Source organism: Nelumbo nucifera, chromosome 1 (assembly GCF_055504915.1).
Source record: "Nelumbo nucifera cultivar China Antique chromosome 1, China Antique-T2T, whole genome shotgun sequence".
Lineage (NCBI taxonomy): Eukaryota > Viridiplantae > Streptophyta > Magnoliopsida > Proteales > Nelumbonaceae > Nelumbo > Nelumbo nucifera.
In genome coordinates this window covers 200,478,113-200,724,903 of record NC_142649.1, presented here as the reverse complement: position 1 = coordinate 200,724,903, position 246,791 = coordinate 200,478,113, and the positions used below count along the sequence as shown (strand labels likewise).

The window sequence follows — 246,791 nt, the reverse complement described above, 5'->3', positions numbered from 1 at the left end:
GGATGTTATGTAGAGGTGTAAATCGGGCCGTGCCGCGGGCGGCCCGACACTACGGTCTGCGGGCCGTGCTGGGTCTGTGGTTTTAGGTCCACGGGCCAGTACATTACGGTACGGACCAGCCTCAGCCCGGTCTAACATGGCCCGTAACATGGCCCATATATATTATTTATATATATTTATATTATATTATGTAAATTATAATTATATAATAATATATAGTATAAAATAAATATTTTTTTAATTTTATTATACTAATTTATTTAATTATTGTATATATAAGCAATTTTATACACAAAATTCATATAAAATTAAAATTTTAAGTTTTTTTGTCAATTTTTTTAAATAAATAACTTTGGCCCGATGCACGACCCGACCTGGCCTAAGGCTCGGCCCACAGGCCAATCCGGCCCGCGGCACGGTATGGGCCCACACGGGCTAGGGCCGTGGGCCATGTTGGGCCGACCTCCAAATTTTTCATCGGAGAGGGCAGCACAGCCCGTGATTGTCCGAGAGCCAACACGGCATGGCCCATACAAAATTGCGGGCCATACCGTGCCGGCCAGACAACCCATTTTACACCTCTAGGTGTTATGGTGAAAAAAAATTGCCACATGTTAAATTTTATATCAATTAATTATTTTTCGACTGATTTATGTTTCAGAAAATATTTTAAAAATTTAAGGATAAGTGCATTGCAATCCACCTTATAAATCTGAATTGTAGCCCCTCCTAATCTATTAGTAACCCTATAAATCGCATCCTGCCATGGATTTGAGATCCCTAGAAATCTTAGCTCCGGGTGGACTGAAATATAAAAGTTGGGATATGAAAATGCTATTGATACAAATCCAAAATGGGTTTTCATTTTTCTTTTTCGAGTTACAAATTTACCCCTAACGCCTCGAATCTAGAACACTCTTATGTGGGACCCACATGCATTGACAGAGAGAGCTTAGAGGATGTGTGGTGGGTGTTCCTGGGGGGCCCACTTTTCCAATAAAAACCCCATCAAATATCATTTGATGGCATCACTACAGAAGGACCCATATCTTCGCATATCATTGTTGAGGTCACGGTGACAGAGATGACATCACTACCGAAGGACGACTACCCAATTTGCCTCTTGGCAGTTGGCACCATATCCATATCAGATGACAAGAGAAGATATTCAAGTAAATATTTTTTGAAAATTATTTTTCTAGATAAATGTATTATCAATATTTTTTTTTGCAGGATGTAATTTATAGGAGGAGAGGGCTAATAGTAAGGAGGGGGCTGGAATTCAGAATTCTGCATCGTGTGTATCTGTATTTGTCCTAAAATATTATGATATTATGCAAATTTTTTGAATGAATAAAAAGTAATTTATCCAAGTTTTGGGAGGGTATAATCTAAATAAATAAACCGTTTAAAAATCATTTTTCCCATGAGACCCACTAATATCAAAACACGAATACAGATTTCTTTCATTTCCCCATGGAACACACCAAACACAGATATATTTTTTTTTTCTTTCAACCAACCAAGTAAAATTTTGGAATCTTTGTACATCGAGTCAATTGTGTGCTGGACAGGCATTTGTGTTGATTGAGATTGCATTTGACTATAGCAGCCTAAGTTTTCTGTTTGCTTGCTCAAGGAAGGAAACGGGATGAATACAAATTCAATTGAAAAATAATCCATTTACTCTTTAAATATTCATATATTCCATTGATGGATAAGAAAGATTTGATGAAGTCAATCAAACCCATTAACAGATATTGTGAAAGGGAGACACTTTACCAAATGCGCTTTTCCTTATAGAGATCTAAAACTGAATTAATCAACAATTTGGCATGGATTAATTGCATCACCAAGAGTGTAAAATGAATCCAGACCCAGCCAGAATTATACTTGTAATTACTTTCTTTAAACCGTGAATAATACAAATAACAATGGGCCTGTTTGGTAAGTCATTTTGGAAGATCTTCTCGTAATTTTGATAGTTAACACTAAGCTTTTGACATAAGATCTGGGCAGTCTGAAGACTGTTTGGTAGATACGCGTCTTTTTGTGCTTCATTTCGGGTTCTTCTACACGAAATTAAAACGTGAAAGACGTGTAAGAAGCTTTATTGTGCATCTTTTGGTGGTTAGATCTTCCATGTGTTAAATGGGAATAGACCAATTTGCGGTTTTCCCGGTTGTGGCTTATAAACAGCCGAAAGACCATGCAAAAAGACGTGCCAAATAGCGCTAATAACAATGGAGTTTTTACTGTTCAGCCCACCCCTAGAAATCTTAACTCTACCATACAGGTGGAATGAATCCTGACCATAGATGAATGTCAAATTCACGGGATGCGATTTATAGGGGGCTACTAGTAAACTAGATGGGGCTATAATTTCAGATTTATTTTTTACTTGGAGAACTAATACTCTACAAAAGAAAGGTCCATGACTGGGGCCATGAAATCAACCAATCAGGAATTCCCATCCTTAATGATGAAAAGCCTAACCTAGGTCTTCCTCTTTTTTTGTTTTTCTCATCTGGTCAACAAGGGAAGATGCCTATGTGACCCCACCTATCTCTGTTGACTGTAACTTCTGTGACTCAAGTTTTGAACTGGAACTGTACTACCCAGTTGAATTGAAACCCTATCTTCCCCTTTACCACTGCTTACTATTACAGTTCTCCTGCTGTCTTTATCCTGATGGAGGACCTAATGGCTGTAAATTGATCCAACCCTTTGATTATTTTATTGTCTTAAAAATTGAATTCCAGAAGTCGACTGGCTGAGGTGAGGGTGGGTTGGTCATGGATTGTGAGTCCAGCTGCAAGGGCCAACTACAACTACACAACATGTTCAAATATTATATTAAAAAAATTAAAAGTAAAAAAAAATTGTTAAGAGCTTATATTATAACTCTTATTTAATACAAAGTTTAAAACTGCAAGTATTATACAGTATAACCCCACATAGAATACTTGTTTGTGAAGTTTTTTCTTTCTTTTTTCATTTTTTTTTAATAGATGTCAACTTGTGAAGGCTGTGACTAAGTAAACGCTTTGGAGAACCAATCACCCAGAAGTCTTAAAATTGGGCGATAGTTGAGTTGTCGGACCATATGTTCCATTGTAACTCATAAAACTGTTTCATTTTTCATTTAGGCTGCGTTTGGAAACGATGCAAATAGAGTGTAAATTCTGATTCAGTATAAATTTGCACTCTGGTACACTTTTGCTTGTATTTGACAACGTTACATTTATGCATTGACAAATAACGAAAGACACATTTTCTAATGCATATTTACATTGATAATAAGATGTAAAAGTATATCAATAAAAAAAGAAGTAAATTTGCATTCCATTGGGCTTTTGATAAAAAAAGGCATATGCTTTATTGAAATTAGTATTTGCATCACTGTTTTCAAAATCAGACCAGACCAGAAAAACCGGGAACCGGTCATCTGACCGGTTCCGTTTTCCTCCAAAATCACTTTTTCCCCCAAAACCATTGATTTTGGTCAGCAAACCGGGAATCGGCCGGTTCACGTGGGCTTTTGATAAAAAAAGGCATATGCTTTATTGGAATTAGTGTTTGCATCCATTATAGCTAAAATCAAGGAATTAAATATCGATATGATATACGTCCGGGGGTGTATTATATCGGTATTGGATTAGGGCGATACAAGATACATTACGAATGGAAACGTATCTTATAATCGCACATAAGTGCGTATCGAGTGGTATCGCATTGTATTGGTCAATACACAACGGTACCGACCGATACGATAGTGTCTTCGATTAAAAAAAGTCAAATTCCGCGCTATTAGTGTAAGGCCCTAAAGCTCTCCGTCAAACCACTTGGCCAATGCCATAATTTGTGATATTTAATGAAATAACTTTTATTAATGCCTATCCAAATAAATAATCATTAAATGAAATAACTTTAATTAATTTGTGATATTTTATAAACAAATGGAATAAATAATCTATTAATTCTATATTTATATTAAATGTACAAAATAAGTATTTATATCGAAAGATGATTTTAATCTCAAGAAATTGATACAAATAAAATATTAATAGTAGAATAATTACCTTACTACTTAAAATTTATAAATTTTCACATGATATATATCTAACAAATTTTATATATTTTTATAATTATTAATTAATCTTTTAATTTACATTAAATGACAGCATATTTATTATTTACAAAAAATAAAACTTTGTTTGCGAAATATTCAAAAATATAATATTAAATTGAATTTATCAAATCCATTAATCTACATTTATATGGAAAATTGATTTTTCATTTCAAAAGAAATTATACAAATAAAAATTTTAACAATGAAATAATTATTTTAATAATTAAAAATTATGAATTTGCATATGATATATATCTTAGAAAATTTAACCAATTTTATATATTTTAAGTTAAAATTATATATATTTTATAAATTATTAAATGATAATTTAATTTATATTTGAGAATTTAATATTTGGTTAACTTTTTTTGTTAGTGTTAAAATGTAAAAATAATAAAATAGAAAATAATTGATATAATAATTACAATAAATATAATAAGTCCATCTTGGACTCTTAACTAATGCATTGTATGATATATTTTTATGTACACTTTCTTATATATTTATACATTATTTATGACTGTTTGACCATAAATTTAGTGCTATTAATGTATTTATGAAATTTACATGTGTTTTTCTAGTGTATCCAAGTTGTATGTTTCGTTCGTATCTATGCGTTTCCAAAGCATATCCGTATCCGCATGCGTATCCAAGTTTTTCGATACGATACTTGACACCGATACTTTAATCCTTAGCTAAAAGTCTATTTGGTAAGAAGGTAAATTTGTCAATGCAAAACTAACCCAACGTTACAATTTATATGAACCATTTTACACTCTACATATTTGCATCGTTTCCAACGCAACCTTAAGGACTTCAAGCCATGTATAATCAAGGTTTGGTTTGAAAGAAAATGTTCTTTTCCTACATTTTCCTACTACTACTACTACTACTACTACTATTTCATTCTTGTTGGGCTGCACTGGGCTGTTAATTTGGGCTCCCTCACCCCAAAATGCAACCACCTTATGACTGCAAATGTGTTAAGAACTCTAACATCCTCTTGTACTAAAAAGAAAGCTTCCAACAAGAATGAAATAGTAATAAGATAATTTCTCAAATCTCTTAGGCTGTGTTTGCTTTGATAAAAATAAGAGAGAAACAGAAAGTTGAAGGAATTTTTTGATATATATATATATATATATAGGAAGATCAAAAAGAATTTAACATTACTTTGCTGCAAAACCTTGGTGAAATAAATAGTAAGGATACACCCAAACAGGAGTCTTTAAGATGTCTCTTCCTCCAGTAAGAGGATGGATCACTGATAAAAAGTAATAGAGATGTCCCACAACAATTCCGAGGATATCAGGCTTTAATGGGCTCCCAAAGATCAAATCCAGTGCAAGCATTGCCCAAGGAAGATAGAAACCCTACAAGCCAGAGATTAGTTGCTGCAATCTATAGAAACTGAGCATGTTAGATGTTCAAGAATTGATGCTGGAGAATGAAGAACACAATTTCAATACCACCCATTTTAATTTCCTAAGCAAGTCTATTTTAAGATACTGATAATTTATAAATTCCAATTATATTCATGCATGTTTATTACTTGGTGCAAACTCTAAAAACTTCAGCCTAGAAGGAGTTAAATCATTATTTACTCTTAAGGGTTAAGGCAATGAACATGACCAGTAGCAGAGAGTGAGATGCACCAGAAAGAGGTTCTTAGAGAATTCTTGGGGAGAAAAATCAACTATAGAATGATTATAATTTCTGAATCAGGAAAATATTTGTGAAAGAAATTGAAATTCAATGGTAATGATCATCCATTCAGTTATTAATTTTTGAATTGGGGACATATGTCAAGTTTAAATAGTAGTACTAGGTGTGAGGCAATGGCTAACAGATGGTTATTAACTGAAAGTTAATTGGACTGTATTGATGAGTAGAAGATCCTGAGTGAAACGAGTTAATGGTGGATCCTGTCCTTGTTAAGTGAGTGTCAAGTGTACAACAGAGACAACAAAGATGTCCTCCAAATATTACTCAGACATTTGCAGAAATAAGAGGAAAGATAAACACAATTGACTAACATCCATAAAGACAGATTATATAAGAAATTGAAGTATAAGGTGTGAGTTCTGGCCATGGGATGTGCCTGCAGAACTAAGGCCTCTATTTTCCAATAGAACATGAAAATCATTTATTTCTACGTACCTTCAGTGTCACAACGCCATAGATGTTGATTTTTGCATTTGGGAACTCCCGAGCCCAAACGTAGACAAGCATAAAGACCAAAGAAACTCCCATGAAGGTATTCCATAAAAATGGAACAGCAGCACTTACCTATTATATGGGCTACTGTATGTCAATAAATGTCACTGTTTTATGAAAGAAATTAAAAGCAGCAATGTCATAAGATACTATTCAAAATAAATCCATCCAAGATCACATGGCTTACAAGATTCCAATGGTTCAGCCTTGGAGATCTTCTATGCCAGAGTTGACCCACTTAAGTTCATTCTATAGACTGCTTATGGCTGTATATTGGTCATATTCTTCTGTTGGTAGTTCAAAAATCTTTGCTAGAGAAATAGATAACTATGATAACTGGTAAATGGATTCATGTGGTCAAATTTAGGCATAGAACATCTCCTAGGTGGGATTCATGAGATGGTGGCAGTTCCAGTTCCACCTCTGCACACAACCAATGGTTATTTTGGAAAGCAACTGACCTCAGATTTCCTTAGAGAGAGTTCTGTTTGGGCTTACCAAGAGAGATAAAGCTCCAAAGATCATCATCCACAGAAAATCTGCTGTTCTTTTATCGAAAGGTCCCTTTTCTAAAAGAACACCATATCTTGCTCTACATGGTCAAGGATCTAAAGTATTAGATACATGAAAAAGGGAAAATGTAATTTATGTTCTTGAAAATGCAGTGAGCATATACAGAAGAAGGGAGAAATGCTAGTAACAATTAGGATAAATATGAAGCCATTGTGCATTGCTGAAGCTAGAGAAGAGTTTAGAACCATGTGAGAAGTTAATGATTGGATGATCTAAAATCCTAGAGGAAGGTAGCCATTGCCATGGATATGTTCTGTTTAATTTTTAAACAAAATGCACAGAAAAGATTGATGATGCACTATGAACAGGAGAGATGAATCAATGGATTAATCCAATGCACTTGTATATTATGTAGATTACAGAAACCCAATTATATTATACTAGCCTCCGTTAGACTAAATGGTTTTCTGCCAACATATTTGACATAAACTGTTCTTTCCACTTGGCCAGAGGAGTTTCATACTTCATATGAAGTTCTGAATAATACAAATATTGAAGTTCCAAATGAAGTCAATTGGAAAAGGCAAAAATTATTACAGGATCAGGACATTTTCCTTACATCATTAGAAGACGCACTGCAAATTGAATTGAGAATGGTCCAAGGAAGAAAAAGTTTGTAATGAACCTCCATACCTGCATCAATAGAGCAAGTGGGCACCATATTGTGATCACACATGTTCAACAAATTTAAAACTTCTCCAGACAACTTAATACTCAATATTATTTCTTATTATACATTGTGCTCTTGTGATTTGCAACTTTGTGTAATTTGAAACCTAGATGAAAACTTGTGTTCTTTGTACATGTGATCACAAACTATTCTAAGATCAGAATTTACCTGAAAACTTTTCAGAACACGGTCTTAAAATAGTGCAATGTTAAGAGGATCATAAAGTTGGAGATAGAAAGCACTTGTAGTCATCAGACAGGCTACTCCATAAGTCTTACTGACGGGCGGCAGTGATCGGTAGTATCTAAAGCAAAACAGAAGGAAACTAAGCAGACCTGATGGAGTGGAAATGATTTCAATTTTATCAAGTAACCATCATACAGCCAATGGAACGGTCTAAGTGTCCAAAAAACACAGAAAAACTGAAACAATGGAGTTTGTAAACCTCTAATAGAAAACCCAGTAAGAAGATATACCAATTAACCAGTAGAATTACAGGACAACACAACTATGCATGTTGGGAACTTGTAGAACAAGAAATAGAATGTCTATGTCATATAGAATAAAAAAAAAAATTGAAATATCAAACGAAGTAACACTTAAAGAGAAAATAAATCCAGAAGTGGTCATTGATAACAGAACTGAAATTGCTGAACCTGAAAAGAAGGATCCTATTACACTACATATATAGGATTAACTACGGACTTTAATTTAAAAACTGCAAACCAGAAGAAACCAAACCCAATAAATCAAGAAAAGAAACTATAACAAAAATTGCAGAGACTTTAAGCTAGAAAAATGGTATTGAATTCAAATAACTGAAAATTAAACCAGTATTGAACAGAGAATCAAGTGAACATTCAAAAGAGGCTATTATTTCATCAATTCAAACTAGGTGGATAACAACACGATAAATATAGGTAACGCAACAACCAAAGGAAGGATCCTTACTCCCCTGGTGTAGACATTGCAGAAAGAGGCGATGGATAATGGCGTTGGGTGGTGGTGGAAGAATAGGGAAACGATGTGGGTTTATAGTGTCAGTGGGTGGCGACGTTAAATTCAAAGAGAAGGATTGAATTGATTGACTTAAGGAGGAAGACCCAGCACAACTTTTCTCTGCATTTGGTAGAAAGATAATAAAGATAACCTGTGTATTGGGTTTGAATAGTTCCACATTGCAATCTTTTCATTGGACTTTTAACGCACAAACGAGACTAAAGAAGATTATTCCTTTCCATTCAAAAAGCAGCGAGACTCACTTCTAAGTTCTAACGTTTTGGAATAGAAGTCGTTTGGTCCGTCCTCCCGTGTCCACGCGATATTGGCGGGTCGATGCCTTATTCCACTTTGAATATGATTATTTTAGAATTGGATGTTAGAAGGATTAAAGTGTTGTCGGGTATCTTATGAGATAAGTGGGATACAGATACGTTTTAGAAATGTATGGATACAATGCTTAGATACGTAGGAAAATGAATATTAATTCTATAAATATATTATTAATAATAAGTTTAATGTCAAAATAGCTATAAATAATGTATAAATACATGAAATTGTATATTTTGATGGTACATATGAAGAAATATATTACAATTAATATAACAGAATGTATAAATATCATACAATTTTGTTGATATGCATCAATCAACATTCCAAGAAACATATTATATAGATTTTTATAAATTAATACATACACAAAGTCATTATTATCTTATTTTGTATTAAAGTCTAAGGCACAAAACATAGGCAACTATTATATTTCAATTATTATATCATTTTTTCTATTGTACTACTTATAATTTTTAACATTAACAAAAATGTTAACTAAAAATTAATTCTCAAAATTTTGGTAAACAATAAATATGTTATTATAAAATGAAAATCAAAATTAATTGATAATTTATAAAAATATATAATCCTAACTTAAAATATATCAAATCTATTTAAATTTCAAAGATATATATTATATGAAAATTCACAAATTTTAATTATTACAATAATTATTTCATTATTAATATTTTTATTTTTATAAATTTCTAAAATAAAAAATAATGTTTTAATATAAATATAGATTAGTGGATTTGATAGATTCAATTTATATTACATTTTTAAATATTTTATAAATAATATTTTTATTTCTATAAATAATAAATACATGTTTATTTAATGAAAATTAAAATATTAATTAATAATTTATAAAAATTTTGGGATATATATCATGTGCATATTAGTAAATTTTAAGTATTAAAATAATTATTCTATTTTTAATATTTTAAAATGTCTTTAAATTAAAAATCAACCTTTTGATATAAATGTGGATTTGGTAGTTTATTTATTCTATTGGTTTATAAAATATTAATTTTAAATATTATTCTTTTTAATTTGTAATTGGAGTTGTTGAAGATAAGTGCATGTTAGTTGTTGGGATTTTATGTAACTATTAAGTAATAAAAGTTAATGTATTCCATTTATTAACATGAAAAAAAATGTTATCTTAGGTTAAAGATGGAATATTAATTAGCACTAGGCGAGTTGTGGTCTTGGGTTCAAGTTGTGCTAACTGCATTTTTAATATTGAAGTTTTCAAACAAAGGTTCGATATGCCACCGTTGATGTGTATCATGCAGTATCAGCATACGCATCAATATGGTGGCATACCGATACACGCCCCGTACTGGGCATACCATATTGATATTTTAATCCTTGATTAGAACTTGAGTACATTAATTTTTTATTTTTAGGGTTATCCAATGGGGCTTTGTAAATTAGTGGGTCCTAAATGAAAGAAACCTGTATTTGTGTTTTGATATTAGTATTTCGTCAATGATTCTCAAGCGGTTCATTTACCTAAATAATACCCTCGTGATAACACATGACACATGACGAGATAATATTGTCCCTTTAATAATGACACTTTCAAATGGTCATTGTATAAATCATGGTTTTTGGCTTGCTGTTGACTCAGATGGTTGGACCGTTCAGGCAACCGGTACCATTTTACCCCAAACTTGATCTCTGTCCAAAAACTATTGAATCAGTCAATGACCTATTGACCCGGGCAGTCGAATCATTGACCTATTCAACGGTTTTGACCATTTATTATTATTATTTTTTAATTTTTGTTGTTAGAACGAACTCTCCGTTTGAACTGAACAGTTGAACCATCGACCCAAAAACCAGTGGTCAGAATGGTTCTGTTTCCGAATCATTTTTAAAAACTATGGTATAAATTTACTTTAAAAACAAAAAACAGTAGTAAGTGCACTTATGCGAGCAAGTGTTTTCTGAAAAACATTTGCTTCAATAAATGCATTTACCCATATATATATAACTTATCACTTTAACAAACAAGGCTTACATTAATCATATGGATGTAGATTTAACCTCATGCGGTTTGATTATATATATATATATATATATCTGTGTGTGTCTTAAAAATAATTAATCTTTTTAATTTTTTGTTATTATGAAGGCAGGGTTAAATACGAATCTGAAATCCAATATGTCGGTTTTGGATCCAAGATCCAATATAAATCGGATCCAATTACATCCCTATGGGTAGGGGTGATCATGGATCCATACGGGCCAGGCCTGGTTTAGCACTAATGATAATGACATTAAGTTAGGCTTGGGACCAGCCCGGCCGGTATCCTGGGCCTAGATTGTAAGTCCAAGCTCGGCCTGGACTTACAGGCTTTTTTCGGGCCTAATGATTAATGATTTTGGGCCCATGACATCAAATAATAAAAATATAATTATTTCTTTATTTATTTTTTTTAAATTAAATAACATGGATATAGAAAAGATATAATATCTGAAAAACAAGTAAAAAATAAACTAGGTTTAACTATGCTTCAGGTCTATGGCACAAAAAATAAGACATAAGTCTCGTTTAATTGCTAGGCTTGATTTAGTTTAGATTATCAATTTTATATACTAAACTAAGCCGGGCTTAAAGTATTAAGCCTAAGCCCGGCCATGATTTTTTGGGTTTGATGTGGGCCCAAACCCAGGCTGGGCCTACACACAAAACTCTGGACTCAAGACTGAAAATTTGTGGGCTGGGCCTCGCCGGGTTTTCCGGGTCAGGCCAAGAATGATAATCCCTGTTTAGGCTATAGGTATTTTTGCTTATCATGTTAATAAAACCACCACGTGGCCCCTACCTTCTCATTTTATTTGGCTCTTTCTGCCACCCACTACTATAGAGAAAAGCTTGGATGTTTGGTGAAAGACATGGACTGTTTTGAAGCTTCGTACATATGACGCGTTACCCTATTTAGTCTTTTAATTGTCTTGTTAATTTAAGAAATATTGATTGCAATTAATTCTTTTTATCGTAATATTGTCATATACGTGGAACTTCCAAACAGCCCAACCATTTTTGTCATTTACTCTTGATAGGTTTATGTAATTAATTCATTGTAGACGCACCTGTTTGCCTTGCCAACCTCTCTTGTAGCTATATGGTTATAGAGATCACCTTCATCCATGAATCACAAGCAACTAACCATTTATGGTTACGAGTATTGGCACTTCAATATAAGGCCATTTACCCAATTGTACCAGTTGATTGGTTATCACTTTTTTGTGGGCGTTAATAAGTTTAATTAGGGATGCAAACGGATCGGATCAGATTCTAATTAGAGTATATTCAAATCCGATCCATGTTGGATCTGATCCAATTTGAAAATTTGTTTAGATAGAAATCGATAAGTTGGATTTTCGGATCTGATTCGATCTAATTTAAAAAAAAAAATTAATAAATTATTAAAAGAAAAATAAAATATACTAATTTAAATAAAGTAAAAACAAAAAATAAAAGTATTTTTTAATTATTTTATCATATATATACAAGATTTTTATAAAAAATAAATAATATAACAAATTTATAAAAATATAATATAAAAAATATTTATAAATAAATAAATAATATATATATGTATTATATATATATATATATATTGCATCAGATTTTTTTGGATCGGATACGGGTGATTAGAAGATCCGAACAAAGGCGATCTGAATTCGACCAAATAGGATCGGATCCGATCCATTTGCACCCCTAAATGGGCCCTTGACTCCTAGGGCCCAAACTCACTCAAACTCTCGCTCACATTCACATACTCTGTGCGTGAGTGCGCACGCATGTGTGTTGAAAAAATTTAGCCAATCAGAAACCCATTTGAATTTGAATGCATACCAATTGGGTTGGTTATCAAAATTGAATTCAACTAGGAGAGTATCTGATTCCGAGTCAATTAATAAACAGATAATCTGTTTATAACAAAAATTTTCAGTATCATTGGCGGGGTTGTAAGTTTATAACTTGTAATTTAAAGAGTGTTTTTTCTTTATTTTAAAGATGGTAAAATAGAGACGGATTAAATCCAAAAATTCAATGGGTTACTCCTACCCTTATCTCCACCCAAAAAATTGGCTATTCATTATGGTGATGCTTGGTATTGTGGTTGTTTCTATTTGAAAACTTGCCACATCCCGGGGCATTTTGAGTTTAAGCATCATATTATTTTTCGGTGTGTGTGTGACTGAGACTTTTTTGAGTTAAAAAAGTCATAAAACGTTTTTACTTGAAAATGCACTGAATACTAGCAGAGATGGAATTATACAATCCAATAACCATAAACCCTACCTCCAAAACAGTTTTTTTTTTTTTTTTTGGTTCTATTCTCTAGAACCCTTAGATTTGTATTTAGACATTAATCTGTGCAATAACTTTAAATTTGACAATTGGATAAGAGTCAATGTAGTAGGGTAGTGTGACATTGAATATAAACATTTCATTTAAACATTTTACATTATAGGTAGCAATGACAATACCAAACACAATGCTGTTCAAAACACTTGTTCAATTCCTAGTCAACCAAACAAATTACATGCCAAAACGCCTTTCCATTGCCTCTTCAAATGTTTGAGCCTATAGTACCAAACACAATCTATATCAACCATAAATACTACTAATACTATACTTTTTGAAATAACCACCATTTAAATTGTTTAAGCTTTATAGCATTAGAAACCCAAATATATCAATTGAATTTTTGGTTTATTTTGAAATACTAGAAGAGACCATCGTGATGCGTATTAAAAGTTGCCCATTGTTGATGAGTTTAAATAGCCTGGAAAAGCTTATGTGGAGCAAGACCACTTTATTTATATATGTTCTAAAAAAATATATTTTAAAATTTTCAAAGTTTCTACCAAAGTGGTATCCATCCTGACAAGTCCTATGAAGTGCTATAAAGTGGGCTCCATCCTCTCCGTGCATTCAAAGAGAGGATCAATTTGTCTTGATCTTTCATTTTATAGATTGATATCAGAGGATCCCAATTTGGTATTAATAGTTTAATACTGCATTATCTATAACCAGTCAGTGATTCTTGAGCTCTCTGCCACAAAATCTATCCTTCAATCTTCTTTTCACTCCCCCTATAATCCCTTAATTCTTTTGGCTTGTATGTAGAATTGGTAAAACCTAAAGAATAACAGATGATGGTAATGAACGATGTTAAAAAAAAACAGAATTATGATTTATGACTTGTCACCAAAAAACACAATGGCAGTCAAGTCATATTACTTGGTACAGAGAAACAACAAAGTAAACAGAGAGATGCAGTGCTTTACGCAATTGCAACAAACTTACCAAGATCCTACTAGTTAATACTTCTATTTGCTTCCCTACAACTTAAAGATACATGTAGAAATGTGAAATAGACAGTACAGGGCATACAAACCGCAGTTTAAGCATTAGCAGTCGGGGGGTGGCATGTATTAATTCCATCCTTGCAGTCACTTGTGAGATCATTGAAAGTCTCAATCTGCTTTTTTCCCCTCAAGAATACCTCTGTATCAACTGAAATCCTCATATAACCATCAAATTCCACTGGAACCCCGTTATTAAGCTTTGTGGTCTCCAAATACCAGTCACTGTTCTCATCCCAAAGATCCTTGTACTCATCAAGGAAATGAGTGCTGTACTTGTCCTTCAGAGGGTCAAAGAAAGAAGTATCTGGTTCGTCAGTGGCAATATATAGATTCCTCCCATCCTCAATCTTGTCCTGCAGAGATGACATTATTGCTTCAGGTCTAGTATCGGCTTCCAAGTTTGGCCAAAGTTCTTTGTTTCTTGCTTTCTCTCCCCTGACTACATGAACAGAGTCAAAATCCCAATTCGATCTTGCAGCAATTGCTGATACTATGTCCATTAACCGTTGAGACTTCCAGATGAGGTGCCATGGTCGCTGGACAACGGACTCAGTCTCTCCTTCACACACCCTATACCAGTAATTATCAGGCTCCACGGACCCAAACTTCCTCATGATCAAAGTATCCCTCGCTTCAGTAAGCTTCATTGGTGTTACCCTGAAATCTTCAACAAGATAGAGGGTCAATCCATCCCGCTTCTGCCATTTTCCCCAGTCCTGCCAAAACTGGCTCTGGTCCAGGACAGATGCTGTCTCCTTCAAATGCTCAAAATCAAAGTAAAATCTGAAATCTTTTCCTTCCTCGTCCTGTTTTGACGCTGTGTATATTGAAGACAAACAAATATTCAAGTCCATAACCAATGTCCGATTCAGGTACTGGGCTTCACCGAGGGCACACAAGAAACTCCATAAGTAATGGTTCATGCTCTTGCATCTGTCTCCACCACCAGTGTAAACCAGATACCTCCCACGGCTAAATGACCCTTCAGATTCAATAACAGGGAGAGAGTCATTTACAATTTCCCCCACCACAGGCAGATTGATGGTCTCTTGCTGCTTTGGCTGCTGCTTCTCAAACCCAGGTTTCTGATGCTTCTTCTTTTTCCTGGCATTTAATCCCGAGTGATATTCTCCTATACCAATCACAGTATGGTTACAGTTTTCACTCCTAGAGATGACGAACCTTCGATAGTCCTTGTAGAAGGCAGCAGCTTTTCCTTCCTTGGGTCTAAACCGCCATGCCATGTCACAAGTGCTATCATTGGATCCGGCAACAGATTTCCCAAAACGGTAGAAATGGATATCCTTGAAGTATTCTATGGCAGTTCTCATCATCAAATGGAAGATCTCAGGATCTGTGCAATCGATCGGCTTATCCATGTCACCCGAACAATCAGGAGAAGCTTCCTCGGCAGGGAGAGCAACGTCGGTAATGTTTATGAAAGTGGCAAATTCGGTCTGATTGGTACCGACGAAGTCCTCACCGGTCTTGACAACAGTCTCGTCGGATTTGAAGGTGGCATTGGAAGTGGACGTAAGGAAAGTGGTAATCTTCGTTGAGGGATGGAAAAGAGGGTCTTCGGGCTGGTAAGTTGCAGCAATGATAGTGAAGATTAAGACGCCCAGTACGAAGAGCGCGAAGCAGAGGTTTCCAATCATTGCAAGTGCATTTTGCCCCAAGTTTTCCGGCCGGAAACTTCCGGATCTAGAGAACGACGAGCGACCAAACATTTTTTCCAGATCACAGAAACCCTAGGCCAATGGTGCTGGAATCTCAAACGATCAGGGTAAATGTAACAAATAAATTTACAACCAAGTGAGCAAAAGAGAGAACTATAGACCAAGGATGTAGCGCTAAATCTTCCCGCGAAGAGCACCGACAATGCAAAACAAGTGAAATTATGTTCAAAAGATCGAACTCTGTATTTGCTGGAGAGCTCAAAGGGGTGCAATAAGAAAATATACACTGCAAAGGAAACAAAAAAAAAAGCACTAGGAATAAGAAATCTAGGGTTGCTGGATGAAGAGATGCACTAATATCTTCAAACTAGTCCAAAAGGAATTAAATGTCAAGGTTTTTCTTTCCTCCTCCAAATCACCTGAAACTGACAGGCGCTTAGAGAGACGAACTGGAAACAAAGAATAAAAGAAAAATATGCACATAAAGCTAGAGATGCGGATGAGATGAAATGATGATAAGAAGATCTAAGGAGAGACCTGTTAAAGGAGATAGAAATCCACACAGATCTAATTATAAGACTATCTCTATAACCAGTTATTCTAATTCGAGAACGAACTTCCGTCGTACCTTTCTTTTAACATTCACCTGGAAACAAAAACGAGCTCAATCAGATGTTCTTCCCATCCCTGTTCTGTATCTCACAGTCATCACAGTCGTCAACATCTGAGCTCTGCAGCTCTGCTCTTTTCACTCTCTCACCTTCTCTCTCTCTGTCTCTCTCTATCTATGTCTCTGTCTGTGAGAGGTTAAATGGTGATAAGAGGCGATGATGACATTTGATTAAAGTATAGATACGGTGATTAGAGATGATGATGACATTTGATTACAATCTTAATACTCGTTCTTATCATAAGCGGGATGCGCATTGCGCATGCCCTGCATTTCTGTTTACGTCCATTACGCATTGTATGGGGACCGTTTGTTAAGTGACAACTTTACAATAGGATAAAATGGTAAAATGATGAGGGATAAAAGTGGTCACTCCGACGTCTCAACAATCAGTTATCAAACGATCCGTATAAAAGTAGAACTCATCAATCATCATTTTCTAGCCCGGCTTGATTGGGCCACAAAATATACATGGCATATGGACTATAAATGCGTCATTGGGCCCAGGCCCGAACTAGGCGAGCGTATGAATTCGAATTTGCTCCTCACACTTACACCAACCTCACAACATGTTTCAGCCGTGCATCTAGAATATTTCCGTAATTATAAATTTTTATTCATGAAAAATGTTTCTAATGCACGAGGTCGGTGTGGAGTGCACTTTGTGAGGAGCAGATTCAAACTCATTATAGATTGAGTGGGAGTTCGTGACGTAATATTGATGGTCAAAACCATTAACAAAGAGCAAGGCAAACCTAAATTGACATGGATCCACTCTATCAATACTTTTTAGCAATAGGGATGATCAGATTTGCTTGAGTTCTTATTGCTTGGCCTGCCCAATTCAAATTCAATATTATATACATGGTTCAACTATGATACAAAAAGACATGATATCAGAAAAACTTATAACCAATTAATCGGCACCACTTATCTGGTATCATATTTTTTCGGCTTCATGATTTTCCTAATATGCACTATATATGATAAAATTTCAAATCATCATCATTTAAGCCTTGTACCAACTATATTAAATCAACTACATGAATCTTGTTTTGCCATTTTGTTTTATTCAGTGGCACATACATGGTAAAATTTAGGGTAGTTAAATCATTTCTTATTATTTTCACCCAAGTCCTTTTTTATTTGTCCCTAGCTGTTTTAGCACCTTTAACTTGCCACATGTCACTTCTTTCCGACAGGTATCATAAATGGTCTTTTATGCACATAACCATACCCTTTTGATCTACTTTATCTCATTCTATCACTTATTAGAGTTATTCCTAGGTTCTTTTATATGGCTTTATATTCTAACTTGTTCTTCTTAATTTTACTACTCTCCATATTTAAGCATATATTCACATTTTTACTATACTCAATTTTTTTAATATATTTGAAATAATGTTCATTGACTTATGTTTAAATTAAGCTTTTGGCAATACCAACCTTATTACTGCATGGTCCAAGTCACTTTTAAGTAAGGGTGTCAATGGACCGGTTTTGGATATGGATCTCGTCCAGTCCAAAATCAATTTAGACGGATTGGACAGACCAACAAGACATATTGGATTGGATCAATCCGGTCCAAAATATTTATTAGATTGGATTGGACTTGGTCCATCCGTAATAAATTTATATTGGATTGAGTTGGATTAAACCAATATCTGATCCATTAATATAAGATAAGAATATAGGTGTCAATGGACTAGATTTGAGTTAAAACCAATCTAAATCAAAACAAATTTGAACAAATTAGATGATCCATACATTGAATTAAACCAATCCAAAATGATCTAAAATATTCATTGGATTGGATTGGACACCAAATCCAATCCAATTGACAACCCTACTTATAAGCCATGGAGGGATAGTAGTGTTGTATCCAATATTACAAGCATGAATTTTAATACCAATCTCTTATACATATTATACGGTTTCAGTAATATATATAATATCAAAAAGACAAAAAAAATAATCCTATATAATTCAAGCTGTCTTCACTCTCTCTCTCTCACCACAACACAACTAATTAAAAGAAGTTCCAAATTCCAAAAGATCACTCAACTCGTACAGAATATATAAATTTCTTCTGGTTACTCTTAGTCTTCAGCCGGGACCTTCTCATGGGAAATGATGGCTCTGTACAAATTAAGTAAATCATAAGAAAACCAAGTCAATGCATGCATAGATATGGAGAGAATCAATATAAACTATGAGCTTGAAATCATGACAATGAAATTATTTTTTGATTGGGGTGATTTTAACTGGACCTAGATTGACCCTTAAAGGACCAATATCTGATATGATTTATTTTCTAAACACATGCACTGACCAGCAATCTAGATCCATATTTGATGAGGAGTTGGATCCAATTAGGGGTGTCAATGGATCGGTTTTGAATTGGAATCTGTTCAAACCAAAATCAATTTGGATAGATTGACGGACCAATAAGGCATATTGAATTGGATCAGTTCAGATTGTTGCTTTCTTCATTCTTTTTGGATTGGGGTGATTCAACTGGACCTAGATTGACCCTCAAAAGACCGATATCTGATATGATTTATTTTCTAAATACATGCACTAACCAGCAATCTAGATCCATATTTGATGAGGAGTTGGATCTAATTAGGGGTGTCAATGAACCAGTTTTGGATTGGAATCTGTCCAAACCAAAATCAATTTGGACAGATTGACGGACCAATAAGGCATATTGAATTGGATCAGTTCAGACTTAATGGTCCAAAATATTTATTGGATTGAATTGGATCTGATCCATCTGTAATGAATTTATATTGGATTGTGTTGGATTGAGACAATATCTAGTCTATTGATAGAAGGAAGATAAGAATATGTGTCAATGGACCAAGTTTGAATTAAAATCAATCTAAATTAAAACAAACTTGAACAGATTAGACGGATCCAAAATATTTATTAGATTGGATTGGATTGGACCTAGTCCATTTGTAATGGGTTCGATCACATTGGACTGGATCGGGTTGGACTAAATCCGGTCCAATTGACACCCCTAGATCCAACTATTTTTAATTAAGAAGATTCAAATGAGAGTTTTTCTAATGGAAAGGGTTAATTAATTGGTACCAGAGCTGCAAACCATGTCGCTGGAGACTGGCTTCCTGTAGATTTGGCTGAGTAGGCTGGAGACGGTAAGGGTGAATCTGGGGAGAGAAAGTAGAGAGCTGAAGCATATTTCTCCCTTGATCCTCAGCATAAAGTCCGAAATGATCCAAAACTGGCTGTTGTTCCATGTTCTTCTGCTCTAACAAAACTTGTTGGTGATCCATTGCCGCTTGATGCTCTGCAATCTAATTAATTAACCATGACCCACAATAGTTAATTAACATACGCGCATCAATTTCTTTTCAATCCAAAGCAAGAAGATTTTTCTACTTTTCTACACTATAATCAGCCCAAAATTGGATAGTCAAAAGGCTAGCTGCATTTGGTTGCAGTGCTGTGCATCTTGACAGGTGCAAAATTTGTACCCGGTTCAATGAGTTTGCATTTCCAGGTACTGATACAGAATTTGCACCACATTTCTCCTACCTCAATTCTTTCTCGTATATAAGTGGTGACTGCATTATCTTGCATCCTACCTTCTACCTCAATTCTTTCTCTTTCATTTCATTTAAAGTGGAAGGTCACTTCAATAGACTCAGCCCTTTTTGTACTCGCATATGTATTTACACCAGTGCAAATTTCAACCAAACCGAGCCCAAATAATGTTTTTTGGACTACAAAAGGTATGATATAGTAACGTAGGAGAAGGAAAACAGCTCAGAAACTTACACAACGGTACAAGTAGTTGTTCTGGTCCTGTAAGATTTGCTCCTGCATGCGCACGTAGACAACAATAATAAATTATCAAGAGAGAGAGAGAGAGAAAGAATGAATTAATTTTACCTTCCTACGTAGATTGTCTAGTTGTTGTTGCAGGAGCTGATTCTGTATGTTGAATCAAAAAGAAAAAGAAAATTCAGCGAAAGAGGCTGACTGCTGGCACTTAATTAGTATTACACAACTCATGAATCAGATCTATAAAGAATTAACTAGTTAGTAGAGACTTGATTGAGAGAAGAAGAAGAAGCAAATTAAAAGCTACGTAGGTACGTACCTTCCTGGCTCGAACCTTGTTAACAGAGTTTTCAAGTTGCTCTTCAAGCTGATGCAGGTCATTATAAGGTAGAGAGGCCAAGTCCTCTCCACTGAAGTGTCGCATGCTTGCCTGTAGCTTATCGGTTTCATTTCTCATCCTTGTCACCTCGTTGTATATTTGCTGTTACGTACATTCATTTCAACATATTAATTAGATCAATACAAATTACAATTAAATTAAAGGACACCCAGAAACGGAACCGTTCTGACCACTTGTTTTTGGATCAATGGTTTGATCGATTAATTTGAATGGACAGTTCATTCTAACAATAAAAATTAAAAAAATTAAAAAATAAAAAAAAAACAATTAAAACTGTTAAATGGGTCAATGGTTCAATCGTCTGAATCAACAGATTATTAACCGATTTAACGGTTTTTGACTAGAGACTGAGTTTGGGGTAAAATAAAACTGGTTGCCTGGATGATTCTTGGGCCAAACGATCCAACCATTCGGGTCAATGCCAATATATATATATAAAGAGTTTGTTAATTGTTATTTCACCAAATGGTTAAACCGCTGAATGATCCACTGACCCGGAGAGACAAATGGTTCAACCTCCAAGGCTGGGTTTTGAAACACTTAACCATAGACACATGCAGCTAATTAAGTTCGTTATAGATAGAGGCTAGTCTATATATGAGCCTGCAGTTCATACATACCAGCTGGTTACCATACTCCTGAATACGAGTTCCTGAGACCTTTTGATACCTCTCAATGATTTGTTGCATGCTGTAGCAGGCAGAAATTAAGATGTTGGAATAATGTAAGTGAAAGGTTAATGAGTCCATTATACAATCATGGATGATATATGGATGCCTTTGCACATAAATTGTTAAATTTCCGAGTATTAATGTGTTTCTATAGTTCTATTTAGGGTCCTATATATATATTGAGTTGGAGATTATATTCATTCTCTCCCATTTGATTTTTTTCTTATTTGTATTTCATCCATTAATTAACTATTGATCAAATAATCCCTTGATAAATTTAATTAAAGTATTTTTCTCTTAGTCTAGGGGATCAACCGAACAGATACAACTAAATTTTTACTATTAAAAGTATGAACAAATTTCACATATATATATAATTGAAAAGAAAAAAGTTTGCTTAAAATTTATACTCAAGATATATTTTATTATAAATTTAATATCATTATTTTGTTTGTAAATATGATAAAATAGTACTTATATATGCTACAAAATTCACTTTAATTATTGAAAAACTAGGTTTTATGTACCCTCCAAGAAAAAAAAAACAAATTTAGATGCTGATTTGTTGACTGGTTGCATCACTTGTTTTAAGGGGAAAATAAATAGTAGAATTTACTCAAAATAAAGTCTGAAGAGACAAAAAACAAAAGACTTTGGTCTTTTGGTTAATTAGACATTTACAATTAAACAAGTAATAGGTTGGAGAAGTCCTAACTAAAGCTATTTAATCGCCTAGATTCTTATGCATATATAACACCAATAATTAAAGTAGGAAATTGCATTGTTAGCCTAATTGTATAAATGTCTTTGCTAAGAATGGCATGCATATCTGTAATTTACTACATCTATAGACAAGTATTTCAACACACAGAGACACTCTCTTAAAATAGTATGAATTAGTAGATACTAAATGGTATTGCTGAGTAGAGAATATCAATTTATTACAAGACATAAAATCAATGGGGTGTTCTCCAATGTGAATTGTTTTTCTTGTTACAAGTTTCCAAAAATGAAACATAACCATCTGATTTGAAAACAATTGGTTCTTAAAACAAAAACACAGAAAACATGGTTATTCAATATCGTGTTCCATAAATCATATAAACCATTTTGATGGTTTAAAAAATGTATTGATTTTTGAAATGAACCCAACTTTTTTTTTGATTTTCAAGATAATAAAAACAAAAAACAAAAAACAGTTCAAAAAAACAAAAACATTGATGTTATAGAACACCCCCTAAATTGTCCCATCACAATATTATTTGGCAGACAATCATAAGAATGCAGGTTTGAGTCTGAAAGTGGCCACTTGACACAAGAAAATGCCAAAGGTTGGTTAGGTTAGTCTCCAGTCCACCCCTCCCAAGAGCCTGGATGAATTTGGGAAATGGCTCTTAGGGCTCTACTCTACCATGGTCATGTAAAAATTTCAAAAAAAAGAAAAAAACTGGAAAATGGAAAATAACATCATTTAAAAAAATACACAACCATTAACACATAGAGTTTTGATCTACTTTGACTATGGGCATTGAGGTGAATGATGTAATTAATTAGGAAATGTGGCATTGAGGTGAATAATGTAGGACTAGATTGTATAGTATTTATTTATTTAATCAGATCCTCTGTCATGATAAATTAATCTTAATTTACTTTCTATATACACAAACACTATGCAACAGTTACTAATTAACTAGCTAGATCTAATCAGGTTGAGAATAAAAAATAATATTCAAGCTTTCTTCCGTATGTATTAATATTTAATAAAATGTGGTGCATGAAGATTTGATATAGAGTTATTTTAGAGAAAACAGATGTTTTTCCATCACATGGACTGATCACTATGGTCAATCAACAGCATAATCTGATTGGAGTGACCATTATTGGTCACTCTGAGCTAATTAGATGTAGACTCAGCACATTTTGTTCTTTCTTATATTGTTTATACATATTTTTGAAAGTCCCAACAAAAGAAAATCACAAGGTCAACCAAATTTATATATAAATGAAAGAAAGATTGATTAAGAACATTAAAAAACTAATCTCATTACTGTTACAATTTTTGTACTGATCATATCAAAAGCTCAAAACAACTGATCAATTTGAAACCAAACAACTTGATTCAACGGAACAATTTGCAGTAAAGCAGAATTTGAATATTCAAATGTATAAATCATGTTGCCAATAAACAATGTCATCAAAGTAGAAACTGCAACTACTTCTAATTAAATTTCATGCTAAATAGTAGATATACGGTGGAGGAGAAGAGAAAGAAGTATGGCAATTAAGGTTGATTCTATCTGAAATCAAAAGAAAGAAATATAAAATTCTACAACCATAGAGTGTAGTGATGTATCATTGTTTCTTGCCTCAGAAAAAGAGCTAAATTCCAGGTAATTAGCAACTTTCTCTTGTAGCTTTTGAATAAGAAGAGGAAAAATGTATATTGATGATGACTTCCATGTATCCAATATTCATCCTTAGAAGAAGATACAGTAGTGCAATAATATATAAATCAAGTAGAAATCACCAATCAATTCCATAAACAGAACTCATGAAAAAAAAAACCCTATAAAAATGTAATCCTTCAGAGTTATTACGACAAAACAATAAAAGAGTAGTACTTAAGGTACGGATCAAAGAGAAATTTTCATGCAATAAACTCACGGGTCAAAGAAGGAAGTCCTGAGAAATAATTTGAAATGAGCCAATTTCAAAAGGATAAATAAAGAACAAAATTGATAATTAATCAACAGCAGTACAGCACACAGAAGAGAGAGAGAGAGAGAGTGGGGATTCAATGAAACATTTACATAACCAAGTCTTAAATAAATAACAGATACACAATATTAAGAAAATTTTATTAGATGATGATGATTTTCAAAGTAGAACTGCACTGAGAATATTTCAGTGGAAGATACAACTAATTAAAACAACATTCAGAGAGAAATCCAAGTGCACAATGCAGCTAGAGGAAGAAGAAAAAAAGAAATTCTGAAGCCTACAGACCTGGAATGTGAGCTGCAGTATTCGTACATCTTGCCAGTACTCGAGAAGATGATGAGCCCAAGGTGGGCATCACATAGCACAGAAAGCTCATGGGCCTTCTTCATCAGCCCTCCCCGGCGCTTCGAGAAGGTGACTTGTCTGTTGGTTGAATTCTCAATCTTCTTGATCTCTATCTTTCCCCGCCCCATAATTATCCAACAGTGGAGGCTTGTCTCTCTTCTTGTTAGGGAAAGAGAAAAGAATGGGAAATTTGACCTTTTTTCGTGTTTGATTTTCCTGGTTTCAGTGCAGAAAAAAAAAAAGAAAATCAATTGTAGAAATCACGAGAGAAGGCACAAACATGGAGGTTTTGATTTTTGGCAAGAAAGCTTAATTTGGGTGAGGTTTAAATAAGGATTAGCAGGCACAAAGAGCTGTCATCAAAAGTGGAAACTTAGTTTATGAAAACAAAAACGATGATTTCATGTATATATATATATATATATTTAGATTGTAGAGGAGGAACAATGAGAGGTAGACAGAGTAGGAGAGAAAGGAGGAAGAGAAAGCTGGGTTTTGAGATTGTGGTTACCTGTTCTTGCTTGCTTTTCTTGTTGGTGCAGAGTGCTTGGAATGAAATGTGCTGTGCAATTTAAAAAAGAAGGCAACCTAAAGGTTTCCAAATGACTCATTCTTTCCAAGAAAATCACCAAAATGCACTTCATTATCAATGAGAGAGAGAGAGATAAACATGGTTTGCTGTAAAATAGTGCTTAAGTAATCTTAATAATCCAATTTGTGGGAATATATATATTTTTTCTTTCTGAAGTATTAACTATTAACCACTTTTTGTTTGGCCGTTAAAGTTTAGTCCTTCAACAGATCTTTATAAGTTAGAATTAACAGTTTCTTTGTCACTCTTAGGATGATTTCTTCACTGCTATATATATTTGTGGTTGGTTGATCCACAAGATGATCTAAGGGTTATATTACATGGATCAGTCATCAGTGGTGTGGGGAGGTCTTATTTTCTGCAACACAGCAATCTCCACTATACAAGCATAACATGAAATCATGCCCAACAGAGATGGCATTTATGTGATTTCCAATCTGAACTGGTCTTACTTCCAGACCCTCTAAAGAAAGCATGAAGAAAAGTTTGCTGTGACTGTTAACCACCACTGCTCTGATCTGCCAAGCAAGCTTCCTGGGTGCATACTAATTTGGTTAAACTCTTCAGATGTTAGAAAACCAGGGAATACCCAGAAAAGGAATGATGTGGGGATTGGCCAAAACCCTAGACCCAATGGGAAACGACAGAGCGTCACATTACCTGAAAGACTTAGAATTTCCTTGTCAAGTATTTGGTTCATGGTTTTTGTCATTGAGCTTTTTCCACATCTGGGTATTAGAGATAAAAGTCACTGAGATTCTACACTTGACTTTAATGCACTAGTGTCTGTTTAGCCAAAAGACTTGAGTGTCCCAGTTTTGTTTGATTTTAACCATAACATCATCCAGACTAATTCTAACACCCTTTCATTATTTGAAAAGTCATTTATTTAGGTTTAAAATCAAATCAAATATCTTCTTATCTGTGCAATACTTATGATCGATGCTCTTATTAGCACTAAGATGAATTGGGTTTAATTTGCTCCAGTATCATCTCCGAGTATAAAGAAGAAATCATCTAGGGAGATTCAAAATAATCAACAGAAAATGCACTTGCACTTCTCAATGGTTATTATGGTCTAAGTTTTGAAATTTCATTAGTGCAAGTAACATTTAATTGCTCAATATCTCCTTTTTTATTCTAGTAATTTCTTTATGTGTTCCAACAAATTAATATAATCATGCTTGGAATCAAGCATTTACAGGCATTTTAATAGTTTATATTTATATTATATTATAGTAATTAATTAAGAATAACACCCACGTTGGTAGCATTTTCAATTGATCAATAGGCAGATCCTAACATGCACTGTTAGAGGAGCCAATCACTGTTCTTTTAGCTACGTTTGGTTTGAAAGAAAAAGTAGGGAAAGGAAAGGAAAGGTAAAGAAACGTTTACAAACTTTGTATATGTTTCCCTACCTTTTCCTTCAAATCAAACATAGCCTTAGGGTTTCTGTAGCAGTTCTGGATCCCTACTTCATGGGGGAGACCAATCTACTTCAAAACTTAAAATATAAAATCAACCCCTTACTCAGACAGATGCTTAGTTTTAAATTAAGGGTTCAGTACTATTTATCTTTCTTTTTTTTTTTCTTCAAACTTTCTAATAAGCCAAGAATATATATCTTGCAGATGTGTTTAAGAACCATTTTCTGGCCTTTTACTAAAGGAGGGGTGTCTATAAGACAACAAGACTATTTTGGAAATCACAGCTCTATCCAGTCTCCATGGTTATGTAAACCCAAACCTAGAAGACAAAACATGTGAAGGGTTTCTTGAAGAAGAAAGCTAGGGTCCAGTGCTTGGTCCCCTCCGTTTTGTTCTTGTACTTTCTTTCTCAGCCTCATGGAATCCCACTTCAGTCTGCAACTTTATTATCTTATACTTCTTTTCTATTCATTGAACCCCATGTATAATATCTTCTCTCTCTCTCTGTGTTTGCGTATGTGGGTGTCTATATATATAGTCTGTGAGTAAATGTGCGATGTGTAGCTTCCAACTGGTATTGGACCTTCATGAGCTCACCAACCTGTTTCTTTTAGAGCTGCTAGTTCGGTTCAAACCTTCAACTAAGAAGGAAGTCATTCAATTCGGAACCCTAAAATATTAATAGAGAAAAGTGGTTCATTGTAGATTCTAGTCTTCTGATAAGATAAGATCAAAACAGGAGGAGAAAACCAGGTATCTCGACCTTGTAATTAATTACTTTATATGGGCATTTAATCAAGTAGAGATGGATTCCATAAGCATAAATCTCTTTTTCTCAGCTCAAGGGAGGTGCTGTTGTGGTACTTAGTAGATAAATTCAAGGGATTTTCTTGACAAATCTCGAGGTGGGTGTTACTTAATCTCGAATCAAAGGATTGAAAATGTTAGAGAGAAACCTAGGGAAACATTTCAGTGAGAAATCTCGTGGAGGATTTTCTCCGAAAGGAGCAAGGAGACGTTTAGGGTTACAAGATTGATGACACCTGTGTGCACCCATGATTATCTAAACCTACCCCACAATGGAAAGCTGCAGAGAATAATGGCAAGGGTTTCCCTAAAATGGATGTCCTTGTTGTGGTCCGAGTTGGTTTTACGTCCACTTCATTTCTCTTTTGGGTACATGCCCCGCCCCGTGGTCTTTCTGGCCTTCCAAAATTCAGGCCCATTCTTTTTTCTTTTCATTAATGTAAATGGAGAGAGAGAGATGGATTGTGTTCTCTAATGGATGCTGTATTCTTCAATTTTTTCTCCAACAAGGATCCAAGTCAACAATATGCAAGCTCCTACAGAGATTATGGTCCATAATCAAAGTTAATCTCTCTCTCTCTATTTATCTTTATATGCATCGGAGACCAGATCTTCTCCTCGCAAAGGGCACCTCACACCGACCTTACATATACATCCCACCGTGTTTTGGGAACATCTTATTTACTTATGTGTTATTATTTACAGGAGATGTTCCCAATGCACGATGGGGTGTGCCTGTGAGGTCGTTGTAAGACGCCCCATGTGAGAAATAGATCCGAATTCTTTATATGGCCTACTCTTGAATTGAATTCCTCTCATGTGATATTAAGTTAGGGGGCTTAGTTAAAGTGATTTAGGTTGTGTTTTGGTACACATGAAACGTTTTGAATTGATCTATACGAATTGGTGAGACCAATTGATGGTGTCTCTCTTGTCTGACTGGTTGTAGTGGAGACTAGGGATTAAATCTGTTGCCACCAGGGGAATTATCGGTTAACGTTTCAAGTCGAAACATCAATAATATCAGAAGACATTTCCAGCCAAGTTGAGGTCTTCTACCAACAAGACACATTCCAACCCTATACCAACTTGATCTAACTCCACATGTTCCATCATAATATTGGGACCCACTATAAAAGTGGGACTCGCCATGTATGACATGTGCGGTGTAAGATCACGTTGGTAGAGGGTTGGAACGTGTTTTCTTGGCAGATGATCCATACTATTTCTAGCCATTGTTGCCAATTAAAATCACTAATTAACCCAAAAAATTTTGTCCATGATTCGCAGATTTGTTTTGACGTTATCAAAATCGACAGTTGCAATGGTATTAAACCCAACAATCAGGACGACTTTGGGTCAAGTCAAGGCAATTTTAGGTCGGGTCGGAAAAAGCTAGACTCTTAACATTAAATATTCATGTTAAGATTGACCCATGGGTCAGAGGGTCAATGACTCAACCACCTAAGTCAACTGATCTTTGACTAAATCTGATATAGTGGTATTTAGCCGATTCACAAATCTTGACACGTGACGTCGGTCGGACGTATCCTAGCCACCCATCACCAACCACTGCCAACCGTTGCCACCTGCTCCCAACTATTACTCTCAAGCAACTCTGACTATAAAGAGGGGTTCCCACATTGAGGTAAATACACACTGGAACTTTAGCTCTAAGTCCCCTCTCTTGCTTGGTCCGACCCCTCACAGCTATCGACTAATTTGACCATTGGAGTCTCCGCTCCTGAGATAACTCCCGTGGCCTTTGACATCTTTTTTCTCTCAATAGGTTGGACTTGTCGACCTTGGACACTGGAAATTACATTGTTGCCCTTGGCTCCATATTTGGCAGCAACAATTGGCGTTGTCTGTTGGAAAATCCTTTAAAACTTTCCCTCAAGAAAAATTAATCTAACTTAATCGACTAGCGTCCCTGAAATGGATGACAAGCAACACCTTGTCCTTGACGTTCAAAACTTAGTCACAATCAACCAGTTCAAGATGGTCCTAAGCAGGCTGGACAACCTAGCCTAGCAATTAGACAACATAGGGCGCACAACAGGAAGCCACCCGCCGGAAGCCACAAACAATGTGGATGGTGATCCGCCCATACCTTGCTTGCTCCCCAACTGAGTGGGCAACCCTATAGGATTCCATGCTGATCGCAAGAATCACGATTATCAGCACTGTCCCCCGCCAATCTCTGACCTTCGTAACCTCCTCAGTGATCGCTGTGCTCACAAGGCTCAGGACGTGCCGATGTCCGAGCACTCCAGGAACAAGGTTGGCCCTTCCCGCGTACGAGAGAACTAGGATCATTCCGGAGCAATGATGCCCTACCTCGACCAGCGCCTCAGAGACATCCAAGCACAAATTGGCACCCTTTAGGACCAGCTTTGGTAGGTAAAAGAGGGTCGGGGTAATGCCTCCACCTATTGCCCTACCTCATCCAATCGAATGGAGGCGTTCGTAGATGCCATTCTCTCTGAACCCCTCCCGCCAAATTTCAAGGTCCTGACATTGGAGACCTACGACGGGAGCACAGACCCCAAGGACCACCTCGAAAGCTTCCAGGCCCTCATGCTCCTACATGGGTACTCTAACACCCTCATGTGTCGAGCCTTCCAAGCCACATTCAAGGGAGTAGTGTGCCGATGGTTCTCTACACTACCTCCATACTCCATCGACTCTTAGGAATAGTTTGCGGACCTCTTCCTGGGCCACTTCGTGAGCAACCAACGGTGCTAGAAAATCGTCTTTCCCTGATGTCCGTTAAGCAGAAGCGCGGGGAGAGCCTTCGGGAATATATGAAAAGGTTTAACCAGGAAGAACTCGAGGTCAAGGACCTAGGCCCTTTAGTCTCTATGCACGTGGCCATTAGTGGCCTTCGACCCTAACCCCTCAGCTGGTCCATCTACTAGACTCTACCCAAGACCAAAGCCAAGTTCTTGAAGAAATTTCAAAAGTACATTGCCGTCAAAAAGGCCAAAGCCAATAAGCACCTCAAAGAACCAGAAGCCGAGGGCCCTATGACAAGAAGAGGAAGGAAAGAGACAGCCGCGACAACGGTCCCATAAACAAAGGTGGAGAGAAGAAGTTGTTGGCCCTTCCTTCAATAAGTACACACCATTAAACTAGTCCCAAACACACATACTAATTCAAGTAGGAAATGAGGAATTCATGAAGTGGCTAGCCAAGTTGAAGAGGAACCCAAGAAGGGGGAACCCGAAGTACTACAAGTACCACTGCGGCACTAGCCACGACAACAAGGACTGTTGTGAGCCTAAGAACGAGATCGAGTCCCTCATTTTCCATGGGCACTTAAAGGACTTTGTTGAAGGTGATGCCCTGGTGTCATCCTCCCAGTAGCCACAAACCAAGCCCCACAGTCATTGCCCCCTGGCTAGAGTCATCAAAGTCATATATGGAGGCTCGACTTCGGGGGGAGCATCCGCCTCGTCTCAGAAGGCATATGCTTAGTAGTATAACACCCATGGCGCTAGAGTACAATCATTGCCCCCTAGCAGTATAACAAAGTCCAAGAGTTAACTAGCCACTTTCAACACTTCGCCTTGCACTAGGTCCCACGAGCCGACGCCCTGTCAAAACTTGCTTGCTACTCAGGGTCGGCCCTCAGCCGTACTATGCACATCGAACACATCCTAGAATCGAAGAGAGGCAAGTGCTCCCCGTCCAAGCTAAGCCATGATGGATGGACCCATTCTTGCCTACTTACAACATGAGCAGTTACCATCAAACAAGAATGAGGCAAAGAGAGTCCGATGGAAATCAGCACGATACGCCATACTCAAGGGCAAGTTGTATAGAAGATTTTTCACCCTGTCCTATCTCAGATGCCTTCGCCGAGACAAGAGTGAATATGAGTTAAGAGAAATCCATGAAGGCATCTACGGTAATCATCTGGGGGGCAGAGCCTTGGCACAGAAAGCACTCAGGCAATGATACTTTTGGTCGACCATCCAAAAGGACGTTGTTGAGTTGGTACAAAAATGTGACCAATGCCAAAGGCATTCCAACATACTCCATCGGCCTATAACGACCCTCATGGCCCTCAATAGCCCATCGACCTTTGTAAAGTGGGTTATGGACTTCCTTGGACCTTTCCTCCCGGCTACGAGAAACAGGAGATACCTCATTGTGGTAGTAAACTACTTCACCAAGTGGATCGAAATCGAGGCATTAGCGACCATTATGGCTAAAACGATACAAAACTTCTTCTAGAAGAGTATCATCTGTTGGTTCGACATCCCACACATGCTCATCACTGAAAACGACCAACAATCTGACGACGCCAAGTTCAGAGAATGGTGTGGAAGCATAGGGATAAGACAACAATACACCTTGGTCAGCCACCCTCAAACTAATGGGCTAGCCAAGGTAACCAACAGAACAATCCTAAAAGGACTAAAGGCAAGATTAGATAGAAACAAAGGGCTTTGAGTGGATAAACTTCACAGTATCCTTTGGGCATACCAAACAACACCTCGATCTGCCACAGGTGAAACCCCCTTCAACCTGACATATGAGATAGAGGCTATCATCCTAACAGAGATCGGCCAGCCGACGCTCCGAATCGAGGCCTATCAAGAAGCCGAGAATAGTGATGAGTTAAGGAACAACCTTTACCTATAGGAAGGTGTCCGAGAACAAGGTCAAATCAGGGTCCCGACATACCAACAAAGAGTCGCAAGGTATTACAACTCCCGAGTCAGAGAGCGTCACTTCAAGGAAGACTACCTTGTCCTCAGAAAAGTCATGGTTCTTGAGCCTGACGTTGGAAAGCTTGGCCCAAACTGGGAAGGGCCCTACATAATCAAGTAAGCAGTAGGACCCGACACCTTTCGGCTAGAACACATGAGCAGAAGACAGTGCCTCGCACTTGGAACTCTGAGAATCTCCGAATGTACTATCAATAGAATTGTAAATGCCTTAGTGAAAAATTCTGAATGTAAAGTGTAATGCTCCTCTCACCTCGGATCTCTTTTTGTGTAAACATTCTCGTTTCCTCCAATGGCTAGGACCCCTCGGCTAGCCGACAACAGCACACAACCTTCCTTAAGGTTATACTCTCGAACAAGGCCTCAAACCCAAGGCATACGACACCTTACGAGTCATACGCCTAGCTGCCTTTTCACTTCCTGTGACAAAGGCAAGGACTTCTGAGATCTCGACTACTGCTGATAAGTTAAATGCCACGACCCTAGCATCGGCCTTAAAGACCCTTAAAGAAGAGTCTTTAGAGGCCAATGAGCCGACACCGGCCAACGATTCTCCACTAAGGCAACCACTTGTGACCTCAGCCACAAAGCCCCTACGCGACGACGCGCTAGGCATGATGTCGACCTCAACCACAATTGACTTCCTTCTTTTTCACTAAGGCAAAGAGCTGCAAGACTAAGTAAAGAATGATTCGTGGTGTCGACATTGGCCTAAAGGATTCTAATACAAAACATCCTAGCAAAAAGACTAAGCAAAAGACGCTTTAGAAAAGAAGTTAAGAGGATTCCAATTACTATGGCAAGTTTCTTGATAAAAGATGCCTCTTTGGGGGGAGGCATCAACCCCTAGCACAAAGCGAAAAGAAGAAAAGGAAAGAAGCTAAGAAGAACATTTTTGGCAAGAAACTCAAGTTGTATTCACTCAAGTGCCTTTACAAAAAAAAAAGGTCTGTTATGGGGAAGGCATCGGCCCTTTACAAAAAAAAGAAGAAAAGGAAAAAATTTTTACAAGTATCAAGGGCATGCAGACCCAAACAAAAGAAAACAAGAAAAAAAGAATTTTGTTGGCCCCCTCCAGTCTGAGTGGTGGCCTACGCAGTGGCATTGACAACAGCCTTAGTGGTCGAGTTGTTGTTCGTCCCCAGTATATCTATCACCTGGCAAGTATCAGCAGTGAATGGATCCAATTGGCTGGTGTCAAAGCTCGGAAGGACCTTTGTCACCTGGGCTTTGCAGTCCTTGAAGCCCTCCAAGTAAGCCTACGAGGCGAAGGATGTTAGGCCCATCTCATGCTCCTCCAAGGCCTTGTATTTCTCGACCGCCTTCACGGCCGATTCCTCCAGCTGCTTCTCCATTGAGGTCAAGGAGGACTTCAATTCCTTCATGAACTCCTTTTTATTGGCCACCTTAGCCTCTACTTTGTGACGCTCGTGCCCAGCTCTTGGCCGCATCTTGACTGGACTGTGCCTCATCCGGTTGCTACTTTAGATGCTCGATCTTCTCTTATGCCCACCAAAGTTATTGAATCAGCACCTTGACCTTGTCACAGGGGCTGACCAAGCAAGAGAACATCTGCACTAAAGGAAAAACGTCAGTCATATACCAAGAAGACCTTAGTGATACGACGGACTCGAAGTAGTATACATGTACCTTAGTTGCCTTGTCCAACAGTGTGTCCCGAACGGAGTCCACCGAATATTGGGTCCAGGACTGGCGGTCCCCGGGGAGGACCATTCTTCCAGTTGTGAATAGATGAGGGATTGTCCACCACCCTTCCCCATCGGCCTTGGAAGTTAAACAAGCCCTCCTCGCCAAGGTGCTTCCTTAGTGCAAACATACACCAAAATATATTTAGTGCCATTGTCACCTCTCGGAGACGGGCCATCACCAATACTACGACTATAGTCCTAACGGAATTGGGGGTGAGTTGGCTAAGGATGAAGTTGTAATGGTTCAAGATCTCGGGGATAAGGGGATGCAAGGGGAACTACAACCCGAAGTGAAGGTAATGCTCGTGGACGCACACCTCCCCTTCAGGAGCAAGCCACGACTTATCACCCATGTTGGGGACTCTAACCCCTATAATCCCCCGGAATGTGATACCTCTCAACTAACGCACTAACTTGCACCTTGCCAAGAGTGTTGTCCAAGTCAGAGTGAGGGTAATGCCCCAATGTCACACCTTGGTTCTCAGCCTCGGCCCACTCCTTGACCATGGGCTCTTCGACCTCTTCCACATCCACCACATCAGGGTGCCTAAGAATGTTCCCTGGGGCATCGACCCTCGGCCACGTGGAACCAATGCTCTCATGGGCAGAACCCGCACTCTGCTGATCACGCTCGGCCCCGCGAGACGCGACTCTCTCCCTCAGCACTTGGGCGCTAGACGTTCAAGAGGAGATTTCGAAGTCACTACTGTCACTCCCATCACTACTAGGAGTGTTGCTAGGGGTACTCTAGTCTAGAAGGTTATACTCCTCACAACTCGAATCCGAGGTCGACATGTTGAGGACAAGAATCCTTTACCTAAAGATTTTTGTTAGAAAAAGTTTAATGGAATTGGTTGTTGATAGCCAAGGTGTCCTCAGTAGCTCCCAGGTAGAAGGTTTCAAGCAAATGGTGGGGAGACACTTAACTCCATGTGGCACCGACCTTGGGAGATGAAATGACACCAAGAGACTGGGCCGGTTCACCCATCGACTCCGGCTCATGGATACGCCAAGACGGACCCCCCCTCCGCATCGTCTCGTGCACAACCTCATTCAGTTGACCCCGACGCCTGTCCTGCGTACAGGCATGCGACGCTTGTCTTGCGTACAGACATATGATGGGAAACATCAATGCCCATGCAAGGAACGAATAGTGGACGCGAACAACCTATGCCCGCATGGGCCACGATCACGACCCCTTGGCCCGAGATGGTCCTTTACTGACATAAAGGGAGAGCGGAGGAGTAGTTGCAATACAACCCCTGAGAAGAGCTCTGCAGCCAAGGCTGACACCTCCATGCAAGTACACTATACTCTCTTCGGCCGAAGTTGAGGCCTCAACGCAAAGCGCCAAACAACCTCGATCTCTACGGCCTCGAGAGTGGGGGGCAAGTGATAGTGGTATTTGGCCAACCCGCAGATCTTGACATGTGGCATCGGCTGGACATATCCTAGCCACTCATCAACAACCACTACCAACCGCCGCCACCTACTCCCAGCTACTCCTCTCAGGCAACTCCGACTATAAAGAGGGGCTCCCACATTGAGGTAAACACACACTGGAACTTTAGTTCTAAGTCCCCTCTCTTGGTCCGACCCCTTACAGCTTTCTTGGCTAACTTGACCGTCGGAGTCTCCACTCCTGGGATAACTCCCAAGGGCCTCTGACATCTTCTTTCTCTCAGCAAGTTGGACTTATCGGCCTCAGATGCCGGAAATTATATTGTTGCCCTCGGTTCCATATTTGGCAACAACAAAATCAATGATTTTTTACTAAAAATATGCATTTAACCATACAATTCAAATGGTTTGAAAGGTTCAACCATCCGAGTCGATGCCAATTTGAAAAGAAAAGAACCGGTGGTGACCATGGACCAATCCGACCTGAGATTGGGTGGAGCCGCCTTCTAGTTTGGGTTGCTACCAGGGGACCCTGGCCCACTTTTCTGTTGGGTCGGGTTTGCGAGTTGGGTCATTGCATGTTGACATATGCAAGTTTGGTCTCGATATATGCCGATGCATTAAGTGGGGCCAAATGAAAAGTATCAAAATTTTGCCATAGCTAAGAAAGCCATGTACAAATTTTGATTTTGGGAAAAAAAATCAAAAGCAAATCACTGGGCCTAATTCCTAAATATTCAGCCCATGAAAGTCAAACATCTTTTTTGAACCTCGGTTAGTTATTATTTAGGCTCAATTTGGAAAGATTATAAATACAAATATGTACGGTGCAAATACATATAAAATACAAAGTTTTGCACTCTACATATTTGCATTTGTATTCCTTCCAAACTGAGCTTTAGGCTCCATTTGGAAGGAGTATAAATACAAATATATAGAGTTCAAAACCTTATATTTTGTATTATGTTGTATGTATTTGTACTGTACATATTTGTGTTTATACAATGGGGGTAACCCATCTCCTAAACCCAAAACCCCCCAATAGGGGTGTAAATGGACTATTTAGTTGAATTCGGATCACCCCTGTTTGGATCTTTGGGTCAGATTTGGATCACCCCTATTTGATCCGATATATGTTATATATTTATAAATACAAATATATAATACATGTATATATGTTATTAATTTATTTATAAATATATTATTTATATTGTGTTTGTTTAAACTTGTTATATTATTTTTTATAAAAAACATGTATATATATAATGAAAATAATTAAAAAATACTTATATTTTTGTTTTTTCTTTATTTAAATTGATATATTTTATTTTTATTTTAATAATTTATTAATTTTAAAAAAAGCAAGTCGAATCGGATAAGCTCCAACTTACCGATATGATTTGAATTCAAGTCGAGGCCTATCAAATCCAATTGGATCCGACATAAACAGCTGGATTGGATTCTGATATACCTGATTCGAATCCGATCCGATCTGATTGCATCCCTAACCCCCAACCTACCAATGTTCCCTTTACTGTTTGGTTGGTCAATTTCTAAGAAATTGATAAATCGCTCAGAAAACGATAATTAAAATCAGACGTAAAAGAAGAATAAGCCGATTTCTTTGGATGACATGGCATCCGACATGGATAAGGGATTTCAGAAATTGTAATCCGATTTCTCAGTGTCCCAAATAAACAATTTCGCTGATTTTTGAGAAATCAGCAATCTCAAAAATCAGCAATTTCTGAGAAATTTCATGGGACGAATCATCAATGGTACCAATCATCACCTAGGTTAACCCTTGGGCTTCACATGTTCATTTGCTAAAATACACCAAAAAGAACAATATTCAAATGCACCAATGACTAAAAACTTAGTAAGAGAGATGCTTTCAAGCTTCTTTATATCGTCAACAATAATAAGATTGGAGTCAAGATAGATGACATGATCAATACCGGGCAAGGTTCAAAATATCGATATGCCCGATACGTCGGTATGGGCGTATCAGGCGAATCGATACTATTTTTTTTTTTTTTTTTTTTTTTTTTTCTGAAACCGGTTTAGGGGGGCGGTTTAGGTCTCCTCCATCCCCTGAACTGGTCAGACCCCCGATACACCCACTATAGGGGCGTATCAGTGGGGTCTCAGAACGATACGTATCGACTGATACGGGCTGAAACATGTTGATACTTTGAACCTTGATACCGGGCTTGAGTGTATCAGCCCCCGTCTTCCCCCTAATATTTATATCTATTTCTATACTACCTATAAAAGAGCGAATACCCTTCTTTATGTAATTTTCATTGGGCGTTTTTTATCCTTTTGTCTAAGCATACAACAGGTATAAAGAGGGCATATATGTCCTTTACTCTCACATCATAAACTACCCACTTATAACCGTTCAAAAACTGATAGGGTGTTGGAACCAAGGTTCAAAATATCGATATGCCCGATACGCCCTGGCGTATCGGGCGCTTTGATACCTGTTTTTTTATTTTTTTATTTTTTTTCAAAACTGATTCAGGGGAACCAGTCTAGGACCCCTCCATCCCCTAAACCGGTCAGACCCCCGATACACCCACTGTAGGGGCGTATCGGAAGGGTCCCAGAACGATACATATTGGCCAATACGGGCCGATACGTAACGGTACTTTAAACCTTGGTTGGAACCATGCATTATAACTGTTCAGAAACTGCCCACTTAATACCTTAATTAATTTTTGGATAAATAAATTATAAAAAGTGACCATAAATTATAAATAGTTGTCTTAGAGATACTGCCACGTGCAAATGCACGTACACGTTTAGTAGTAACACATTAATGATAATAAGCATTTTGGTAACTTTAACATCAAATTAAAGGGAGGCATTTGCACTTTTTTCTTGAAAACGTCAGGCGAGATTTTGTTAGGGCCAAAACACAGGAGAGGTTTATATGATTGTTACAAAAACAATGGGACATTTTTACAATTTTCCCCATTTATAAATGGGAAAAGGTTCTTTTGCTACTGCAGTATGCTCGGTTTGTACATGTCCTCAATATAAAATGTTTGATTAAATCTCTGTATCTTAACTACCAAGGCTTTTCAGCACAGTTCAATCACAATTATCATTCAATTGGACCATTGTCGTAGATCAGCAATGATCCAAGGTTCAAAATATTGATACATGTATTGGTGGCCTCCCAATACACCCCTACAGTGGGTGTTTCAGGGCCTGACCTGATTCAGGGGGTAGACAGGCTTTAAATGACCCCTATGAACCAGTTTGAAAAAAAAAACAATAAATAAATAAATAACTAAATAAAGCGAAGCTCGGCACAAGCTGATACACCTTTGAACCTTGCAATGATCAATTCTAATTGTGCTGACAAATACCTTATGTCCATGTTACAACCGTTTCTGCGTGTGCAAGTTGAAAGGGGGAAGTTGCTTGAGTTGCATATTTTGGTATTTTGTTCTAATTACATAATCTGAGAATGTCCAATCAATTTCTCAAATGCCATACGTTTTTTTCTTTTTTTCTTTTTTTTTTCTGTTAAGATGGGACCAGTTTCAGAAAGGATTGATCAATGATTTTGATTTAAAACACAGAAATAAAAGGCAAAGTTTGTGCCAAAAGGAGAATGTTTTATCGATCATCCTTAGAAAGTCTTCACTGCCGAGCCCTATCTTGCAGAGGCTACTATGTCATGGTATAATTTGAATTTGTGGTAATTGCAACCTAAGATCCCTGAAAAGATGGCAATCCTATTCCTTCCCACAAGATCAGGCTTATGAAATGGGGATTTTTTTTTTTCCTTTCCCATCCATTTTGCAAACACTTATAATGGCTTACAGATGTCCCTTTAAGTTAACAAACTGCAGTGGGATGGGAATAGGCATGGCCCTCCACTAGCCTTCATCAAATCACCATACAGTCTTCATCATAAGTAATTAAGTAATCAGCACAAGTAATTTGATGTACAATAATTCCCTTAGACTGCAGTCGAGTAGGATGGAACTTCTGCAGTTAAGTGGATAAGTGACTCATTTTATTGATTGGGGAACTTGTGAAATTACAAGGATTGATCAAATTCTCAACTGGGTGAAACGGTGGCAAAAACATCAGAAACTCTGACCATGAGGTTGGTGTTCTGTGCAATTTATCTTGCCCAGCTTATATTGATTTAATCAAAGATACATTTCAACCGAGCCCTCTTCTCCCATCTAGAAACTGCATACGTTGAGTCAGGCAGACAGCTTTGGACTCTTGGTTTGTATAGAATGTATTTATGTGCTCTTTTAATATACATTTTAATACAAAATTCAATTTCCCATCCTCACTTTATGGTTAAATTGGTTTCAAGTTGCAGAGTAGCAAGCTGCTTGGTTAACAGTAATGCATGCAAAGCTTCTGAGAGGTTGCAACTTCAGATGTTCTTTCTTTCTAAGGGTGTTCCTGGTAAACAAACATGAATATATAAATACAGATAAGGCAAAAATAAATCAGTCTAAAACATGACAAGATGCAACAACAGGCCATACAGAACTCGTTCTGCTTAAATTTCCTCATCTAGCATGCCTGTGGAAGGATCTGATGATGATGCAACAAGGCAAGTTGTAAACCCCATGGGAGCAAATACAAGGAATGGGGTTGACAACAAATCAAAAGTGTAGTGGAATCTGGGAGAAATGTATTTGAACGCAAAGAGGAAACTGGGATATGTAAAGATTTAGGGTTATGACGAATTTTTCAACAACTATGCAAAAGAAAGATGTTACTTTTATTATTATTATGATGATGATGATGATGATGACAACAACAGCAATGATGATAATAACAAAAAAATGGTGCTGTTATTGTCATTTCTGTTTTTATTAAACCTAACACTATTAAAAAAGTAAAATACAAATGAAACTAATATGGATTGCCTACATATAGAAAGAACCCAAATAAAATCTACTATATAGCCTGTTAAAAACTACTATACTTGAATTCCAATTCATGCTATAACTTCTTACCATTGTTTCAAGACCAATTTTCCCATACCATTCAATTTCTTTTCTTTCATTCGTTCATTTTTTAAACTTTTGATCTTAGAAGAGATGATGAAATCTGGAGTTTGTTGAATGGAAATGACAATTTCCACCCATAATGGATTTTGACTTTGTGCAAAAAAAAAATGCCAAAGGTTAGCACCGTATCCAGTTCACCCTTTCCAAGACCCCAACATTGGCTAATGGCCCTTTTTTTGGCCTTTCGAATGAATTTTCAGGAGATAGTATATATCAAAATTCCAGACACATCATTTGGTATGTCCGGCAAATAACCAAACTCATATCCAACCCCCCCCCCCAAAAAAAAAAAAAAAAAAAACAAAAACAAAGAAAAAAACGAAAAAAAAAGAAAACCAGACTGATATGATCCAATAAATATATGCTTGGTTCCTGAAGTAAGAAGGTTTCACACCAAATGCAAACCATGGTCAATGTCATAAATATTGGATGTAAGTAAAAAGGAAAAAATCTTACAAGTTATCCTGTTAGAGGTATCCTGTATCCTTAAACTCCGGGACCAACTGCAAATAAACTAATAAGACCTTGGAATACTTGTGCTGAGAGTTGGTGTGCTTCAAAGAGTTCGCCATCCAAGTTCCAGACACTTGTATCACCAATAGAAGTAAACATGAAAGCTTTGGTCTGCATATAAAAGGATGAAATAATTACAGAAATAATGTGGGTAAAACTTTATTATATAATAAACCTTACTTCCGCAGAACCTCTCCCTTCTTCAATACAAATATTTCATTTACCAAAGAGAAATAAAGAAGCGCTGTAGGTAAATAAAGAGATAAGCTAGAGATGATGGTACATACTTTATGGTGTTCTACAAACTTGAAATTTAAGGGCTCACCACCCTTCCTGGCAACCTGTGTAAGATGCCTGTAAATAAAAAAATACAACTACTTCCTCAAAAACATATGATGATAAAAGTGAAAATAACACCAAATTAAGGGTGATTACAGAGATAGACAATAGAAACAAATGATATTGGAAAAGAAAATGAAACTGAAACAAACATTATACAACATACAACAGAAGTCACCAGAAATTGACCTACTAAACCATGTTAGTCAAAATCAAAAACTGGGGAGAACACATAAAAGGACTAAATTACCATAGATAGAGAGCACGAGGACACTCTTTTATTAGTACCAGATGCAGGAAACCATCTGCAAGGTGTGCATCAGCCACTAAACCATCAGGAGCTCTTTCATTACGACAAGAGATGACCGCTGCACCTACACTAAGAAAACGCCCCTTGGATTGCAACCACCTTAGTGCTTCAGATGTGTCGTCAGTCTTTATTGGACCTTCTGAAGGTGTACAAATTGACTTAATGGACCCACTACAGACACTGCAGTTAACACAGCAAGCTAGTCTTCTAGATTTTTTTGGTGGATTCCACAGTGATCGTGTCCAACTACGCTGAATATCTTTCTCATGGATTTGATTTTCATTTTCCGTTTTAGCTTCTAGAAATTTTATCTCTGCTTCATATGACCTAAGGAAGGGACATGGCATGATCATGGTGGAGAAGAAACATGAATCTCAAATCAAATCAGTACAAGATGCATCTTGGCAAGTGATATAAGTCTTGAATGCGTTTAGACTTCATATTTACTATAAGTAAAAACAAAGGTTAATTAACAAGCTGGCATCTTGTCAATAGTTGAAATAAAAAGGGTCAATATCAACACTTCCTGTACCATGCTATAAACAAATTGGGTTATTACACTCAAGGATACATAAAGCAAATATTGGGTATTAGGGGGGAAGAAGTACCTGTGCTCCAAAAATACCTTTGTTCCTGCAAAATCATAGCGTATAGGACCCATCCAGCGGTAATTTTCACTCTCCTTGATGACATCCCCAAAAAATCCATATCTGGCAGAGGTGGAAGCCCATTTATAAAAAGAATAGAAATCCCAAATATGCAAATATCACAATACATAAAAAAGAACAACCTAAAATAAAATGAACTACCAGCATTAGTAATCTCCATCATATTGGCAAAAAATGTAAAACACTTCATCAGACCTATCTAAAAATTAATTGTAACTTGTTCTTTATATATATATATATATATATATATAAACAAAGTTTCTGGGTACTACGGCAGACAGTACGGAAAATAATAAGACAGGGATAATAGCATTTTGGTCTTTATCAATAGATACTTTAAATCATTTTATTTCTTTCAATTTTGTTACAAGAGATATCTAAAACGGATACAGCATTATTTCCTTGCATCTAAGTGGGGCCCACTTTAAATAGAATAACAAACCACTATTTGCTAGAAGGTCTACGCATTTTACTATCTGATAAGTATTCTAAGTGTGAAATAATTGAGTTGTATGTGGATTAGAAATCTTAACTAATAAATTACTACAGCAACTAACCTAACCTTGGCCAAACTAAAAATAAGGAGTAATAGAACACACACATAGTTTACAAAGCCTCTTGTATCCACAAAGTAATACACAGTTAAGACAATAATAAACATCCAAATAAATCTTAGACCTCCTAAAGAAAACTATATACAGGACAGAAATTACCCAGCAAAAGAAGCAGCATAACGTACAGAGGGTGCACCCCTTGATGAACTTGTCTTCCTCCATATAACAACTTGAGCTATATCAAGGCATACCCTTTTACCAAGGACAATATCCAGAGCAGATGTCACAGGATCCCTAGCACCAGTTGTACTGAAAAAATAGGAATGCAACACTCATTTACAAACTATTATGTGAAATTAATGTAATAAAACCTTTTTTCATGACTACCTTTATCATATACACAATCAAAAAGATAACATGGGACTTTACATGGTTAATGAGTATAAACCATGTAACACACACACATACAAAGAGAACAAGGAGAACCCCTTCAACATCAAGAACCATATTCTTGACCTGAGAATAGATTTACCCTTGTCCATTATCATAGCTTTAGAGATGTCACTAAGTTATAGAATACCGTTCAAGAATAAATAAAAAAACAGATAATTGTTGATAATAAACTCTGAGATACAGTTGGGTAAAGAGAACTGCTAACTCACTCGCTGATGGGTTAGCCATGCAAGGGGTGAATAGGGGATCTTTCTCTTGACAGTGTAGTCGGCCAGAGATAAGTGGAAGAGGAGAGAAGAGAAGAGAAGAAGAAGAGAAGAGAAGAGAGGAGAGAAGAGAGAAGGTTTGCAATGTAACAGTACTGGCGGCGCCAGTGTTTATTTTACTATATATAGGGCGACAGAAATAACAAGGGAAAAGACCCCTGTGCCCCTGAGTACAATAACAGACATAACAGAAATAAAAAAACGAAATAAAAAAAACACTTTAATTAGCCAAACAGGCCCTAACATCTGCAACTAAGTTGTTTTAACATTATTCCAACACTCCCCCTCAAGTTAGAGCATAGATGTCAATCATGCCCAACTTGTCACACAAATATTTGTGCCGCACATGATGAAGACCTTTGGTGAAGATATCTGCAAGTTGCTCTTCCGAGCTGACATATGGTGTGCACACTTCTCCACTTTCAAGTTTCTCTCTGATAAAATGCTTGTCCACTTCAATGTGTTTCGTCCTATCATGCAGAACTGGATTAGCAGCAATATTGATGGCAGCTTTATTGTCACAGTAGAGTGACGTAGGATTGCTTACTGCGAAACCCAGTTCACCTAACAGATTTCTTATCCACATGATTTCCGCAACCCCATGAGCCATCGCTCTATACTCTGCTTCAGCACTAGATCTAGCCACCACAATTTGTTTTTTGCTTCTCCATGTGACAAGGTTTCCTCCTACAAAGGCACAATAACCACTGGTAGACTTTCGGTCATTGACTGCTCCTGCCCAATCTGCATCAGTATATACTTCCACTTTTAAGTGACTGTGTTTCTGGAACAACAAACCAACTCCAAGAAACTTCTTGAGATATCTCAAGATCCTCTCTGCAGCTTCAAAGTGAGTTGTCCTCGGGCTGTGCATGAATTGACTAAGGACACCCACTGCATAGGCAATATCAGGCCTGGTCATAGACAAATATAGAAGTCTCCCCACGAGTCTCTGGAACATCTTTACATCTTTCAAAAACTCTCCCTGACTGTCTCCCAGATGGTGATTAGGTTCAATAGGTGAATCAGATGGTTTTACCCCCAACTTGCCTGTATCTTCTAGTAGATCTAGTACATACTTCCGTTGGGAAATAAAGATGCCCTTGTGAGAGCGGGCAACTTCAATTCCAAGAAAGTATCGTAAGGGGCCTAGATCCTTCCCTCAAATTTAGTGGCTAAGAATTTTTTTAGTCTCTGGATTTCAGCCTCCCAATCTCCTGTGATCACTATGTCATCCACATACACAATAAGAGCTGCAATTTTACCTTCACCTCCTTTTACAAACAGGGTATGATCTGACTGGCATTGTTTGAATCCCATCTGTTGGACTGCTAAATGGAACTTACTAAACCAAGCCCGAGGTGATTGTTTCAACCCATATAGGGACTTTTTTAACCTGCACACCTTTTGTTCACTGCCTTTGGCACAGAACCCTGGGGGTTGGGTCATGTACACCTCCTCTTCCAAGTCACCAAACAAGAAGGCATTCTTGATGTCCAATTGGTGAAGATCCCAGTCAAGATTTGCTGCCAAGGAAAGGAGAATCCGGATAGAGTTCATCTTCGCTACTGGAGCAAAAGTCTCTGCATAGTCCACTCCATATACCTGTGTGAAGCCTCTTGCTACCAGTCTAGCCTTGTACCTTTCAACAGTTCCATCAGCTTTGTGTTTCACTGTGAACACCCACTTGCACCCCACTGGTTCCTTCCCCTCAGGAAGATCTACCAACTCCCACGTACCATTTTTGTGTAAGGCATCAATTTCTTCCTGCATTGCATCTGTCCATTCAGGTTTTGACAAAGCTTCTACCACGGTCTTAGGGATGTGGACACTATCCACAGAAGAGAGAAAGGCACGGTACGAAGGTGAAACATGCTCATAGGACACAAAGTTAGAGATAGGATGATTAGTGGTACAAGATCTAACACTCTTTCTCTTAGCAATAGGAATATTAAGATCATTGGGGACAGGTGAATCAACATTTAAAGGAGCAATGGGAGCAAGTGTACCTGGCTGATGAGATGGATCTGCCTCGGGTGAATCCGATGATGTTGGTTGCATAGTGTCCGACTCCACGGCTCTTGAACTCTGCTGGCTCTTATGGCGACGATGAAAAACCCGAAACGGAGGAGGATTGGGTAAATGAGGTAGTTGAATCTGAGTCGTCGCCTGTTTCTCCTCAACCCTACTCTCCCCTTGAGGAGAAACCGAGAAGAACGGTTGACTCTCAAAGAATGAGACATCAATGGAAACATAGTACTTGCGGGCAATGAGATCATAGCAACGATACCCCTTTTGAGATGAAGGGTAACCAAGAAAAACACAAGGAATAGCCCATGGGTCAAGTTTACCACGAGTAGGTGACAGGTTGTGGACAAAACAACGACACCCAAAAACACGCAACGGAATGGTGGACAACGGGGCTGTAGGGAACAAGAGATGATGTGGGGCCTTATACTCTAGTAGCCGAGAGGGCATGCGATTGATGATATATGTCGCACACAATACTACATCCATCCAGAACTGTTTTGGCACATTCATATGAATCAACAAGCCACGAGCAACTTCGAGAAGGTGACGGTTTTTTCGTTCAGCCACACCATTTTGTTGGGGTGTCCTGGCACAAGAGCTTCGCTGAAGTGACCCACTCGAAGCAAAGAACTTCGTGAGATCAGTATGGAAATATTCCTTTGCATTGTCCGACTGGAAAATATGAATTTCCGTTTGGAACTGGCGGAGAGTCCTATACAATTCCAAATGTTCACGGAAGGAGTTGATAATATCTTCCTTAGGGTCAGAACCGGGATGTCTCTCCTGAGTTACGGAAGGACTAGTCTCTGTCGATGCCATATTAGCTGAGTTATACCTTTTTTGATTCTGCTGGCCTAGTTTCTTGCCTTGATCCGGTGCTGACTTCTTACCCAAATCCTGTGCCCATTTAGGTTTTCCATGGAGATCCCAGCATGTATCTTTAGTGTGTCGTGTCTTCTGGCAGTGAGTGCACCAAAGCTTGCTTTTATCTTCTGATTTTTTCTGAGTGTCACCCCTTTTAAAGCCACCTCCGACATTTGTATCTGAATTTCCCCATACCGCTAGGGCAACTGACTCCCCTTCTACACCATTCATCACACTTCTTCTGCTTTCTTCTGACTGCACCAAGGCATACACCTCCTGGACTGATGGCAAGTCTTTACTACCCAAGATCTGTACCTTGATGGACTCATATGACGAATTCAGCCCTAGGAGGAAGGCAAACACGCGTTGCTGTGATACAAGTGACTTATAGGCCTTTGCATCTTCATCACATTTCCAATTCACATTCTGATAGTGATCAAGTTCTTTCCATATTGATGTCAAATCAGAATAGTACATCGAGAGACTCCTCTCCCCCTGCTTGCAAGTAGAAGATTCAACTTGTAGTTGATATATCTTGGCATAGTGTCTCTGTTCTGAATAAGTGGACTTCGCTTGTTCCCATATCTCACAAGCAGTTGCAGCCCACATAAAAGTCTTCCTTACTCGTGGCAGCATTGAAACCAATAGCCAAGACATCACCATACTGTTCTCTTGGTTCCACCTATCATGCTCAGCACTTCCATACTTCGGTTCCTTTACTCTCCCATTGATGTATCCTATTCGCCCCCTAGCAGTGATGTAGAGTTTTATCCCCCTAGACCACTCAAGGTAATTCAGACCATCAAAGGGAATGACAGCCATGGGAAAGCTCATATCCATTCCCCCACTCACTCCATTGTGGCTCCCTGAGATCTCTGAAGTAGCAGAATTCTCAGTCGACATGGTCAAGTAGTTAATCAGTCCCAAACACCGGACTTAGGACCCCTCCTTACTCCACAAAACAATGATCCACTCAGTTCACACCCACACACTCGGGTTTACCAACCAGATTGAGCACAAACAGTACCAAATTCCGGACAAAAACTGAGGTAATATTCGGCAGATTTCAGACCTGTATAGTTTTATCAGTCCCCACCTACCAGAATTCTAGAATGTCTAACAACCACTAATCAGCAGGAGAGATCCTTCTTACTTATAGTCAACTCAAACCATTGAGAAGACAGGTCAGCATTGACCTACAGTTGTCTTAACACATGAACAGGATCACACGATCCAAGAAAACTAGGGTTACACAGGTTCGACAGCATTCAGCCGCCCCAGATTCATAGGGTTTTCACTCGGCACATGACCAAGGAGAGTAAAGAAGAGAAAAAATAGGGAGAACTGTACTAGTTGAAGCTATTATGTAGTCCAGAATCAAATTTCTTTTCTGCTAGTCTGTTCGATCTGTTCTTTGGGTTGATCGATCTTTTCTTGACAGTAGGGTTGATTGATCTGTTCTTTGGCTTTGATACCATCTTGACAGTGTAGCCGGCCAGAGATAAGTGGAAGAGGAGAGAAGAGAAAAGAAGAAGAGAAGAGAAGAGAGGAGAGAAGAGAGAAGGTTTGCAATGTAACAGTACTGGCGGTGCCAGTGTTTATTTTACTATATATAGGGCGACAGAAATAACAAGGGAAAAGACCCTTGTGCCCCTGAGTACAATAACAGACATAACAGAAATAAAAAAACGAAATAAAAAACACTTTAATTAGCCAAACAAGCCCTAACATCTGCAACTAAGTTATTTTAACATTATTCCAACACTTTCTATTGGGCTCACTTCTAATTTTGTATCCTTTGTTTTCTTTTACTTAATAAATTTTGCCATTACTGATAAAAAAATAATAATAATAATAAACTCCAAGATTAGCATTGTAGATAGTTCTATCATCTTTTTATAATAGAGATGCAGCATAACCCAATTTTAAAAGGAGAATGCTTCCATTATTATAGTATGATATTATAGAGCCTGTGGAGAAAAAGTTTATTCTTCAATATGAGAAAACGAGAATACACTGTTATTTATAGAGGAACAAGGAATCCTCTTAAGAATCTTTACAAGTCCTAGTTTCACACCGACTTCTTGGGCTAAAAATAAAAGGATTCTTGGACTTATGCTCTTTAAAATGGAGACCCATTGGACCAGGACCTGCCAGCAATTGAATAAGGCCTACTCAGATGCATCTATGCAGTTTTAAGCCTCAGATATATTTAACTTACACTAATCCTGTTTTGCCATTCTGCTCTATCAAAGGCCACATCCATTGTTAAAATTGGGACCTCTCAATTTGTTTCAAACTACCTACAAGCATGCCCTCTATGGCCTACCTCTTGCACTTTAAAAACCTTCAAATTGTGTGGAAAAATAAAGAGGAAGAGAAGAAGAAATGAAGAGGGAGAGAAGAAGAAATACTTCTGTATTGATAATGTGTTGATAAAACATGTTGAGCATACAACTTAAATAAGAAAAGATAGGAGAGACAAACTCCTAGGATCTCTCTCAATTACTCCTAGAATCTCTCTCAATTAGGGATTGATTAAATCTTTCCCTTAATCCTAGGATATGACTTTCCTAATTTTATTCAAATCTAATCTTTCCTAAATTTATTTAAATCTGTAATCAATCAAATCAAATCTTTCTAAATTTGCAGCAAATCATATCTTGTCGACACTCCCCCTCAAGTTGGTGCAAAGATATCTATCATGCCCAACTTGCTAACTTGAAGTTCAAATGGCTGTCTCGACAAGCCCTTAGTCAAAACATCTGCAACTTGCTGCGTGGTTGGTATAAACGGAGTGCAAATTATTCCTTCTTCAAGTTTCTCCTTTATAAAGTGTCTGTCAATCTCAACATGTTTAGTCCTGTCATGTAGAACAAGATTATGAGCAATGCTGATAGCTGCCTTGTTATCACAATACAGTTTCATAGGAAAACTCACTAGTCTCTTAAGATCTACTAGCACCCTCTTTAGCCAAAGAACCTCACACACTCCTTGAGCCATTGATCTGAATTCAGCCTCAACACTACTTCTAGCAACTACACTTTGCTTCTTGCTTCTCCAAGTAACTAAATTGCCCCAAAGAAATGTGCAGTACCCCGAAGTTGACCTTTTATTAGTGATTGAGCCTGCCCAATCCGCATCTGTATACACTTCAACCCCTCTCTTCTCATTTTTCTTGAAGAAGAGTCCTTTTCCTAGTGTGCCTTTTAGATACTTAAGAATTCGATACACAACTTCAAGATGTTCTTTGTACGGGGAGTGCATAAATTGACTCACCATGCTCATAGCGAAGGCAATGTCAGGACGTGTATGTGACAAGTAAATCAATCTTCCTACCAGCCTTTGGTATCTACCTGCATTTACTGGAACCCCATCTTTAACTTCTCCGAGTTTAGCCTTAACTTCTATCGGAGTGTCTAGAGGTTTGCATCCACTCATTCTAGTTTCTTTCAAGAGGTCTAGAATATATTTTCGTTGTGAAACCACAATGCCCTTCTTTGATCTAGCCACTTCCACTCCAAGAAAGTACCTTAGCTGGCCTAAGTCTTTAATCTCGAATTCCTTGGCTAAGCTATGCTTTAGTCTGCTCATCTCTTCAATATCATCTCCAGTCAAGATTATGTCATCAACATAGACAATCAGAACCGATACCTTGTCTTCGGTGGATCTTTTTGTGAAAAGAGTATGATCATATTGTCCTTAACTATATCCTTGACTTTTAATGAACCTTGTGAATCTTTCAAAGCAGGCTCTGGGAGACTGTTTAAGTCCATATAGAGACTTTTTTAGCTTGCATACCTTAGTTCCAAACTTCTCAGTGAAACCAGGTGGAGCCTCCATATATACTTCTTCTTCCAAGTCTCCATTCAAAAAGGCATTCTTCACATCCAACTGATTCAGTGACCAGTCAAGGTTAGCTGCAACAGATAAGAGTACTCGAACTGTATTTAGTTTCGCCACTGGAGAAAAGGTCTCAGAGTAGTCCACTCCATACGTCTGAGTAAAGCCTTTAGCTACTAGGCGAGCCTTATATCTCTCCAAGGATCCATCTGAGTTGTACTTCAGAGTGAATACCCATTTACAACCAACAACTGTCTTTCCATCCGGCAGATCCACTTTCTCCCAAGTAGCATTCTTTTCCAAAGCTCTCATCTCCTCAAAAACAACTTCTTTCTACTCAGGAACATTTAGAGCCTCCTAGATACTGTTAGTACAAGACCTAACACCTTTCCTAAGAGCAATGGGAAGATCAAGCTGACTGGAAGAATTAGAATTACCTGGAGGAATATTTTCAGGTATTTTTGGAGAATTATCATGAATTTCATGATCCACCCTCAGATCAGATTCTTGTTGATGCTGCGGAATAGTACCTCTCCTTTTCAGTGCTAGATGTTCCCTTGAATATACAAGGCCTTTATACTGTTTCGCATGCATCTCTGTTGTTTCAGCTTTTTTATTTTGAGATGGCATCAACGAAGGTTGTTCATTTTCAATATTTAATTCATTTGTTTCCACTGATTTTGTATTTTCTGCCTTACTTTCTTTCGGTGACTAGTTGTGAGGAACATCATTATGGACAAATTCAAACATTAAATCAGAACCATCTAAAAGACCATCTTCACTAGTGTTGCTCTCCCCCTGAAGATGGGAGTGTCTGTAGTAGGAGGTTAACATCCTTTTCAAAACTGGATCAAAGCATTTGTAAGATCTCTGATTAGTGGGATAGCCTACAAAAATACATTTATGTGCTTTTGGATCAAGTTTTGAACGTCTACGATCATGGTTATGAACAAATGCCACACTTCCAAAAATTTTTAAGGGAATGTTTGTCACTAGCTGAGAGTTTGGAAAACAGTCAATGAAAACCTGTATGGGTGTTTTAAAATCCAAAATTCGTGTAGGCAGTCTGTTAATCAAATAAGTGGCTGTTAAAACGACTTCTCCCCAAAGATACTTAGGAACCTTAGTTTGAAAACTTAGGGCTCTAGCAACTTCAAGGAGATGTTTGTTTTTCCTTTCAGCCACCCCATTTTGTTGAGGTGTATTATTACATGAACTTTGGTGTACAATTCCTTTCTCAGCAAAAAAATTCCCTAACACATTGTTAAAAAATTCCTTTCCATTATCACTTCGAAAAATTTTAATTTGAGTCTGAAATTGTGTTTGAACCATGTTATAGAAAGTTTTAAACACAGTTTCAACATCCGATTTCTCTTTTAAAAGGAAAACCCAAGTGACCCTAGTATGATCATCAATAAAAGTAATGAACCAACACTTTCCAGAAATAGTTGTTACTCTAGAAGGACCCCAAACATCACTGTGAATCATGGTAAATGGTTTTGATTTTTTATATGGTTGGGACGGAAAAACAACACGATGATGTTTTGCTAATTTACAAGATTCACACTTAAAACACGAATGATTTTTATTCATGAATAACTTGGGAAATAGATGCTTTAAATATTGAAAGCTAGGATGTCCTAACCGATAATGCCATAACAAAACTTCACTGTCACTAGAAACAGAGATAGAGCTGAAACAAGTTTGTCGGTCTTGCCTTCCAAAGGTTGATCCTTTATTAAAGAGGTAGAGGCCACCATCCAGTTTAGCACCCCCAATCATCTTCCCTGAGGTTAAATCCTAAAATTCACAACAAGAAGACCAATGCTGACAGACAAGAGATTGTATGATAGGTTAGGAACATGTAGAACATCTTTAAGGCTTAGAGAAGGAGAAATAGATACAGTTCCTTTCCCAACAACAGTAGCAAAGGAACCATCTGCAATTTTAACCTTTTGATTCCCTGCACAGAGTGTATATGAGGAGAAGAATTGTAAAGTGCCGGTCATATGATCAGTGGCACCTGAATCTAATATCCAGGAGACATTAGATTTGGTACAAGCAATGGCTGCAGTGAAATAATTACCTGACTGGGCTAGAGAGCAGGATGGGTTAGAGTTTCTTAACAATTGAGATTGAAACATTTTATATAAGTGCTCTATTTGTTCCTTTGTGAAAGGAAGAGACTCTGAGGATGATTGCTGCCCTGGATCCGAATTGATTACTTGAAGCGCACGGACATCTCCCCCTGACTTGTTGTCACTGTCTGGTTTTTTCTTCCAACCTGCTGGTTACCCGTGCAACTTCCAGCAGGTTTCCCAAGTATGCCATGGCTTTTTACAATGATCACACCAAGGCCTTTGCTTTCCTCCTCGTTTATCTCCATCTGCACCTCGGGCCACAAGAGCGGACCCTTCATTCTTAGTTTTTGTTTCATTAACATTCTTCAACATCACTTGCCGCTGTGCTTCTTCTCTACGCACTTCTGAAAAAACTTCTCTTATAGTAGGCAAGGGCTTTCGCCCTAAGATACGTCCCCGAACCTCATCGAGTTCTTTATTCAAACCAACCAAGAAGACAAAGACCCGACCTCTTTCTATCTTCTTTTTGTACCGAGCACCGTCACTCGGACTTTCCCATTCTTCTTCTTCAAATAAATCCAGCTCCTGCCAAACAACCATCATCTCATTATAATAAGCAGTTACTTCATGCTTACCTTGCTGCATCTTCCACATTCGGGTATTCAGTTCGAACAGTTGTGAATGATTGTCCAGATCTGAATAGGTTTCCCTAACAGCTTCCCACACATCACGAGCAGTCGGCAGGAACATGAATGGTTTTCCAACCACAGGATCCATAGAGTTGATCATCCAGGCGATAACCATAGAATTTTCAAAACGCCACTACCTGTACTTTGGATCATCAGTGGCTGGCGTTTTACTTCGCCATTCAAATAGTCGAGTTTCCCTTTGTCGTCGATCACCAACCGCACAAACTGAGACCACTCAAGATAATTCTTTCCATTCAATTTGTGAAAGGTAATTTGAAGAGAATTCTCAGAGAGAGAGATGGCCACTGACTGAATACCTCCCTCCAAAGATGTCACACCACTGGTAGCATCCGAAGAGGCTGAACCAGAGCCAGCCATGGCAGCCTTAAAATTCATGATCGGACCCTAAACCTCTGATACCATGTGGAAAAATAAAGAGGAAGAGAAGAAGAAATGAAGAGGGAGAGAAGAAGAAATACTTCTGTATTTGATAATGTGTTGATAAAACATGTTGAGCATACAACTTAAATAAGAAAAGATAGGAGAGACAAACTCCTAGGATCTCTCTCAATTAGGGATTGATTAAATCTTTCCCTTAATCCTAGGATATGACTTTCCTAATTTTATTCAAATCTAATATTTCCTAAATTTATTCAAATCTGTAATCAATCAAATCAAATCTTTCTAAATTTGCAGCAAATCATATCTTTCTTAATTTGCCTCAAATCATATCTTGTCGACAAATTGTAATGTACTGCTTATTATCAATGTAGTTGGTGATCTTCCATGTGCATACCCAAACCATCTTACCTTACTTTTCCTCATTTTATCACCTGTTAATGCTAGTTCTAGATTCCCAAGATTGTGCTCATTTTTAATCCAGTCCCTTCTAGTTTTACCATCAATATGCCTTAAAATTTAAAATTGCATCTCAACCAAACTTGTATTTTGAACATATTACTTATTGACTGCTCAACACTTAACTCCTGTGCACCATACAACATTTCAAGATTTGTAGCCATGTTATAAAATTTTCCTTTTACCTATTGGTATTCTCCGGTCACAAATTGCCTAGTAAAGACATGACAACTAGAAAGAAGTTACATTGAGGTTATCCTAATCTCCATTTGTACGTTGAATAGCAGTATAGCACTTTGCCAGTTTTACAACTATGAAATACCAAAGATGGCCCCAATGCATAATGTGTATAAACTGAGTTTGTGTGTGATGAACTTGGATATGAAACAACTGATATGCTTGACAGTTGACACAAGTAACATAAACAAAGAAAATGCATGAAAGTACCAAATTACAATAGCATCAGTTGAACCTGCAGGAATAATTCCCAAGCTAAAATTTTCATTTGGAAAGGGAAATATGGAATCTTGATCTGCACAAGCTGTTGAAGCAACAGAATTATAGAAGTCAAATTCAGGCATTACAGAAAAATGCACTTCTATAAGAATTGCATAGAAAACGATTTTTTTTTTCTTTTCTAAAAAGAAAAAGGGGAAGAAAATAGAAGAAAGAAAGAAAAAGAGATTAATCAACTTACAAATCCAAGGAATATAAGCTAACCTGTATTGCAGGACCTACCTTCAGTTCCTGTAATTCCAGATAATCCAGTGATATATCAGATCCCCACCCCTTACATCTGGGAATCAAATCTAGAGGTAAATTTGTATGGAATATAGTAATGATTGCACATACTGCAAGTTGAAAAGCCCGGTCTACTAGGTCCCGAACTTTCAAGAAGAGGATCTCGTTCATTTTGGAGAGGCGTCTCAGGGATAGTATCATTTGCATCATAAACATTATTATTATTCTCAGCTAAATGCACAAAATCTGTAGGGGCTGGTGGATAAGGAGCCTTATGCCTTGAAGAGAGTAGTCCATTCAGAATTTCATTAAAGAAGCCATCACCACCCTGTAACCACATTTGTAAAATTGTCATAAAAGAGCTAGAAAATATTTTTATAAGGTTACGTAGACAATAATTAACTGGTTAACATAATGATAATAGATAATCAAGTTTTTCAGACTGTAAAATACCATTCATGTTATGTTCAAGAAAAAATAATTTCAGCCAACACACAAAAATAATTAGAGGATATAGAAGGGGAAAACCACCCTGCAATGAATTGGTGTCCCTGGTCAATATACAAACTTAAAGATGAATTTTAATTGATGCAGTTTGGGAACCCAGGAATGTCAGGCATTGGTGGAGTTGTCAAAAATCATTTGGTAATATTACTGTGGCATTTTCTTGCCAATCAGAGCTGCAAACCCCATAACAGCAGAACTACAAGCTGTTCCACAAAGGCTGAAGTTAGCTAAAAAAAAAAAAAAGAAAAACACAGTTTCAAGGATTGATTGTTGAGGGGACTCTAAATCTATTGTAAGCTGGTTAAAAGGAGATACGGTTGGCCCTTGGAGCTTAAGACATAAGATAAGGGGATATGGGGAGAAAGTGATGCAGTACGGTATTTGTTTGTACTTACCAAGATAGCGTCATCATGGAATTTTTATCTTAGCTTGTATTTACCAAGTTACTGTTACAGTGGGATTTCTGAATTTGTATTCAATTAGAATTTTCTTTTTGAAGAGATTTAGTAGGATAATAATGAGTGTTTTATTAGATTAGGAAATTTCTTTGTAGGAGGCATAAGGGAGTAAAGAAATCTATATAAAGAGTAGATAGGGCAAAGCTAGGGGAGTTTTTGGTTGATTTTCTCTTAATTATTCAGTGAAGAATTGTTCTTCCTATTTATTTTGTCTATTGCTCTGTTCTTTGAAGCTTCTGTGAACGTGGTTTGTTTCTGTACTGCACTAGAAAGGACCCTATATGTTAAATGTTCAAGAAGAAATTTTTTGGGTTCCAAGGTCACCTCAGTCACAAGCTTATTTAGTTATTCCCTAGCAAAAGAAGGGGTGAACAGACAGGAACTAAGGTGAGGTGAATACTTCTTGGACTAAAACTGTAATGGCTTTTTTGAGGGGCTCGTGATGGAGCAAATTTTCTTTTGTGTTCTGTTTTTATTGCATTCTCTATATTTGTAAATTATACCATGTTTTGAATCCCAATGTGCAACTTGTACTCAATAAAATTTTACCTGTTACTAATGAAAAGAATGCTAAAAAACGCCAAAACCTTTGACCTATGGAACATTTTTTATCTAATCTAAGAATCTAGGATCCGATAAAAAACGAACAGGACATTAAAAATTTAAACAAAAGAAAGAAGCATTTGGAAGAAACTTACTACAACAACAACACCATTATAAGAATTAAGTTCCTCATCTGTAATAGATGCCATGACATCAAATGCATGCCCTGCCCTATCTGTCACTGTTACCTGACCAAAATGTTGAAAACAAAAAACCGTAAGAACCACTGAACACATTTGGCATTACTAATAAAAAAGCATGTTATCTAAGAATGACTTTTTTTCTCTTTAGAACCACTGGTTCATGAATTTACAGTCCTAACTGTTGACAATACCAGATATGTCTTTCTCTTTTTTACATCATGGGCTTATCACCTAGCTAATAGAAACACATGCAAAGGTAGGTCTCTAGTAGTGCTCTGAAACCAAATGGCTATAAATTATACACAACTTTTTTGACATAAAAATCACCCAAGTGTGAGCCAATTGTAATCGCACCCAATGGTTCTTGTAGAGAACACTGATGTGGGCCCCACGGCTGTGGTCCCCACTGTGTTCGTATGACAGCACAGCATGTACTTTTTGTTAGTTATGTCAGTGTTAGTTGGTAGTTATTTCAGACAGCTTGTTATTTCAGCTTATTATTAGTTTATTTGCCATGTAAGCATTAAGGGCAATTCTGCCTTTTTCTATAATTAGTAAACATATAAATATTAAGAGTGGGGCGACAGATTCATTAATCAGTCCCTCTCTCTCTTTTCTAAAACCCTTGTGTACTTCTGCTTCTCCTTTTCTTCTTCTTTCTTCTTCTTCTTTTCTCCATCTGAAACCTTTTTACTTTTAGATTTAAGACTGATTGTAGTCTTGATCGACTACTTGGTATCAGAGCCAATCTAGGGTTTCTCATGTGTGTCTAGTCCAGCTGACCACATGAGAATTGCCTAGGGCTGGAAGCTTAGAAAGAACTGTTCGTGGCTGATTCTTGGAGGTTACCAGAAGAGTTTAGCAGCTGTTCGAAGGCTTGTAGAGGCTTGGAGAGTGTTTTGGTAATCAGGAAGAATCAGAGAAGGTTAAAAGGTTCAATATTAGGGTTCAGGCCAAGATTGAAGGTGGCGGCTGAGCTCTCCTTTATTTTCTCAAAGTTCTCTGATTTTTTTAGGGTTTGTCCTTAACCCTACGACCAGATTTGACTGTGAACCTATTTGGAAGGTGCGGCTGAGCACTGTTTCTGTTCTCACAAAGATTTCCTTAACCCTACGATCAAACCCTAAATCTGTTTCAGCATTCCAGATTGTTTTCTAAGTGAGTTCTAGACTTGTTTCGGCTTCAAACCCTGTTTTGGGGGGTGAGAACCTTTATCAAGAATTGGACTGCTTATATTCTGAACTGTCAATTGGTTTCAAATCAGATCTGAACTGGGTTCACCCTAAAATTCAGAACTGTCGATTGGTTTCAGATCAGATCCGAACTGAGTTCATACAGAATTCTGTTTCCCTTGTTTGTGGAAGACCTAGGCTGAACTGGGTTCACCCTAAGTGCTGTTTTTATTACAGTAGCTCTAACAGTTTTTGATTACTGATTCTTAACCAAGAATGGAGTTCAAGAATCAGGGGGAAGGTGTTTTGGGGACTAGCAATTCTAGTAATATGTCTGAGACTGCATTTCAGATTACAACTGTGAGGTTTGATGGATCCAACTACTTAGAATGGGCCCAATCGGCCATGATGGCTATTGGGGGAAGAGGAAAACTTAGCTACCTATTGGGAGATGTGAAAGAACCATCCAAGGAGGACCAAATGTATACCAAGTGGGTTCAAGAGAACTACTTGGTTATGACATGGCTGTGCAACTCTATGTAGCCACATATCAGCCGAAACTATTTGTGGGCAAAAACAAACAAGGAGATCTGGGATGTCATGAAAGATACCTACTCCCAACCCCTTAATGTTGCTAGAGCCTATGAATTGAAGTGTGAGGTTAATAACCTCAAGCAAGGAGAGAAACCAATCTCCGTTTACTTCTCTACTTTGAAATCTCTGTGTCATGAAATTGACCATCTGGAAACACTTGAGTGGGAAAGTCAGAAAGATGCACAGACTCATAGAAAGCAAGTTGAGACTAATAGGGTGTTTGAATTCCTAGCTGGTCTGAATTCTAATTATGATATTGTGAAACAGCAGATACTAACAAGGGACAGTGTGACCTTATCTCAAGCCTACTCTTTGGTGCATAGTGAAGAGACTAGGAGACAGGTTATGATGCAACATCAGCCCTTCCCACCAGCCCTGGCAGCGGTTAAACCTAAGTCTGGGGTGATACAGAAAGAGATATGAAGAAGGAAGATAAGCGGGATCTAGTGTGTGAACATTGCAAGAAACCCAAGCATACTAAAGACACATGTTGGAAGCTGCACCCTCATCTAGTCCCAGCAAAACCGAGGAACAAAAGGGGTAATGCTCATTTGGCTGTTAATACCAATTCTGCATCCTCATCGGGCACAAAAGGCACGCCCCTAGACACCCTAGCTGCTGTTCGGGCTGCCCTAATACAATTGGAAAAGGAGGTTGGGAATTCAGCTCAGTCATCATCAGCTCCTGCCACATCAGCCTTTGCTCATTCAGGTACTCGGGCCTCAGCTTACCATGCTTCAGCTCCAGGTAACACTGAACATTGTTGGGTAATAGACTCAGGTGCATCTAACCATATGACTAGCTTGCCATCATTGTTCACTACCTATCACTTATCTTCTGGTAGAGATAAAGTGTCCATTGCTGATGGTTCCCTTGTTCCCATTTCTGGCAAGGGAGACATCAAGTTGTCTAATACCATTTCCTTATCCTCAGTCTTGCATGTCCCTAAGCTTGATACTAATTTGCTTTCAGTCAGTAGTATTACAAAACATCATAACTGTTCAGTAACTTTCTTCCCTAACCGATGTGTTTTTCAGGACTTGGAGACAAGGAAGGTGATTGGGACTGGCCGTGAGACGAATGGGATCTATCTGCTTGGAGAGAGTTCTCATTGGAAAGATCATGACGATAAGAAGTCTTTTGTTTCTCAATCTGTTAGTCTGGTTATGCTTTGGCATAATCGGTTAGGTCATTTATCATTTCGGTCTTTGAAGAGTCTGTTTCCTAATTTGTTTGAGTCAGTTCAAATGTCAAATTTGAGATGTGAAAGTTGTGAGCTTGCAAAGCATTGTAGAACATCTTATTCCTTGAGTAATAAAAGCAGTAATTCTTTTGATGTTGTGCACACTGATGTTTGGGGCCCGTATCACATCCCTTCTATGGGGGGGTACAGATATTTCTTGTTGTTTGTTGATGACTATACCCGTTTTTCTTGGGTTTACCTTATGCGTTCTCGAGATGAGGTTCCTACTCTGACCCAAACCTTTCATCAGATGATTTTAACCCAGTTCGGGGTCAAAATCAAAATCCTCAAATATGATAATGCGAAAGAATACTTTACCAAATCCACTGGCCTCTTATCTACTTGATCATGGGATTATTCACCAGAGCACTTGTCCTTATACACCACAGCAAAATGGGGTTGCCGAGAGGAAGAATAGGCACATTTTGGAGGTGGCTAGAAGCATTATGTTTACCTCCAATGTGCCTATCCGTTTTTGGGGTGATGCTATTCTCACAGCAGTGTATCTCATTAATCGGGTTCCTTCACGGGTTCTTGACGTTGAGGCCTCCGTTTACCCTTCTATACCCAGATGAAGAATTATTTACTGTTCCCCTTAAAACCTTTGGTTGCACCTGCTTTGTTCAGATTCTTGGACCTCATCGTTCCAAATTTGACCATAAGGCCTCCAAATGCATTTTTCTCGGTTATGCACACTCAAAAGGGTTATTGCTGCTATGAACCTACTTCTGAGAGGAGATTTGTCTCGACGGATGTTACTTTCTTTGAGGAGGTCCCCTATTACCCTAGGGTTTCTCCTCAGGGGGAGAGTAGTGAGAATGGGGTTTTTTTTCCTCAGGGGGAGAGCAATGAGAGTGGGGTTAACTCATCTGAAGTTCCTTTACCCATTCCATTGAGTGATGAGGGTTGTAATGGGGAGGGTTGTCAGAAGTGTCAGGAGTTGAAAGTCTACCACAGGCAGTGGAGGCAGGTTGATTTCGGTCATCAACAGTCCAGGCCAACCCCAGTTCCTTCTGCAGATCCAAATCCAGGTCCCACTGAGATACCTTCCACTATTGCTACTTCACTTTCTTCGGATGACCTTGACCTCCCTATTGCAGTCCGTAAAGGGAAACGACGTTGCACCACATCCACAGCTCACTGCATTTCCTAGTTTTTGTCCTATGATCGCCTGTCTCCCTCTTATAGGTCCTTTCTCACTTCCATTGCTGATATTCCTATCCCCAGAACAGTGCAGGAAGCCTTGTTAATTCCTAAGTGGAAAGATGCAATGAAGGTTGAAATGGATGCCCTTCTGAGGAATAATACTTGGGAGCTAGTTGACCAACCCAAAGGAAAGAAACCGGTTGGATGTAGATGGGTATTTACCGTGAAACATAATGCTGATGGTTCCATTGAAAGGTATAAAGCCCGATTAGTTGCAAAAGGATTTACTCAGACTTATGGTATAGACTACTTGGAGACTTTTGCCCCAGTAGCAAAGATGACCACTATTCGAGTTCTGTTAGCCCTTGCAACGAGTTATTCTTGTCCTTTGTTCCAGATGAATGTTAAAAATGCCTTTCTAAATGGAGACTTACAGGAAGAAGTCTACATGCAATTACCCCTGGATTTTATGATGCGGAGACAGGTAAGAAGGTTTGCCGGTTGAATAAAGCCTTGTATGGACTAAAGCAGTCCCCCAGAGCTTGGTTTGATAGATTTAGACAAGCCCTTGGAAAATTCGGCTATGTACAGGCCCAATCAGACCATACATTGTCATTAAAAGAGTGGATTCTTCTTTAACCTTGCTTGTTGTATATGTGGATGGTATTGTGGTGACAGGGAATGATAATAGTGAGATTGAGTTCCTCAAACAACTCCTTCATCAAGAGTTTGAGGTGAAAGATTTGGGTGCAATACGATATTTCTTGGGTATTGAGGTTGCTAGATCTAAACATGGAATCTTTATTCCTCAAAAGAAGTATGTTCTAGATCTTTTAGCAGAAACTCGAAAGTTGGGTGTTAAGCCTGCAGATACACCCATTGAATAGAATCACAAGATCAGTGCAGAGGGTGGAGAGCCTCTTGAAGACAAGGCTATGTTCCAACGGTTGGTTGGAAAACTCCTATATCTTTGTCTCACCCGACCAGACATCAGTTATGCAGTCAGTGTTATCAATCAGTACATGCATTCTCCTAGAACTACTCACCTCCTTGCAGTTGAGAGAATATTAGCATACTTGAAGAGATGTCCAGGTAGATGTATATTATTCAAGAATAATGATCACATGAAGATAGAGGTCTATACAGATGTTGATTGGGCTGGGAGTGCTGATGACAGGAGGTCTACCTCTGGATATTGTGCCTTTGTAGGAGGTAACCTTGTCTCTTGGAGGAGTAAGAAACAAAGTGTTGTTTCTTGCTCTAGTGCTGAAGCTTAATACAGATCGATGGTTAATGGAGTGGCTGAAATCCAATGGCTGAAGTCATTACTTGAAGAGTTGGGTATTGATGATGAGAAGCCCTTGATGCTGTATTACGATAATCAGGCTGCTATTAATATAGCTCACAATCCGGTACAGCATGACAGAATTAAGCATATCGAAGTTGATCGACATTTTGTCAGAGAAAGGGTTTCATCTCAAGAAGTGTCTCCCGTATATCACCTCCAGCATGCAGCTCGCAGATCTTCTCACCAAGGCTGTTCCAAGGAAGAAGTTAGAGGCAGAGCTATGCAAGTTGGGAATGACAAATATCTATTCCCAACTTGAGGGGGAGTGTAGAGAACACTGATGTGGGCCCCACGGCTGTAGTCCCCACTGTGTTCGTATGACAACACAACATGTACTCTTTGTTAGTTATGTCAGTGCTAGTTGGTAGTTATTTTAGACAGCTTGTTATTTCAGCTTATTATTAGTTTATTTGCCATGTAAGCATTAAGGGAAATTCTGCCTTTTTCTACAATTAGCAAACATATAAATATTAAGAGTGGGGCGGCAGATTCATTAATCAGTCCCTCTCTCTCTTTTCTAAAACCCTTGTGTACTTCTGCTTCTTCTTTTCTTCTTCTTTTCTCCATCTGAAACCTTTTTACTTTTAGATTCAAGACTGATTGTAGTCTTGATCGACTACTGTTCTAAAGGCATACCATGTGGTAGAGAAAATCTCCTTCTGTACATAACAACAAGCATATATAATATATAGGATTTTTGGCTCTGACAACCCCTGAACTTTGTGAAAAGGCCAATTTCAACCCTAAAGAATTAAAAGGGCCATCTTGGACCTCAAACTAGGCTAGAAAGGCCAACATTGGCCAAAAATACATGACGTTAGAGACGTCGTTCACAAATCCGTTAAACAATGAATAAAATAATAAGAAATGCTGTTGTGGCACTGTTCAACTCAAAAAATGTGAAAAATTACAAATGGGTCCCACTTGAAACTATATCATGTTAAATCTCACACATTACCAAGAATAAAATGAAAACTATTTAATATATAAATTAATAAATGATGAGAATAATATATATAAGTGGGTTCCACTTGAAATTTCTTCTTTTAATAGAAAAATAATAGGTGGGTCCCACTTAAAATTCCCATCTCTCTCTCTCTCTCTCTCTCTCTCTCTCCCTCCTTCTCCCTCCCATACTCTCTCTACCATAACCACCCACGACAGACCCAACTGGCAGCTCCTATGAATCCAAAACCCTTGAGAGAAATAGTAAGGAAGGTAAGATGATCCAAGATAAGTTTCTGGTTAGTCGTTCATAACGACATTTGATTTCACTCTTCTATCTGTTATCCTCTAGCCATGCTTCATTGCTTTGTTGCTCTCTTTCTGAAGGTGGATCAATACATGGCCCGACTTCAGGAACTCAAGTGGGACCCACTTATAATTTTTCAGATTTTTTGAGTTGAACAATGCCACAACAACATTTCTTATTATTTGATTCATTTTTTAATGGATTTGTGAACAACGTCTCTAATGTCGTGTGTTTTTGGCTAACGTTGGCCTCTCCAACTTAGTTTGAGGTTCAAAATGGCCTTCTTTAGGGTCGAAATTGGCCTTTTTGCAAAGTTCAGGGGTTGTCAGAGCCAAAAATCCATGATATATAAGACTTAGGGGTTAACATAGAGGCCTGTGGATAGAACGCAAGGCTGGTAGCCTTATGTCAAAACCCACAAAGTAGGTTCTGTATCTAGGAGAAAATCCAGAGAATAGTTGCTGGTTTTCTTCTAGTAGCAGAGAACTACTAGATAATAACAAAAGAAAAATAGGAATCACATGTTTCTCCATAGTGAAAGAAATTAACTAACTCAATTTTGTACATTTCTTCTATTCAAGACAGATTTATATGTATGCATAGAACTCCTTAGAACTTAGAAGCTTTTTTTTTTTTTTGAGTGTAAGGTAAAGTAATTCATTAATATCAAAATCCAGAATACAAAGAAGCCTCTGTACAATGAGAAGCTGTACAGCAGGAAAACAGTTATCCACAGATTTCCAACCTTCCAAAAGACCAAAGAAAGACTATAGATTCCTTACAAATAGGAAGTCTGGATCAAAAAAGGAAGACATGTGCCTATTTTTGAATAACTGATGAGCTGCCAACCAAGAGTGTATCATCCCCATAATTCTGTTAAAAACTTCTTCTTTTGGAGTTTGTCTTCCTTCAAATATCTTGTTATTTCTTTCACACCATACTGCCCAAAAAACTGCTACAGGAAGGATACTCCATGCTACCTTTCCAGCCCTGGATAAACCTCCAAGTGCCCAAGCTGCTATAAATCCCTTCACATCAGCCGAGAAACACATCTTAACCCCAAACAGATTCAGAACTCTCATCCAAATCCAATGGGTAAAGTTACATTGGATCAGCAAATGACTTGAGGATTCCACAGTTCCATCACATAAGATGCAGCCCAAGTCCTCCACCTCTATACCTCTTCTAACTAAATTATCTTTTGTTCAAATCTTATCCAGCACTGCTGACCAAACAAAGAAAGCTAGCTTAGAAGGAACATATCTGATCCAAATTTTGTCACTTGGGAAAGCAGAAGGATCCTCCCTAGACAAGCTATGGGAGAAGGATTTCACAGAGAAGGTGCATGATTTCTCAAAGACCCATTTCCTCTTTTCCTCTCCTACTCCCGTTATCTTTGCTTCATCCAATAATTGAAATAACCTGACCAAAAAAGCCACCTCCCAATCATTTAAGTTTCTCCTGAATTGGGGGTTCCGGATACACTGCCCATTCTGTCTTTCCAAGCAATCAGCCACAGTTGCATCCTTGTTTACTGAGATCTCGAATAGACCAGGAAACAGTCATTAAAGAGCCATCCCCACACCAGAAATCCTTCCAAAATAGCACCCTGAGGCCATTCCCAACTTCATATTTTATTCCTTTCAGAAACTGATGTTGAACTTTTTGAATTGCCTTCTGTTATGCAGGAGAGAAGAAGGGAGGAAGAGAGAAGAGAGAGAGAGAAGAAGAGAGAAGAGAGAACTGAGAGCCAAAAGTACTGCCGGCGGTGCCAGCTTTTGATATATATAATAGGGCGATAGAAGTCGCGGAACAAAAAAAATAAAAGGAGGAAAGTACAATAGTACCCCTGCGGTACTATACTTGGATAAATAAGTCTTTTAACACTCCCCCTCAAGTTGGGGCATAGATGTCAATCATGCCCAACTTGTCACATAAATCATGATGCCGTGAGTGGTGTAACCCTTTTGTAAAGATGTCTGCAAGTTGATCTTCAGAGCTAACATAAGGAGTACACACTTCCCCTATGACGACCTTTTCTCTGATAAAGTGTTTGTTGACTGTTGAAATAATTTAGTTACTTGTGTTAGGGTCTGTTTGGCTAGTTAAAGCCTTTTCTTATTTTCTGTTATTGTACTCACTTACAGCAGGGGCACAAGAGTCTTTTCCATTCTTATTTCTGCCGCCCTATAAAATATAATAGAAGCTGGCACCGCCAGCACTGTTCTATTGCTCCAAACCTTCTTCCTTTCTTTCTTCTTCTCTTCTCTCTTCTTCCCTTCTCTTCTCTACTTCCTCATATTTCAATCGGACTTATTGCCAAGATGGTATCAGAGCAAGGCTGTTGAATCTGGGCGACCAAGTTTTCTCTTCAAGTTGCTGAATCTGGGCGGAACAAAGGATTGAATCTGGGCTGATCAAATCGGATCTGCAACTGGTACAACCCTAAAGTTTTCTTTCTTCTTTTATTTCTTTCCTTGGTTGTGTACCAAGTGGAGAACAAATGAATCCAAACCACTGAATATCAGCAGACTTTTGTGAGGGTTATACCTCTTTTATTTGTTGGATCGTGTGATCCTGTACCTGTGAAAAGGTGACTGTAGGTCACAGATGACCTGTTTTCTCTACTCGTTAGTCTGATTTCATGTGTGTTAGGATCTCTCTTATTGACTAATGCTGTGGTGGAACTTACTAGAAAACCAGTAGGCTGGGACTGTTCTTCATGCAGATCTGAAAAGCAGTCTCATCATAGTTCTTCTTTGGAAATTGGTGCTGTTTTTTGTGCTCAGATTAAGTCCAGAACTGAATTGTTGTGTGTGGAGCTTTTGTCGATATAAGAAGGGATCCTAAGTTGAGAGTTTAGATATAAAAAACTTTGTGTTTACCATGTCGTCTGAGAATTCTGCTACTTCAGAGATTTCAGGGAGCCACAATGGAGTGAGTGGGGGAATGGATATGAATTTCCCCATGGCTGTTATTCCCTTTGATGGTCTGAACTACCTTGAGTGGTCTAGGGGAATAAAACTCTACATCACTGCTAGGGGGAAAATAGGATACATCAATGGGAGAGTGAAGGAACCGAAGAACGGAAGTGCTGAATATGATAGGTGGAACCAAGAGAATAGTATGGTGATGTCATGGCTCCTGGTTTCCATGCTGCCACAGGTAAGGAAGACTTTTATGTGGGCTGAAACTGCTTGTGAGATATGGGAACAAGCAAAGTCCACCTATTCGGAGTAGAGACACTATGCCAAGATATACCAACTGCAAGCTGAATCCTCTACTTGCAAGCAGGGGGAGAAGAGTCTCTCGATGTACTATTCTGATTTGACATCGATATGGAAAGAACTTGATCACTACCAGAATGTGAATTGGAAGTGTGATGAAGATGCAAAGGCCTATAAGTCACTTGTATCTCAGCAACGGGTCTTTGCCTTCCTCCTAGGGCTGAATCCTTCATATGAGTCCATCAGGGTGCAGATCTTGGGTAGTAAAGACTTGCCATCAGTTCAGGAGGTGTATGCCTTAGTGTAATCAAATGAGAGTAGAAGAAGTGTGATGAATTGTGTAGAGGGGGAGTCAGTTGTCCTAGCTGTCCAGGGAAATTCAGATACAAATGTCGGAGGTGCTTTTAAGAAAGGTGACTCTCAGAAGAGAACAGATGATAAGAGTAAATTTTGGTGCACTCACTGCCAGAAGACAAGACACACCAGAGATACATATTGGGATCTCCATGGAAAACCTAAATGGGCACAGGATTTGGGTAAGAAGTCAACACCTGATTAGGGCAAGAAACCAAGTCAGCATAATCAGAAAAAGTATAACTCAGCTAATATGGCATCTCCAGAGACTAGTCCATTGGTAACCCAGGAGAGGCATCACAGTTCTGACCCTAAGGAAGAAATTATCAATTCCTTTCCTGACCATTTGGAATTGTATGGTAGGACTCTCTGCCAGATGGATTCTGGTCCTACTCCCTCTACCTCTTTCATGTCTACATCAGGTAATGCTACCATTGCCTTCCATGTGTCATCTCATACCACTAATTCTCCTTGGGTTATTGACTCCAGAGCCTTAAACCACATGACCAGTAAGTCAAATTTATTTCAGACATGTAACCTTCTCTCTAGAAGAGATAAGGTGAGACTAGCTGATGGTTCTTTCTCTACCATAGCTGGCCAAGGTACCATACCTCTCCCACTCGGCCTTACCCTTTCTAATGTGCTACATGTTCCAAAATTACCTATAAATTTGTTGTCCATTAGTAGTATAACTCACTCCTTGAATTGTTCAGTCACTTTCTTTCCGTCTTCATGTGTGTTTCAGGATTTGGCCTCAGGGAAGACGATTGGTAAAGCATGATGGATGGTCTCTACGTGTTGGAGAATAAAGCTGGTCTTGTGGCTACAGAGTCCATGAGTTTGTCCAGTGAGAGTCGAGCCTATTTATGGCACAGTCGTCTTGGTCATCTTTCTTTTGAGTCATTAAAAGTTATGTTCCCAAAGTTGTTTGAGTCCTTGTCAGTGGGTCAGTTACAGTGTCAGACATGTCAATTGAGTAAACATTGTAGAAGTTCTTTTCCTTTGAGAAATAAAAGATTTGGGTTTCCATTTCATATTGTTTATTCTAATGTTTGGGGTCCTGCTACTCTACCTACTAAGGCTGGATATAAGTACTTCATTACCTTGATTGATGATTACTCTAGATACACTTTGGTTTACCCTATGCGATCTAGAGATGAAGTGCCAAAAATTGTGAAAGACTTTCAACGCATGGTGTTCACTCAGTTCCAAACTGAAATCCATATCTTCCAGTTGGACAATGCGAATGAATACTTCCATAGTGATCTCACGGAGTTTTTCGCTTTGAGTGGGTCACTTCAACGAAGCTCTTGTGCTAGGACACCCCAACAAAACGGTATTGCTGAATGAAAGAACCGTCACCTTCTCGAAGTAGCTCGTGGCTTATTAATTCATATGAATGTGCCAAAACGTTTTTGGATGGATGCAGTTTTGTGTGCTACATACATCATCAACCATATGCCATCTCGGTTACTAGAGTATAAGGCCCCACATCAGCTTTTGTTTCCTACAACTCTGTTGTCCACCATTCCGATGCATGTTTTTGGGTATTGTTGCTTTGTCCATAACTTGTCCCCTACTCGAGGTAAGCTTGATCCTCGGGCTATTCCTTGTGTTTTCCTTGGTTACCCTTTATCTCAAAAGGGGTATCGTTGCTATGATCCTACCTCTCGCAAGTACTATGTCTCCATTGATGTATCATTCTTTGAGAATCAACCTTTCTTCTCGGTTTCTCCTCAGGGAGAGAGTAGGGTTGAGGAGAAATAGGCAGTTCAAACTCAACTACCTCCTTTACCCGATCCTCCTCCATTTCGTGTATTTCATCGTCGCCATAAAAGCCAGCAGAGTTCAAGAGCCGTGGAACCTGACACTATGCAACCAACATCATCGGATTCGCCAGAGGCAGATCCTTCTCATCAGCCAGGTACACTTGCTCCTATTGATATGCCTGTTCCTCTCAATGTTGATTCCCTTGTCATCAATGATCTTGGTGTTCCTATTGCTAAGAGGAAGGGTGTTAGATCTTTTACCACTAATCATCCTATCTCTAATTTTGTGTCCTATGATCACATTTCACCTTCATTTCGTGCATTCCTCTTTTCTGTGGACAGTGTCCCCGTTCCTAAGAATGTGGCAGAAGCTTTATCTAAGCCTGAATGGACAGATGCAATGCAGGAAGAAATTGATGCATTATACAAAAATGGCACTTGGGAGTTGGTGGATTTTCCTGAAGGGAAGGAACCAGTGGGTTGCAAGTGGGTGTTCACAGTGAAACACAAGGCTGATGGAACTGTTGAAAGGTACAAGGCTAGACTGGTAGCAAGAGGTTTTACATAGGTATATGGAGTGGACTATGCAAAGACTTTTGCTCCAGTAGCCAAGATGAACTCTATCAGGATTCTTCTTTCATTGGCAGCAAATCTTGATTGGGAACTTCACCAATTGGACATCAAAAATGCTTTCTTGAATGGTGACTTAGAAGAGGAAGTGTACATGACCCAACCTCCAGGTTTTTGTGCCAAAGGCAGTGAACAAAAAGTGTGCAGGTTAAAAAAATCTTTATATGGGCTGAAACAATCACCTCGGGCTTGGTTTAGTAAGTTCCACTTAGTAGATCAACATATAGGGTTCAAACAATGCCAGTTAGATCAAACTCTATTTGTGAAAAAAGGTGAAGGGAAAATTGCAGCTCTAATTGTGTATGTGGATGACATAGTGATCACAGGAGATTGAGAGGCTGAAATACGGAGACTAAAAAAATTCTTAGCCACTCAATTTGAGGTGAAAGATCTAGGCCCCTTACGTTATTTCCTTGGAATTGAAGTTGCCCGCTCTTACAAGGGCATCTTTATTTCCCAATGGAAATATGTACTAGATCTACTAAAAGATACAAGCAAGTTGGGGGTAAAACCAATTGACTCACCAATTGAATCTAATCATGAACTGGGAGACAGTTAGGGAGAGCTTTTGAAAGATGTGAAGAAGTTCCAGATACTCGTAGGGAGACTCTTGTATTTGTCTATGCCAGGCCCGATATTGCTTATGCAGTGGGTGTCCTTAGTCAGTTCATGCACAATCCTAGGACAACTCGCTTTGAAGCTGTAGAAAGGATCCTTAGATACATAAAGAAGTTTCCCGAAGCTAGTTTGTTGTTCCAGAAACATGGACACTTAAAGGTGGAAGTATATACTGATGCGGATTGGGCAGGAGCAGTTGATGACCGAAAGTCTACCAGTGGATATTGTGCCTTTGTAGGAGGAAACCTGGTCACATGGAGAAGTAAAAAACAAAGTGTGGTGGCTAGATCTAGTGCTGAAGCAGAATATAGAGCGATGTCTCATGGGGTTGCTGAAATCATGTGGATAAGAAATCTGTTAGGTGAATTGGGTTTTGCGGTGAGCAACCCTAATGTCACTCTACTGTGACAATAAAGTTGCCATCAATATTGCTGCTAATCCAGTCCTGCATGATAGGACAAAACACATTGAAGTGGACAAGCATTTTATTAGAGAGAAACTTGTAAATGGAGAAGTGTGTACTCCATATGTCAGCTTAGATGAACAACTTGCAGATATCTTCACCAAAGGTCTTCATCATGTGCGGCACAATGATTTGTGTGACAAGTTGGGCATGATCGACATCTATGCTCCAACTTGAGGGGGAGTGTTGAAATAATTTAGTTACTTGTGTTAGGGTCTATTTGGCTAGTTAAAGCCTTTTTTTATTTTCTTTTATTGTACTCACTTACAACAGGGGCACAAGAGTCTTTTCCATTCTTATTTCTGCCGCCCTATATAATATAATAGAAGCTGGCGCCGCCAGCACTGTTCTATTGCTCCAAACCTTCTCTTCTTCCTTTCTTTCTTCTTCTCTTCTCTCTTCTTCCCTTCTCTTCTCTACTTCCTCATATTTCAATCGGATTTATTGCCAAGATTGACTTCGATGTGTTTAATTCTATCATGCAACACTAGATTAGCAGCAATGTTTATGGCTGCTTTGTTATCACAGAATAGGGTCATAGGTCCATCAACTGGAAAACCCAACTCACTTAACAAATTTTTTAGCCGCATAATTTTAGTCACTCCATGAGACATTGCCTGATATTCAGCTTCAACACTAGATCTAGCTACCACATTCTGTTTTTTGCTTCTCCAGGTAATTAGATTACCTACTATAAAGGTATAGTCACTAGTTGACTTTTTGTCATTCAGGGATCCTGCCCAATCTGTATCAATATACACTTCAACTTTCAAATGTCCATGTTTTTGAAACAACAAGCCTGCACCTGGGAACTTCTTAAGATATCTGAAAACTCTTTCTGTTGCTTCAAGATGGGTAATCTTAAGGGCATGGGCATGCATGAATTGGCCAAGAACTCCCACTACGTAAGTTATGTCTAGTCGAGTCATAGAAAGATATAACAGTCTTCCTACAAGTCTCTAGAACAGTTTTACATCCTTGATGGGTTCACCTTGACAGTCACCTAGTTTGTGGTTAGTATCAATAGGGGAATCAACTAGCTTCACTTCCAATTTTCCTGTATCCTAAAGTAGATCTAGGACATACTTTCTTTGGCAAATGAAGATACCCCTTTGTGAGCGGGCCAATTCAATCCCAAGGAAGTACCTTAGAGGACCTAGGTCCTTCACTTCAAATTGGGTAGCAAGAAAATTCTTCAACTTCTGAATTTCATCCTTCCAATCACCAGTGATAACTATATCATCAACATATACTATCAGTGCTGCAATTTTCCCTTCCCCTCTTTTCACAAACAATGTGTGATCAGATTGACACTGCTTGTATCCTCTTTGCTGTACTGCTACATGAAACCTGCTGAACTAGGCTCTTGGTGATTGTTTCAGCCTATATAATGATTTCTTTAACCTGCATACTTTCTGTTCATTACCTCGAGCCCAAAAACCAGGGGGTTGTACCATGTATACTTCCTCTTCAAGGTCACCATTCAGAAAGGCATTCTTGATGTCAAGTTGATGAAGATCCCAGTCAAGATTAGCAGCAAGGGAGAAAAGGACTCTAATGGAGTTCATCTTAGCAACAAGTGCAAATGTTTCTACATAATCTACTCCATACACTTTTATAAACCCCTTTGCCACTAAACAAGCTTTATACCGTTCCACGGTGCCATCAGCCCTGTGTTTAACCATGAAACCCATTTACATCCAACTGGATTTTTATGTAACGCATTAATTGACTCCTTCATAGCATCTGTCCATTCAGGTACCGAAAGAGCTTCTGCCACATTCTTAGGGATAGGAACATTGTCAATGGAAGAGAGAAAGGCCCGAAAGGAGGGTGAAATGTTTTCATAGGAAACAAAGTGGAAAATGGGTAGGTAGGGGTGATCATGGATTAGGCCCAGGCCAGACTTTGCACTTATGATAAGGGCTATAGCTTAGGCCCGGGCCTGGCCCGATCCGGGGTTCCGGGCCTAAAACATAAGCCCTAGTGAAGGGATGAGAGATTCATCGTATGGACGCCCAAATCTTGCGGAATAAGGTGGGCGAATTTCAAAAAAATTTTCTTCCTTCAACTGGGAATCGCATTCCCTATTTTAGAAAATCATATTTTCAAGGATCAATCTTGAACCATAAACTGAACCAGATCTGAACAAAAGCAGTAGGAGAAGATTATACCTGATACGGAGAAATAATATCTCCCAACGAAGGTGTTCACGCCCAAGGAAGGATCCAAAGACTGCTCCCACTGAATATGGCACAGTGTAGGATGGAGCAGAATCAGCAGTGTTCTCTCCAAGAACCTAATCCTTCGCAAGTGTAGGATGGAGCAGAATCAGCAGTGTTTCTTGTGAAGGAACTGATGTCAAGATCGGATCTTGATTTCTCCCACTGAACTGGAGATCGAACTGGCAGGGTAGGCGGCAACAGGAAGGAGGCGGCAAGAAAGAATTTCGCAGGGTTGCTTAATTCTTCCTTCTGTGATTTCATCTCTAAAGAGGATGTGAATATGTCTCTTCTAAAGGTTGCCGCCCCCTCCTTCTTTTGTAACCTTAAAGGGATCAGCTCCTAATCTCATTAGGAGTTGCTGATCCAAATCATATTTGGATCAGACATCCCTTTAGGTGATAAGGGTAAACCCTTATCTTATCTGCAGATTATATCAGCCTTCTCCTAATCTCATTAGGAGGTTTCCAGATTTGAATCACATTCAGATCTGGACTCTCTGAGTCTTAACCCTATCCTATCTACTAATCCATTCCCAGAATTCGCCCCCTATTTAACTACTTAAATTAGCCCAGTTCGAAATGGGCTTTAGGCCCATTAAGGTCATGTGCTCACTTAGCCTTCCTAACTGCTGTCCAGTTGGGCTTCCTTGTATGGCGTGGGACCCAAACATTGATCTACACATCAGTCACATGGGTTCAGCCCAGCCTTTGTTACAAGGCCTGGCCGAATACATTGTTATGGACAGTGCACCCCCTGAAACCCATCATATGGGCTCTATGGGCCCAACACTTACCCTAAGTGGTCCCTGGGCCAAGCCACCTTGTAACACCCAAGGACTGTGGGCAGATGCAAGATTAGCCCATCAGGTATTACCCTCAATGGTCTTACACTTAACCTCTCAGCCCATAATGATCAAACACTGCCCGACAAGAGAGGACCTCTCCCTCGGCTGCAAGGAACAGTGTTGCACTTTCTGCTTATATGGATCCCGGGAATTAAAACCTTTTGCAAACGTTTTGGAAACCATAATATATATATACTTTTATATCTCATATAAAATATATTTTGCAAAACAAATCTCAACGATTAAAATTGGTTGCCGGCAGTCTTGGTTTCCATCAGTGAGAGTGCATCCCCGATCATTACCTTTGTCCGACAAAGGGGCTGATCCTGTCACTATGATCACCCACTCAAATGAATTCTCAGGCTGTCCCAACATACCTAGGTTTTGACCCCCGCTAAGGATCTCATTGATTGGTACATCAAAGACAGCCCAATCCGACACCTAGTGTAGTATCATAATCGAGTCTAGGGGTCGGGTGTAACTTTCCAGTTTTGCCCATTAATCTCCAAGGTCCAGGGCAATACTGGAAATCTAGTCCAGTTCAAAGATTCAATTAATCCTACACTGTATGTGCCTTGGGTCTCACCCAGGCAGCTGAGACAGGCCACCCCAACCGACTTGGTGGCACATCAGTGTCAGTCTTATCAGGATAGGTCTCCCCAGACCGACCCACTAGCTGTGAACATTCTAAACTAACACGAGTCTCATTAAGTGTCCAGTTTAAGGGTATTACACAGAAACACACCACGGGAACATGAATCAAATATGTACTTTATTCATTTACAATAAACTCATAATGTACATCATTCTGATTGAAGCTAAGGGCATACAAAAACTATCTAACACCTAGCCCAGGTCTATACGGGCCCGGGCCTGGCCGGGCCTGATCTCGGGCCAATGTCACTCATATATAAAACATTACATATCTATATATTAAATGACATAACATGCATATAAACTTATTTTATACATTATATAATACAAAATATTACATATAATATAAATTATACATGTCATATTATAATATTTATATATAAAATATATAATATAATGTAAAATAACATGTATACATTATACAATAAATGTGTAAGTTTAAATATATGCGGGTAACACAAAACCCAGGCCCAAGCCCGGAATTTTTGGGCTGGGCTTGCACGGGCCGGGCCGGGCCGAGCTGAAATGATCACCCCTAGAAATTGGGTGTTTAATGGTGCAAGATCTAACACATTTCCAATGAGCAATAGGAAGGTCAAGGTCATTAGCAACAGAAGTATCAATGGCAATAGGGTCAAGAACATCAATAGGAACCAATGTACCTGAATGGGTATGATCCGCCCCCGGAGAGTCTGATGGCATTAGTGGTACAATTTCTAGGTGCCCCACAGCTCTTGAACACGGTTGGCCTTTGTGACGACGAAAGAAGACACGAAAGGGAGGAGGATCAAGAAGAGGAGAGAGCTGAACTAGTTTCTCTTCATTTCTACACTCCCCCTGAGGAGAAACAGGGAAGAAAGGCTCACTCTCAAAAAAGGAGACATCCATAGAGACATAAAATTTCCAAGAAACAAGATCAAAGCACTGATATCCCTTATGAGTAAAGGAGTACCCCAAGAAGATGCAAGGAATGGCATGAAGATCTAATTTTCCATGAATGGGTGACAGATTTTGAACAAAACAAAAACAACCAAACACACGAGGAGGAATAGAAAGAAGGGGGGCCTTAGGAAAAAAAAAATGATGTGGGGCTTTGCACTCTAACCAACGAGAGGGCATGCGGTTGATGAGATAGGTAGCACAAAGGACAACCTCAAGCCAAAAAAATTTCGAGACATTCATATAAATAGTAACCCCCGGGCCACTTCAAGAAGGTGTCGGTTCTTTCTTTCAGCAACGCCATTTTGTTGTGGTGTCCGGGCACAAGAGCTACGGTGAAGTGAGCCACAAGAAACAAAAAATTCCATGAGATCACTATGAAAATATTATTTGGCATTGACCGATTGAAAATTTTGGATTTCAGTTGGAAATTGGGTGAAGATCATCCGCTAAAAATCTTGGATAAATTTAGGTACTTCATCCCTGGTCCGCATGGGATATACCCATGTATATCTGGAGTAATCATCGATAAGGGTAAGAAAATACTTGTAGCCTCTCAGATGGTAAAGTAACAAGGCCCCAAACATTAGAATGAACAATGTGGAAAGGAAATTCAAATTTATTATTCTTTGAAGAGAAATGAGTTCTACACTGCTTACTCAACTGATAAGTTTGACAAGTAAATTCTGACACTGATACTGACTTTCAACTCTGGAAGCACAATTTTTAAAGACTCAAAAGATAAATGACCAAGACGACTGTGCCATAAGTAAACTTGACTCTTACAAAATTGACTCTTAGATTCTGTGACTTGAAGACCAGCCTTATTCTCCAGCATGTAAAGCCCATCCACCATACATCCTTTACCAATCATCTTCCCCGAGGCCAGATCCTGGATCACACAATGAGAAGGCAAAAAGGTCACTGAGCAGTTTAAGGAATTAGTAATACTACTAATAGCGAACAAATTAATGGGAAATTTTGGGACATGTAAAACATTAGACAGGGTAAGGTCAAAAGGAAGAGAAATGGTTCCTTAACCAGCTATGGTAGAGTATGATCCATCAGCTAGTCTCGCCTTGTCTCTTCCAGAAAGGAGGTGATAGGTTTGAAAGTAAGAGGACTTACTAGTCATGTGTTTAGACGCTCCAGAATCAATGATCCAAGGAGAGTCAGGGGAATGAGATGCTACATGGAAAGTTGTGACAGAGTTACTTGATGTAGACGCAAATGAAGTTGAGGGAGGAGCATCCATCTGACAAATTGCTCTACCATAGAGCTCTGAATGGTCACGGAAGGAATTAATAATATACTCCCTTGGGTCAGATCCAGAGGCATGTGGTTGAGTCACAGTAGTAATGGGGGGCTGATTCTCCTGAGTAGCCATTCCGACTTCCCATGAAGATCCTAGTATGTGTCTTGGGTGTGTCGGGGTTTCTAACAACGAGTACACCACAGTTTGTCCTTGTCATCCACCTTTTTCTGAAAATTTCCCTTCTTAAAGGTATTTCCCCCATTGGTAGTAACACTCCCTTTTGCTACCAACACGACTGCATCCCCTCCAGAATTGTTCATCAAATTTCTTCTGCTTTCTTCTGATTGTACAAGAGCATAAACTTCCTAGACGGATGGAAGATCCTTGCTACCTAGGATTTGGACTCTAAAAGACTCATGTGCAGGGTTCAAGCCATGTAGGAAAGAAAACACTCTCTGTTGGGAAACAAGTTTTTTGTACAATTTTGCATCTACATCACACTTCCAGTCCACACTCTGATAATGGTCTAACTCCTTCCAAACAGAGGTCAAGTTTGAGTAGTACACAGATAGACACCTATCCCCCTATTTACAAGTGGACGATTCTGCCTGTAACTGGTAGATTTTTGCATAGTGATGCAGTTCAGAATAGGTTGATTTTGCTTGTTCCCAGATCCCATTTTCCATTTCAGCCCACATAAAATTTCTTATTTGAGGTTGCATAGACACTAAAATCCAGGACATGACCATGTTGTTTTCCTGGTTCCATCTGTCATATTCAGCACTCCCAGAATTGGGCTCTTTGATTCTCCCATTTATATAACCTAACTCTTCCCTTGCAGTGATGTACAACTTGATCCCTCTTGACCACTCTAAATAATTTAAGCCATCGAGAGGAATAAAAGCCATGGGAAAGGATAGGTCCACACACCCACTCATTCCATTTTGCATTGAGGAAACAATGGGTGTAGCAGAATCTTCACTACTCATGATTACAGATTCAAAAACACTCTTAAAATGGGTACAAAACCTTAAAAAAACGGTCTAACACCAAGGGAGAAAGGTAACCCCTTTTTCTTCGGAAACACAACTCTTTTTTGTAAAACACAGGTGTTGTTACAGCACTAACAGGTCATCCCTTGACCTACAGAATCAACAAAGGTGTTGTCACAATGCATACAGGTCAGCTCTTGACCTACGCATTAACAGGAAGGCTGTTACAGCACGTACAGGTCACTCTCTGACCTTCAGTCCATAAAAAACTGCTATTGCAGCACACAAAGGTCTTCACAACCTACAGTTTATACAGGGGATCAGTCGACCCCACAAAAAAGGAAAGAAAGAGGTGCTGATCATCTCACATCCAACCAGCATACCTAGTACAGGTTCTGCCCTGGCACATGACCAGAAGAAAAGGAGGAGGAGAGAAGTTACTTCAGTGCGTGAGAAAACCTTGGTCTTCAATCAGCTGAATAGTAGATGAGGGCGGCAGATCTGGAAATCTGGTGCGAAGAAAACTGTTCACTCTACTCCTTTCAGATCTGATAGTCCCGCTCTAATACCATGTTATGCAGGAGAGAAGAAGGGAGGAAGAGAGAAGAGAGAGAGAAGAGAAAGAGGAGAGAAAAGAGAACCGAGAGCCAAAAGTACTGCTGGCGGCGCCAGCTTTTGATATTGTTACAGACTGTATAATTAAAATAGGAAGATGTTACAGACTGTATAATTAAAATAGGAAGTAAATACTAGGGAGATATGATGTTACAGACGGTATAACTAAAATAGGAAGTAAATACTAGGGAGATATGATTTACCTTGATTGTAGGACAGATTTGTAGGAATTTGATTAGTCTTCTTTCCTAACATAGAATTTGTAACTTGTATATATACATACGAGATTGATGAATAATACAACAAATTCTTCTTCTTCCTCTATTTACTCTTATTTTACATGGTATCAGAGCATCTAGTCTCTGCCTGCCCTTTTGTTTTAAGTAAACAGTAGGTAGAGGAAAATTTCTGGGTGTTTCAGGTCACCTCCTTGGAGCAGTCAGAGCATCTAGTCTCTGCAAAGTCCGGCAGTCAGCAGCCTTGCGCGTGTGTCTCACGCACTGCTTGAAGATTCTGCCACAGTCACACGCACCGACACGTGGAGGCACATCTGTCGCCGGAAATTTTTTTTTCGGTCGTTGTCTTTTGGCTCGCCTCGTCCTGCATAGCACATATTTGTGCTTTGTTACGTGCATATCCATTCCGGTGTTTTCAACAGGTGTGCTCTGTTGATTTTCGGTGTTCAAAATATTCTGTTTATTTGAATTTTGAGATTATGGCAGACAAGAAATCAGTAGTTATGTCGGATGTTATTCCAGTGATGTCAAAAATAACTTAGCATAAGCTTAATGGCTCTAATTATCTGGATTGGAGTAAAACTGTTCAACTATATTTGCTGAGTATTGCTATGGATAACCATTTGACTGATGACCTTCCTAATGATGACTCGAGAAAGTCTTGGTTGAGGGAGGATGCCCGTTTGTTCTTGCAGATACGCAACTCCATTGAAAGTGAGGTGGTTGGTTTAGTCACTCACTGTGGATTTGTTAAGGAATTAATGAACTATCTAGAGTTCTTGTACTCCGGAAAGGGGAATATTTCCCGCATTTATGATGTGTGCAAAGGCGATAGATCTCTTACAAGCTATTTCATGGATTTCAAGAAAACATATGAAGAACTTAATATGTTGCTTCCGTTTAGTACTGATATGACTATTCAACAAGCTCAGCGAGAAAATATGGCTGTTATGAGTTTTTTAGCTGGCCTACCTTCTGAATTTGAGACTGCTAAATCTCAGATTCTTTCCAGTTCAGAGATCTCTTCTCTACAAGATGCTTTCAGTAGGGTCCTTTGTACAGAATGTTCTCCACCTGTTCAGCCTAGTAGTGCCCTTGTCAGCCGCAATAATACATCTGAATCAGGGAGACAACAATACAGGAGTGGTAGTGGTAGGTCAAGTAACTATGACAGGAATACTAATACTCGTGGACAGGAGTTAGAAGAGATAGTGTGTCATTACTGTCATAAGCCAGGACATATGAAGCGGGATTGCAAGAAGTTGCAGAATAAGAAAACTCAGTCAGCCCATCCACCACGGATACTTCTGAGAAGTCTGTTATGATATCTGCAAATGAATATGCCAAATTTGCTCAGTACCAAGAATCAATGAAACCTCAATCTACTCCTGTTACTGCCATCGTCGAGTCAGGTAAACCCAATACATGTCTTGTTTCCTCCTCTTCAAAATGGGTCATTGATTCTAGAGCTACTGATCATATGACAGGTAATTCAAGTATGTTTTCTACCTTTCAGTCACATAAATCTACCTCTCCTGTTACTTTAGCAGATGGGTCAACATCTTGTGTTATTGGGTCTGGCACAATTAGTCCAACACCATCACTTCCTTTGTCATATGTTCTTAGTTTACCTCAGTTATCATTTAATTTAATTTCTGTTAGCAAACTCACTCGTACCCTTAATTGTTGTGTCTCATTTTTTCCTGATTATTGTTTATTTCAGGATCTTACGACGAAGAAGATTATTGGTAAGGGACATGAGTCTGGAGGTCTCTACATCCTTGATACACAAGTTCCAAGATCCATAGCCTATTCTGGAGTTGTAACCCCTTTTGAAGCACATTGTCGGTTGGGCCACCCCTCTCTCCATGTGTTAAAGCAAATTTGTCCTCAATTTCAGAATTTGTCGTCATTAAATTGTGAATCTTGTCAGTTTGCTAAACACCATCATCTTAGTTCGAGTCCTAGAGTCAATAAACGAGCTAATGCTCCTTTTGAATTAGTCCATTCAGATGTTTGGGGTCCGTGTCCAGTTGAGTCCAAAACTGGGTTTAATTATTTTGTTACTTTTGTTGATGATTACTCTCGTATGACATGGTTATATTTAATGAAAAATCGTTCTGAGGTATTTTCTCATTTTTCTGCTTTCTGTGCTGAAGTTAAAACTCAATTTAATGTTTCTGTACAAATATTGAGAAGTGATAATGCTAAGGCGTACTTGTCAGAATCCTTTCAAACTTACATGCTTCAACATGGCATTCTTCATCAAACTTGTGTAGATACACCATCTCAAAATGGAGTTGCTGAACGGAGAAATAGACACCTTCTTGAAACTGCAAGAGCTTTGTTATTTCAAATGAAGGTTCCTAAACCTTTCTGGGCTGATGCAGTTTCCACAGCATGTTTTTTGATTAACCGTATGTCTTCATCTGTCCTTCTTGGTAAGACTCCTTATCATGTTCTGTTTCCAAATAAAACACTGTTTCCTATTGAGCCTAGGGTATTTGGGTGTACATGCTTTGTTCGGGATGTTCGTCCTCAGGTTACCAAACTAGATCCAAAATCTTTGAAGTGTGTTTTTCTTGGGTATTCTCGTGTTCAAAAAGGGTATAGATGTTATTGTCCTACTCTTCACAGATATCTTGTGTCAGGTGATGTTAATTTCCTAGAAGATACACCTTTCTTTCCATCTACTCCTCATTCAAGTCAAGGGGAGGATGATGATTTGTTAATCTATACTGTCACATCATCTGGTTCACATCCTATTGAATCTGCTCCTGCCAGGCCTAAGCCACCTACAGTACAGGTTTATTCTCGGCGACCAACCCCTCCGGATCCATGTCCTGCACCAGCTCCTTCGTCGGCAGATCCAGTCTCAACTGATCCTGTTCCTTCGTCATCAGAACCAGTCTCTAATTATGATCTTCCTATTGCTCTTCGTAAAGGTAAGCATAAGTGTACTTATCCAGTATCTTCATTTGTGTCTTACAATCATTTGTCGTCATCTTCTTGTTCTTTTATTGCATCTCTTGATTCTAACTCTATTCCTAAGACTGTTAAAGAAGCCCTTTCTCACCCTGGATGGCGTAATGCTATGATTGAGGAGATGAATGCTTTAGAGGACAATGGTACTTGGACCTTGGTAAATTTACCCGCAAATAAGAAGGCTATTGGGTGTAAACGGGTGTTTACAGTGAAAGTCAATCCTGATGGGTCCATTGCCCGATTGAAAGCCCGTCTTGTTGCTAAAGGATATGCTCAGACTTATGGAGTGGATTATTCTGATACCTTTTCTCCTGTTGCTAAACTTACTTCTGTCAGGTTGTTTATTTCTATGGCAGCTACTTATAATTGGCCCCTTCATCAGTTAGACATCAATAATGCTTTTCTTCATGGGGATCTTCAAGAAGAAGTTTATATGGAGCAACCGCCTGGCTTTGTTGCTCAGGGGGAGTATGGGAAAGTTTGCTATCTTCATAAGTCTCTGTACGGGTTGAAGCAGAGTCCTCGTGCCTGGTTTGGAAAGTTTAGTTAGGCAGTCGAGAATTTTGGTATGAAGAAAAGTAAGTCTGATCATTCTGTTTTCTTCAAGCACTCTGCTGCTGGCATCATTTTGTTAGTTGTGTATGTGGATGATATTGTCATTACAGGGAGTGATACTACAGGGATTTCATCCCTTAAATCCTTTCTCCACACTCAGTTTCATACCAAAGATTTGGGAATGTTGAAATACTTCTTGGGTGTTGAGGTAACAAGAAGCAAGAAGGGAATATTCTTATCTCAAAGGAAATATGTACTTGTTGTCTGAGACAGGAAAGTTGGGAGCTAAGCCATGTAGCACTCCAATGATTCCTAACTTGCAGCTCACAAAAGATGGTGAACTATTTGAAGATCTTGAGAGATATAGAAGATTGGTTGGAAAGTTGAATTATCTTACTGTAACTCGTCCAGATATTGCGTATTCAGTTAGTGTGGTGAGTCAGTACATGTCCTCTCCAACAGTTAATCACTGGACAGTTGTAGAACAAATTTTGTGCTACTTAAAAGGAGCACCTGGGCGAGGAATTTTGTATGGCAATCATGGTCATACTAGAATTGAATGTTTTTCAAATGCTGACTGGGCAGGATCCAAGGAAGATCGAAGGTCTACTTCAGGCTATTGTGTATTTGTTGGAGGGAATCTAGTTTCATGGAAAAGCAAGAAGCAGAATGTTGTCTCACGTTCGAGTGCAGAATCGGAATATAGAGCTATGGCCAAGTCTGTGTGTGAAATAATGTGGATATATCAGCTTCTGACTGAAGTAGGTCTTAAAACTTCAGTACCAGCCAAGTTGTGGTGTGATAACCAAGCTGCTCTTCACATTGCATCTAATCCTGTTTTTCATGAACGAACTAAGCATATCGAGATTGATTGCCATTTCGTCCGTGAAAAGATTCAGCAAGGTTTGATTTCCATAGGTTATGTGAAAACAGGAGAACAACTGGGAGATATCTTCACGAAGGCTCTTAATGGGGTTAGGGTTGATTATCTTTGTAACAAGCTGGGCATGATTAGTATCTATGCTCCAGCTTGAGGGGGAGTGTTACAGACTGTATAATTAAAATAGGAAGATGTTACAGACTGTATAATTAAAATAGGAAGTAAATACTAGGGAGATATGATGTTACAGACTGTATAACTAAAATAGGAAGTAAATACTAGGGAGATATGATTTACCTTGATTGTAGGACAGATTTGTAGGAATTTGATTAGTCTTCTTTCCTAATATATTCTTTCCTAACATAGAATTTGTAACTTGTATATATACATACGAGATTGATGAATAATACAACAAATTCTTCTTCTTCCTCTGTTTACTCTTATTTTACAGATATATATACTAGGGCGACAGAACATAAAAAAATAAGAGGAAAGTACAATCGTACCCCTGCGGTACTAACTTAGATAAATAACATTCTTTGAACACCTTCCATAGGGAGCATCAATAAGAAGTTCTTTTTCAGTATCCCACTCTCTTCTACTTGCCCCATATTTGACCACTATTAATCTTCTCCACAGACTATTCGGTTGCTCATTGAATCTCCATAACCACTTTCCTCACATGGCTGTGCTGATATTTTTCACTGGCCTGATCCCTAGATCCCCATTTTTCTTGGAGTTGCAGATTCTTCCCCAGTTGACTAGGTGGAATTTTGACTCTTTCTTCTAACACCTCCAGAGAAAGAACCTCATCTTCTTTTCCAACACAACTGCCCACCTGGCCGGAATCGGGAATAGAGACAACACACTTCTGATTAGAGTTACTTTGCCCCCTTTGGACAAACATTTGGTTTTCCACGAAGCCAATTTTCTGTCCACTTTCTCCATGATGGGATCCCAAATAGCCTTGAACTTGCAGTTTTCACACAACAGCATACCCAGGTATTTAGAAGGGATTTTTCCAACTTTGCAGCCCCCTCTGCCCATAACTCCAGGTTTGACACCCCCAACAGCCATTATTTCACTCTTTGAGATATTGATGTGTAAACCAGTAACCACCTCAAACCACCTTAGGACTGCCTTACGTGCCAGATTTTCTCCCGAGAGGCATCACAGAAAAAAAAGTGTTGTCTGCAAATTGGAGGGATATCTTTAACTCCCTGTTTCCCACCTTGAAACCTTCCACCAATCCTCCTAATCGAGCTCTTTACCAATCTAAATAGGGCTTCTGTCACACAAATAAATAATAGTGGGGAGAGAGAGTCCCCGTGTCTTAAGCCACCCAAATGAGCTCCCATTTACTAGCACTGAAAAAGATGAAGAGGATAGGCACACTTTTATCCAATTTCTCCATTTCACTCCAAAGTTTGTCCTTCTTAACATGTAATCCAAAAAATTCCAATTTACATGGTTAAAGGCTTTCTCCATGTCCACCTTACATAACAGCCCCACAAACCCACTTCTTTTCCTTGAGTCAATTGCTTCGTTGGCAATGAGAACTCCATCCACAATCAATCTTCCCCCAATGAAGGCACCTTTTGTTTCAGCTATCAGAGGTGAAATCACTTTAGCCATTCTGGAAGCTAAGATCTTGTACATGCTACTAATAAGACTGGTTGGTCTATAATCACTTAACTTTACTGCTCCTTTCTTTTTTGGGATTAAAGTGATAAACGTGTGGTTTAAGCTTCTTTCAAGGGTACCCCTCTTGTGAAATTCCTTTAGTGTATTCATAACATCCTGTTTCATGGCTCCCCAACATTTTCTTTTGTAGAAGAGAAGAGTGAAACCGTCAGGCCCTGGAGCCTTTTCTCCCTCTAATTCTTTTAACACTTCACACACTTCTTCTACAAATGGCTTCTCTAGGCCTCTGGCTTGCTCTGAAGAGAGAGATTCAAATTGTAATGCATCTAACAATGGTCTGAACTTCCATTCTTCCTTATAAAAATTTTCATAAAACTTTTCAATATGTTTCTTTATTTGCCTATCCTCTTCTATTTCCACCCCCTGAACCTTGATCTTTTTTATTGTGTTCTCCCGCCTTCTTGCATTTGCCATTTTATGAAAGAACTTTGTGTTGTTGTCTCCTCCCTTTAACCATAAACACCTTGACCTCTACCTCCATTTGATTTCCTCTCGCTAAGCTAGCTTGTCAAATTCCCTTTTAAACAACTATCTTTTAGGTCTGTCCTCTCTACTAATGCTTCCAGTCTCCTCTTCCCTATCAACTTCAGAAATCACCTCCAAAAGCTTTTTCTTTCTATTCTCTCCCTCCATGAGAAACCCTTAAATCCAATTTTTTATTTTTTGCTTTAGACCCTTTAGCTTTTTACTCGGAATGTGTTGGCAGTACCTTCAAAGACCATTTCATCCCACCACCCTGCCACCAACTCTAAGAAGCCCGGCTCTTCGAACCAGAAATGCTCAAATCTGAATGGAGGTTAGCCTCCCCTTTTGCATCCACAATCTAATATGATTGGGGAATGATCTAATAAAGGTCTAGGAAGGGCTTGTAAGGATAAATTTGGGAAAAATTCCTAACAAAGGCAGATCCATCATCTACACCTTCTCATAAAATCAGCAAAACCCCTCATTCCCCTCCTGTTCTCTCTACGACCCTTCTTTTCATGAGAGAATCTGATTGTGTTCACGTCTCCCCCGTTTACCCATGGACTATTCCACTTCCTTCTTACCTCGTCCAATTCTTCCCAAAAATAACCCCTCAACCCCTCTTCATTTGGACCATATACCACTGATAAAACCCAATCCCAACCGTTGTCTACTGACTACAATAACAAAGAAACCGAGAATTGCCCTATGAGCCTATCTTTCACTGCCACCACTTCCATGTCCCACACCACCAAAATCCCCCCAAACATCCCACAAGCCAGTAAGGTCACCCAGTCACAACGGCATTGCCCCCAAACACTTCTAACCACGAACTAATTCAACCTCTCCATCTTCATTTCCTAAAGAGAGAGAATTCCCAGATTCCACTTCTTTAAAGAAGCATTGGCCACCACTCTTCTTCTAACTAAGTTCAGACCCCTAATGTTCCATGACACTATCTTTAGCAACTCCACCTATACACCAAAAAGAAAATTTTGCTATGTACATGGACTCCCAAAACAACCTCTTTCTGCCTTTCACCACCCCTTGGACACCTTCTTACCCCTACTCGCACTATCGGCCTTCTCATTCAAGCCCCACGCCAACCTGAATAATTCTTTCTCCGTTCTTCATCCTTTTCTTCCTCTCTCCTCCAATACTTTTCTCTCAGTTGCTATTAAGTAATCCTTTGTTACCCCTTCCAAACCCTTCACCAAAACCCCCAAGAAATCACTGATGCTCAAAAGTTTGGAAAGATCACAGCTTGAAATTTCAAGTTGAGTAGTTCCCAAATCTCCTGTAATCGAGGGAAGTTGTATCAACTAGTTGTACATGTTCAGCTCCGCGTTCTCCTCTATTGGGAGCACCGCTAGTGGCTGAATCATCTCTTCAAAACCTACTTCACCTAAGTGCTCACTTGTGTTGGATAAGTCTTCTCTGAGATGTGATTTCCCCTTCTCACAGTCATCGTTGATGAACATCTTGGATATTTCCAGTATCTCTCAACCCCCACAAACTCCCTAGCATTCCCCTATAGCACATTGGTCACCATTCCTTTCCCCTGTTTCACCTGCGATGTTAAGAGCCCTACCTTCCCTTTTGAGTGGTAATAATTTTTTTGCTCGAGTGAACCGCCTGGTTTGACCCGGGTCTAGACTTAGTCAATTGGGTCCACTCAACATGTGCCTGTAGGGTCGGGCTTGGGCTTGAAGAGGATTAAGTCGTAGTCTCTCCTGCATCTGAGCATTGAAGAGAGGCCACCTCAACACCTTCAGGATTGGCCTCTAGCGACTCCCCTGATGGCATACTCATAAAAGATATTGAGCATCTTCTTTGATGCCAACACTTGGCTCTACTTCTTCCTCTCCAACGGCCAGGATCATCCCATCTCTCTTCCAACTTTTTGCAGCATTTTTCTATAAACTTATCACACAGTTCCTCCAAGTTCAAAATTTGAAATGGGTTTTCCAAAAGCAGTTGACCGCCCTTTGACACCTTTTTACCTGCCTTCCCAAATTGATCGATCAGGCCACCTCAGTCTTCCCCCACTTGTCCTCTTCTCACCACCACCAAGTTGGCTACTACCATGTGCCCCAGAGACTTCTCCGATTTCTCTCATCATCTCCCCAAGAACTTTATCTTCTCTTACGCCAGCCTCGTTTCCTTCTCCAATCAGCCCTTCAATTTCTTTGCCTTTCAGTTTTGAGTTCACTTCGGCAGCAATATCTTTGCCTGAGAAAGCCTTTTTTGATCAACTGAATCTCTGCTAACACCGCCTCTCTTACATTTCACCACCTTCCAAGATATTGGCTATTGGTGGAGGATAACCATTCCAACGAACCTTGATCCTAATCCATTATGTTGTCTGAGAGAATTTGAGAGAAAAATGAATTGATTGTATTGTCTTGGAAGGAGCATATACACAACTTTATATAGAATTACAGAGCTAACTTATAGGGCGATAAAATAGGAAACTAACTTTTCCTAGAAAACTAATTTCTATATCAGTGGGATTCTCCAATTAATATCCCATGATTCTAGGATATTCCATGATTCTAAGAAACTAACTTATGTATGTTTCCTAAACTGATGGACCTAAAATCATGGAGAATCAATCAGAGAGTCAATCTTCTACTTTCCAACACTCCCCCTCAAGCTGGTGAATATGCATCTTTCATTCCCAACTTGGAGACAAGTCCTTAGAATGCCACACTACAAAGCCCTTTTGTCAGCACATCTGCCAGTTGACCATTCGTTGAGACGTATGGAGTGCAAATTAATCCACTATCCAGCTTTTCCTTCATGAAATGCCTATCTATCTCAATGTGCTTTGTCTTGTCATGTTGGACGGGATTGTGAGCAATGTTAATAACTAACTTGTTGTCGTAGAATAATCTCATTGGACCATCCCATTTGATCTTTAGGTCTTCCAAAATTATCTTGAGCCATAGTAATTCAAATACTCCCTGAGCCATTGCCCTGAATTCTACCTCCGCACTTGATCTAGCTACCACATTATGCTTCCTACTCCTCCATGTCACAAGATTTCCTCCAAGGAACGTACAGTAACCTGTAGTGGACCGCCTATCCACAGGAGAGCCTGCATAATCTGCACTAGTGTATGCCTATAGGGCTAATCCATTATTTCTTTTAAACAAGATTCCTTTGCCAGGATTAGCCTTTAGATAATGTAGTATCCTATAGACCACCTGTAGGTGAACCTCTTTCGGGTTGTGCCTAAACTGGCTAACCACGCTCACGGCATATGCTATGTCTGGCCTTGTGTGGGCAAGATATATAAGTTTTCCTACTAATCTTTGGTACATTTCCCTATTCACGGCTGGATCTTCATTTGCTTCTCCCAATTTGTGATTTGGCTCAATTGGTGTGGAGGATGGTTTGCATGCTAACTTTCCTATCTCTCTTAAAAGATCTGTTACATATTTCTATTGTGAGATAAAGATGCCTTCTCTGGAATGAGCTACTTCAATCCCTAGAAAATACTTCAATCTACCAAGTTCTTTTATTTCGAATTCTCTTACTATGCATCTTCTCAAGGCTTCCTTCTCCTTTTCATCATTTCCTGTCACAATTATGTCATCGACGTATACCAGAAGAGTCATGACTCCCCCTGCATCTGAATGCTTTATAAAGAGTGTATGATCTCCCTGACTTTGTTTGTATTTGATGGCAAGCATAACTTTAGTAAATCTTCCAAACCACGTCCTAGGTGATTGCTTGAGACCATATAGTGCTTTCTTCAACCTGCAAACTTTATTTCCTTTTAGATTTCCTTTGAAGCCCGGAGGAATATCCATGTATATCTCCTCCTCTAAATTACCGTGAAGAAAAGCATTTTTTACATCAAATTGCTCCAAGTACCAGTCGAAGTTAGCTGCTAGTGACAACAAAATTCTTACCGTATTCATCTTAGCCACTAGAGCGAATGTCTCCTGATAGTCAACACCATAGGTTTGTGCATATCCCTTTGCCACGATTCTTGCCTTGTATCTTTCTAGAGAGCCATCTGACTTGTACTTTACTGTGAAAACCCACTTGCAGCCCACGGGTTTCTTTCCTAGTGGTAGGTCAACAATTTCCCATGTTTGATTCTTATCTAGAGCCTGCATCTCTTCTCTCATAGCATCTTTCCATTTCTCATCAGATAATGCCTCAGATAAAGTATTAGGAATATGAATGGTGTTTAGACTAACTAGGAAACTCCTATGTGATGGTGAGAATTTTTTAAAGGACACAAATGTTGCTAAGGGATATAAAGGATGTTTAATGCATTCTCTTGTGCCTTTCCTAAGGGCAATAGGAAGATCTTGGTTAGATGCTAATTCAGAAGAAATTTCTGGAACTGTATTTACCTCATTCTCAGGATTAGGAGTTCAATCTTGAACCTGCACAAGATTAGGATCCTGGTTTCTTCTTCTTGAATATACCTGCAATCTTAGAGTCACAAAGTTCATCATTCTCTGTCATGGGTCTGGTATGAATGGGTGAAGAAGTTGGTTTGGTTTAAGGTGGTTCGATAGGTGCAGATACGGATTGAACTGGTATAGATGTTGAGTTTGGGTGTTGAGAAACTGTAGGTAGACCAAGCGAGAACAAATCTCTATCCTTATCTTCAATGAATGACAAGGACTCCCCCTAAAGATAAGGTTGAGTGAAATATGGTGTTTTTTCTTCAAAAGTGACATCAATAAAGACAAAGAATTTTTTGGTAGGTGGGTGGTAACACTTATAACCCTTTTGGGTGGACGAATAACCCACAAAAATACACTTGACGACTCTTGGATCTAACTTCCCTCTATTATGGCTATGGACATAGACAAAAGCAGTGCATCCAAAGATTCTTGGGGTGAGATTATTTGTTGTACATAGATCGGGATAAAATTGAGAAAGTGTTTCCATTGGTGTTTTAAATCCCAGCACCCTCGAAGGTAATCGATTTATAATGTATGCGGCTGTAAGCACAACTTCCCCTGGAACATGCTAGTGGAAAAGTAAGGCTCGGGTTGTAGCTAGAAGATGACCATTCTTCCTTTCTGCTGCTCTGTTTTGTTGTGGAGTATTAATGCAGGAGGATTCATGGATAGTCCCTTCTTTTTGAAAATATGGGGATAAAGTTTGGTTGAAATAATCTCGTGCATTATCCGATCTAAATCTTTTGATTCTGACCCCAAACTGATTTTGAATCATGTTATGGAAATTTGGGAGTACACTACTTACATCTAATTTAGATTTAAGAAGAAAGATCCAAGAGATCCCAGTTCACTCATCAATAAAAGAGACAAACTATCGTGAGCCAGACACATTTGGAACTGTGAAGGGTCCCCATATATCACTATGGATAAAAAAGAATGGGACTGAACTTCTCTTGTTATTGATTGGAAAGGGCACACGCTTGTGTTTTGCAAATTCACACACATCACAATGAAAATATTCAACACTCAATCCTTTAAACAAGGAGGGAAACATAGTTTTCAGAATTCCAAAAGATGGATGTCCTAGTCTAAAGTGATGAAGCCAAATGGTGTCTTTGTTGGATAATGAAAGGAATGACAGAGATAGCTCATCCTAGACAATATTTGATTTGCATGATTCTTAAAGATAGTAGAGTCCATTCTACTCCTTAGCAAGTCCAATCCTCTTCCCTAAATCCTGGTCCTGAAATATACAGTAAGAAGGATAGAAGAACACATTACAGTTTATGTCATGGGTGAGTTTTTGGATGGATACCGGGTTAGTGGACAATTTGGGAACATGAAGGACATTTTTCAGTGCAAGTGATGGATTAATATGGATATCCCCAAGGCCAGCTACGGTAGTAAGGGAACCGTCTGCAATGGCTATTTTTCGATTGCTTGGGCAGGGGGTATAAGTGCTAAAATGTAGTGAGGAGTGAGTCATGTGATCTGTGGCTCCTGAGTCAATAACCCATAAATCCCTAATAGGTTCATCTGAGACATTTAATCCGTGAGGAATAGAAAACTTACTTGAGATTGCAAGAGAGCCTGCACCACTAGGTTTCTCCAACGATCTCAGAAGCCCCCTTAACTTTTCGATCTCCTCCTTATTGAACTCGGTCTTGTCTGGAGGCTTTTCTTGGCTCGGCTGATTCATGGTGAAGTTAGCTTGATTTCGACTCTTCTGTTGTCCTCCTCAGTAGCCCCATTCCCTATTCGATGGTTTACCATTCAGCTTCCAACACTTCTCTTTGGTGTGCCTTGGTTTATTGCAATAGGTACACCAAAGAGATTCCTTGTTGTCCCATGCAGAGGACAAATTTGTCTTCATTCCTTCCAGTATTTTCGGTTGTTCCATCCTTGTAGCCATGGCTGAACCTTCTAGTACTTGGGGTTCAAGCATAACCCCCCTACAGCTTTCTTCAGCACGAATCAGAGAAATAATCTCATTTAGAGATGGTACCTCTTCTTTGCCGAGAATCTGGACCCTAACTTGATCAAATTCTGCTTGAGTCCTGCAAGAAAGTCATAAACACGATCTTTTTCGATAAAACTCTTTAGGATTGCTGCATCTGCTGCACATTTAGTCTCAATGCACTGATAATGATCGAGTTCTTGCCGCAGGTTCTGTAATAAATTTGCGTACTCGGTAACTATCTTGCTGCCTTGTTTGGTCGCTCCAGTCTTGACTTTAATTTCGTACACTTGTGCTACATCACGTGCCTTTGAATATGTTTGTCGGACGACATCCCAGATCTCTTTAGCCATGGATAAAAACATACACATGTCGCTGATTTCAGGGTTCATTGAATTCCATAACCATGACATGATCATTGAGTCAGCTTCGTCCCATGCATCAAATCTTGGATCTCCTTCCTTCGGTCCCGTCCCTAAGAGATGGCTAAGCTTTCCTTTTCCCTTTAAATATGTTCGAACAAATTGAGACCACTTCAAATAATTTTTCCTGTTCAACCTATATGCTGCCTGAATGTTTTGCAGGTCGCCAGATGCTTGATGGGAGGAGACTTCTTCCGATTGTGCAATGGTATTTGAAGAGTGGATGAAGGCCTAAAGAATCTTTCAGCCAATGTCCAAAAAAAAGGTAACTATAATGCTCCGCCAAACTGAAGAGTGGATCGAAACCTCTCAAAATCAAAACTGGTCCAAACCAAACCAAAGGGATTCAGTAAATCTGCTCTGGGCAACACCAGATCTAAGATTTCAGACTTAATCCGATGTCTCTACAAAGAGATCCAAGAAAAAGGATGAATCCAATGGCGCAGCAGTCCAGAAGAAGAAAAAAAAATGTAGAGTTCAAATCTATAGCCGATCTCGAAGAAGAATCAAGGACACTCAAGAACCTCCCAAATATTGTTAGAGAGTTCTTGAACCAGCAGCAGCAGAGATGACTGGAGAGATACTATGTGTAGATTAGGTCGTGACCAGCTCTGATACCATGAGAGAATTTGAGAGAAAAATGAATTGATTGTATTGTCTTGGAAGGAGCATATACACAGCTTTATATAGAATTACAGAGCTAACTTATAGGGCGATAAAATAGGAAACTAACTTTTCCTAGAAAACTAATTTCTATATCAGTGGGATTCTCCAATTAATATCCCATGATTCTAGGATACCCCATGATTCTAGGAAACTAACTTATGTATGTTTCCTAAACTGATGGACCTAAAATCATGGAGAATCAATCAGAGAGTCAATCTTCTACTTTCCAACATTGTCTCTTTTGCTTCGTATGAGTTTTCCATTCCGACGTAGCCACCGCATAGTTTACCAATTTGACAAACCACCACCCCACTCCACAACTGCAGCGGTAGGCTGACAATTTTCACCCAATACTCCTCCGCTTCCTTAGGGAGTTTACTCTGTCCCTCAGAAAACAATTCCCAAGGCACTAGGTGCATGACTACCCCGTCAACGTTTCTTGCCCCTTTCCTCCACATCCTACCCGCTTCTTCCTCTGAAGGTAGGATGAGCAGATAAATTTTTCATGAAGTTTCTTGACCTTACTCCGAACTCCACCCTCGATTTCTTCACTGCCCATTGTTGCAACCAGGCTGCCGAGTTCAAAATTTCTAACATTCCAACTAGATAAGCCTTCAAAAACTCCCTCCTCTTCTTTCCCCTATCCCACTAACTTCTATGAAGAAGTTCTTTCTTCCTACTTTCAGCACAACCTCCCCTTCCTTTGTCCATTCTAGACCTTTTGCCTTCTCTAGGAAAGAGCCCAAGGTCCTACTCCTACCTTCATCACTCCCCTTATCCCTTGTGCCCTATGAAACTCCCAGTGACTGGGAGGATGATCTCCTTCCAATCTGTTCTCAGCCCTCGTATGTGCCTAAGTGGGAAGGGTTCTGACCTTGCCTTTCTCCTAAGTTGTTCAGCTTGACCCACCGTAATGGGTCCCTCCTCTGCATCTCACCAGCGCGACCTCTATGGCCGCCCGTCATTGCTGTTCCATTTCTTATCATTGCCGGACATCCGCCCTGTCACCGGACACTCGTCAATGCCACTCAAAGAGAAGTTTGGCAATTGCTAAATTTGCAGCTGATTCCTAATTACAATCCTAAAGCTCCTACGAGGCTCAGAAAATAGAAACACAACAAATTAGTAGTGGACTTAAATTAATAGTTCCCTAAACAGAAAAGGAAACTACTAATAAATAGAAATCACAAATTCTATCAACTTCCATATCTAGATGCAACCATTGGTTACAAATAAGAGGGTCCCTAAAGAAAATAACAGCTGGTTATAATTCATAACAAATAGAAACCATAAATTTAAAAACTACTACCAACTTCCATATCTAGATGCAACTATTGGTTCCTCCTCCTAATATGCAACTTTCAAAATGCTCAAATCTTTCCAGAAAATGATTTGCTGTATATTCTATTGCTGTAGAGGGCTGAACTAAATTAAGGGCCCATACTTTAACTATGGATACATTATTGAACAGAACAGGATTCATGTAGGTGAACCATACGGGATAAGGCTTAGATGATGATGATGATGATGATGATGCATGTATGTGTTACAATCAATCTGTAAGTTACCCTCAATAATGTCAATTGTATACTAAGTAGATGGGGAAATAAGGATCTTTACTATCCAAAAATGAGAAATCCATTGGATATTAGCATCTTGTCTAAACAAATAGCCTTAATAATGGCCATCATCATTTGAAGATTTAAACAATGTGATTTTGGACCATAGACCATCTTAGCAGCTAATAACTTTTGGAAAGTTCAGATTGACAATAATATATGCATTGTGACCCATTACGAAGGCTCTTTATTTAAAAAAAAGAAAAAGAGTAATCTATATTATGTGAAAATTGATAAAATTGATTGGCCTAACCTTTAAAGAAGCAGACAAAGGACCATATTCTGGAATCTGGACAATTATAGTATTTTATTATAAAGAAGAAACCAATTAGGTCACAAACATAATATAAACTCATCTTGTGTATTTGTACCATTCTATGGGTAAAAGTGACAAAAGTTCCAGAATAAGTGTGGCTGGAATATTCTGCCTGTGACTGAGCTCCAATTGAAAAATAAATGCATAAAACAAAAGAAAGATGAACAAACATGGCCTTGTGTGATATGTCCAGAACTTACCTTTGTTTTCACTTTAGCACGAGAAAATATAGGAGCCACAGTTTCCCAAGTCCTACGACCTTTCCCTTTCCCACTCAAAGGGTTAACAAAAATCTAGTCAATTAGGAAGGAGTTATGAATTAGATTAGATAATAGTTTAATTAATCCTAACCAATCATTCAAAGGGCCTGAAACCAAATGTGTTGAATCAAGATTTAAGCATACCAAAAGGTTCTTGGGTCTCCCTACTTCCTTGTTTATAGAATCATTTATTCGATTTATCCACACCTGGCATGTTTGCAAATCTGTGTGGCCAAAAGTGCATGTAGCCAGAACCCAAAGAGAACAATTGGTCTTTGACCTTTGGACCCCATGCACTACAAACCGATACATCTGCATCAAAAAAGAGAATCATATCTACTTGCAAACGTAAGCAACAATATTATCAAGAAGTGAACAAAGAGCATAACAAAAGAGAAATCAATTACAACCTTAGAGCCACGACCCAAAAGACAACCTCCAGAATTTGGAAGAACTGCTTTGTGAACGAGACCCCCATTGATGAGTTCAACAGCATAAATATTACTAAATTTGATTTTAGTTTCAACTTTTGAGGTAAGCTTTATCCCCAGGCAAGTACATTCAGACATATCCTACTAACATGAAAAATGATTAGAGAATGGAAGCTAAATTTTCTTATGTTGCCTCAACAGTAACAGGAAGACATATGTTATCTAAAACCAGAATTCAAGAAATTACACAAGGAAGAAATGGTGATAACTATACGGAAGGAACCAATCCACATAAAATATTTAAGATATTTCCTGTCTCACATTATCCTGGTAATTCCAATATAATATAATTAATTATATTAAGATACGGAAGGAACCAATCCACATTGAAAGGCAACTTACCACCACTAATATAATTAATTACATAGAAATATTACTACAGAACAGTTAAGATGTTTTTTTATCATTAGTTTCTGGTAATTCCTTTTAAGTATAAGAATCAAAAGCTTCATGTACCAATCCAATTGATTTACATATTTCAAACTATATTTTTCCAACCACATAAAAGTATGTTATGTTTGTCCAGTATAGGAAAGCCTTTAAATCCTGAAAAAGTAGAATTAGCACAAACAAATAGAGAGAATCAAGAACTTCCTCCAAAGGAAAAAAAAAAAAAAGTTGCATAGGAAACTACATATTTCCTGAGTTTGTCAAACTTAACTTGAATTCAATACTTTTATTTTCAATCACAAAACAACCAAGAAAGTTTTGTTAATGACTTAATGAAAGACCATGCTATTAAGGTGACTAAATAACAGGGAACAATACACATTTGAAACAGCATCCATATAAGAACAGCACTTGGCTAACTTAAATTCAGCTTCCCATTGGGAGGAACGTATCCAAATGAAACTCTATTCCAGATCCAAGATAGTTTTATTCTCATAAACCCCATAAATAACAATAAGCAACTCAAGTCTCAAGTATACCCTTTCTAGCCTCCCTGTCCTTTTGAAACCTTGAAACAAATTTCTCCTTCCTGCTAGGGCAGGTCTGAGGTCTTTGATGCACTGCACAAAACTGGCCCATCCAACTTCTCTTGTTACCTTCATACAAGTACACCAGTATCTTTCCTGGTTTTGCCACTCAACATACTCATTTCAGCTATCTTCTTTCCCTGGAGATGTTGTTTCTTGATCGTCCAACATTCTAACTCATAAACATAACTAAGTGGTGCTGTCATAAACAATAATACTTCTGGCAGACTATTTCATTGCCAGATCTCCTTTCATTCATCCCTCTCAAGTTTTATTACTAACATCCTTTTCAACCACACCCTCCTTGTGTGTAATTGAATCCATCTATTGGAAATTATTGCGTTAGGATTTCTCTTCTCATCCCACTTTAATGTTTCCTTATCTTTATCAATTTTTTACTAAAACTACACTCTAAATATGCCCACTCTTACTTTGGTTTTCACTGAATCCCTTTGGTTCTAAGCATAACTTCATAGATTAAAATGTTGCTTTTATTTGGTAGTTTCTACCATCAGCAGACAACATATACTGTGGAAGCTCATGCTTAATTTTAAAGCTAGTTTCCTACTGCAATTGAGACCACTGAGTCCCTTCTAGAGATGTAAATCGGGTCGTGCCGCCCACAGCCCGGCATGATTTTGAGCTGGCCCAGCCCAATGGTCCACAGGCCATGCTGCGTCCCAGCACAATTTGTATGGGCCGATGGGCCATGCCGGGCTTGGGGTTTCAGGTCACGGGCTACCTGTGGCCCACAGCCTGGCCCGTGGCACAGCACGACATGACCCATATATATTTTATATATATTTATGTATAATATATATAATATTTTTATTTTTATATTTTTATATATAATATATTATATAATAATCTAGTATATAATATATTAATAAAATAAACATTTTTTTAATTTTATTATACTATTTTATTTAATTATTGTATACATCAAAATTCATATAAAATTAAAATTTTAAGTTTTTTTTTCAAATTTTTAAATAAATAACTTTGGTCCTGTCCACGGCTCAGCCCATGAACCAGCCCGGCCTGCAGGACATGCCATGCCGGCCTAGCACGGCCTGTTTTACACCTCTACCCTTCCCTATGCACCATACAAATTATTGCTTCACCAAAATGCCCTTAATCAGGTTAGCATCTTTGCTTGAGGCTTCTTCATGAAGATCTTGTTCCTTTGCACCTTGCCCCATGAAACATTGCATTCTCTTTGAAGGTCATCATCAACTCCTTAAATCAAAAGTTTGTTTCAATGATCAATTGTCTTGTGACAAATCCAACATGTTTACAATATCCTTGATTCATATCCAATTTGTAAGTCAAATTCTCTTTCTCAAAATTTTCATAAGATATCTCATAAGCTTGATTCTATGACAATCTGTGAAATTCTCCATTTTCATATATAGACATGAGAGTATTTTTCCTTGGACTTGACTCGTTTTCTCTATCCTGGCAATCATAACAATACCATCACGAAGATGTCAAACCGTAATAGGCACTTAGGCAGCATCAACTCAATAACACGGCTCACAAATCCTTACAGAAACTATTTTGGGTCAACATTTACACACCAACATCCTCCAGACATTCATAAACCTTTATCGCCATACAGTCTTGCCTGTTTTTGTCTCCCAGAACTTCTTTCCAACTTCAAATGCACTAATTATACGAAGCTGCTTATTATTTTTAATCTTAACAAAAGCTATTGATTCCTTCTACACGGTTGCTCGGCATAGTCTTCATTTAATAACCCATGAGAAAATAAGTTACCCCCCCCCCGACCTAGACCCTCTGATTGTCATTCTTGAAGCGTCCAACATTACCTAGATTGTTGTTCCCATACGTAGGCTTATGCTTTCAGAGGAGAATCAGGGAGCATATCTTTGATGCTAAAATTTGGAAATTCAAATCACAAGGTGTCTCTTTAATAGGCATTGAACGGTCTGTAAATTAGAAGCAGTGCAATTTTCCTTTGAATTCCTTTACGTCTGTTATTCCAATTGAAATCTATGAGCTCATGTGGTCATTTGGTATAAATTGATCAGTACGCATCATCATCTTCCAACATGTAAATAAACGAAAATACATTGCGCATAATGCGTGATTAACCATTTGAGTAGAAAGAGAAAGAAAAAGATTTCTAAGCTTATATCTACATTGGATTGCATTAATTTCAATAATTACCACCACGACCCTCAAATAGATTAATTTCGTTGAGAATGTATATGCACGCAACCCAAACTCCGGCTATAAACCATCTCAAACAAGAAGAACAGTAAAAGGGCAAAGATACAGATATTTCGTGATCATGCTATCAAAAAAAAAAAAAAAAAGAAAGAAAGAAAATGAGCGGAAGGTGAAGGGAGAAGGAAAAACCGAATAAAAGGAAAAGGTAGTAAACTCACATTATGTGTGGTTCCCACCGGTTTCCACGACAACCCGTCTGAATTGAGATTAAGAACGACCTCGCCAACATGATCCAAGAATAAATTCGAACTTACGCTTGGGACTTCTCCACCAAACTCTGTAGTACTAGGGTGAGATATATCTGCGGAAGATCCATCTCCAATTCTCTCCATGGATGATAAACCAACAAGGTTTAACTCCTGAATTTCCAGACAGATCTCACCCTATCCCCGTGGAGGGTTGAGGAAAAACAAGAGCTAGAGAAAGAAGCCACGCCACGCGCAGTAGGTTTTATTTGAAGAATTAGATAAGCAAGTACCCATCACGTAAATTTCAAAAGAAAAATCAATGGTTGGTTGCATCCAGTCAACCTTGTTTAAAATTGAAAATGTCTGAGTCTCCCTCTTCCCAGGTTTGACGTCCGTCTGATGTTATGGACGCCATGATATTCCGGTCATACGACGTTTAGTTTTTCTTTCGGTGGGCAGCTGGTGCAAAGCTGTAAGCCTGTAACTGTATATACCGCCGCTCATTTGACCGTTGGATAATCTGCATGACTACATCTGTTGATACCGTTGCTGGAAATCCTACGCTGTTGGGCATGGTTCATGACATGCCCCTCCCGGCTCCGGTGGCCCGAGTCCCGAGAGGGACGGAGGACCATTCCAACCTACGGGGTCCATTTATTTGGTTGGTGGAATCGGAATCTGAGTCTGATGGAATGGAATTCTTCATTTGAGTGAATGGTCAATCCTTCACTCTCCCTTGGCCTTCATGTGTGCTTATGGAATCGTATCTTTTGAAAATGATACGTTCCAAAGTGCCATATGTTTCATAATCCCAACTTTTTTTAATAAAAAATGCTTGTTTTTAATTTCTTAAAAAATCAAAATTTGAAAAAAAATTAAATAAAAAGAGTTTCAGACGTTTCTTAAGTACCGATGCGATACTGACGATATACATATTTTATCAATACTTTGAACATTCCCATTTCAATATATTGAAACTGGAGGAAATAAATTATTTCAAATCCGATTCTAAATTCCAATAGATTATTCTCAACGGTATAGGGTTATTGGCCCCTAACAGCCAAAGTTTTTCCTCAGTTTAAATTCTCCTCTGACCCAAATAGATAGGTGGAATAGGCCATTCTAATTCTGATTCCAATGGCATTCAATTTCAATTCCAACTGCAGATCAAACGGATCCTTACTTTGCTACGGACCACAACGCCATGTTTTTGTTTTGATGATATATGACTGAAATAGCGAACTTTTTTTGTATTTTATAAACAATTATAGAGATAGAGTAGGTGAACATAAGGTCCATTAACCTTACCGTGGAGCTCCTCTCATTACATTAATCAACCTTTACCTACATATTTTTGAAGAGACATCATGTGACCATATCATCTCTTTTTTTCTTTTTTTTTTTGATAAAAGACCATATCATCTATGGGTCATTGTTAATTAGTGCACTAATTTGAGTAATTGAGTTCAAATGTTGTTAAAAAGGCTTTTGCCTTTTAGTATGTGAAGTTAATCATTGTTTTGAGAATCGGATCGGATGGTTGGACCAATTGATCGGAAACCTGTCATGAGTTTGTATCCGGGTTCTGAACCCCAAAACCGTCCAACCAGGCTTTGGCCGAATGGTCAAATCATTTGACTTGAAAAACAGTAGTCAAAGCGGTTTTGTTTCTGGTCCGGTTTTCAAAACCATGAAACAAATAGTAATACATAATGGGAATCCATACTAGAAAGGACAGTAATCCACGTGCTAGCATTTGCCTTTGTTGAGAGACTCTTATTCACAAGAAGGCAAGGGCAAGGGATACAAAAGTAAAATATTTGGATAACTGTTGTTTAAAACAACCTTATACACCACACACCCCATAAAATTAATAAACCGCCTAGTTATAATGTCTGTTCCCATGACAGAGTAATCTCTCTCTCTCTACAAATGATATTACAGCCCAAATCACCAACCCAATATCAAGAGTTGAAAAACCAAAAAGAGGTAACAATTAATTAATAGTAACTTCGACATTTGGCAATTGAAACATGAGAAAAACCATAGTGTATTCTATGAAAATTGATGTAACATGGCATTAAATAAAAATGAACCGATGGTTAAAAAAACACGTTACAGTAACATCATTAATTTTGTTAAAGTCTTTAATGATAAGTATACTTTGCAAAACATCAATCAATAAAAAATAAAGAATTTAATATAATATGCTGTAATTGGGCTCTTGAATCAACTATAATGGCTGCCCGGAGAGTCAAGACCATGAATGGTTGGATGTAGACGAGAATCAATTCCACCTAATCAACCAAGGATGAAACTTTGTTTTAAAATAAGCCAAGAGGCAAGGTGTACAAATTTTGCCTCAAAGCTTAAACCATAAGCCTTAAGCCTTAAGTTGTGAGGTATATTTTGAGGCTTACGCCTCAAGTACTAATAATTACTTAGTGATTTAATGCAAATATATATATATATATATATATATATATATAATTTAAAACATATAGAAAAAAACACTTTAATAATTATAGGCTAAATAAAAAAGTAAAAAAGAAAAACCAATAAGACAAATCAAATTCTATTAATTTTTCTTAGTGTTTTAAGAGAATTCAATGCAAAAAGGACTAATCAAGTTCTTAATTTTTTTGAATAAATCAAGTGAGATTTTTCTTATTATTCTAAATGTAATGTCTCAAATTTGTTACAATGGATCTTTTTTCCTTTTAATAACAACAATAACAACAATTATTATTGTTGTTATTATTACTTTAGTTGATTAGTTAGTATTTTAGTTGAAATGCAAAATGCGTATAATTTGTTAGTTGATTAGTTTTTATTTTATTTAATGATTAAATGTCAAAACCTATTGCTTATAGATATGTGAAATTTCAATCATTTTAATTTAACATATTATATGTTATTTTCATCATTTATAACATCTAGTTAATACTTTCTATAAACTTTGAGGCTTATGCCTCACCTTTTTGGGCCATAAGCCTCAACTACACCTATAGCCTTTTAAAACCTTGGGATGAACGTGAATGTTATTAGCCTGTTGGACATCTAATTTCATGTCTGACTCTAGACAGGAAAACTACAACCTTTCAATACAATGGAAACCACTTGCCATCGTCAATGTGCTTTGAGATACACTTGGATTAAACATGAATCCAAATTACAAAATACATAATAAACGAGCGCTGCTTCAAATTAATGGAGGATATTTGGTTGCAAGTTGCAATAATCACCTAAATAGAGTGGACGTTGGAGCATTTCACACTTAATAGTTCACTCAGAAAACCCATATATACCCAAAAAAACAATGCGCAATACGCAAAGCAGATCAAATATCTACAACAAAGAACAAAGTAGCAACTACAAAGCAGTTTTGTGAAAGAACCGCATTAAGCCGAATTAAGAAAATTTCCTCAAGAGCTTTGGACAGTTTGAAGGCTGTTAATTTGTTGTTACTGTCTTGATGTTCACTAAACCATCTATAAGCTATGAAACTTTACAACACACGAAGGTAATGTGAGCAGCCGAAGGCAAGACATATATGATACGACGGCTGTTAAGAACCACTCTGCCGTATTGCCTGGGAAAAGATGTAATCATCTACCAGCTTCTTTGCCCATGCTACCTGTTTAACACACAAAATTCAAAGCAGCATAAACCTCAGAACAAGTGAAATAGAATATTCCTTTTTCAATATCAGACACAGACAGCACATATAGATTTGGATCAGTCATATGTGGGCACCAAAATGAGAGGCTTCTCAGAGTCATACAGAACTCTCTTGGTTCAAATCATTCATTAAAGGCTTATACCAAGGATGTAATTTTACCTGTTGAGCGCTACCACCAAAATGGATTTGCCTCTGTGCTTGTTCACCCCGCTCACCAGAAACCTATAACAATAAAAAATGAAATTTGAGTTAAAAAAACATAACAGATTTAATTTATACAGACCTAGAGAAGGTTTAAATTGTAATACTATAAAAGCATAGGGGAGGGACAGGAAACCTTTAAAACTAGAAATACGCAATATAAATATCATTGAAGATGGTCCAAAGATATAAAACCACACAAGAGAGAAGCATGCATATGATAAACATGAACACAGACATGGAAGTCATTGTAAAAATGGAAACTGAGAAAAACACATCATCCATTTCCGTTGCCTGAAATGCTCCACCCCCCCCCCCCCCCAGGGGAGTGCCCCCAAACATTTGCACACTTCTTGTTTGACAGTTTCTTCCTAGCCTGCCCATTGTTTCCCAAGATTAAAATCCTGTTACAAAGAACCTGTTCATGTATGCTTCCAAAAGTGGATAGCAGAATAAAAGCACTTATCTACATTGCATAGATTAACCCACTCATACAAAAAATAAGCATACTTTATTTTTTGCATTTTTTTGAAAATTTGTGGCATTTTTTTGACTTTTTTTATTTTTTTCTGCCTTGCTTAAAAAGGCACGCACCTCGCCTTGCGCCTCAGGCGCAAATTGACCCCTGTGCCCTTTTTGCGCAGCTTTTAAAACACTGGTCTAGCTTCCCTATCATATATCTCAAGGGCGAAAGTCCTTCTGTATCACCCCTTAGCTTACAATTGATCTTGTTCTTGAGTCCTTTTCTACTATTTGCTAGCCCCAATCCCTGCAGAACAGCTAGTAATTCAGTTGTAATTGAGTTCTCAATACCAATCAGTCCAGAATATGCAAGTATTATCTCTCATATGTGTTCTCTGAATGGTCACCAACACCTGACTCCTCTGGATTACCAAGGTAGCAGGCATCAAGATTGGTTTGATTCTGTCCACTGGTGGGGAGGGGGGATACATCATACCATTTCTGTTGCAAGATGAGGATGAGTACAGAGTAGTCCATCCTCTACAGATGTCCTCAGTGGAAAAGCAAGAGAACTCATTGGTTTTGAGCCAATGAATAACTCTAATTCCAATAATGCTGATTAAGTCTGCTTTTGATAGATTTATCTTGAAATATTCTTGCACTATGTTTCAAATGGTCCATAGTACCACTGCTCTAGTGCACCTCCGCATCATCTTGCTTCTCTTTTTCATTTGAAGCAAAGAAGTAAGATCAGAATAAGATATCAATATTCAATGGCAGGGGAAGTCCAATTGGATCCAAACAGGATAAAAAAGTATACCCAAATAGCATGACCCGATCAACAAAGGAGATTTTCTCTTTCTGGCATGCAATATCAGGCAGCAAGTGGGCAAAAATTTTCTGGAGTTCAATTCCATTTGTAATATAGTTGGGACAAGGCTTGGATGATGATGATGAATTTCATTTGTAATATGTTGCGGTATTTGGAGAGAAAGAAATAGAAGAATTTTTTGAGGAAAAGGCAGTGATATAAAGAGAATTCGTTTATTAATTATGGAATGGCTGCTTTTCCATCCTGAACTAAAGATCTATCTCATTTGTCATTTGGTTCAGAGATATGATCAACATTAGAACCCGAAAAAGGAAGTGATTATAAAAATGTATTTGATGTCTGTAGTTGTAATCAATATGGGATTGGCGTTGGCTTAGTGAGTTCTCAGAAGGTCGTGGTGTAATTGTATTTTTTTTCTTTTGGTTTTCGTATTTAATAAAATTTTGTTTACATTATTTCTGATAAGTTAATTTTGTTTACATTTTATCAAAAAGAATATTCTATGCAAGCAACAAAATCTTTCCTAATTTCTGTTGCCTGCAGGTTAACACATGTGTAAGCAAGAAACACCAACGACTTCCAGTTTTGCATTGCAATTGAAGTGGACATTTTTACTACCCCCTCCCCATATATGCCACCCTGATTTTTTTTTTGGTATTTGGTGGTATGCCCAAATCCCCCATAGGGGCTGTTTGAATAGTGCAGCACCACACTTACCCCCCCCCCCAAATATGGTGGTAGTGGGATTCGAATTCCCATGTCTTCTGGACCACCCTAATAATTGATACTAAGCCACTGTTACCTTCTAGAAATAGCAAGTTAATTTCACAAGGATGCCTTGGCAATCATTTTCTGTAATTAAAATCTCCAGGATCCCAGGTAAAGACCATAAAAGCAATTCAATAACAAAACCAAGCATTCAGTATCCATCAGCAAATTGTATACAGCACTTTTTAAGTTTCTTACCATTTCTTCCATGCTCACATATCTTTGGGATTGTCTCATTTTTTCTCCACATAGTTTCTTGCTTCCACTATGTTTTATTAGTAAGATTCCATCCTTATTTCCTTTTTTCATTACGCAAAAATCTCATATAAAAATGGTGTAAAGATGTATATAATGTGCTTTATAGAATAGACCATTATGCTTTGCAGTATGCCTCTTTCATGTGGCCAACAACAAAATGGTACCTTACCTGGAAAGATCTGAAGTCTCTACAGGATAGAGCTAGCCCAATGCTGCTCCCCAAGATACTTGTGAAAAGTCCCAAGACACAAACAGTACCTTTTTTTATCGTTTTTTTCATTTACAACAGTAACTTTTTTTTACTTCTTTTGAAGGGCTACACAACAGGGGGTAGCCCATCCCCCAACCCAGGTGCAGGTAAGGGTGTCAATGGACCACGATATATTGGACTGTACCAATCCGGTCCAAAATATTTATTAGATTGGATTGGACCTGGTCCGTCCATGATAAATTTATATTGGATTGGGTTGGATTAAGCCAATATCTGATCCATTGATATAAGATAAGAATATAGGTGTCAATGGACCAGGTTTGGGTTGAGACCAATCTAAATTAAAACGAATTTGAACAGATTGGACGGTCCAGACATTGAATTGGACCAGTCCAAAATGGTCCAAAATATTCATTGGATTGGATTGGACCAAATCCAGTCCAATTGACACCCCTAGGTGCAGGCGGGATTCAATCCCAAGTCTCCGCTACGACCAGCAGGAGACCTTACCAACCTGCTGGTTGGCACCTTGCAGATAGGATACCCTACCTCCCAATCAATGCTTGTCAATGAATTCCATCTCTGGCTTATGCTCTCAGTTTTCTTAGTAAGTTAGCAGGTTAAACACAGTATTAAGCCAAGCTTTTTGTTATCAAGGCTGGCTTACTTTATCTAGCAAACTTTGTAAACCATCATGAATCAGTAGATGTCTGTGCATCTTTTATTTGTCAAAGTGAATAACTACACCAAGACTTTGTATTCATGCCCCATCCAAGCATACAACAAAATACAATTGATCACCTGGTTAGGAGGTTGGTTCTCTATTGGTAGCTGAAATTTTTAATTGAGAAAATGAAAAATAAGAAATATTCCTAAAAAAAAAGTAAAAGAAGAAACAGTATAAGGAACAAACTAATAATCATAAGTCCCCACCCCCAAATACAATAATAACTGCTGAGAGGAGGATATCCGCAACAAAAAACTCACCCCCCCACCTCTAGCAAGAATATCAAGTAGAGAGATGGAAGACATTAGGAACAAATGAAAAGTGACCAACAATGTGTGCATTCTGGAGGTAAAAGCCTTAGCTTCTTTCATCATTTCATAAAACGTCATACATATTTCTGCATATTTCATGCCCATAATGTTTATATTATTTCTGTACAACATTACCGACATATTTCCTACAGTTGAATGACCAACAATTCCATTGACAAAGACATTTTAAACCTTGAGAGCATCTATATAGGTGTCCAATCAATATAAAGGGAACCGATGTTCTTTCACCATCAGTCAATCATACCAAACAGACATCTCAGGCTTCTTTATTTTCTTCCATAAGAATGCATCTGTTTAGCTTATCAATGACTATATATTGGACAATTAGATAATAGATACTTTACCATCAGCATCACATGATCTTTGTCAGAAATCCATTAAAAAATACACATGCCTATTCTACATTTGAAATAGATGTGTAGAGAAGTGGTCCAAGTAACTTCTTCCTCCTACCTAACTGTAATAAAGAAAGAGTTATTTCTAGACTTTCTATTTTCTTTTCATAACTATTCATGTTGGCATCTTTGGCATTATGAATAATAGAAGGGTACCATGTGTGAGAAGTCAAAAGAACCACATACCTTAATTGTCGCTCCAGATTCGTATCTTATTTTTGAAATGTTGGCGCCACACTTGCCAATCAATCCACCAACCATCGACTCCGGAATCATTATCTCCAAGGTTACATAATCAGCTGCAAGATTGGGATTCCTAAAGATGATGTAATTATAAGACAAAATATTAAGATTGGGTGCAGCATTTGCAGAATATAGACAATGGAGAGTATAGTTGTTTTATGAGTAGCATTGAATAACCTGGAACTGGAGCCAAGTATGATTGGTTTAAATGGTTTAAGTTGTATTGCGGTCTGACAGAAATGATTTTTTTGGGTGGGTTTTCCCTACACAAGAATAGAATACACATATGAGGAACAAGATGGCAAACAATAACTTAATAAGGCTGAGAAACAATGGAAAGAAGATACAACCTTAGTTGATAACCAATCTGCTCCACAGCTTTTAGCACTTCCGGGACATCACCTGATATCTGAGTAAACAAGAAACTCAACCAAATTATGGGACATTCAAGCAATTAAAAGGAACCACAAATCATGCAACTTTTCTAGAACAGGAAAAAGCTATTATATTTTCACTGAAGACTTTCTTTTTTTTTGTCCCTTTTAGAGAAATGTAATATTTGTAGCAATCAGTAATAACAATTCTCACTAATCCAAGTACAGTGAGAAGCAAGGTTTTCCTTTTGATAGCTAGAAATATTTAAATCTTCAACTGCTCACAAATGATGGACCAAAGATTAGAAAGATATTGATAATAATAAAAGAATGGTTTATTCCTAAGACAGTTTTAAGTTTTAAAACATTGAAAATTGATTTCATCCTTGTATAATTTTGTCTAATACAAAACCACAATGTAACAGAAAGGAACTCCATAACATTCAGCCTATCATAGCCTATCATGGAGAGCAATTCTCTCTGATACAATAGCATTCAGCCCATCATAAAGCCCTTTTTATCCACAAAATGGTCCATGCAACATAGAATAGAAACCATAGATGTTTTATGGTAAAACAAAAATAATCTATTAAAGACAAAAGCAGAAAACAAAGGACTATGCAGAAAAGGCCAAACAATGATCACCCAACAGCATGTACAAATCTAAAGCAGCCCCAAATCACAATTTTTTTGTCCCTCATTACGACTACTGATCAGACTGAAACTTTTGATTTTTACTTTGGAATAAGAATCAGGATACACTTAGGATTAGAGACCAAGAGATAACTCAATGACATCAGGGTACACTGAGGAGGGACTCACACAGTATAGGAATAGCACAGGATGGGCAAAATGGAAGGGTGCATCCGAAAGTCTTATGTAATAGATGAATGGCACTTAGTCTAAAAGGAAGATTTTATAGAACAGTTGAGAGGCCAGTAACACCGTGTGAAGCGAAGTGTTGGGCAGTCAAGAAATAACATATCCAAAAAAATAATGAGTGTGGCAGAAATGCAAATGTTGAGATGGATGAGTGGGAAAACTAGGAAGAACAGGATGGGAAATAAACTCATTCTAAGGAACCTAGGAGTGTTTCCAACAGATGATAAAATGAAGGAAAATAGATAAAGATCATTTGGTCACATAGAGAAGACCAACTACAGCATCCATAAGAAGAAGTTATTTATGGGCTCAAAATCTAACAATTGATACAGCACTAAACAGGATTTATGTAGTTGACCCCATATAGTTGGGACAAAGCCTAGATGATATTAATGATGATAATGGTTTTGGAAGAAGAATTCAGTTACAAGTGAAGGGTGTTGCTTCTGTGGAGAGTTAGGAAGCAATCAAACAAATTACTCAAGTCTTCAAGAAAATATCTTCAATGTTTAAGGAATCTTCAATTAAAAGGTCTACAAGTACTAGAAGTTTTTTAGTAGTTGTTGGTTCCATATCATTGTCCTTGATTTATTTCAGTCCTAACTTAATTAAGAATGCTTTTAAATTACTATTGGAATGGGTTGTTTACTTTGTTTTCAAGTTATATAGGAATTAGAAGTCATTTTTATTGCTAACCAGAAAATTTATTAATTTATGAAAAAGAATGAATGACAAATAAGTTTACCAAGTAGAATGTCCAGAGCCTAGAGGTCCAGAAACCATAACAGTAATGTCTCCATGGCTATTCCTGAAGCCAATACTGATGCCTGATGAGCCCAAAATTAGGAGTTTTAAGATGTCTAGTTTGGTAAGATTACTATTGAGTCTTATAAAAGCCCTAATAGAAGAGTTGAGCCCCTAAATAGTGGTCTTAGGTAGATCTTAGTTATTGTATTTATCATCTTGTTTATTGAGTCAATGGAGTGTTTCCAAATTAATAAATTTGTTTTTATGAGCTTTTATTTCTGAATTTTCTGCTCTTAGTTCTCTCCATATTTGATATTTTTATTGCTGCCACAGCAAGTCAGTAACATGAACAGTAGCCATGAACTGTACCTTCCATTCATAAATATTTATTTCAGGTATCTATAAAAAAAAAGGAATATGCTTCAGCTTCAACCTGCAACTTATTATTGGCATCTCCTACATTCTAGCTGCATTACTGCCAACATTCCAAATGCAGGTTAATCATGTGTTGCCTCTAGTTGGAGGATAGAGAAGCAGTAATATTTTCCTTCATTGCTTAAAACCTCCACTGCTTTCTTAAGTTCAGTAGCAAGGTTAAGGTTAAGGGTAAGTTTGCTAGGGTCCCTATATGGGATGCACAAAAGCAAAACCCCTATAGAAGCAAAGTGAGAGCAACACTCTATCTAAAAGAGTACAAAAGGTGTGAGAAATAATTAACATCCAAAAAAATACTTGAATCAAAGATAACCTTTACCTGCACCAAACGATCAGATTCATGAGCAGATGCACATAAAGGAAACTGATTTTGAGCCAGAATCATTATTGAGGCACCCGAGCTATTCCTTAAGTTTGCAATATTCTGACCGGACATCCCAATTAGACAACCAGCTTGGGATCCTGCAATCAAAAGCCGAATCATACTGGTAGCCATATGCCCTGCACTGATATTTGCTGGTTCAGCATTGCCATCATCCTGTCACAATGTAAAAGGCAATAGTCAGTTCACCAATCAGAACCACAAAGTAAATAGCCTACTCCCTCGGACATATATGGTATTAAAAAGATAAATGCCCAGAAAGATTACCCAATGAGAACATATTTTACAAGATTCACCAAAAATAGTTTTGGTACTTCTGAACAGGAATGCCAGCTAAACATTTCTTTGTAATCAACCAGACAGTAACAATAATACTAACAAAGTGATGCTCTAGAAGCTGCAAAGGGCACCTTCAGTGCTTCAGTCTAGTAAGGTTAAAAAAGGTTTAGTAACATTATGATTCACCAACAAATAACCAAATTTAACATACATTGAATAAACATAGACCTAAGGCCTAAGAACCTTAAAACCCCTGGACGGCTGCACCTTCCACCAAAACAAAGATTAAAAAAAAAAACTATACACCTAATTTACCAATCTAGGCATCTAATCAATAAGCAACATCCCGAGATCTACAACAACCAGATCCATAGACTGTTGATGTTGATACATTTATCCAACCAAGTTTAGCTCCATATCAGAAGAATAACACTCTCTGCTTGGTTAAGACCATAGTTAAAAAGAAACCATGGCCTTGATGAGGACCATATTCAAAAAGAAAAGATAGAGAATGAAAGCAGTTTATCTAGGAAACTACATAGAAAGAATGTGGAGATCGGTTTTTTTTTTCATTTTTTGCTGAAAAATCTTTTTTTTTTCTATCAATCTAGGAAACTGGTTTCATTCTCAATCTTTTATTTTTGAATATGGTCCTGATCAAAGCCATGGTTCCTTTTTAACTATGGTCTAACCAAGCAGAGACTGTTATTAGACAACTAACACATGGTTAAAGAGGACAATTATGAATTATAGAATTATAAAACACATATGGAAAAGAAAAAGGGCTATAAGAAAACATAACTTTCCAGAAGGAAGAAAATGGCCTAGAAAGATCCAACCCATTAATAAAGAAATGGAGACTCAACGAGAGAAGAGCTTCTATCATTGATTTAGATGTTCCATCTATGGGTTGTTAGAGGATTTACCGTGAGGAGATCCAAGATTGTGATAGGATTGGTAAAGGAGAAAGTTTGGTGTTCTCTCTCCTTCAGCTGCTAGATGGGGTGTTTCTTGATACCTCCAAACAAGATACTAGGCTTTGGACCCTTCACCCCTCCGGAGCCTTCAGTTGTGCTTCCTTCTTTAAAACCTTGTCCACTTCTGCTCAACCTGGGGTACTGTTTCCAGTCCCAAGAAGTTTGGTGTCGCCCCATTCCCCCGAAAGTGAGTACTGTTTGTTGGGAGGTCTACCATGGTGCAATTAAAACCTGTGGTCTGATGCAGAGGAAGAGGCCTGGCTGGTGTCTTTCACCTAATTGGTGTTATTTGTGCGAGTCAAGTGGTGAAACTGCTTTTCATATTTTTGTCTCCTGTCCTTTTACTAGCTGTATTTGGGACTGGTTTTTCTCTCTTTGGATGCAGGTGGGATACCCCGAAGAGTTTGGAAAGGCTATTTGACTCCTCCACTTTCAGATGGCCAAAAAGAAGAGGTAGAATGCTATGGAGATGCACTTGGGCAGCAGTGCTTTGGGTGATATGGGAGGAAAGAAATCTGAGAATTTTTTAAGAAAAGAAAAGATGCAAGTGCTGATAGAAGGGATCATGATAAAGGTGATTTCATGGGTAAAATCTGTGGGATTGTTCTCAGATTTTACTGTGGATGATATCTTCAGAAATTGGACAGTAGCTTCCTCTTCATCAACTAAAAAGGTCTTAAGAGAGTGGGATCCCCCTGGTGGAAGTAGTTTTGGCAACCCAGGAATATCTGGAATTGGAGGGGTGATAAGAAATGACAAAGGGGCTGTGGTGGGGTTGTTCTCAGGCCCTATTGGAAGGGGAGACTCCACTACAGAATACAGATGAACTAAAGGCAGTGGTTTTTGGGATACAAAAGGCTATGGAGTTGGGAGTGAGAAAATTGGTTGTGGAAGGCGATTCCAAAGTGGTCATAAACTGGTTAAAGCAAAATGAAAAGACTCCCTGGCTCTATAGAAATGAAATTAAGAAGTTTAAATGCTTTTCCATGGACACGCAGTTGTTAATACAATGGACTCCAAGAGTGGCAAATGGCTTTGCAGATCAGCTAGCAAAACAAGGGGTTAACAGGGAACATTGTTTCTGGGCTCAGTTGTAAGGCTGGGTAATTAAAAGTAGATAGTTGGCAAACTCTAAATTCTAGTGGGGTAGCCGAGGCTACTCATTTCTGTAATCTTTCTAAATTTATAATGAAAATCTCTTTTACTGATAAAAAAAAAAAAGTTACATCTAGCAGCTCCCAGAGAATGGGCTACCAGACTAGAGACACAAGATCCTTGAGTTCCAGAATGAGCACCTCATTCCAGTGGATTGTTCGATAAGCCAATTCTCAAACCAATAATCTTGAGAGCAGAAGTTCAAGGAGTGAATTTTCTGTACCACATATCATTACTGAGTTGAGTAATCTTGTATACAAAAGGGAAGCCAAATATGTATTCTGCAACCCAAGATTCACTTCATTTTGTTTTGAGCCTTGGGATTTCTACATTCATATAATGCATTTTTAATCATGTGAGTATTATCTCCTGTTGAGGACAATACATATTTCTTAACATTCCTATTGTATAGTCTCTTAGTGTATAAGGGAACCATGCCTTTTTACACGTCAATAGTTCAATACAATACTTTACAGTATCTATTTAAAAAAAAAAAAATTAACTTCCTTTCTTAGGATTACTGCAGCTTTACCAATGTTCCATTCAACAAGTGGCCATAGAAATATACATAGCATCATACCAAGCAAAAGGTGGACGGTGGACCCATTCTATCAGGTATTAAGGGGTGATCAATGGGCTCAGGATCTTAAATGTTCCTGAACTAGTAAATTCTATTTAGTTAACCATGCAGCTTTAGTAGACACATTACTAACTAGCCACACATCAAAATGTGAACAAGTCCATGTCAGGCACTTTAAGTTACCAAGTTCCCACTCTGACATAGTGACACCTTATCCATTATTCAATGTTAGTACCAGCTATCTGGGGCCTTGGGAGGGGAGTACTGGATATGAACCTAACCTTTGCTTTTTGGGGGACAAAGTGGCCACTCTTAGACTACCTGCATCACTACACTTGTCAGCCCGAGAATTTACCATTATACCAAGCAGTGGCCCCTATTAATTAAAAAGTCAAGAGTTGTATATGAATATGCTTTACTGAGGAGGCATGTGGATGACTAGGACGTTAAGCCGCTCATTGCCATGATGGGGGAACAGAGTTTTGCAGCCATTGTCATGTGATCATATGTGGTGAACAGGTGAGAGATCAGGAGAATTCTCAGTCAGATCCTTATTTTTAAAGCTAGCATCTTTGAATGGGAAAGAGATGACATAGGAGTGGATGTGGAAACAAAATGTTGAAGATTAATTAGTTTTATGCTGTTTTTCTGAGTAGATGTTTTATGTTAGTTGTTAGATAGGAGGTGGGGACCACAGTAGTTATGTGAGTCCAATTTTTATTATGTTTCTGAGTGTTATATATGTTATTTTATGTTTTTCCGCCCTATAAGGGTATAGTTGTCTTTGTACTGTTCTATTATTTTAGTATAAATAATAAGTGAAGGGGGCGGCCAGATTATTGCTCTCTTTTCTTTTCAACTTCTCTTCTTCTCTTCTTCTCCTTCTCTCTTCCTTCTCTCTTCAAGAAACTACTTTCTTTCATATTTTTTAATTCAGCAGATTTCTACTTGGTATCAGAGCATCGGCTAGGGTTTCTTGAAGCATTCTCATGCAGCCCTAGATCAGCCGACTGCATGAAGTAGTAAAGGGCTGATCAATTTGCTATAGATTGCCTAGTTCTTGGAGTTTTTGGTGGGATCTAGACATCAGGAAGGTGATCTACTGTTCGACATCAAAATCAGGAAGAACTGAAGTACGGGGAAGAATCCCAAAAAAGTTGGATTCTTTGTTTTTTATCTGATCTAGGGCGCCCAGATATTGTTAGTTTTATTTTGATTTTCTGAAGAGGGCGGTTTGGTTTCTGAAATTTTCTAGGCCTCCAGGAGTGATCGATTCACTTTTCTCTCTGTTGGGAAGCATGGGCAGGAGAGAGATTTCCCTCCAACTAGAGTTTTCTTCTTCCAGAAGGGTTGGTTTCTGTGTGTGTGGTATTAAATTATTTTTTGAAGGTCTCCAATCTATTTTTTTCTTATTGTTGAACTGTTTGAAGTAAAATGGAGAGTTGGAATACCGAGATGAAATCTACCGGTACTATGGGACTGGGTGTTGGAGGTAGTAGTGATATTTTTGGGTCTGGGATTATTACTACAGTAAAACTTGATGGTACAAATTATTTGGAGTGGGCACAATCAGCTAAGATAGCTATTGGTGCCCGTGGAAAATTAGGGTATCTCATTGGGAGGAGAAGAAACTTGATACAGACTCTTCCCGATGGGTGCAAGAGAATTACATGGTAATGTCCTGGCTGTGTAATTCTATGTTACCTCATATTGCAAAAAATTTCCTATGAGCTAATACTGCTAAGGAGATTTGGGATGGAGTGACTGAAACCTACTCTCAGAAGAAAAATGAATCCAGAGCCTATCAGTTAAGAAATCAGGTGATAAGTATGAAACAGGGAGAAAAACCTCTTGCTGTGTATTTCTCCATGTTGAAAACCCTATGGCAGGAAAGTGTAAATGATGCAACAACTTATCACAAACTGGTAGAGAGGAATAGGGCTTTTGAGTTCTTGGCAGGGCTGAACCCTGAATTTGACATTGCTAGGCAGCATATTCTTTCTAGGGAGGGTGTGACACTCTCTCAGGCCTATGCTTTTGTCTCTGGTGAGGAAAGTAGGAGGAATGTAATGCTGAGACAGCCTGGGATTGACCAGTCGGCTACGACTGGAGACAGGGGGAGTAGTGAGACTAGAAGGGAAGATAAGAAGGACTTGGTGTGTGATTATTGCAAGAAGCCTAAGCATACCATGGACACTTGTTGGAAACTTCATCCAAATCTTATGCCTGCTCGGATAAGAAACAAGAAGGGAAATGCAAATGTAGCCACTACAGGAGACTCTTCAGCCCCTCTCTCCCAAACTGATTGGGAATCCATTGCAGTAGCAACAGTGAGAACAGAATTAGAGAGGTTTGGACATGATATGATTGTGATACAGCTATAGTGTCTTTGTTTATGGTCTTCTATGATGGAAAAAAAAAAGTTCATCTGTCAGTAGGATAGTTTCCAACCAATTAGATGGGAGAAGTGATAAAAAATGGAGATGTGAAACTCATTCAAGTAAAAATTTAATCAGAGAGAGACGGAGAGATTTTCAGTGTTTTCAAATTGTGTAAATGCATCCCTAACTACATGAGACCCCCTTTCTTGAAAAGTCAAAAAATCTAACCCAACATAAATGGATCCATTGTGAAGTTGTTATTTTGGTTAATTTATCCATTTATTTGTTTATTGGGCCTGGGGAAAAAGAAATTCTACCTATCACTCAAAATTGAATAAATTTCTATTTTAAAGGTATCAATTACGCTAACGTGAAATTAACCAATGTTTTTAAACTGATGTCGATCCAGACAATCAGACCATTCAGCGCAAGGTTCAAAGTATTGATACGTATTGTACCAGTGGCTTTTCAGTACGCCCCTACAAGAGATATATTGGGGTTCTGACTGGTTCAGAGGGTGGAGGAGCCTTAAACCGGCTCCCCTGAACTGGTTTAAAAAAAATAAAAAAATGGCAAAAAAAACACTATCGATATTACCTGATATGCCCCTACCGGCATATCAAGCGTATCGATATTTTGAACCTTGATTCAGCCTGAAAATCGTCTAAGCAATTAGTTTCGTTCTTTGGCCAAAAATCATTAAGTTGATCAACAACCCACTGATTTGAGTGGTCTAATTGTCAACCTACTCGACCCATTTGAACGGTTTTTTAACCATTTTTATTTTAATTTTTCATTTTTTAAGTTGGAATGGGCCATTTGTTTGAACAGGACAATTAAACTGTCAACCCAGAAACCAGTGGCCAGAACAGTTCCAATTCCACGTCAATTTTTAAAATCTTAAAATTAACCAATCATAATGGAAAATGCAATCAATCATTCAATCTGAACGACCAGTTTGGTTTGGGCCTGAAACTTGGCAGGCATTCCGGTGACAATTTTTGAGACTTCATGCACAATTCCATCATCAAACAGAGCCACCTACTGCATCTTAAATCACAATCTCGTTTAGATTGACAATGGGTGACGGCCACTTTGGAAAGAATACAAATACAAATATGATTATATTGTATTGTAAACCTTATATTTGCACTGTCAGCTCTATTTGGAGGGAGTACAAAACTACAAATATAAAGATGTAGAGTGCAAAACCTTATATTTTATATAATTTTGTATGTATTTATATTATACATATTTGTATTTGTATTTGTATTTGTATTTATATATATTTGTATTTATGCTCTTTTCAAGGCTCAGTTTCGAAGGAGTTCAAATATTTTACGATTTACGCTTAGTACAAATACAAGTATGTACAGTGCAAATACATACAAAATACAAGATTTGAACTCTACATATTTGTATTTGTACTCCTTCCAAACTGAGCCTTATAATGTGTTTGGTTGCAATGCAAATAAATTTGCACCGATGCAAAATTATAGCAGTGTAAATGATTTGAATATAAATTCTGACCTATTTTTGTTTCAAATTTTGTTTGCCTGCAGTACAAATAGAGTAAGAAAGATTCACCTAGCTCCAGTCTTCTAGATGGACAACAGAATGTAGGAGCCAACTACACCACTTCCTTTGCACATACAAGTAGTTCATATGCAACTGCAAATCCTGCATCCACTTCAGGTAAGGAGGGACCTCCCTTGATTATAGACTCAGGAGCATCTGAGCATATGACTAATGCCCCTACCATTTTCAGTTCCTATCAGTTGTGCTCTAGTAGAGATAGAGTCTCTATAGCAGATGGTTCACATATGCCCATTGCTGGGAAGGGGACAGTTAGAGTGACCAATGATATAACTCTGTCTTCTGTTTTACATGTCCCTAAACTTCATACCAACCTACTGTCTATTAGTTCTTTGACAAAAAAATTGAATTATTCAGTGACATTTCTTCCTGGTAATTGTGTTTTGCAGGATATGGAGTCAAAGAAGATGATTGGGAGTGGTCATGAGGTGAATGGAGTCTACCTTCTGGATGAGATTCCGAGACATCAGGGCCATCATGTTAGCAGTAGCAGTAGTAGTGGGTCAGAGTCAGTGAACCAGATTATGCTTTGGCACAATCTCTTGGGACATCTTTCTTTTAGTTCTTTGAAATGTCTTTTCCCAAAGTTGTTTGAGTCTGTTCAATTATCTACTTTGGAGTGTGAGAGTTGTTAGTTAGGAAAGCATTGTAGACAGTCTTTTAAACCAAGTAATAAAAGTACTTTTTCTTTTAATATTGTTCACATTGATGTATGGAGGTCATATAAGGCCATATCAAATCCCTTCCATGAGAGGATTCCGTTACTTTCTCTTGTTTGTGGATGATTATACACGATATTCTTGGATATATTTGATGAGATCACGTGATGAGGTTCCTAACTTAGTACGACAATTCCACTAGATGGTTCTCACACAATTTAGAGTGAGAACTAAGGCTTTTAGATCAGATAAAGCCAGAGAATACTTTGAGAAGGACCTAACCACGTATCTCATAGAACATGGTGTAGTTCATCAGAGCAGTTGTGTGCATATACACCGCAACAGAATGGAGTTGCTGAGAGGAAAAACAAACACATTGTGGAGGTGGCAAGGAGTCTTATGGTGTGTGCTTCAGTTCCTGTGCAGTTCTGAGGATATGCAGTTCTTACAGGCGTACATGTGATTAACTATGTTCCTTCACGGACTTTGGGGTTTAAGGTGCCACTTAGCCTTCTTTTTCCAGATGGAGAGATGTTTCATATACCTCTGAGGGTTTTTGGTTGTGTTTCTTTTGTTCACATTCTTGGCCCTCATCGCAAGAAATTGGATCCTAAGGCCAAGAAATGTGTTTTCTTGGGTATACTCAAAACCAAAAGGGGTATTGATGTTATGACCCAGTGTCGAGGAGCAGATTTGTCACTATGGATGTTACCTTTTTTGAATCCACATTCTTCTTCTCGAGTGGTTCTCCTCAGGGGGAGAGTTTTGGGGAGGAGAACTCACAATCTGTTCCTCTGCCTGTTTCTGTGGTGCCTCCATCAGTTCATCCACCACCTACAGCATCAATTCAGCCAACACCTGCACCTCCAGTTTCATTACCTAAGCCACTACGAGCAGCCTCACAGCAATATCAACGTCGGTAGATGATTGTTGACTCCACACATCCTCGACCCACACCACTCTCTGTCAGTCCTTCTGAAACTCCAGATTCGGTAGATATAGTTCCAAGTATTCCTCTTGAGCCTGAGCCTGTTATGTTTTCTAATGATAATGTTTTTGTCCTAACACCATTGTTGCAACTGATCCCACTGACCTTGATCTCCCCATTGCACTTCATAAGGGGAAGAGAGTGTACAGCCCACTGCATTTCACACCATCTTTCCTCAGTGCCTTATCACCCTCCTACCGTGCTTTTCTTTCTTCCTTGGATTTTGTGTCTATACCCAGGAATGTTACTAAGGATCTCTCCAAACCTGAGTGGAAAACAGCCATGCAAGATGAGATAGATGCTTTGGTCAAAAATCAAACTTGGGAAATAGTTGATCTCCCCCCAGACAAGGAGACAATCGGATGTCGATGGATATTCACAGTGAAGTATAAGGCCGATGGCAAGATAGAGAGGTACAAGGCAAGGTTAGTAGAAAAAGGGTATACTCAGACCTATGGTGTTGATTATCTGGAAACCTTTGCATCAGTAGCTAAGATGAGTTCAGTTCGTATCCTTTTATCCCTAGCAGCCACCTATTCATGGCCCTTGTTCCAGCTTGATGTCAAAAATGATTTCCTCAATGGTGACTTACAGGAGGAGGTATATATGGACATTCCAGTAGGCTTTTATGAAAATGTTGGTAAGGGAAAGGTGTGCAGACTCAGAAAATCTTTGTATGGACTGAAACAGTCACCTAGGGCTTGGTTTGACAGGTTCAGAGGGGCACTCATCCGTTTTGGATACACACAGACAGTCTAATCACACCCTCTTTGTGAAGAGGAGAGATGCTTTGGTGTCAATTCTGATTGTGTATGTGGATGATATAGTGGTGACAAGAAATGATCTGGAGGAGATTGATGATCTCAAAAAATCATTGCAACAAGAATTTGAGATCAAAGATCTTGATGAGCTCAAATACTTCTTAGGGATTGAAGTTGCAAGATCCAAGAATGGGATCTTCATTTCACAGAGAAAGTATGTACTTGACCTACTACGAGAGACTGGGAAGCTGGGACCAAACCAGCAGACACTCCTATTGATCCAAATCACATAATTAATGGTGTCGATCGTGAATTGGTAAAGGATGTGGGGAGATATCAAAGAATGGTGGGTCGACTGTTGTATTTGTGTATGACACGACCAGATATTTCTTATGTTGTCAGTGTTGTGAGTCAGTACATGCATGCACCTCGGGTTCAGCACTGGGAAGCTATTGAGAGAATACTTGCATATCTGAAAAAGCACCCTGGCAGAGGCATTCTTTTCTCAAATCATGAGAATCTGAAGCTAGAATCCTATACAGATGCAGACTGAGCGAGAAGCTTAGATAACAAGAGGTCTACATTGGGAGTGTGTACCTTTGTAGGTGGAAACTTGATCTCCTGGAAGAGTAAGAAGCAAGCGGTTGTGGCAAGGTCAAGTGCAGAGGCTGAGTATAGATCCATGGCTCATGGTGTCTCAGAATTTCTTTGGGTTAGATCTTTTTGAGTGAGATTGGGATGAAAGCAGAGATACCTATGATGTTATATTGTGACAATCAGGCTGCAATCAATATTACCCACAATCCTATTCAGCATGATAGGACAAAAAACATTGAAGTTGATAGACACTTTATAAGAGAAAGGGTAACAACCGGAGAAGTTTGTTTGCCTTATGTCTCTTCAGAGTTGCAGCTGGCTGATGTTCTCACTAAAGGGGTGGCAAGGAACAAGCTTGAACATGATCTACGCAAGTTGGGAATGTGTGACATTCACTCCCAACTTGAGGGGAAGTGTTGAAGATTAATTAGTTTTATGTTGTTTTTCCGAGTAGATGTTTTATGTTAGTTGTTAGATAGGAGGTGGGGACCACAGTAGTTATGTGAGTCCAATTTTTATTATGTTTTTGAGTGTTATATATGTTGTTTTATGTTTTGACGCCCTATAAGGGCATAGTTGTCTTTGTACTGTTCTATTATTTTAGTATAAATAATAAGTGAAGGGGACGGCCAGATTATTGCTCTCTTTTCTTTTCAACTTCTCTTCTTCTCTTCTCCTCCTTCTCTCTTCCTTCTCTCTTCAAGAAACTACTTTCTTTCATATTTTTTAATTCAGCAGATTTCTACTCAAAACATCCTATCCAAAATACCCTTCTTCCTATAGACAGCAGTGAGCTGTCAAAGGAAAAATCTTAACACTCAACAACCTACAATCTAAAGGCATGACAAATCATAAATCAATGTTGTTTATGCAGCACAGTAGAGGAGACCATCCATAATCTAAAGGCATCCTTCTTCTTTTCTCTTTTGTCAAGAATTTCATAAACTCTTTCTGCAGCCTCTTCTACCCCATGTATCATCATACTCAACTTTGATCTTGTTTTCCACAACCCTAGCATCACCCATGTACACCTCCTTAACTTCATTCTCATCTCTAGGAGATCTTATTCTACCTCCAATCCCTCCTTCCCATTCCCATGCCCCAATTCTACGTCCCTTCTCTTACTTTCTGATCTGCTAAAACCACCCTTTCCTTGTATCTCTGGCTTCTTATTATCTTCCTTTCCAAAAGCATTAAAATCATTCCCTACTTCATGTGGAGATGCAATACGTGGTAATATTTATGTCACTCCTCTGATCCACTGCCGAAAAAGGCCATTACCCAATGTTAGCTATTTAGGGCCTTGGGAGGGGTGGACCTGATGCGGTCCTAACCTTTTTGCACAAAGTGGCCGCTCTCAAACTTACCTGCATTCTCACACTTGACAGCCTGAGATTATGCCATTACACCAAGTAATGGCTCCTTGAATTATCTGCTCCTCCCAGCTCAAAATTTTGATGGCTCTCTTCATAGAAAATGGCATCTACTTCAATCCATAGAAAGTCTTCCTTATCATCTATGTTATCTACTTCTAACTTACTAGAGAACAAACCTTCTTGACTCCCTTTTTTAGAATTAAATGGTGATTTTATTAACAAGATAAGAAAATTATTACAGGCATCCCAAGGAGAGGCACGAGATGCAACCTCTCCTTGAAAGAAAATCACAGATTAAACAAAAGAGAATAGATTACAGTGCAGCCCAGTACAAATTTTCCCTGTTAACCCCTTGTTTAGCAAGGTAATCAGCCAAGGCATTTGCCAACCTTCCCACCCATTGTAATGAGCAATGTGATTGATCTTATTTACCTGCAGATTATTTTATCTTTTTCTCTATCAACATGAGTTGGATCCATGCAAGATAAAGAGGAAAGGGTAGTTATTGTTCAAGAGACAACATATAGATTGAAACAAAATGAAGTTTTTATTGTTCAAGAGATGTTTAACAACTATGAGCGAGTCTCAGCGTTTGTTTGTATATCAGCTTCCAAATTGAGCCATTGTTTGGGGGCAAATTACATACATATATAGGTCATTATGGACTGAGTTATAGAAATCTCTGACAGAAGGTTAGCTGCTTGGAAGAAAACACATTGTCCCTCAAGAGGAGGAAAAGTCATGCTCACTTAGAGCAGCTCTAAATCTGCAAATTATGAGAACAACAAGAAAAAGGAATGGTGGATCAGAGTTTTGGGCAGTCAAGAAACATGTCCAAAAAATGAGTGTGGCAGAAATGCATATGCTGAGATGGATGAGTAGAAAAATTAGAAAGGATAGGACCATAAATGAAGTCATTCAAAGGAACCTAGAAGAGCATCACCAGCATCCATTAGAAGAAGTGATTTGTTGCAAGTTGAAGGAGCAAGAAGGACTAGGGGTAGACCAAAAAGGACATGGGTGTAAGTAATAAGAAACGATTTAAGTGCAAATAAGTTGACAATAGGTACGACATTAAACTGACAGAATGGCAAAACAGGATTCATGTAGCCAACCCCATATAGTTAGGATAAAGCTTGGGTGATGGTGGCAGTTGTTTTGGGGTGAGGTTTATTTGGGAAAGAAGATCAGAAAATGGTATGGCTGATGCTTTAGCAAAGCAAGGAGTCAATAGGCAAGAGTTGTTTTGGGCCTGTTTATGAGACAGTTGGTATCAAAGGGTTCTCCGTCCGGCCCTTGGATTGTATCAGTTGTAATTTTTATCCATTATTATTAATCAAAGTTACCATCAAGGTTCAAAGTATCGATACGATACGAGTTTCGGTCGTATCGTATCGGTACTTAGAAACGGCCGATACATACTTTTTTTTTAGTTTTTTTTTTCAAAGTTTAGTTTTTTGGAAAGCTTATAAGATATTTTTTATTATTAAAAAAACTGGGGGTCCGAAACACCTGGAAACAGGCATTTCGGACCGTATCTTTTTCAAAAGATACGATACGATACGATACAATACGCCCCATATCGGGCGTATCGTATCGATACTTTGAACCATGGTTACCATTATTATTAATCAAAGCTTGGGTGATGATGATGAAGGAAAAGGAAGTTTGGGGTAGGTAGAGGCTGGTCAATCATTGTAGGGGTGCTTGGCACAAACATATCTGCCGTCATTTAACACAAATTAATAAAATCCTTGTTAAACCCTTAACCCCAAGCTCTATAACATAGACGATAGAAACCTACCTTAACCTAATTCTAAAATGAAAGTAAAAAGCTCAGCGCTTTTTTTCTTTCTTGATAGGTAATTATCCCTCAACTATTCTACACTAAGTTGATTGAAGATTATCATGCCAATCATATATGGTCTGAAATCAAATTCCAGTAACGAGAGAGAGAGAGGAAAAAAAACTGTTATTTCCAGTAAACCAATGCTCCTGTCAAATAAACCCTAAACCAATGAAATAGAAAAAAATAGTGATACTATAAGCAAAAATTGACATGATTTATTGTTTTGTAATGAACCACATCACCTGGAGAATAACCTTGGCTATATGATGAAGCGCATGTTCCGCATCAGAAACTTTGCTATCATCATCTTTAGAACTGATAATTATTACACGCTCTTCATAAGGCTGTATTAAAAAATAATAAGAAAAATAGAAAAAGGACAAAAAACAATGGGAATTAGTAACTGCCACACCATGGAGTACTTTCTTCACATAATCAATGACATTATTCAATTCACTGGTACTTGTGGTTCCAAACAGAAATAGTAGTCTAGGCAAATATCAAAGGATTTTATCAAACTAATATGAAAGTGTCTGATATACTCGTAAAGATTTCAGTAAAATATTTATGATATGGCTTCAACAGCATGCCCAATCAGAATATAGTTGCAACAATGTCCACCACAAGCCAGAAAAGAGAGGATTCTCAATTTCCTTTGTCAAGGATAAGGGCATAAAATCCAAACATAAAAGAAGACTAAGGATGTGAAACATGTATTGGTGTATTCAGTACAATATGTTAAATTAATATAATGTTTCTCCAATAAAATCTGTTTGGGCCAGACCATAGCACAACAAGATAAGGGCTTTTTGTAGAGAGGTAATACACATGAAAATCAACACTTATGAGTTTCTTCAAAAAAGATCTGCTTGGAACATTTCTCCCTACATGTGCTTTCTATTCCAAGCAAGTGGTGAAACTACATTCCACCTATTAATCTCCTATATACTTCTTATATTAGAGAATTTTTTTTTTTTTGAGAAAAAGGTAAAGAAAGAATTTCATTAAGAAAAAATGAAAATAAAATACCCTGTACAACTAGAGGCTGTAACAGGGAAAACATACAAGAAACTAAGCTACTATCCCTTCAGCATTAACAAAAAGATTTACATAATCAAAATAAGAACTATGACTTAAACTGTTAAGTTGAGCTGAACTGAAGACCGGGAAATAATTTGCCCACAACTTGCCACACATCCTCCACCTGGCTACTTTTGTTGCGAAAAATTCTAGAGTTCCTTTCCTGCCATATCAACCACCACAAAATTCCTGGGATCATTTGCCAAACAACCTTCCCTCTTTTGCTCAAACCTTGAATATACACCCCTTACAGAAACTTTCCACTGACTCCAGACAAAATTCCCCAAGGGCAAACAAGCTGTGAACCTTCACCCAAATTTTATAAGAGAACTCACAGTGTAACAACAGGTGGTCAATGGATTCATCCACCCTGTTACAGAGGACATACACTGGTGAGTCAATTGCCACACCTCTCTTCATTGGATTATCTTTAGTATGAATCTTATTGAGGAAAGCCGACCAGATGAAGAATGCAATTTTCGAAGGGATGAGTTTGCACCAGATTAGATTCATAGGGAAATCTTGATCTTCCTCCTTAGTCAACCTGCTATAAAAGAAACTCACTGAGAACTAATTATTCTTCCGGCTTCCCACCCATCCACTGATGTGGGCACCGGCAGCAGCAGCAGTAATTTAATGTTCTCAGCAGCAGCAACTTAGTGTTCTCATCCTATCTTATCTATTCAGTATTCTTACCCTATCTGCTTTCAGTAGCAGGGATTAGTAGGAGTCTTATCTTATCTTATCTTATCAGTTCAGTAGGATAGATTAAGGGAGTCTTATCTTATCTTATCAGTTCAGTAGGATAGATTAGTAGGGAGTCTTCCTAATTAGTAAGGAGTCTTCCTAAAAGTAGGACTCTTATCTCTTGTAATCTCCTATTTAAGGAGCTGATATTATTCAATAAAGGTATTGAAAATTTCAGTCAAGAAAGAGAGCAAGGAGAGTTAGGTGATCTCTTGGACAAATCACCATTAAGGCACCAAGATAGGTTCATCAAGAAAAGGGAAGAACAAGGGAAAACAGGAGGTTTTCCCCGTGGACCAACCCGTGACGAGATCCTATTCTCGGGCCCATAACATCCACACTCTTTTATCCTCACTAGTATAGTCAGTATGGGTACTGTAAATCTTCTACAACAGCCGAGCATAATGATCAATCTCCCAATCATTTAAAACTCTTCTGAGGAGGGGATTCCAGACACAGTTGTCATTGGAGATCTGCATATACTCAGCCACTTTTTTTGATAAGTTATACTCAGCCACTTTTGCTTCCTTATCCACTGCTAATGCAAACAACTCAGGGAATACATCTTTCAGAATGCTACCTTCACATCAGCAATCCTTCCAAAACCTGACTTTGGTTCCTTTCCACACCTCAAAGCTGATTTCCTTACCGAGCAAAACAAAAAAAACAAAAACAAAAAACAGTAGCTTCTCTCTATCCCTTTCCAAACTGAGCATCCATAAGACTGACTTGCTTCACCTGGATCCCAACCCCCACTTAGATATATTTTGCTTTTATGACTCTTCTCCATAAGCTGTTTTCTTGTTGGCCAAATCTCCAAAACAACTTACTGTGGAGGGCAATGATCGAATTTCTCAATCTTCTAATTCCTAATCCTCCATTTTTCTTATGCTTGCATACCTTTCCCCAATTTACTAGATGAACCTTCTTATCCTCCTTCCATCCCTTCCATAAGAATTCCCTCATTTTCTTTTCAATGGAGGCTGCCAACCCAGCTGGAATTGGGTACATGGACAATAGGTAAACCAGAATAGAAGACAGCACACTCTTAATTAATGTGAGTTTACCCCCTTTTGATAAGTATTTGGACTTCTATGATGCCAATTTCTTATGCACCCCTTATACTATAGGCTCCCAAATAGATTTTGCACTGCATTTTGCCCCTAGAGGCATGCCCAAATATTTAATAGGCAGTTTTCCCACCTTAAAACCCCAAACATTCAGCCCATTTTTGCAGATCCCCCACCTCTCCTACAGCCACCACTTCACTTTAAAGAATATTCAGGTGCAGCCCTGAGACTGCTTCAAACCACCATAAGGTTGCCATCAAGTACTCCAATTGCTCACTAGAAGCATCGCAAAAAAAACACTGAATCACAGCAAACTGAAGTAGAGGAATTTCTAACCTTTCCTCCCCTACTGTAAAACCCTCCAAAAAAAACACCTCTAACTTCTCTCAGAACCAATTGACCCATTGCTTCCATCACACATAAAAAACAACAAAAGGGATAGAGTATGTTTTCTCTTTTCAATAGTATGAAGCATCCACTAAGAAATGTGAGAAGTCTAGCTAAGGATGATTTTTTTCAAGCCCTCAAAAAGAAGGGGAAAATCATTGGAGATGTACAAGCACTATAGCGCTATGGTCAATTTAGGAAGAGAGGAACACAAAAATATTCAAAGACAAAAGCCAATGGTAGAAAATTACTGATCTAAAAAAAGGCATGGAAGAGAAGCAATAAGAAAGCTAAGAGCAGTTTCATCAAATTCCAGCTTGATCAAGCCAATTACAGCTGCTTTAATTAGTTGCTGTTTAGGTGGGTCTGGCATCAAGTTGTGCTATAAATATCCATGCAGCATTTGCCACCAATTTTGGTACAGTGTCACCTTGAATTTATTGATACAGGTAAACTGCTCCAGTCAAAGGATCTTGCTATCATAAGAAAATAAGAAAGGGTTGTTTCCTCAAAAATTGATGGTCAAATTAAAATTACAGTAATTTTCTTTTTTATTAATCATCGTCATCTAAGCAAGGTTCTAAATATCAAAACAGGCCAATACACTGGATGGGGCATATAGGTCTATATCGTTGGGTGCATTTTTTAGTGTTTTTTTTTTTCAAACCTGTTCAGGGGGTCGGTATAAGACCTGTCTACTCCCTGAAACAGATCAACCCCCAAAACCCAACTTAAAGTGGCATATTGGTGGGTCACCGATACATTGTGAAATTTCAATCCTTGCATCTAAGCCTTGTTGATAACCAGGGGAACCACTGGGGTGCACCAGATAATAAGTCAAGTGAAACCACCAAGTGGTGATTAGATGTTCTTATGGAAATTAAATCCTTCGGTTCGAGCATTAATATCTCATTCAACTGATTTCAGAGATCAGCTACTTCTCTAGCAAATATTTTTAGCTACAGAAGCAAAGAGTTGTAATGGAGTTTGCCCTCCCAGGGTAGATCTAATTCATGGAACTTTGTTTTGGGGGCACAAGGATCTCAATTCCCAAGCAGATGTGCCCTTTGCTTATCTGGAGAAGAAAACACCATGCATTTGTTCTACAGGTGCAGCTTCAGTTCCTCAATATGGGTCTATTTTTTCAAGCTGTTTGAGGTGGACCAGTGGTCAATCTCAAATCAGGCTGAAACCTTTGGACTTTGGCCAAGAGTTCAGGGTGGTTCTAAGGTCAAGCTGATGTGGAGCTACATTCCATTCGCGGTGTGCTGGGAAGTTTGGAAGGAAATAAATAAAAGAATCTTCGATTCGAGAACAAGAAGAAAAGTTGGGAAGAGATGGTGGCTCGAATCAGTTCATCAGTCATAGGCTGGGTGTTAAATCCTGCCAGATTTTCAAGGATTAAAGAAAGAAGATTCTGGGGCAGACTTCTGGAGCTCTTTAAATGCTTAACTGTCTGGGTTTCTGATGTACTTTGTTTTAAGTCTGTATTGTTTTTTTTTTTCTGACTGTTTCTTGGGGGTGACCTCTTGTCACTCTATGAGCTGCAAACTCTTTTTAGTAATAAAATTTTTTCTTTATTTATCTTCAATAAATGGTACTCTTAGTCAGTTATCACATTGTGGGAGTTCCCTTTTTCTTACTCATACATTTAGTTTCTAGTAATTTTTTCTTTATCTTGTCATCAATCACAAGATTTAAAAAAGAAAAAAAAATAGAACTCTTGATAGTTCTTCAATAATATTGATTTCTCTATTAATATGAACCATAAACAGTATTCCATTTAGTAAACTAAGAAGGAAGAAATTAAATAAAGCCATAAGCTATACCCTGTGATAAACAGAAGTTCTGGGTAGTTTCAAGTTCTTGGCAGTTATTCCCATTATTTGTGTTACTGAAAAAATTAGTTTAAGCAGCATTTCTTCATTAACTTAATCAAAACGAAATTATTCTCTTTTTAATTTATCAACAACTTTCCATTGTCACAAATTCATCAAGCCTTCTTAAAATATTTGAACTAATTATGCCACTTAAGTTTCTTCTAAATTTTCCAAAAAAAAAAAAACACTCGCATTGCAACCATGAATCATAATGGCCTAAACAAAAGAATGCTAAAATAGACGAGAAAAATATAAACAAGCATAGTAACATCGAGCAAACAAAAATCGACTCACGGCAATGGCATCGGCTATCTTGATCATAGCTTTGGTTTCTTCTCGGATCTTCTGGATTCGGCATCCTTGTTTACCAATCACTTTCCCGATCTGCCTCGAAGGGACGACGATCCTGAACAACACCTCATGGGACTTGGCAACACGCTTCGGCGACGGAGCATCGCCGGAGCCACCACGTTCGACGGCGTTCAATTCCTCCTCATTCCGGCCACGCTTCGCACCTCTCCCTTGTCCATCTCCTTCTTCCGTAACGGAAGCGGTGTTTCTCTGCTGCTCTCCCTCTTGAGACATCTCCGTCGTCGAGAAGAATTGATGATTGATGCAACCAGGCGAAGTAATTAAGGGCTTTCTTTAGCCCTTTGATATTCCAAAATTACTATAGTACCCCCTTAAATAATTCTATTTATGACTACATCCCTATGAAAGCATGAAGTTCACATTCTCACTCACGGATGTTCTCTGATCATTCAAACGCAGTCTTGTTGCCAATGCTAGCACTTTCATGAAATGCCTCCAGGTTTCTGAAAAATCCATCCAAATCGTAAGATAGAAAACACAACTATGCGTTTCGTCTCCTTCACTTCCTCCTCTTTCTGTAACTTCGTATCCCGCCATTTTAGTTCTCTACCAAAGCTTCGGCAGCTCCGAAGAATCCCCTCTAGGTATCGCAGCAGAGCTATCTTACAAGCTCAACAAGTTCTGACTGACTATCTCCACTCCACCAGATCATTATCCTTCGACCACGCAGAGAACATTAGCAAGAACTCATTGTTTTCCCTCTCTGAACTCATCTCCAAAGTCGAATTCTCGCCTTCTAACTTTTTCAGAAACTTTCAGAGGTTCCTCAGGTACCACCCCATCAACGAGATTGAGTTTTTCTTCGAAAGCATCGGCGTCCCTCCTTCGGAGATCAACGGTTTCTTGCCTTCCCATGAATTCTTCTTGTCGGAGGAAGGGAACATTTTGAAGATCGCTGGTGCGCTTTCGGTATGTGGATTCCCTTGGAACAAGCTAGGAACGCTATATAAGGAGGAAATTTCCATTTTCTCTAGGAGCCCCGAAGCTCTAACTGCTCAGCTCCGTGAATTCAGAGCAGTTGGCTTTGATAGTATTGCAGTGTCCGGTATATGTTTGGCTTTTCCTTTTGTGTTGAGTGGAAATGATGAACTGAGCGGTGAGATTGATGCCTTGTTTGATGATTTGAAAAGGGTTTTTCTTGATTTCGGTCTGGCAAGTTCTGTGGAGTGGAGTACCGATGCTTGGTATGAAATTTGCAAGAAAATTAGGGTTTTTTATGATATTGGATGCGAGAGGGGGAAAATGGGAGAATTGTTTGGCAGGAGAAAGAACATTTTTCTTGAACACACGGAAGGGGTTTTGGTCCAAAAAGTAGATTATTTCTGTAGATTTAGTGTGAGAAGGGAGGATGTGGGTTTATTGCTACTCCAGTATCCGGAGATTTTACACTATGATTTAGAGAGCCCGGTGATATCAGCATTGGATTTTCTGAAACATATTGGGTTGAGCAGTGAGAAACTGAATTCTATTGCAGAGCAGTACCCTTATGTTTTGGGTAAGAACAGGTTGGCTAATGTACCTCATTTGATGAGAGCAGTGAATCTTCACCAATGGTTCTTCAATAAGATAATGAATGGGGATCATCACTTGTTAATTAATTTTGTTGCCAGTGATCCTGATGAAGACTTGGAGAAAGAATTTAAAGATAGCTTGGCCAGATTCCTAACACCAAAAGCCCAAAATCTGACAATTGGTAAGTTGAATTTCTTGCTTGGTATTGGGTTTGGGGAGAATCTCACTACAATAAAAGCCTTATCACGCATACATGGCTCAAGGGCTGAGCTACAGGAGCGATTTGATTGCCTTCTGCGCTTAGGAGTTGAATTCACCAAGCTGTGTAAGATGGTTAACAGATGGCCAAAGATCCTCAACCAGAATCCAGATGTGATTGAGCAAAAGGTGAATTTCCTCTGCAATGATATAGGGAGCTCTCTGCAGACCCTCAATGCTTTTCCTGGTTATCTATGCTTTGATTTAGAAAACAGGATCAAACCCAGATTTAGAATCCATATGTGGCTAAAGCAGATGGGCCTAGTTACAAAAAACTATTCTATCGCAAGCATCATTGCCGATTCTGAGAAGAAGTTCATAGCTCGCCTTTTCAACATTCACCCTGCTGCCCCAAAACAATGGTTGGAGTGTTTCTCATGTAAAAACCTTGGAAATAGTCAACAAGAGACAACCACAACATAATACCTACCCAGCTTGTAGGATTAATTAACGGTTAACTGCAGAAAACATTGTCAGAAAAAACCAGTTTTGGATCATTTATCTGATATAGCTTGCCCAGATCCTGGCACATTGTATAGGATCTAGGTTATGATCATTCAGGATCATCACTGGAGGCTAACTGGATGGAAACAGTGGCATGATGCCTGTCTGTCATGATTTCTCATCATAATTACTCAATCACCTCCGGTTGCAGTCATGAACCATTTTGGAGGTATGGTATTTGTACCATTATCCTATTGAATCTGTCACAATGAAATACTATAAAATCTCTGACACCAACACACCATTGGAGTCCTGATGAAATTTTGTGTCATAATAATATTTTGCTTACACTCCTGGTCCATTTGTAACCACATACATCTATGACCAACACAATTATGAGTAAACTACTATTTTGATTGTAATGCTTTGATTCAAGAATTCTATCCTTGTAAATCTGTTCAATTGTAAACATATATATGTCCTTTTATTTTAAACATTCATTAGCCTTTGTTCTGTTAGATAGAAGTTTGTGAAAATTTTAATGGGTCTTATTGGAGAGATAAAAGCACCTGAGCATTGTGATACCGATAGTTCATGTTTTAAAAGTTGGGGAGGACTTAAACCACTTCATTGTCTCCCTTTGTATTGAGAGGATTGAATTTCAGAAGGGTGTCTGAAATGAATAAAGCTGTATTTGGTAAACAGGTTTGGAGGTTGATTACAGAAAATGAAGCTTGGTGGGTTCGGGTCATTAGACAGAAATATTTTAAAGGCAATTCAATTTTTACACTCACAAAGACTTCATCGGGTTCTGTTTTGTGGAAGCAAATTATTCAAGTTCTAGATAAACTCAAAACAAGCCTATTTTGGTAAATTAAAATGGAGAACAGATTTTCCTTCAAACAGACCCATGGGTATCCACTTTACATGGAGTAGTTCCTGTAATGCAAGGTATGCATCAACAGAATTCAATGATCCAAAAGGTAAAGGACCTGTTGCTGCCTCATGGTGAGTGGAATAGACTGTTGTTGTCTGAATATTTTGAACAGGAAACTGTTAAGCATATTTTGCAGGTAAGGCTAAATCAAGGTTTAGCAAAAGACAGACTTCTGTGGAAGGGAAATACTACCTGTAAATATACAGTAAAGTCTCCTGCTGGTCATAGCGGAGACTTGGGATCGAAAACATATCGTTAAGTCTGCTAATAGGACTTTCATAAGTAGGTACCCATCCACTTCTAAACAAGTAGTAAATTGGAATGAAATATGGAAGACTACTATTATGTATATATGTCAAATGTTCATGTGGAAAGTCCTTTGAGGAGGGATTCCAACAAAAGACAAGTTAAGATTTTTGGAAGAAGAGGATAGACTTTGCCCTATGTGTAATCAGATGGCAGAGACTTTCGATCATTTATTTTTCACCTGCCACTTTGCAAAAGCAATTTAGTTGTCTTAACAGATGGTACTAACTCAGGGGAAATAGGGGATCGGCCCTTCTGCTTGATAGTGAATAAGTGGAAACAACTAAAATTAATGAGTTTAATGAAGAAGGATACAGCTAATGGGTTTGTTCCAGACAGCTTTTGGTTCATATGGGATGCGAGGAATGGAGTTCTGTATCATAATTAAAAACCACATCCAAAACAAGTGTTGCAACAATTTTATCAAGTAATTGGGAAAATTCCTTGCAAAAAGTTTCTCAAAGCTCACCAGAAACAACTCCTTTGAATAAAAGAAATCATGTTACTTCTGATGAGTTGCATCTGCACTTGAAAATTTTCATTGATGGCTCATATGAACCAGAGACAGGATATGCTGCAACAGGATTGATGATGTGAAATTCTAATAACAACAATGTTGTTTTTGCCACTGGCTATCAATGCTGTGCAAGGAGTAGTGGTGATACTGAATAGTGGGCAGTTGTACGAGCTCTGGAGTTTGCTCGGGATAGGAATTGTAAGAAGCTTGTTGTGTTTTCTGATGCTGAAGCTGTTGTCATGGAGATCAACCAACCTCAATTAGAGTGTCAATGGTCTGAAAGGATCTTAAAAGAGCATGTTCTGAATTTACTTCTTTTTTTCGGTATGTGCCGTATAGTCCATGCAAATAGGAAAGTAATAATATGGCACATCAACTTGCTTTTTCTGCTTGTAAAAAGAAGAAAGACATATATTTTGATTTCTCTGGGCAGGGTATACCTGTACAAAGGTTAAGTCTATTAATGAAAGGTTGATCTGTGCTTCTTCCAAAAGAAAAATATTTTTCCCATGTTTCAAAGATTCTGCTTCATTGATTCCCTCATTATCTTGTTAATATTACCAATTCTCTGGTAGCCTTTTGAGTAATCCCAAGAACTGTAACTAGTCCAACTAATCTCTGAATGTTCATCTAAATCCTTCAAATCATGCTCATAGAGGCTTCCAAGTAAGTTCTGTTTTAGTGGATAACATGAAATTGATTCAGTAGGGAAAAGAACAGGAACATCTTGAGAAGCCTTTACCTGAGAGAAAAACACCAATATTCTCCCTAGTCCACAGGTTGTCACCTCTTTTGAAAATCCAAAACACCAAATTCTTCAAGTCACCTTATATGTTGAATGTCATATAACAACATAAACATAGCCTTAAACCTTAAGCAGAAAGAGGGCTTCCTATTTGAGTAACCATGTCCAACCAAATCCAACATCTAGGTCCACCAAGTTCTTTGGCAATTTTGCATGGACAAAGACACAAGAATCAGTATCGCATCTGTGTCCAGGACCCTGACTTGTCATGAAAAAACAAGGGCTTACAGACACATCTATAGATGAATACAAGCTATTAAAATACTCCACATTTTGACAAGTTTTTAACATTATCAACCTATAAAAAAGGTTTTTATTTTTCTTTTTGTAAACAACAAAATGGGTTTTTAAAAGATTACCTTTGTTACTTGATAACATTTTGTAGAAAAATGGCATTTGATGTGTACACTAATTGTTCATTTATGTCAAATAAGCAAGGAGAGGAAGAAAAATGTCATGTGGAAGTGTCCCCTCAAGAATCCAGGGAGTGTCAAAGTCCAACACATGTCTGACACAGACACTTCTTCCATTTAGGAAATTGCATGCAACACTGCTCTTCGGCTACACTTGTTTATTTAATTAGGTGACAAAGAATCTGCACATATAATTTTATCAAAAAAAATTATGCTAATAATAATGCTGAGGAAGATTTCTCCATTGTTTCTTTATGGGTAACCAGGGTTCAAATCTTGGAAACAGCATCCCTCTATGTGCAAGGGTAAGGCTGCATACATCTGTCCCTCCCCAGAACCTGCATTGGCAGGAGCCATGTGCACTGGACTTCCCTTTTAATATTACCATTTGATGTGTTTTTAACAGTGTTGTAAGACTTCAGACTGGATTGGGCAGTTGAACCAGTGGCCCAGTGACCCACTGGCCTTTCGGGGTCCCAGTTAAATGATTTTCATTTTTTGAATGGACTAACCATCCAGTTAACTGGTAAAACTGTGACCTAGTAAGGATTTCCATTTTTAAGTCCAGTCGAAGTCTTACAATATTGGTTTTCTGTTTTTGAATTTGTGTCATTCTTGCCATGATCTTAATGGTGAAGGTTTCACTGAAATTCTGATTGACTTACTTTGTTCTTTCTTTGGAATATCCATTAGTGCCACCTGTTGTAGAAGTCACCAGGAACATTGATCAAACATTAAGAAAATTAGTTACAGAAAAATGAAGAAATCAGGTCGCTATTTTATTTATTTGAGACCAGACAATCATTTGTTCATGTGTTGTATAAAATGAAACGAGTGCTAGATTTTTTTGTTAAGAATATATATATATATATATGTTCTTTTTTTGCATTCCTTTATCTTTTTTTCTTTTTTTTACTTTTCATTTACCCTTTATGGGTTATTTGGTTTTCCCATGTCTGATGAGTCATGTAAATTAATGTTTTATCTTCCAAAACAATGTTTTATCCGCTAATTGATTTCTGGCTTCCTTTCCTAGCAGTTTAGTTTGTTAGTGCTTGGATCTTGGAGAAGTCAATTTTAGCATAAATTTCAGTCTTTACAGAAAATTGCCAGAAAGTGGTGTAAGTATCCATCCTTGTGAACTATTTTAGTTTGTTAGTACTTGGATCTTAGGCTCCATTTGGTTTGCGGGAATAGGGGTCTGGAATCGGAATCAGAATAGGCTATTCCAATTCCAACTATTTGGTTGGGTGGAATCGGAATCCCATTCCCATTCCTTCTGGAATGGCATTCCCCTATTTGAGGGAATGGCCATTCCCTACCCCTCCCTTGGGAATGAAATCCCATTTCTGCTGATTTTAATTCTCATTCCTATTTGTCTGAACCAAACAGACTATGGAAATGGACCATTCCGATTCCAAAAGATTTTGACTGTGAACCAAACAGACCCTTAAAGAAGTCAATTTTAGCTTAAATTTGATGCAATCTGTACAGAAAATTGCCAAAAGTGGTATAATTATCCATCCCTTGTGAACTTCCCAGCAGTGGTCTTTTAAAAATACATGACGAAAGGATGGAAAGATGGGATTCTACACATGATTAGACTTGACAGGTCTGAAGTGGATAAAAGAATCTAATCATGGGAGAGGTTAGGAAGGTTCAGAGGAAATCTTCGTATAACAAGCTATCCTACTCCAAGAAAACTAGATTTCCTGTTGCTAGAGTTTGGTACACAGGAAGCCCACATAAAGTGGCTTCCCTGCTACACTGCAACACTGCAAAGTATTTAACTACGCGTATAAACGGTATTCAAAAATTTGACTTCAAATTTGAGATCCGAGTTAAACAAATCAAATTGGGATAATTCGAATCAGATGAATGGTCGAATTCGAATGTGATTTTAATACCGATTATTTAATCAAATCGAATTCGAATGTTAGGCGATTCGATTTGACAAATATTCAATTCGATTACAGGTATTTTTATAAATATGTTAATGAATATTCATTTTATAACTTTTGAAAGACAATGTTTTATAAAACCATGGTTGAATGACATACCGTGATGATTTTTTTATTAAACCGCCCTTTATAATATTATCTTAGTAATTAAAAATCGGTGAAAAGGCAATGTACAAAGAAGCTATCATTAACTTTTGAAAGAAAATTGATATTTTAATATTTTGAAGGGGAAGCCCGCCCATCTCTTTTGTCTTTACATTTTGATTTCATAACTTTTGAAAAAAAATATGGTATTTTAGTATTTTTAAGGGGAAATGTGCTCATCTCTTTTCTCTTTATTTTTTATTTGACTAGTAAGTGTGTATAATCTTTGTATGTGATAATTTTAAATGATGATAATAATAGTAATAATGTATCTAATATTCTCTATAAATTTTATGTATTTTTTTATTTTTTTGTTTTTATTATTAATCGAACGCGGATTGAAAATCCAATATGATTATATAAACACCATTCAAATATGTGATAATCGAATTGAGTTATGAAGTTTTAAGTATCATCAATAGGCTTACTTGTTTGGGTATATTCTTCTTTTTGTAACATTTAATCTTTCTGGTGTATCATTTTTTTTGTTCATTTATCAAAAAAAAATTGTAAGATTTACTAATATTTACTAATTCTCCTCTACATTATATTTAAAAATTTAGGTGATGAACTTTTATAGAGATATAAAACGAGTATTGTGTGATGTTAAATTTCATTTTAGGGCATGTTCGTTTCCTCTTAACTCATATCTCTTAAGCGGAATTTTTTAATTTTAAATGGTTGTTCATTTCCTTTTATCTCTTATCTCTTAAAGTGTAATCCTACAATTTTTTGTTTTCCAATGATACTTCCAAAAAGACAAACAAAAGCTCTCATATATGGGGTCAAAATGGATATTTGATAATTTTCAGAATTCAAAACAACATCATATGCATTCAGAGTTCAGAAGAAAGAACAATTCACCAATACCAATATACCTCAATGTAATTATTACATTTTTTAGATATCGGACTTCAGAGAAAACAAAGAGGCCCTTTTTTGGGGTTAATAGTAAATTAAAATATAATAATATCAACAATTTGTGAATTGTGTTTTTTGGCTGGATACATTCACCAATTCACACCCATGTCTATGATTATGATTAAAAAGAAATAGGGAACAATTATTATTTTACCCCACTCTATGGTAACATGGCATTCTCAAAATGTTTTCTCCTTGTTGGCTTTCAACAGCCAAAGTTTTTCCTAGTGAAGAGGGACAAATTAATATTAGTTGTGATGCAGCAAAAATTTCAAAAACTTTCAATTACCATACATGGTTGCCAAAAGCATTTACATTGTTTTTATGTGTCATTGTACTTTTGCAATTTGGTATATATTGTTTTCAAAACAAATTTTTGAAATTAAAAGCATAAATAATTGTGAAGTTACCCTATATTGCTTTACGAAATGTGATATGATAAATTCAATGTATCAATTTGTTATTGCTAACATTTATAATATAAAAATGTCACATGACCTATAGTTGTGCCAAGTTGCACTAGTTTACACCATGTGGGCATTTGGCATATATTTTGTCACATTTATGAACATCAAACTTTGCATATATTTTGCAATGTACCACAAATTTGCCACATGGTACACTTTTTCTATATCAGAAATTTGCCACATGGCATATATTAAGTAATCCAAAATGACTTCATGCTTTTTGTTGCATAAATATTTTTGTTTCAGGTGTCTTTGCTCTGAAAAGCACAAATTACCAAATGCCAAAACCTTTGTTTTTTTATCTTCAGGTGTCTAAGCTGGTTTCTTAATTATACATTATAACTCTGCTAATTAGATTAGCATACATATAAATTGAAAATATGGTAATGCTCTTCATTGATAATATTAAATTTGTTCTTAAAATAATCATCTTATCTCTTAAAAGACAATGCTGTTTTAAATTAATTAACTCTAATATTTTAAACACAACACAATAAACAAGTATTTAATAAAATAATTGCATGTCAAAAATTACGTTATAATAATTTTGTACTAACAAAAAAAGCTATATACCCCCCGAGTAACAGAAACCTCCAAATAAAGCATCAATTATATGTATGAGATGAGATGTATCAATGGACTTAATATACACACACTCTCTGAAACATAATAGGGTTTGCTTTTTTTCCTTTTTTTTATGAAATTTTGTTTTTTATTGCTTGTCATTTTTGGAAGCAACCAATGGAGACTTTTACGAAGAGCGCGCACACACACAAACTCCGTATTCTCTCTCCTTAGTAACTCACCATTCTCTCTCTCTCAGGTGGAGCCAAGTATATTGGTAGGGGGTCCTTGGCCCCCCTAAACTTTTTTGTTAAAACCATTATTCATATGGTTATTTAGTTGAGACTGGGTCAAAAACATAATAAAGTGGGTCCTTGCCCCCCTCCCCCCCAAAACTTGAACTAAATGTAATGACCTTACTTCTCAAACCATTTTTCCCCAAACCCTACTTCTATCCCTATCTCATTTTCTTGTTAAACTTGACCCTCCCAAAAGAAAATTCTTGGCTCTGCCACTGCTCTCTCTCTCATCTTTCTCATTAACTCCTACAATTACCTCTCCTCATTAATTATGTCATTAGCTCTCTATCCTCCAATGTTTTTTCGGAATTATAATTCTCAAAAAGTTATCTGAATTGATATTAAGGTCACTACAATCAAACAACCAAGCAACAAGTTATGGCCTCCAGACGTTTCAGTATATAACCAGAGACCCAATGACCTAGTTGAATTAGTCCATGAATTACACACTCTCGGTCAAATGGTTTTTGACCAAGTAAAGGCTTTTTAGGAGACAAAGATCTCAAAATATTTTTCCAAATCAATATAAAGATCAACCCAATTAAACAACCAAGTAAAAAGTTATGCCATCCAAAATTTTCAATGTGTGACCCGTGGTTGGACGAAATGGGTCAATGGATCAATTGCCCAGGTCGGATGATTTCTGACAAAGTCATGGTCTTTGGACATATAAAACTTGAAATTTTGCCCCAAAAGGATCTAAAAGATCACCCTAACCAAACAAACAAACAAAAAAGTTATTGCCCCCAAAAGATTCATTAATGGTTTTTAGGACGCATAAATCTTAAAATGTTACCTAGAATTAATATAAAGATAAGCCCAACCAAACAACTAAGCAAAAATTCATGGCCTCCAAAAGTTTTAATTGCTTCAGTCTCGACTTACACACTAAAACTTCTGAAGGCCATAACTTTTAGCTTGGTTGTCCAATTGAGGTGATATTTATATTGATTTTGGTCAACTTTTCGAGTTCTATGTGTCTCAAGTAGTCGATCCATTGACTAGTTCGACAAATCATTGGTTCACAGGTTACACAATGAAACTTCTTGGAGCTAAAACTTTTTGCAGTTATCCAACTATGGTGATCTTTTTATCAATTCGAGGTAAATTTCAAGATCTATGTGTCCTAAGGACCATTAACTTTGTCAAAAACCTATTTGACTCGGGTGGCTGATACAATGACTTGTTCAACCCTATCATCAAGTCACATGTTACACACTTTGCGTAATTGCTCGACTAAGTTGACCTAAATATCAATTTGGAGTAACTGTTTAAGATCTATGTTTCTTAAAAAAACATTGATTTGGTAAAAAAAAATCCAATTGTGGGAGTTAATCTATTGACCCATTCCCTGCTCACTAAATCTCAAGTTACATACTCAAACTTCTAGATAGGGGTGTAAATGGATTGAATTCGAATCGGATCAGGTAATATCCAAATTTGAATCCGATTAGAAAATCTGATATCCAAATTCGATTTGATGAAAATTAATATCTGAATTCGAATCTGATTAAATATTCGATTCGAATTTGATTAATTAATTATTTTAGATAATTAATAAATATATAAAATAAATATTTTAGTGATATAAAGTATGTAAATTATTTATATAACTTAATTATTATATATAAATTATATAAAATATTTTATATAAGAATTAAATAATCAGTCGAATTCGGATATTTATCGAATTGAATCGGGTCATATCTGAATTCAAATCCGATTAACTATCCAGTAAGAATGGGATATCCAAATTTAACCGATTAGATATTCGAATTATCTGAATTCAATTCAATTATATCAAATATTGAATTTGAAATCGAATTTTTGAATACCGTTGACATCCCTACTTCTAGAAGCCATAAATTGTCGCTTGATTGTCCGATTGGGATGATCTTAATATTGATTTGGGAAAATTTTGTGTGGTTTACGTGTCCCAACAACCTTTGACTTGTTCAAAAACTGTTTGACCTGATAGTTATTCTCTTTACTTATTTAACCTGATCATTTGATCACAGTTACACATTGAAACTTTCAGAAGGCACCAACTTTCATTGGGGTGTAATTAACGATAACTTTTTGAGAAAGAGATTAAAACAAGTGTTTTTTTTTCCTTTTTGGAATATTTGATTTTTTTTCATTCCATGTCATTTTTACAAACAACCAATATATACTCCAATTCCCATCTATTCTCTCCTCCAACCGTATCTTAAAAAAAAAAACTCCCATTTATAGTCTTGATTTATAAAAACTTCTAAATTATCTCCAACGCTTCTCTATTCTCTCTACTTTCTCATAGAAATAGGACCTTAGTAAGATTTGGTTTAGCAACTAACATGAGGGTCAACCAAACTAATTAATACAACTATCTATAGTTTTATATATTACGAGAGACATAGATCTTGAAAAGCTACTCCAAATCAACATAAAGATCACCCTAATAGGACAATCATGTGAAAAGTTATGGCCTCTAGAAGTTTTAGTATACAACCTAAGAATTGGTGATCGTGTTGAATGGATTGTTGAATCAACTGCCCAGGTCAAATGTTTTCTTGAGAAAGTCAACAATTCTTTGGATACATAAATCTTGAAAAGCTACTTCAAATCGATCTAAATTTCACTAAATGAGCCCACTAAGTGAAAAGTTATGGCCTCCAAAAGTTTCAGCGTGAAATCTGTGACCTAATGATCAGGTATAACATGTAAACAAATCAACTGCCGGGGTTAGATGATTTCTGACCAGTTTAATAGCTTTTGGGACACATAGATCTTGAAAAGTTATCTCAAATTGATGCAAAATTCACCAGAAATGAATCATTGTGAAAAGTTATGGCCTCTAGAAGTTTTAATGTGTAACCTATGATTTGATGACCAGGTAGAATAGGTCAACAAATCAACTGTTGGGTTAATAGTTTTGGGGTCACATAGATTTTGAAAAATTATCCCAAATTAATATAAAAATCACCCCAATTGGACAACTGAGCGAAAAGTTAAACAATTGAAAAGTTTTAGTGTATAACCCATGACCAGGTCGAGTGGATTAACATATCAATTATTGCCGTCAGATATTTTTAACCAAGTCAATGATTTTTGGGACACAGAGATCTCAAAATGTTTTCTTTAATTGATATAAAAGATAACTTTTATAGGTACTTTTTATATATGAAGTCATACTAAACCTTGGTTGCTTTGTTTTCTATGCAACACCTTGACAATTATGTGGCACCATATATAAGCCTTGTGATATTTCTTTAGTGCATGATTTCATGAGTCCACTTATAGTAATATCTAATGTATGGTGCAGAGTACAAAATGACTATTTTCAACCATTGAATCTAGTGTTCTAATGGGATTCATGCCGTTGGTATAAATTAGGAAAAGAAAAAAACCTATTCATTGGCACTTGTAAAATATGGGTCCTATTCAACAATACGCTGAAAATACATACAATTAAAAACATGTTTTTTTATTCTTTTTTTATTTTGAAAAGTGAAAATAAGATGATTTTGTTTCTAAAAAAAGTATTACATTTTTTAAATCACCAAAATTATATTTAAAAAAATGAAAAAGAACACAATAGAAACATATTTCTGTATTTTTTTCTGTTTAGAGAAACAATATGTATTAAAACCAGATGATTTCGAGACAAAATGTTTTTACTTCATCTCATCAGAAACACCTTAAGTGATGTTCGGCACCGGAGTGTTTCACAGGTGTGGTTCAATTCACAAGTGATTCGTTTTACCTATTTTTTTGAAAAACATATAAAAAAAAAACCAGGATGCAGGTTAACTGAGCGATTAAAGCGATTTGATCTATTGATGAAAAGTGTATGATATCTCAAAAAGTAGTCAATTTTTTCAAATTTCAACGTACCTTATCATCAAGACGATTCAAACAAGGCTATCAAATACCTTTTTTATCGATTCCATTTATTTGCTGATGTGGCATGCATGACACATTAACAGAAACAGAACGCTTGTGAAATGCAGAGACTGAAGTGAATCCTCAATGAACCCTGTTTTCTATCAGTCCAGCCATAGTAACCGAAAGATGGACCACTCTATAGGCCCATGTATAGACAGGCAAATGCCCAATAAAAAGCCCATGAAAAGACCATTATAAATATTAGGAAAAAGGAAGGAAAGGCAAAAGCAAGGCCGGCGGCAGCAGCGAAAGCTGCACAGTGAGTGCAGATGTCGAGAGAGAGAGAGAATTCATTGCAGCAGATGGGAGAGAAGGGTGGCATTGGTGGTGGTAGCGATAATGGGTATTGGTGGTGGGCCGTCGCAAGTTCGGCCCAATTAACTTTGGCGATCTCCTCTTACCGGAAAGGCTACGTCGGCGATTCATGTTTCATGCCCTTCAAAGCCTTCTCCGTTGCCTCCCTCTTAGTCGGTGCCGGAGCAACCGCTGTCGCTGGGTTTCTGCACGCCTCCGGCATTCGCACGGTACTTGATTTCTTCTCTCCTCTCTTTATCTTCCCTGGGCCTTGAGTCCATTCTAGCTCGGTTTACTGGGTTCCAGGTTCCAAAATCTATGAACCCTAATCCATAATCCGACGATGTTCATTTAACAATCTGGTTTATGCATATTTAGAGATTTTCTCAACTTCGTCCAATTGGGAAGGGAGTAGGACTGTAGGAGTAATTTCCCTAACAGTTGGCGTAAAATGTTTGCAGGTAGAAGACCTGAAGGAGGTGGGGGGAAGCATAAGGAATGGATTAGGGATTCCTCCACGAGAAGCCAAATAACTAAGAGCACTCTCTTGTTTTTGTTTTTGTTTACAGTGCAAAGACTGAGACATGCTTTTGAAAAAATCAGTGACTCCCCAATTCCTCAAAATCATTAATTTTTTAGGAAATACTTTTGAGGGTTTGATTCATACAACCTAACACCCAGTCACCCACTAGGTTGTTTGAAAGGGGAATCTGAAAGAGAAAAAGATTTCCTATTGACATATATTTATTGGTTTAGAGAAAAGAACTTTTGCAATAGGATCCAGAAAAAAATTAAATTCATGCAATACATGATATGATTGTGATACAGCTATAGTGTCTTTGTTTATGGTCTTCTATGATGGAAAAAAAAAGTTTATCTGTCAGTAGGATAGTTTCCAACTTCCCATCAACCAATTAGATGGGAGAAGTGATAAAAAATGGAGATGTGAAACTCATTCAAGTAAAAATTTAATCAGAGAGAGACGGAGAGATTTTCAGTGTTTTCAAATTGTGTAAACGCATCCCTAACTACATAAGACCCCCTTTCTTGAAAAGTCAAAAAATCTAACCCAACATAAATGGATCCATTGTGAAGTTGTTAATTTGGTTAATTTATTCATTTATTTGTTTGCTGGGCCTGGGGAAAAGGAAATTCTACCTATCAATCAGAATTGAATAAATTTCTATTTTAAAGGTATTGAACTTTGAACCAGACCATTCAGCGCAAGGTTCAAAGTATTGAACTTTGAACCAGTGGCTTTTCAGTACGCCGCCCCTAGGGTGGAGGAGCCCATATCAAGCATATCGATATTTTGAACTTTGATTCAGCTTAAAAATCGTCTATCAATTTCGTTTTATCTTAAACCTGTTCTTTGGCCAAAATTCATTAAATTGATCAACAACTCACTGATTTGAGTGGTCTAACTGTGAACCTGTTCGACCCATTCAATGGTTTTTTAATCATTTTTATTTTCATTTTTCATTTTTTAAGTTGGAATGGCCATTTATTTGAACAGGACAATTAAACTGTCAGCCCAAAAACCAGTGGCAGAACAGTTCTAATTCCAGGTCAATTTTTAAAATCTTGAAATTAACCAATCATAATGGAAAATGCAATCAATCATTCAATCTGAACGACCAGTTTGGTTTGGGCCTGAAACTTGGCAGGCATTCCGGTGTCAATTTTTATCAGACACAGCTCCAGAACCATAATTCTAAAAACAGAATTTCATTTAGCTTCTACTTGGATGTATTTAGCAGCCAAGTACATTATAGACCTTTTACAGTTGAATTGTATGCCTACTCGCTCAAAATTAGGGCCAATTCACTGGGTCTTTTCATGCACAGTACGAGACTTCTTGCTAATGTCTAGAGACTACGCAATTTCATCATCATACAGAGCAGCCATGTAAACCTTATATTTACACTGTCAGCTCTGTTTGGAGGGAGTACAAAACTACAAATACAAAGATGTAGAGTGCAAAACTTTATATTTTATATAATTTTGTATGTATTTATATTATACATATTTGTATTTGTATTTATGCTCTTTCCAAGGCTCAGTTTGGAAGGAGTTCAAATATTTTATGGTTTACACTTAGTACAAATATAAGTATGTACAGTGCAAATACATACAAAATACAAGATTTGAACTCTACATATTTGTATTTGAACTCCTTTCAAACTGAGCCTTATAATGTGTTTGGTTGCAATGCAAATAAATTTGCACCGATGCAAAATTATAGCAGTGTAAATGATTTGAATGTAAATTCTGACCTATTTTTGTTTCAAATTTTGTTTGTTTGCAATACAAATAGAGTAAATTAAAACATGAAGCAAAATAAAGTAAAACGCTAAAACCCAAAACAAAACTAAACAAAATTTTGCATTTTTTCATGTACACTCCCATGCATTTGTACTAGTGCAAATAAAATTGCACTGCAATCAAACACATTAAGTACAAGAAACCAAAGATAATTTACTATCGCCTCCTTCCATAAGTTAAATCCAAAAAGAAAAGCCAAAATATCACCCCACTATTCACTTATAAACTCACTCAAGCCGTGGTTTAAAATATCAATCTATATTTTAACTTACAGGTACACCACACGAGTGAAATGGCTTAAACTCATTCTCACTTCACCCATATCCAGAGTATTGGCTGATACACAACACAATGTATCAAACCCAATCTTCTAGCTCATAGTTTTCTATAACATAAAAATTGTTGGGCCAATGAGGCAATGACCATATTGGCCTACAAATAATGAGACAACAAGCAAAGTAAGGTATGAGAGAGCGTGTAGTCAATAATAGAAATTTGAATTTCAATCTTCAAATAGAAATTATTGAGAACTTGGACATATTAATGGAATGGTAATGAGTCAAGGCCATTCCACTCATGGCCCATGCCCCATGTATAGCTGATATATACAAGGCAGAAATATCCATAACCTTAAATCTCTGATCTTTTACAGAAAGTTTGATGAAATCATTGTAAATGTGTGGGCAATGGTATCTTCAGGAAAGTTTCAAGTTCCATTTAAAGAAAAAAAAAAACACAATTTCAGGTGGTCTTAGAGAGAGAGAGAGAGAGGACCAACCAATCATTTTCATAAAAACACAACATCACCAAATTGTCTTCAATGTCCCTCAATAAACCAGCAACATCACGACACCTGTAACAAAAATACAAAATAAAGGCAAAGCAAAAAGGGGCGTTTATGGGTTAAGCGTATGTTCATTTATCCTGAACTCGACCTTATGGGCTGACTAAAGCTTATCCAAACAAGGCTAGTTAGTCACTCAACCTGATCCATCGCCATCCTCACCATCAAGCACCAAGTTGAAATCCGCTGTTGGAGTCATTTAGAGCCTGTTCGTTTCCTCTTAATTCTTATCTTTTAAGGCTACGTTTGGTTTGAAAGAAAATGTAGGGAAAGAAAGGAAAATGTAGGAAAACCTATACAAGGTTTGTAAAAGTTTCTATACTTTTCCCTTCTTTTCTTTACTTTTTCCTTCAAACCAAACATAGCTTAAGAGGAATCTTTTAACTTTAAGAGAAAAATTGTTATTTGTTTCCTCTTATCTCTTATCTCTTAAAGTGCAATCATACAACTTTTTGTTTTTCAATGATACCCCCAAAAAGACAAACAAAAACTCTCATATATGGGGTCAAAATGGATATTTAATAATTTTCAGAATTCAGAACAACATTCTCTGCATTCAGAGTTCAGAGAAAATAAAAATTCACCAATACCAATATACCTCTTAATGTAATTATTGCACTTTCAGTTGTCAGACTTCAAAACAAACGAACAGGCCCTTATTGTTCCAAAACAAAAACCACCGACTCAGAAAAAAAAAATGAAAAAATGAAAACAAACATGCACCCAAACAGGGTCAATACATGTTAAGTTACAAATTTCATCCCCAAATAAATTCCATAAAAAGAATAAGGAAATCATGTATCTAAGTTGAGGAAGTGAAGGGTAAAACCTGCAGCAGCCTTAATGAAATCATATCAACTTCTTAAGTAGAAGTAAATGCCAAAGATAAACCTTCAAAAGAGGTGAGAAATGAAAGTTAGCTGGGGCATGTGACAAATTTTGGCACCATGAAGCCCACATAATCACCAGTAAACTCCATCCATCCGCATCTCAGGCTGGGACATAAGACTCTAACATCAATTGTGCAGGTGAACGTGATTTTATCTCTACAATAAGACATGTGAACTTCCACTGCCTGTCAACCTTGTCTTTAAACATCTCACTGAAAACCTTGCCAGCTCCATGGGGCCCACGAATATAAAAGTTAACCTGTGTAGATTTGGTTCACAAATAACTATAAAAAAGTGTTGCATCCAAAGGTTCTGAAATTTCAAGTAAGCAGTTACCTCAACATGCTCTATACCATCTTCATCAGTCCATGTCCTATTAGGAATCCGTTGCCGAGCAGACCGGTTTCTGCTTTCTGAACCATAGCCTGTAACAGGGGATCCAATCCTCACTCTAACCTGATAAAATACAGATTGAGACCATGTCAACAAGAAAACTGCACATCCAAAGGTAAAATATAACATCCAATGTGTAATCGTTCATATGTGTCTTTAGGAGCTGAAGCCATGTTGTAAATTGCATAGCAATACAAGTATAGCACGCTAGGGTAGAAGGACAAAAGTTACAGCCTTGGCAATTCTGACACATCAAATTGCATAGCCAGCTAAACTAGACTTCTCTTCTCAAACCATTCACCACATCCCTTTTCTGAAGACAAAGTAGAATAATTAAAAGTAACTAAACATCCAGTTTAGATCATCCGTTTTCTGAAAATGAAGTAGAGTAATTGATTGCTACTCCTCCCAGCCACGTTTGCTACCAACCTGTGGCATTTTGAGACTCTAATTACATAAGAAAGCATTTTACATACCATAAACACAATGCACAACATGCTAAAAGTACAGAGTACACGTATAGGTGTCACATTTGATAAGATAAAATACAGTCCTTCCATAACATTATATATGTACATGCTCAAATTCTCAAATTCAACCATACATTGGTTGAGCCCTAAATGGTACTATCATTTACATTGACTTAGATTCAAAATTCAAGTTTTGTTAAAATCACTCCAGACTTATATTTTTGCAATTAAAACTAAATTAAAATCATAAGTGAAAAAAAGGACTTTAAGAAGAACTGCATGCCTTTCAACAAACCTGGCTGTCATTCTGGACCCTTTCTAAAGCCTTCCCAAAAATCTTGTATCTACAATAGATCATGGATTTTATATTTGAATCAAATCAAAACCAAATTTTTTAACAAAGAAAATATAATAGCCAAGGGATCTTTTATCTTACTCTTTGGGCTCAAAAATAAGCTCTTTAAAAACGGCATATGCTGCAAGAGCAGCAACTCCAACGCCTGCAAGTATGATAATACTGTATGAAGCACCCTCTGCAAAAGTCACCGGTTTTTCTGGGATATTGTATGTAGGGGCATCAAAGGGATCTTCAACTGTCGATATGTCTTTTCTAGTTTTCTGGAGGAAGGGCATAAAAGGAAAAGACGCTTTAATAAAGGTACAAGGCCTACAGCTGCTTGTAACATAATATAAGAGAATATGAAAATGCAACAGATTGTTAAGGTAATTCAATTGTCTTGATCCTCACATAAATCTTTTGGGTAAGGATGTTTATGTAATAGTTAAATCACAAGACAATTTTTTAAATTGTTGAGTGGAAATAACAAATGAAAAGTGAGTGAATTAATGACATGCATATGTTTTTGGTAAAGGAATTAATTACATGTATCATACTGAAATAAAATACAAAGGTCAAGATGTAGTCAATGTAGAAACTATAAAGTTATTTAGCTCCTGTTAAACTTCAAACCTCCTGTGAAGTTTGTCCTGAAGACTGTGAAGCTGTACTGGATGCAAAAGATCTGACATAGCAGCGAAGTGCGCAAGGCTGGCCATAGAATTTGGTAAGTCGATATGGGATATGTGAACTGATTATATGATCTCTGTTCAGCCACTCTCTGAATAAAACTGACAACCCTGCTAAACATTACTGTCAGTCCATAAATCCTACAGTCAATTGTCTTTCAGGAAAAATTTCTCCAATAAAAACACAAAGGCTTAGCCCAAAATATCTATCAAAGTTATCTAGACCCACAAGCTAAGATAGACAATACAGGAAAAAAAAGAACAAATTTGATTTTTCTGGTCATCAGAACAATTTAACTCGGTCTTGAGCTCCTTCACTAAAGCAGTATGCAAGCAACAAGATGAGCCACATGCATGGCATTTGGGTATTCCTGCCTCTCCAAAATGCTCCATTTCTAAGTTTGACACTACAAACCTGTGTCCACTGCCAGCTCTCAGTATTCATCAGGGAAACATAAAAGTAATTTCTTCTTGTTATTCATGGTATGCTTGCTTATTCTATCACAACAGAAGTACTAATATGGCAACAACTACCATCAACACACATAAGTCAAGTTCATTCATAAACATACCATGTCCATATCTGACCAGTGATAGGAATACATGGTTAGGTCATACAAATAAAGAAGTATATTAAAATAAAAACTAGTCATGAATGTGAAAAGAACAAAGAAAAAGAAATGGGAAAAAAAAACAAGGGGAAAAACCAATAAAAGTGTTTTAAAAGCACAAGGTGCAAAAAAAAGTGAAAGGCACAAGGCGAGGTGCACACCTTTTTTAAACAAGATGCATTTTTTAAGGGTAAATTTCTTAAACTACCCTTATGGTTTAGTTAATTGACTATGTGTACCCTTACTATTTGAAAATTGACTAACATTACCCTTATTGTTTCTGACAATTGACTAACTCTACCCTTATCATTAACATCCGTTAATATTCCGTTAAAATCCGTACGCACATGATATCACGTGACGTTTAAAATTTTTTAAAAACCAAAGCTACCCTTGTCTCCTTACTCTCGACCCGACACACCCTTCATCCTCCGACCTCTCTCTCTTCCCTCTATCTTCCTCCCACAGTCTCCGTCAACACCAGATCACTAGAGAAAACTACATCGTATCCGCACCGTATGCACTGGAGAAAGCCACAGTCTCAGACATTAAACATTGGCTTTCTCCTGTGTATTGAGATGCCGCATACTCGCAATCACTTTGAACATGGGATAAGAAAGACAAATCCCAGCAACCAAAGCCATCTCCACCACCAAAGCTTCCATCACAGAGTAGTCCATCCTCTGCACAGCCACAACCTCAGAGCAAAAACTCTCCATCTCCATTGCACCAGAAAATTATTCTTACAAGTACAAGGAAATACACAAAGAGAAGAGAAATAAGAAAGTGAAACAAAATGCTAAGAACCAAAAAGAGAAATAATTGAGAGGAGGGGTGAGAGAGAATGCTAAGAGAAGAAGGCAGAGAGAAATTGGGAGATTCCATGGGAGCAAGAGAGGAAGAGAGAGTAGGCGATATTACACGGTGCGTAAAAACAAACAGTGGGGGTGCTCTGAGAAGTAGAGAACGAGTGAGGCGGCGACGGCGGAAGTCTGATCTTTCTCTCTCTCTCTCTCTCTCTCTCTTCTTCCTCTGGGCGACAACGGCGGCGGCGGCAACCCCTCTGAAGTCCGATCTTTCTTTCTCTCTCTTCTTCCTCTGGGCGACGGCTGCGGTAACTCGAAGTCCGATCTTTCTCTCTTCTTCCTCTGGATGACGGTGATGGCAACCCCTCTGAAGACCGATCTCTCTTCTCTTCCTTCTTCCTATGGGCGACAACGACAGCATTCGCCTCTAAACTCCAATCTCTCTCTTCTTCCTCTGGGCGTAAATACTTAACCCATACATAAAATATTGGTTTTGTAATTGTAATTATAGTTTCTTATCTTTTGAAAAGTTTATTATATTAAAAGATGAATTAACCATATTAGCACTACTTAAAAAAATGCAAAAGGTGCACAATTACACTGAGGTGCACTCCTGGGATGAGGCGCAAGACGCACTAGGTGCAACAGGCATGCACCTTTTGAAAGGGGCTGTGCCTCGCCCAAGCATGCCTTTTAAATCACTGACTAGTAGTAACCAATTACATATAGTTATGATTCATAGAGCTAACAATCATTAAGAATGCCATCACTCTCATTTTTTAGTTATTACTGTCTAAAGCTTTTCCCTCACCACAAGTGCATGTTAAAACCCACTCAGAGGATCATCCAGGCAAAAAGACCCAATATCAGACCCACTTTTTACCTAGCTGCACATATACTACTTACTGAGCAATTTCAGACTAGGAAAGTTGTTGACTCAAAAATGTTACCTGATTGATAGGTCTTAAAAAAACATGATACTTTTAGACCCTTTTCAAATTTAGTAGATTGAATCTTTAGGATTGTCCAATCAATGCAACTATTAATTAAATGAACTCCTACACTATTTGCACCACAGCTACATCCAGGTGGGTCTGATCATAGTCCTATGGACATCTTTATCCATGTGTCATTTAATGGAAATGCCACATTAATAACCAACATATCTCTGTGACATTGAATGCCAAGAAAAGTAACAAGTTCCAATCCATTTTGCAACCTTCAATCTTGTAAGGAAATCAAAGTTCTGACAGTCAACAACAAAAAGGAAAAGCCATAATTAAAAAGCAGTTATTGCAACTAACCATCAGCTCCAGCCACATCCTGCAGAGAACCAAAAAGAAAGGATCGGTCTTCAGTCATTTCAGAAGAAAGGAAGTTGGGTCAATCAGTAGGTGGAGGAAGCAAATAATAACTGTTTTCTTTACCACACGTATGTTGCCCATATCCACAGTACTTTTACTCACATAACCTGACTTCAGCACTACCTGAAATTGCATTATTATCATCAATTTTTCAAGTATAAAACTATGGATGCATAAATAGGAATTAGTCCACCCATGAATGCATATAACTTAAAACCACCTTCCAGAACTACATACTAAGTAATCCTAATCTAATACATAGTTGTCCTTATAGCAGCATATTTTAGCTTAGAGATTGTTTTTCCTCCAAACCCCCCCTCCCCCCTCAAGGAGAAAAAAGGCTAACATGTAAAGGATAGGCACATTTGCCTACCAATGTAACTCATTCAATGCAAATTGCATAAAAGTCTTGAACCTTGCTTTGGCAATGGATTTTGTCTTTCCTGAAGTAAAAATGAAATCACATTGGTCCCAAAAAGAAGCCAACATGAACCATAAATCTTCAAATAAAAAAAGAATACAATAAAAAGTGTTTTTGAGATGGATGTCATGTTGTACATCTGTATTGACTTTCACTAGCCTCTTGATGGGCAAGCAGCTAATGGCATGACCTCAAAATCATCTGACCCTAGGATGAACAGTTGAATTCAACATAAAAACTTTTGAATCAGATAATAAGCACATAAATTAACACTTCTATAAATATGGACCAATAGTTCAAGGTTGAACTACTGGGACATGTTACAATAGACAGATTAACAGAGAACAAATAAAAGCAGCCTTCATCCATTTTTGGATGGTATGCATACAGAAAAACACATGAGAGAAAGAAAGAGAGATGCACACACAACATATAATCCATTTAAGTAGTATGTAAGGGGCTAAAGCTTTGATGACCTTGTCACATTCAATCTGGATAGCAGTAGAAATGGAATTGGAATAGGGAATGAAGTATTTGTCAACTAGGGCTTGCAGGGATCAGATTGTCCCTAAAATCTGATATAAGTGCCTTTGGGACTTAGAGAAGATGATGAATCCACTGATGCATGGAGAGGGCTCATCTCAGCAGTGCTTACATTGCCAAGCAATCTTGACTACTCCTGTTGGTAAATGGTATTTGAAAGGAACCCAGCTAATGGTAAGATATGGCCTTTAGCACTAAGAATTGGAAAAACTTTGGCAGCCGTGAGTATTCAGAGAAGATGGATTGCCGGAGAGCTAAACTACATAGGACAAAGTTGCCATAGTCAGGGGCAGAGATGCCTTTTCTGTACAGTCAAAACTCCACACCTGAGTAAAACTTTTTTTGCAGTGAAATGTGGTTTGTCCATTGTGTTGTGTATTTCTGTACATCCTCTCATATACATTAACCTTTTTCTTACATATGATACAATTTTGCTACCTTATCCTAGGAAAAAGAAAAGGAGAGAAACCCTCTTGTGTTATGTGATAGACAAATACCACTTACATTGAAAGGAAAATTTTATAAAACAGTTGTAAGCCTGGCTATGGTGTATGGAGCAGAATGTTGGGCAGTCAAGACACAACATGTCCCTAGAACATCTAGTATGAAACACTTCAATTCCCTGATTGAGTCCCTAGAACTAAAAGAGCCTACCTTGTTACAAGCCTCTTTCACCTTGTCAAATCTCCAAGAAAATCAAGTGTGCTTCAAAACTGGACAGATTCCTTTTCTCCATTAATTGGGAAGAGTTGTGGGGAACTTTGATACTGAAAGCCCTACCTAGAGTGACATCTAATCATTGCCATTTAAGCTTTTACCAAGAAAATCTTATTGGTGGCCCCACACCTTTTAGATTTAAAAACATGTGGCTAGAAGTTCCAAACTTTTTGCAAAAGGTAAAAGAATGGTGGTCAGAAGGTGGGATAAGGGCTAGAAATAAAGTGGTGAGGTTCTCTAAGAAACTAAAAAGATTGAAGGAAAAGGTTAAGGAGTGGAACAAAGAGGAATTTGGAAAACTTGAGGTCATAAAGGAGGAATTAGCCAGGAAAATAGAGGAAGTGGACCAAAAGGAGACTTGGAAAGAATGTAGGGTGGAGGACAGAATAGAAAGCTGGAACTTAAAAGTGCAATTGAAAGAGATTCTAAGAAAAGAAGAGATTTCTTGGAGGCAAAAATCTAGATGTAAATGGCTTCTGGAAGGGGATGGAAATGCCAATTTTTTTCCACTCCCTAGCAAACGGGAGAAGACGGAAAAACCAAATTTTCAGTGTAGAGGTGGATGAAAGAGTGATAACTGCAAAAAAGGAAATTGAAAGATGCTTTGTGGATCATTTTAAGTCAATCCTAGCATCCTCTGATGAAAACATGGCAGAATTGGGAGATTTACAGTGGGACAAAGTGCCAGAATCCGAAGTTAACCTCCTAAAAAAAGCCTCCACTATTGAGGAGATACATGAAACAATATTCTTGATGGATAGATCCAAAGCTCCGAGGCTGGATGGATTTTCAATGGCTTTCTATCAGGATGGTTGGGAAATTTTGAAAGACGAATTAATGGATGTATTTGTGGAGTTCTATCAAGAAGGAAAATTATTGCCTAGAGCAAATGCAACTTTTATTGCTTTAGTGCCAAAAAAGGAGACCAAAACCCCCAAGGATTACAGACCGATAAGTCTAGTGGGTAGCTTGTATAAAATCATTGCTAAAGTCCTGGCTGGTAGGTTGAAGACTGTACTGCCCTATGTTATCTCTCAGAACCAAGGAGCTTTTGTAGAAGGGAGACAAATTGTGGATCAAATCTTAGTGGCAAATGAGTGTGTGGCAGCTAAGAGAAAACAAGGTGGCAAAGGTTTGATTTGTAAATTGGACCCTGAAAAAGCTTATGATATGGTGGATTGGTCATTCCTGTTGAATTTAATGGAAAAGATGGAGCTAGGTGAAAGATGGAGGATGTGGATTAAAGAATGTATTAGCTCAACACATTTTTCTATTTTGATGAATGGGGTAGCAAAGGATTTCTTCCAGGCTAAAAGAGGACTAAGACAGGGTGACCCCTTATCTCCATTCTTATTCACCTTTGTGGCTGAGGTTTTGAGTAAACAAATCACCAAGGCTGATCAAGAAAACCAGTTTAAAGGTTGGAGGATGGGTATATCAGAAGTGGTGGTGTCTCATTTGCAATTTGCTAATGACACAATCGTTTTCTTTACGACTGAGGTGGATAGGATCCACCGAATGAAGTTTTAACTTATAGTGTGATTTGGTGTTGCAAAATAAGATGGGGACCCACCAACTCATGACAGTTCATAGCTGTCAATGGTGGAATCAGATTATATATTTCTTTATGACTAAGGTGGATAGGATCCACCGGTTGAGTCTTAACTAATTCAGGTGGTAGTATAATTTATCTTCTCAAAGTGGATAAGATCCACATCATATAACAATGGGTCCCTCTGTAACAGTTGGCAACAAACTAAAAAATAGTGGGTCCCAATTGTCAGTAACAAGTGGCAACATGTGCTGTTATAGGTAGCAACCCAGCACATCTATCCCCCTTCTCAGGTAGATAACAGTGTTGCAACAGGTGGCAAATGTGCTGTTACAGGTGCTAAACCAGCACACCTATCCCCCTTCTCAGGTAGATAACAGTGTTGCAACAAGTTGCAAATGTGCTGTTACAGGTGCTAAACCAGCACATCTGTCCCGTTTTTAGGTGTATTGACAATGCACTGGGTTAGCCTACTGAAAGTTCCTTGGGGTGGATAGAATCCACTGATCATATCAGAGGCTCCCCAGTATTAATTTTTTGTTATCTTTGTGGTGGATGGGATCCACCAAATATATATGTATATATATAATTTGAGATAAGATTTTGAATTCTAACAAAACTCTATAGAGAGAGAGAGAAGAGAAGAGAAGGATTGATAATAGATAAAATTTAAAGGGAAAGAAGAAAAAAGATAAGATCTATACCTGTGTACACTTATCCTTAATCACTTCAATCAACTGAACTATAAGTTCTCTCCTCTATTTCCTCTCTTCCTCTCTCTTCTCTCCTTTTTTTTCTCTTTCCCTTTTTCCTTTTCTCTATCTGCCGCCCATTTTTCCTCTCCTCTCTCCCTTATATAGAGGAGACAATTATGGGTAGGGAGATTAGAGCAGCCTCCCCACTCTTCATACGTAGGGTGGTTGCTTAACTCCCCCCATAACCAGAATAAATTAAATTTTAATTAATGTGAAGTGGGCCAGCTGTCAAATCTGGCCCCTCAAGCCTTATATTGTTTTTACATCATATATATTATATATTTTTAATCCTAAACAGAAATGAAAGTGCCTGGATAAGTGTCTCAACTCAAAGCCAACTCTAAACCATTAAAGAAATGGTCCTTTCTGTGTGGTTTAAGATAATCAAACCAGAACCACCACCAACACCATAACAAATGGAAAAAGAAAGAGGGGAGCAATAGCAGCACAAACAACTGGTCAAACTAGGCATATCTCTGGACAAAAACTCTGGTTCAATCTGGTGAAACATCCAAAATTCCAATGAATCATGAATGGTTTACCTAGAGTTCACATTGCCTCAAATGCTTCAGAAAACATAAGGTGGATTCTGAAGACACTTAAATGCAATCTATAGAACATTTCCCCTTGCAATCCAACTAAATATTCATGCTGATTTGCCTTCACAGCACATAAGACAATTACCTGCCATTACATCCAAATGAGCAATTAAAACCTAAATCCCAGACAAACTTTACCATATTTATTCCACTATTTATTGAAGATTTGGGGGAAAATAACATCATTTCAAAACAAGAATCTTGAAACAAACTAAATATTGAGATATTTAGTTCACCACTGTTTCAGAAGCCTGACTAACCAGCTAAACAAGTAAACTGGTTTGACAGGAAAGTCCATTGGAACAAGATGGATCCTTCCCAACATGCCAGTTAGCATTTACTGTACAAGCCTATTCAAATCTACCCCAAGAAAAACTACAACATTCCATCGTGTTAAAACATCTACACAACCATTATGTTTAAAAACCCTCAGATTTTCATAATGACCACTGAATCAGATTGCATCCAACACTTGAGTTCAAGACTAAAAAAGCTAGAAGCTGATAAAATCTTCTTAAAATTTTTAAGGAGAAACCACACTCCATTTTAGCATACTGTTTCTCCTTCGAATTCTACTAAAAGTTTTTTTTTTTTGAGGGAAAAGGTAAATCATTGCATTAAATCAACTTCAAAAAAGCATTACAACTCCCTACACAACAAGGCACTTTGCTAGGGTCCACATCCATTCATTTTCTATTCTGCAATCATAGACACAAAAGGAGTATTTTACACATAAAAAGAACTATAGGCCCATTCCTGTAATATTTGTGGGCTCCAACCCACAAGTGCAAACTGCCACATAAACCTTTCACTAAGGGTCCATTTAGTTTGCAGGAATAGTGGTATGGAATCGGAATCAGAATGGTCCACTCCGATTCCAACTGTTTGATTGGGTAGAATCAGAATCCCATTCTCATTCCTGGTGGAATGGCATCCCCTATTTGAGGGAATGGCCACTCCCAGATTCCCTCCCCCTCCCCTGGGAATGAGAATCCATTCCAACCAATTCTGATTCCAATTCCAGTATGAACCTGTTAGAATGCTCGAGTCATGGGAATTTTGGTCATTCTAGTGTATCTTATTGAAAGTGGAATGTCTATTGTATCTGAGTTTAAGTTATGTGTCCCATCTTCTATGAGGGACAAAATTGTCTTTCTTGTAGCTCAAGTTTTATGAATAAAAGTCAAGTGGGTCGGCTAGGAGAGTAACTTTTGAACATCCTCTCTTCTAGTCTGGCCGAAAACTCTTCTCCTCTCCTTCTTCTTTCTCTATTCTTTCTTCTTTCTTCTTCTCTACTTTGACCTAGAATCAACTAGGGTTTATTCACATGGTATCAGAGCATTAAGGTCTTCTTCCTGGGTTCGCCGCCAACTTCACAGTAGGTTTCATCATTCCATTGATTGAAGACTCGATAAAGGGCTGAAAAGGAGTTGCCGTTTTGAGGGCCTGGAGGTGAGAATGCCTCTGGCCGGTGTTGTGGTGGTCGTTGAAGTGATATACTAGACCCTCTATTCAGTGTACGAAGAGGGCTGGACGTATACAGGTATGGACACTACTGTCGTGTGTTCAGAAATGGACTGTGAATGCTGATTTTTTTTTGTGTGCTTCAAAAGTTAGTTGTTGTGGTGCTGGGTGAAACTGATACACATATCAGTCATGTTTTTTTTGTGTTTTCTTGCTCGCATGTGTGCTGAAAGAATAGTAGTAGACTGCTGATGTCCACAACAGCAGTGGTGTGGTGTTGATTGTGTTGTGGTGGCTGACATATCTATGATTCTAAATGCTTAAATGTGAACCCCTAGACCTTGTGTGTAATCAGTTTTGCAGTATGAAGAACAAGTGTTCGATGAAATGACTGAGTAATTTCAGTAGTGGTGTGTTGATGGTAAATGGTCCTGCAGTGTGCAGTCCAAGTGTTTGATGTGTTGACTGAATGATTTCAGTTTTAGAGTGTAGTGTGTAATGTGCAGTTGAAGAAAGTGGGTTGGTGGTATCATAAGTGAGATAAGTCTTGTGACGAGTGTGAGATTGTGGTGTATATTCAAAGGATAAATAATTGAGATGGCTTCAACTGTAGTTGGGAATGACAACAAAATAGGCATCATGCTTTCTTCAGATTATCTAAGTGTTCAAATGACATCCATCAAGTTGAATGGTGAGAACTATGTACCATGGGCAAAATCTGTGGAGGTGTTCTTGAAGGCCAAGAGGAAAGTAAAATATGTGAGGGAGGAGAAACCTTCATCTGTTTCTCCGGGGTTCAGTGATTGGAAACAAGATGATGCACAGATAATGGCATGGTTTTGGAACAGCATGGAACCAAAGATTAGTGTGAACTTCATGTTCCTAGATACAGCCAAAGAGATCTGGGATCATGCTAAAAAGTTGTACTCTGGACAAGACAACACAACTAGAGTATATCAGTTATACCATGAGTACTTCAATTTGAAGCAAGGAAGTCAAAGCTTAGAAGAGTATTATGCAAGTTTGAAGAACATCCGCAATGAGCTAAATGTGTATCACCCTCTAACATCAGATGTCCAGATCCAACAACAGTAACGTGAACAGCTTGATGTGACTAGGTTTCTTGTGGGCTTGAAGGCTGAGTATGAGCCTGTCAGAGCACAGATATTGGGGGGATCAGCTCTCCCCCCACTTGAAGAAGTTTTTGCCCGTCTTAAGAGGACATCCATTGAGCCGGTGGAACATTCTTCCTTCTCTGATAGATCTGGTTTGGTAGTGACTAAAGGGAGTGGTCGTGGAAGTAGAAGTGGTGGTGGCAGCAGTGGCCCTCCAAGCAACCGTGGTGGACACTTGTTTAACCAGGCTAGTGGCTGGACTGGAGGCCGAGAATCAGGGGGAGGCCGTGGAAAAGGAAGGGGTAATGCTCAGAGAAAATGTACACATTGTGGCTTAGAGGGGCACATAGTTAATTTCTGCTATGATTTGCGTGGTCCACCCAACACTTGGGCTAACCATGTTACATCTAAGAGTAGTAGCACAATTACTGAAAGCCAACAAACTGCCCCAACCCCCTCCACACCCACTTGTGCTTTCGGGCAGGAAATGGTGAGTGTACCACGGGCAATATATGAGCAGTTCCTTCAAACATCTCAACAGAACACAGCTACACTTTCCCATTCAGGTATGATTTGTTTAGCTTCCAAAGCCTCACCCTGGATCATTGATTCTAGAGCCTCGGACCATATGTCTGGGACTCTTGATGTATTTTCTTCCCTTTCTCGCACCTCCACATCTCAGACAGTTACACTTGCTAATGGTTCTACATCTCCTATTTGTGGTGTTGGTGATGTTGATCTCTCCTCACTGTCTTTAGCATATGTTTTATATGCTCCTAAGTTCCCTTTTAACCTTATGTCTGTTAGCAGATTAACCAAGTCCCTTAATTATTCTGTAACCTTCTATCCTTCTTCTTGTGTGTTTTAGGATCTCAAGACGGGGACGAAGATTGGTGGAGGGCATGAAGCCGGTAGCTTGTATTACCTTGATGGTGGTGGCCCTCCCGTGGCTTTTCAGTCGTCTCTTACTCCTCTCCAATGGCACTACAGACTTGGTCATCCCTCCCTCTCTCTCAAGGCTTTGAAACTGCTAGTTCCTTCCTTGAGTCATCTTTCATCATTAGATTGTGAGTCATGTCAGTTGGGAAAACATCATCGAGTCTCATTTAGTCCAAGAATTGATAGTCGTGTCTCAAATCCTTTTGCTTTAGTTCATTCTGATGTATAGGGTCCAGTTAAAGTGGTGTCATACAATGGGTTTAAGTATTTTGTAATCTTTGTTGATGACTTTTCAAGGATGACATGGATCTATATTATGAAAGACCGTAGTGAATTGTTCTCTATTTTTCAGAAATTTCATGCTGAAATACGCACTCAATTTGGTGTTCATATGAAAATACTTCGCTCCAATAATGCCAAAGAATACATCTCCTCACCATTTCAGCAATACCTAGAACATCATGGAATAATTCATCAAACTTCTTGTGCCTACACCCCGCAACAAAACGGTGTAGCTGAACGAAAAAATAGACATCTTCTTGAAACTGCTCGGTCCTTGATGATCAATATGCATGTCCCAAAGCATTTTTGGAGTGATGTTGTTCTTACATCCTGTTTTCTGATAAATCGGATGCCCATGCCAATCCTTGGAAGTCAATCCCCTTTCTCCGTGTTGTTCCCCACTTTGTCTCCCTTTCCTCTCACCCAAGAGTCTTTGGTTGTGTTTGTTTTGTTCAACACTTGGGGCCTGGAATAGACAAGCTAGATGCTCGAGCTGCGAAGTGTATTTTTCTTGGCTACTCAAGAACTCAGAAAGGGTACAAGTGTTATAACCCTAAGTTTCATAAATCGTTTGTGTGCCCTGATGTCACCTTCTTTGAATCAGTTCCTTTTTTCTCAAATGTCGGGGTCTCTTCTTCTCCCTCTGTGGTTTCTCTTCCTGTTCCGGTTGTGGACCCCCTTCCCGTATCTCCCATTCCTACTGTAGATGCACATCATATGTCTGTTACTACAGAGAGGCCGCCAATTACTCAAGTGTATACCCACAGAAGTGCTTCGGCTCCTCCACTTCAGCACCTGTCGACAGATCCTGCTATTGCTCCTTCTCTCTCAGATCTTCATCTCCCTATTGCTTTGCGGAAAGGTAAACGTACTTGTACTTCTCATCCCATTTCAGACTATGTTTCCACTGCTCACCTTTCTGCTTCTCATTGCAAGTTTATATCATTACTCTCATCGGTTCCCATTCCCAAGACTGTACAGGAAGCCCTTACCTCCCTAGGGTGGCGGCAAGCCATGGAAGAAGAACTCTCTACTCTACAACATAATCATACGTGGGAACTCACCACTCTACCTCCTGGTAAGCACACTGTTGGGTGTAAATGGGTCTATACAGTGAAGCATCTTCCTGATGGCAGTGTGGAACGATTGAAGGCACGGTTAGTGGCCAAGGGCTATTCTTAGTTATATGGTGTGGACTATATGGAGACATTCTCTCCAGTGGCTAAAATTGGTTCAGTTCGGGTGTTGATCTCATTGGCTACTATGTATGATTGGCCTCTCCTACAACTTGACATCAAAAATGCCTTCCTACATGGTGATCTTGTTGAGGAGGTGTATATGGAGCAACCACCAAGGTTTGTTGCTCAGAGGGAGGCTGGTAAGGTGTGTAGGATCAAAAAGGCAATCTATGGACTAAAACAATCTCCTCGTGCATGGTTCAGCAGGTTCAGTGAAGTGGTGAAGGCCTTTGGGATGAAACAGTGTCAGGTTGATCATTTTGTGTTCAGCTATAACTCAAAAGATAGAAAAATCTTGCTAGTCGTGTATGCGGATGATATTGTCATAACTGAAAGTGACAGCAATGGAATTGACAGGCTGAAAAAATTCTTACAGGACCACTTCAATACAAAAGATCTGGGGAAGCTAAAGTATTTCTTAGGAATAGAAGTTGCGAGGTCAAAACAGGGGATCAACCTATGTCAAAGGAAATATGTTCTTGATCTACTTGAAGAAACATGGTTGTTAGGTGCTAAACCAGCAGAGACTCCTATGGAACTCAATGCCAAGTTAAGTGTGGATGCAGGTGAAGAGTTTGATGATCCTGGAAGATACAGAAGGTTGGTGGGAAAGTTGAACTACCTGACCATTACCCAACCAGATATATCATTTGTTGTGAGTGTGGTGAGTCAATTTATGCAACATCCCTAGGTTCCTCACTAGGAAGCTGTTTTGAGAATTGTTAGGTACCTAAAAGGTGCTCCAGGTCGTGGTTTGTTATACCAAAAGGGAGGAACTCTTGAAATAGTAGGGTACACAGATGCTGATTGGGCTGGCTCTATATCAACAGGAGGTCAACCACAGGGTATTGTACCTTCCTGGGTGGCAATCTTGTAACTTGGAAGAGCAAGAAGCAAACAGTGGTGGCAAGAAGTAGTGCGGAAGCAGAGTACAGGGCTATGGCCCATACCACATGTGAACTAGTATGGCTAAAGAACCTACTACAGGAGATGGGTTTCTCAATTGACAAACCCATGAAACTATGCTGTGATAACCAAGCTGTTGTTCACATCTCATCCAATCCTGTCTTCCATGAAAGAACTAAACATATTGAGGTGGATTGTCACTTTGTGAGAGAGAAAGTGATAAGTGGGGTAATAACTACATCTCATGTGAGCTCAGGAAATCAGTGGGCAGATCTCTTCACAAAAGGATTGTCTCGGGGAAGAATAGATTACATTTGTAACAAGCTGGGACTATATGATATATACTCTCCAGCTTGAGGGAGAGTGTTAGAATGCTCAAGTCAGGGGTATTTTGGTCATTCTAGTGTATCTTATTGAAAGTGAAATGTCTATTGTATCTGAATTTAAGTTATGTGTCCCATCTTCTATGAGGGACAAAATTGTCTTTCTTGTAACTCAAGTTTTATGAATAAAAGTCAAGTGGGTCGGCTAGGAGAGTAACTTTTGAACATCCTCTCTTCTAGTCTGGCCAAAACCTCTTCTCCTCTCCTTCTTCTTCTTTCTCTATTCTTTCTTCTTTCTTCTTCTCTACTTTGACCTAGAATTAACTAGGATTTATTCACAAAACCAAACAGGTGAGGAGAATAGACCATTCTGATTCTGATTCCAACTATGAACCAAACGGACCCTAAATTTTCTTTTGTACTGTGTTTATTTTCAAAAAGCCTCCTATTTCTTTCCAACCATATTGTCCAAATCACTGCCACAGGCACTTCTCCGCATATGTTCCTTCCTTCTTTAGTTAAACCTTTCAGCTTCCAACACCATAATAAAGCATCCAATGATTATAGGAAACAGAACTGAATTTCAAAAGTCCCACTAGTTTTGCCCAAAGATTCCTTGCAAATCTGCAATGAATAAGAAGATGATCTAGCTCTTCAGAAGCTTCACCACACAGTACACATCTTCTGGGCTCCAGCCTCAATCCTCTTCTTTCCATTGCATCCACTGGTAAACACTTCCCAAAAGTTGCTGTCCACATCAAATGACCACTTCAAAGAGAAATACAGTGTTCCATGCTCCGGCCTCAGGAAACCTTTCCGTCTCATTGACTTTCAACATGTTATAGAAAGATTTTACTGTGACGTCGCTGATTTTTTCGACATTCAGATCCTGCTGTCTCTTCTTGATCAATTGGGTGTGATTGTGCTGCTTTTTTGCATCAATTCCAACCACTGCCCTACCTCCCAATTGTTCAGATTCCTTCTAAAGAGGTAACACCACTCACCTGAATTCCTCTCGTGAGATAATACCTCAGCTATAAAGCACTCCTTGTTGTGGGCAATCCCAAACAAAGTGGGGAAGAACTCTTTTAAGGGGACTATCTCCACACCAGATGTCATGCCATAATTTTACCCTTGTCCTGCCTCCCACGCATACTAGGTTCCCTTTCTGAACTCGGTAATTTCTGTATACCCCTCCACATTTTACAACCATAAGTCATATTGGCCTCTCCCGGTTTCCATTGCGTATTGCTAGCACCATACTTTACCAAGAATCCACCCTCCTCAAGAAAGACATTATATCCCGGCCTTGAATACCTACTCTCTAGGAGAGAAGAAATTAAATACATTTTATGAGTTCTATCTGAGATTAACTTTGGTATAATTCCAGAAGAAAAAAGAACAGATAATGATAGGATGAAAGGGGGAAAAAGAATAGGCAGTTTGCTACAGTATCAACTATATACGAATTAAGGTTTTTTCCACGTACAAATTTGGGAAACGAATAGAACACAAAAACATGCCAAACATCAACGTTGCCATGATTTCAGATTACTAAGTAATGCCAATGTCTTGGCTTTGATTCAAATGACACACAAAATAACAAGAGGAATCAAATCAATGCTAGCGCTAGTAATCAGAAAGAATCCAGACCCTTCTCGCAGTTTCAGCATTCCCCTTGTCGAATGCATTCTTTCCTGTTGTTGTGGATGAAAACCCAATTGTTTCTACAGCACAGAGTAACCTTTCCGGCAGAGACTCCACTTGGGAATATGGCCCTTTCTGGGAATTCAGGACACTTGAGCATCTATTCTTAACCAAAACCCCCGATTGAACCACTTTGTACTTAATGCGGAGCATCTTTGCTGATACAATCACACAAGTTAAACTACTAGATGTCAAGCTTCCTTATAATCTAAGCCCAAAGAAATTGGAGAAAACCCAATAAGGTGAATTGAAAACCCAAAAAGTAAAAAATCAATTATAGCATGAATTCTTTTCGCTGCAAGTATATAAATTTTATACGAAGGTTTTCAAAACCCAGAGCGGCGGAACACGATATTAGCAAAAACTGAACGGTGAGAAATGATGCGAGAGAGCAGATATTATTAAAGAAGAACAAGATTGATGAATTTAAAAGTGAAAAAGAAACACAGAATAGGTCTTTCAGTTTCGGATATAGAGATGGGCAGAGCTGCCTGCTAAATTGCTAATTGTTAAAATGGTAATGAAGCCGGGAGAGGGCTTCAATGAAACAAAACCCAAAACCCCGGTGGCCAGTGGCCTGCCACTGGCTGAGTGACTGTGGCTAGGGGACTTTTTATGAATCCCAGCGTAAAATATTAAATATTCACGTACAAAATGAAAGAAAATAAAATAAATTAAAGGAAAATTTTCATAATATTAATACCGTGTATTTTAGTTGTAAGGGTAGTTTCAGTTTAGAAACAAACTTCAAAATGTGTTAAAAAGATATTAAAAGTGTATGGAATCTGAAAAGATGTACACATATTTTTTCTACTTTTTATAGAGGATCAGAATAGATAATGTTGTTTGTATTAGATCAATTCGGCAACATTTGAAATTGCTTCGTTTTACTATTTTATCCCTAAAACAAACTATTTTGTAATTTTGCATATATTTAGCACTATTTCATATAAAATAATTTATCAAATTCAAAATAATATCGAAACCATGCAAAAGATTTAATAAAATAAACAATAAATAATAATAGTTACCAAAAACAATTAATAATTAATAAATAACATGATTAAATTAATAAAAATAATTAATCACTAATAAAAAATATTAAGATTATTAAAATTTAACAAAAAATAAAATAATGAATAAAAATTAATAAAATTAATACATAATAAATAATTAATTATTAAATTATTAATAATATTAAAATAACACAAATAAAATAAATAATAATTACTAAAAATAATTAATAATTATAAATAACATAATAAAAAAATAATAAAAATAAATAATAACTAATAAAAAATAATAAAAATATTCACTTAAAATTTAAAATAATCAATGAAAAAATAATAATTAAAATTTATAATTACTTCAAATAATCATATTTATTAAAATTAATAAAAATAAATAATTAATAATTACTTCAAATAAAATTTATAAAAAACTGGAAAATTAAAAATAAAATAACATTAAAAATTATGAATAAATTCCATGTTTAATTAATAAAAATAAGATATTTAATAATTAAAATATAAAAATTTTAAAAAATTAAAAATAAATTATTAAAATATAAAATAATACTTAATAATTAATTAAAAAATCTTCAATTATTAATACAAATAAAAAATTAAAAGTTATAGAACATTTAACACAAAACATAAGTTTACACATAATAAAGCAATGGTCATCACCTATATGGTGTACATATAATTATCCTACCACTGTCATTTGTTCATATGTCCCACAACTATCCTATGCAATTGCAACAACAATAATAAACAAAAAATAAATAAAATGACAATAATAAAAAAATAGATGACATTGCATATAAGATATGCACACTGCATCCAAGTGCCATCTCTTCCTTGAGCGGATGCGATATTCGGATTTTCTACAAGCCATGGAGTGGGTTGATTAAACTCTTTGAGCTCTGCCACTAGGTCGACAATTAGTTCATCAACCCAAATAAAAAGAGCGTATGCTTTTCCTACATTGGACAATGCAAGAAAACTCTTCCCCAAAAGTTTGTTCACGTACATAACCATAATAGTACACTACAAACAAACAAGCAATTATACATTATTCAAGAACATAACTATGATCAAAGATAAATAATTCAATGCATGTTCCTATTTAATAATTCTTGTGCAATTCTCTCTCACAACGAGGCCATGAACTATGCATCAGCTTGACTGTGAGGTGTATCTCCATCGTCGTGCTCTTCTGTCTCTACTTCCACTACATTTCCATTAGGCACTTGCATATTAGATCCATCATAGTTATTGAAAAGGGTATCAACTATTGATTCCCTTCTCAAATAGTTGTGGATAGCAAAGCATGCAATGACTATGTCCCATTGGACATGGAGATTGAAAGGTGCTATCCATTTAAAAATTGGAAATCGAGCTTTTAGAACACCAAACGATATCTCAATTACATTTCTCAACTGTGCAAGTGCTTGGTTGAATCGTTCTTCTTTCGTCCTAGCACGCTAACGACGAAAGTATGCTACCCAAGATCGCACATTTTGATAGGGTGCCATAAGGTGTCTTGTATTTGCATATGCAGCATCGCAAAGATAGTACTTGTATGTGTCAATCAAACTTATCTATCAAAAAAATGAATTTATCAAAAAAAAATGAATACCCCTAGAACACCATTCTTACCAGCATGTGGAAATGGGAAGTTATTGTCAGGGTTGTATGCAGGCTCATGTAGAACCCTGGTGTCATGTGTTGTTCCTCCCCAACCGGCATAAACATATGTTAATACCATGTTAAAATCACAAACAGCTAGCACATTTTGGAAACATTCTTTCCCTCCTCTTCCTCGGTATGCTAGTTGTTTTTCTGGTGGCACTACAAGAAAAATGGTAAAATTGCCACTAGGGACTTTACCGGTAGTCGGCAAACTGTCGCTAAAACTACTGTCACTTAAACGTTCTAGCAGTAGTTTTCGTGATTGCCGGTATAAATTGTAAGCTGCCGCTAGAAGTCTTTTTAGCGGCAATCGACTACCACTAAAAGTATATATATATATATTTTAAATAACCTTTTTTTTCTAATCTTCTTCAAATTTCCTGTTCTCTTCTCTGTATTCATTTAAATAGAAATAAAATATGGAAATAAATAAACATCAATTACAAATAAAATTTAAAAAAAACATTCTCCATTCAAAACGTTTGAATCACAAATACATTTTAATTTCAATTTGATAAATTCTTGGTTTGTAAAAGAATTTACAAGGTAATTTCAATTACAAATAGTGACACCTAATCAGACTTGAAATGATTTCATAGATTGGAAAGGTAATTGATAAATTTTCATGAAGGACAATTTCGCCAAGGATCAAATTTCTGTAGCTTTACAAGGTCAAACTCGGAGCCTGATCACTAGCAACACCAGAATGTCAAGTTTGCAAAGCTCATCAACTTCATGGTTGAGCTTATCTCTATCTGCACAGGGCTCCTGAACCTTCTCCAGTGTATTGCCATTGACAGAAGATACTCATAATCGCTGGCTCGTACACCTTTGCTGCTGACAACTTCTGAGTTTTCTTCATTTTCCTCTGCATCTTCAGTAGCACCAGCCACTGCCACCACAACTGTATTGGTTGTCTTTGGAAATGGAGTGAAACCTTTCTGCTGCAATTCGAGGAATAGATCGGCTCTCTTCCTGTTGTTGACAATAATCTCTCCTTTCACAACCCCGAGGATGAACCTGACCTTGTTATCCAGTTTCATTAAATCCAATTCAAGAGTATCCAATAGCACTTTCTGCAGGATTTTTTTTTTTTTCAACATGAGATCAATAATCTTTCAAAAATCAAAAAAGAAACTAAAAAACCTTTTTTTTCAACCAACTCACCTTTCTCTTCTCATAAAGTTCTAGTCTCAAATGAAAGAACTCGAGAACTGCAGACAAAAAGAGAAAACGTGCATGTCAACATAAGAATGCATAATTGTAAATAAAAAAAAAGGAAGAAAAGAGAAATCTGGGCCACGTAAAATGTAATTGTAAGATTCTTACTCTGTTCTGGGTTGTCATATTTCTTAATCACGCCTTTTGGATCAAATAGGTGCATGTTGCTTGTGCTGATTGTAGTGGTGAGCTCAAACTTTTTCATCAGACCCTCTTGCTTGGCTGCCAGCAAGTTCTCCTTAGACAGGATTACTTCAAAGTGTACTGTTGTGTCGTCGTTGTGCTCCCTGTAATCCTGCAAGCGGTACACGATTTGCCATGAGAGCTCTCTCAGAAGCCCCACCATCTTAGCTTAAGACTAGGAATTTATATTTTAATTTTACCTTAATAAATGGCTCCTAGATTTTATCATTCCCCGTCATTATTGACTCCAGGAACTCCTTGTAATCCTGAGTCCATCTACGGATAGGTAACTCTGTAATTCTGAGTGTTGTCTCATTAATTTCCTCAATGATCCCACTAACAATGTAGCTGGACCCAGCTTCCTTTGTTGCAGTTTTCTCAATCAATCCCCTGAAGCCTTTGTACCATGGATCCATGGCCTCCATAGGTTCACCATTCAACAAACGCCTTAATATTTGCAACAATGTCCCTTGGGTTATAGTTAGGAATGTAGGAGCTCCACCCAGTCCCAATTCCTTCACTTCCATTAACTAGAACCATAGGTACAATTGGCATGTTCCTGAAAGGTAAAAGGGTATTAACATTTGCAAGACCTTTAATATAAATTGCCTATCCTCCCTAATCTTTTAGAAAACTTACCAAGTGGGTTCAATGGACTGCCCATCTTCATTCAAGTAGTCAAGGAGGATATCATCATCCTTGGGAAAAAGGAATCTTGTGATGGGAGACAGGCGGATATAGATGTACCTTGCACTTGCATGATCTTTGCCTCCCTGTAATTGGAAAGAGAAAACATTTCGAGTAAGCTGAATGCTCAAAGACAACTTGAGAACTGAGCAGTTGAATTGAATTAATTCCTGTTTTGTGCAGGACATAATATGTATTTTAATCAGCCAAAGTCCATGGTAGAACCAGCATTGTTTACCTTGTTGTGTGCGGGACAGACACTCCTCCTGCCTACATAGTCTGCATTCCACATAGAATCAGTTTCAAGTTTCACTCTTCAATCCAACCTCAATTAACCAACCCTCAAATGAAAGAAAGAATGAAGAAATCAATTAAAAAGCGAACAGTGTGGTGTTTGGACTTACTAGAACAACTGCATATTGGTGTGTCCAGAAGCACGTCGTTAAACACTCCGAAACACCAGTTTAAACATTTATAATTTTTACTGTTTCTCAAAAACAACTAACGTAGTAAATGGGTGAGAACGGGTCGTATCCACAGGGAAGCAAGTGAAAATTTAATATATACTTAGATCCAGGCAAGAGAATGTAATCGGGAATGATAGAAAATACGAAAATAAAATCTATTATTGCTGAAATTAAATGTTTTGAATTTAAACTAGACAATAAATAAAAATCAGAATTTAATAAAAGTATGGGAATCAACAAAGAAAATAAAAGAAATAAATAAAAAATGATCCAAAATCCAGATCCGGTGGTGGTAGCCGTAGATCGGCCAGACAGCTTGCAAAAACCCCTCCTGACAAGAATCGGGCATCCATCCTTTCTATAGCCCTCGAACCCCTCGAGACACCTTGAACTTGAACCCAACGAATTCATATCTGCAAAACAGAGAAACGAACAAGAATTAAATCTAAAAGATTACAAAAATAAAAATAACAGAAAAGAAAATAAGGAAAAGAAAAGAATGGTTGATCAGATCTAGTGGCAGTAGTTGCAGAATGGTTGAACAGCTTGCAGGAACCCCTCCTGACAAAAACTGAGCATCCTCTCCTTATACAACCCTTGAACTCCTCAAGAAACCTTAGCCTTATTAACTGGGTGAATTGACCAACCCCTTCTCTAGGGCTCCTTGGGTCCTTTTTATAGAGAATAGTGGATATAACTGGAATTAGAGAGAAAGAGGGGGTGGCAACTGGGTTTTAGCAAAAATATGGGTGCCCTAGGGTTTAGAATGAAGGGTTATAATGGTTCTAGGGTGATCCTAAGGCTGAGAAGAAAATGAGAGGGTGGTCAATATTATGTAGGGTTGAGATTTAATGGCTAAAAGCTGAATGGTGAGAATTAGAAGTTAAGTGGCTCCTAGGGTTAGAACGCTAAAAAGAAAGTGCCCTAGAATGTATGGTGGAGATTAAAAGGGATGAAATGTGAGGATTTAGCAGTTAGGGGGGGCTAGGGTTTGTTAAGAGTGAAAAGAATGGGTTAAAAGGTGCCCTAGGGTTTGCTAAGGCATGGGGAGCATGCTAATACAGTAGGAGGGGCGCCAAATTGGGTTTAGCAGTTAGGAGGCGCTCTCCTGCTTTCAGTTTTTCACAAAAACACCCTCTCTCTCAGCTAGACTTCACACCAACTTCCCAAAATCTGCATTTCAGCCATGAAAACTTCCCAATTTTCTACATAATTTGCACAGAGACCCTTAGAGGTCACATAATTGATTTTAACTGGGAAAAGGGTATACTTTGACAACTCTAAGGCCGAAAATACCCTGAATTGATAACCTTAAGGCATCAAAATGCAGGATTATCACACCCTCCAACTTAAACATTGCTAGTCCCTTGCAATGCAGCCATAAAATTACACCGAGTATATAGATCTTTCCAATTACAAGGTCATCCCTAACAGAATTAAATAGCATCCTGATTCTAACATTCTCAAACTCTGTATAGATCGGTATTGGGCTTTAGAGGTAAAACTGTCTTATTTTGAATATTACCGAAACATGGCTTAAAAAATCTTATTTACCCTTCCATTTGCAAACTGTCTTGATAAGATGAGATTGATTTTAAAATCAAATAGGTATTCTTCTTATTATTTCTGACAACGGATTTCTACCCCTGAACTTATTTTTATTGTTACCTTTCACCGTTTTACGCGAATCTCGACACTTGACTTAGGTGAAGAGACCCGGTTACTAAGTGTTAGGTAAGTGTCTTTGGCATTCCCTTTTCCATTTGAAGCGAATCTCGACACTTGACTTAGGTGAAGAGACCCGGTTACTAAGTCTAGGGTGTCCATTGACCTTTTATTCTCTCTCTTTTCTTCTTTTTTCTTTTTTTTTCAACACTGTTTAGAGTAGTCCGCTGTCTCTTAACAATTTGAAGAATTTTGTCTAATTTCTCAATCTTTCTCTTCCTATCTTGACAGGAGCAAACTTGGGAGTATTTTCTAATTTCTAAATGGTTTCGATAATATTCAAACAAGACCAATTTTTTACTCTTATAACTTGCTACCAATTTCTACAGAATTTAATATTCTTTTATCAGTTTCCTTAACTTTTTCTGTTTGGGAATCTCTTTTAATGGAAAATTTTAAGAATTTCAGTGAAATTTTAATTCTCCATTTTAAATGCTTAGCTTCACAATTTTCTTTTTCAATTTTTCTCTCTTTTTCCTCACCCCCCAGCTTAAATGTCGTTGTCCCCAATGACATAACTAGACTGATGTAAAAAGGGCTTGGGCCAAAGGGAACAATTAATAGTTTTTCCTGAGGGGTTCAAGGTCTACCACCTGGTCTCGAATCAAGAAAAAAAAACTCTAATCCTAAAATTAACTAAAAAAAATTACGTTGGGTTGCCTCCCAACCAGTGCTAAGTTTAACGTCTTCAACCGGACACAACTGGATCACCTAGACTAAAGGTCTCAACTCCTCTACTATCAGATACTCCTTTTGTGTATGGTTTAAGCTTTTGGCCATTGACCTTGAACATGGTTCCATTCTTGGGATCAACTATTCTAACTGCACCATGCTCGAACACTTTATCAACAACAAACGGCCCATCCCATCTGGCTTTTAATTTCCCAAGAAATAACCACAACCTAGAATTAAAGAACCAAACTTTTTGACCAGGTTCAAATGTTTTTCGAGACATGTTTTTATCATGAAACACTTATTTTGGCTTTATAAATGCGAGAGTTTTCATAGGCTTCATTGTGAAGTTCTTCCAGCTCACTTAATTGTAGAGCTCGGTGGGGTCCAGTTTGGGTTAGATCGAAGTTGAACTTTTTGATGGCAAGCTTTGGCGAAGACTAGCCTATAAGGAGGCATTCCAATGGGAGTTTTATATGCCGTTCAATAAGCCCAAAGTGCATCATCCAATCTGTCGGGCCAATCTTTTTGGTCTGGCCTAACAAATTTTTGCAGAATACTCTTAATTTCCCGATTGAGAACTTCCACTTGTCCATTTGTTTGGGGATGGTAAGGGGTTGCTATCTTATGAGTAATTCCGTATTTGCGGAGCAAAACACGGAATTGTACATTAGTGAAATGTGACCCCCCGTCACTAACAATTGCTCGCGGGCACCCAAACATAGAGAAAATGTTTTTTTGAACAAATTTCATTACAACTTTGTGGTCATTCGTCCGGGTTGCCACCGCCTCAATCCATTTTGACAGATAATCAACAACCACCAGGATGTATTCGTAACCGGATGATGGTAGAAATGGTCCCATGAAATCAATACCCCAAACATCGAAGATTTCTACAGTTAGAATGGGATTAAGTGGCATCATATCCCTACAGGACATATTCCCGATAGCTTGGTATCTTAGACAATTTTTATTGAAAGCATGGGCATCCTTAAATAAACTTGGCCAATAAAAGCCACTTTGCAATACTTAGGCCGCTATTTTCTTCCCCGAAAAATGCCCCCCACAAGCAAGAGTGTGACAAAACTTAAGGATACTTTGGTGTTCAGACTCGGGGACGCATCTTTGGATTACTTGATCCGAATAGAGACGGAATAGCTCAGGGTCTTCCCAGAAATAGTATTTGAGCTATGAGAAGAATCTGTCATTCTCATTCTTGGACCACCCCTCAAGAATTTTACCCACTGCTAAATAGTTGACAATATGAGCAAATCATGGAGGTGTGCTATGGGAGACCGCCAAGAGGTGTTCATCTAGAAAAGAGTAGTCATGCACATGTTCACTCTTCTCAATTTGAATTCTGGACAGATGATCAGCTACTACATTTTCAGAGCCCTTTTTATCCCGAATCTCAAGGTCAAATTCTTGTAAAAGAATGATCCATCTGATGAGCCTAGGTTTGGCCTCTTTCCTAGACAACAAATGTCTTAAGGTTTAGTGATCAGAATAGACAACCACTTTGGTGCCCAATAGGTACGGGCGGAATTTTTTCAGAGTAAACACTACAGCTAACAATTCTTTCTCTGTGGTGGTATAATTTAATTGGGCTTCCGAGAGGGTACGCCTTGCATAATAGATCACCACAAGACGTTTATCCACCCTTTGTCCCAAAACAGTTCCAATGGCGTGATCAGAGGCATCACACATGATTTCAAAGGGCAAAGACTAGTCGGGAGGTTGCAGAATTGGAGCCTTGGTCAGTGCCCCTTTCATGTACTCGAAGGCCTTAAGACATGCGTCATCAAAGCTGAATGGGACATCTTTTGCTAGAAGGTTGCACAATGGTCTGGAAATTTGGGAGAAGTCCTTAATAAATCGTCGGTAGAAGCCGGCATGTCCAAGAAAAGAACGGATTTGCTTGACAGAAGTGGGAGGTGAAAGTTTAGAGATCGGGTCAATTTTTGCTTTATCCACCTCGATACCCCGTTCAGAAACTATGTGGCCTAAAACGATGCATTCTTTGACCATAAAATGACTCTTCTCCCTATTGAGGACCAAGTTTGTCTTGATACCTCGTTGAAGAACTTCTCGTAAGTGTTCGAGACATGATTCAAAGGAATCCCCAAAGACCGAGAAATCATCCATAAATATTTCTAGGAAATCACCCACCATTTCCGAAAAAATTGCCGTCATGCACCTCTGAAAGGTTGTTGGTGCATTACATAATCCAAACGGCATTCGTCGGAAGGAGAATGTTCCATAAGGGCAGGTAAAAGTTGTTTTCTCTTGGTCTTCGAGGTAAATGGCCACTTGGTTGTACCCAGAATACCCATCTAAGAAGTAGAAATATTTTTGCCCGGCGAGTTTTTCTAGAATTTGGAAAATGAAGGGCAAAGGGAAGTGGTCTTTTTTTGTGACTGCGTTGAGTTTCCAAAAGTCAATGCACACTCGCCATCCCGTGGTAAGTCGGGTTGGGATTACTTCACCTTGATCATTAATGACCACAGTGAGTCCAACTTTCTTAGGCACCACTTGCGTAGGATTTACCCAACTGCTATCCGAGATCGAGTAGATAATACCTGCATCTAACCACTTAACTACTTCTTGTTTGACCACCTTTCTCATATTTGGGTTCAACCTTCTTTTTATCTCCCTACTAGGTTTGGCACCTTCTATTTTCTTATTTTCTGCAATTCTCGATTGCATTCTCTTGTCCGGATCTAAGTATATATTAATTTTTCACTTGCTTCCCTGTGGATACGACTCGTTCTCACCCATTTACTACATTAGTAGTTGTTTGAGAAACGGTAAAAATTATAAATATTTAAACAGGTGTTCTGGGGTGTTTAACGACGCACTTTCGGACACACCAAGTTTTCGGCGCCGTTGCCAGGGAAGCATAGAGAAAAATTTTTATTTACTTTTTCCGAGTCTGTTTCATTATTTTTTCTTTTTTGTTTTATTACTTGATCTGTTATCTCAATTTAGTTCTTGTTTCTCTTTGATTCTGCAGGACGGAATAGCGAAAGGTGGGGTACCGGAGCATTGCGGGACTACGGGACGGAAGAGAAGAGAAATTGGATTACGTTTTGGGAGTAGCCATTCCATTTTATTTTTAATTTTCTTTTTTTATAGAATAGTTATTTTTGAATTTTTTTTAATTAATTTTCTTTTCTAGATCCGATTCTTTTAGTATTATTTTGCTTCCATTTTGTTTCTAGATCTATTATTCTTTCTTTATTTTAATTTGTTGTTCGATTTTATTGCTTTATTAGGTTTGTGTTTTTCTTTTATTTCAGATTAAAAAAAAACAAACAAATTTTTTTCACTTATTTTATTTTATTTTATTCCTTGTAGCATAATTTTCTTTTGTTTATTTTATTTTATTTTATTTTTTATTTAAATTTTAGATTCATTTTTTTCTTTTATTTCAGATTAAAAAACAAAAATAAAAAAATAATTCATTTATTTTTGCAACGTATTTTTCTTTTGTTAGTTTAATTTCCGTATTAATTTTTAGATTTGTGTTTTTCTTTTATTAAAAAAACGAAAAAATATAAAAAAAATTAGCATATTTTTTCTTTTGTTTATTTTATTTTTGGTTTAACTTTTTTTAGATTTGTATTTTTATCTTTGATTTTATCTATTTCTTGCATAATTTTCTTTTTGACCATTTTATTTTTAGTTTAATTTAGATTAGCAGTTAGTTTGTTAGAATTTATTTTTAGTAGTTGTTAATTCTGTTTAGCACAATTAATTGTTGCTTTATTTTCTGTTTGCCATTATTATTTGTTGCTTTATTTAATTTCTTTTCTTTTAGTTGTTTAATTGAATAAGTAATTGCTAAATAGGAAATTGTTGAAAATTTTGAATTTGAGTTTAAATTTCAAATCTGAATTTAAATTTTAATTCAAATCTGAATTTGAATTTGAATTTCAAATTTTGAAATTTAAATTTAAAATTTTGAATTTCAAAAAAAAATTAAAAATTAAAAAAATCGAAAAGAATATTAAAAGAATAATTAATATTTTAAAAGTTTTGCATTTGCACTCCAACATCTAGGATTTGATATGTTTTAGAACATGCATCATATAGGATTATTTAATTGCTGAAATTATTTTGTTAGTTATGAATGTGCTAGGTTTCTTTTTATTTTAATTGCTTCTTGTGCTTAGTTTATTTTATTCTTTTATGTTATATTGCTGGATTACATTTTAGAAATAATTGTTCAAGCATTGTAGTTAGTTGTATTTGCTTTGTTTATTTTGTTTCTTTCCGTTAATCCATTTAAGGGCAATCCAACTTAAATAAGATAAGGTGGGTATTTCATCACCCTCCCTTGGCCCAAAAATCACCACCTTTCACGTGTGGTTCACCCTAAACCCTAATTTAAAATTTGGATAGCAAGATCCTTTAGGGAAGCCTCACATTTGGTTCAAAGGTGAGATGAATTTTAGGAAAACTTGAAATTATTTTCCATGACCGGTAGTTGGTGTCTAAGGAAAGAGGTTAAATGGCTAGGCCTAAGCGGGTTTTGTGGTTACTTAATTTGGTCCTTGCGTGAATAAGGGGAGCCTCCACATCCCCACCTCTCACCTGGCTAACCATAGGAAGTGGTGTAATTCCAAGTGAACGTAAAAGGATTCACATTGGTTGAACCACTAGTTTAGGAAACCCAAGGTCAGTCCCTAAGTCGTGTGGTTGATTTGTTTGCCTTTGAAAAAAAAAACAGAAAAAAGAAGAATTTTTTTTTTAAATTCTAACTTGAGTTTAGATTTTAGGAATTTAAATTTCAAAGGCTGAATTTGAATTTGAATTTAAATTTCAGAAAAAAAAAAGAGAAAGTTTCAAAAGCCGAGTTTAAATTTCAGAATTCAAGTTGTAAAATCCACATTTGAAATTAAACTCAAAATTTTAAATTCAAATAAGAAGAAAAGGGACTTCTATGTTGTATGTTGGGAAGGAGATCTTTAAGGAGAGAAACTGTAGAACCTATACCTGAAATAGAGAGATACCTCCCTCATCAAAACCGAAATCAAATGGCCGGAATCAATGATGCCCAACCTAGAAAGTTGAAGGAATACTTCACTCCAACACAATACAACCCTTCATCCTGCATCTAGTTACCTGATACTCAGGCCTTACAGTATGAAATTAAGTCAAGTACAACCCAGATGCTCCCATCCTTCTATGGGAACCCAAGTGAGGACCCTTAGATTGACTCTTTTCCCCTTCTCCTTTAAGGATAAGGCCAAGTATTGGTTAGGGACTATAGGGAGACCCATTAGGACTTGGGCAGAAATGCAACAAGAATTCCTTAGGAAGTTCTATCCTATAGGCAGAACCAATACCATGAGGAGAGCTATCACGGATTCACCCAAACACCGAGTGAACAAATTCATGAGGCTTGGGAGAGGATGAAAGAGTTAATGAGAAAATGCCCACACCATGGCCTGTCCCAGTGGCAAATTGTCCAGGCCTTATATGAAAGCCTGACAGATCAATACAGGCAGATGGTAGATGCATTGTGTGGGGGGGCATTTATGAGCAAGAGCGAGGATGAAGCTTATAATCTTTTCGAAACCCTGAGTGAGAATTCTACCAAGAATGCGTCGTTGTATTCCTATGAACAGTCGGTGGGACCCTCAAAGAGGGCAGGGCTCTATGAGGTCAGAAATAATATAAAGCCCGAGGCAAAAATAGACTTGAATGCCATTTCTAGAAATTTGGATAGGGTAGACCTTATAGCTCAGAAACTCGACCAGTTTTTCACTCTTAACCAACAATCGGGCCCATCTACCTCTTATCCCGAAGTATGTTCCATTTGTGCCAGCTCGGCCCACCAGGTTGATGACTGTCCTACTACGGCCCATTTTTTACCTTTTATCCAAGATCAAGTTCAAGCAGCCCAGAGTTTCTCAATGCTCAATAATGATCCATATTCTAATACTTATAACCCTGGGTGGAGAAACCATCCTAACTTTTCTTGGAGGACACATCAACCCAATGTACAGTCCTATCAACATCCGTCCAACTCCATGGCCCAACAGTTTCAGAGGCCAATAGTACAAAACCAGTTCCAACAGGTGTACCCTAGGAGTTGACCGGCCTAACCATATCAGGGCTACCACAACCCTCTCAATCCCGATTAGTAGACGATCAATTTATGCAGTTACAGCAGTTGATCCTAAATCAACAGTAGTCCATTGCTAGGTTAGAAAGCCAAATAGGACAGCTAGCGGAAGCTAATGCAAGGAGGGCAGTGGGGCAACTACCGAGTCAACCAGTTGCAAACCCTAGGAATCAGCCATCGGGTTTCTCTCAACAAATTTAACCACCTCCTCAAAACCCCCAATTCAAAAATGCTAAAGCTATAACAACTTTAAGGAGTGGGAGAATTTTTGAAGACCCATATGAGAAAGAAAGTAAAGAAGAAGAAAAGGAGTTAGAAAATCCTAAGTTGGGGGGGGGGGGGGAGAATAAGAAAGGGAAAACTTAGAAAAAGAGCCTAAAGTAAACCAATATGTAGTCCCCTTTCCTACCGCATTCACAGTTGGGTTGTCGCGGAAAAAGAAAGAGATTCGCAATGAGGAGATCAGGGAACTTTTCAAACAAGTATACATTAACATCTTGCTCCTCGATGCGATTCAACGTCCCGACTTATGCAAAGTTTCTGAAAGAACTATGCACCCAAAAGAGGGAGCCACGATCGGCCCCACAAAAAGTGATGTTCTCAGCAAATGTGTATGTGGTCCTCCTGAACCAACTTCCCCGGAAAATGAAAGACCCGGGTGCTCCTCTTATTAGCTATATAATTTCTACAATCACCTTTAATAGGGCCCTATTAGATCTAGGAACTAGTGTGAACTTGCTTCCGTCCATTATTTGTAAAAGGTTCAAGGTCGGCGAGTTGAAACCTACCCCAGTAATTCTGCTACTCGCTGATCGGTCGGTAAAGACTCCTCGATGTGTCATCAAGGATGTCATTGTCAGGATAGAAAACTGGTATTTCCATGTAGATTTTGTTGTCCTAAACATGACCCCAATCGAAGAACTGAACCACAACCCGATAATCTTAGGATGGCCATTTTTAGCAACAGCTAATGCAAATATCAATTGTAAATCGGGGAAATGGACATCTCATTTGAGGAGTAAAAGGTCCAATTGAATGTTTTTTATTGCCTCTAAGCATCCAAACCTAGGGGAAGATGAAGGCAGTGTGGACATAGTGGACAATCTCGTGAATGACCTACCTACCCCTTGGTTAGCCCGATCCAGTCCTGGTTGGTATGAAAACGAAAGTGAGTATGAGAGTTTGGATGAGAGAGATGAATAGTTGCGTCTAGTTGAAGACGTTAAACTTAGCACTGGTTGGGAGGCAACCCAACGTAACTTAATTTTAGGATTAGAGTTTTTTTTTTCTTGATTCAAGACCAGGTGGCATACCTTGAACCCCTCAGGAAAACCCTACTCGTTGTTCCCTTTGGCCCAAATCTTCTTTGCATCATTCTAGTCATGCCATTAGGGACAATGGCATTTAAGTTGGGGGTGAGGAAAGAGAGAGAAAATTTGAAAAAAAAAATTGTGAAGCTAAGCCTTTAAAAATGGAGAATTAAAATTTCATTGAATTTTTTTAAAATTTCCATTAAAAGAGATTCCCAAACATAAAAAGTTAAGGAAACTGATAAAAGAATATTGAATTCTTTAAAAATTGGTAGCAAGTGATAGGAGTAAAAAATTGGTCTTGTTTGAATATTGTTGAAACCATTTAGAAATTAGAAAATACTTCCAAATTTGCCCCTATCAAGATAGGAAGAGAAAGATTGAGAAATTAGACAAATTTCTTCAAATTGTTAAGAGATAGTGGACTACCCTGAACAGTGTTGCAAAAAAAGAAATAAAAAGTAAAAAATAAAAATAAAAGAGAGAGAATAAAAGGTCAATGGACACCCTAGACTAGACTTAGTAACCGGGTCACTTCACCTAAGTCAAGTGTCGAAATTCGCGTCAAATGGAAAAGGGAATGCCAAAGACACTTACCTAACACTTAGTAACCGGGCCTCTTCACCTAAGTCAAGAGCTGAGATTCGCGTAAAACGGTGAAAGGTAACAATAAAAATAAGTTGGGTAAATAAGATTTTTACCATCACCTAAGTCAAGTGCTGTCAGAAATAATAAGAATACTTGTTTGATTTTAAAATCAATCTCATCTTATCAAGATAGTTTGCAAATGGAAGGGTAAATAAGATTTTTAAGCCATGTTTCGGTAAATTCAAAATAAGACAGTTTTACCCCTAAAGCCCAATACCGATCTATACAGAGTTTGAGAATGTTGGAATCAAGATGCTTGATTAATTCTGTTAGGGATGACCTTGTAATGGGAAAAATCTATATACTTAGTGTAATTTTAAGGCTACATTGCTAAGGATCTAACAATGTTTAAGTTGGGGGTGTGATAACCCTGCATTTTGATGCCTTAAGGGCATAAAGTCAGGGGTATTTTCGGCCTTAGATTAGTCAAAGTGTACCATTTTCCCAGTTAAAATCAACTATGTAACCTCTGAGGGTCTTTGTGCAAATTATGTAGAAAACTGGGAAGTTTTCTAGGCTGAAGTACAGTTTTTGGGAAGCTGGTGTGAAGACCAGCTGAGGAAGGGGGTGTTTTTGTAAAGAACTGAGAACAGGAGGGCGCCTCCTATCTGCTAAACCCAGTTGGCGCCCATCCTATTGTATTACCATGCTCCCCACTCCTTAGCAAATCCTAGGGAGTCTTTTTAACCTAATCTTTTCGCTCTTAGCAAACCCTAGCCGCCCCTAGGTGTTTAAACCTTAGGGCTCTCCTTTATAGCTTTTAAACCTTAGGGCGCCACCTATTCTGCTAATCCTCACCATTCAGCCCCTCACCTCCAAATTTCAGCCACTCCCTCCATCTTATATCCCAACCATTCAATCCAGGGCACCACATATTCTTTTAATCTTAACCCTTCAACCCTAAATGTTCTAATCTACACCCTCCATTTTTGGGAGCCCAAATCTCAGCCATACATAATATTGGGTACTCTCTCCTTCCATTTTCAGCCGTAGGATCACCCTAAAACCATCTTATCCATCCATTAGAAAACCTAGGGTGTCCCTAACTTTGCTAAATCCCAACTGTTGCCCCCATCTTTCTCCCTATTTCCAATTGTGTCTACCCTTCTCTATAAAAAGGGTCCCAGGGGCCCTGTAGAAGGGGTTGGTCAATTCACCCAATTAATAAGGATAAGGTTTCTTGAGGAGTTCAAGGGTTGTAGAAGGGGAGGATGCCCAAATCTTGTCAAGAGGGTTCCTGCATGCTATTCAACCAATCTACAACTACCGCCACTGGATCTGATCAACCATTCTTTTCTTTTCTGTTATTTTTATTTCTACAGTCTTTTAGATTTAATTCTTGTTCGTTTCTCTGTTTTGCAAATCTGAATTTGTTCGGTTCAAGGCTAAGGTGTCTCGAGGGGTTCAAGGGTTGTAGAAATGACAGATGCCCGGTTCTTGTCAGGAGGGGTTTCTGCAAGCTGTCTGGCTGATCTGCAATTACCGCCACCGGATCCGGATTCTGGATCATTTTTTTTTATTTCTTTTATTTCCTTTGTTGATTCCCATACTTTATTAAATTCTGTTTTTTATTTATTGTCTTGTTTAAATTCGAAACATTTAATTTCAGTAATAATAGATTCTATTTTCTTATTTTCTACAATTCTCGATTATATTCTCTTGTCTGAATCTAAGTATATATTAATTTTTCACTTGCTTCCCTATGGATACAACCCGTTCTCACCCATTTACTACATTAGTAGTTGTTTGAGAAACGATAAAAATTATAAATGTTTAAACTGGTGTTCCAAGGTGTTTAACAACGCACTTCCGGACACACCAAGCCCCCACCACATAGTATCGTGTATTTCTTTTAAGATAATCACTTCACTTAATCCTAATCAAAAAGACTAAAACCTTAATAACATTATTTTATGTTTTTTGAAAATTTTATTCTTCATCTCCTCTATGTTGTTTGCTGCCCAAGAAAGGTCTATCGTAAGTCATAACTCATAATAAACTATAGTCATTTCTAACACTTGTTTTTTTGAATTTTGTACTAAAAGAACAAAAAAATAACATCAACAAACAAATACTAATGAAACATAGGATAAATATATGTAATAAAAGTTGAGTTAACATCTAAAATCGAGAAATTCTATGAGGTTTTAAAGGATGGGAAGAAGGTTGGATTGGGCCCAACTCGAGCCCAACCCAACCCGAAATTGACTTCGGGTTGGGTTGGGTTGGGTTAGGGTTGAAGGAATTTAGTTAGGGTTAGGGTTAGTTACATATATTTGGGTTAGGGTTAGGGTTGGGGTTTAGAACTTAGGGCTGGGCTAGGGTTGGCCTCAACCCGACCTAACCCGGCTCGACTTGCTGCCCTAGTTACATATAGTTGACTATTTTAGTGTTTTTGTGTATTAATCGGCCTTAAATATATATTTTTAAGTAAATTATGATTATTTATCAAAAAATTACAGAACCATTTTGGCCACCGGTTTTTGGGTTGACGGTTCGACCCTCCGGTTTGAATAGATGGCCCGTTCTGACAACAAAAATTATAAGAAAAAAATTGAGTGTGTGACGTTAATTAAGTAGTATCATACGTGCTATGTCATTCGAGCGTGTGACTCATACGACCCGAAAACGGAAGCGTTTTGGCCACCGGTTTTTGGGTCGATGGTTCGACTGTTCAGTTTAAATAGACAACTTATTCTGACAACAAAAATTAAAAAAAAAGGCCAAAAACCCCTGAACGGGTCAATAGTTCAACTGCTTGGGTCAATGGGTCGTTGACCGATTCAACGATTTTTGGCCAGGGACCAAGATTAATGGGGTAAAACGAAACCGATTGCCTAGATGGTTCCCAATTAAAAAAACAATGGTTCGACCGTCCAGTTCAAACGAATGACCCGTTCTAAAAACAAAACTACTAGCAAAAAATTGAGTGTGTGAGGCCCATTAAGTAGTATCATACGTGTTATGTCATTCGAGCTTGTGACTTATACGACTTGAAAACTGAACTATTTTGGCCACCAATTTTTGGGTCAACGATTCGACCATCTGGTTTGAATAGACGGCCTGTTTTGACAACAAAAATTAAAAATATAAAAAAAAATGGCCAAAAACCATTAAACGGGCCAATGGGTCAACAGTTCGACCGCATGGGTCATTGGGTTGTTGACCGATTCAACGGTTTTTATCCAGGGTCCGAGATTGGGATAAAACGAAACCGGTTGCCTGGATGGTTCTAATTAAAAAATAAATAAAAAACGACCAAAAACCATTGAACGAGTCAACGATTCGACCACCCGGGTTAATGAGTCATTGACTGATTCAACAGTTTTTGGCCAGAAACCGGGATTGGAGTAAAACGGAACTGATTGCCTAGACGGTTCTCGAGCCAAAATGTTTAGCCCCTACAAAACAGGGCCCATCCGCTAGTATATCTATTAAAGGGATAGGGGTGGTCTCCCCTTTCGCCAAATGGCAACCCTTTAATATATATAATAAGAATTTAATATATATATTTATATATATATGCCTCCGGTTTCGGGTTGATAGTTCGTCTGTTTGATTCGAGCGGACGGCCCGTTCTGACAACAAAAATTACAAGAAAAAATTGAGTGTGTGAGGTCCATTAAGCAGTATCATACGTGTTATGTCATTCGAGTGTGTGACTCAACGACCCAAAAAGGGAACCTTTCTAGCCCCTGGTTTTTGGTTCGACAGTTCGACTGTCTGGCTCGAACGGGTCAATGGTTTGACTGCTTGGATCAATAGGTCGTTGACCAATTCAATGATTTTTGGCTAGGGACCAGGATTGGGGTAAAACAAAACCAGTTGCCTGGATGGTTCCCAATTAAAAAAAATGGCGGTTCGACAGTTCGGTTCGAACGGAGGACCTGTTCTGACAACAAAAATTACATACAAAAAATTGAGTGTGTGAGGTCCATTAAGCAGTATCATATGTGTTATGTCATTCAATTTATGATTCAAACGACTCGAAAACGGAACTGTTTTGGCCACCGGTTTTCGGGTTGATGGTTCGACCACCCAATTCGAATAGACGGTTCGTTCTGACAACAAAAATTAAAAAAAAAATAAAATTGGCATAAAATGATTGAACGGGTTGACGGTTCAACCACCCATGTCAATGGATCGTTGACCGATTTAACAGTTTTTTGCCAGGGACCGGGATTGTGATAAAATAGAACCAGTTGCCTGAACGGTTCCTAATTAAAAAATGAAAAAAATGGTCAAAAACAATTGAACGGGTCGATAGTTCAACCACTCGGGTCAATGGGTCATTGATCGATTCAATGGTTTTTGTCCAGAGACCGTGATTGGGGTAAAACGAAACCAGTTGCCTGGACGGATCCTAGGCCGAAATGCTTGTCCGTCCGAGTCAACGACAATTTGAAAACCATGGTTTTTTATTCTTTTGGATTTTCACTATTCAAAGGTTTCTTCTACTGTTGGCTTTATTTAAGCGTGTGCGGTATGTTCATTTTTTTCATTTTTTGTTTTTTTTTTGTATTTGGTCTTCTTCTTCAAGATCCTCCAAAGCAGGGGTTTACCACCATTTTATTTCTTCTCTTTTTGTTTTTTTTTCTTTGGGTTGTCTTGTGCAATGTTTTTTTTTTCTTACAAGACGATCTGTTTTGTCTCTTTCTTTGATTGCATGTATGTCTAGCTCCATATCAAAGCGGAACTTTGGACTCAATTTTCTAATTTTTTCCTTGGTTTTTCTAGTTTGGTGGATTTACCGCCAATTTTTTTCCGTGTTTACGGTCACTTTGGATTTTATCTTTCATGGTTTTGGAATCCCTTGCAACGTCCACCCTTCTCATCACTATGACTACAAAGTTATTTCGTCTAATTATTGTCTCTAGAAAAAATGACTAGAAACGAAACCATTATGGCCATCAGTTTCTAGAACGGATGGCCCATTTTGACAACAAAAATTAAAAAAAATAAGAAAATAATTAAAAATAAAAAATGGCCAAATACCGTTGAACAGGTCGACAAGTCAACGGGTCGTTGACTGATTCAACGATTTTTGGCCAAGGACCAGGTTTGGGGTAAAACGGAATTGGTTGCCTGGATGGTTCCCAGGCCGAACGGTCCTACTGTCTGAGTCAAATGTGAGTTTTCAATGTGAAACAAAGGTTAGCTATGAAGTAGAGCTTAAAACTATCACTGTATGATCATATTCTTTTATATGAGATGCTTTGTTGAAGCAATATTTAAAAAACGAGCACATGGCGATTTATTTTAAGTTTTTATATAAGTTTCAAGACTTGAGTACTTATAATTACAAGTTTCTTATTAATAAACTATTGTCTTTTTTAATGTAGAAAATAACAATATTGTAATTCCATTCCAGCCCCTACGAAGTAGGGCCCTCCACTAGTATAGCAATTATTGTGATACCACGACATTCATTTAAAATACTATCCTATCACCACCCTCGAAATAGTACTCTATTACCCCCTGCCCCCTGTTCTATACACTATACAGAACTCCAAATGGTAAAAAAGAGTGGTGGAAAGTGGAAACATCTAACTAACATGCTTAGAACTCCACACTAGGGAGCAGCATTGTGGGTTGTTATTCTATGGAGATCTTTCTTTGAAAGAAAGACTAACACATGATAAACGGGTGGTATATATGATTCTAAAGTTATACCAATCTTTTTCCTTTGAAAATGACATTTTGACTCAGTTTGGAAGGAGTATAAATACAAATATGTATACCAAGGTTCAAAATATCAATACACCCAATATGTTGGTAGGGGTATATTGAGCTATACCGGTATTGTTTTTTTACTTTGTTTTATTTTTTTCAAAACCGGTTCAGGGGGGCGGTTTAAGGCTCTTCCACCCCTTGAACCGGTTAGAACCCCGATATACCCTCTGTAGGGGCATATTAGGGAGCTCCCGAAACGATATGTATCAATCGATATGGGCCAATATGTATTGATACTTTGAACCTTGATGTATACTACAAATACATACAAAATATAAAGTTTTACACTCTACATATTTGTATTTGTACTCCTTCCAAGTGGAGCCTTTCTTTCAACTACACAATGCAAAATAGAGATGTTATGACTGAAGTCATATTGGCATATGAGAAACCTCATATATTTGTCATGTCTTGCTTTGATAAACTAATCAACCTCTATGTGTCTCTCCAAAACAAGCACCGGTTTGAACAGACATCTATGTGTCTATTCAGGTGACTGAAAGCACTCTATAAATAAAATGTTGATTGACCCAGTAACACATGCCAATACACACAACACAGTTTTTTTTTCTCTATAAATCGTCCATTTCTGAGCATCATTCTTGGTAGTTCGCAAAGGTCTACTAAGTGAATGCACGCCTACCAATAGCTTGTAGACTATTTTATCTTGACAACCAATTTGCATTCACCCAACTGCATGGAGACAAATGCAATTTTAAGAAGAGTGACCAAATAGCACGACTCAGCCCTCATATTCACTACAATTCTCAGTTCTCAATAATAATTTTGCAATTCTTCTGCATTTCAGGTTTGGATAGCATTCACTGATAAGTTCCCTTTCTACCTTTCTCTTTATAATTTTTACAACAATTAATTTGTTAGATATACTATACATTTTCAATATCATAGCAGGACCTTATTATTGGTTTTAACCTTCAAGTTTTCTCGAGCCACCTTTTAAGAACTTTCTTTTATTAGCACTATACCAACTAAAAAACTAAAAAAGCAAAAGAAAATGAACAATTAATCATTAAAATTAGTAATTTATTCCACCATTTCCCAATATTTTCTTTAGTATATTCCTTGTTTATAATAATTTGAGCCTTATTGTTATTAACATATTACTGCAATTTTTGTGAGTTCCCTACTTATCACACCCATGCATATCCCGATAATATCCACAGTATCCATACTCAATCCTGAAATTTTGAACCTTGAAAGAAACTCAGATAAATGGAGAAAAATAAATGATAGCGAACAAGTAAATAAAAAGAAATGAGTAATGTATCTATACTAATTTGCATATCTAAAGTTCCATTCAATCAAAACTCTTCTTTTTTTGTTGGATACTCTGTTGGTGGATATTTTAGAACTAATAAAATCAATTTAGTCTTAGTATGGAGTATGTCGGTTATCCTGAAAAGTCATCTATATTGTATCATAGAAACATACAAATATGTTATAATATTTTAAATCTTTAGGCTCAGTTTGGAAGGAGTATAAATACAAACATGTACAGTATAAATACATACAAAATAGTATAAAATACAAGGTTTTACATTTTACATATTTATATTTTTATTCCTTCCAAACTGAGCCTTAGTTGCGTTTGGATAAATTTTAGGATCTGTGCTTTTGAAGCCCAAAAACACAAATCCCAAAGTTAGGCTTTGTGCTTTGACGCTTAAAAGTGTTGGTTTCATATTATTCGTCTTTAAAATCAACGCTTAAAGAACACAAAATATACTTCTTCGCTCAATTTTGTTTTTCAGCAAATCGGAGATGTTAATGCACAGATGAAAAAGGCTGTGAAAACGATATGAGAATGATTTTGTGAAAATCAAATCCGATTTCGTTCTAAACGCTTTAGAACACCATTCTGGCCTTCCTTGGCCGTGTCTTATTTTGCTTTGGAAACCCGGAACTCTCCTATCTCAGCTATCCTCACTCGCATTTTGCTGTATAAATAGACGATATAATACTAGGGCGCACCTTCTAGCCCAAGCTGCTAAAACGTCTGAGCACCAGCAATTTATATTTAACTGTAAACCACCTTGGCTGCCTGTTGTTTCGGACCTTAAAACTAACACAGGAGTACTCGTATGTATGTTGTATCAGACCATTGAATCCCTCAAACTCATCGGAACAGCCATCAGCCTTTCAACTAGTACAAGGTTTTAAAAACCGATCTGGAACCGAAACCATTCTGGCCATCAGTTACTAGGTTGACGGTTCAAATGCCTGGTTCAAACAGACAGCCTATTCCAACAAAAAATAAAAAAAAAATAATTAAGATAAAAAAAGCTAAAAACCGTTGAACAGGTCAACAGTTCAACTGCCTGAGTCAATGGATCGCTGACCAATTCAACGATTTTTTGCCAAGAATAGGGTTTAGGGTAAAAACAGAACCGATTGCCTGGATGGTTCCCAGGCCAAACGGTCCGACCATCCAGGTCAACAACAGTTCGAAAACATTGCAATGGATAACAACTATGAGCCGTACAAGTGGATGAGCATGACGATAGCAACGTTGGAAATTTTGGTTCTCATTGAACCCCACCAAAATACCAAAAATTTTGAGCCCACCAAGGCACCAAATACAATCTGCAACGTAAGAACTTGTTAACATTTCCACAAAATCAATGCGTTTATAAAGTTTCGTCACAGAACAAAATGTGGGCCAAGGATTATCTCTGCAGGTGTTATTTCTCGATTCTGAGGTGGTTTGGATTAATAGGATCTATAGTGAAAACTGAAAACCACGCAATTTCGAGAAGTTGGTGAAGAGAAATAACCTAGCTTCTAAACAAACCTTCTCTCAATGGTCAATACAACACAAAATGTAGCTAGCACAATACTATTTACCTAGGTCATAGGCTCAGCTCGAAAATAGGGAAAAGCTTCTTAGCCTTTCAAGTCAACCCAAAACACCAATAACTAATCAGTGATATTAGGACTATAATCTAATGAGATGAGGGGGCCTATACACCATGAGGTTGGAAGAGCTCATCTACACTGAACATGTTCTAACTTCATCTTTCCCTGACAAAAATACTAGAGATTTTCCTTTTCTTTTCCTTTTTTTGGGCCACTCATGTGATTAAAGCTTGATCACCAAGCAATAGCATAGAAAACAGAAAGATAAGTTCAAAGTACATGTCATTAGTAGAAAGTGTACCATATTCCAACCAAGCTGCCCCAGAGACTAATTTTAGTTCAAACTGTTGCCTAATAGACATTGTAGAAGATGACCGAAGCCGTTTTTATTTTACAGACTAACCAAGTAAAGATTTTCTAGGTCCCTCATATTGTTAAAGTCACCTTGTTATGAAGAATATGTAATCCTGAGACGCTCATTAAGATAGTCCCCACTGCGGATGGGAGGAAACCTGCAAGCACAATAAAGACTTTCTTTTGATAAATAGAATGCAATAAGAGTCAGGTAAATAGATTAACGTGAATTCTATTTATTTCCAGCCCCACATATCATTTCAGAAGGATTCTACTGAATACCTATTCTATTGTCTTTGCAATATTTTTTTTTTTAACAACAATAACAAGTGAAAATTATCACAAGTAAACCCACAAATGGGACCATCTAGAGGTGATTCCTAACCCATCTGCATTTGCACAATGCTTATAGGACAGCTGTCAATAAATATATCCATACCTTGGGGGAAATATCTCACTGCAGCAACTTTCCAAGCATTCAACTACACAATCAGAGTTAGGATCTAAAAAGAAGGCTGCCTGCAATATTGCAGGACAGTAAGAAATAAGAAACAAATAGAAATATGTTTTCAAGTATAGATATAGTTTTTTAGTGCAACCAAAGCACAAGAGTTTCTTATAGTCTGAGGCACAAGGCAATATGTGTGCCTGAATGAAGTGATACACACCTCATAGGTTGTAGTCTTGTAAGTTCAAGTCCTACATAGAATATATTGTTCAACTAAAATCTGAAAATCATAGCTACAACTACAACCTACAAAATAATATATTACCTGTTAAACAGCAGGCTTGAGGTTAACTAATCAAAACATAGCAGCAAGCCAGGTGAGGAACACATAGGTTCAGGCAAGGCACACCCATAAAATGAGAATTGCCTGAAAACTTGGGTCTGCCTTTTGAACACTCTACTCAACAATAGCTCAAGTGCACAGACCAGTGTTTAAAAACAAAAAGAATTGCTCGGTCTTCTGTTATGTAACCAAGTAAAGAAATGGTAAGGTGGTGAATGGACTCGTAATTAAAGGGCAGCCTAGTGCACGAGGCTCCCATCAATGCAGGGTTTGGGGAGGGAAAGATGTATGCAGCCTTACCCCTGGCACATACAGAGACGCTATTTCCAAGCTTTGAACCCAGGTCACAATGGATCAACCCAATCGTTGTACCAAGGCCCACCCTTGGACTCATAATTCATTACTAAATTTATTAAAATGCACAAATACATTACAAAAATAGAAACTAAGGAAACATAGAGGAAAAGCCTAAGGTTGTGATGTCATGCAGTTAAAAGGCAAGTTCTTATGTCTCGGATGAAACGGCAGAGAACACATCGTACATCATAACAATTCTCAAGAAACAGATTAAAAGAAAATTTTAAGAGAATTTGAAAACTGGTAATGAACGAAACAAGCATATTGATATAGAGATAAATTTATAATCTGTTTCTTGAGAATTGTTATGATATGCAATGTGTTCTTCTCTGCAGACATTGAGTAAACCTAGTCTACTGCTGCTCTTTAACCTTTGTTCATCATCATCATCTAAGCCTTGTCCCAACAATATGGAGTCAGCCACATGAATCCTGCTCCGCCATTCTGTTGTATTCAATCCCATATACACTGATAAACTGTTTAAATCATTTTGAACCACGTCAACAGTTCAACCCATGCCCTTTTGTTCTACCCCTAAATCTTCCAGCCCCTTCAAATTGTCACAGATAATTTCTCCCTAACCTTTATTTTTTCCTTCTATATTTTTATTTCTTGCTAAGGTTGGTTCTCTGTGATATATCTTCATTAAAATCTCCTTTCTAATTCATTTCTCTTAATATGTATCATGCGGGCCTGAACCAAGCCGAGCCATCGCTCTTGGGGCCAGTCCATTTACTTGAGGCCAGTGGGAAAGTTCCTTAATGGAACAATGGCTTATTTAAAATAGGTACAACCATAAAAGGCTATATTAAACCAGGAAAAGTAAACTGGGAGGCAAATCAATAAGTACAGAATAGCGTTCTTCTCCCGTTGCCATAACTCGATGCAATGTTGAACTGCAAATGAGGAGAACAAGGCAAAATGAAATGTCAAAACAATGTCTTTCAATAAATCCAGTATTGGTATCACAATTTGTAAGAAAAATTGGAATCTTGAACCTAGAAAGGAAAAAGATTGTAAGTGCTGAAACAAAGGCCCATAAATTATACAATGAGGAAGAGGAATTACCGAAACAAACAATTAGTCCATCTCTCTGTCATGTCACCAATGTTAACAATAAAAGCTCTGCAAGTCAATAATATGCCACAAGAAACTTCACAATTCTGAGGATATAATATATCTAGGCTGATAAAAGTGAAACGAACTGTTATTCATTAAAGTAGTCCATGACAAAGGTGACCTTACTAATTGAAGCTAAAGGCAAACTTCTGGAGTTCTGGTTTAGAAATCAACACAACATAAATAGCCAGTCGACCAGATTTCCCTATTTACCCTATACTTGCAAATTTAGAAAAGCATGTTTACTCAAGAAAAGAACATCTGCTGAGGTAAAAGTTAATGTACAACTAGTCCTAGTGGAACGTAGATGCATCCTAGCAATGTAACTCCCTGAAACATAAACAACTCAGAGACTTTGAATTAAAGTCAACTCTATCTGATTATCATATTCTTAGACTGCACTGACACTTCAGACAATGGAACAAAAGATTGCACTCTGCTCACGTGCCAGAGTTACATCATCAGGTATTATTAAACTGCAGTGTCATGTGTTATTAAAAAGAAAATTTAGTAGACATTTTTTTTTTTGCAAGAAAAATTATTGCAAGGTGGGTTTTTAGGTTTTCTTTCAATAATTCCAGAATAATATAGAATCTATTTCTTCATGGCAATACTAATTTGCAACCAATTACACAAAAAAGTTTGAAAGTAATGCACTTACCCATTGAGATGATGAACATCCTCCCATACCTGAGGCAGATTATCCTTTTCTCTGCAGATCTGTTAAAGAAAAAAATGTGATATTAGAATAATGTCAGCAATCAAAATTTGAGAGACAATCATTTTTTTGACCAATAGATATGAGACAATCTTTTTTTGGCCATTAGATATACATACCTGAAGTCCACGGACTCCATCTGTTGCCAGAAGAGTTATCATCCCATAATCTGAATGAGCAGAAGCACCATATGTTCCATCACTGGAAATATCCATTCCACCTGAAATCAAAACAGTTAATATTTGTTAAAAAAATAAATTAACTCATAGAAGCAGAACATTTGCATGTTAGAAGTACCAAGCAAATATAAAAGAGGAGCTTGATGCCCTAACAGCACCTGGATTTGGCATATGGATCAAACCAAGTTGGGAGCTAAAACTGGGAGACGTCAAACATCCCCAACCCCCCCCCCCCCAATAGGTGTGAATTGTATTTTAAGTAGTATAAACTCTCAATCACTGACTCACTACTAGAAGTTGGTATGATGATCAACCACAATCATCAATTCATTCATGCAAAGTGCAAGCTTTGTTTCCAAAATACAACTTATGACAAAAAATGAAGCACCCAAAAATACATGCATGTGAAACAGTGTATAACTTAAATTTCCCTAAGATATATAGCCAACTAATAAACTAAAATGCTATTTGTAAATTATGTGTATAAAGGATAGAACAATAAGTAGCTTTCTGAAGCACATTATGGCCATCAGTGCAGAAGAAAAAAATGTCAAGAATACAAATAAATAGGATAAATACCTGTGAAGAAACTACAACAAAAGAGGAAGAAATTTTAGAAAGAAAAATTGTATTACCAAACCTGGATAGTGTAAAAGGCGAAGAAATGCCATTGGTGAATCCAATGCCCCAATTTTCTCAAAGAAATTCTCTTCCAAGTTCAAAGCAAGAGCAATCAAGGAGATTAACTTTTTCCCAGCAGTGCTGACAAAGTCAAATGCAATATCCATTATGACATGTTCTTAGAGAAATAAAAGGGAAAAACATAGAAAAGGAATCTTGCCCCTATATAAGCTCATGTACATCATCATCATCTAAGCATTGTGCCAACTATATGGGGTTAGCTACATGAATCCTGTTTTTGTCATTCCATTCTGTTTAGTGTCATATCCATTGTTAGAAGATTTTAACAAAAAGGAAATTTATAGAAGACACAAGTCACACAATAAAACATTGTGACCTGGGTGATCAGGGTTCAAATCTTGGAAATAGCCTCTGTGTATGGGTAAAGCTACATACATCTGTCCCCTCCCATACCCTGAATTTGTGGGAGCCTTGTGCACTAGGTTGCCATTTTTACACAAGAAAACATTGCTTCACCCCCCCCCCAAAGAAGTAAAGTTAGGATTGAATGATAAAATCATGAAACTTACAGGAGTTTTTCATAATAAAATTCCATAGTTGGTCTCCAAGATGGCAGAGCTTCTACAATTTCCTAGCCAAAACAGCATCAAGAATTCTGTTCAACAAAACCTCTTCAATAAAAAGCAATTCTCAAGGTAACAGCAAGAAATGCAACAAGAGGATTGAAAAATAAAAAATAATGTCAGACACAAGGCAGAAATTGGTTCATGCTTGTTATTAATCTATGATGATAATACTAGATACATGAAATAAAAACTCAATAACCCTTAAAGATGATAAGAACAAACAATACCATCCGAAGGCCATTGATTCAGATGACTTTGTGCAAGGCCTTCTATAGGGCCAATGTAGAAACTCTCCTTCAGATCACCTGGTTCCCATTACACGCAGAAGATCAGTATTGTATCATGTTTTTGTGTGTGTGTGTGTGTGTGAGAGAGAGAGAGAGAGCTCCTGACATCGCAAATATGAGTTCACGACATGGCCAATAGGTAATAGTGATCCGATAGAAATTTTTGGAAATCAAAGGGACTTCTGAATAAAATACCAAATAAGCCTTCCAGCGATGTAATAAATACCCCAAATCTGACAGACAAGAAACATAGACGCAACTCAAGTGGTTATGCTTAATATGTATGATGTTCAAGGACCAATAACTAGGAGCACTGTTGCCAAGTTTTGTAAAACTAATCCAGCCTTTCAATTATAAATGCAGGTCAGGAGTCAAAATTAAATAATTCCTTCCAAAAGAATCCCCAATAACAAGGATGCAGCATAGAATATTTAAAACAAACAAAAAAAAAAAAACCTTGAACACCATATTAAGGTATGTCAACATAGGAAAAAGGAACCCAGATAGAAAATCACATTTTAGATAGTATCATCTTGCCAAAGGTGTATCAACGTAGTGTGACAAAAGATTAGTCAATTTTCTTTCAAACAACAGCAAACACAATTCAGACATGAGAATAAGCTTAAACAAGGTGCAGGTTCAATGCAGAATACTGGCTCCTACCTAAAAGTACGAGTCTTCAGTATGTAAATTGAGGTTTTCCCATCAAGTTCTTATTAATCTATCATTTGGATTACATTACTTATAATGGATCTTATTTGGTTTCTTCTGTTATGTTGCAGACTTCCATTACAATACATTGTGTTGGGAGACTCCATCCCTCGATATCCTCCAAAATGGAGAGACTACTTAGTGTTTGTATCCATCCAATTTACAATTCCTTTTTCCTCTCTACTTTCTTTTTTATCAATCCTAGTTACCATCTGTACCTAAATGCTACCAATTCAAAAAAATGCCTCAATTCCATCCACCGTTTCACCCTTAGTGACATTTTAATCACTCAATTTTAAAAATAATCGTGTTCCATAACATTTTTGGTATCTATCCTCATTAAACTTATCAGATTTCTGACGTTTGGACAACTCTTAACCATTTAATTAATCAGTATCACACAGGAACAAAGGTAAAGGCTAGGGGAATTAGACCATTGGAAACCTAACTACCAAAGCAAATTGTTATGATTTTCGGCATGAAACCTAACTACCAATTTGTTATGGTTTTCAGCATTATAACCTTCTTTATTGTCCCATTAATTGGAGGATCCTGATCAGACCACAAGAACAAAATCAAGGCGAAGACACATATAAACAAATTCACAAGACTGAAATAGAGATGAAAGGCTAACAGACTGATAAGAGTACAGCGGCAAACCTCTAATATTTAATGAAGGATCAAGTTTCTCGGCATAAAAAGGTGTGTAACCTCTGTGTTCCTTACGCACGAGTTTCATCTTTTCTTCCAGAGGAAGCGAGAAGAATTTTTTACTCTCCGCAAATACTCTCTTAAGCAGTTCCTCCTCAACCCCATGATTCACAAGGTAAAAGAAACCACAGTCCTCGCATGCCTGTTTCCACTACAGTATTAAAATTACATGAAAAAAAAAAAAGAAAGCAGAGAAGAAACCAGTTTTAAATTAAGCAAGGACTTAGAGTTCGAGATGAAAGTACCAAAGAGAAATTATCCCACTTGTAAAACAAGTGGTTTGAATAAATAAATAATTTCCGGTTAAGAAGGAAACTAGTAAATCAAATTATTCCAGATAACTAGTTAAAATGTTATCCCGGATAACTAGTTAAAATCAAATTATCCCAGGAAACTGGTACCAAAGAGAAATCATCCCAGATAACTAGTTAAAATGTTAAGAAGGAAACTGGTAAATCAAATTATTTGAATAAATAAAGAATTTCCAGTGAAGTCAAGCTATCTGGTCTCTACGACGACATTCTTATTAAAAAGGCTCCCCGAGCAAAGAGAGACAAAAAAAAAAAGGAATGATGAAAAACTAAAGAAAATCGATAGGTAAATTAATAAAAACCTAGAAGCTGTTTAAGTTAAGCTGCTCAATATTCAATATAGTATGGAATTTAATAGTGAAGTCTTAAACAGTTAAACTACGAATACGCTTAATTTAATATCAAAATCATGGTGTTCGAAGAAGAACCAGAAATAGGGATAATTCTAGGGTTTTGAGGAACAAACCTGACGGATCGATTTGGCTGCTGATATGCGATCTGAAGATGATAAGTCGACGATGGGAAGCTTCAGAGTTGCCGCCATTTCTTTCCCTCCTTTTTTGTGTTCGTGCATCTGTAGACGGTTGTCTTGCCGCTGCGTAGTCTATCGCTTGGGAAGTTGGGAACTTGGGATGACTAAACCCCCAAATAGGCAAATACCAAGTGATCGTGGATCAGGCCCAAGCGCACTCAGCACCTGAAAGTGGGAATGGGCTCAACCTAGGCCTGAGCCCAGTAATGTTCGAGTGGACGCCCGGTAACACATTTAGCTCTAATTTATAAATGCAAGTGAGAGATTGATTATCGTGGGTATACTTGTTCATGGGCCGGGTAGCCCGATGGCCCAGCCTGCACTCCGGTCAGGCTTGGTCATGTAATTAAGCCCGTGGGCCTGACCTCGGGCCTAACACAGTAAGCCCGACTGTGTTACGGGCTGGGCTTGGGATTTGTCAAAAAAGCTCGGCTCGAGCCCGGCCCGGCCCGACTCAGCATTATATATTTTATAAAATACATAATATGTATTTTATATATTATATAAAATATATAATTAATATAATATTTATTGAAATATATATATTTATAATTTAATATATACATTCTTTTATTTTTTTTCTTCATAATTTCGGGTCCGGGCTTCAGGCTTTTTATAAGGGTTGGGCTCGGGCTTGGGCCTTAGAAAAATCTGTTAATACAGAGTGAAAGCCCGGCCCGGGCCGGCCCATGAACAGGTCTAATCGTGGGCGAATGCACAACCAGTAAAACAGCCATCAATTTCAGCTAATTCTTTCTCGTATCAAAAAACTAAAGTCAACCAAGTTGTTACAGAGGATTATACTGAAACCAGTGTTTTTAATCCATCGTTGACCCCCCAACCGGTAGAACTATTCGAACCATTATCCAGTTAGGATTTTAGGTTTGGTTCTATTAAAATCGGTCATTCAATAAAAAACCGTTGACTTGGTCAAAAATCAACTAATCTGGGTGATTTAATTGTTGACCCGTTTATAATTTGGTAAAAAATTGTTGACTTTCAGAGGTTATAACTTTACACTCCGATGTCCAATTGGGGTGATTTTTTCAATGCGTCCTAAGGCATCTTGTCCCGCTCTTTTTGCGGGAAAAAAAAAAAAAAAACTGTTTGGCCTCATGTCGGGAAGAGCACTCCCTGCCCCGGGGGGACCCCGATCCCCGCCCATGGGATCCCCACTAATATATATGTATATATGTAAGTATACGTTATATATGTACACATACGTCTTTATATTAATGTTTTAAAAATATGGTTGAATATGTTTGAATCTTTTTTAATAGATTGTAAGTTTTAGTTATTTTATTTTTATTTTTTAAATAAAATAAAAAACAAAAACAAAATTATTAACATTATAAAAAATTACGGGGAATGTGGATCCCCGTGGGGATGGGGATGGGGATAACCTTGTCCCCGTTAGAGGGGATGGGGACGGGGACGGGGATGGGGAGAGGCTCCCCGTCCCCGCCCCGCTCCGTTGCCATTCCTATATCCAGGTAAATGTGTATCTTGGTAAGTATTTCCTAGAAAACACTTACTCGAATAAGTACATTTACTGATATTCTTTTATTTTAGGTAAATAAAGATAATGATCATTTTAGCCATAAAAAATCATTATTAAAAGGGACAATTTTGTCACATTCAAGTATTGACAACTTTCCCACATGTGAGAAAGTTACTTACCCACCTAGATTTAGGGGATGGGTATCACTTACCTCCTAGGAAAATAAATTTTCCCCCTCTCAAAAAGAAAAAAAAAAGAAACGATCAAGCCCTTAATTGTACATCCGAAACATCTCCTCTGAATGTTAAGGCCTATTGTGATCAGCAGATCAGTTATGAATCCTCCATTATCAGGGTTCGGATCTCCCGAAAGCAAAAACTCTGAGATCATTGAACTGCCAATACTTGGCTAAAATCCTAAAAAAACCAAGTTTACTGAATTTCAGCCCCAAAAATGGTTGTATTTGGTCGCAGTGCAATGTTAATTGGAATTGATGCAAAATTTTGCATTATAGCCTCTTTAATTTGAAAGAAGGGCTTTTATATATTAAAACTCTTTTTTTTTTCATTTTTCCTTTTTTCTGTCAAACCAAACACACTCTTAATGCTTCTCCAAAACAGGTTCAACAAAATCAATTCCACCAAGGGAAAATCTATGATGAGGGAAAGACACGGTATGAAAAGAGTTTTAACCGATTAAAACTCACCTATGCATGAATTTTGATAAATAACACATGATTTGCTAACATGTTTATGATTCAAGTTGATGGGTCAGATGTTTTTCTGATATCATATATTTTCCATAGCATAGTTGAACCCATCCTGCTCTTACTCTTACGGGGGATCAAGAGATTCAAGACTTAAGACTTTGTTTGGAATATAACTTTGTATTTTTTTGTTATTTTGTATTTGCATTGTACATATTTGTATTTATATTCTTCCCAATTTTCAAACTGGGACTCGGTCCCCTGGGTTGTGTAGGTCCATGATGCAGAAAACAAAAAACCACCAAAGCTTCAACTAGGGGTGCAAATGGATCAGATCCTGATCCGATCCTATTTGGTCAAATTAAGATCACTTTTGTTCGGATCTTCGGATTGGATTTGGATAAACCCCTATTTGATCCAAGAAGATCCGATCCAATGTATATTATATATTTATAAATAATATAATATATATATATATATGTTATATTTATTTATAAATATATTTTTATAAATTTGTTATATTATTTATTTTTTATAAAAGGCATGTATATATATGATCAAAATAATTAAAAATACTTGTATTTTTTGTTTTTATTTAATTTAAATTAGTATACTTTATTTTTCTTTTAATAATTTATTAATTTCTAAAGAAAACAAGTGGGATCGGATCAGATCCGAAGATTTGACTTACCGATAGGATTCGAATTCAAATCAAGTCCTATCAAATCCGATCGGATCCAACATAAATAGTATCGAATTGGATCCGTTTGCATCCCTCCCAACTAGGGGTGTCAACGATATTTGAAAATCTGATTTTGAATTCGAGATTCGACATAATCGAGTCGAATTTAGATCATTTGAATATCTAACTGGTCAAATTCGGATATCCTATACATATTGAATAGCTAATCGGATTCGAATTCGGATATGACATGATTCGATTCGATAAATATCCAAACTCGACCAATTATTTAATTCTTATATATAATATATAAAATTTTTAAATGTTTTATATAATTTATATATATAATTAAATTATATAAATAATTTATATATTTTATTTATTATATACTTTATATAAATAAAATATTTATTATTTTATATTATTTATTAATTACCTAATAATTAATTAGTCAAATTCAAATCGAATTAAATATTCGAATATTTAATCGGATTCAAATTCGAATATTAATTTTTAATATCCGTCCAAAATTTTCAATCGGACTAAAATTCGAATATTACCTGTTCTGATTCGAATCGATCCGTTTACACCCCTACTCCCAAACGGGCCATGAGTGATGATGATATTTTTCTTACAAATAATTGATATTCAGAATATAAACATCCGACGTAACTAAGATTTTCTTGCAAGTAAAACCATGAATACAGGTACAGACTCCAGAGTACAAAAAATATAAGCAATTACTGATACTGCGATACTACCAACATTCATTTGAAATATACTATCCCGTCACCACCACCCACCCTCGTAACAGTGTCCGTTACCCCTCCGACGAGCTTGGATTTGGAAGCTGCTCGTCGTAGTCAAACATGTCGGTTGGAAAGTCATCAAAGAAACTATCAGGCATCACTGGGTTGTCATATCCTCTTCCACAACCACAACTATCTTGAGCAATCCCTCCCGATCCAAAACCCGGGAGCCCCGCAGCGAACTGTGCACCATTACAGCCAGGTTCATCATCAGGAGCCAGTTGCCGTGAGAACACGTCTAAAGGGTTTGTGTCTGCAACTCCAACCATGAGGTCTTGGCTTTCTAGCAGAAGTGGAAGGTCCAGGGGATGCTGTGGGAACTGGGGAAATGGGAACTGCGGTAGAAGCTCCATGCATGGCTTCTTCTCAAGTTGGGTAAGGTTTGTATCGAAATTAAGCAGATTAAGCTCTACCAAATCCGGTAGAGGCACCATCATCTTCACCATTTCTGAGTTTTCCTTGTAGCAAGGTGAGTCAGACTCATCCTTGGTTGATGACTCTTCTCCCACATGAATGGAACTGATCAACTTAGGAGCCTGAAAGAAAAACAGAATTAATGGGGGAGTGATGAAGCAAGATATGGAAGAGAAGAAAACTAGAAGAGTTTGAGTCGTCTTTTTAATCTGATTAAAATGTGAAAGTATACCCAAGAAAAAGAAAAAGGAGAACCCATATGGGATAAATGAAATTTCCAGGAAAAAAAATGGGTTACAGAGACCCATCTTCATCTTGTTCTCTGGAGAATCCATGTGTGAGAAGTTCGTATCAGTTTTGACTGTTTTTTAGCAAGATGTAAACCATGCTGTAAGAATAATCCAAGCTTAAAACAATTTTGACTGAAACAGATACAGAGACCAAAATGGTCAAACACACTGGAGAACAGCATTGTGGATTGTTATTCTGTGGAGATATATCTTTGAAAGTAAGACAAACACATGATAAAATTACAAACTTCGTCTCACTGAATTAAAAAATACTGAGAATCTAACAATTTATGAGTCGAGAAATACTGATCAGTTCAATGGCATTTAAAAGTCAATCATTTATCTATCCTTTTTGGGGTTCTTTTCCATTTTCGTCATACCTCCTCCAAAGGTGGCAATTCATGGACAACAAGGGTTCTCCCATTGTTCTTCTGCGACTTGCTTGGTTGTGGAGTCTGAAGAATCCTTGCCAACCTCTTCTGTCTGCTACTCCAGAAGTTCTTCACATCGTTGTCCGTCCTACCAGGCAAATACGTCGCAATTCTTGCCCATTTGTTCCCGAATCGTGCCTGCAAATCGATCACCACCCTCTCTTCTTCTGCTGAAAATTTGCACCCACTTTTTCGCACGAATGTTTACAGTATTAATCAACCACAATCAATTTTGCAACACACAGCAACAATTACACATTTATAACTAATGGGAAATGTTCAGGAAATAACACACATTGATATCACAGAAACAACCGAAACAAAGAAATTCGAGAATGACCCATGAACACAAACAGAGAACTTGTATGGAATTAGAAACAAAATAGAGGCTTACGTCTTTAAATCAGGTTTAAGCTTATTAACCCATCTGAGACGACAGGATTTTCCTGTTCTGGGCAAGAGGCCTTTGGCTCGAATGGAGCTCCAACCTCTGGGGCCATACTTGTTCACGTAATTCAACAGAATTTCGTCTTCCTCAGCCATCCATGGCCCTTTTCTCACTACCATTTCGTCCTTCTTTCCTTCCATTAATAAATGAATTTTTAAGTTGTTAAGATCGTCGTCGTTTGATTCTACCTACGAAAGCACTCTGTGTATTTAGTCAATTAGTTCTTCTCTGGCACAATGAGAAGCATATGGAGATGGAGGAAGAGGTTAATAGTTCATCATGGCTTATCGCTCGAAGTCTTTTGAGACTGACATGATGATGTCTTTGAACGTTTCCTTCATTTTTTCTTTTTTTTTTTTTTTTCATTCCTGCCATTTAATGGTGATTTAAAAGTGACGGTTAAAACGGTTACGGGCAGTCTGGCACTATCGAGTCCCACTAACGCAACGCCCAAATCCCCATCATTTCAAAATAGTGATTGAATTTACATTTATACCCTTGCAAACTTTGTGGAATTACCGAACTCATCAGAACTTTCTGACCGTGAAATGCATATGATCGAGCGGCAGATGAAAGCCTTTGATGTAGTGATGCGGCCCCACCTTGAATTAGATGAAATGACATCTTGGAGGGGCCATAGCACTAAATCTAAGGTCTTGATTTTCAGTTTTAACCCAAAATCATGGAAGAGGAAGTTCCATCCGTTTGAACCATTATCTGATCAGGATTTTAGGCCTGATTTGTTTAAGACGTGTCAATTGGTCAAAATTTGTTGACTTAGTCAAAAACCATTTGACCTGATTGGTTCAACCGTCAATCCATTCAACTCAGTCATCGGATCACGAGTTGCATACTCAATGCATGCAAATTTTTGGAGGCCATATCTTTGCACACCAATGTGAGGTGATCTTTTTTTAAAAACCTTTATTGGCCTCAAATCACAATTTTTAATATTTTTATAAATAAAAAAAATTAAAGACTGAATTAAAAAAACAAATTAAATATAAAAAATAAATATAACATATCTAAAACATAGTTATATGCTATTTATTGATAAAATATGTATTTACACATTGCAAATTGCAATGACTTGTGACAGTCTGACCCATTTGACCCAAATGGTCGAACCGGTGACCCACGACCCAGAGACAAAAACGATTTGGCCTCCATGTCGGTTTTTAAAACACTGAGTGGAAGTGGAACTCAGAGTCACACTGCAACAAAGTTGCCTTTTGATTTAAAAGGGCATTTTGGGCAATAAAAAGGAGGCCACGGTAATGACTTGAATAGGTTGTAAAGGGCTGAAAGCAACTACTCTCTTCAGTCTTACCCAGCGTTCTGTCGGGCGCACAAGTCATGAACCTACAAAAGCAGAGAAAACATAGCACATGGGATCCAAATAGGTGGGAATCGGCCATCCAATAACCGATAGTTTACAAGGTTGGAGGTGAATAGATCATTTAGACAATAGTTGGACTGATATCTACCAAAAATCTTCTATGCGCCACTTTTATATTACGGCTCAGAAGTCAGAATATAAGGATGATAAATCAGCCATCAATTTTTTAAATGTGCTTAGTAACGTCAATGGGTTCAACATCCAAAATAGGTCTTTGGAGAACTACAGAGAGAGAGAGAGGGGTCAACTTGTATAATACAGAATTGCCAAAAAAAAAACGTATTACTTCACACAGCAAAACAGCTTAGTAAAGCAAAAAAAAAAAGAAAAAAGGAAAAATTGAGTTAAGCACTTAAAACTCCACCAGTCCAACCTATATAAAATTTTACAAAAATGCGGGCAATCTTCCCTGGATCGATTTGAAAGTAGCATACAAGGGCCACTTACATTTATAATGGGTGAAAATTAACGAAGGGGAGGGGAAAGAGACACCCATCAAAATTACAATTTTCTCAAGGATTCACAAACCCAAATCATCTGTATCTGCTAACCCATAATAGCCTAAAAAGTCCGTGGGGGATCAATTATTGTGCCCAATCCATGAAAATCAGTCAGAAATTTCAACAACATAATCCCCCGCCGATCCTTGCAAAAGACATCCCACCGCTTGTTAGGTTCTCCATTCTTGACCCATTCGTAATCGAGTTCATGCATTTCCTCCACTTACAACAAGACTTCTGGTAATTTAGACCAAAACCCCAAGGTATACAGGGAATTTTACAAGACATAGTTGTAGATATGCACCTATCATCTTCTGGTAAACCTGCTTCTTCTTGTTCGCCTAGCAGGAGTCACAGAGGAAGCTTTGCCAACAACTCTTTGAGGAGTTGGCTCATCATCATCCTCACTGGTTTCATCGGATCTCCATCTTAGCCCATTATCTGCATCCATAACCTCAATAGGGGAGTCCCTGTTTTCATGGCTGAGAACACAGACCCAACGTAAAAAAGAATAAAGTCATATCAATACCCCTTTCTGCATCAGGATTCAAAATGAAGAGTGAAAAGCATCTTTACCTCCAAGATACATCCATTGGATCTTCTGCGGAAATGGCTTTCCAAGGCTTATCTGATTGGGCAGGCCTACCAGAGACAGTTGGGTCCCAATCTTGAAGGGAATCTTTTAAAAAACGATTGTTGCTGTTTCGTGTAGTGATTGGATCAATAGGATCCCTGAAAGAATATAGAGGATTATTCTTCTCCGCTTGGCTAACAAACCCGTTTTGTTCCATTCCTGGGGAGACTTTCTCAAGTCGATTGTCTCCAAAGTAACTACTCTGGAGCATCTTGGTTGAACCTTTGCCTACTTTCAGGGGTGTACTATTCTGAGGACTAACCAGATGACTTTCAGGACTTGAAGCATCATCCCGTTTAAAGTTTTGCCTCATGCCAATTAGAGATCTCCGCTCTCTGGTGGAAACGTAACTTGAGGTCAAATTGTCCCTGTTGTGAGGACTAGAAGGACCACCTGCAACAGAGGTGAGATACCTTGCAGGGAGAATGGATGGAGAGTAGAAGTTACCACGTTCAAATTGGGAATTTCTGGCAGATCCAACCAATTTAGCTGGAGTGTCAAACAATGAAGTTTTCTTGTAAGGAGTTGTATGATCCATCTGGAGAACTGAAGGATCACTTGACATTGGAAGCAGAAAATTGGTGGAAGCTGGCTGCTGTATCTTGAGAGATTTTGCACAAGTTTCAACATCCTTAGCGGCAGGAAGGCAGCAAACATCCAAGTTTCCACTGATAATTTGTTGCCTATGTACTTCTGGGAGCAACTCTATGCATTTATTCTGTCCATGACATCAAACCCAGTTCAGAACTTCTTACTTGCATACATACATTTCCTCTTGCATATATTTATATCTAACAAATATTAGAATAAAGATCAAAGTTCCTAAATGGAATTCACAAAAGACCAAAGGCAGAAAAAGCACTGTCCTCCCATGAAACCACCAAAATATAACTAGCCCATACCCGAAAAATTACAACCCAGAACAAGCACCGTCTTCTCATGACTAAGTTCCATATGAAGAAAACACACATCTCAAAGCATAAAGCAAAGATCAAAACATCGAAATGCCAGATACCAACAAGTGGGTATCAGTGTGACTATCAATATAACCAATATTGTAATTTTTTTATTCTTTTTATTTTATCAGCATTAGAGATTAGAGGGATGTATCCTACATCCCAAAGTTTTAAACTTCAAAAACCCTGTGTATTACAATATGCCCCTTTCAATATTTTTTATCCTTGGCATGAAGTAAACAGACCACTTAACAGCATGCATCCCCCACCCAAAAAAAACACTGAAATCCAAAAGGTGAAATGCAAGTAACCATTGATCAGTTCTATGAGTGGAGAGGGGAGCAAGTGATTTGGAACCCGAAATTCAGAAGACCTTTGTTGGACCAAGAAGTAGAAGAGTGTATTCTGCTACTGGAAAAGTTACAAGATACAAATATATCCAGAACTACAGCAGATGGATTATGGTGGAAAGAATGCAGTGATGGAAGATTTTCAGTTAAATCTTTCTACAATGTTTTGATGAGAGATAGCAGGGAGTCAGACCAGATTAAAGGTGTGTGGAGAAACCCAGTGCCCCCAAGGATAGAAGCTTTTGCTTGGTTGGTGGCGCATGACAGCATCCTAACATTAGATCACTTGAAATCCAGAGGCATAAAGTTAGCAAACTGCTGCTATATGTGCAATCAGGAGGAAGAAACAGTTCTTCATCTCTTCCTATCATGTAATGTGGCAGATTTCATCTGGAAGTTCTTCTCTTTCGAATTTGGAGAGAATGTATTTCTCCCTTCAGTTCCAGCAGAGATTTTCTCCAAATGGCCGAAAATCAGAGGAAATAAGAAAGCTAAAATCCTATGGAGTTGCACCCCATGCGCAGTATGCTGGTCCATTAAGAAATAGAAGGGTGTTTTTTTTTGATAAAAGAAAGAAATAGAAGGGTGTTCGAGGATAAGAATAGAAGCATCGAGTGTTTGATAGCAGGAGTGGGTAATCTGATTTCAGCTTGGGTTCTCAGCCTTCCAGATTTTGACCAAGTGAACAAATCTGATCTGTTAGAGAATTTCTGGGGCACTTTGGAGCTGAATCCTTTTTTATTCTTTTTCGGTTTGAGTTGACCTGTATTTGGTTTGTCAACTTAACAACCATCATTTTGAGATGTACTGCTTTTTATTTCAATAAAATTTCCTTTTATCCTTCAAAAAAAAAGGTGAAATGCAAGATTGCACCTAAAATTTCTCCCTCCTACAACCCACAGGCAAGAAAAACAGTAGGTTTTCCACTAAAATATTGTGAATGGGTGGATGAAATGCAACATACCACAAAAAAGCTGCTGAACAAGTAGAAGGGGTAGGGATGAAGAATAATGGGGAAGAAAAGGTGGACTCTGCTTCAAGAATAAGACTTACTACTGATGTTCAGTATTTACAAAGAGATGAGATTCTTGGAATGTGACCAGAAATCACCCGAAATAAGAAAGAAAAATCCCCATCCACCTACCAACCCTTCACCAAACTCTCATTTGGATATTCAATGGCATGACACTAACACTCAAATCTCAAACTCTCAAGTAAATAAGCAAAGAAGTCATAAATCACTTACCACCAATCCTGTTCTCCAGTGACTGATTGATTTAATTCTGGATGCAGCCAGCTCACTGATAGGTGTCTTTGAGGTGAAATCTTGCTCCAAAGTCTGAAGTTTATGATCAACTTGACATGCCTCAATGTATCGATAGCGCTGGAAAAATAAATAAAAACAGATTTCTATGGTAAGCGCTCAATTCATTTTCTGTAAATTGTAAAACATCACACTAAAATTAAAGGGAAAAAAGAAGAAGGTTCAAGGTAAAAGGTATAAGATAATACAGCTTCTAAGTTTTCCCAGGCTGAAGTTCGACATGCAAAGAAGGATGTATGATCTGACTAAAAAAAATAGAGAAAAAAAAAAGCATGGACATTGCCACATTGGAGACACTTTTGTAATAGACATTGATGCAAGATGTCAAAATATGTTAAAACTCCAAGTCCTATTAAACTTAAATGCTTGTCAGATTTTCAAGGTAATACAGAAATAGATCGACGGTAATTTAATTACAGGAAAAAGGAGTTATGTAGGATCACCTGCTCTGGTACCATATTGATGTAGGAATAATAACACTGATATCCACTGATGTAGGACAAACAACTCTGATACCCAATTAATGTAGGATGACCATAACCCAAGAGGCCAAGAGTGAACCTAAGAAAGTCTTTATTGGCTATAATAGAGTTAGGGATAACTATAGAACTAAAAACAGGGTTAAGGACAGATTCACCTAGGGAAGATAAAAATATAGAAAAAAAAAAGAAAACAAAGCCTAGGATATAATTTTCTAATTAAACTTTGTAGATAGATTTAGAATATTATGGGGTGATTTAATTCGAAAACCTTTTAAGTAGGTTTTCCATAGAAGGCCAATATTTTTCCTTCATGAGAGAAAGTGAGAAACTGCCAAGATTCTGGAAATTACGGTTTTAAATGGAGATTTAGGATGATATTTGGTACAATGAAAGGTGATGAAGACTTATGGGAGGCACACAAATATAAGAGCAATCACCGATGATTTGGCACAAGAAGGCAAAATTTGCCAACACATGAAAGAATAGTTTTCTATTTGAACTTGAAAAATACATGTATCTATTTTATCCTTTAAGCTGCATTTGGTAAGAATGCAAATGTAGAACCGAGGCAAATTTGTACTCCAGTTTTGCAGGTGCTTGGTAAGAATACGTCTTTAAACTGAAAATGAATATAAATTTGTTTTTTTTTTCCTGACATGTTGGCATTTAAAATAAGGACAAAGCTTGCTCCAAAAAATGGAAGCAATTTTTGCACTAAAAGTTAGGGGTGGACACATCCCGAGCTTTTCACGAGTTATATGAGCTTGGCTTGCGAAAAGCTCAATTCAGATATAGAGCTTCAAGCCGAGCTCGAGCCCAATGAAGCTTGACTTTATTTCTATATGTAATGTTTTTAATTTTTTATATGTATAATTGTTTATTTTTATATGTATAATTTTTTATTTTTTATATGTAAAATAAAATAAATAAGAGAGAAGCCACACAACAAGGAAAGAGAATCTAAAGGAGAGGGGCATAAAAATTGGAGTTCATTAGAAAAAAAGTTGGAGAGGGAAAGGAAAGGAGAGAGAGAGAGAGAGAGAATAGGGATAGAGAAGAGAATCCAGATAATAGAAAGGGGTGAGAAACATAAAAATTGGACTTCATTAGAAAACTAAGAGAAAGAAAGGACATAAAAGAGAGAGAATCTAACGGAATGATAAAGAAGAGGATATGTGGAAATATGCTAATAGTACATGGCAGATCAGTACAGACTGTACAAGGTAAAAAGAAAATGAGAGATAAAAACTCTTATCTCTTCCCACCCCAAGTTTCTGACTTACAATTGTGCCCAGAAAAAGTTTTTCTTCCCACCCCTTGTCTGGCTAAAGCATCAGCTACAGAATTAGCACAACGCTTTATCCAGTTGAAAGATAGTTCCATCTCTCTTGTCAGCCATCTAAGTTTCTTCTTTTCATTGCTGCAAATCCACATCACCATCTCATCACTTTGTAGGATATGTGGTTCATCTTTAATGAAATTACCATGCATTATATTTTCTCAAAAAAAAGAAAGGACATAAAAGAGAAAAAAACCACATATCCAAGAGGACAGAGAATCTAAAGGAAGGAATAGGGAGAGGAGAGAGAAAAACCCAAGTTACATATGGGAAGATTAGACATTCTACACATAACATAACACCCCTATTTATAGTGGTCGCTAGGAGAGGGAGACTAATCTTTTCCTCCCATAATATTTTTTGATCAATATATTCCTCCCATCATACCACATTTAAAATTCTTCTCTTCTGTTGCACACACTTCAAGATCACCATATTATAGTTTCAGAACAACAATTATTCCAATATTGGTTACGAAACAAAAGATATGTGTAGTTTTACTTTTCATACAATAGACTATGGAACCAAAATAAGGAAAAAAAAAAGTATATACGAGAGTTCAGTAGGTCCATATTAACACCATACACATAAAAGATTGCTTGTTGGCTGCAGCCAAGCTATACTACTACCCTCAAATCAAATGCCACTGTATCAAGACTGGAAAATGAAAATAAGAACTTGGATTTTCATATACTTTAGCAGATAATAAATATGTTCTATGCAATAGGCACTCAATGTCACAGAAAAAAAAAAAAAAAGTCTCTTATTACCAGCCAACGTTATACATAAATGTTCCCAAATCCTAATTGGATCAAGTAAAGACCAAAGAGCTTCCTACAAAAGCTTATCTGTTTGTGCTGCATATGGCACATCAAGACCATCCATCAGATGGGACCCACAGGATTGGCCACTTGTTTAACTCCACAGACCATATCAACCTAATATCCGACTTTGTATGGAGTTTTAACCAATTGGAAAATGGAAATAGCCAACAATAAAAAGTCATTACTCAATGATGGTCCAAAGCTATCCAGGGTCTTGGGCGGGGTGGACTGAATACAGGCCTAATTAGCACAAAGTGGCCGCTCTAAGACTCAAACCCCTTTCTCGTGCTTGTCATTAATACTTTCAATTTTTTAATATAAAGATTTTACATAAAAAAAGCATCCATTTTGAATTTGTGGCCAAAAGACCCTAGTTCATTTAGGGAAACTTACCAAACTCCATATTGCCAAACTTATTTCCTTATAACATAACCCTTCCCCAACTTCTAACTTATTTTAGATTTAAGGATTAAACAAACTGAACAATACGTAACAGCTAACAGGACAATCAGTGTACTCCCATTCAGTAAAACAGTCCAAAATTTGTCATCAAAGTCCCAATAAAAAAATCAACTTTACTAGCACAATCCCATCTAAACCATCAACCAATTAGATGTAATGACACCGTAAAGAAACCAAAAAAAGTAACCGAGTATAAGCATCACGTCTTAAACAGAGAACAAGTTCAGTTACCTCTAAAAGCAAACATACAACCTCCAGTTACCTCTACGATACAGTATTTTGGATGTTAATGTGCACAATGTTATGGGCCATAAATGAAATTTTTTTCTCATTCCCAAATTAAATGTATAGACCTGAATGGATACCTGAAGATAAAACACAACAAGTAGACTTCCAATTGTGGTTGAAGGATCTTCAGTGGCATAGTCTAAGAGACACTTGTGGAGATACTTCTCCTCGTCAGAATTCCAAGGTAATTCTATCATTCGATCAACTAGGTTTCGTCGGATGCATAGACAACAAATTTCTGTGACCAAAGCTTCCATCTGGTCCACCCAACTCACATATTGACCATTTAATCCATCTGATAGGGCCCGGGAAGATCCGTGCTTCAAATTATCTTCCTTCACCTTCATGCAATGTGTCCTCTGGTACATAAAGGATTCAGTCAACAGTCCACACTCAACTCTCACCCGAACTGCTGTCACAGCCTCACGAAGGGTGACCGGTTGCGGTTCACCATGCTCAGTATTAGCATAACCAGACAGCCCATCACGCCCAGACCACCGTAAAACCATCAGAGCTGCTTCAGGATTTTGCCTTTCTAGCAAAACTTGGGAGATCTTTGGATGTGTTACAGGGCTTGCAATTTCTGGAAGAAGACGACAAGCTTCCTAAAAAGAAAAAAGAAGAAAAAACAATTAGAAGGGTAAAATAAATCGAGAATAAAATTCAGACTTGACACTCCATAACAATCTATAAATTTCATCTACAAGATAGTAGGAAGGACAATCAATTTTGGATAGAATGGATACAGAACCAAAAGCCTTAGGGAAATTTTATTTCATATAACAAGCAGAGTTATTATTTGAGGATATTGCCCACGCAAAACCAGGGTTCTTGTAGTAGATCCCAGCCAGTTAAGACTTAAATTAGGCTTTTTTACTTTCATCTGAGTTGATTTGAACAGGCATAGCTGTTGAATGAAATGCATATGCATCAACTTGAAGGTAGTAAATGGGATGAACCATAATATAATAAAAATACAATGAATATATGTAATGTCATCTTAGTACCCTGATAAAAACCAGATCTAGGATTTAGATCTGAAAGAAAATATGAAGAAATTATCCATAACTTACCTGCAATGCCTCATCTGTATGATCATCCAGAAGATAGAATGTTAACGATTCTAGTAGAGAGTGCCTGGTTATACCAAATGTAGCAGCAAAATCATCTATAACATATCTCCACTTTTCATCAGGCATTGTCCAATGCCAATCAAACAAGTAATACAAGAACTGCCATAAATTAAGGGGAACAAGGGAAAGAAATCGTATGTAATTGGAATTAGAACCATGAGCAGAAGCATTTATACAGATAAAGGATACAATTGCACGTTTTGCAACTACCATATCAGAACTTCCATATAAAAACAGCATGTCAGTAGCAGCCCGCAAATTTTCAAATGGATAGCATCCCACAGCTCCCATCCTAGACCTGAAGATTGACAATGAACTTACATCCTTCTGCAAGGATGTAACTTCTAGTCCATCTCCCATGGCTTGCCCATAACCTTGTTCTATCTCAAGGTTTGATATTGCATCTTCAATGAAGAGGGTGGACCCATCTTGCTGGGTAGACTCTTGAGAACTATTAATCATGTCAGGCCATGCACGCCTGATTGCAGCTGACTTCCTTTCACGAACGTGAGTGCACCATGAAGTGAAATTAGAATAACGTGACTTAACGCTCTCAAGAAACTGATGTTTTATACACCAAATCATGATCTCCAAATGCTGAGAAGACAAGAAAATGTAGATAATGGGAAGATAATCAGTTATATGCTGAGACAGTAGATTTTTTATCACTGTAAGCATCTCTCAGATCTCCTAAGCACAATCAAACTCATAAAATAAAATAAGATAAAGAGAAATATGATATCAATATGATGTGATGGTAAAAATAAAATTATAATAAATGCATGGAAATAAATAAACCATATCATATGAAAATGAAATTTGATACGAGACAATAGAAGCATTTCTGAGTCCAACTGACCCACAATATAGAAAGGAAAAAAAATAAAGCAGATGTCATACAACTTAAAACACAAATATAACCATCAACATGTGGTCCCCTCATACATGCAATACAAAAGCACCAACCAAATTAGCATAAAAAAACTGAAATGTGTAATGTAATTTGGTATCACAAAAGTTAACGATAATGACATGATACAGATAATAACACATCACCTTATCAGGCACACAAGTTCTTTCAATTCCGAATCCCAACTCACAAGTTCCAGTAATAGTTCAAACAGTCAAATATACATACCTAATGACTCATCAACTCAATAATAAATGCTTCAAGGGTTTAGAGTAATCAAACCTGCTTTGCTTTTAATACATTCTCTTGAAGGTGGTGCAAGTCATTAAGCTGTGCAGAAAGAGTTCCCCTAAAAGATGATTCCAAAACCTCAAGCACAGTGGAGATACCAGAGAGATGCCCTGAAAACCTTAGTAGTAAACCCAGTCTTGTTCTCATCCCTTCTACTTCAAGAGTATCTGTTAAAAATGTGTTTAAGGACCTGAACGCAGAATAGGCCTCTGGCTTTTACGAAAGGAAAAAACAAACCAAAAGTAACTTGATTCATATGTAAAATTAATTGAAACATAAGGATACAAATTCCCCTAAGATCTGAAATGATATTGTCAAATGTCCGTCTGCACCAATCTTTAACAACTACTTCATCCAGCAGAAAAGCAACCACGGGGTTACTAGACACAGCACTTTCATCCATACAGACATCTGTAACATCTGACGAATTTTGTCAAGAAACATACAAACAGAAGCCATTCACAATGCTCCAGTACCTCAGATGCCTTGTTTCATTTATTTCAGACTTCTGTGAAAAATATAAATGATTACAATATTACATTTCTCAATGGTCACAGGAGATAATACTTTTCAACAAAAAAAAGAACTGCAGCAACTGCACTTGCAAAAAGCATTTCCAAGGATGCTAAATACTAATGTTTACCAAAAGAAAAATACAAAAACTTTATCAACTTTCAGTTTTTTCCTTGCGGTTTCTTTTCACTAGTTTTCTAGAGAAATCCCTACATGAATAGAAAACCAAAAGAAATTAAAAGAAACATTGTCAACTTGTACAAGATATTTATAACTGTGCACCCAAAAAGAAGATTCCAGGCAGGCCTGGCTTAAGATTTGCATACATAAAAAATGGAGCATTATTCCCTCAGCCAACTAAAGGAAATAAAGCACCTCAGCCAACACTGTTATTAACCAGCAGCCTTTGGCCAATGGATGTTGACCAATTCGACCTCGACTATTCTCTTGGTCAAATGATGAGACCATGACTATCTACAAAAGAAAGCAAAAAGAATGATACAGTGGCTGATCAAAGAAGATGTGCCACTATACAAGATATTTGTAACTTGCACCCAAAAAGAACAGGTAGGCCTGGCTCAAGATTTAAATACATAAAAAATGGAGCATTATTCCCTCAGCCAACTAAAGCAAATAAAGCACCTTAGCCAACACTCTTATTAACCAGCAGCCCTTGGCCAATGGATGTTGACCAATTCAAGCTCAACTATTCTCTTGGTCAAATAATGAGACCATGCCTATCTACAAAAGAAAGCAAAAAGAAGGATACAGTGGCAGATCAAAGAAACCAAGTTGTTCTCCATGGCAACATCAAACAGGCAATAAAGCCGTTGGATGTCAGCTGTCAACTGCTTCTCCCCATCTTCTTTCTCTTGGAATCTGTCATCATATTTTTTTGAGATAAGACCAGCCTCCATGCATTCATAGTAAAGACGATGACTGATTCTGTTTCCAGTCTTTGGTATTGGAATTCTACAAATTGGGCATAGATCACACCGCTGACTACATTCAGCACACAGTGAGGCATGCCTACATGAATTTAACACATGATGCACATAGCGCCCACATCTCCCCAAGTCTCTAGTTGCTCGACAGCGCTCAATTTTTGCTTCATTGCACAATTCAATAAGATCAATTGATGCCAAGTGTTTCAATACTTCCTGAAATAAAAAAACACAGAAAAAATATATATACAGAACATTTCAAGAAGTAGTATAACACTCGACAAGAAAAAGATTAAAGTAAATTGCATCAAAAAAACTGAAAAGTTAGATGTGGGTAGACCATAGATAATCGCCACTTTTGTTGAAGGATACAAAAGAAGCAACCTTTACTTGCTTAAACATAAATTCAACATAGAAATTTTGAGTGAACTAACTTACCAATCTCCATGATGAAAGAATGGGACAGAAATACCCTTGCATTTGTTCTTTGGGGCGGATGAAAGGGAAAAAATTCAGCTAGAAGGAGTTGAGGGAGAATAAGATAATTGTTGAAAGAATAAAGAGGCCCCAAAAAATTGCATAGGAGTAGCAAAATCTCAAAGCTAAACATCCACAAAGACCCCTTGGCCCTGCCTCAGCAAGAAACCAACCCAATTGCATTCTTGGATGAGATATTTCACATAGAGTTTGCAGTCTGGACAGGCTTTATACCCTTTGCCTTTCTAGAAAGTAAAAATTCCAGATGGGAGGCAAGTAGACTAGGAGAGACCATGAAATCAGAATTCACCTTATCCTTTAGACAACTGGCTCAAAAGGACAAGGAAAGAGGTCTTTAATGGGAGTTCTGTCACACCATAAACCAGTCCAGAATTTAACAGGTTTATGAAACCCAGACTTCTTATGGGTCACTCCAGAGGACATGAAATCTATGTTACCCAGACAAAGCAATGCTTCAGTTATCAAAAGAACAAGAGGCAGATACAATCACACCTTTTTGCATGAAGCATAACAGCAAGATTACACTTACTAAGGATGACTCACGAGTTATATCACCAACAAATTACACTTCAGTTATATCACCAACAAATTACACTTCAGTTATATCACCCACAAGTGGAATGAGTTTATTGATGTAAAAGAATGAGTAACACCTATACCCCGGTAGGTAAAGAGAATAGCATATAAAACAGCCTTAGGCTTACCATGCATACCTAAATAAGCAATATTAGTTCCAGGGCATGGTGCCCTCCAAACAAAAATATCCCTTGGAATCCTAGCCCTAGCCAAAGAATCTGCTGTTTTATTTAGCTTTCCTGAATAAACAGTTCAAGCTGGTTAAAAGAACTTTTTTTCCTTCTCTAGGTAAAAAATTTAGTGCCCAAGGACCACCTGAATCTTAAGGCATCCAATTTTACCAGTTACCACCATTTGGCAGTCTCCTACTACTACTATTACTATACCCATGCAACCTGATGAAAAGGACAATTATGAGGAAGATCCCTTCACCTGCTGGGCCCAAAAAGCTGATTAGGATATTCTCCCCATCATCTTTAAAGTTACTCCTATATCAAAAGCCCTTGGATTACTTAAATAGCATCCATCAAAATATAATCTTGTTCTTCCAATTTCTGGAACTTCCCTCACCAATCACATATTCACATGCTTTCTTCCAATAAGCAACTCTCAAGTGTAACACCATGATGAGATCATAACCAAAGACTTTTCGGTTATTTAGAAATTAAAAGGCATTTAGTAAGAAAGAGGTTTTCAAGTTTCCAAACACTAAGATTAGCATTGTTGATCCCCCCCTTTTCTGATCTACAAATTATGCCCAGTTCAAAAGATGAGTTTTTCCACATCCCCCCCAACCAACCTCTTAGCAAATCTTTTTCAAACACTAGTTCCAAAAATAAAACTGCCTCAAGATCCCCCCCCCCCTCTCTGATTTACAAATTATGCCCAGTTCAAAAGATGAGTTTTTCCGCATCCCCCCCAACCAACCTCTTAGCAAATCTTTTTCAAACATCAGTTCTAAAAATAAAACTGCCTCAAGATCCCCACCTGAAAGATGTCCCTAGAACTATTTATCCACCCTATATTAAAATATAAAAAGGCAGCCCAGTGCATGAGGCTCCTGCACATACAGAGAGACAGATGTACACAGCCTTACCACTGTGAATACAGAGAGGCTATTTCCAAGATTTGAACCCTGGTCACCCAGGTCACAATGGAGCAACCCAACAGTACACAGCCTTACCACTGTGAATACCTACATAGAATGTTGCAATCTTCCACAAATAGATTAATTCCTAGCAAGGAACTTTCTCTTCTTTCATGCACTCATTTCCAATTGGAGGATATCTAAGATTTGGTCATCTTCAAAAAAAAATAAGCTCCATGAGGAAGAGATGATACAACATCCAATCCACCTGGACCACCTCCCTTCTTTTCAATGGAACTATGCAATAATCTAATAAATCTAATCCTTGCAAATGAAATTAAAAAAGGTTGAAAATAAAACTATGAACACTCTAGTGAGTAAAAAATTGATAAATAAGCTTCATCAGGCATTACTTCTTGGGAAGATTGTATGGTAACAATTAAAAAATTGCAAATGTTTCTTGAAAACCCATATTCTAGGCATTTCTCAACCTTCTGTTTTTACAAGGGAGAGGGTGAAGTGGACATAAATTTCATGGAACCAGATAAAATAGATGTTGCTTACTCAGCAAAACTAAACAGAAATATCAGATACCTATAGTGATGAAATGACAAAAAAAATCTAAGACAAAATCCAGGCAATAGAAATTTTCTCAACAGCATAGGCATTCAGAGAAAAGATGAGTTATTAATTGAAAATGGAGGAGAGAATCCAGCCCCTATTATGAGTATCTTACATCAAGATGTAAAAAAGATCATAAGATGCCAGACAAATCATTAAATATTGCATCATTGAGATATTCATGCCAAGCAAGAACCAGGAGGTTAGAGCTGATTTAATTACTACTACAGAAAAGGAAAGGCATCAGTGTATAAAATACATATAAATATAGAGCATTTATTCCAAAACTAAGGTTCAATATCATTTTGCCTGACTAGAGAGGCACCCATCTAAAGATAATTGAAAGATAAGCAGTGTATCAAAAGTGAGAAGCAAAAGAAAAGCACAAGGGCCCTCTAGCACCTAAGGCACAAGGTGACGCATGTTCCTTGACAAAGCAAGCCTTACATCTATGAGAAAAAAACAAAAAAAAAATTAATAAAAAATTAAAACATAAAATATGGAAATTTGAACTTTAAAAAGATAAATGTTTTAAAAAGTTTATTAGCTCAAATCCAAATACACAAACATAACAAACAAATTCAAAGTGAAAGTGAAATGCCCTGCATTCTACTTTGAATACTCAACAATTCAAACATGCTAAACTCTGAATGTGTTTGCTTATCTCGTAGTTGTACTACTTCAAGTACCTAGTGTGACATTAGACGCCAGATGTCTTGCATTCCTAATCCCATGAGATTGGGGCCTTTACATCGATATCTCTTCAAGGCCACAGGGGAAGGGGGTCAAAGAAAGTGACACTAACCCTTTTCTTTGCTCATATATATAAGAGGGCTGGTTTTATGGTTTTGGCTGCAGTTCATTCTATTTAGAATTAGGGGCCATAGATTAGGTGCATTAATATTGCTTCTTTAGCAAAAATTTTGCTATTTAAGATCCAATTGGTAAAAAATGAGAATTCAAAACGCCAATGTGTTTTGTTTCTTTTAAAAATTAATAGATCATTACTAGTTTACTAGTGCACAGGCATTAATAAAAGGTAATATAAAAGCTATTAAACCATGATAAAGGTATGAAACAAATAAATAACCAAAAAGGCACATTTTTTGGTTAGGTGGGCACTATGAGATGGATGTTATGTGATGATTAAAAGATTAGTTTTATTTTGCTGGAGTGTTGATTGAATCTGACAATTTTAAGCATTTTGGGGCTGTGGTGTTGGGTTTTAATTGTAATTGCTTGTAAGGTGGGGCATTATTATTCTTTTTGTAGTTTCAGTTGTTGTTGGGGCCACAGTGCCTTTTTGATAAGCTTATACTTTTTATTTTTAAAGAAATCTCTTGTCAGGTGTGCCTTTTAAAACACTAAATATAGCCAGTATTTTTCAGGTCCATGTTGGACAATACTGGCCTAGAATGGATATTAATCAACTAAAACTTGTTACGTAGCAACTTAAGAGCCATATTTTAATCAATAGATTAGTTAAAACTTTCCAAATTCTCCACTGTCGGTATAGGGTGAAGATGATTGTGGATTGCGTCTTGCTTATCCACATTTGCCACCTTCATCATTATTTTTATCTTTTTAGTCAAATTCATAGTCTGTAATAGATGGTTACCTTTAGACTCCTCATGGGATGAAATAATGATGCAAGGAATCAAAGAACATAGAATGGAAAAATGCATTCAATGCTTGAACATAATCCTGGACCCAAATTTCAATTCTTAATCCATGATGGTTGATTATTTGGTAATGAGAACCAAGTGCATTCACCTTCTAAGGCAAAACCATTGTGGATCCACAATCCAGGATTAATGTTGTATAATGAAAATGAGAACCAAGTGCTTTAAAGTTCTATAAGTTATAGAAAAGTGGTCATGCACTTTGAAAAATCTAATGGCACTTTGTTTCTGGCATCTAGAAGTGTAGGCATGGTTCAGTGTCTAGTTAATATAGTCAGCAATGTCAGGTCTCTAAAAAGTCATCCTCATTCAAGTATCATTATCCCATCAACTCGGACTTGAGAAATGACTGTTATAATCAAGATATGCATGGAACAAGGCAAAAGTTGACAAACACCTAGCTAGTCTTTGTATCATCCTCATATCACCCATCATGCAAAACAGACTTTGTAAATATATATACCTCGACGCTTTTAAAAAAGAAAACAACTATGGCTATAAGTTGTTGCAAACTCGCAGTAGGGGCATATCATATCGTATTCCTAGCCAGATTAACTCCCACATAATAAAAAGCTATAATAATGGGTGAAATTGCTCAGTAAGTTCTATTGATTTTCCTTGAATTGTACTGCCAATTCAGAATATGATGAACTCCGTTACCATTACTTCTTATTTTAAGAGAGGTGAACAAGCAAACAGATAAATCTTCAAAACCGTGGAAGCCGCCAATTACCCGTTTCCTTGATTCAGATTATTGCTATCGACTATGTTGTAGAGCATCAAAAATCAGAAACTTGCAATGGTCAAATAACTTAAGTTGATCCCTTAGGTAAACCGATCCTTGAAGCTAAAGATTTCAGTTTCGTAAGTATATGTCCGCGGATATACCTGAGCAATGAAGCAGAAAAGGGGGGAAAGTAGCACCTGGACATCCTTGCTGTTGTAGTTTGGCTGCAGCGTCGGTGTGGCAGAGCGTAGAGGGCTTTCACCATTGACGAACTCGGAGGAAACGACACCTCCATCGGATCTTCTCCTTTCCATAACACGAGCAAAGAGGCCACTTGCAGAAATGCGAGTTTATCAAGGACTGCAGCGAGCAGCAGAAAAGTATATGGAAGAGAATAAAGGAGTTGGCTATTAGCCTTAAGGAAACAACGCCATTGTTCAGTGTTGAACCTCGAGAAGAGTTTCTATTTTCTAGGTTTTGTGCGTTCTGCGCGTAGAGAGCAGGTTTTTGAAAAAGAGGGGAAAAAATGGAGCGTTCTTTTTCTCTGCTAATAATATACGGAGGTAAATGTAGACCTAACTATTTGGCCGTTGGATTAGAATCTTTGGATCCAAGTATACAACAAACAAATTCCTTGCCTCTCTTCGCAGGAGCTCGGATCTGCTACCCGTAAAGACTACGCACAATACTACAACCCCACATCGGGATTCAAGAAACCGGAAACATCCTTTGGTGTACTCTGTGTAGACTTGTGGGAAGTGCTGTGTATAGGCTTCTATTTTAGTGTCTTTTTTGTTTTTAAGAGGTTTTATTAATCTGATAGAAATAATGATAAAAATTATTTGGGTAAAATACAAAATCTTTTCCTGAAATTTTTAACAATCATAAAAACCTCTCTTATAATTTTATTTTAACAAATACCTCCCTTGAACCTTTGAGAAACTCACGAAAACCTCCCTTCCGTCAGACGGAAATGTTAGATTGATGCACCAGTTTTTTCCAAATATCTATTCTACCCTTATATAAATTATTTTACATACAAAATTATTGAAATAATCTCATTTTAACTCAACAAAAAAATATATTTCAGTAATTTTGTCTGTAAAATTACTGAAATAATCATTAAAAGAGGTTTTTATTGAGTTAAAATGGGGTTATTTCAGTAATTTTGTTTGTAAAATAATTTATAAAAAGGTAGAATGGGTATTTGGAAAAAAACCGGTGCATCAATTTAAGGTTTTCGGTATAGGACAGTGACGAAAGGGAGGTTTTTGTTAAATTTTTCAAGTTCAGAAGAAGTATTTATTAAAATAAAACTATAAGAGAAATTTTTATAATTATTTTAAAGGAGGTTTTTGTATTTTACCCAAATTATTTATGCCTCCCAACGATTTTCTATCAAAATACTCATAGCTAGAGATAACTTTTATCTCAAAAACTGGGCGGGGTTAGATGGGATTGAGGCTAATCCAATTTGTTAAGCCCCCACCCGTAATCCAACTCTTTTTCGGGTTGGATTTGTATCTCTGGCTACGCTGACGTTGCGTTTTTCCTTTTTAAAACATGAAATTAGGGACCGTTTATTTTTAGTTTTCGAGTGTTATTTATTTTTTGGACTTGAAATTAGGGACCGTTTGTTAATACCCGAATATGCTGAACCGGAAAGTTTATCGGTGGGATGTGGGAATAAGATTTTAAGGAAGTTGTGGGCTTTTTATTATCTAATTATTTTAACAACTATAAACTTTCATAAAAAAATATTTTAACAACTAAAAGATAAAGCAATAAGCCTTTTAATTCATCAACTGCAGTCATTACCAAATGAGCTCGAATCCCCTACCCACAAACTCTTGCCCTTTGTAGAAGATGGCAATGCCCCATTGTCACAAGTGACTCCTTCATTGTGCCATCAAGCACCTATTGTCGTCCCATCAAAGTGTCTACAACGTGCCTTCATGGTGTCATCATGTGTGTCATGGGTGGGCTATGTATGTATCTTGTAAGGGGGACCGCCAATGGCGTTATTGTAATTACTTAGTATGATTTTCCACTCTTTTGATGTTTTCTTATGCCACTCCCCCAAAAGCTTAACATACTCTTTGAGGGGAGGTAGGTAGTCGAGTGAGTCATAAGTGTGTAAAGGTTAAGCACGAGATCCCCTCGACACTGAACTATGTGTTTGTGTTTACCACTGATTAATGCAATACAAGTTGTCTTTTGTCTAATTTGTGTGCCTTCTTGTTGCCTTTTGTGTGTTGTTGCTTGCATTTCTAAGCTTTCTCGACCCCATCGAGCGCCGCACGGGGCTTCGTCGATTAGCCCCGTGATAGTTGATATCAGAGCAAGTTGCTCCTCAACACACGTGACCCTTGCATAGCAACACTAGTGGTGGCGCAATGAAGAACAACAAGGAACTCATTGACGAGATTCAGCATGGCCTTGCCCATGCTAGAGAGACCAATGAGGCTCTGGGCGATGAAGCCATTACAAAGAAGGCCCCGAAGGGTCGCACATCCAAAACAAGCAAGCGTGACAAGTCAATTGACAAGCTTGCTGCTTTCGACACACGCATCCTTCGTTGCGAAGTGATTGTTGGGGAGATGCGTGACCGAGTAGAAGAAATCCACCTGAACTTGGAAACAATTGAGAGCTCCATGGTGGAGCTAGAAGCCCGTTTAAATGGCATTATGAACGAGGTCCAAAACGTCCTGAATGGCACCCTCAAGGAAGTCCCTGGAACAACATCCCGACAAGAAGGGAGCTCATCTCGATCCAACATCCAAGACCAGGTTGATGAGATGAGAGTTGAATGGATGGCCATGAAAGTAGCCATGGCCGCTCCTACTGACCTCCAAACACAATTGGATTAACTAAGAGGAGACATGACACTCCTCAAGAGACTAGTGGCCAGCACTCCAAGCCCCTCCACAACACTGGCCCCTACTTGTGTGAAGATTCGAGAGCCCACACCTTATGCCGGCTCCGGAGATGCTAGAGAACTTGACAACTTCTTGTGGCAAATGGAACAATATTTCTTTGTCGCTGGCATTGATGATGACCTAACTCATGTTCATACAGTAATCATGTATTTGACTAACATTTCTATGCTATGGTGGTGCAGGCGATGCCAAGACATTAAACGGGGTACGTGCACCATTAAGACATGGGCTGATTTCAAGCGAGAACTAAAGCGGCAATTCTACCAAGAGAACGTGGAGTACCTGGCACGGAAGAAGTTGAAAGCACTCAAGCATGGGGACTCACTCCACGACTATGTCAAAGAGTTTTCATCACTTACCTTGGAGATCACGAACATGTCCGACAAGGATCTACTATTCAACTTCATGGATGGACTGAAGCCATGGGCCGAACTAGAGCTCCAATGCCGCAACGTGCAAGACCTCGCCACGGCAATGGCAGTGGCAGAGCAACTTAATGAGACAAGCTTGTTAGATGAAGAAGTCCCTAAGCCAGAAAGCCCACGTGCCCCAAATTTGAGTGGGGGAACAAGTCATCCACACCCTCCGTACAACAACTCCAGCTTCAACAAGCCAGCCAGACAAGACTATGGGAAGAAGCCATAAGGAGAGAAAGGCCCTCAGCACCAATACAAACCCAGAACCGTTGGGCCCCCATGTTCTTGCTTCCTTTGTGGGGGGAATCACTTGGTTCGCAACTGCCCAACAAAGAAGAAGATCAATGCCCTTGTCGCCAAGCTCAGTGATGACGAGCGAAGTGATGAGGAAAAGTTAGTGCAGGCGCCAAGAGTGGGCGCCCTTCAACTCTTCAACGCCATGGTGAAGAAAGAGGCCAATCATAGAAGGCCAAAGAAAGCCCAAAGGGGGCTGAAGTATGTAGACATCCTCCTCGGTGGGAAGCCGACTCAAGCCCTTGTTGATACAGGGGCCTCCCACAACTTCATTTCGGTTGTCGAGGCCAAGCGACTCAATCTGAACATTGTGAAAGAGACAGGGTGGCTTAAAGTCGTGAACTCCAAGGCCAAGGCGATTGAAGGCATGGCTCGTAGGGTTGATCTCCAAGTTGGGCCATGGACAAGCAAGACTAATCTATCAGTGGTACCCCTGGATGACTTCCAAATTGTCTTGGGAATGGACTTCTTGACACAGGCGAAAGCAACACTCATGCCTCATATCAACTCTCTGTGCATCTTGGACGAGCGCTCCCCTTGCATGGTACCAGTTATGACTTCTACTAGGGTTCATGGGAAGCAAATTTCTGCACTACAACTTTTTCATGAAGAAGCCTTGTCCGACGCCAACATGGAGGAAGCAGAGAAGTTCCCCACTCTACTAGCTGAAAAAGCCACCCCTAAAGCCAACCTCAACAGCAGCAAGAAGCAGCAGGCCATCAAGCCATCTACACCACTCCAGCAACAAAGTTTGTGCACGTCGACAACCGTCAAGCAAAGCAGAAGACCCAAGGCTATGTCCAAGTTCGCCCACACCTACTACCACAACCACCGGGGAGAGTGAGTGCCACCCAAGCCATTTAGGGACCACTTTCGCACCATCCCTCATACTGAATCACGTAGTAGCCCTATGAGTCACCCTTGGGGAAAAATTCATGGGAACCGACACCCTAACAATCCAAAATACCATTTTGACCCTTACCTGGCCCAAACATTCTCTATAGCCAAGCTGAATCAGCCACCAACATACCTTGAGGCCGCTAGGAAAGGACTTAGCTATAGGAAACCCCAACAGAACAAGCCAACCCAACCATGCCACCAAAATATACACCTCGGCCTTGGACGACAGCCGGTTCGTGGAACAATAGAAGAACCTTCCTTCCGCATCAGTGACTCTAAGGGACCAGCCAAAGCCGATCTCCGAGGACGTAGATCGAATTGAGTGGGGGAGATTGTCACAAGTGACTCCTTCACCGCGCCATCAAGCACCTATCGTCGTGCCATCAAAGTGCCTACAACGTGCCTTCATGGTGTCATCATGTGTGTCATGGGTGGGCTATGTATGTATCTTGTAAGGGGGGACCGCCAATGGCGTTATTGTAATTACTTAGTATGATTTTCCACTATTTTGATGTTTTCTTATGTCACTCCCCCAAAAGCTTAACGTACTCTTTGAGAGGAGGTAGGTAGTCGAGTGAGTCATAAGCGTGTAAAGGTTAAGCACGAGATCCCCTCAACACTGAACTGTGTGCTTGTGTTTACCACTGATTAATGCAATACGAGTTGCCTTTTGTCTAATTTGTATGCCTTCTTGTTGCCTTTTGTGTGTTGTTGCTTGCATTTGTAGGCTTTCTCGACCCCATTGAGTGCCGCACGGGGCATCATTGATTAGCCCCGTGACACCATGGTCCCATGGGTACTGGGTAAGGATGGGGGAAGAGTTTGTGGGTATGAGACCTAGATTGTTATCAAACAAAGTTCCTTTTCGTATTGGGCTAAAACAAAAAATCATGGCCTTGGATCTATTACAATGGCCCCACCAGAAGAATTGGGATATATTCTTCATACAGGGCACCTCACAATGACCTTACAGGCACATCCAACTGTGCATTGGGAACATCTCCCATAAACAATTACACAAAAATACAAAAGATATTCCCAATGCACGGTGAAATGTGCCTATGAGGTTATTGTGAGGAGCAGATCCGATCTCCCACAGAAAAAAAAAAGAAAGTCACTTTATCTAATTCAAGGTGGGGCCATGACAACAAAACAAAGGCTTTGATTTATTTGTTTCTAGGGTTACTGGTTACAATACTATTGTAGCAAATGTGAGTTATATTAAACAACCTCTTACTAGATCACGAGATCGACATTCATTAAATTTAACATTACCATATGTACAAGAACAAAGTCATGGTGGTGGTGTGTTTTGGCAAATTTGTTGAAAAACAATCTTTGCATCTCACATTCTGCATATAAAAATAACAGATAAATGACAAGAATGGACAAAGAATTTGTTAATGAAGCTTCAATTGATTTAGTTTTAAGAATGAAGAAAAAATAAGCTAAAAACAAGTGTATTTTTAGGTGGTTGCCTCGAGGCAGGAAAAATACGAGAATTCCTTATCCCCGATGGGGAGTGGGTGCCCCGCCCTACCATTGGGGACGGGGCGAAGGATAGGGTAGAGTCTATTGGTTTCAAGGCAAGGGACGAAAGGGGGATACCTTGCCAAGAACCCACCCCATTGCCATTCCTACCCGTAAAACAAAAGAACATGGTAAGTACGCTTACTTGGATAAGTGTTTTTTAGAAACATTTGCCCATAGAATTGCATTTGCCCAAATAAATAATTTCCCAAAATTAAAACAAACTAGGCCTAAACAAAATAAGTAACCCAATTCCATCATCTCAAAATTCCCCCTACCCCATTTCTAACTTTTTGTTATTAACAAGGTTCAAAGCATTGAAAACACCAAGTGTATTGAAAAGACAATTTTAAGAGACGTATCGGGATACACCTTGGATACGCATGAATATCGGAGAAAAACTAGGATACGCATATATACGCTTGAAAACACTATAAATACTTTAATAAATCATAAAAAACATCAACAACACTAAATATAAGACCTCAATGAGGTGTATATACATTAAATTAATATTTTTTAATGGTTTTATGAAGAAATATATTTTAGCTAATTATAATTTCATTAAAAATCCTATGCTTAAATATAATTTATAAATTATAATTCTTAAGTTTTAATGTTTTATGGGATAGGAAAAACACAACTCTCCTATCCAACCATAAAACATGCATTGGCACAACTTCTATGTGAAAATATAATTAATAATTATTATTTATTATTTATTTCCAAAAATTATAAAAAATAAATAAACATTATATAATATATTCAAAAAATAGTTATTAAAGAAGAAATTTCATTTGATTTGTGGATATGATAGGTCATCTATAGAATTATAATATATCCAATCATTTCAAACAAATAATAAAATATAATTAATTAATTAATTATTTTTTAATTCTAAAAATATAAGAATAAAAACAAATAATTATTAAAGAAGAAATTTCAATTAGTCTGGATATGATAGATCATCCATAGAATTACAATATAATCAATTGTTGTGATCAAATGATAAAATATATTTAATTATTATTTATTTTTTAATTTTAAAAATATAAAAAATCAAAAAAAATATTAAAGAAGAAATTTCAATTGCTCTATGGATATGATAGATAAATCTATAGATCTAAAACATATTTAGTCTTTATAGGCAGAGAAAAATTACATTTTCAAATTTTTTGTTAATTTATATTTTCCCCAAATATCTTCATGAAATTTCCATAAATCTACTGATAACCCAAAAAAAAGTGATATTGAACGTAAGAAATGTGGATCAACATAAATTTAAACATTCAAGAAAAAAAATCACAACATATTATAAAAAATTGAAAAAATTTACATATTTTTGCCATATTTTTTCAAATTTTGAAAAATCTTTAAAAAAAGTAACGATTCACACTTGTTTCTTGCAAACTTTTGCAAATCTAGCACTCTAGGAATGAAGTTTGGAATTTTAGAGTCATTTGGGGGTGAAAGAAGGCTTATTTCGGGGAAAAGAAGCTTGTTTTCCCCCTTTAATTTTTTTTTTAAGTTTTAATCGTATATTTTTCGTTGATACGCTACTGATACACTCCCAATACGGGTCCGATACGCATGAAAAAAAATAAAATGTTCGATTACCATGCGTATCCTGTATATATTTTTCAAATATACAATACGCCCCATATTGGGTGTATCGTATCGAAATTTTAAACCTTGGTTATTAAGTAAGCATTTCTGATGATATAAATAATGGTAGAAAATATCTATGATGCCAAAAATATGTGAAATAAAAAAAATGACCAATTATCCCCTTTTCAATTTTGATGAAACCCGTCTAATTGATTACCACTTTTATGATATTGGTATTGGTTATAAGATTTTTTTTTTCCGGTATCATGCCTTTTGGCATCAAGTGGAACCCATAATGATATAACAGAAGGTATTGGCTTATGGAATTTTTCTTTACTAAAATACCCCTCATCTTGAATTTAGTTCATTTCCATTGAAAGGGCAGAAAATGTAATTAAAAGAGTACCGTTAACTACATATAATTACATCTCGTTAAGTCTCACATTTAAGTCATTAAATAAATTACATTCTCTCTCGTTGAATCCAACATTTATACTTTTGTTTATCATCATTAAATTCCCCCAATAAATTCATACATAATAATTATTAATAGAATGAAATTTCATATTTTTTAAAATAAACATAGAAATGATATCATATTTTTCATCTATGTGGTGGGTAAGTAATTCAACCATTTGGGTCAAATAGATAATTTTATGATGTCATAAATAAATAATACAAATTTAGAAATATAAAAAGTACTTTTATTTATCATTATTAAATTCTACTAATAAATCCAAACACAATAATTATTAATAGAATGAAATTTTATATTTTTAAAACAAAACCTAGAAATGTAATCATACTTTTCATATAGGTTGTGGGTAAGTACTTTAACCATTTGAGTCAAATGGATAATTTCATGATGTCATAAACAAATAATACATATTTAGAAATATAAAAAATACATAAATATAGAAAAAAAATTTTGAAAAAATTGGACACGTTTCTATTATTATATATTTGTCATATTAAAAAATAAGTATGATATAATAGACATAATTCTATTACTGATGGACATCAAATATACAACTTAAAACCAATGGAAAATTAAACCATCTTCCTATCTAAGGGGTGGGTTAGTGGTTCAACCTTTCAGGTCAAATAGGTCAACCCATGACGTATAATTAAAAATAATTTTTTTAAAATATATTAGTACAAAAAAATATGAAACAATTTTGGGCACATCTATAATATTATATACTAATAATATAAACAAAAATAAGTATGATAAGCAATAATTATTTTATCAATGATATTCATGATGTCATAAATAAATAGTACAAATTTAGAAATATAAAAAACACTTGTTTATCATCATTAAATTCCACTAATAAATCCATACACAATAATTATTAATAGAATGAAATTATATATTTTTAAAATAAACCTAAAAATGAAATCATATTTTCCATCTAGGTCGTGGGTAAGTACATTAACCATTTGGGTCAATTGAATAATTTTATGATGTCATAAATAAATAATACAAATTTAGAAATATAAAAAATACAAATATTGAGAAAAAAAAACTGGACACATTTCTATTATTATATATTTTGAAAAAAATTGGACACACTTTGAAAAAAATACAAACTTAGAAATAACCAAGATGTATAATTAAAAATAATTTTTTTTAAAAAATAGAATAGTACAAAAAAATATGAAACAACTTTGGACACATCTATAATATTATATACTAATAATATAAACAAAAATAAGTATGATAAATAATAATTATTTTAACAATGATATAAATGAAATGAAAAATTTTAAATGAATTTTCATATCTAGATGGTAGGTAGGTCAATGATCTAACATTCCCGGTCAAATGGGTCAACCTATAATGTTATAACTAAGTAATGAATATTATATATATATAACTCAAATAAAAATATAAGCTTTGGATAAAACATTTTGATACGGTTCTATTGTTATATATTCACCATATTAAACAAAATAAATGTGAAAATAATAATTATTTTTATTGATGATGAAAATGGAATACATGATTTAAATTAACCGTAAAAGCAAAATGGTTTTTATATCCAAGTGGTGGGTTAGTGGCTAAACTATCAATGTCAAATGAATCAACACATGATGTTATTATTAAATAATAAAATACAAAAATTTTAGAAAATGTAGAAATTTGTCGATAATTTTGGGTACATTCTATAATATTATATATTCATCATATAAAAAAGTGTGATTAATGAGAATTATTTTCATTAGTGATAGAAATGGGATAAAAATTAGGATAAAAAATAAAGAGCACTAATGTCTTACACATGAACCGAATAACCATGTCAAATGGTTCAACAATTTAATTAGTAAGGTCATTGTAGGCAAGTGGTTTCGTAGGGATACAAACATATCAAATCAGATTTAAATCAAGGTATATTCAAATCTAATCTGATCCAAAGATTCGATTGGATCTCATAAATATTGATTCGAATCCGAATCCGATCAAGATGTCAGATATACGAATCTGATGCGATTTGATTTAATTTTTTAAAAATAATAAATTATTAGAACAAAAATAAAATATAATAGTTGAAATAAAAAACAAAAAAATATAAGTATTTTTCAACTATTTCCATCATATAAAGGTTTACAAAAATGCAATATAAATAACATATTTATAAATAAATAATAAATAACATTTATATTATATATAAATACTATACATATAAAAATAATTGATTCGACCATAATATTAAAACCAATGTTCAAACAATATATTGGAATTGCATTTCCTCTTGGTAAATAAGTAATTTTTATTATCTAATAAATTAAATAATAAAAAATAAAAATATAATTTTTTTATAAATTTTATAAAAAAATTTGAACATACATTAATATAATATATTCTTCGTATTAAACAAAAATATATTTGAAAAAATATGAATCATTGTTAGTAAAGTTAGAAATGGCTAAAATACAAAGAAAAAATGATTTAATTTCTTAATCATAGTCTATTTTCTTGGTTAAATAGGTTAATGGTTCAACCAGAAAGGTCATTTGGTTGCTTATTATTATTATCATCATCATTTGATACTGCCACATGTAAAAATAAATGTGAAAATAAGAATTACTTTTATTGATGATGAAAATGTAATACATGATTTAAAATCAACCAAAAAAGAAAAATGGTTTTTCCATCCAAGTGTTGGATTAATGGTTCAACTATCCATGTTAAATGGATCAACACATAATGTTATTATTAAATAATACAATACATAAAATTATAGAAAATGTAGAAATTTGTAGATAATTTTGGGTACATTCTATAATATTATATATTCATCATATAAAAAGTGTGATTAATGAGAATTATTTTCATTAATGATAGAAATGAAATAAAAATTATGATAAAAAATAAAAGCATTAATGTTTAACACATGACCCTACTAACCATGTCAAATGGTTCACTGATTTAATTAGGTAGGTCATTGTAGGCAAGTTGTTTGATAGGAATTAAAGATTTGATCCGAAGATTTTATCAAATTTCATAAATATTGAGTCGAATTTGAATCTGGTCAAGATGTTGGATATCCGAATTAGATATGATCCAATTTAATTTAAAAAAATCATAAATTATTAAAAGGAAAATAAAATGCAAACAAATATAAATTGATTTGATCACAATATTAAAAACCAATATTTAAACAATATATTGGAATTGCAGTTCATCTTGGTAAATAAGTAATTTTTTTATCTCATAAAGTAATGATAAAAAACAAAAATATAGATTTTTTTATAATTTTTATAAAAAAATATGAACATGCATTAATATTATATATTCTTCATATTAAATAAAAATATGTTTGAAAAATAATAATTATTGTTAGTAAAGATAGAAATGGCTAAAATACAAAGAAGAAAAAATGAATTAATGTCTTAATCATAGTCCATTTTCCTGGTTAAATAGGTTAATGATTTAACCAGTAAGGTCATTTGGTTGCTGACTATTATCAACATCATCATTTGATATTGCCACATGCAATGCTATATATATAAGGTTTCAAGTACAAATTGCAACCAATGTATTGACTCAATTAACCCATTTTGACTTGGGAAAAAGCCTACTCCACCGACATTAATTTTTTTTATGGTGCTTTGGCTACCACTTATGATGGGTTAGGTGTTGTTATTAGAGATTCTATGGACAAGGTGTGTCGGCCCCTTGTTATGATCCTTATGAAATTGAATCTTGTGCTGCATTGGTTGGTCTTTAATTGGCAAGCCCAATGATGATGCCTGAAACTATGTCGTTTGATTTGAAATCCGATCCTAATATTTTGGATTTAGATGATGTATTTATGTAATTAGATTGGATCCAAATTTTGCAAATTGTTTTTGATTAATAATTGCATCGGATTTGGATTTGACTTAATCCAATATGATTAAAATCTGAATATGATTATATTATGAATTTATTGAATTGAATATACAAAAATTATATAATTATACTTCAAATTATAAAAAACATATATTTTTATATATTATGTTATATATGAATATATATATATATATATAATAAATTCAGTATGCTATATTTACATTCATTTATTATATGTAAAAGTTAAAACTTGATTAATTAATTATATACATATATTAAAAAATTAAAGAAGAATCAGATTAAATCTGAATCTCATCCAAATCCATTAGTATTTAAATTCATATTCAAAATCAAATTCGAGGCTTTCAAATCCGAATAGATTTGGATGAACTTTTTCAATAATTGGATTGGTTTCAGATTTTGTTGGATTTCATATGAATCTGATCCATTTATCTTCTGATATTATTCTCGATGGTGAGTGTCTTACCGTGATCAAAAGTCTTTTAGAGGTGGATTATGACCCTCCTTGGTGCATTAGAATGGAAGAATGAAATATTAAAAAAGGAATAAAATATAAAAACTATACAATAAAATTATAAATTGAAAATAAAAATTATAACGGTATTGTTGAAAAAATAACAAATAATTTCAATAAAATTGAAAAACAAAATTTACAATAGTTTTAAAAATAAAAAATGTTATACAATTATGGAGTATACAAAAAATTATTGACTTCATTTTCTTAAAGTTCCACCTCCATGTCCATCTCATTGGTCTTAATCTATGCCATCTACATCCGGTGAAACATTAGGTGAAGTGTCATGCCCTCCTTTATCTTACAATCTATCATCATCATACAGTCAATCTTTCAAGCATATGCACATCTCCAAGCTTTCATCATTCATACAATTGCTCTTGTCATCCAACACCACTATAAGAAAATGATTTTTAGTGGTAGGTTAGACCGTTGCTAAAAGCCTTGAAAACTGTCGCTAAAACGTTTACCAATAGTCAGTAAATTGTCGCTAAAATTTGTATAGCTAAAGGTTATAGCGACAATTTTAGTGACTGCCAGTAAAGCACACAAAATTGCCGCTAGTTTTATCTTTTAGTGGCAGTCGTGACTTGTGCTAAAGGGGTAGACTAATTGTTGGTATAGGTTTATAGTGGCAGCCACAAATTTTTTTCTAGTGGCAGTCGTGACTGCCGTTATATATCTCTCTCTCTCTATTTATTTTTTGCACTTGCCAAAATAACTTGGAATTTATTATAAATAACATGTAATTTAATTGTAATTGGTTACAAATCTAAATTATTCAATAAACTTGTAATTTTATTCATCTAAATTAAAATTACAAAATAACTTGTTTCTTTTCTTTACAACCTTTAGAACTTACAAGAAAAAAAAAAAGAAAGAATTTTTTTTTTATTAGTCCACATGCACAATACACTATACACTGCAGTCTTCAAACTTTCTTCCTCTTTTCATCTTTTCATCTTTTGCTTCAATAACATTAACACGTACATACTATAACCTTAGTACATGGTTTATGCCTACCTAGGGGGTCATACCGTTTGACTATTTTTAACCATAGATATTACTGATCCAAATACCATTAGAGTGGTAGATTGAACAAACCCTCATTTCTAGTCATAACCCTAAAACATGTTGCAACATTAATCTTGTAGCAGTAGTTTCAGCAACACGATGAGTAGTTATAAGTGCATGAGCAGTTCCAAGAGAAGTAGTTGGTTCGACAAAGTTATTTTGCACAAGTTGGGTTGAAGTTCACACCAAATCATACAGTAACAAAATACAAGATTTAAAAGTAGGTATAAGGAGTTTAAGAAATGGAGGTTCAGGCAAATGGGATTTGGCTGGGATGAAGAGAAGCATATGATTGTAGCCTCCCTAGAGACATGGGAGAACTATTTATTGGTATTTGCTAAACTTTGAATTTATTTAGAGATCATATTTATCTAGAACTTTATATGTATATAAATGTATATATTAATTGGTGTCCCCTTATCTTTTTTAGGCTAATCCCAATGTGAAAAAGTTTCGTAATATGGGTTGTCAAGAGTATAACAACCTTGAAATTATATTTGGGGATATTACACCTATTGGAAGGTCTCTGGCATGTGGCATAGAGTCTCCACCCTGAGATAAGAGGCATGCCAACAATGATCTACCCGTTTTGAAGAAGTTCAACAACCATCACTAGGCATTGCTGATTCACTTAACATTGATGCTGATCAAGTTTCTATTGCAACCACCAAGCAAAATGCACGTAGGAAAAGGCCATTTTAATTTTATGAGGAAATTTTTGAACAAAATGTATCAACAGATAAGAGATTTGAGAAGTTGGTGAAGCAAATAATGGAATGAATAGAAAGTTAGAGAATCATGCTTTTATAAGCAATGTTTTAATAGTAGTAGTAGTAGTAGTAGTAATAATAATAATAATAATAACAATAATAATAATAATTGTTATTTGCTACAAGCATTTAAGTTTAGTTTTAATCATATTGTTACTTTTGCTAATTTTCAATTTCTATCTTAACTATGATATATCTAAAATTCAATTAATTAATATGAAAAAAAAACTTTTCACGTGCAACGCATGTGCTTAATTATTAGTATATATACATATATGTGTATGTATCTATGTATGCATGTATGTATGTATGTATGTATGTATGTATGTATGTATGTATGTATGTATGTATGTATGTATGTATGTATGTATGTATATGGGGTGTTAATTTTAGGTGGAAGTAAAAACATTTTAAGTAATGCAAAATTAAACAACAAAAGGAAGAAATGTTTTAAAGTTGTACAAATAAACATTTAAACCAATAAATGTCTTTAAATGCTTTTATTTTGTGGGAAGAAACACTTTTATTCTTATGTGATGCCTATATGATACATCAATAAACACAAAAAAAAACTGTTTTTAGGATTTTGTGTAGGCATTACCTATATCTCAAAATCCAAGAAAAACTGTACCAAACACAATGATGTTTTTTGAAAAAGGACTTTTTGCATAAAAATTAACAAAATTACAACTATTGACAAAATCAAATACATTTTGAAAAAAAATTGCAAAAATAGTGAGTTGTACAAAAAGCTTATTATTTTTAACCAAATTACTCCTTTTTAAAATCCCATCCATCCTACATTATAACTTTTACTTTTGTTCTTTCATTGTCTTCGCCTTTCGGTTTTATCTCTCTTTCTCTGTTTGTTAGAGCATCCATTTATTTCTCTGTTTCTTTTGTATTTTTCTTGTATGTTGAATTGAAATTGGGGGCTTATATCTTTGTAGAAAGCATGGCTCGAGCTCTTTACAATGGAGAGATGGGATTTGTGTAGTTGACTACAAATATTTAGAATTGTGGTTGGCTTGAGTCTAAAGTTGGTTTATTTCGAAGAAGAAAAAATGAGTTTGATTTTCACTAGATTTGTCAATTATTTAAGAGTAAAATCTCCAACAAAAATGCGCTCTACACTTCTTAGAGAGTAAAAACCCAAGAAGTTCATCGCTGCCTCACAACTCTACCTGTTCTTGTAGCCATGGAGACTGATAGGACGGTGAAGGATGTTTTGCCTCATGAATTCGTGAAGGTGTATGCTGCTCATCTTAAACAATCAAGGAAGATAGAGCTTTCTCGCTCACTAGACTAATATTGTGAAACACCGTTCGACCTATGTAATGCTAGATGGTTTGTAAATCTATAAAACCCCATCCAGTTTTCACTATACCGGATGGTCTATACACTTGTGAGAATCATACAAACCTATGTGGTTTATTGGATTCTTGGAGCATTTGATAGTGTCACTACAACTAGATCATTTGGGGGATAGATGTTTGCAACTATAAATGATGTTCCAAAATTGCAAACAATTATTCAATTTTTTCAATGTTGGATAGTTTTTAAGCCTATAGTACACTATCCGGTCTTCCCCATACCAGATGGTTTGTGCACCTATGAGAATCATATACAACCATGTGGTTTGTTTGGTTAAGGAATTTGAGTGTTAGATCACCTGTGTAATTAATTATTGTAACTACAATTGATTATTCAAAATTGTAAGCAATCATCTGGCTGTGTAATGCTGGATGGTTTCTAAGTCTATAAAACACCATTTGGTCTCCACTATACCGGATGGTCTATGTAGTTGTCAAAACTGCTTCTTGAAAGTGCTTTTTATAAGTATTTTATAAAAATTGCTCATTGAAAGTACTTTCTAGAAGTATTTTGTGAAATTGCTCCTTGAAAGTGTTTTTTAGAAGTATTTTGTGAAGATTGTTCATTGAAAGTATTTTGTGAAAATTACTCATTGAAAGTACTTTCTGAAAGTATTTTGTGAAAACTACTTGATGTGGGCAGACTTGGCCCTTTAGTGATAGTGCGCCATGCGGTGATCCCAAAATCGTCGCATGACACCCCGACACCATGTAGGCGATGACTTACCTTAGCCAAAATTACGGAGACCTACTCAGAGCCTCGTTGGATGCGCCTTGAACGCCTTGAGGGTGCTTCGTCACCACCTCACCCTACTTGTAGACACCTCATCAGGATTGGGACGACCACCTTAGGATCAAGCTTGAGATCTCGACATGAAGAGAGACCTCCTGTCAAGGTCTCATAGACTAGACCAAGGTTTAGGAAGTAACTTGCATGATGTGGTGGTCAACCTTCCTACACCTCCGCCAACTTGGCAGAGACCCAGGTGGCGACCTACATCCGCTGACTTGATAAAACCCAACTAGCGACCTACATCCATCGACCTGATAGAGACCCAACTGGCAACCTACCTCCGTCGACCTGATGGAAACTCAGCTAGGAACCTACCTCTGTCGACTTGATGGCATAAGATCTCGATAGGACTAGGTTGGCAGAGGAGGCAACCTACCTTCGCCGACCTGACGAAGACTTAGGTGGTTACCTCATCAAGACCAAGCTAAGGACCTTGGCATTAGGGGCAACCTCCCCTGAGACCTTGCCGACCTAACTAGGGCCCAGTTGGTGATCTTAATGCACTGGGGAACCTCCTCCTTAAACGGGTTGTCATCTCTAACTTCCTTAGGATCACGATGCCACGTCAAAAGAGCCGATTATCACCCTGCCTGCTTCGGGTGTGATTGGATAAGCACTACTCGCTTATGCGAAGTCCACTTCCAGGCATGAAACCACCTCCGAACCAGACGGGCCGGAGATCTCGGATGCGCTTCGTAAGCCTCACAGAAGGTAAAGCACCTACTGATTTAAGCATCGAAGTGCCCGCCCTAAGTAAAGCAACCCAGACACTCTAATCTCTTTCTTGCATTTCAGCTAGGCGACCTACTCAGTTTGACGCCCAAGCTGTCTTCCATTAGGGAGCACACGATCGCGCACCATCATTGCTCATGAAAGTACTTTCTGGAAGTATTTTATGAAAACTACTCCTTGAAAGTACTTTCTGGAAGTACTATTCAATATTTGTTAATTATTTTTTATTATTTGTTATTATCAATATTATTTATTATTTGTTTTATTATTATAGTCAATTAAATTTATGACTTACGCACTTGCATTTTGAACTATGCCTCATACCTCTAGGTAGTGGAATCCTACGTGTCACACCTCTCCATTTTAAAACATTGTTTATAAATAGCAATTAAAGTTGGGAACTTCTATTTTACCCCAGAACCGTTATTTAGCAAAAAACCGTTGATTTGTGTGGTTAAACCATTCAAACCGTTCAACGGTTTGACCGTCTTTTATTTTTTTAATTTTTTTGTTAGAACGGGTTGCCTATTTAGTTCAACCAGTCGAATCATTCGACCCGAGAACCAGACCCCTAACCGGTTCATTATCCGATTTGATTTTAAAAGTCTTGGTTAACATTGGTGACTTAATGGAGAGATGGACTAATTGTTTGTTTCGGTAATTCCTCTTCCTCATTGTATAATTTATGGGCCTTTCTTTCAGCACTTGCAATCTTTTTCCCTTCTAGGTTCAAGATTCCAATTTTTCTCACAAATTGTGATACCGGTACTGGATTTATTGAAAGACATTGTTTTGGCATTTCACTTTGCCTTGTTTTATTCATTTACAGTTCAACATTGCATCGAGTCGTTGCTACGGGAGAACACTATTCTGTACTTACTGACTTGCCTCCAAATTTACGTTTCCTGGTTAAATATAACCTTTTAAGGTTTTACATATTGTAAATAAGCTATTCTTCCATTTAAGGGATTGGCCCACTGATAACCCTACACTTTGATGCCTTAAGGGCATTAATTCAGGGGTATTTTCGACCTTGGAGGAGTCAAAGTGCACCATTTTTCTAGTTAAAATCAATTATGTGACCTCTGAGGGTCTTTGTGCAAATTATGTAGAAAACTAGGAAGTTTTCATGGCTGAAGTGTAGTTTTTGGGAAGTTGGTGTGAAGACCAGCTGAGAGAGGGCGTAGGAGGGCGCCTCCTATCTACTAAACCCAGTTAGCGCCCATCCTATTGTATTACCATGCTCTCATCTCCTTAGCAAAACCTAGGGAGCCTTTTTAACCCATTCTTTTCCTCCTTAGCTAACCCTAGCTGCCCCATCTGTGTTATCTCCACCATCCACTCCTTCTAATCTCCACCATTGATTTTAGGGCTCTCCTTTGTAGCTTTTAAACCCTAGGGCACCACCTATTCTGCTAATCCTCACCATTCAGCTCCCCTACCATTAAATCTCAGCCACTCCCTCCATCTTATATCCCAACTGATGTGGCATAATCCAGCTGCTCTCTGCTGGATACGATCTGGCTGCCAATAACGGCGAGAACTGAGGTTCCTGCAAGAAATGAGTCAGAGATCCCGGGGTGGCTTACCTGGCGGGGACACTCCGATGGCTAAGTTAGCACTTAGTAGTAGAGAGCTTGAAGATGATAATAGAGGATTAGAGAGCTAGAGAGCAGAGATCACGCATTACCTTCGCCCCTGGGGTGTGAGGTCTTTATATACTAGAGGCCTCGCGGGTTTGGTGGAGTGGTTCTTGGATCCTTGCTGTGATGGGATCTGTTTCCGTGTTAGGTGGGAATAGTGCCACCAACTGGTAAGGTTGCCCACTTCCGTCTGAATCGGGGAGTGGGTGAGCTAATGTAGCCGTTACAAAGTACGATCCCGTAGGATGTGGGGTATGGTGATGAGGTCCTCGGGATTGTCACATGGTGGCGAACTGCCTAGTGGTGAGCTACTTGGTAGCGAGCTGCCTCTGAGGTGCCGAGCTGCTCGGAAGCAAGCTGCCCGTAAGGTGCCAAGCTGTATGATGACGAGCTGCCTGAGCTCGTGTTCTTTAGACCCGACTTGCTCTGAATGTCGAAGTGCCTTAGTACCGAGGTGATCTTGCACTGAGGTGGGCTGGTCTCGAGGAGGATTCTTTCCGAGGTGGACCCAGCTGTCCGAGCTCGATTTGTAGCAGACTTGGTACCGCTGTCTTGGTTGCGAACTATTACTGGGATGATCTTAGCCTGGAGTAACTTTAATTCGGGGTACCAGGGCACCCAAGGTCACTTTGTAGCGAGCTGATTTATGTTGAGCTGTCACTTGTGTTGAGTCATGTCAACGTGTCTCCCTATTACGAGGTCGGGCCAGATTTCCCTTCATCAATTGCCCCGCACTCCCCGAGCTAAGGGTCTTGACCTGGTGCGGAGTTCACGATGTGACAAGTGGATTTGGCTCGACGTCCAGGCTGCTCTGTTAGATAGGTTGCGTGTGGTTTACGCATGGACGTCACACGATCTATAAATTCCGCGGACGCCAAATAACGCGCTAAACTTTTTTTGATCTCGAGGGTCGTGCAGCCGGTTTTCTTAGGAGCTGTCAGATTGCCTTTGATCTTGACCGTTGCTTCTTCGGTACAGTGGCTATAAATAGGGGGGCCCAAGACTCATTTTCTTCGCCATACGCTTACTAGCCTTCGATCTGAGGTCGCGCTTAGCTTCTTTAGCTCGGGTTTTCTAGTTCGCCACTTTCTTCCAATTCGGTCATCCTTCTTTGGTGAGTCTTTCTTAGCTTTTCTTTTTAGTTCAGTTCAGTTGTTAATGTCTTCCTTTAGTTTTGATAGTCTCTTAGATGAGGCCGAGGGGGGTACCTCGGCCTAGGTCAGTAGCCGAGATGAGGCTACTTCGGGCTTAGAGGCTGTCCGTGGCCCACCCGGGATGCAGTCACCCCGGGAGGCGCGAGAGGCCTCGGGTAGCCTGGCATCCACTTCTCATCAAGGTCGGGTGCTAGGCAACTTTGGCCCTTCAGCAATGACCTTGGATAGGCTCCGGGCCTTAGTATACCGATACAACCTCCCGAGAGAGCTCTCCTATAGTCTCCCCGTGGGTAACTTTCCTTGGGAACACGATCACAACGAGATCGTGATTTTTGAAGAGCAGCTCGCGGCTGGTCTTCGTCTACATTTGCATCCCTTGATTATAGAGGTCCTGAAGTCTTTTAACATCACCATAGACCAGTTACACTCGAACTCTATCCGCAATGTAGTAGGGACCATTTCGCTTTTCTATGAGTACTGTCTTCCCCTCAATCTCAAGATTTTGTTCTTCCATTTTGTCAATCAAGAAGAACTCTTCTTGTGCTCTTCTCGAGCATAGGAGGACCTACTACCTATCTCCTCGCCCGGGCTGTAAGCTTTTGCACGAACTACCCAATAGGATCCTGGCCTGAAAACGGAATTACTTCGTGGTCCGCAATCCCGTGGGGTGGCCTTTTCCAACCCATTGGAGGGCAGCCATTTAGGATTCCGATGTTAGACTGGACCTGAAGACAAGGGAGACGCTCCAGTCTTGGGCGGAGCCAGGCTTCATCTGTGCAGACTACCTTGCCGAAGATAAGCTCGTATAGGCCGGCTTGAGTCCTGGTAGGTCGCCTTGGGTTTTTTACTTTTTTAAGGTTCTGATTAGTTCATGGATGACCTTCTTTTTTGCAGTCATCATGCCAGAGGTCGATGCCAGGAATCTTTTCAAAAGTATGCAGAAGGGGAAGAAGAGGAGGGCGAAGAAGCCTCGTCGGGAGGCCAGCCCTTCAACCCCTGCCCCGTCCAAGGTCCACATCGCGGAGCCGATCTCCGATGAGCTTCCCCAGGAGGAGGTCCGCTCTCACCCTCCTGTGGTGGATCTGGATGAAGATGAGAGAAGTGCTCGGCAGCAGGAACCGGAGAGCACCCCAGTGCCCGAACCGGAAGTTGGTTAGCCTCTTGAGCCGATGAGCACTTGTAGACCTCGATGTGATCCTTCGAAAAGGAGTATCCTGACCCACCAGTTCGGGATTCGCAAGAGCGAGGAGGCCATCTTCTCCGAGGAGGTCGCGGATTGGGCCGATATGCCTACGGCTCGGCTTGGGGGTCGGGTTGCCAGCCACTGCATGGTGGTAGGTGCTTTTACTTCACATTTTGTTTCTTTGTGATTTCTTTTTAAATGTACTTACCTCGGTTTTTCCTTGCCAGGTGAACTCCTCCATTCATGCACTGATGTGTTAGTCACAGATTCGTTTGAGGTAGCTTCAGGAAGCCAAAGAGGAGGCACAAAAACTGCATCGCAAACTCAATAAAGCTCGGGGCGAGGTGCTCCAGGCCAAGAAGGGAGCTCGAAGTCAGAAGGAGCTAATTCTGGCTTTAATTGAGGAAAAGGAGAAACAGTAGGAGCGGATCTCTGCGTTGACCGAGGAGAACTCGGCGCTGATCGAGGAGGGAACAAGGCTTCGACGAGAAGTTGAAGATCTCAAAGTGATGGTTCAAGAGTGAACTCGGATCTTTGAGACCGCTATTGAAGAGGCACAAAGCCAGGCTGTTGAACACTTCAAGCAATCTTCGGAGTTCCACGACCTCCAAGTTGAGTATGGTTCGAGTTCCTACTGCTCTGGCTTCAAATTGTGTAAGTACATGATGAGAAAGAAGTTCCCTGACCTCAATCTCAAAGTCGTCTCCGCATCTGATCTTATTCCCGAGGATGCAGAGGTGGCGAATGCAGAGCCTAGCTCGTCAGAGGAAGGGAGTGAGGATGAGTTCCAAGAGGAGTGCCCCTCGAACCAGGATAACGTAGAAGATCATATGGAGACCGATCCAACTGACAATCAACCATGATCTTTGAGATTTCTTTTCTTGTATTGAATGTACACCCCGAAGCCGTCGAGCTCGGGTTAGAACAAAATCTCTGTACCTACACTTTTTTGTGAATGAAATGCCAATCGTTTGAGTAATCCTTTGTAAAAGATATTCTAAGTGTAGATAACTTCCGATCTGGGCAACGAGTGTATAGGTTACCCGAATTGTCGAGCTGCCGAGCTGGACAACAAGTAAGGATAACCAAAGTATAAATGTTTGTTACTCCGAACTGTATGGGTTACCCCAAACTGTCGAGTTACCGAGCTTGGTAACGAGTAAGGGTAACCAAAGCGGAATTTTTTCCAAGTGTTTGTCACCCCGAGTTGTATGGGTTACCCTGAACTGTCGAGTTACTGAGTTTGGTAACGAGTAAGGGTAATCGAAGCGGAACTTTTTCTGTGTTTATCACCCCGAGTTGTCTGCTATGGCTATTAGTAGGGGCGACCCTGGTGAGCGACATCATAGGGTATGTACCCAATCTGTTTGCGTACGTGCTAATTTAAATGTTGGTTCCCCGACAGACCTGAATTGCAATTGCTGCCGAGGTGGTATAGACATTGTAGGGTTTATACCCAAGCTGTCTATGCCTTAGGCATTAGAAGTAACTTGTCTATGCCAAAGAGACGACTAGGTCTTAGATGCCCATGCCGAAGAGGCGACTGGGTCTTAGCTCGCCCATGCTGAAGAGGTGACTAGGTCTTAGCTCACCCATGCCGAAGAGGCGACTGGGACTTAGGTGCCCATGTTGAAGAGGCGACTGGGACTTATCTCGCCCATGCTGAAGAGGCGACTGGGACTTAACTCGCCCATGCCGAAGAGGCGACTGGGTCTTAGCTCGCCCATGCGAAAGAGGCGACTGGGACTTAGCTCGCGCATTCCGAAGAGGCGACTGGGACTTAGCTCGCCCATGCTGATGAGGTGACTGGGACTTAAGTGCCCATTCTGAGGTCATTTGTTAGCTCGGCCTTTGGACTTCTGGGAGTGGCTTGCAGTTTGCTCTTTGGTTCGGTAATCACAGGTAGTATCGCCTTAGATTGCTGATGTTCCACGTCCGAGGTACTTGCTTTCCTTCTAAGTTTTCGAGCTCGTACGTACCTTCCCTAAGTACTCGCTTTACTCGGTAGGGACCTTCCCAGTTCAGTCCGAGCTTACCTACATCGGGCTCAAGCACCATAACTTTCCGAAGGACAAGGTCGCCGACACGGAAGTGCCGCTTCCTGACCCGGGCGTTATAGTACCGAGCTACTCTTTGCTGGTAGGCTGCGGTCCGGATGTATGCGAGGTTTCGTACTTCTTCCACCAGGTCAAGGTTAGTATGGAGCTCGTTACCGTTTTCTTCATCGTCGTATGCCTCCTGGCGTAGTGTAGGTACTTCGATCTCGGCTAGGATTACCGTTTCCGTGACATAGGTGAGGTTGAAGGGGGTTTCACCTGTGGCGGTCTTGATAGTTGTTCGGTAAGCCCATAGTATGCTGGGTAGCTCGTCTACCCATAGTCCTTTAGCTCGGGCTAAGCGAGCTTTTAGTCTGTGGAGTATAGCCCTGCTTGTGACTTCCACCTGCTCATTTGCCTGAGGGTGTGCTACCGAAGTGAAGTTCTGCTGTATCCCCATCTCAGTACACCAGTTTTGGAACTTGATATCTTCGAATTGCTTATCGTTGTCAGAGATGAGCATTCGAGGCAGTTCGAAGCGGCATACTATGCTCTTCCAAAAGAAGTTTTGTATAGTTTGAGTTGTGATTGTTGCTAGGGGTTCCACCTCTACCCATTTTGTAAAGTAATCCACTGTTACCACCAGGATCCTCTGTCCTGTCGTTGGCGGGAATGGTCCAAGAATGTCGATTCCCCATTGTACGAAGGGCCATGGGCTGGTGAGGTACTTTAGGTCGGCAGCAGGTTGGTGATGGATGTTATTGTGCCTCTGCATTTATCGCATTTCTTGACAAGCTCGAGTGCGTCTTTCATCGTGGGCTAGTAATATCCTTGTCGCAGCGCTTTCTGGACGAGAGCCCTACCCCCCAAGTGTCCGCCACACAAGCCTTCATGAGTGTCACGGAGAACGAGCTCAACCTCTGAAGGTCGCAAGCAGCGCAAGTAGGGAAGCGTGTAGGATCTTCGGTACAGCCGTCCGTCTATCATGACTACTTGGCTGCTTGTCGCTCTACCCATCTGGCCGCGTTGTGATTTGTAGGTCGGGTTCCGTGAAGCAGGTAGCTCACGAGTGGGTCAATCCAGCTCGGCTTTGTTTGTGTAACAGGAGCAACCTCTTCTACCCCCCCCCCCCCGAGAATGTTGGGCCGAGGTAGGTTCTCCATGTACACGGTCCTCATGGTATTGCTGCTCGTGCTGGCTAACTGGGACAGGGCATCGGCCTCAGCGTTCTCGGACTTTGGAATCTGCTTGATGAAGTATGACTGGAAGCTGCATAGAACCTCTCTAACTTTGGCTAAATAAGCAGCCATGGTGGGGTCGCGAGCTTCGTAATCGCCGGTGTCCTGGTTGACCACTAGCTAGGAGTCACTGCAAATGACGATGTGTTTTGCTTGTATCTCGTTCGCTAGTGCGAGCCTGGATAACAGTGCTTCATACTCCGCTTCGTTGTTAGATGCCGCAAACTCGAACCAAAGTTTGTACTCCAGCTTCACCTTGCTTGGTCCGTGCAGAATGATGCCGACTCCGCTTCCTTGCTGATTGGATGAGCTGTCTACATGGAGGATCTAGGGCACCTCGTCCTAGGTTGGCCTTGCTCTAACCGGGGCTGGTGCCGCACCGGTTGAAGCCTCCTCACTGCGGTGCTGAAGTTGCATTCCGCAACGAAGTCGACCAAGGCTTGGGCCTTGATCACCGTTCGAGGCTTATACCGGAGGTCATACTCGTTGAGTTCGATGGCCCACTTTGTCAATCTGCCAGATACCTCGGGCTTGAGTAAGACTTGCCTCAGAGGTTTGTTGGTGAGGATGATGATCGTGTGGGCTTGGAAGTACGAACGAAGCATTTGAGCTGTTGTGACCAGTGCGCATGCTAACTTCTCAATCTCTAGGTACCTGGTTTCGGCGTCCTGCAAAACTTTACTCATATAGTAGATAGGTTGTTGGACCCGATTTAATTCCTTTATTAGTACCAAGCTGATCACCTCATCGCTTGCGGAGAGGTACAGCTTTAAAACATCACACTCTTCGGGCCGGGTCAGAACCGGGATACTAACTAGGTATTTCTTCAGCTCGTTGAAGGCAAGCTGACATTCTTTAGTCCATTCAATGTCTTTACTTTTCTTTAATTGCCTTGAAAAAAGCCAAGCAACGATCTGCTGACTTGGACATGAAGCGACTTAGAGCAGCCATACGACCATTCAGCCTCTGAACCTCCTTCAACTTGCAAGGTGGTTTCATGTCTAGGATAGCCTTTATTTTTTCGGGATTCGCTTCGATGCCACGTTGGTTAACTATGTAACCCAGGAATTTTCCTGAGGTGACACCAAAGACACATTTGTTAGGGTTCAATTTCATACTATAATTGCGTAGAATTTCAAAAACACATTGCAAGTCACTTATTAAACAGTTCGAAAATTGGGTTTTGACGACCATGTCGTCTACATAGCATTCAACCTTATTGCCAATCAACGGCTCAAACAGTTTGTTGACAAGTCTTTGGAAGGTCGCCCCGGCATTTTTTAGCCCGAAGGGCATGACCTTGTAACAATACTATCCCAGTTCGGTTATGAATGTAGTTTTCTATTTGTCAGTGGGGTCCATCTTGATTTGATTATAACCCGGGCATGCGTCCAAAAAACTCAGCAACTCGTGCCCTGAGGTCGCGTCTACTAGACGGTCGATCTTAGGGAGTGGGAAACAATCATTCTGGCAAGCTCGATCCAGGTCAGTATAATCGATGCACATGCACCCTTTATTGTTGGCCTTTTTTACCAGAACGGGGTTAGCCACCCAACTCGGGTAATGGACCTCCCTGATGAAATCGACTACGAGGAGTTTCCCGACCTCCTCATCGACTATCCTCCAGTGCTCTTGGGTGAGGTTGCGTTTCTTCTGTCTAACTAGCCAGCCGAGAGCGGAGAGGCTCCTCAATCGCTGCTCCGATCTGGAGCGTCCTAGCTGGATCTTCTGTTGAGGTCGGGATGTGGACTGCCTCTTCGGTCGGCGAAGCTCGCTCCTCGAAATACTCCACAGGTCGCTCTAGCTCGACGTCGTTTGCTAGCTTGGCTTTCCCTTTGAGGGCGGCGACATAGCACTTGCGAGACTCGAGCTGGTCTCCTCGCGCTAACCCAACTCCGAAGTCCGTGGGGAACTTCATAGCCAGTAGTTGGTGGACACTACTGTGCGAAGCGCGTGGGTGATCAGGCGGCCTATAATGGCGTTGTATGGGGAGGGAGTTGCGACCACCAAGAAGGTGTTCTCGAACCTCGCGATACTAGGCCAGGTGCCGACTTCCACAGGTATTGAGATTCGCCCTAGGGGCCTGACTTCTTCTCCGCTAAAGCCTACCAGTGGAGTGCTTGTTGGCTTGAGGTCGCCTTCCTGGAGTTGGAGTTTGTCAAACGCGTCCTTGAATAGGATATCTGCTGAACTGCCGGAGTCGACTAGGATACGCTTCACCTCGAAGTCATTGACCCTCATCTTTGTAACCAGTGCATCGTCATGGGGGTATTGGACCCCACGTGCATCGTCTTCCGTGAAGAATATTGGGTCTTCGGGCCTAGGTCGCTTCGGCGGATTCTGCTCTTTGTGTTCCAGTTCGCGAACTGGGGACTTCCCTGCGGTCGGGGTGCTGCCCGCGACTACGGATCTGTCAGTGATCGTGTTGATCATCCCGTGGATCGGTCTCTCCTCAGGCAACTGTCTTTGCGGTTGCTCATTATGCCGGCTGCTGGACTCGGGAGCATCTCTCCTTTGCTCCCCCTACCGATCTACCTGGTTCTTATTATTTTTTTGTACAAAATTTTTTAAGTATCCGCGATGGATGAACTCTTCTATCTCGTCGCGGAAGACTTTACAACTTTCGGTACTGTGATCATGGTCCCTATGGAAGTGACAGTACATATCTTTATTTCTTGTGGAGGAGTTTCCCTTCAACTGGGGTGGCCACTTTACAAAAGGGGCATCTTTAATCTCCAAGAGGATTTCTCCCCGCTTCGCGTTGAGGGGTGTGAAGTTCGTTCTTTCAACCGGGGGAGCTCGGGGATGAAAATCTGACATGTTCCCTCCCCTGGTTGGGAACTTGCTTTTCTTTCTTTTGTCGCCACCATTGTTCAAGCTGTTGTCTTCTCTCTTTCTTTTCTTTGCCGGGGCTTCAGTCCTTTGGTTCATCTCCTCTTCGGTCCCGATGAACTAATCAGCGAGCTTGAGGAATTTGGTGATGTCTTTAGGCTTGTTTGCCACCACATGCCACTTGAATTCCCTATGGGTGATGCCCTTCTTTGCTGTCGCAAGTCTTACGGCGGGATCTAGGTCCGGGATCAACAAACAGGTGTCGTTGAAGCATTTGATGTAGCTTCGAATTGACTCTCCCTCCCTTTGGACTATGCTGAGGAGGCTTTCTTGTGACCTCAGACACTTTTTGCTGGTGATGAAGTGTGAGGTGAACAACTGTACGAGTTGCGCCCAACTTTTAACTGTCCCGGGTGCAAGGTTTCTATACCACGTGCGAGCTACCCCTTTGAAGGTCGTGGAGAAGGCAACACACATGCAAGCTTCGTTAGCCCCAACGAGGTGGATCTGGGACTGGAAAGAGTCTACATGGTCATTGGGGTCAAAAGACCCATCATACTTGTCTAGGGGGGGACCCTGAAGTCCTTCGGCATCAGAGTGGCTAGGAGCTCGGAGGACAGAGGAGAGGGCACAGAGAGGAGGGGAGCGGTTTTTGTGATTCCTGAGCCTACCTCCTTCTTACCTTTAGGTTGCTCAGTTCGGCTAGGTCCTGCGAGCTGGCTTGGATCTACTGCTCGAGGTGCCTTGGCACGTCGCCTTCGCTGCGGCTTGACTGGTTCCACAACAGTGCTGCTGACCTCCGTGCTGTCAGATGGTGTCTTGACCGGAAGTGATTTGGACAGTTGACACTGGCTACTGCGGACAAAAAGGTCTTGTCTGGAGTTCACAGCTAGGACCTCGAACCGGTTTCCTGCAAGTGAACCTTTAGGTTGCAAGGGCCGGGGTGGATTGGCTCTGGTGGATCGAGTATCTCCCGACCTGTTTACTTGCTGCGATGCGGGAGGAGCAACTTTTCTTTCCCTCCTGTTGTGAGATGAGACCTGGGAAGTCTCTTCCTGGTGAGGAGGATGGTTGTTCTGACGACGAGGCTTGCTTGGTGTGATCGGGCACTAAGGCGAGGTGGGCTGTTGGTTCTGCTGTAGCGGTGGGAACTGCTGTTGGTAGAGGTGGTGCAGAACCTACTACTAGTAATGCCGGAACTGTTGGACCTGCTGCATTTGGGCTTGAATAGCCCGTACACAGTGTACCAGGTCACTTAATTGGTTTTGCCCGACTCCAGGGGGAACCATAGAGGGTTCAACGGAAGTCGCACCCACTACAGGGGGAAGTGGGGCGTTCATGGGCACAGTTGGCTGGGGCACAGTCAGTGCTGGGATCCCACCCGCGGTGAGCGGTATGGTAAACTGACCTATGCAGACAGACGGGAACTGAGGTTGCCCCCCGGAGACGTTCGCTTCGTTGTGTTGTTCGGCGTTGCTGGAGGAAGCCATGGATTTGATTATGAGTCGAGGTTTTGGAATGGAGATAAAAAGCTTTTAGTAACGATTTCCCACAGACGTTGCCAAATGATGTGGCGTAATCCGACTGCTCCCTACTGGATACGATCTGGCTGCCAGCAACAGCGAGAACTGAGGTTCCTGCAAGAAATGAGTCAGAGATCCCGAGGTGGCTTACCCGACGGGGACACTCCGATGGATAAGTTAGCACTTTGTAGTAAAGAGCTTGAAGATGATAATAGAGGATTAGAGAGCTAGAGAGCAAAGATCACGCATTACCTTCGCCCCTGGGGGGTGAGGTCTTTATATACTGGAGTCCTCGCAGGTTTGGTGGAGTGGTTCCTGGATCCTCGCTGTGATGGGATCCGTTTTTGTGTTAGGTGGGAATAGTGCCACCAACCGGTAAGGTTGCCCCCTTCCGTCTGAATCGGGGAGTGGGTGAGCTACTGTAGTCGTTACAAAGTACGATCCCGTAGGATGTGGGGTACGGTGATGAGGTCCTCGGGGTTGTCACTTGGTGGCGAGCTGCTTGGTAGCGAGCTGCCTGGTGGTGAGCTGCTTGGTAGCAAGCTGCCTGTGAGGTGCCGAGCTGCCCGTAAAGTGGCAGGCTGTATGATGGCGAGCTGCCTGAGCTCGTGTTCT

The 246,791-nt window shown here is 38.0% G+C and overlaps 11 protein-coding genes and 1 non-coding gene across 20 annotated transcripts; 2 read left to right on the top strand and 10 right to left on the bottom strand.

Annotated features, from left to right (window-relative positions):
- Positions 1 to 4,863: 4,863 nt before the first annotated feature.
- Positions 4,864 to 8,836, bottom strand: LOC104610462 (derlin-1-like). Of its 3 annotated transcripts, none has more exons than XM_088886840.1 (7): positions 8,743 to 8,836; positions 7,761 to 7,896; positions 7,482 to 7,555; positions 6,848 to 6,941; positions 6,293 to 6,421; positions 5,345 to 5,505; positions 4,864 to 5,104 (listed from the first exon to the last, which is right to left on the bottom strand). In XM_088886840.1, exons 3-7 carry the CDS (start codon positions 7,484 to 7,486, stop codon positions 4,903 to 4,905), a joined length of 591 nt encoding a protein of 196 aa, XP_088742966.1. In that variant the 5' UTR covers positions 7,487 to 7,555; positions 7,761 to 7,896; positions 8,743 to 8,836; the 3' UTR covers positions 4,864 to 4,902. The 3 variants fall into 3 exon arrangements, with proteins under 3 accessions (XP_088742966.1, XP_088742964.1, XP_088742965.1); XM_088886838.1 differs by having other exon boundaries at positions 8,544 to 8,762; XM_088886839.1 differs by lacking the exon at positions 8,743 to 8,836 and having other exon boundaries at positions 7,761 to 8,537.
- Positions 8,837 to 14,124: 5,288 nt separating this feature from the next.
- LOC104610461 (uncharacterized) lies at positions 14,125 to 16,816 on the bottom strand. Its single transcript, XM_010277080.3, has 2 exons — positions 16,629 to 16,816; positions 14,125 to 16,286 (listed from the first exon to the last, which is right to left on the bottom strand). Exon 2 carries the CDS (start codon positions 16,049 to 16,051, stop codon positions 14,357 to 14,359), a length of 1,695 nt encoding a protein of 564 aa, XP_010275382.1. The 5' UTR covers positions 16,052 to 16,286; positions 16,629 to 16,816; the 3' UTR covers positions 14,125 to 14,356.
- Positions 16,817 to 18,546: 1,730 nt separating this feature from the next.
- Positions 18,547 to 24,861, bottom strand: LOC104610528 (MADS-box protein AeAP3-2-like). Its single transcript, XM_010277193.2, has 7 exons — positions 24,561 to 24,861; positions 21,504 to 21,573; positions 20,803 to 20,964; positions 20,592 to 20,633; positions 20,478 to 20,519; positions 19,770 to 19,993; positions 18,547 to 18,809 (listed from the first exon to the last, which is right to left on the bottom strand). Coding segments are annotated over exons 1-7 (729 nt in total). The 5' UTR covers positions 24,749 to 24,861; the 3' UTR covers positions 18,547 to 18,808.
- Positions 24,862 to 39,257: 14,396 nt separating this feature from the next.
- Positions 39,258 to 98,770, bottom strand: LOC104610459 (ceramide kinase-like). Of its 4 annotated transcripts, none has more exons than XM_088895846.1 (15): positions 98,000 to 98,770; positions 94,528 to 94,689; positions 94,262 to 94,429; positions 94,058 to 94,150; positions 93,795 to 93,830; positions 56,232 to 56,324; positions 54,680 to 54,896; positions 54,548 to 54,574; positions 54,275 to 54,368; positions 42,902 to 43,051; positions 42,129 to 42,230; positions 41,461 to 41,847; positions 41,159 to 41,225; positions 40,815 to 40,982; positions 39,258 to 39,741 (listed from the first exon to the last, which is right to left on the bottom strand). In XM_088895846.1, exons 1-14 carry the CDS (start codon positions 98,171 to 98,173, stop codon positions 40,845 to 40,847), a joined length of 1,908 nt encoding a protein of 635 aa, XP_088751972.1. In that variant the 5' UTR covers positions 98,174 to 98,770; the 3' UTR covers positions 39,258 to 39,741; positions 40,815 to 40,844. The 4 variants fall into 4 exon arrangements, with proteins under 4 accessions (XP_088751972.1, XP_088751973.1, XP_010275380.1 ...); XM_088895847.1 differs by having other exon boundaries at positions 94,528 to 94,692; positions 98,000 to 98,140; XM_010277078.3 differs by lacking the exon at positions 93,795 to 93,830 and having other exon boundaries at positions 94,528 to 94,692; positions 98,000 to 98,768.
- A 2,543-nt stretch (positions 98,771 to 101,313) lies between these two features.
- LOC104610458 (uncharacterized) lies at positions 101,314 to 127,934 on the bottom strand. Its single transcript, XM_010277075.3, has 8 exons — positions 127,617 to 127,934; positions 122,401 to 122,502; positions 108,898 to 109,116; positions 106,491 to 106,549; positions 106,318 to 106,403; positions 106,084 to 106,196; positions 101,871 to 101,933; positions 101,314 to 101,666 (listed from the first exon to the last, which is right to left on the bottom strand). Exons 1-8 carry the CDS (start codon positions 127,905 to 127,907, stop codon positions 101,598 to 101,600), a joined length of 1,002 nt encoding a protein of 333 aa, XP_010275377.1. The 5' UTR covers positions 127,908 to 127,934; the 3' UTR covers positions 101,314 to 101,597.
- Positions 127,935 to 128,052: 118 nt separating this feature from the next.
- SHOT1 (Mitochondrial transcription termination factor family protein) lies at positions 128,053 to 131,334 on the top strand. Of its 2 annotated transcripts, XR_016080919.1 has the most exons (2): positions 128,053 to 130,137; positions 130,614 to 131,334. XR_016080919.1 is itself a non-coding variant. In XM_010277074.3 (1 exon), the coding sequence occupies exon 1, from the start codon at positions 128,178 to 128,180 to the stop codon at positions 129,885 to 129,887; it is 1,710 nt and encodes a 569-aa protein (XP_010275376.1). In that variant the 5' UTR covers positions 128,053 to 128,177; the 3' UTR covers positions 129,888 to 130,402. The 2 variants fall into 2 exon arrangements, 1 of the variants encoding a protein (XP_010275376.1); XM_010277074.3 differs by lacking the exon at positions 130,614 to 131,334 and having other exon boundaries at positions 128,053 to 130,402.
- Positions 131,335 to 141,373: 10,039 nt separating this feature from the next.
- On the top strand, positions 141,374 to 142,309 carry LOC104610456 (StAR lipid transfer-like protein). Its single transcript, XM_010277073.3, has 2 exons — positions 141,374 to 141,693; positions 141,925 to 142,309. The coding sequence occupies exons 1-2, from the start codon at positions 141,439 to 141,441 to the stop codon at positions 141,994 to 141,996; spliced, it is 327 nt and encodes a 108-aa protein (XP_010275375.1). The 5' UTR covers positions 141,374 to 141,438; the 3' UTR covers positions 141,997 to 142,309.
- A 2,847-nt stretch (positions 142,310 to 145,156) lies between these two features.
- Positions 145,157 to 163,326, bottom strand: LOC148804354 (putative mitochondrial import inner membrane translocase subunit TIM21). 2 transcript variants are annotated; one of them, XM_088895844.1, is made up of 8 exons: positions 162,700 to 163,326; positions 150,256 to 150,315; positions 150,133 to 150,151; positions 147,356 to 147,525; positions 146,822 to 147,003; positions 146,681 to 146,729; positions 145,859 to 145,978; positions 145,157 to 145,781 (listed from the first exon to the last, which is right to left on the bottom strand). In XM_088895844.1, the coding sequence occupies exons 1-8, from the start codon at positions 162,904 to 162,906 to the stop codon at positions 145,623 to 145,625; spliced, it is 966 nt and encodes a 321-aa protein (XP_088751970.1). In that variant the 5' UTR covers positions 162,907 to 163,326; the 3' UTR covers positions 145,157 to 145,622. The 2 variants fall into 2 exon arrangements, with proteins under 2 accessions (XP_088751970.1, XP_088751971.1); XM_088895845.1 differs by having other exon boundaries at positions 147,356 to 147,522.
- A 12,425-nt stretch (positions 163,327 to 175,751) lies between these two features.
- On the bottom strand, positions 175,752 to 175,859 carry LOC148804353 (small nucleolar RNA R71). The gene has a single exon (XR_016081729.1). It is a non-coding gene; the product is annotated as a small nucleolar RNA R71 (small nucleolar RNA).
- Positions 175,860 to 187,370: 11,511 nt separating this feature from the next.
- Positions 187,371 to 194,668, bottom strand: LOC104610455 (azadirone synthase LFS-like). Its single transcript, XM_010277072.3, has 11 exons — positions 194,378 to 194,668; positions 193,550 to 193,742; positions 192,119 to 192,196; positions 191,835 to 191,886; positions 191,264 to 191,385; positions 190,564 to 190,664; positions 190,388 to 190,446; positions 189,676 to 189,732; positions 189,458 to 189,503; positions 187,899 to 187,978; positions 187,371 to 187,617 (listed from the first exon to the last, which is right to left on the bottom strand). The coding sequence occupies exons 1-11, from the start codon at positions 194,483 to 194,485 to the stop codon at positions 187,554 to 187,556; spliced, it is 960 nt and encodes a 319-aa protein (XP_010275374.1). The 5' UTR covers positions 194,486 to 194,668; the 3' UTR covers positions 187,371 to 187,553.
- Positions 194,669 to 198,010: 3,342 nt separating this feature from the next.
- On the bottom strand, positions 198,011 to 200,088 carry DUO1 (myb-like HTH transcriptional regulator family protein). Its single transcript, XM_010277190.2, has 3 exons — positions 199,671 to 200,088; positions 199,226 to 199,463; positions 198,011 to 198,677 (listed from the first exon to the last, which is right to left on the bottom strand). Exons 1-3 carry the CDS (start codon positions 199,862 to 199,864, stop codon positions 198,153 to 198,155), a joined length of 957 nt encoding a protein of 318 aa, XP_010275492.1. The 5' UTR covers positions 199,865 to 200,088; the 3' UTR covers positions 198,011 to 198,152.
- A 1,262-nt stretch (positions 200,089 to 201,350) lies between these two features.
- HOS1 (ubiquitin-protein ligase) lies at positions 201,351 to 217,791 on the bottom strand. Of its 2 annotated transcripts, none has more exons than XM_010277071.3 (10): positions 217,462 to 217,791; positions 211,899 to 212,289; positions 210,902 to 211,036; positions 210,608 to 210,783; positions 209,605 to 210,012; positions 209,356 to 209,514; positions 208,360 to 208,887; positions 204,810 to 204,947; positions 202,200 to 202,975; positions 201,351 to 202,105 (listed from the first exon to the last, which is right to left on the bottom strand). In XM_010277071.3, exons 1-10 carry the CDS (start codon positions 217,576 to 217,578, stop codon positions 201,931 to 201,933), a joined length of 3,003 nt encoding a protein of 1,000 aa, XP_010275373.1. In that variant the 5' UTR covers positions 217,579 to 217,791; the 3' UTR covers positions 201,351 to 201,930. The 2 variants fall into 2 exon arrangements, with proteins under 2 accessions (XP_010275373.1, XP_010275371.1); XM_010277069.3 differs by having other exon boundaries at positions 217,426 to 217,745.
- Positions 217,792 to 246,791: the final 29,000 nt, after the last annotated feature.

Bases quoted from the DNA above. Each gene is read 5' to 3' on its own strand.
- LOC104610462 (XM_088886840.1), bottom strand. The intron at 6,422-6,847 runs GTAAGCCCAAAC...CCCATATAATAG, and splicing joins TTGGAGCTTTATCTCTCTTG to GTAAGTGCTGCTGTTCCATT. The intron at 5,506-6,292 runs GTACGTAGAAAT...TCTGGCTTGTAG, and splicing joins ATGGCGTTGTGACACTGAAG to GGTTTCTATCTTCCTTGGGC.
- LOC104610461 (XM_010277080.3), bottom strand. From the start codon at position 16,051: ATGTTTGGTCGCTCGTCGTTCTCTAGATCCGGAAGTTTCCGGCCGGAA.
- LOC104610528 (XM_010277193.2), bottom strand. From the start codon at position 24,748: ATGGGGCGGGGAAAGATAGAGATCAAGAAGATTGAGAATTCAACCAAC. The intron at 21,574-24,560 runs GTCTGTAGGCTT...TGCCTGCTACAG, and splicing joins TACTGCAGCTCACATTCCAG to CATGCAACAAATCATTGAGA. The intron at 20,965-21,503 runs GTATGTATGAAC...TGTACGTAACAG, and splicing joins AGGAGTATGGTAACCAGCTG to CAAATATACAACGAGGTGAC.
- LOC104610459 (XM_088895846.1), bottom strand. From the start codon at position 98,173: ATGGAGAGAATTGGAGATGGATCTTCCGCAGATATATCTCACCCTAGT. The intron at 54,897-56,231 runs GTAAGTTTCTTC...ATGTGGTTACAG, and splicing joins ATAATGGTGTTGTTGTTGTA to GGTGGTGATGGCTTCTTTAA. The intron at 54,575-54,679 runs GTATGTGCAATC...CTGGAATTACAG, and splicing joins ACCGGGCTTTTCAACTTGCA to GAACTGAAGGTAGGTCCTGC.
- LOC104610458 (XM_010277075.3), bottom strand. From the start codon at position 127,907: ATGTCTCAAGAGGGAGAGCAGCAGAGAAACACCGCTTCCGTTACGGAA. The intron at 106,197-106,317 runs GTTATTCAATGC...CCAATCTTGCAG, and splicing joins ATACTTGGCTCCAGTTCCAG to CTGATTATGTAACCTTGGAG. The intron at 101,934-106,083 runs GTATGTGGTTCT...TTATTGTTATAG, and splicing joins AATCTGGAGCGACAATTAAG to GTTTCTGGTGAGCGGGGTGA.
- SHOT1 (XM_010277074.3), top strand. From the start codon at position 128,178: ATGCGTTTCGTCTCCTTCACTTCCTCCTCTTTCTGTAACTTCGTATCC.
- LOC104610456 (XM_010277073.3), top strand. From the start codon at position 141,439: ATGTCGAGAGAGAGAGAGAATTCATTGCAGCAGATGGGAGAGAAGGGT. The intron at 141,694-141,924 runs GTACTTGATTTC...AAATGTTTGCAG, and splicing joins ACGCCTCCGGCATTCGCACG to GTAGAAGACCTGAAGGAGGT.
- LOC148804354 (XM_088895844.1), bottom strand. From the start codon at position 162,906: ATGCTCCGCATTAAGTACAAAGTGGTTCAATCGGGGGTTTTGGTTAAG. The intron at 150,316-162,699 runs GTCTGGATTCTT...ATGCAATTTCAG, and splicing joins ATGCTGAAACTGCGAGAAGG to GTAGTGCTGAAGTCAGGTTA. The intron at 145,782-145,858 runs GTAACTGCTTAC...AAATCTACACAG, and splicing joins ATGGTATAGAGCATGTTGAG to GTTAACTTTTATATTCGTGG.
- LOC104610455 (XM_010277072.3), bottom strand. From the start codon at position 194,485: ATGCACGAACACAAAAAAGGAGGGAAAGAAATGGCGGCAACTCTGAAG. The intron at 190,447-190,563 runs GTATGTATATCT...TTTCTTTAACAG, and splicing joins ATGGAGTCCGTGGACTTCAG to ATCTGCAGAGAAAAGGATAA. The intron at 187,979-189,457 runs GTACTTATTGAT...GCAATATTGCAG, and splicing joins CGGGAGAAGAACGCTATTCT to GCAGCCTTCTTTTTAGATCC.
- DUO1 (XM_010277190.2), bottom strand. From the start codon at position 199,864: ATGGAAGGAAAGAAGGACGAAATGGTAGTGAGAAAAGGGCCATGGATG. The intron at 199,464-199,670 runs GTAAGCCTCTAT...CGTGCGAAAAAG, and splicing joins CTTAAACCTGATTTAAAGAC to TGGGTGCAAATTTTCAGCAG. The intron at 198,678-199,225 runs GTATGACGAAAA...TTTTTCTTTCAG, and splicing joins AATTGCCACCTTTGGAGGAG to GCTCCTAAGTTGATCAGTTC.
- HOS1 (XM_010277069.3), bottom strand. From the start codon at position 217,578: ATGGAAAGGAGAAGATCCGATGGAGGTGTCGTTTCCTCCGAGTTCGTC. The intron at 210,784-210,901 runs GTATCCTTATGT...CATTTTTAACAG, and splicing joins TTCAGATCTTAGGGGAATTT to ATACTCTTGAAGTAGAAGGG. The intron at 208,888-209,355 runs GTAAGTTATGGA...TTTTCTTTTTAG, and splicing joins ATACAGATGAGGCATTGCAG to GAAGCTTGTCGTCTTCTTCC.